Source organism: Anomalospiza imberbis, chromosome Z (genome assembly GCF_031753505.1).
Source record: "Anomalospiza imberbis isolate Cuckoo-Finch-1a 21T00152 chromosome Z, ASM3175350v1, whole genome shotgun sequence".
Lineage (NCBI taxonomy): Eukaryota > Metazoa > Chordata > Aves > Passeriformes > Viduidae > Anomalospiza > Anomalospiza imberbis.
In genome coordinates, this window is record NC_089721.1 from 70677135 (window position 1) to 70965492 (window position 288358).

Here is a 288358-nt window from a genome sequence, read left to right on the forward strand (position 1 = left end):
CTTTGGTATTTAAAAAAAAGGCTTTCTGGTTGAAGAAAATAAGATTTCAATAGCGTCATGCATTACATTCTTGGGGATGACTTGCCATTTCCATGCAGCAGCACATGAGGTGGATGTCTTTCTGCATGCTCAACTCTCTTCCTTGCCTTGCCACCCAAAAATACTGAAGAGTCTGTAAGAGTCTTCCTAGGACCAAACGGGCCACGTTGCATTCTAGTCAGAAATCTGAGGTGGATGAAGGGCGGGGGAATACCGTGGATAGTTTTTATTTTGCTAAGCAATTGAGAAGAATCCTCACTTGTGAAACACGAGTTTGAAGGTGACACTGAGTGTGGATCTGCTGGAGGGGGTCTGGATCCATGGCATGAGGCCAGTGGGGTGAGGGACAGCCAGGGGCAGTGCTGGGTCCTGCCCTCGGGTCACAACAACCCCTGCAGCTCCAGGCTGGGGGAAAAGTGGCTGGAAAAGGCCCTGGGGGTGCTGGGACAGCAGCTGGACACAAACCTAGGGTGCCCAGGTGGCCAAGAGGCCGATGGCCCCTGGGCTGTGCCAGCCGTGGGGTGGCAGCAGGAGCAGGGCAGGACTGTCCCTGTGCTGGCCCTGCTGAGGCCACCTCGAATCCTGGGGGCAGCTCTGGGCCCCTCACAACCAGAAAGACCAACAAGTCCAGAGAGGGGAATGGAGCTGGGGAAGGGAATGGAGCCCCAGGAGAGGCTGAGGGAGCTGGGAAGGGGCTCAGCCTGGAGAAAAGGAGGCTCAGGGGGGACCTTATGGCTCTGCACAGCTCCTGACAGGAGGGGACAGCCAGGGGGGTCGGGCTGTGCTCCAGGGAACAGGGACAGGACAAGGAAATGGCCTCGAGCTGCACCAGGGGAGGTTTAGACTGGAATTTAGGAAACTTCTCTTCACCCAAAGGGTTGTCAGGCCTTGGCACAGGCTTCCAAGGGAAGTGGTTGAGTCACCATGCCCGGAGGGATTTAAAAAAACACACGTGGATGTGGCACCTGGGGACATGGTTTAGTGCTGGCCTTGACAGTGCTGGGTCGGTGATTGGACTCGATGTTTTTAAGGGTTTTTTCCAGCCTAACTGATTCTGTGTTTCCAAGAACATGAACCCCGGGAGAAAGGGCTTGCTTTTCCAGGTAGTCTAATGAAGTTTAAGGAAAAGCACATTGTTCAAACAGTTTTACTGACATAGTGGCAGTAAAAGTTGTTATCGCCTTAAGAAAAGTGAGTCAGGATCTCTGTGTAGAGGAGCCTCCATGCTGCACAGAGCAGCTGCTTCCACGGCCTTTTCCCAGATTTGGAAAATCTGGGTATTTTTCAACTAAACTGTGGCCATTTGCTTTAAAATTTGCCCTTTAATATTAACCAGATCCAGTCTGGCGTTTTTATTTCTATTTTAGAAGGTCAGCTTATAGCCCCACAACCCACAAAACCATTCACTTAAATCAACTGGAAAACATATCCTTCTCCTGGTCCCAGGAGAGCCCCAACTTCCACAACTCTAAATCACTGTTCTCAAGCTCTTTGAAAAGGTGGTGATTCCCTGGAAAAATAAGCAGATGTCAATCAAATCTCACCGACTGAGGCCTTTTTTTTATAGAACCCATAACTTATTTTATTATAATCCTCAGGTACACATATTTCAGCGATAAAAAAGCCAGGCCAAGAGGCTTTAAAAAACAATACATTTCCATATACTAAGAAAAAGCATATGCAGATGATTAATAAAATTTGGTTGGTGTTTTGTTGGTGGTTGGTTTATTTGGTTGGTTGGTTTGGGTTGGGTTTGGTTTTTTTGTTTTTGTTTTTTTTTTTTTTTTTTTTTTTTGGTTGGTTGTTTTTGTTTAACACAGATATGCTTAGGTTAAATTGTTACATTTGCTGCTGTTCCCCAAAGTGCATGTTTAAATTCGGGACTGCTCCTGCATAAAAATACCTCCAATTTTGACTCTTCTTCTTCTGTGTGATGGTCCCAGGTTATGATTTGGCAAAATAGGCAGAAAATCAAAATAATTGATTCTCTGTACTCTTCTTACGTTATTTCAGGTCAGGTTGCTTCTTAGCTTAGTTCAGCTTAGATTACTTCTTTCCAAAATGAAGAAAAGTATTTTAGGTATGTAACCTGTATTTTAGGTAGTCTGTGTTCTTTTGTAAATATTATTAATTGAAAAGAAATATTTGGGGTATTTTTATAGAGAACAATTCAATCCCTTCTTTTGCTGTTCCCAGATTGGATGATTATGGCCAAATGAATATTCAGCCAGTAACGTTAAGCAATCATTTGCATTATTTGCTGTCCGTCATTGATATTACACTGTACACACAGAAAGGTTAATTTCCTCCTAGATTTTTTCTACTAGTGTCATGATTTTAGGACTTCTAATATGATTTCAATATAATTTTTAATATGATTTCATCACTCTCCAAGGTCCTCTGTCTCTTTGCTTTTGCATTAAAATGCCTATTTAATTTTTGGGTACTTACTGCCTTATTACAAAATCCTGAAAATTATTTAAGATGTATTTGTATCTATGTCTGGACACCAATGCAAGTATGTGGAGCCAAAGTCCTGGTCTCTGAAAGATCTGTTTAAGGCAAGTATTTCAGTATTAAGTTTTCCTCCTTAATGTCATGGATTATGTTGTTCTTTCAGCCATGTGGGCTGAAACAACAATAGGTCTCATTAATTACTTAATGAGAAGGATAAGAAAGAAAACAACCAGCTTATCACAAATACATTCAACAGTTTAGTCATAATAAGGTGCTCTTATCACCATGTGACCTTTCAGTATACAGAACTGAGTCAAACAGGCACAGCTTTCTTTATAAAGGTCAGGTGCTGCTGAAATTTCTCTTCCACACAGAACAGAATTTGTTTTGCCCTCCAAGTTCTCACAAGGTGAAACTTGTCAACCTAATTCAGTTCAAATATCTGTACTGGTGTTCCAACATTTTTGCCTTTTTAGCTGAGAAAATCAACAAAGATTGTGATAATTTCTCTGAAGCTCCCTGAAACTGAGTAATTGTCATCTATAATGATATTTCAGCCCTAGTTCCTACAAGTGCCAGATTTCTCTTTTCACCTTTGAATCAAGACCATGTTCTGTTTTATCAGTTTTAAAGGCCAGAAAGTTGTTTAAGAATGCTTATCTTCCCAAAACCTGGATACAGCTTAAATGTGGTGGCAAGGAGGGAGAACAGCTAGTTTTAATGATATGAATACAGTTTTTTGAATAATCTTGGCTTATACCAATGGGTTTGTTTTTTTTTTTTTTCCCCAATATTATAGCACCACTTCAGGACTTCAAGAAGGACTGCGTTCTTACTCTGTTACTGAAAACACAGTACAGTCTGACCTCTGGTCTAACCTGAGACAACAGGAAAACCATGAAGAGAACATGGCAAGTCACAAAAAAAAATATATTTAGTTGTTATATAGCCACCTGTTGATGATCTTAATGTGTTTATATACTTCATAATAGCTTTCTTGTTATTTATTTCCCTTTAGATATGGTTATATATATATAGTCCATCTATAATAACCACGTCTGAGCAGACTTTCCCAGTATAACAACCTGCACAGAGCTATCAAATAAACTAACCTGTTTTATAGGTAACTAATTTAAAGATCCATAGCCATGCTTGTCACAAAAAAAATCCAAACCAAAACAAACAAACAAACAAACAAACCAAAACCACCAAAAAAACTAACCCAAACAAACCAACAAAACACAAAAAAATCCCACAAGTCTGGGAACATTGAGGGCACATTTAAAACTTGTCTTACTAAGAGTAGTACTCTATCATTTCTGTAGCATCCATTATCAGTGAACTCTCACATTACTGCAGCAGATTCACCGGAGCGTAAGAATTTCAGTTCTCATGAAAGATAAACCAGGGAGACCTGTGCAGCTGGCAAAAATTATAAAAATTAGAAGACGTAAAAAAACCTCAGGTTCATCTTGGCCTTCTGCCTCCTGAGGAGAAAGTGAGTCGTGCAATAAATTTTCCACAAAATTAGGACTGCAAAATAACGGAATATATGAATCATGAAAGTTGTAGCTTAATCTTTTATTATGCTTGCATTTTCCCTCAGGACAACAAGGCATTGTGCTTCTGGAATTAGGATACTAGACTCAAAAAAGAAAATGAGATATTCTTCCTGACCTCCTGCTCAGGAAGTTACTAGAATGGTATTTATTTTCAGTGACTAAACCCTGGGTTAACCATGGCCCAGATTAGCAGGGCAAATCACCTCTCCCAGCTGAAAGTGTTTTGCTTTACCCTGTAAGTAACCAAGCACATTTTTCAACGCATAAGAACTTTGAATCACTGTAATTAATTAATGAGACATCACAGTTGAAGAAAACGTGTCCTGTTGATTAAATTCTTGGATGGGCATCTATGGATTAATTGCTGGGATATATCAACTTTCTAAATATCATTGCTGTGTGCTCCATTGCAGGGAGGGGATTGCAGGTGTCTGAGTGAGAGGCACCCAGCATCCAGCCACTTGGAATCAACACACAGTGCTCCCTGAATCCAGGAGCACTGCGGAGGAGAAGAGGAGGGCACGTCTGAAGTCCCTGATTCACAGCTGGCACTCAGTCTGACCTCTCTTTCACGTAGCACCGAACGGAGAGGACAGGCTGGCTGTTCCTCTGGTTTTAGAAGTTGGGCTGCTGTGGCAAGCTGACACGCAAAGGTGATCCAACCCACAGGAGGAAACAGGGGGGGTGTGGTTTCAGTAGTTTTAGAGGAATTGGATGGTTTGACAAAAATTTTTTATCACTGACAAAAGGAGAGATTTTTGAAAACTGACTGGAAATTAATTGTAAGATACATTTTCCTTCTCTCTTTTCTTTCTCCTCTCTCGTCTCAGTACTCTCTTCCTCCCACTGAAGACAACATAGTATTTGGAACTTGTTTTTCCTGTTTCCATTTGAATCCTTTTCAAAGTGAGGGCAGATTGGTAAAAGACACAGATTACTTTTATTATTTTCCTTAAATTTTCATATTTTTATAGTTTGGGAGTGACCTACTCTGCCACACTGAGCTGGATATTCATTACATTTCCTGAATATATGCATATATGCAAATTATTTCAGTGGACTGATTTGGATATGAGTAGGGGTCTTCTGAGGGTCTTTGGTGATCATTTAGGAACATCCCATTCCCCAGATTTCCCTTTTATAGTTCCAGATCTTCCAGTGAATTTTTTCTCCTTGAGAATATCTCAAGTATGTGGGCAGGTTGAGAGGTACTTCTGTTATCTTCTTTGCTCTGATACACAATCTCAAAAATAAGAAGTCTGCTACTATATTTTATCACATATTAATCACTGATGTAGGTACCAAATATTATTGTGCTAAAGTTAAAAGAATTTTCCAGCATCTTCCCCCACTGCTGCATAGACTGCTTTTTAAAGAACTTGTTGGGTAACACCCTCAACATTGTTTTTAATTGGTTCCTGGGTTTCTCTTCTTTCTCCCTACTTTTTTATCTAAAAACTATTTGTCTCATGTTATGTTCCTGCTTTCAGTGATTTTCTTCTAAATCTTTGTTCTGTTAGGAGAAGAAAACCCCAAAACTTGTGAAATAAAGCTGAAATTTGTTGATACCAATTTCAGTTACCATTCAGGAAATATGCCTAGATCACTGTACACATGTACAGTGCTGTCCCCATTTTGTATGAGGTTGGTGACAGAAATGCTGTTTAGTTTATTCTGGAAATGGCACCAAGTGACCAAGCAGGAGTCTCCTGAACTGTTCTCCAAGAATGTCCTCCCTTGGTCAAAGCACAGATTATCTTATCAGATCTTCCATCCCATGGTGAGTACAAGCACATGTCCAAGCAATTCCTTAAAAATGTGAGCATATTCTCCCCTGGGACAATCCACAGTGTACCTTTTCTTAACTGCTTTTGTGGCAAGATTAGATGAACAAAGAAAACATTATATGTTCCCTAAAGTTTTTTAATTTCCTGTCCAGAAAACTGCCATTTCTATGACATTCCACACAGATTTCCACTTCCAGGGCCAGAAGAAGTTCTTTTACTTGGCATTATTTTGTATTTTGAGTAGACACATTGTTAAAAATCATTTTTTTCCCTAACAAAGGAGGAGCTGGAATTCTGATGTTCAGAATATGCCTGAGTGTTGAAAAGATAAATACCACTGCTCCATTAACATCTTAATGAACTTACAGAAAAGCCCATCAGATGTCTTAAACTCATGTTTCACACATGCTGAACAGCCTTATGTCTCTTTCACATTCCTTTGAAGTCCATATATGCAGAAGGCCATCACAGGATTTGGGGTTTTTTTAACCTGAAATATTGAGAGCAGTTGCAGGTCTGACTCCAGGCATGGTGCTGACTGCTGATATCTGGCCCACCAGAGAGAAAACAAACTTCCAGGCCTTTGTCATGAGCACCACCTGCTCCGGACACTGTCAGCCTTTCAAACTGCTGATCCTGCTGCAGACATGGCAATGAGAAGGAGGAAAGGGAGCTGGGGAAGGACAGAAAGATTTCAAGGCAAAAGCTCTAAAAACAAACTGCAGTTTCCTTCCAGCCCAGGGAGTACACCAGAAACGTCCCTGCCTGAAACAAAGCAGAAGGAGGAAGGGTGAGGTTGAATTTTGTGTTTTACACTCTATCTCAATTCCACATGAGCATTTGTTATAGACCTGGCCTGGAACATAGTTATTTCTGCATCAGCACAGAGAGATCAACTTATTTCGGCATTTGCTTCACAAAATAGTTTTGCAGTTTCACAGGTACATTCTAAGATGGACCATTTCCAAGGTCCTTTAAATCTGTGAGACATATGACAACTAAGAAGGAAGACAACATTCAATCTAAGCCCTTCTGGCAGTGATTTTCAAAATTCCTTAAAAGACTGAGTGGAAATTCAGCATTTAACTCAAATTTTTAAAAAAATTCTTGTATTGTAATTCCAGTAATTGAATTTTGTAATGCTACCAGACTCAGTGTTTAATAAAATGAGATTAAGGCATTTAATTTTTCTCAGTTCACATGGGGCAATTATCTGTAGGGTGATGATAAAGAAATTGCTCCTTTCTGATGTCAGCATACCACAGCCTAGAAGGCTAAAAACATTTTATGGAAATTTTATGACACCAAGTAATGGATCCTGGGAATATTAACACTGTGAATTGACATTTTTTTCACCAGAACATCCTATGGGTCAGGGTTCAAAGACATAACCAATATTACTGCCCAGGGCAGACTGGGAGCTGCAGACAGGGTTTTTCAGGGAGAGCCTTCCACTGAGTCACCAGGTGTGGAAGGGACCCCCTGGATTTCTAAACTCCTTCTCAGAGTGAGGCTGGATCCAATCCCAACCCCAGACTCAGCCAACAATTTATGTCTGAGCGATTGTATAGGTGTAACTGAACCTTTGGATTAAGGGTAGCAAACACCCAGACATATGTATATGAAAGTAAGTTATTTATTATAGTTGCCAGATGAATAACTGTTTGCACCTGGTGGGTAAATACAATGCTTATTCTTCAAAAATCGCTGGCCTATGGAACCACACAATGCTCTTTCTGTAGGAAGAAGAAACGGAAAGCAACCAGCCCAGCTGTGCCAAGTTTTACCAGTTCACTGGGTGGTCAGGTGTGACTTGGGGTCACCAACCAGGGACCACCACAGAGACCCCCAGGACAGAAAAATGTATGAGCAGAGGGGAGAGAACACCTCCATGCCAATGATTTCAGGGAAATTATTATCATTTGTATGTTTTTCCTGGGAAAACCTATGAATATGTATGTATAGTGTATAAAGAGGAGCTTTTTCTGTACTCAGCAGGCTCAATATTTCAGAGGAGATTTTGTGCACCCTGCTGAATAAAGAATGCCTGCTTCTTAATTCTACATTGGTGTTAAGGAGTTTTTATTTTTTACCTATTTTTGGTAATATTATTGTAATGATTGGACTACAACATCTCAATCAGAATTCTTTACTACACAATACAGGTAGCTCTACCTACTGTATAGCGTAGTGCACTACCTTTGAAACAATATCGAAGCAATTGTATCAAAGCTAGAAAAATCAGTTTTTAAGTAGAGGTTGGTGTTGCTCATCCACACCCAGATAGGGATAAATCTCTTGTCTTTAGCCTCAGGAGATAACCTGGAGGGGAGTCCCCTCTCCAGGGAGGAATCCCCACACACACTCCAAAAAGGGGTGTGTGATAATATCCTCCCTTTAAAAAGCGGACCTGGGCTTTGAGGTATCAGGGGATGGACTGTCAGTCAGATGTCCCCAGGCCAGCTGTCAGCTTAGCAGCCTCAGGTAAGTTATCAGTAGTATCACCTCTCAGTTCCCTCGTCGGGTGCTTCACCACGCCTGCCACACCCTCACCTCACTCTCAGGATGTTTGACTTTTGCCAGTGGTGAGTCGGGCTGGTCTCAGCATTATTCAACACTAAAAACACGGAGACACCCCCTTCTCCATCCACCACTGATAGGCTACTGTGGGAGCTGTTTTACTCCCACTCCAGGCAGAGCATCCTGCTACAAGTACTTCTCACCCTTTTTTCACCTGGAGCACCTTGAGTGGTGGGTTGAACCCTTATGCGGGTTGGAATTCTTCTCAGATGGTTCTTCCCCTCTCATTCTGATTGTATGGATGGAGAAGCATTCACAGAGGAGTTGTTTCTTTTGTTGCTTGGGTTTTTTTGATTTTTTTTAAAGGTCCTTATGAGCTGAGAGCAACATTTCCACCTTCAGAAAGCTCAGCTAACTGGAATGCTTGGATACTGGGAGAAGAAATAATTCTGATTTAATTACTTACAATGCTGTTGTCAATCTGCAAACAAGCTTTGTAACTGTCATACCAGGAAAAGCTGCTTGGCAGAATAAATAAATGGTATCTTAAGGACACTTGTGCTGCTTAAGATAAAGTAAGTGTTGTAAGGCACAATAGAGACTTTGAAAAGCAGCATTGACTTGTTGTGATTATAATTCATATTTATGTCACTTCAGTTGTCATAGACTCAGAAAAGCCATACAAACTTGAGTCATCCTGGATGACATCCAAATCTCCTACGTACAACCAGTAAAAAACAATCCTTTATAAATATATATCTGAAATATCCTACCCATTTTCTGGAGTGACTGTTAGATATTCTGTTGTCTTTGTGTTGTAAGAGCCTTATGCATGGCAAATAATATGTAATTTCTCACTGTTTTCCTAGTAAGTCCTTAAAATCCTTGAAACAGGTAGGAGTCAGTTTCCTAATAGCATACACATTACTGAGAGGACTAAGAAATTATTAGGATGCCACTGCTATTCTGGTACATGGTGCATTACTCAGACGTTCCTGTAGACTGGAATTCAAATTTTTATATAAGAATTTAGTGAATATGAATGAAATATTCTCGAAGTACTTAAAACATCCTGGCTCTGCCATCGAGTGCTGGGTCTCCTGGGCAATATCCCATCAGTGACTCCACATTAGTAGTGGGAACCAGAAGCAAATCAAACTCTCAGAACCCTAAGAGCACCCGGTATTGACATTTTAACAGCTGTAGCAGACTACGAACAATATTAAAAAGGCAGATTTTAGTTTTTGGATCAAAGCTGGAAGAATCTATGTTTTGCTTTGTCTCTACCATTCTTGGGAACATTGCTTTACTAGATGTTTTTTTTAAAGCAAAAATAGAAGCTTTTCTTGTTTCCCTGGTGCATACCATGGACAATAAATTTGTCACTTGAAATCATTTGAGATCTGGCCTGTACAGGACCTAACAGGGTGAGCTTTGTATCCCTTTCTGCTCCCTCATCGGGTACCACTCACTGCCAGCCCAGCTTGCCACTGAAGGAATTTGGGTTGTTTAAACATCCTGAAGTTTGTGTTTGTTTTGTTGACATTCAGAGGGTGTTGTGTGTTCAAGTGAAATATGGGACCCTGGTAAAACTCTAACGTCCAACCTTATCAGCAGTGTACAAATTTTCTCACGTTGTCTCTGGGTCATCAAATGAAATGAATAAAATATACTTTTATGGTATCTAACACACAACTGATCCTCACAGCAGCTTATGAACTGCTGGATTCTTCTAAAAATTATGCAAATATTTAAGGGGGGGAAATGTCCTTTTTAAAAACTTGTTTGCTCACATACTACATTGTCATAATCTCCCTTTTAATTGCTGTGTATTTATTGGATTCTGACAAAGAGTTGCAAAACATGCCTCTGATGATTGCATACATTCAAACACATTTAGATAGCACTTGCCTTAAGCAATCAGTGCTGTGAAAGCAATCCTTATGTAAAAGGGGCAAAAAAGCCCTGTAAACTGAAGAGGAGACAATGTTCTGTCATCTTCAGAAACACACAGTCAGTCAAACAATAACACCAACCCTGCTAAAACAGTGGAAAAACCCCAAGCATTGTACGTCAGCATTCCAGTATCTTTCACAAATGGTTCTTGCAGCTTTGTGACAAGAAGAAACAAGGCATCAATCTTCTCCCTATCTGCAACAATAAAATCATATGCCACTTGGGACATGTAATTTATCAGTTCTGTCTCATGTGCAGGAAATGTTTTCTCATGCACTAAAATGCTCTGACATACACACGTTACAGTGCTGTGCCAGTGGAAAAACCTCATTGGTATAGTATCATACTAGTGATAAGTGAGGAGTAAGGTATGCCAGGGTAGATTTCTCTGCTGTATTTAGACATCTGGAAAAACGATTTGCACAGTCATCCAAACAGTTGATTTGGTTGCCTTACTGGGTCATCATTCTTTTCTTCCTACGAGGAGGTCACCAGCATTCACAGATCACCCTGACGTAACCATTACTATTGGCACCTGGTTCCCTCTGACAGCAGAAGGCACAAAGGAGGTGCCAGTTATGCCAAGAGGGAAAGAATGAGGGGAAGGAGTGCAACACGAATTATAACTCAGGGAAAAGGCGGTGGAAGTCACCAACATGATTCCAAGCCAAAGAATTCCTCAGCAAAAGAATGTTCAGGGGCCTGTTTCTGTCACAAGTATTTGTTAGGACACTGGTGTGTCCCAAAAACTGAGCACTTCCAGTGCATGGTGGGTTCTGCCTGAAAAACCCATTAAATAATAATATTGGAAAGCGTGTGACTGGCTGCCCAGCAATTCGAACATGTGTCCTCCTCTCCGCGTGCCTGCACTGCCTCTTGCTTGAATTTAGTAATGAAGAAGATTAAAGCTGTCAGTTACATATAAGGGTTAAGAACTCCAAAAGGATTTATGATCTCTGTGCAGTCTCCAGGGAGAATAAGCAGACTGCTCCCTGCCAAAACACTCCTAAGCTGCCCTGCAGTGAGGAGCATTACGGGAAAAGTACCAGTTAGACAGAGGGAGGGGGAGAAGCTAAGGAATAGGGAAATGCAGCTGTCAGCATCTTACCTGCTGTATGTATTCCTCGCTCTCACTTCACTGTACTTCCTCTTTTCTTTCAATAAATGTATTTAAATTGAATCAAATTTAATGCAAAGTTTAATTAAATCAAGTTACGGAGTACTAGTACATCCTCTGCTGCATATAGAAACTTCCTTAGAATAATGAACTTAAGGAACTCAGAAATAATTAACTGCTAAGGACAGTGAACTAGTAATGAAGATGGCTCCTTTCTCAATTTGCTTATTCATTGCTTGAGCCAGTATTAATAGTTTACTACTGATGGATGAGAAAATTATTATTGTTTTAGCACTCCTCTGGAGAATAGTGTTTATCAAATTGTAATAAAAGTCTACAGTATTTTAGTATCTGAATATCTCAAAATATAATTTGCTTTCAGCTCCTCTCCTCTAGGTATTAATAAAAGAAAACTATCTGGAATTATCATTGGTCAGTCTCTTGTCAAAACATAATCATATCATCTGCCCCTGCCTTTTGCACATATCTACCAGTCAGCAGAGGTCTTTCAATCACTTATTTCTCAAAGTCATCGTGAGGGGGTTTTTGAGAGGACAGAAACCCCAGATGAGGAAAAAAACTCTGTGATTTGACTGCAGATCTGCAGCTGAGGCAAACGGTTTATGAGCCACAGCTGTGTGAAGCCTCCAGCTGGAGGAACACGCATCTCTGTAAATATCAAAACCGTCCCTCAACCGCAGTTCACCTCGCTGAGCAGTCCACATTTCCACAGCTGCATCAGACTGTGGCAAAGGTGATGATAAAGGTTTACAAGAGCTTAAGCTCACCCACACGCTTAATCACGCAATTCGCGTAATTTGGGCTGGCACTTCTAAAAACTGCCCCGTTGGCACCAAATCCGCTGCACGGGAGCACGGTCAGTAGGGGTCAACCCAACCTTGAACGTGGAGCTGGGGCAGGGTGGGGGTTGTTTTTCATTGCACAGCTTTTCTCCGTTAGTGGTGAAGCAGCAGAGTTTTGTCAGCCCCAAAAAGAGAGGAAAACAAGCCAAAGGGAGGGTTTCACTCTCTGGCACAGGGAAGGGCCATGACGACTGCAGCTGAGTAGCCTTTTCAGGCATCATGTTGCATGTCCTCACTTGTGTAGCAATTTATATCTTGTTTGCATAAGGTGTGTGAATGAGATGCATCTTTCCTGTGAAATGGGAGCATTTCTGAACAGTTATGTAATAAAGGTATTAGCGTGCCTGTCTGCATGCATAATGCCAAAGGAAAGGGAGAATTGTGCCTGAAACTGAAGAATTAAAAGGCGTGAAGCTTCTCTATAACTCCAAATTTCTGTATATCTTTTGGTCATCTTTTGAACTTTTTCACATCATAAAACGCTGGCAGTAGGGAATACAGTGGGGTGCAAATTGTGCACAAACAACCTAACTGTGGCTATGTGCCCCAAGTACTGCCAAAACTGGGTAAGGAGGGCAAGAATTTGATACCTGTATATATTAGTTTGACTCCAAAACATACATTCTTAGTTCATCCTCAGTCTGAAGTAATTTTCTTATAATTTCATTGGGTGTTTTAATCAAATTAGTATCCCTGTGTAACAATTCACGTAACAGAAAGACCAAGAGATCACTTAGAGATGCAGTTCTACCTGGACTGTGCACGTCGGCACAGTTTGGGTTAAATTGGCTGCCAGAATGACTCATTGAACCTGGATCATTACATTGGAAAAGAGCTCTTCTGGAAGGAAATTAGTGAGCTGAAGGTAAAATCTAGCAAGACCCAGGATACCAGTATCAGTTCCAAGCAAAAAGGAGGTTTCTTTATGGAACACGTGTATTTTTGGATAGCACTAAGACAGTGCCATAAGGAACTGTAGGAGGAGAGCAGATCACAAGCCAGGATCTCAGAAAAAGTCAGAGGCAGGAAACAAGCGGAAGAAGCTGTGGGGAGCCTGTCTAGATCCAAAAGTCTCTTTGGAAAGACTGAAGTTAGAAACTGAGAAGATACAGAAAGAGAAAGACAAGCTAATACATCTTCAAATTATATAATGCTTCTACTGTTGTCCCCATCCCTTCCACGCCAGACCTAACAACTTCATAGATCTTACAACCCTTTTTTTTGTCAGGAAATTAACTGAAGCAGTACTTCAGCACCCCCTTTTTTCCTTTTAGCTCCAGTGCTGAGCTCCTCTGTCAGTCTTGTCACTTCAACAGCTGACTTGTTCCTTTTGCAGGCAATGCAGGACATTTTAGCCCTGTGTGAATCCCTTTCCAGCGTGGTTCCTCCTCCATGTGGCCCGGAAGTCCCAGGCAGATGGCTGACAGCAGTTCACTGCATTTTGTCTCAAGCCACTCACTGAATATGTAAAAAATTCAAAGCAAGAATAAAGACAGTAAAGTGACAACAAAATTATCAGGAATACAGTTCCTTCCAGCACTCCACTGTTAGACACTAAAATCAGTGTAAAACAAGGGAAAAAAAATCTTAATATTTCTTGTTTCTTCAAGCCTCAGGATTTGGTTTTTTGCTTAAGTTTAGCTGTAGTCTCATAGGTGACAGTAATTCCCTGTAATCTCTGACAAATTCTTCTGAAGTTTTTCTGTTCTGGAGTACGTAATTTTCTGGGATTTCTCTCAACTAATTTTACCTGCTTGAAAGTTAGATGACTTCCATTAAATCTAGGTGGCTTCTCCAATGGAAAGACAGGCACTTCCCATCTATCTTAGATTTTTATCTTCAGGTGGCTGAATCATCCACTGGAGATGCTTATCTCTCTCCATTAGTGCACTGTGAGAATAGGCAGGTAATTTAAAATTGATGTTTAAATTTAGATGGTTAAAATTCAAATAAATCAGTCTGTTAGTGAATAGATAAAAAAAAAACCATTGTGGACAAATACTCTTTATTAAAGGCATTTATTACTAGCTTCATTAATGTCCAGAATATGTTCAGAGTGCACTGACTAGACCATTTTCTTTTCTCTGGTCAACATTAGGACCATTTTGCCTATGTTGGCAAGAGTTAGAAAGAGAAATGTAATAATTTTTAAATCAAAGCCCTGTTTATTGGCAGTGCTCCATTTCTGATGCATGAGATTAATTTTCCCATGTTGAGTTCTGATACTACATCCCCATGCTCCTATGTTTCTATCCTAGGATGCTGTGTTGAATTATGCTGAATTCTGATAGTCTGCTGAAATGTACAGAGGCCCTGACTATCACAGGAATAACAGTTCCTAGATATCTTTACTTGGCTTTTCAGGATCAGGGGTTGCTTTTGAAGTCCATGGTATGAATGATAATTCGAGGTGACCCCCAAAGAAACCAACAAACCTAGGAAGAGAGCCTACTTATTCTCAACCTGCTGTTGAAAATATGAGATTTTTTTTCCTGTTTTCTAGTATTAACTTTCTGCCACAAAATTGGAGAATTATAATCACGGAATACCAACCCCTTGTACAGCATGTATTCAAGGGAGCATTGATGCATGGAGGAAATTCCCAGAGGCATTCACACATCAGTGTGGTTAACTTCCATATTTACACATTTTCTCCTTTTCATATTTTTCCTGCAAATCATTAACTGAAAGCATTATTTTCTTACCAATAACAAAAAGAAGCAACCATTATTTGATCATCACCTTGACTCACCACCTTGACCAGGCAGCAAATTGAAATCCTGGGGCTACATAGATGAAACTGTAGACTCAGGGAACAGAAAATTTCCATGGTTTGATCCCTGCACAGAGAGAAGCACGACAGCATCCAGGAAATGCCTGTCTTCCCCAATTTTGATTGTTTGTGTTACTTGGATCTATCTGCCATTTGGTACAAAGTGACTTCATCCAAGAAACTTGCAACCCCTTACAGCCAAGTGCCAAAGAATGCAAACAGTAAGGCAGGGAGTGTGGAAGTTTAATATTTACTTAGTGTTTTAAAACAGAACATTTATTCCAACATACATAGGGGTTCAGATGCTGTGGAAAAAGCAGAGCTCTCATCTGAGGAGCAGTGCACCAGCTATTCTTATGGTGTAGTTTTCCCTCTTCTGCTTTTCAGCTTTAATGAGATTTCACAAGCAATTTTTCTTCCACGTCAATTTACACATTGCCATATCCTTGTCAGAGTAATTTTTTGTAATTTTTTTTTTCTGTCTGGAACATTATGGAGAGCAGAGGTAATTGGAGGATGTGTGTAACTTCAAACACTTGCAGATTTGTATAAAGTTTGATAGTTTCTTGTTTATGTTTTCCATGACTTACACAATTGGGAAACAGGCCCAAATCAATAAGTTAGGTATATGAACTGTGTAAATATGGCCACATCCCAATGAGAAGCACTAAGTGGGAGGGGACTGGACACTAGGCAGTTTTTTGTTGATATTTTGCACATCAGTGAGTCCTGTAAAAAGGATCATTATGCATGTGGCACTCTCATAGGCTGTTTTCAGAAACTAGAATACTAACATTTAGTAGGTTTTAATTTGTAGTTAATCTGTGTAAGTACAAGATTTATTATTCAACATCCTGGCAACAGATAATTCAGCCACCACTTTCTAAGTTCATCCCTTTATGTTTCAGGTTGTAGTTCAGAATAAGCCAAGCCCAAAGCACCATCTCAGGCATTGGCATTTTGATATTTCTCTTGGAGCTGGGTACAGTACTTGGGAAAGCTGTTTCTCAAAGGAATGGCCTTTCAGAAGATAAAGTGAGCACAAGCTCGAAAGAAAAGCTTAGGAGAGGAGCTTATGACTAATCTGATTCAGCCAGCTGATAGGCATGTCTCTTTCTCAAGATAATCAGCCTTCAATCCTTTCCTGGTGGTTATAATCATTCAAGAAGCTCAGTTTGGACCTGCTAAACCCCTGTACTTGTCATTCACTCACACTGGCTTCCTCTAGTGTATTCCTTAAATTCCAAGCGTTTTCTGCTCCAGTCCTCTGCCGTCTGTCACTATTGTGGATCTGCCTTCCCTGATGACTGTTAAGTAATAGCTATCAGGCATGTTGTAAGAGAGCCAACGATAAAGAAAGGCTGCCTGGGGCTCTGTTGTGACTGTATCAGCTGTGGCACCCACAACAGTCCACCTCACCTGTGGCTAGACTGAAAACTCCTGGGCACTCCCAATCCTAACCCTGGTAACAAGGTTATGGTGAAAGCCAGCTCCACAGTCAGCAACATCCAGGCTAAATCCACTGGAAACTCGTGTCTTCTGCCTCTGACCCCACAGAGCTCTTTTCTTTTAGCCTCCCCAAATGTTTTCTGGGGTCCAGCCTTTGTGATGTCTTTGAGAGATGGTTCGTAACACCTGGAAGGTTGGTTTAATAAGTTCTGCCTTTCCAGCCTAACTAAACAATCCACTTTGGAGTTCTTGGGACATTTGAAGTTGGGTTTACCATAATGTCTTAGTCCTGGGGAGGCACACTGTGGTTTCTAAATATGAAAAGGTAGAAAGAAGAATGGTAAAGGAGAATAATTTAAGTAATTCTGAGGTTTTGTGCTGGGCCAAGATGGGAAAAAAACCCATGAAATTGCTATCATAACTTGCATGTCACCCTCTCATCTTTTTTTTTTTTTTTTTTTTTTTTTCTTCTCCTGTAATGACTATAAAGTCAGCAGGAACATATCCTTGCTTATCGTTGTATAAAATTAAATATGTAGAAATATATATTGTTGCTTTTTTTAGTGCTTTATATCTAAAGCATATATGGAGCCTCTCTGAGGCGCATGATGTCCTGCTTGCAGCCAGACAGCCAGTAAGAAGATCAAGCGCTCTGTGCTATGCAAAACTGACATTCTCAGAACATTGCACCTCCTAAACATTAGCCTGAAAGCAATTTACCAGAGTACAAACCTGCATACCATCAAATAAGAAAGATCTTACTTGTTAATGTGGAAGTAAAGTGATAGGATGGTTAGGACAAAGTATAAATGACCAGAATCATTCTGTTTAACAGACATCAGCTTAAACTTCAGTAAACTTCAAGTTTAAAAATGCTCTTCATCACCTTGTGTGATGTGATGCTTCAGATCCACCTTGTTCATATCAACACTTGAATGATCATCTTGAACTTGAACACTTAATTTTAACACTTAAACTTGAATTTTAATCCTGCAACAGGATTAAAAAACCTTCTCCCTGCTGCTTAGGGAAATTTTCAGAATATTTTCCTCTACCTCTGCTTTCACCTATCATTTTGTAGGGCTGATGGAGACATTGGGGTGGCCTTACCCATATGCACGGGGCAGGAAAGGACACGTGGTGCTTGCAAAGCAAAGACAGTGGCACAGGTACAGAAAAACTGATCCTGGCAAAAATCTGCCACGGAATCACCTGACCAAGGGGACAAGGCGCTAAGAACATTTTATTGTCATTATTGCTGTCAAAAAATATGAGTGTTGTTTCCAACTCTCTGACTACTGGGCATCTCCAGAATAGTTTAGTACCCTCAATATTGCTACACACACAACTCTGTGAGCTCTTAGCCTAAGGGACATTCTTTTGTCTCCCTCTGTAAATATTTAATTACTGGCTACAGGCATGACACCAAGTTGACATAAGCATGCACACATCCTGGTGTCTACATTTCCATTACCTTACAGTCACACAGTATTTGTGTGTATCATGCTGTGTTAGAATTCATTTATACATTATGCATCATGTAAAAATCACATTTTGGGTGATCATCATATTGGGTATTTTCAGAAAGCTATGCGAAAATCCACATAATCATACGCTAATGATGTTTGGTAGTAAAAATTCAATTTAAGGATACTGCAAATACTTTTGAGAAAACTCTCTTAAAATTCAGATCTCTATTTTATAGAAATGGGATTTAGAGAAAAAGATATTCCTGCATTTTGAAATACAACAATGCATGAAAATACTTACACTGGATTGTAACTCTGAGGTCTGCTGTAGTATGTCAGATTTTATGAAGACACGTCAAATAAATTGTTCATATCTGGATCACAGCAATACAGCAAATCTATCCCAAGCTTCAAAACACAGCAGAATGTATATAAAATCTCAACAATTCTAACAATTCTGCCCAAGAGATATTTGTAAAGAAGTGGTTTGCTTGGATGTGGGATAGCTTGTTCCATGTTTAACATTTTCAGTGGAAAACAAGTAAACTCAGCACTAGAAGGTGAAAAGAAATGTGAAAGCACTTATCATTTCATTGCAGAGTGGAAAAGATAGCACCATCTTTGGCTTTGTTGTTATTTAAATCACTGTTTCTGCAGAGAATCACTTTGCCCCTGTGCAACAAACTCCTTCAGCAAATGCCAGCATTTCAGCATCAACAAATTCTATTCCTGATCAGCAAAGCATCAAGTCAATTTTGACAAGTTTAGATTTGTATAAAAATTGTAAGTTTAAGTGTGTGGCACAAACTGGCTGTTCTTCTGACAAAGGATTTTATGTCACATGAATGTAAATACCATAAATTAAACTGAAGCTCACGTCTTTCACTTTTATCCTTACTCATGCAGCACTTAGTTTAAGGTTATTCTACTGAAATTAAGTTTTGTTATCATAATGGTTAGATTTTAATTTTGACTTTAAGAAAATCCCAACCAACAACATATTTCAATCCACAGGGAATGGCAGTTTTGTCTAATGCAGATTTCTAGCCTTTAACAATATAGAGGATACTTTTTAAATCTAAATTCCACCAAAACTTAGTAAGCAGCAAGCTGAAAACAAAGGAAGATGTTGTATTCCTCAAAGTGCAAGTTGTCAAAGTACTTCATAGTTCTAATAATAGCTTTCTGTCATTAACAACCTAGAACACAAATGACATCCGCTGAATATTTGTTAATTGTGTTTTTGAATTGCTTATGGCTACACCAGAGGATATATTCCAGGCTCTGATTTCTATTAATAGATGCCTGCTTTGGAAAGCACAAACCTGTGCATGGCTAAAGACAGCAAGTTCCCATCCTTTAGACCACCTACTCTCAATAAAATACAATCATCTGCTGCTCTCCCATAGTATACAGGGAATATCCACGTGGATGCACAAGGTGCAGTTCTGCAGGTTCTGTGAAATCCTTTGTGTGCCCCTAAATGCAGAAGTTTAATTAATCTGAGCCAGCAGCTGTATTTAATGCTTTCACAGACTCCAGCATTCTGTAATCCTTCAGGAATAGGTGAGGTTCAGTTCAAAGGGATGTTTATCGCAGTTATCTAAATGTATTGAGATTAGACTCCACTGTAAATAGAATAAAGTGAACTTTCTTACTAGGCATCTATTAATTTCTCTTTTGATCACTCGGAAACAATTCAAGTGCAATCAGAGCCCGAGCCAAAACCTGGAACTGTGGAGCTGTGAAGTTTATACAATGCTTTGATAACAACTGTTGAATTTCAGAAAATTCTGACAAAAACTCATGTCTGCATTTTAGCTCTTCAGCTTTATTGAACTTACTGAATCTAAAGAAGGGCCAAAGGTATGTAATTTTTCTCCCCAGTTTTGGGACCCTACAAATCTGACTGCTAGTCCATATTACAGGAGCACAAATAATCTGTCCCACCATCACTGTTAAGTCCCCCTCTGTTTCTACACCTATGAGGCAGAAGACACATAGTGAACTACCTGCTTCCACAAGAGTGCTTCATATAGAAAACATATTTATTTTTAAAAGTCAGAAGTTGTAAAGAGGGCAACATGATTTAATCCTGAAAATGCTATGGAATGACATCCTCAGGAGATGTAATATTGCAGCAACAAAACCAGATATTCTAAAATTTTCAGTATTTATTAATAAAATATTATAATTATGGTGGCAGTAACTATTAAATGTCTTTCTCTTTTTGTTTAACAAAGAGATCGTCTTTTAATAGATACTACCCTGTTTTTCCAAAAATGTCCCTGAAAAGTACATGCTCACTACAGACACCAACATTTACATGTTGCAGCTCGTGGTACAGATTAAAAAAAATTCCATGCAAACATATTACGTAGGTATTGACAAGTTGGATAAGAATGCAAAGACTGATCCAGGAACATGTATCTGCTACTTTTGGCATGGAATGAGCCTGACATTACACCTGCCCTGTCTAGGTGAAAGATTGCCTAGATATGAAAAGGCAGAACAAACACCAACAATGACGCCTTCATGTGAGAGGCTGGAGAACGTTGTGGTGGGAGGGTAGGGCAGATAGAAACGTCTGCTCAAAAGCTCTCCAAGGGCAGAGAATCAAAGCTACTTAAACACCACATGAGAGAGAGGCATTGGGAAATCTACCGTTGTGGGTTTTACTGGACAAACATATATTCTGAATGTCATTGGGGCAGTCAATTTGTCTTATCCCAAAGCTACAGTTACACGCCTTCTGAAAAATCTGTTTGCCTTCCTCCTCACCCTGCCCATTATTGTTCTTTCATGATCTGAGTCCATTGCACATTTTTCTTGGTCAAATCTGCCTCTCTACATCACCTAGGGCTGCAATAACCCTACTGCTTTTCAAGAGAGGGAAAAAAATCAAGGAGAAACATGCACACACTGGATGCAGAAACAAAGGTTTTGCTGTCCAGTGGCAGAATCCTGTGTGAAACAGCTCCTTCCTCACAGAACAGGTGACAAAATCCTGCCTTCTTCTCCCCTTGCCTGGCAGCGTCAGCAATCCTGAGTTTCGATGCAACCACTGACTAAACCTCTTGGGCTGCATGCCAGCTGCCTAATTTTGCAAAGTTTAAGAGCTTAGCTGGCCAATCTGCTCTGCACAGCCAGCAGGAGTTAGGACCCTCTGGAGGGAGGGCTGGGACAGCCAGGTAGGCTGACTGCCTTCTAGAAGTTCTTCCCCACAGCAGTTCCAGGCTGACTCTGGGAAGATGAGGTAGCTCAGCTGAACAGAAAAATTCATTTCATGTGAACTGAGGCTTCCGTGCAGTAAAATAAATTATTTTCCTCAGAGAATAGGATTGCAAAACTGAAGGGCTCTCAGAGTTAACCTTTAACTGGAATGGCTAACACAGTGCTTTGTCTACTGAGGGCAGACAAGTTCCTAGTGTTCCCATCAGAAGAGGAGGACAAGGTGCTTTGGCACAGCCAGTTTGAAAAATGCTGGCACCAGGAGACAATTCTTGAGGGAGCTCTGGGAGAGGATGTTCTTTTGCTGTCTTTGGGCAATTCCCATCCAGGCCAGTCCTGCAAAAGAAAAATGAAGAATAAAAGCAGCAAATTTATTCACAGAGAGTGGATTTTTGCTGGCTAAAAGGCATGTTTATGGTGGTGGCTCTGTAAGGTGGGGAGCAAAAGAAGGACCTGGTTTTAAGTGACTGTGGGGAGGGTGAGAGTGAAAGCAGAGGAAGAAAAAGAACAGCTTTATCCTGACAAGAAAAGAATGGTGAGAAGGAGAGGAAAGAATTTTCCCTGGATACTATCACAAGTAGGAACACCAGTGAGGAAGCATCTGATTTAGTTGTCTGCAGTTTGTTTGCATCCTTGAATCTTTGGCAATAATTTCACATACAAAGTAGTTACTCCTATAAGTACAAGCCAAGAAAAAAACAAATACAGGATTTCTTTTGCAAAATTAAGAAGACAACAAATGATTGAGACCAAATTAGTCGCATGGCATAGAGCATTTTTGGCAAATGTCTATGTGTACGTATCTAATTTTTTTAATATTATACTACCTAAATCAGACTTTCATCATTAATTTATATTTAATTAAAGAAGCCCTGTTTTCCTGTATAATAAACAAATAAACAAACAAATAAATAAGGGTTTGAGTTTTCATTTCCAACAAAGTCTTAATGCAAGAGTGGCAATGTTTAATCTTCCCTATGTATTTATACTTCCTGTGAATTACTGGGGTGCACTTCAGCTGGTGCATTGTGATGATGAACATGTAGAGCTTTTTCTGAAAATTCACTATTTTGACGAAATACCACTTTCCATTTAAAAAATAAATGTTAGGAAAACACAACTGGCAGAAAGATATCAACTTACAGACACACTGACACTCAGAACAAGATAAAGGGGTATCTATTACCAAACCTGAAAAGAATTTGAATAAAAGTTACAATCTTTCACAGACAGATCAGCACTAAAACAGGCTGATAGTGTATTTTGATCTGAGGGTTTTTTTTTTTTTTTTTAATAATAAGAGTAAATTTGCAAAGCATTTAATTTAATTTACTCAATTTTTATCAATTAGATTTTTAAAAAGCAGCCCAACATAAATGTAAGTTAAAGACAATCTCACTGCAGAACAATGGAAAATTATCCAGAAGAACCTAAGTTTTTTCTTAGTGCTGTGTTTGGCCCTGATATCTGCAGAATAACTTGACTGGGAAAAAACAGGTCTTGAATTTGACCCATGTCCAAGTCAGAATGAAGGTGAAGAAACCAAGAGTGACTACAACTGTGTGTGTGAAATGCTTAGTGTTCAATCTGACATTAGCCAGATTAAAAACAAGAATTTTGGTACATCTGGATAGTACAGAAAGAGGGATGGCAACAGCTGCACAAATTTAAAACATACTATGTATCATAACTTTTTGTCCTGGATTTCTAAACTTTCTGCCTTTAGCCCTGACCTTTCCTTCCTGTGCATAGTGGATAAACAGAAAACAAAATTTTTACTGTGAACTCTCAGGGAATCATATTTGTATTTATGAGTCAGTTATCTTAAAGGAATAGTCATTCATCCACTAAAATATTATGCATGCCAGCTGCCTAATTTTGCAAAGTTTAAATATTATTTAAATTTAAGTATTATTTATCAAACTAGTAATTCTTTTCCAGAACTGTAAGGACTGCATCATGTGAAGTACTCATAGCTAACATAGCAGTTTTAATGTAATTTTATTTTTTAATTTCATTGTTCAAGATGGCAAAATGATTACATTACATCACATCATGTTTTAAAGTCACCCTGGTTTCTTTGAGGAAAGGAATTCCTTCTCTTTGGGAACAAATTGATTTATTGTAGTTTTTTAATTGAAAAAAAGTTACTGAAATATTATCAGAAATCTGACTAAAGAGAAGATGCAAAGACATGCAAAATTATTAGATTGTGAGGTCAAAGTTGCAGTTTTCACAGAGCACTGGTATGTATAAGGTTTCAGGTAATCTTATTATGGAAGGCCTTTCTGGTGTCTGAAATTATATTTAATAATGTCTATGCTTTAGTATGAAGATAAAATAGTAATATTTTGCAAATTGACAAGGCAATTTATTTGTATCTAGTTGCCAAATGCTTGAGATGTCATCACTTCACCAACCTGTTGACAGAGAATTAAGGAATGAGTGTAGCGCCAAGACTTCCAAAATGCCCATTTCAGCACTTACCTATTTTACTAGTTAAAAAAGAGAACACCTGCTCTCCTGTTGGAACATGAAAAGACATATGTCACTATTCTACCTAAACAGACATAATTGTCAGCTTAGCAAGGTCAAGGTGCCATCCATATTGTAATAAATGTAGGAACTTAGGAAAAATACCCGCATTTTTTCTGTCTACTATCACATTTCTGAAGTGTATACTTTGCTTCCCATTAAATATGCTGTGTGTTACTTCCTGCAAAAGTTTCCCCCAAACAGTACGCAGAATTCTTCCTTATATTTAACAAGAGACCATGTTACAATGCTATGGATGGATGACAGTGTGTGCTCACCCAAGGAGCAGGAGTTGCAGAGTCAAATGGAAAAACACAATATGAACCATAAGAGAATCTTTTGTGGAGGCCACTGTCTGTGCCTCTCAACTAGGCTCAGTTGCTAGAAAACTAAATCCAGATAAATTCAATGTAAGTATCATTACTCAGTTTTATTTCAATTTTTTATTAAATATACTTCCTTAAAAAAAAGACAAAGAAAAAAAAAGCAACCAAATAAATAACTTCAGTGACAATATTTAAATCTATCAGATTAAAGGGGTAGTGTTCAATCTAGAACTCAAATCTTCTTGTGTTTATATTTTTTTACCTCTTTTTTTCCCCCACTATGCTCCAAACTGCAAAATGAAGGATTTCTTTCAGCAATCTTCCTTGGTTTGGCATGTCTCTCAAACAAACTGCTCGAAGCTTAGTGAGCTTCAGTAAGTTTAATGCTAAATTCATTCTTCACTGCTTTCCTGAATAGCACAGGAGACAAACACATGCTTACATAATTTGCTAAGCTGGGTGTCTAGCTATGTATATAAAACAGCTATTCAGCTGAATATTTGTTTCAATACAGCACAGGTCATTAAGAATTTTTTTTAAAATTCAATGGCCTAGAGTACTGAAAACTTTAGTTTGGGATCAGATACCTTTAAACCTGCTAAAGCTCAAGATCTATTGCTGAAAAAGGCCAAGAGGAAAGGCAGAACAGAGCAAGACAAGGAATATAAAACAGAATACTAGCAATAGCTTTAGGAGAAACAAAAAGGTAGGGATTCAAAATTTCTCACATAAATGAGACAAGACAGTGGCAGAATGGAGGCAAATCCTTGTCTAAGCTGAGTCTCTGCTGTGAAAGGTAGCTGGTCACACAAAGAGCAAGGTTTTGTCTTTACAGGGCAAATAGAAGCACAAATGGAATGAAGAATCAGTTATCATTTCCATTACAAAGCAGAACAAAAATATCCTTTGAAAAGATCATACCATAAAGGGACAGGAGGAAAAACTGCTGCTTGCTGACAGAGTAAAGAGATAAGAAAAAGCACTGCCAAAAGGCAAAATTAGTTATTTTTTGCATTTTGATGTTCTAGTTGAGGATAGAACAGATTTCAAAAGTAGAGGACTTTCAAAAGTAGAGGATGTGCAGAGACAGCTGCAGGACAGTATTTCTACTGCATTTTCTTCCAGTCCATCCTGAAGATTAAGGAGTGCCTACGATATTAATTCCCTTTGACATAAATGGGTGATGACAATAGAATGTGATGTGTGGGGGTGATGTTTGCCATATGTTTTTTGACACTGTTGAAGGAGACATTTTTGAAACTGGATAAAACAGATTTTACAATATGACATGTGGGACGGGAATGGGCTATCGTTACAGCAGAAGTTCTCCCTCTTGGTCTGAAAGAGCTGCCTACGGGATGTTTTGAAAATATGAACCAGCAAATCAATCAAAGCAGCAGCGAGTCAGTGTCTGCTTCAATGGTGCTTTAGGTACCTTTCATCAAGGGAAAAGCAAATGATAAAAGAAGATTCTCTTTTGAACATTTCTACCAGGATTTGCATCATATTTTGTGTTGCCAGTTCAGTTTCCCAGCATCTATAAAGGTACCTGATGTCCACTTTCTCCACCCTCTCTGAATAGGGGTGTTTTCCTAGGAGCAGGAGCACTATATGAGGTAAGTTAATGCAAACACCATCTACGGGAATCTAGTCTCCGAAGACCAGTGCCAGATGCAAGCATGAGGAAATTCAGATAGCAACTTACAAACTGATTTTGAGGAGGAATTCTGTCTAATCCTTGCTAAGAGTTCACATATATTTTGACAGAAGAAGATTAAGAGCTCTAATATTTTCCTCTGCCTGATGAAGTTTTATTGGTCATTTGAATGGCTAGTCCCTTCTTCCTACCTACCTTCTTCTACTTATCTTCTTCTTATTACATAGACTTCTATGGCATCTGCAAGCCAGATCTTATTATGCTGCATGTCATAATTTTTTAACTTAATTGACAGTTCTATTATAGTTGAAAGATTGACTGTAGCACCCTATTTTCCCTCTTCCTTCCCTATTCCAGTGCCTTACAGCATTTTGCACACATGTATTAAGCTCCTTCCTATTTGACCCCTCATAAGAACCGCAGCCTTTTTCAGTCTCTCATTTTTCCCCTTCTAAACACTTTTATTTCAATTTTCTGGAAAACTGGAAATTTTTGTCTATTGCACTTTTTTCTTTTTTTAATGCAGACTAATCAATCTGTATGATTTAAATGCAGATGAGTGGCTGACTGAATAATATTATAACAATTTGTTAGAATCATAAAATAATAGAATCACAGAATAGCTTCAGTTGAAAGGGCCCTTTAGGATCACCTCATTCCAACACCCTGGCATGGACAGGGACACCTTCCATTATCCCAGGTTGCTCCAAGCTCTGTCCAACCTTCCAGGGATGGGGCAGCCACAGCTTCTCTGGGCACCCTGCTCCAGGGCCTCACCACCCTCCTACGTTTCATCCCTTTTTCACTTTTTTGCACCATAATGGGGTTTTCATTTTTTTTTTTTCCCTTTGAAACAATCATGTTTACTTGGAAGTGCCATATACATATTAGCTACATGCTATCTTTTTCAGTGAATTTTCATAAGCATTAAATTTCCTTAGCACTCCCAGGGACCATTCATTCAGGTCACCCTGAACTTATCCTAGGGAAAGAGTTCAAAAACATTTTTAATGATAAGAAGAAAGAGGTTTGGATTCTAGCCCTATAAAAAGACATGGGGCTACTTTTTTTTCCCCTTCTTTCTCTTTTTTTAAAAATAAAACCTTGGTGTAATGATTTTCAGAGATCAGTGATAAACTCTTTGAAAGGTTGCAGGTGAGTCACTATCTGAGCATTTAAAGACTTCAATGGCACATACAAAAATACCCGAAGAAAAAAGAACACTTGACCAAAATACTTAGCATTGTTCAGGAATACAATATACAGCAACTTATCCTGCCAACATATCTTTAAAAGTTACACAAAGGACCTACAACTAGTATCTGTAATGCAATCTGTATTTCTTAGACTGAAAGCAAGGGAAAAACAAGTGCATTGCTACAAAACTGAGTTTTCAGCTTCCACTGCTTATAAGATTAGAATGGATTTGACTGCCTTCATTATTAGCAATTTCCCCAATGAATCTGTGGGTGGAACAAAAATGTGGAAATGAAAACTGAGAGGGTATTGTGTGTTCAAAATAATCCACCTCCACTATCACACAGTAGATTCGATTCGGGCTGTCATCTTTCTCTGCCTCAGTTTTCCCATCTGTGAAATGGTTCGAGTCAGAATACACTGTATCTTCTCGCACCTTGGTTCCTTTGTGCTCCCACACTAATTTCCTGTTCTGGACATGAAGGGAGAGAATAGTTATTAAAACTGATTATGAACAAGCTTCCTTGATTTGCTTCCAGTGGCTGCACTCCAGAGGCCGGACGCCTGCCGGGGCACAAGTGCCCTGAGCAGACATCCTCAGGGATGTGGTAAAGGTTCATCTTCCCTGCTTGGTCTCCAAGCATCCCATCCTCTGACACCAAATATGTACCAAACACATCACAATCACATACTATACTTTCCCAAAGATCTGAATATGAATTAAAGTTAAGGAGTAAGAGATTATATTGGTGACACACAATAGAAGTAGTGCAACCCTCGTTTCCCATAATCTTAACTTCCTGAATGTGTAAACTCTACAAAGTCATACATGAACATGAAAAAAATCTATAATGACTGGATTAACAACACTTGGGCGCTGACAGTATATGGAACACATTTCCCAGATTTCCATTCCATATCAAGATTTCCATTCAAACAATTGGACTTTTCCCTCCGTCCTGAATCACTATATTTTAAGCTGTTATAAGGCAGGACAAAAACTAGAGTTTTCTAAAAGTATTTAGAGCTGTCTAAACACTGAATTAACTAGGCAAAGTAAAAAAAAAAAAAAAAAAAAAAAAACCCACAATAACAAAGTGATGGCTGTAGCATAAATTATTGGTAACTTCCACTCAATTTTGATAATCTGTGTTTATAGAATTTGAAGAAATATTAATGGACTGACTGTCATAGTACAAGAAAAATTAAAAAAAAAAAGGACTGAAAATTAATTGTATAAGTAGAATGTGGTTGGCTGGCTAGAGCTTCTGGAAATATAGATATCTGTGGACACTGGTGGGCTGCTGGCCAACCTGCCTCCTTTGGCTTCTTTACAAAACGGGTACTTGCTCCAAAGGACATGCAGTCAGCAGATAATGAATGGGCTACAAAGACGTAGAAGCTATTTTATCTTCTAGAAACATAATTAAGTAACAAAACAAAACAAAAAAAAAAAAACAAAAAAAAAAACAAAAAAAAAGCCCAACCAACCAAAAAAAAAAACAACCCCCCCCCAAAAAAAAAACAAAAAACAAAAAAACCCAACAAACCAGCAACAGCTAAAAGCTTTGAAAAGGAAAAATTAGGAACAAAAACCTTTTAGCTACACCCCTGAAGGGTAACGCATTTCCTTATCCCTGTGTTTTGGCTATCTCATGACTATAGGCTACAATCTCCAGAAGTTTTATGTCTGAGACAACTTCTCACCTGTAGTTCTAGAGAGGAGAGATGAACTGATGAAAGAACTGCAATATGCAAAATGGACTTTATTCACACAGAGGTGTCAGAAAGAAACTATCAGAACAGGTTCCAAGATCACAGAGAAATGAAATAGGAGGATCTCTGGTGAGATTGACTGTATGAGCTCTGTCCTGAGCAGCTCAGCTGCTTGGTTTGGAATCAAAATTAGTCCTTTGCAGTCTGGACTGAAGTTAACTGAGTATTCAGGCTGCCCACTTTACATTTCAGCAGCACCTCAGTGATAGCATGCAGCTTAATCTTTGATAAAATTCTTTAGAGACTGAGATATAGAAAATACTAAAACTTTACAACAAAAGAAACATAACAAAAAACCCAAAATCAGAAAGAGCATAATTTTGTTTTGAAAATACATTATACTGCACAAAAGGCCTGTTTGTTGTCTGATTTCTAGAATTGTTGCAGTAAGTTTATCTATATGCTCAAATCATTCTTGATGTATCTGCCTATAGCCACAGCACTTTAAAATAACTAATTCCATCTCCCTTTGAATAATTTCTTCTTCCTAACACATGTATGTACACATTGCAATTTTCAAGTGCTGGGCAAAAAGAGGAATGAGTCAGAAAATAAGTGCTCTGAATGATATGTGGTAATTGAAGTTTATAATTATAAGGTCTGTCTTTGCATTTAATCTCCCTGTGTCACATGCACAACTTGGCAGTGGTTTCTAGAGCCTGTGGGCTTTGCTGGTCTCAACCAGACTGTTACGGGCACGGGATGAAAGGCAGTTTCTTGGGTACCAAGACAACCAGAACTTTAAAGATAAACCAGTACCCTAAAACTAGACATGGGAGCTCAAACTCAGGGCAGAGAGCAGGTGCTGAATATCCTTCCTCCAGCTACCAAAACCACACAGTGTCTTGCAAAAACTTACATTTCTGGATGGACATGAGATGTACCCTGCACCTCTCTCCTAAGAAAATGCATTGGTGAGCATTGAAGAAGCTATCTAAAACGTATCTTGCATGTCAGTCTTCAGAGAATGTTAGAAACACTAAAATTTTAGGACTAGCGTAATTATGGCGGTGGTCTCACTACCACCAGGTCCATAAAAACAAGGACAGGGAAATACTGAAGACACACAGGGACACATCTAAGGCATGAAAAGAACAAGAAAGGCCCCCTGGAAGAGATTTTCCAGCACCACATCCGGCTGCCAGCAAACGGATTTCATTTCTAAGTGTCTTAATCATAGGATTTATCTGGCAGCCTTTCAAAACTGTTGCTGCAATTACCTTTTTTTTCTTGTAAGCTAGGATTAGTGTAATACAAATACAGGTAAGTTACCACACGACAATACCATATTTGTTAAGACTTCATCCAGATTTCTTGGAAAATAAATTATTACTTAAACTTGATTTGGATGAACACCTGTAATAGTTATAAAGGACACAATAAACAGTGCTGTAGGAGAATACAAATGTTAACACTGCCTCTATTTTCTAAGGAGCAGGAAGAAAAAATAGAAGAAAAGAAATAATGTAAAAGGAAGTGAAGAAAGAAAAAAGCAGATCAAAGAATCAGGCTGTGTGTGAGCTGAGGAAATGGGGGACAAGATGCACAAACAACATTTTTAGATCCTAATGATGACAGCATTAAGAAACAACTAGCTAGATGACAACCCAAGAGGGCAAATACCCTCATTATGGTTCAAGTCACACATGCAGAGCCTGCTCTAAAATTTTAGCACTGAGGAACTGCATAGAAACAATGACTTGAGCTTACTCTAGAGGAGTGAAAAGCACACAAAATCCCCAAATCCACCTATGCTCACCAAAAAAAACCTAAAAAAACAAAACAAAACAAAAAAAAAGAAAAAAAAAAAAGAGGAGACAAAGCTCGTGAGGAGACTAAAAGGCTTTGAATATTCTTACAGGTAGAAATTGCTGAAAAAAAAATTCAAGAGTGATGGCAAATTTGTATCACCAATCAAGAATGTCTTGAGAAAAGCTGAGAGGAAGTTGGCATGAAGAGGAGGGATAAGGCAAGTTACTAGAGAAAATCTTTTCTGTGCAAAAGCTGAAATACATTAAAACCAAATCAAAACAGATCATGAGCATGCCCCAATACAAAAAAATATGCATAAAAAAAATTTAATTAGCACACAGATCTGGAACAGCAAGCCCATAAAGAGCCTAAGGCCAGTGGATGATGATGATGATGATGATGATGATGATGATGATGATGATGATCTAAAGAGCCCTCATAGAAGAAAAAGCCCTATCTGGTAGGCAAAATGAGTTGTTGTCATCAGCTTGCACTTTGGAAGAGAAAGACTTAAAATTAAAGTTCTTCTGCTTGGCAAAGAGGCACACAGGCATGAGATCTAGTCTAAATGACCAGAACAATCATAATGGCATAAAGTGTTTGCATTTTCTAGTGTTTCACATTAGTTATCAAATGAGCCCTATGAAGTATCTGGTGAAGCTGGCAAATGGCAAGTTCAAAGTAGAAAAGGTTTGTCAAAGGATACTGAAAACCTCCACAGCTCCTGCCTCTTCCCTTTCTAAAGAAAACAAACCCAATTACTAATGTTCTGTGGTAAACAATCCTGGCCAGAATAGGAGTAATTTATGGCTTGCTTTTATTTAATGTGTTATGCTATTTTCTTTACCAATAACACCCAAACTCTACTGCAGTGCTATTTTAAGCAGTGACATGTAAGAAACTATTTAATTATGAGCTTAAAGTGAATATTCTTTTATTTTTCCCCCAAAGTGTATTTCTTACTATTGATGACATTTTAATTGGCAGTTAATGGGAGCTTGTGTGCCCTTTTTTCTCCCTTACAGATACAGAATCGCTCACCCTTCTCAGGGTGAGAGAACTTCAGGGTTCCATGAAGTCCCAGAACCCTGATGAAATCTTGGTTCATTTTCCTCTTGCTGTTGTTGCCAGCTTCTCATACAGTGGTAATTCCTCATCTTTTTGACCCTTTTAATTCTGAGAGGCTTGTATTTTCCTCATCAATCTTTTTCTCGTGTTCTCCATTCCCTTGTCTTTCTTGGCGGCTGTGGTGGCATCCTCAACTTTTTGTTTTCTTCAAAGCCAGTATTTAGCGTTATCTCACATTCCTACAACCATGGAATCACAGAATGTTAAAAACTGACACCAGTCAGGCCATGGGCCTTGCAGTTGTAGCCAACACACATCCACTCATCCATGAAGACTGTCCTTTAAAATATCTAAATCTTGGAGTATCATCCCACCTTCATCAACTGTAAAATCCATGGGATTGCATATGGTGCTTCTCTCCTCTGCTTTCACTTATTTATACAGAGAACTGACAGAAATTGCCATTTCCAAGTCTAAACTGTTTCCAAACCTCTTATCATATGACATTCTATGCAGATGTTGATCAAGAACTGTTTATGTCTGCTTATTAAAAATGTAAGGTGGATTTTCTTTGCATATCATCTGTTGTTCAGGTGCTGTTTACTTTCTGTTCTGAACAGAACTCATTTATTTTGACTCGTTCCCTTCATCATCTGCTGTTTTACAGGTCTTTGCACCCTGACAAAAGTAAAAATTTCACCATGGCCTAATTTTTTATTTTCCAGTTTGCACATAGATTTTATTTTCTTTACACTCTGAAAATTTGCCAAATGTTTCAAATATTTTCTCTTTTTTCTTTTTAAATTTGTGAGTCTATCAAAGAATGTCTCAAACTATTTTGAAGTGTATGATTTGTTCTGTTTTTCCAGAACAGTGTTTAAGCAAGGAAGGATCAGCGTATCCACCTTTTTAACCTACTGGGGCATCCTCAGCTCTTTTAGGCATGTACACATCCCTAGAATTGAAATACTTCTTCCTTTAATTGTTATGGAAAAATAAGCTTTGTTTTATAGTTCCAGTCATTTTCTGTTGGATGACGTCACCAGGTTTGTTGTTAATTGAAATAAAACAGTAGAGATGTGTTGAGCTAGAAAATGGATGTTGGCACTCAGAGTTTGCTAGGCAGAGGGGGAAAATATACAGAACTTCACATCAGGGGGAAAAAAAATATTTGGAACTCAGAAGTACCAACTAAAATGTCACTGACATAAAGAGGTGGCATTGTTCAAGAGGCCTGACTGAAGTGAATGTTTGCTTGATTACTTTTAGCATCCTAAATAAGAAAAAACTGTTTTGGAGACGTAGCCCACCTCCCGTGATATTCTGTGAGCTTCTACTTTCAAGTATAGAGACGACAAAAATGCACAATGAACAATCATTGGCGAGTCCCTGTTTAAATTCTGACTATGGAAGCTGAAGTATTTTACTCCCATCTGAGGTTTCTTTTCACAAAGAGCCAACTTCATATGCTTTAATGGATTATCCAGGCACTTATGTTCCAGTGAGAGAGAGGAGGCAGAACGACTTCACTTTTCAAATTAAAGAACCATGTATGCTTCTGGAGAAAGAATAAACTTGAAGAGAACAGGAACAAAAAGCTGCAGCAGAGGAGACAGAAAAAGACATTACTGACATTAGATCTATTATGCAAGTGGTTTTTACAGTGAAATTGGCAGAGATCCAGAGGCTGGAAGGTAAAAAAGGGGGATCCGGGGGGAGTGGGGTGTAAAGGAGTCCAGGGGGGTGAGGGGTTCAGGGGTGTCTGAGGAGCCAGGGGGTGTGTGAAGGGGCCCAGGGGTGTGAGGGGTGCAAGAGCTGTGTGAAGAACCAGGGAATGTGTGAGCAGGTCCAGGGGCAATGAGCATGATGGGGCCACTGGAGCATCTCTCACGAGGACAGGTGAGGGAGTTTGGCCTGTTCAGCAGTTGAGAAAAAACGTCATCCTTGTTTATAAATATCGAGAGGGGGGTGCCAGCGAGATGGAGCAGGGCTCAGTTTGGTGATGGTCAATCACCAGGGCAAGAGAAACGGCAGGAACTGATGCACAAGAACATTCCACCTGAGCATGAAGAACTTCTTCCCTGTGCAGTGACCGAGCACGGGAACAGGTTGTCCAGGGAGGGTGTGGAGTCTGTCTCTGGAGTCATTCCAGAGCCGTCTGGTCACAACCCGGTGCCATGTGCTTTGGGATGACCCTGCCGGAGCAGGGAGACTGGACAAGATGACCCACTGTGGTCCCTTCCAGCCTGACCCAGTCTTGTGATTCTGTGGGGTGGCTGAGGAACTGGGGGGTGTGAGGGGATTCGTGGGGTGTGTGAAGAACCGGGGGCTTGTTAGGGGATCTGGGTGGGTGTGTGTGTGAGCCTCGCTGTGAGTGAGCAACAGGATGGATGTGAGGCGATCTAGGGGTGTACGAGGGGTCCGAGGGACCGTGTGAGGCACCAAAGCATGTGGGAGCTCCGGGTGTGTGTGTCAGGGGAACCGGGGGTGTCTATGAGGGGCCCAGGGGGTGTGTGAGAGGTCCGGGTGTGGGGGGCTGTGTGTGATGGATCAGGGGGTGTCTGAAGAGATCTGGGGGTGCGTACGAGTCTGGTGGTGCGTGTGAGGGACTGTGAGGGGAACCGAGAGGATCTGGGGGTGTGCATGCGAGGTCCAGGGTGCGTGAGGGCTCCGGGGGTGTCTGAGGGGATCTGGGGCGTGTGTGGGAGGTCCGGGGCTGTGTGAGGGACCGGGGGGTGCCTGAGGGCTCTCGGGGGCTTCCGAGGGGCGCGGGCTCTGTGAGGGACCGCGCGGTTCCGAGCGCCCCGGCGCTCCTCTCGCGAGACGAGGCGGCGGCCGGCGGGGCCGTGCCGGGCGGGATCGCGGCGCGGCCCCCCCGCCCCTCCTAGCGCCGCCGCGGGGCGGATGCGGCGGGGCCGCCATAGTGCGGGCGGGAGGAGCCGCCGCCGCCCGGCCGGGGACGCGCTCCCGCCGCCCCCTCCGCCGCAGCCGGGAGCGGGCGGAGCCTGCGCGGCGCCGCCGGTTTTTTCCCCCCCGCATCCTTCCCGCCGTGCCAGCCGAGGAAGCGACCGCGCTCCTGCCTGGGCAGAGCGGCATCGGGCGGGGGGAGCGGAGGGACCGGAGGCACCAGAGGCACCAGAGGCACGGTCACCTGGCGCTGCGGCGGGGGCGGGACGCGGCGCTTGTGTCTGCGGCAGCCCCGGGGCGCTGCTCGGCCGCTTAAAGCAGCGGAGCCGCCGGCCGGGAGGGGCGTTCGGAGCAGTGGCGGCCGCAGAGCGAGGGGAAGGCATGGAGGGCAAGGAGCTGGCGGCGGGGTCCGCGAGGGATGAGGGCTCCAAGGATGCGCTGGGCAAGCCGCTGGGTCCCACGCCGAGCCAGAGCCGCTTCCAGGTGGACCTGGTGGCCGAGGGGCCCCGCAAGTCGTGCGAGGACATCGTCGCGGCGGGTAAGGGAGGCGAGGAAGCCAAGGGCAGGTTTCGGGTGAACTTCGTGGACCCGTCGGCCGGCGGCGAGAGCCCCGGCGAGCCCCGGGGAGGCAGCTCGGAGGGCGGCAACGTGAGCGGCGTCCAGAACGGCGGCGACACGGTGATGAGCGAGGGCAGCCTGCACTCGGGCGGGCACCACCACTACCACTATGATACCCATACCAACACCTACTACCTGCGCACCTTCGGCCACAACACCATGGACGCCGTGCCCCGCATCGACCACTACCGGCACACGGCTGCCGACCTGGGCGAGAAGCTGCTCCGGCCCAGTCTCGCCGAGCTGCACGATGAGCTGGACAAGGTGAGAGCGGCCCCCGGGCTCCCCCGGCGCCGGGAGTGCGGCGGCTCCTCGGAGCGTGTCGGCAGGAAAGCTTAAAAAAAAAACAAAACAAAACAAAAAAAAAAACCACCCCACCAAAAAGCGAAAGCTCGCCGAGCCTCGAGCAGGCGCAAATAGCGCGGGTGCATAGCTTGCGTCTCAGTTCTGTTATATATATATATATTTTTTGTCTTTTCCTGACGCAGTGGTATCCATCCCCCCACACACACGTGCTTTTGGGAGATGGTCCCCCAGTGCGAGAGGTATTTAGAGCCGTAGGTCTGTTTTCCCCGTCACCGAGCGGGGATCTCTTACAGGTTTTCCACTTCCAAATCGCCTCGAACAGTTAGGGTATTGATTCGGGTGCTCGCCGTGGGAATTAGTGTTGGGAAGGGGAGTGAAAACATTTGGCAGAGACGCTAAAAAAAAAAGAAGTAAGTAAATAAGGATGCGCTTGCTTTGGTAGCGGCCGGAGGTTTGTCTCTGCGGCTCCGAGGCATAGCCCGCTGGATCCGATGGGATCTGGATCGGATGCTGCTGGATCTGCACACAGGCACAGATCCTGAGCGAGCCTTCCCAGGGCTGCTCGGTGGCTCCAGCGCCGCGGTCAAGGCTTGAAAAATTTCGGAGCTGTGCGTCTCAGGCTTTTTCTATTTTGGACTAGGAGTCTGTGTGTTATTTGAGACGAGTTGACAGTGAGAGCCTTCTTTGCATTACAGGCTGGCTTGGCTAGAAGACCAGCTTTAGCTGAATGTAGAATTAATTTCCTAGACTTTTTGGTTTTTTTTTTTTTTTTTTCTTTAGCTATCGTCACTAAACTAACTCCAGATAAAGATTAAGCTCTTGCAGTGCTGTTTTCTCACAGTTTGGAAATTGGTGTATGGCTGTGCTCAGGAGCCAGTGTTGTATTTCTGCTGGGTTTAGGGAAAGAAAGAAACGCATGGGCCACATTCTAAGGAAGTGGGTTTTTTTTTTCATCCCATTTTTCACTCCTTATAGGCGGAGTTCCGTGAGGAAATGTGTGTCCTTTCCAGATTTACCTGTTTCACATCATTATTAGGCTGCTCAGTGCATCAGCACTGATGTGTGGGGTTTGGGGTTTTTTTGGGGAGTAGTGGTGATTGTTTAAGTGTATTTTTTACACTGACTGTGGAACTGTTCCAATAGAAATAACTGGTTGGTTTATTACAAAGATACTTGTTTGTGACATCTGAGATTAGATGTCAGATTTTAATTAATAACCAGCAAATTACTCCTGCCTTCCAGGTCCCCTTTTGATGGACCTAAATGATGATCTGTGGTCTCATTCTTAGTTAGTATGAAATCGAAATTGGCACTTACTGCCATGTGTTTGGACTTGGGTAAACTATAAGTAAAACACATATATGTGTGCTTGCAGTACATGTGAAACCACATTGGTTTTCCGTCCTGCTGCTCCCCCAGATTTCTGACTCCTGGTCCATGATGGGATGACCAGGTGTTGGATACTCAGCTTGTAAGCAGAACATTTCTCGAATTTCTAGGGTTGGCAGATAGCTTTTTCAGTGTGTTAATGTTGCAGCACTGTGGAAAGCTCTTTGATACCATTAAGATATTTCAGTGCAGAATATAACGTATTCTGGAAATACAACTTCTAAAATTGTAATTTCGTTATTAAGAAGAAATTAATGGCCAGGAATTTTCTTTGTAGTCTGTGGCATAGAGGAGTGGTAGACAACCTAATTACAGGATCATTATCAAAACAGTTTCATAGCGAGCATTAATTAAAGTCAGATTATTAATTTCTTAAATGTCATTAATTCGTTCTGCAGTGTGGATAGATGTACATGTGGTGATACTTCTTTTTTTAAAGCCATGCCCTGTCTGCTTGGGCCCCTCCTTCCATCACTTCCATGAAATAAATATTGGGGTGGAATATGGAATTTTGGTTGCATTTGATATTAAGTATTAATTTTTAAAGAAGGTCACAGTGTCAACTTCAGAATTTTAAATTGAAGTTCAATGGAGTAAGTCAAGTGTTCTATCGCTGGATGTTTAATGTCCAAAGCAATTATAGTGTTAGCAGGTACTTAGGCTTATAAGAAAAAGGGAAGCCATTATTTTTGCTTCCAACTTAGCAAAATACTTTCCAGATAAAGCTGTGAACACAAAAGCTTTTAATAAGGGTGTGTTCTGCATGCTAATAGCATCAGATACCTACATTCCTGGCAATCTCATGTCAGTCTCATGGGAGTATGAAATGCATCCCATCTCTGATTATGTACTTGGTTTGTGAACACAGAGCCCTGATAACTTTTAAATCAAGATGGTGCTGTACTTTTATGTGGAAGATGTTCTCAAAGCTGTTGTGCTTTTTTTTACTGTTTCCAGGGGTCTTCCTGTCTTCATTCTCAAAGTGACTTCAGTTCCTGCTGACTAGCAGGTCTCTATTGTTGAATAATTCTGTGCATTTGGGAAAGTAACTTGAAGAATTAACCTTGCTCTTTAGCTGTGGGTTTTGTACCAATTTGTCAGGTACAGCATGTCTGAGCAAAGTAGCTGGTACTTCCTAGTACCCTTTACATAAAGTTTGCACAACCTATTGTTGTGCCTTTGCTCTTGACCCAGTGCATCAAGAATGGCAGATACTTTGTGTAAAGAATGATCCAAAGCTGTTTACCAGCGGTATGGTTCACTGCTTTGAATGCAGCTATTTTATCCAGCAGTTAGAGTTCGTGCTATTCCGTTTGCTTTTAATAGGTGAGGCAGCGTTGGAGCGTTGTCGATGCCAGTGCCAATTATAGAACAGATTTTTTTCTTTTCCTTTAGCTTTGTTTAGAAGCTTCATCTGTCTAACACTTCTACTGATTCTGTTCTCACAGAAAAGCAGTGTTGGAAGAAGAGTGACTGTTTTGAGGAAGACACGCACACATGTACTGGAGGGATCCCATTTCACAAGGGTTTGTCCTGCAGACCTGGTGGGATAGGTGTTTGTGTGGCCATTCCTGCAGTGGCTTTTCTCGTAGGAAAGGGATTGTTCTTGAAACTGGCTGTGGAAACACAGCTGAGTGATGGCTGCAGTACTCTGAGGTGGATGAATTGCATAACACTGGTCTGGGTTGATCATACTGAACTCAAGGAGAGGGGTCTTGTCTTAGTATGTCATTGGCTGCAGATAACTAAGGTGATCAATCTGTTCCTTACCCATTTGGTATGTATTGATTTCTGTCTGCTTTAGAGAGATGAGAAAGAGAATTCGGTGATGCTGTTGCAGTTGCTGTCTTGTAAAGAGAATATGTTGGAGGAGCTCTGGTCTCCAAAGATATTGAGGTGAGAGGGTGTTTATTAGAAAAGGAAGTGGGAGAGAAGTCAGCATACCATGACATGCAGGTTCTTGTAGCAGTGGTGTCCCCTGCCCTCGTGAGGGGGGGATCTGTCTTCAGACCATGGGAAGATTAAAAGTATTCTTTTCTTATTTTTTTCCCTGTCTTACAGCTTTTCTTGGGTCAGCTACATCTGCACATAAGGATACAGCCCGTAGAAATCCTGGACATGCCTTTGTGCTCCTCAGTTTATCAATGCCGTGTCATAATATTGCAGACCTTAATGTTCTGACAAATGTATACTGTTAGGGTATTCAGACCTGCACACTGTAACCCACTGAGATAATTCTGGATTTTTCTGTATAGCGTTGAGTGAACTGGGGAGGTGAAGTTTTTTTTTTTTCCCCTTAAGACTAGATCTCGCTGTATTTGAGTGGTTCTGATTTGATCTTTGTGCAGTCCCTCGCAGCTGTGGTGAGTGGATGTGGTGTGAACCAAGCCCTCTGCTGGCAGCTCTGCTCTGCTGATTGTTAAATACTCACCGGGAGCGCTGACAGGGTAAGGTACTGATCTCAGAGGAAGATACAACGCCTTACACCACCTCCACTCCACCCCCATCCGGATCAAATTATAAATCAAAACAAAAAGAAAACCCAAGGTATTTAAAAACACAAGTGTGCTTTGCTTCCTGCCACACAAAAATCTGTGCACCTGTCATTTGGATTTGGAGACGGGTGTGAGATAAAAGGCAATTACTGGTGGCTCTGATACAAATTAAGGGTTTTTTTTTTTTGTTTGTTTTTACTCAGGTTGGGTGACTGTAATTGTTCTCAGTTGTCTTTCGGGCTTTGTTAAGTATTTTCTCAAACACTGCAGTTTTTCCTCTGACCTGACAACTTCAAATGCTTAACATAAGCCCAGTGAAAAGGTCTGTGTATGGCACTGCTTTCTAAAGAAAATTTATTCTGTCTTGAGAATGTTGGACAGCTGCTGCATCTCTAATAATTGTTTGGTTGTATTTTCTTTCAATTTGTGGTCTATGTTTGCTTAGCCTGTAATGAAAGCAGAACTCAAGTAAAGATGCATAAAACGATAAAAGATGATTATGGGATATCAAGTGTAGCTGACCCTGTTATGTAAGGTCTGTCTTTAAGAGCTCCTTCCTTCCCTCTCACAGAAGACTGAGACCCTCTTGCAGATGGTTTTTATTGCACCACCTTGCTGAATCTTGTCTACAGACTGGAGGTCTCTTTCTTTCTTCAGTTCCTGTTATTTTTAATTTAAATTACATTTCCTTCTTGCTGTCCTTCATATATGTGAGCAGAATTTGAATCTTCTTTATGAAGTTCACTGTACTAAAATTAAACAAGAGAAGCTCTCTTAGTCTTGGTCTCAGTGCTGTTGTATGTCCCAGAAGCCTATAATTGGTAACTGTTCTTTCATCAGTTTTAAACAGCAGTGACCTTAATGCACCTGTACTCAGTGAGGCTTTATTTGCATCACACAGAGGAATGTTTTTATGCTTTTTCAGCCTGTATTGAGAATCCTCACTTTACTTACCCTGATACCCCACTTAAGCACAACTATTTTTATCAAGGAAAAAAAGAGTGTACTGCTCTCTTTGCAGCAGTAAATAATATTAGTGTTCCAGGGGATGTGTTTTATGAAGACCTTGTATAATTTGTATTTTTATGTTGCTTGATGCTTGTATCTCTTGAATATTTGATAAGTCTTTGATAAATCTTGCACTGTGTGTGGTGGTCCAGTTCCCTGATCCAATACTTAAGGGTTCTGCACAGTCTTTCCACTGCATGCAGGCATCAATAAAAACGTTTTGAATGTGCACTCCTAATATAAATATATTCATTTACTTAAAAATTTTATATACAAGTAATGTGTATAGTGCAAAGTAAAACTTCAAGAGTGATATAAAGATGAAATTCACGCTTCCTTTTTTTCTCTTTATTAACTTTACAAAAAAAGTGTCACACTCCCTGTGGACTGTTTCAGAAATGGTTAAAGAGAAAGGTCCTGCAGAATTCATCTTCAGATTAACTTTTTTCCCTTTTGGTACAGTACTTGATTAGACCTCAAATGATTTTCATTCTTGAAGCACATTCTTGGAGGGGAGGAGCTTGGCAAGATCAGTATCTTGGAGTAATTTAAACCAACGTACTGCATCTTCTGTTGGATTCTTCAGATTTTTTTCCTAAAGCCTCATATAATACTCATTCATGAGGAACCACAAACCCATTTTCCCCTCTTCTTGGTATAGGTAGTAGCAGTCACACTATGGTCATTGGTTGCTATTAAGAATTTCTTTAATTAGTTAAAGTTAAAATTACTTCAAATTATTTGCCTTTCAGAGTTTTGGAAGCTATCCAGTTTTTGCAGTTCAAATGCATGAACAGTCTTTGTTTTATTTCTGCACTTCACCCTACTGATTATACCTGACAAATTTACTGACATTTCATTTATGTATAAAAAGTAACCTTGGATGTATTATCTGTAAGCTTGACTGATTTAAGGATAAGTTGATAAAAAGAGTAAAGAAATTCTAAAAAATTAGGTTAAAGCTCAATTTTAATAAGAGGGGGTTATCTCTTGCATCTTCATTTCGTTAGTTAACTTCCCTTATTTGAATCCACTGCCTCTATTTCAGATGATTCAGTTGTTTGGGTTTTTCTAAATTCAAAGAAAACAGCTATAACTGTTTCAGCTGTGAAGGAACTGTGATGCTAGTCAGTTTGGTCTGTCAGTCTACATGGCAGAGACTTCTAAGACTATTCTTAGTAATACTGCTTTTGAACTGTAAGCAGTTTGGCAACTTTGGCTGAAATGTGGTGCTGTGCCAGTCCAAGTGAGTGCTTATCTGTGTGAACATACCAGCCCTGCTCACTGCTGGCTCAGGGGCTGTGCTGTAGCTGCATTCACCATTTCAGAAGATGACATTAAAAATTCAGGTGGTACTTCAATGGTTTTTTTACTCCAATGGGCTTTTTAGTCTGTTGTAATCCAACAGGTAAAATGTAATTTTTCAGGAACTTAGTACATTGGAGCTAGACTTCTAATAGAAATAGGATATTTTATTAGGGTTTTGCTATTGCTGCATTTGCTCCTGTCTCCTGCTTCTTGAATAGAAAGTGCACCATGTTTTGCAGAAGTAGATGAAAACCAAAAGCTGTTAAAAGCAAGAATGCCTCAAATTAACCTTCATTTTGGGGTGGAGAATAGATGACTTGTGTGCTGGTTTTGGCTGAGGTAGAGTTTACTTCCCAGCAGCTGGTGTGGGATTCTGTTTTGGATCTGTGCTGGACACAGGGTTGGTAATTGAATTTTTTTTTTTTTTTTTTTTTTTTGTTTTTGCTGAGCATGACTTGCACAGAGCCAAGGCCTTTACTGCTCCTCCTGTGGCCACGCTGGTGAGGAGGCTGGGTGTGCATGTGAGGGTGGGAGGGGACACAGTCAGGACAGATGTCCCAGATTGACCCAGGGGATGTTCCAGGCAATGTGACATCAGTAGAAAAACTGGGGGAGAGAAGGAGGAAGGGGAGTGATGCTGTTTGTCTTCACAGGTGATGTGATGAGACCCTACTCTCCTGGAGGGGGCTGAACAGCCCTGCCCAGCCATAGGAAGCAGGGCATTAATTCCTTGTTTTGCTTTGCTTGTATATCTGGCTTTTCCCTGGTGAGCTGTCTTCACCCCACCCTGTGAATTTTTACCTTTCAATTCTCTCCCCAGTCCCACTGGTGGAGCAACGAGCGAGTGGCTGCTTGGGGCTGGGCTGGCTGTTGGGATTGAACTGTGATGACTTGGAAATCTGATGTGTCCCAACTATCTTCTTGACAAGACTGAAATGGATTCTCTTTTGTATCTAATAGCAGAACATTGTATTTCTTGGACTACACTTGAGTATGCCAAACTTCTCTGCAGGAGGCTTCCTAATTGGATTTACTTCAGCTCTTATGCAATCACGTGCTGCATCTGCTTCATTCTGGAGTGTATCAGGCTTAGGTGTTTCAGATACTCATGTGAAAACTACCCATGTTCAGAGCCTGAATCCACTTTTCCTGTGAAGTGTGGTTTCTCCTTCCAGGATAATGGATATCCAAAGGAATGTTGCATTCAGTGCACAGTAAGGAATAATTCTGTAGATCATTCAGAGTGCAGTGGTGGTTCTGTGAAGGGTCATACATATCAGTGCAGAAATAAAGGTGCGTTCTTGAGGTGTGAAGTAGACTCCATGCATTTCTTTCCCTTAAACTGAAGGGATTGGTTGCCCCTACCCTTGTGCAGGAAGTCATGCCTCCTGCAACTTTCTGTTAACCATAACCGGAGAGACTGGAAAAGGAAGTTTGGGCTTTTGTGGGGGAAGTTTGATTTTTTTGTGGGTTTGTTATGTTTTGTTTTTGCAGTGGCCAACCATGTTGAGTATTCCTTGGCAGGAAGGCCTTACTTTAGGTACAGAATTCCTGGGAGTGCAGACCATAAGCATTGTGAGTCTTCCCCACTGCAAAGTTACTGACCAAAGGCCTTTTCTCGTTTGTTTCTAATTTTCATGATCAGCTTGCCCAGAATTTTCATACCATCCTGTGCTTAGGAGGGATGTATGAATCAAGATGTAAAGATGCGGGGAAGTTTTCTTTATTTTGCGAAGTGCTCTCATTCTTTAATTAATGTTTTTGCTGGGGGGGAAAGCAAATATTTATATTTCTGATGGGATACTGGTCTTGCATACCTCTAGATGTCAACAAAACTTTGCTGCTTTATCACATGTCAAAACTACTTCAGAGGGATGTAGCCTTCATGCAGTAAGCTTAGAGATTTGTCAAGAAAATTGTGTTCATGTAAGACATTAAAGTAGTCCTAATCTTCATAAACAAATCTCCTGTTTATCCTTTGTAAGTATACCACCTTGAAAGAAGGATTTTTAACAAAGCTGAAACCAATTGCCTGACTAAGTCTTGCTAACTTAGTTAATACATCATACTACATGTGAGAGTTGGGGGAGTGAGTGGATGATCATTTCTTTAAAAGAATTAAAGTAAAAATGGCTTTTTAAATCCTTATATATACAACATATATATGCACACACGTAAAGAAAACGCACTTTAATGTTTCTCTATTAAAAGCAGTGTGCAAGACAGTATTACAGACTGATGGCAGAGACACACAGCTAATCCTTCAGTTGACATGTTAATTGCAACTATAAATTTCTTCTGTTTAAAATTGCTCTGCTACAATCACAGTACAACACTCTAATTTCAGCTTAAGATAACATTAACATTCAGTATTTGATGCAATCTCTTTTAAAATCTCTGGAAGTGGATGCCAAAGGCATTTGCTACTGTATTTTAAATGTATAATTGTAGAGAAGGTAATATAGTCAAAGCACTTAAGTTTTGGTCTCTTGGCTGCAAACCTACAAAAGATTTCCTTTGATTGAGGTGAGTAACCAATGATTGTGGCTGTTCATGTTTGAGTCCCAGGAATCCCAAGTTTTAAGAACTGACTGTGTTTTATCTGGGCAATTTATCTCCTGCTGTTCTAGGTAACTTCTGGATGTCATTTCATGGCTTAGTGGGCTTTTTTTAAGTTATGACTGTAAAGACCCTGCAGTGGGAATTATGGCAAATTTCCTAATAGAATTTATAATTAATTCCTGTTTTATAACCAAGTAGTAAAGTACCTAATATGACTGCTGAAATTTCTGAACTGCTGTCAACAGTAATGACTATTCATTGTTTCCTGATAGTACTCATTTTTTTTGAGTTAGTTCTTTAAAGAAAATGCTAAGAAGGTGTTAGGCAGTCTGAGGTGTCTTGAACATGTCTTTGTGCCATGTTTTTTTTCTGTGTGCTACCTGACTGGGTTTTTTCCCCCACTGGGAGCAGTGCTGATCAGTCAAGCTTCCCATATAACTCCTGAAAAATCTGAGCATCTGAATCTGTGTCATTAGCTTGGTAAACTATTTTTAACTAATAAATAATCAGAAATCCTGTCGATTGCTCCAGGTGTTTTGTGGAAGATACTATCTTTCTGAGTGAGGGGTAACCCTGTCTTGAGTACCAAAGATTCAGACTGTTACATCTGTTTCAGAATTTACATTTTCATTCTTCTTTCGTCAGTATGAGGCCAGTTACAAAGCATTAGCTGAGAGTTGTGCATGCTTGTTCTTAGTTTCTGTACATGTCACCATCCTTATTCCAGCAGAGCAGGACTAGTTTACGAAATACTGACCAGTCAGATTGTTTTTTAAGAGAATGTTACATAGAGTAAGATAGTTTAAAAGTCATTACCTGTGATACTTCCTTCCTTTAGAGTTGTTTGTTTCCCTTACAGGAAAAAAAAAAACCACTTGAAAACTGTGGGACTTGGCAGAGGTGTTTTCCAAGTTTAGTGTTAAAAGCTCACGGTGATTTGTAGTTTATGAGCAAAGTTAGAAGTAGTATGGCAGCCTCTCTTGAGAAGTGATTTCCTGAAAAAGTGGTTACAAACAGTAGTAGGTGTCACCAGCTTGAATCAAAGACTGGTGAAAACTTCTATTTCCTCCTGTGTATTTAAGTACTGAAATATTCTGGATTCTCAGGCAACCAAACTCAAGGCTTTTCTTGATAAAGGACTTATCGTAAGACTGTCTGGTATCCCTGGACAACAATATGCTTCAAGCCATTCAGTGGAGATTTAGGTGTTTTGGAAAGGAAGCTCAGTCCTCTTGATCTCTTTCACAACTATGTGAATAAAAGCATTAAAAGATAAAAACAGCTTATCAAACTGACCCATAGACAAAAACTGGGAATTTTATGACTACAATCATCAACATGCTGCAAAAATAATGTTTAAAGAACAGATTCATTTGATACGGCTTGGTGTCCTTCAGACAACATTTAATACCTAGCTTATTATTTGTTCTTTATCAGACAGCATCACACATGTACAAGTACAAACTGTTTTCAAAAGTTCTTTTATATCAGAGGTAAACACCATAGCAGCAGAATTATTCTGTGCAGTTACTCTATGCATGAAATATATCTAGCACTTCTAAAATCTTTTATTCAGCTCCTTGGAAGTGTCACAGGTGGTGGGAAATAAGAGTCCAAAAGTTCATTTGCTCTTTCAAGAAAAAGATTTTTGGTAGTGTTCAAAAATCCTTTAAAGTGTTACCATCATTTGAGGCAAAATGTCTAGTAATTCTTATGTAACTTGATAGCTTTCTTTATTCTGTCATTTTTACTATATCTATGCGCTGGTATCCTTTAATTAGAAAAGAAAAAAACCAAAATAAATGTTCATAAGCTTTTTTAATCTATGTTCTTGTACTGTGTTAATTCTGAAAAGAGCAGGTTTTGTAGCCATAGTCTTAATAGTGTGCACGTCTGGAGTTGGGATATTTGGGAGTGTAATCTCTCCAAATGATTCTTTCTCTGTTGAGACAGATGGCATGCTGCATCTGGATCAGTACTTTTTACTGCTTCTTCCCTTCCACAAAATAAGGAACATCTTAAAATGGCAATGCCTGCAAATGTGGGAGATGGAAACAGAAATTGTGGTTGTAAGAGCTGGTGAGCAGGTTGGCAGTAGAGCTGTGAGCCACAGTGAAGGACTGCAGAAGATGTGTGAGAGAGCATTGAATTGTTCTGTCAGTACTCTTTGGGCAAAGATGGTTCTCTGGGTAGCTTCCTTTACTTTTTTTTTTTTTTTCCTGTTCTCTGTAAGCTTGAGAGAGCTGTGCTCAGTATCAGAATACAGGTATGTAATCAGAATAAAGTATGTATCAGGGTAAAGTGTCAGAATTTGGAATGCAGATACAAAGCAGTTTTAAGTGTAAGCAGCTTGATTAGGTGTAGTGGAAGGCCATTTTTATATTCTTTGCAGAAGCTGCAGCTTGAAAAGATTAGGCTCTTGATTTTTAGCATTATGATAATCTATTGAAACCAGCTTCAGTACTGTATCCTGCCAAGACGAGAAGAAGCTGCTGCTGTGAAGCCGTTCTAGGGAGTTCGTGTGAGAAGAACCTCATATTACATGGCATGTGCTAAACCTGTGACTGGCCAAACTTGAGGAATGGGAAAAGCAGTTAAATGCTGTAGTCTGAGGTGCTTCTCTGGTTTCCTGTATTTGCACAGGACTAATAGCAGTGGGAGGGATTACCTAAAGAAGTCAGTAAGACTTGGAACACACCAAGTCAGGCAGTTCACAGTGACAGCAATCTGCCTGGAGATCCAGGAGGCAGTCTTACATACAAACTTGCTGGTGGTCCTGCCCTTTACTTGCAGCTTCCAAGTTGTGATTCTTGAAAAGAAACAAGACTTCATGTGTGTTTTTTCTGGTATTACCTCATACAGTGCAACATAGCCCAAGTATGTTGCCAGCAAGAGGGGATTTAGATCAGTTCACCACAAAAAAAAAAAAAATGCTGCATGACATACACCATTATCAAGAATTCTTAAATAAAGCAATTTTTACTGAACTTTTTGATGCACCAGTATATTACAGGCTGTGTGTGAAAAATCTGAGATCTCTTCTACCAAAATATCAAGTATTTTCTTGTTACTAATCTACTTCTAATAGATGTGGAGGCTATTCACAGTTGTCACAAATAACTTATTGTTATGATCCAGCACTGGAGATGAAATAGTAGATTATCTGTGTAGGAGCAGAAATTAACTGTTTCTTGTCTGAAATCCTCTCAGTGTATGATAAAATTGTCAGCTTGTAAGCATATGTTATTTTTCCTTTAACAGCGCAAATGAACACCATGACTATTTTTGGACTGATTATTTTGTTTTAAGAATTGTGTTAATAAGACTGTTTCTGATCTGAAATGCTAAATCCCCTTTTCTTTCCACTTTTGTTACACCCCCTCCAAATCCACAGTGTGTTAGTGTTTTTTACTGTTTGTGAAGATCTTATCGTACATGTATTGGCTGTTCTAAAATAGTGCTAGGGCAGTTTTTTCCATTCAGTGTCTGACTTGAGTAGAAGCATTGTTTCCTCATGAACACAAGCATGAAAAATACTACGCCTGCTTGATTTACAGCTGAGACCACAGTGGTGCTTTCTTAATATCGCCTTAGAGGGCTGAACTTGGAGCCTTCTGGAGTGAAATTCTTTTGTGCCCACACTCTGTAATATCTGTTCTCAGTGGTGCTTTATTGGGCACCCACCAGCACTGATAACCAGGAATAACCTTTCAGTTATTACATTTTGCTTGTGCCTCAAAATATTTTCCTAAGAAATATTGCACAGTGTGGAGAGATGAGACGTACAGAACAAAACTTCCCTGTGTTCACAGTGTGCAGTATCTCAGAGCTGATCTGGTAACTGATAACTCAGAATACCAGTTGTGACCCATTATCTCCTCCCCAGAGCACAACAGGCTGAGCTATGGGCTAGTTTGAGCAGTACAGTAAAATGTGCAGCTGCCACATGGTGGTTGAGGTTTTGGGGTGACCTTTGGGGGTCACGTTGGCAACGTGTGCAGGTTTTACCAGTACTTGGCCCACCATGCTCACATGATGAAGTATGTGATCCTTTCTTAGACTAGATACAAAGGTATTTCTCCACCTTCTTACCACACCTGAACTTGCAGCAAATAAACTCCAAGCTTGTTCAAAAAAAAAAAAGGCATTAACCACTTTATTCGCATTTCACTCTTTTAAGACATGAAGATAAAGATGCCTCTTACTGTTCCTTGATCCTCCCTAACCAGTCTTCTGAGAGAACAATTTTGTTATTTCTTATTACAGACATGATGCATGTTGTTGTAATAGCAGAAGATGTTATCTAATGTTGGCAAGTTTTTTTGGCCAAAGCTTAAAAATTGTTTAGATAATTTGAATGTAACTCCTTTTATGTAATGGTTTAAAATAGAGTTTGTTCCAAGTATAATGTGATGGTTTTCTGTGAGGAATAAGAATGGATTTTATAGGAACAAGTAATAAGTGGTTTTACTGTCTCATGTTTGATTGGAGGTTTTGGCATAGTTATGAACATGTTTATAATCTGCCCCTTGTTTTAATGCATCTTTTTTCTCTTTGTTTCTTCCCCACTTCTGAAAGAAGTCATAAAGGGATACATTAATGCTTGGAAGGATTTTTACATTTTATTCTGCACTTCTAAGCTATTGGAGCAGGGTAGGTGGTCGGCTCATCCTCTCCTGGCATAAGCCTCAGGCTTGAGTAGGAGATTTTTTTTTTCTTAGTTCTGGTTCAGGCAGGTCAGCATTTCTGAAATGTAGCAGCATTGTAATTCTCTTTTTGGTCCTCACTGTTCTTCTTACCCCTTGAAATGATTATGCGCCACTACTTGATTTGGCTTGAGTGGCTGAATACAAATAATCAGCAATCAATAGATTCATCTGGTGAAAGGCTATGCAAATCTCCCAAGAATTACAGCCATTAGTTCTATCCAGGAAAGCTGCAGTTCAGCAATCTGGATAACTCCTGGTTTGGTTTCTGTTTGTCCTCTGTTTAGTATATATAATACATACACACACATGCATGAAGGAATAAATATATAACTCATAAGATGGCATCTTTTTTTTTTTTTTTTTTTTTTTTTTTTTTTTTTTAATTGTAATCCCTTCTGGAGCCAATATAATGTACTCTTTAGGATAATTAACTGTTAAAGGTAATGATCTGGAAACTGATCACAATTCTGCCTAACAGTGGAAGGCTTGTGCCTTACAGGATCACCAGATGTGTTGCAGGTGTATCTGTTTCTATGAGAATTTCATAAATCCACATCAGTGAGAGAAGCACTGGCATGAATCTGTGCTACTGACCTTCGGATAAGGTTGACCTAATATTTTTTTAAAAATCTGGTTTGTGTGTTTACTGCTGATTGTAAGAGGATGACACCCTTCATAACTGATAGGGTTAGAAATATTTCCTCTGGACCCTGTGCTGAGGCTGTATCTGGTACTAATGTATCAAGAGTAGAAAGATTTTGGTAAAATACCTCACCCTAATCTTTATTAATCTTTCCCTGCATACACTTAAAAGCCTTATTTGTGTCCACTCTATTTTGTGTCTGTCTTAGCAAATGTGGGTTTTGCCCTTTACCTCATTGGGATTGAACCTCTAATTGTTTAAATGTTTTCTAAGCCCTGGGATGCAGGCTGCTTCACTGTATGCTGCTTGAGCTGGTTTGTTGAATATTGTTCAGGGTCTTTCTAGTGTATCCATTCTTAATTCTTGCCGCCTTGGATAAACTAACATACTCAGCTTAGAGTGCTTCTTGCTTTCTTACAGCAAGTGTAGGAAATGTTTGAGTTTAGATCTTCTGGTGCTTGCCTGGCTTGGCAAAACAAAATTGCCTTTTAAGCAAGCATATATGTGTGTGTGTACACATATATTTTCAGTTTATATTTAAAGTTGAGATTTTCTTTGTTTTTGAAGTTGAGAGTTGAATTGTAAATGAAAGACACAAATTGGCCTTTGTCCATGGGGCTGATGTTTTCTCCATCTGTGATCCTTCCCATTTAAACGGAGAGCAGTGTTTTGGAAAAGACTTCTCTTCCCTCCTTTTCCCTGAAATGCCAATCTCCCATCCTTCTTTCTGGCAGCATCACCTTGCAAAGAGTAGTAGAATAGTTTACAGGGAAATGAATAATTTATTTCCTGAAAAATTGATCAAATGACAGCCAAGTCTGAACTACAGAAAATGCTACACAGAGACCAGCAACTTGTGGTAGAGCAGTCTGTGCTTTCAGGTTAAGAAGTAAAATTTCTTGTGCATTTTAAATCCTCAGCTTTTTTTCTACAGACCAGATGTTTGACTATTTAATTCTTGAATCTACTTCTCACACTGGCTGTTAAAGGTTTGCTCTTGTAAGTTGTTTTACATTCTTTTAAATCCGAGATGCGCGTCATGCAAGGGACGTAAAGGAGCAGCTCAATACTTTTGCCATGTCATTCTTTTTATTTTTCTTTTGACACAAGTAAGATGGGTGTTTTTTACAAGATAAGTTTCACATGCCTACTCTGCTCTGTCAGTCACACAAGATACAATTTTTTTTGTGTTTTCCAAGGAGCCCTTTGAGGATGGCTATGCAAATGGTGAGGAAGGCGCACCAGCTGGGGATGCAGCTGCTGCTTACACACCTGACAGCAAAGGGGTGATCAAGTTTGGCTGGATAAAAGGTGTGCTGGTAAGTTTGATATAGGGTTCTTCAGTTTCTTACAGGTGCTGCTCTATTCTTACAAATCTTTCCAACCACCTTCTTTGTTGACAGGCATTGTGAGAGTGTAGTATAAAGATTATATATAAGAGAGGTGTGATAAATGCCATAATTTTAGGAAGAGTTGCTCCTATTTCAGCTGAATTTTAAGGCAACAAATACTTCAGGGCTTTAAGTTCTTTAGGGTTTATGGTTTCTTAGCACAGATTTTAAGAGTTTTTATGTTGCTTGATTTCCAAGAAGGAAAAAGATGCCATAGTAGAAAAATATATGCTGTACTTCTGTGGTTTGGAGAGGTTATCTCCTTTTTTTTAGGATTTAGGGAAGAGAGAAACCCAAGATCTGTTTTTAGTCTCCTGTCTAAATTCTGTACGATGCAAACTATTTTTACTGAGATCTAAGAGTTGTAAATACAAAATTAAAAAAAAAATGCACACCTCTCCATCCTGTTATTGTGCAGATGTGTTGTAAGATACAAAATTTACAGAAACGGAAAGTTGCAGTAGTGTTTTTGTTCTTTTAAGAAGAGTAAGTTATTCAGTAGGTTGTTGCTTTAGTGCATGTTTTTTTGGGTTTATTTTGGGTTTTTTGGGTTTTTTTTTTTTTTTTTGAGAAAGAGGTTTGTGGGAGAGGCAAACTGGGGTTTTAGACTTCACAATCATCACAGACTTCTATCTTATAATAAGTCATGTATTCTGTAGTGTGAATTTTGGATCCTAAAGGTTAGGGTTTATTATTATTATTGTTTATGGCATACTGCAAGTGTCAGATATTGAACTGCTGTTAACTCTGTGTTTAAGATAATAACTTTTAAAACATATTTAAGTCCCTTTTTTTTAACCAAACTTAAACTTGTATGATAACATCATATTCTTGTGAAATAATTTGAAAAGTGATGAGGAAATACAGCAAGATAATTTTAAGAACACTAAAACATGAAAGGAAGAATTAGTGAAAATGACTGCAGATGCAAGAACTAATCTATGTTAAATTTCTGTTTGTCCTAGGTACGATGTATGTTAAATATTTGGGGTGTGATGCTCTTCATCAGACTATCATGGATTGTAGGACAAGCTGGGATAGGTATGGGTACTACTGCTGTAATTTTATTTCAGTGACTTTTAAATGTTATCCACAAGAGATGTTGATCCTGAGCTGTTACTTCAAACAGGAATAGGAAATTACCTTAATATTGCCAGTTTTTATGGTAATTTATCTTACTAAAAACTTCAAGCAGTTACTTAGACTTTTTCACTTAGGTACAAGGCAGGTATTTTAAAATTGACATTGGTAGGTCTTCAGTGAACTGTAGAGATAAACTTTTGATCTCTAGTTATTAAACCCTGCATATAGACTGTGTAGTATATAAGCAAATATTTTCCAAGTGTTGGATTGATCTCTAGAATATAGCTCTTACCTTGCTGATTAAAGATAATCTTTGCCCAGTTTTATTTGTATCCTGACAGGGGAAAGAGGAAGTCTTTTGCTTGAAAGTAAATTTGTGTTGTATTTGCAAGACTTTAAGTGAAATTAAGCTGACAGTTTGTACTCCTTAATACTGCAGGACTTACAGTGTTTTTCATCTCTTTTCCCAAAAGGTCTGTCTGTCTTGGTTATTGGAATGGCCACTGTTGTGACAACTATTACAGGACTGTCTACTTCAGCAATAGCCACAAATGGGTTTGTAAGAGGAGGTAATGCTATTTTCTTGACGTTTTTAAGCATTTTTCACTCTGGAGTGCACACTTTAATGCTGCTGAGGAGCAGAGGTTTCCTTGTGTTCTGTGTGTGATTAATAGTCTCTTAATTAACAAAAAGTCAATTGCTAGCCTACTAATTAGATTTGAACTAGTACCTTGCTTTTGTGCTGTAACAAACTTTATTGGTGTAAATTTGTAATATAAATGTTTTTAAGGATACATACCCAGCAGTGTTCAGGGTCTTAATATTCTCTTGAGCTGCACTGGTTGGTTAAGAGTGTGCTTGTGTGTGTTCATGTCCTGAAACAGACCTTCACACTAGTAACTCTCCAAAGTTAACTCCCGCTTTCCCAAGGCTGATGGTTTTCATTCTCTTCCATGGTTCATATGTTGTTGTCAGCTATTTTTGGAAGTGGTTGGTGCCTCTGACATGATCTGGCTGCTTCATGACATTACAAGACTGCTACTAGGAAAAAAATATGGTGAAATTAAAGTAGGAGCTTATAAAACTGTGTTCATTAAGATTAAAAATGAAGCGAAAAACCTCACTATCACAAAGTAAACAGACCCAAAGGGGAAAAATCAGCTATGAGTGTTAGCATTATGTCAAGCTTAGTTTCTAAATGCCCTTCTGTTTTTTAATTCTATGATGTATATCAGGTTTCCCCATTTGTATAGGAGCTTTTTTTTTTTAAGTCACTCTTGAAAAAAAATACTTCATTAGAAAATTTGAAGTACTGAATTGGAAGAACTGTAGAATTTCACAGGAACAATTGTTCCTATGAAAATGTTATATTACAGTACGATTTTTTGATTGGTACATAGCAAATACAGAGTATGGCCAGGCTGGGTGCATATATAGGATTTCCACAAGAAGCCTAATGCAGTGAAATTAAGCATTTTCTGTTGCAAATTTTTAACATGCACTCAGTTACTTGAGACTGGAGCTTTGAGGATTTTGTTGCTTCTAGAATGCTTAACCTTAAGTTTGAGGAATAAGCCTTTGCTACATTTTCTAAACTTTACCTTTCTGTAATACTCCAGATACTCAGATTTTCATTTGTCATGTGGGATTTGTTGTTTTTGTCCAGCTCAAAAGTGCAATGAACAGGCTCTTGAGAGTCCCATTGGAGGGCAGAAAATTCTTTTTAACAACAGAGCTTTTAGGAACAGGTCTTGGAAGTTTGGAACTTCAGTGGGTTTATTGCCGTCTGCTTTACCAGTTGCTTGATCTTGACTGTGCAAGTGCTTTGAGCAGTTTGAAGTAAAAAGCCCAGTTATACTGCAGCTTGTGTTCTGCAGTTTTTAAACCATGGAACTGGCTGCATACCTGAAGTGCAGTAATCCTATGTGGTGCATGAATTATGGTTATTTCCAACTGGTCTCTTTTCCTAAGAACCTGAAATACATTCCTGAAACTTCAGCATGTCTGTCCCTAAAATACTGAGTTAAGGGTAATTTTCGAATACATCAAGGAATAAAGAGTGAGTAGATTCTAGCTTGTGTAAATGTTAAAGTGCTGGTGACTGTCTATCATGTAGAGGACTCTTTTGTCATTTGTTTTTTTTTCCTTTCAGGAGGAGCATATTACTTAATTTCCAGAAGTCTGGGGCCAGAGTTTGGTGGTGCTATAGGTCTGATTTTTGCATTTGCCAATGCTGTGGCAGTGGCAATGTATGTTGTTGGTTTTGCAGAGACAGTTGTCGAGCTGCTCAAGGTATGTGGAATGACAGTGCTAATATTGATTATACTTTATATATAAAGTTTTATACTTCATATAGAAAGTTTGAGTATATAAAGTATGTATTTTTTATGTAAAGTACATGGGTTTTGATTCATCTGATCACAAAATAGTGTGGTTTGGAAGAGGTGTTTCAAGGTCACCTAATCCATCCCCCATCCAGATAGAACCACAGAATTGTTTGGGTTGAAAGGTACTCTAAAGTCCACCCAGTGCCACGGCCCTGCCATGGGCAGGGGCACCTTTCACTATCCCAGGATGCTCCAAGCCCCATCCAGGCTGGCTTTGGACACTTCCAGGGATCCAGAGGCAGCCACAGCTGCCCTGTGCCAGGGCCTGCCCACCCTCACTGTAAAATATTTCTTTCTTACATCTAGATTTAATCTGCCATCTTTTAGTTTTAAACCATTATTCCTTGTTCTGTCACCACATGCCCTATCCAAAAGTCTTTTCCCATCTTTCTTGTAAGCCCCTTTAAATATTAAATGATGGCAGTAAGGTCTCCCTGGAGCTCCCTTTTCTCCAGGTTGAACAGCCCTTATCGTTTCCATTTGGAAGATTCATTGATCTAAAAACAAGGCAAACCCCAAATTACTTATATCCTTAAAGGGAATTTACAATCAGTAAATTTGTGGTGTGCAGATTAACCACTAATAAATTACAGTGAATAAAATGCTGTTCTTTAGGGAAGGTATTGACCTGATGAAGTATATGACTGTATGTTTTTGTTTGTTTTGTTAGGAAAATGGAACGTTGATGATTGATGAAATGAATGATATCAGAATCATAGGGGCTATCACAGTGGTTATACTGCTGGGCATTTCCATTGCAGGAATGGAGTGGGAAGCAAAAGTAAGGAATCTTTTTTTTTTTTTTTTTTATTCCCTTCATAATTTTGATTCCATTTTTGTACCTTAGCTGCCTGATTTATTTTTAGTATATTCAGTGTATTCAGTATTGCATGATGGTGCGTTCGAAGTCAGTTGATTTTTATGCAGTAGCTCTTGGTCTGGCACTAGCATGTGCAGCTCTGAACAACATTTCAGATCTTAAAACACTTCACTGGAAGCTTCAGCATCTATGAGAACCTAAACTCCAGCATAATCCACTCTTACTGACATTGTCAAGTAGATTAATGGTATTTCCCTCTTCAGGGCAATTACAGCACAAGAGAAGGTAAGACCTTCAGCATGGGAATTTTCCCTTACTGTGAACTTTAGGCAAATTCTGAGGATGAAAAACACAGGGCTGGCTTCTTTCATTCTCTTCTGGTTTGATTTTCACCTGGAAGCAGCCAGACATTGGGATGCATTCACTAGACCCAGCATAGAAGAAGGGTTTTGAACATTGATGATGAATGCGTAGGAGAGAAAACCCTGTTCCCTCACCTTGTGGCTGTACAGTCTTAGGTCAGCTCTGACTGAAGAGGTCTTAACAGAGAAGCTTTTCTGCCTTACCAGTTTCCTGCTTGGCATTATGAGGCAGTGTAGCTTGCTTTCTGTTTCTTGTACCTTGTAGGCTTTTTCTGAATATCTGTCCTTAATGTGCTCAAAAAAAAAAATTGAGAAGAGCCTCTCACTGGGTCTTCCTTCCCAACTTCTATCACAATAACTCCTATTTTCTTCACTGAGAGGCAGCTGAAGGAACTTCTTCATGAAGTGTTGTAAGTTTCTTGTGCTCCTGCTTCAAGAAGGTGATGCTATTCATAATCAGAATGAGAGAGGTTTTTTTTATCATTGTTGCTTTCAAGAAGTAGAGATCCTAGAAGTGAGTGAAGATTGAGTGCATTGCTTGGATCTTTTGGGGACAAAAGGAACTTGGAGAAATTGACTTTGACATGAGCTTCTAAATTGAACTTCTGTAGAAACTATTTACCTTTCTGTAGAAGCCCTTCACTGTCTATAACTTGAATTTGTGATGCTCTCTGTATACACCCAACTGCAAGCAGTGCTGACCTCCTTATTCTGAACTGTTTTGAAAGAATTATTTATTATTAATCTTCTGGCTGCTGCCACTTGGAAATCATAAGTATCTTCATTTTGCTGTGTAGCATGAGCAGGTATATAACAGTAGTTTGCCTGAAAATACCTCTGCTTAATGTTTCTACATCAAACATGAATCATGGTGTTGCTGCAGTGCCATCCTTATTTTAGGAGTAGCTTTCAAAAGTCCTGTCCTCAATGTAAAAGTCAAGACTTGGTTTCTCTGTCATGGAAAGAGGCAAGTGGGAGCAGTGATAGGCAGCTTAACCTGTCAAACAAGCATTTCATGTGGGCTAACATAGAGCTCAGCATAGCAAAACACCAGTGTCTCTGTCTTGATCTGTGGTGTTCTCCTATGCCTTACCTATGTCTTAGAGAATGCCTTGGAAAATGGAGCAGGGGAATCTATAATAATGCCTTTGAACCAGATCTAAAAGTGGAGACTGGGATTGATTCCAGGGAAGTTTGCTTTTAAAAATGCCTTTTTTAGAGTTGGTAGTGTTTACTGCTCAGCTCCTTGTGTTGAAGTCTTAGAAACCCATTCTTTCAGACTTTGGAATTTAAGTGTGATAGTCAGCAAACATCCCTAGCTTCAGGGAGAAGCCTAGCTTAGTTACTGGAAAAATCCACTTGTGGCAGTTGTTCTGTGATAACTTCATGTTTATGTTTTGTCTTATTGAAGACTTCTGTAAGCACCCAGCTGTATCCTCACCCCTTTCATCGATTCTTGAGGCTTTACAAAGATTTAAATAGAGGGCACAAAGTGTTTTCTTCAGATGGACTTTTAAATCTGCTCCAGGCCATTTTGTTCTGTTTATCACTCTTCCACCCTGTTTTCCTGAGAGGCTGTGTGTACTGAAAACTTTGTTTTGTAGGCATGAACAATGCCACAGTGATATTGCATATTAACTCCTGATCCTAGGTGTGAAAAAGGTCTGTGAATAACTTCCCCCAAGCTACTGGCATTCCTTTCTAAGGAATCAAATAACCCAAAAGATACCAGCAATGTGATTGCTTATTTAAATTGAAGACCTGAACTATACTTACAATGCCTAGATTTATTTTTGTTCACACTTCTGAGGTATTGGATGATTTAAAGCACTTCTTGTTCATAGTACTTCTTGTAGGGCTCATAATAGTTCTGCTGAGAAGTGACTAAAAATCTAGGTTGTAATAAAAGAAGTCTCAAAGTAGGAATTAAGAAGCAATTGTTGCAGTTCGCAATTTAATTTCCTAAGTCAGGGTTGAGAACATGATAATGTAGCAAAATAAACTTTTTCCTTGCATAAAATAGGAAACAAAAGCTGTTTTATTCTGGATGTAATAAAATTATTAGAAACCACATACTAAAGTTTAAGACAAAGGATGACCATGGCTAATTATGCAGTAGTAACATTTGTGTTGCATTTGACTATTTTCATGTAAATTTCTTGAATCTCCTCAAACACATTCCTTCTGGAAGGCTTATATATAGAGAAATTAGTAATTTTAAGCATTTTGTCTTTAGAAGTACAATTTTGATGCACTTAGTAATAATAAACCTTTTTGATTAGGCATAAAACTTGGAAATTATTCCTATTTCTTAATTAAAAATCCTCGTACAAGTTCTCTCCAGCTTTCCTCATTTTTTTGTAGCCAACATGCTGAGAAGGTGAAGCTGAATTTGGAATCAAGTAAACATTTACATTTTATAGCACAGCACTTGATACTGTGAAAAGAACAAGTTCTCCTGTCTGACAGCAGTCATTGTGTTTCAGGCACAGATAGTCCTGCTGGTGATCCTCATAATTGCAATTGGAGACTTTGTCATAGGAACATTTATTCCTCTGGAGAGCAAGAAGCCCAAAGGTTTCTTTGGTTATAACGGTATGTTGGAACAGTTTACAGTATGGTAAACAATACCTTTTTTTGCAAAATAAGCTGCTATAATTAAATGAAACATCTAAGATATCTTATAGCCCTATTTAACTGTGGAGACTTTTTTCCTGATTTCTTCTAAATTCTGCAGTTGGGTCAAAACTTGAATACAGCTTAATACTGAATATAAAATTTTAAAAAGCTGGTTTATAGTGTTAAGTATTTTTTCTGCCTTTAAATCTGCTTAAGTTTAGTGTGTTGAGTTTGACTTGAAGAGATGAATTAGGGCTTAAATGTTCTACAGTAAGAAGGTCCTGTGACTGTCAGCTTTTTTACTGGTCTGATGGTGGCTGGAATGGGTTAATACTTCAGCTTCCATGTGAATATTGACAGACTTAAATCTTCTCCTGCAGCTGACATATTCATGGAGAATTTTGGACCGGATTTCCGACAAGAGGAAACTTTCTTTTCTGTGTTTGCTATTTTCTTCCCTGCTGCAACTGGCATACTTGCTGGTGCAAATATCTCGGGGGACCTTGCGGTAAGTAGTGAATTGTAAAACATTCTTCACGACCACTCAAGTGTGCATTGACCTCTGTCATCACTGTCCACTGACATTTTTCTTTCAGGATCCGCAGTCAGCCATACCTAAAGGAACGCTGTTGGCCATCTTAATCACTACATTGGTTTACGTAGGAATTGCAGTATCTGTAGGTAAATAGAGAATGTTTTTGACTTTATCCTTTCATGTTGGTTCCGAGGTTGTATTTTGATATGGTTTTATATAATTTGTTATGCAAAATCGTTATGTAATTGACTTTCCTGCATGGGAAAGTAATAGCCGAAGGTTTGTGGCTTTCACTGTTGGGAGATCCAGTTTTCAGCTGGTTTTATAATTTCGTGAAATAACTGATGCTTTTCTTAGAAAGTGACTGCTTCAGACTAAAGATGACAGAAGACTTCTATCGGTGTTGCCTCATTGTTGCAGTTATTTATGTTAAAGGATTTGCAGTTTAGCAGTGGGATAATCCCTGGATTAGAAAAGCATGTTTTCAGGAAATACCTGCTGAAAAAACACTTGTATTGTTTTGAGGATTATGATCATCAGCCACATACCTGCAGTGAACTGTAGGATGATCAGACAGCACTGTGGTGAGGATGCTTGAGCAGTAATTGCCCAGCTGAGGGAGGAGACCAAGAAAGGCCTTCAGTTCTCATCAACCCACTTTTGGAAGTGCCATGTTCTTGTGTAAAGAGGAAAAATAATCACAGACTGATCTGAGTCTTCTCTTCCCAGTCTTTCCCACCCCACAGTTGTTTGAAATCCTTGAGCTGAAGTTGCCCTGGGGTTGATACCAGTTTTGCTGTAGAGCACCAGTGGTTTACTGTGTTTTTCCCACGCATAAAGTAATTCTAGTAACCTTAAGATTACAGGATTGTAATTGAATCATGTGCATTTCTTGCGTGTGATTGGAAATATTTTTTACTCCTGTCACATAAACTGGTCTCTGACAGCAATAATGATTTTTCTTGTATGAAAGACCTTGTTTCATAATACTTGGGGTGCCTTTTGAATTAAATTCTCATTTATAAGAGTACCATTGATCTTACCACTAATGATACTTCCTTTCCAAAGATACCAATCTTGCTAGTCTGCCTCTGTTGGCTAACGTGGGAGTGTAGCTCTGCCAAATAGCTGCTCTGTAGTGATTGTGCTTTATGCAGCATAATGAGCTACACTCATTTCCTAATTAGATTGACTGTGTAGACCTCTTGCTACCAAATTTGAATCCTTTGGAACCTCAACCCACACAAGACTAAAATTATTGTTAATACTCGCTTATTAATGGAATACTTTGATCAGCTTCCAGACATGAAAAATACAGTATAAAAATTGACAAAAGAAGCAGTTTGCAAAACCAACTGGACGTGAAATTGATTAATCAGAAATGTTCTACTGTGTACTGACTTACGCTTTGAATTCTGCTAGTTAGAAAAAGGCAGCAGGAGTCAGAGATCATGAGTGAAATTTAGCTCCTTTTGAGCCACTGGATTAGGAATATTGGAAAAATGCTGTTATTCCTGTCCCAGAGGAGTGGTAAGCAAATCACTGAAGATTTGAAGGGGCTAGTTAATGTTGCAGACTAGTCATATCTGAAGAGGAGGAGGATGTTCTGAATTTAACTCACTATTTTTATGCTCTGTAGTAAGTAAGAAGGCTAAACTGAGTAGAAAAGAAAAAAGGAAAATTACTGATCCTGTTGCTAGAGCTAGGCAGTTATTTCAGAAAGATAACTGAGACATTGGTATGCATTTTAATAATTCAGCAAAGGACTAATGCAGACATGCAGGTGGCATGAGGAGGCAGATTTCACAGGCAAATTTGCTTAAAAAATGTTAGCAAGTACATTTCAAAGAACTACATTTATTGCTTTAAGAACAAGGGGAGCTCTAACAAAAAAAAAAAAAAAAAAAAAAAAAAAGCCAAAGTTCTGAGTAGCATTAAGACCTTCTTCCTGTAGTTAGGAAAGTAAAACTAATTAACAAGAGCCAAAATGTAGGTGTTTACAGCACTAGTAAAATTAAACACTCTGAACTGCAGTCTGAAGGGCTGTAGTACCTCTGGAATTCATATATTAAGGAAATAACTTGATAGAGATGGTTGTAAACTTTCTCATGCTTAAAGCCTGGCAAAGCTCTATTTCACTTTGGCAGGAACATGCTTATAAATTCCTGTGAAAAGCTGAAATCTTATTTTCACAGGAGGGAAGACCTAAAGACTTTTTTAGGGAAAATTATGCCAGAATAATAGAAATAAATGAAACTTCTTCTGAATGAGTCTTACAGAAAGTAACATTTATTATTGTTACTTTTATCTAAGTGTCTTCTGCTGAGGACAGAGCCTGCCTGGCTGGCTTCTCTTCTACATTCTCTCTCAGTAAGGCCCACATTAAATTTGTTCCTACTGCCTCTTTCTGCCATATTTTGATTGCATGTCTGAAAGTCCTGCCAAAGCTGAGTTTAAATTTTGCAAAATGAGGAAGAGGAGGGCTGTGATAGTGCACTGTAGGTATTTAATGAGTTGTTCCTTATAATTGGCCTGCCACTGCAATCTTGTCACCAACAAAATGTTATTTACAAATAGTTCAGCTGAGAAGTGTGTTGTCACATCCATTATATACTGCTTGAGTGGATGGGACAAATACTTGTATAGTGAAGAAAGGGAAACATTTTCCTCTTACAGAGCTTTGTATTCCCAGTTAAACAAGAAAACAGTAAAAAAACCTCAGCTCCTCCACATACTCACAAGAAAAGCATAGGACAGGTGTTTAATGTAGGAAACTTACTGTAATTTAACCAATTAGGCATAATAAGTAACTAAAAAAGAAATGAGGAGTGGAAGGATTAATTAATGTCCACCTACTGGGACCAGGTGTTGCAGTGGGCTGTTAATCAAGTTCTGATGGCTTACAAGAATTTAAATGTGGTATTGCTAATTAGGAATTCATTTTCCCAATGGAAGAGAGACAACATACATAGATGCCTAGGAATATTACTGAATAAACTTAAACTTGCAGCAGATCTCTGCCTTTTTCCTTACTTTTTGCAAGTAATTAATTTAGGTCCTTAGCTGTCACGGGGTTCTGTTGCAAGGCAGTTCTTGTCATTCAGATTCCTAAAAGATTAAAGTAAGGGAGTTCTACTGACTGTGTCAACTTTTCCCCACTCCTTGTTTAATTCTAGTCCCTGAAAGTATTTCCTAGTGTTCAAACAGTTTGATTACCTCTACTATTAGACCATAGAATGTTAAATAATGCTTAGTCTAATCTACTTTTTGTCATATATGAGACAAAACTCCCATGAAATAGAAGAATTGGTGGTCTTTTAGTACTCTTTAGTTTTTCTTAACACTTACAGGCTGAAATGCTGTTTCTCCAGCATTTTCTTGATCAGCAAAAGTAAAAGTAATCATAGATGAACTGAAGACAGTATATAAGGTGATGATTATAAAAAAATGTGGGACAAATTGTACTGTGTCTGGTTTTCATCAAAAAACCAACTGAAAAAATACCATGGTTGCATAGGAGATGGCCTACTTAAACATTGGGAAGTGCCTTGCAGCAAGCTTTCATGAAACTTATTTTTTTTAATGGCTGAGTCATAGTGACTGGAAAAACAACTGCAACAGAATGTATACCTGTCTGTAAACATCTGTACACACAAAACAAATCTGTACTCCTCTAGGAAAATTGACCAAAAGAGAAAGTATAAAGTCATAAAACTATAAAATGGCTTGGGTTGGAAGGGACCTTGAAGATCGCCCAGTTCCCACCCCTGCCATGGCAGGGACACTTTCCACTGTCCCAGGCTGCTCCAAGCCCCAATGTTCCTGGCCTTGGACACTTCCAGAGTTTGTGCTCTTAAACTTCTGCAAGTCTACTGACATGGTTTTCCTCTGTGCCAAAACTTTGTATTTCTTCCTACAGTCAGATACATTAAAAAACTAAAGATTGTTTCAGCTAAGGGAGCAGTTGTTCTGTTTGTGTTTGTTCTTCATAGTGAAGATGGGCTTAGTACTGTAGCATGTTAAAAAACCTAAATGTGGTATTTTCATGTTCCTCTGTGAGATTATGCTAACATAAAAAGGAATTAACACATATCCTTAAATTCAGGTCCAGTTTTGTTAATGCTTTTTTTTATTGTTGTGTCCATTGTAGGTTCTTGTGTAGTTAGAGATGCCACAGGGAATGTTAACGACACCATTGTCACTGAGCTGGCAAATTGCACTACTGCAGCCTGCAAACTCAACTATGACTTCTCATCCTGTCAGTCTCAGGCAGGGGCAGGGTGTCACTATGGGCTGATGAACAATTTCCAGGTATAAAACTTCCTCCTTAATCTGTATATTGGGTTTTGTGTTTGGGTTTTTTTTTTGTTTGTTTGTTGGGTTTTTTTGGGATTTGTTGATTTTTTTTTTTTTTTTTGATTTGGTGTTTAGGGTTTTTTGGTTGTTTTTGGGGTGATTTTTGGTGGGATTTTGTTGGTTTTTTTGTTTGTTTTTGTTTGTTGTTTTGTGTTTAGGGTGGCTGTGTGGGTTTTTTGGTTTGGCTTTTTTGTTGCTTTTGGGTTTCTTGGTTTTTTTGGGTTGGTTGGTTTGGGTTTTTTGTTCTGGAATGTTTTGTTTTTTCCTTGGATTTGTTGGCTTGTGTTTTCTTGATTGCTTCTTAGAAAAAGTCATAGGCTATATATGCTCACCTCCATAAATACAAGTTTTATCTGGAATAGGTGTGTGGTACACTCTAGCTGATATGCAAAAGAATGTATATACATGCTGAAAACCCTTAAGTGTTTATACACAGGTGGTATAAATATTTACTCTTTTTCTGAGAAAATTGCTTATATATAGGTGTTGGTGCTGCAGCTTTCTTTAGGTGCCTGAATGTCATCATTCACTGGTGAGGGTAGATATACTAATTTTTCAGTAGTGATGCTGAGTAATCATAGGTAGCCTCTGTCAGTAATTTATTTGCTAAATTTTTAAGTTTTTTAGAAAATATGCTGATTTTTAAAGACTGTTTAACATATTTATCACAGCATCCTCTTTAATGGTAATAAGGTCTTGAATTTTCATTAAACATGATGTTACAGTATTTAAAAATCCTCTACAAGTTAAGGGGTAATTCACAGTCTTTCACCACAGCCAAACAAATTGTTCACTAACTACTGGTAAGGGTCTGAAAAAATCCAAGGACAATGAACTTACTGCCCACTGATTCCAGCTTGGTTTATGGTAGTCCCATCTTTGCCCAAACTTTTTCTAACATGTGTACAAAATGTTGGCTAGAGTTTGAGCTGAAATCCACTGATGAAGTTGTTATAGTGGAATAATGTATATTGTGTGGCATCAACTTCGTTTTGTTAAGAGAATATCAGAATTTCTCATGTGGGATTGACCAATTTGCAAAATCTGATGACTTTCATTGTTTGTTTTAAGCTCAAAAGAACCAGCATATTGTCAGGTGTACAGCTGTGAATAGCCTGTAACTGGTTTCCTCTGATTGTGTCTTTAAGTCATGACTATTGTAAGGTTCTTAATATAAATGTTACTTGTACTTCAGAGTATTTCTGCCTCCCAAATTATTCTTGCCTCTCTCTGTGGAAAAAAAGAGTTGGTATCAGTTAGGAAAAGTCACTTGTAAAGTCAGAGGCAGCACAGAGAATGCAGCGCCCCTCACACCCCCCTGCTTTATTGTAGTTTGGAGAACCTTCTCAGTGAAATTTCATTTTTCTAATGGCAGTGGGTATTAGAAAAATACTGGGTTTTGTCTCATCCTTGCAGCTTTTGTTGTACATCTCTGAGAAGAGTCTGATTCTGTCTTCTCAGAAAGTGTCAGGAGGAAAATGTTTGTGTGAGAGGCTGTTTATCTAATGAGACACTTGTCCATTTCATAACTGAACTGCTCACAACTTTGTATCTCTGATTGTTAGGTGTAAGGAGAGATTTTTTTTTCCATATGCAGAGAGGGGTGTGTTTGAGAAGGAGGGTGTCCATGCTTGTGCACTTCTCAGGTTCTTTTCTGTATGGTAAATAACTGAGAAAAAATATTACACAAACTAAAATTAATTCCTGAGGTGAGGGAAGATTCTTGTATTTCTCTTCCAGCTTGAAAACAGGCAGGTTCTGGGGCAGAAAGTGCTAGTTTGTGTTCACAGTGTAATGACTTCATCCCTTCAGAGCTGCAGTCAGTTCTTTTGGCCGAGAATTGATCTGAAGTTCTGCTGGGTCAGGGTTCAGCTCAGGGCTTGGGTGTGTTCAGGCAGCAGATGGATGACTTGTGGTATGATTTACCTGTGGAAATCATAGATGAGGAACTCTAAATGAGGACGGGGGAGAGACAAGCTTAGTCAGACCTGCCTAGGAAGACCATCTTTAGTTTCTGTTACAGTTAGTGAATTACAGGTCCTCACAGGCTTCTGATATTTCTGTTCAGTAGTTATTCTGTGCCCAGACTGTCATCTGGTAGAAGAGTATTTTCAAAAATTTGGTCTGGGCTCTATAACCTCAGCCTAGAGCTTCCCATCAAAAAGTTACCGCTTTGGGTAATTAAAATGCAGATATTTTTTCCAGCTTTGGATGAAAGTTGAAAGTAGAATGAAACTTAGTTGTTATAATACAGTATTTTTGTTTTGCTACAGAGTGCTGGACCAAGGAACTAAATAGTCAAAATATGGTATTTCACGATCCCAAATATTTGAAATCTAGGAAACTGCCTTAACTGTAAATGCCAGGCAAACATAATGAGGCCCTTATGAGCAGGAGCTATATGTCTTCGTCAACACACCAGTGGTTACAAGGCCACTCTGCCCTTTTCTGCATGATTTTGCAGGGATGAAAATTTCAGTGCTGTGGGTAGCTGCCTTTGTGGGCTCCTTGGTTCATGGTCAGGAGGTCTGGATTGTGTTGGGGATGGAGGGAGGGGAGTTTGCCACCATGGCACACTGATTCTGCTGGATCTGGTTCCCCCCTGTATTCTCCTAGCTTAGAGAACCTTCCTAAAGTCACCTAACTAACCTAAGGCATAACTTGCTAGCCTTTAAAATGCCAAATATTAATTGCATAGGCTTTGCTGGGATATCTGTCAAATTTATAAAATAGTCAGTGTAATAGTCAAAAATAGTGTCATTAATTGGACAGAACCTAGAAAGAGAGAATGTAATACATGAGTTAATTGCCAGAAGCAAATAGCAAGTTGAGGCAAGTGTACTAAAGTGAAGGCATCAAAATAAAAGCATCTGACATATGGGAAGAAAAGTAATGGACACTTGTACACCGATTCTCTCTGTAATAAGGGAAGATTGATTAAGCCATCCTTGCAGGGAAAAATATTTACATACTGCTTCTATAAAATTATTCTGCATTTATTAATTATGTTGCTATAGCAAAAGTTTCTGTCTACAATAGCAGTAAAGCATTTATACCTTTAAGTTTTATTCTGTAACATAATGTAGGGTTATTAGAAGCTGCCATTTAAAACTGTAACTTTTTCTGTTGCTTACAAAATTAAATTAAACTGGGGTATAGGAGAGATAGCTTAATAGATGTGTTGTTAGTTTTACTCCTCTATGATTACAGGCCTAGCATGTCTTTTTTTATTTTTGGTTATAAACCTGCAAGTAGGCTTTAGGAAGTTCTCTCCTTCTTTTGTTACACTACTTTGACAGATGCTTTACTCTCATTTTTTGTAACCTCCATTTACTAAATTTCTCTTTTCAAGCAAGGCACGCCTTGAACTGACTGATTTGTGAAACCTGATGTAGTGCACAGATTCAGCTGACTGAGAGTCCCAGCTGTCACTGTCAGTCTGGTCTGGAGAAATCCACTAAATTTTACCATGAACTTAGCCCTAGTGAACAAAACTTCATCAGTCATCTATACATTATGTGTGAGAATCTCTGATTTATTTAGACAGCAAGATGTTACAATTTCAGGTGACAATAAATTTAAAACAGGAGACTTCTGCATGTTTTTCCTGCTTTCCTTCCGTCACTCTTCTGATAATTTAAATGAGATTACCAGGGTGAAAAAGGCAAGTAAGCAGTGCAAATGATGTAGAACCACATTGTGCTTGAAAAGCACCCTGCTTAGTTTGGTCTCTTGACTAAAATTCTTCAGCACTGGCTGTCTTACAGCAACTTCAGCTTTTTTCTTTCTGTAAAGAAAAGTATTCTGCTAAACCATGAACATTTTTTAATTATTAACTGTTGAATAACAGTTGTGTATCTGAATTCACGTGACAGATGCAAGGCTGGATGCAGCTATGGTACAGAAATAATCTGTAAAAGAGTGGAGTTACAGAGTGGTTTAGGTTGAAAGGGACCTTAGAGATGATCTTCTAAGATACATGCCATGGACAGGGATGGCACTCACTTTTTATAAGCTCACTCTTTTTTTGAGGCTCCTTGAGGTACTGGAAGGGAGCAGCTCATTACTCATCCAGCTTACATTTGACTTCTGTCACTGAGGTTACAGAGATGTGCTGGGATTTGATCTTGGGGAGATAGGAAGCAAGTTTGTCTTGACTTTCTGGTTTTGACTGGGGGGAAAAAAGCCCAACTTAAAATGATGGAGATTCTGAGAAAAGTGTTTTTCACATATTTAATCACCTGGGGATTCTGAGACCATGTTAGTCAGCAGTAGGTTAGTTGGAATATGTAACACCTTCCAAAGTATTTCTTCTTCCATTACTTCCTTCTAATCTTCTTATGAGCCCATGAAGACTTTTGCCCTTGATAATTTGAGCTTCAAATTATTTTGTGTGAAAAGCCACCACCTCTTGTCCTGAAATCAGGATGCATTTATATTGCCTGATCTGTCTCATTTATTTATATGAATACGTGATACTCAGACAGATTTTAAGTGAAGAGTGTGTAGTATTTTTTTTCCTGTTTGTGTAGTCAGTGGTGCCATCCGTTTGTGTAGTGTACTTTTTTACGTATTTAAAAAAAAAAAATTGCTTTTCAGGTCATGAGCATGGTATCAGGATTTGCACCACTGATTTCGGCAGGTATTTTCTCAGCTACACTGTCATCTGCATTAGCATCTCTTGTGAGTGCCCCTAAGATCTTCCAGGTAAGTAAGGGAAGAAAAGAGCAATATTTTGAAGAATAATTAATTTTGAGTCATGACTTTTGGAAGGGGACTCTGACATACTGCCATCATGATCCATATCAGATGACATCAGTAGGTTGTTCTAATTGCCTGTTGTTTAGAATGGGAGAACAGTTTCTTGAGGTTCTTGAGTGTATTTTGCTTTTTCTTCTTTTTAACTATTGAATCTCCTCTGTCTTTAATTGGGTTAAAAAAAGCTAAGTGGGGAGTCAGTTGTATTGATGCAGAGAACTAGTGTGTATATTGGGCAAACTTTCCACTTCCTGAGAAAATACAGTCTGTAAAAAAAGACTTTTGTGATTGTAAGGCAGTAGTAAAATAGACAGTTACTTGCAGAAAAGCAAATCTGCTTCTTGCAGGAGGACATTACTTATGGACAGAATAGTGGAAATGCAAAATGTCAAGATGCAAAGACAGTTGAGAATACAATTGTTAGTCCATGATGGTTATAAACTATCAGGAAGTGGTCAGAAAGATAGTATGCAATGGAAGATGGCATGAGCAAAATGCATGCTGACTCTTGATTTTTTTTTTTTTTTTCAATTTTCCCCTCAGGCTTTGTGCAAGGACAACATTTACCCAGGATTTCAGATGTTTGCTAAAGGCTATGGGAAGAACAATGAACCTCTGAGAGGATATATTCTAACATTTTTAATTGCTCTTGGATTCATACTAATTGGTCAGTTTGAAATTTTAGTAAATCTCAATCCCCTTTTGTCATTTAGAAAGCATTCCAGTGCATGTTGTATTCTTGATGACAGGGTCCTAGAGATCTAATGCACAGCTTAATTCTAAGCCAGCATTCTAAATCTGGTTATTTTGCGGCTTACTTTCTCCTATCTCCTAGATACAACTCTGTCAAGAGCTGCAGTGAATTTTAACTGCACTTCTCTTTTTAAGCATAGGTATCTGTCTTTAGGTGCTGTCAGTCAGTAGAAATACATCCTTTGTCTGAGACAGTGTTGACATCTTGTAAATATGAAAGTTTATTTCAGATTTTTAGTAATGACAGCTTCAGTAAAATACAAACTTACATGAGCAATATTATTTAAAATGTGCAAATGTGTAACTGTTAAGTTACAGATGGCAAAGCTGAGGGCTGACACTGCTGTAGCTAAAGGTTCTCTAGGTATAATTAATTGCATGTGTTCTCTGTTGGTGGCAAACTGATTGTGCTGTGTCCATCTATGAGTCCAGATGTGCCAGTGCTTTTAACTTCTTTTCCCAATTTGCTCTGTCCTCCTTCCTCCACATCTGCTTGAGGAGAGATACACCTATGGGGTCCCTACTGAGCTTCCATGCTGACTGGAAGCTTGATTGCAACTAGAAGCTTGCAGACTACCATGGCACACTCTCTGCATTTTGATCACTGAGGTTTTTTTGTGGTTTTTTTTTTGTGGTTTTTTTTGTTTTGTTTTGTTTTGTTTTGTTTTTTTTTTTTGTTTTGTTTTGTTTTGTTTTGTTTTTTTAATGATAGTGACAATACACATAGAAATGTTTTGTACCATGCTGCCTCAAGGACATGAGAGAGCATCAGGCTTTTCCCTCTCACTGAAGGGGATGAAGCATCACTATTGTGGTGGTGTTGGTTTATAATATTAAAATCTCCTGGCATTCTTCAGAACCCAGTGTACTAGTGCACTGTTTGATCCAAGCCCTTCTGGGAATACAATTTTCTCAATTAATGATCTTGAGAAAGTATGTTGTGCTTCCAAAGTGCTTCTACAACACTTGGTACTGCTTATATTGTTGAAGCCGAAAGCTACACTTCCTAACTGTTAAAAAGATAACTTAGTGAATAGGAGATCATTGACATAAAGTTCTGTCAGCAAAAAAGGTAAACTGCATTTCTTTAGAGTATGTAAAAAAATAAGATTCTTTGTAGCAGAATTATTTCTCTGTAATCTTCAAAACCATTGGGTGATACCTTTGATAATGGCTTTTTTTCTTTTCTTTTTTTTTTTTCATTTTACAGCCGAACTGAATGTCATTGCTCCAATTATTTCTAATTTCTTCTTGGCCTCATATGCCTTGATTAACTTCTCTGTGTTCCATGCTTCTCTTGCAAAATCTCCAGGTAGGAACTACTCCTGGCGTTAAAAGCTTAATATGTTGTATTCATGGGTCTTCTGAAATTTTGACAACTGGGTGATCCAGTAGGGGTTGGGGGCTACTAATTTTGTCATCTTAGCTGAGGGAACACGAGATAATTCAGAGTTTATTGAGAAAGTCGGGAAGAAAGCTTTTTTGCTAATTCAGTGGCTGGTGCTGGCAAACCACCCTTTTTGTTGTCTTCAGTTTCTGTTAATGTATTTCATCTTCCAGACAAGAACAAACAGGAATTGCTGGTGGTATTGCCCCATTTTTATAGTCTTCAGTGTGGGTTAAACTGCAGGAATAAGCCAAAACCTGGTTCCTGCAGAACAGATGTACCTTATACTCAGTCCATGTGCAGTTGTACTGGAATAACTTCCCTAAAAGCTTCTTAAGTTACTGAAAGGGTAGATTTATTATTTTTCTTTTCAGAGGGTGGGTATAACAGTTTGTGCAACAGTTCTAACTTCAGTAACTCTATATTTAATACACTTGCTAATCTGGGATGTGTTCGTGGAGGTGTGTATACCTGATTTTATATAAACTCGTAGCAAATAATGTAAAACACTGGCAGTCCAGTACTTTGAAGTACCCAAGTTCTGTTGGATATATCTGTCCTTTTCAGGTAGTGAGAACTTCTGTGTGAAAACAGTAAAAATATACAACTAAAAACAGTAGTATGTAAGAAAATGAGGTGTGAGATGATTAATGCTTTCCTACCTTTGAAAGGAAAATTCGAATGTCAGGCAAAGCTGTTGCCAAAAGTTCCCTGAGCCTGGTTCAATAGATATACTGGCACAAGCATCCTCAAACTTCCCTTCTGAGCTGTGCTTTTAGGGGGCAGAATTAGGAGCATTTACATATCTGTGTGAGAAGGGTGCAAATTCATTTGAAAGGTGTTGGAAAATGTAAAGCATAAATGTGCCAGTCTGCATTTTGTACGTCACTGTAACTCAGATGTTCACATGTAATGGATGCAGAATACCAGGGAAGGGAAAAAAAGTGCAATTTTTGCACTGTTGTTTAAATTTATGTACTGTTGTTTAAATTAATTTTCTCCCTCTTTTTTCTACCCTCCAAAATTTTATTTTGACTAGGTTGGCGCCCTGCTTTCAAATACTACAATATGTGGATTTCTCTCATTGGAGCTATTCTGTGCTGCATTGTAATGTTCGTCATTAATTGGTGGGCAGCACTTCTAACCTATGTCATAGTTCTTGGGCTTTACATCTATGTCACTTACAAGAAACCAGGTATGTACAGGGGCTTCTTTTTGTTGTGGTTGGGGAGAAGGAAGGGAAAAACGTGATGGCCTTGGCAGGGAAAAAACCCAGCTACTTTTTTCTGTTTGGACCACTAGATTAAATTTCTGTTTCAGCCTTTTTAGTTGTAATTAAATGGAATTTTTCCTGCATAGTCACTGCTGCTCCCCCTCCTCCCAGATTATGAAGATGCCACTTAGGCATAAATGTCTGAATGATAGTTGGAGGAAAAGGTGCATATGGAAAATGGTAAATTCATTGCAGCTATCAAGAGATGTGTATGGGAGGAAAAATATGATAGTGGAGTCTTCCTTTTCCTCATAAGAATAACAATATTAAAGGATCTGCTTAATCTAGCAGTTTTCCACTGAAAGTATCTGACTTTGTCTAGGCAATGTTTTGAGATTCAGTTTTTTCTTTGCTGTGGTATAAAATAAACTCAGCAAGCATTTTTTCCTCAGGTGGTATTCTCTTGACTGTGAAGTTGTTGTGGTCTTTGAAATGTGGAGATAAAAGTCAGTTACTCCCTTCCTTAACTTTTTTGCTTAAACTTCTACAGAAATGTTATCTTTAAATATAATTGCCTATTAAGCTGTAGGGTTTGTTGACTAATATTGTGTAAAATGTAGCAAGGTGTAGCTTAAATCTGTGGGTTTAGTCAGTGTCCAGCATTCATTTTGTGATCATGACGCTTTACAACAGACAACTGTAAATAACACACTGGAACCTCAAATCTTTGAACAGATGTGAACTGGGGATCCTCAACTCAAGCCTTGACTTACCTGAATGCACTGCAGCATTCCATTCGCCTCTCAGGAGTGGAAGATCATGTGAAAAACTTCAGGTAACACTCAAAGACAGCAAATTCTGTGTTCGCTAGGCTGCTGTCGCAAGGCTTGCTGTCAAGGTTTTCATTAAGGCCATGTTCATCTCCTGTGATGCATCCAAGTAAATGGAATTACAGATTGAGTGGGATTCTTAGTACAGGTGCCATCCTCTGAGGTTATGAAGAATCTGGCAGCAACAGAGTTTTCAACAAAGCACCCACGAAAATGAAATGGAGCAGCTAAAGAGATTGAGAGAGATTACTTCAGGGGATTCATATGGTACCACGTATTAATTATGATGGTGATGAAAAGTGATCACTTGTAATGACTTCTGAAGTTTGGAAAAGTTTCCTCTTCTAAAATTGATTTAAAAGATGCCTTTGAATTACTTGCACTAGGTTGGCTTTGCCTTCTGAAGGAGGATAATGTAAAAATGAGCAGATGATTTCAGTATTTCTGCTGGACACAGAAGAATATAAGCTACAAAATGCAAGGGATGTGACTTATCAGTGGAGAAGAAAAACTTAATCCTTCTGACCTAGTCTTATCTAAAATCTGTTCTTGGACTTCTTAAATGTGTAGATTTTCAGATTTAATGGGATTACTGAATTTTTATGCAATTAGTCATAGATCTGCTGACAGTTGGGTAACAACTATCTCTTCTTAATTTAGCATAGTCTTATAAAAGTGGATGAGGTTATTACATTTGCAGTGATGAATATGTTGTTATGGCTAATATTTGGAAGAAACATTTCTGTTAATACAAAAGCCCCAGAACTCCAGATTAATTCTAATTCCAATTTTCTTTTTTCCCCTCATAATTCTAGACCTCAGTGCTTAATTATGACAGGTGCTCCAAATGCACGTCCTGCTTTGCTTCACCTTGTCCATGCTTTCACCAAGAATGTGGGCTTGATGATCTGTGGCCATGTACATATGGTAAGTTTATTCTGTCTTTACTTTATAAAGTTACCTTGGTGGTTTCTTTCTTCTCTCTTCTTTGGGGTTTGGTTTGGTTTTTTTAACCTGTTTGACTTTGTTTCTGGCTAATGTTTAAGTTTTGGTTTGTTTATTTGTTTGGTTTTTTCCTTTAAATGAAAGCATCATTAGACATTAAAAAGTGTACAAAGAGATTTACTGGTAAGTTTTGCTAATGTATGGGTTATCACTATGCCAGTTAGGTGTATTACAGGGGAAAATCTGTAAAAAATTAGTACCTTTGATAATTTGATGCTTAAATGCTGAAGGACCTTTACTTGTAATTGAAGTGAACATTGGGATATTGATTCCCTTGTAGAGTTCCTAAAAGCCTGGGAGAAAAGAAACCTTCTTGATAAGGGAAGTCAATATCAGTTTAACCAATAGCTAAAATTTGCTTTTAACCTTCCAAGTAGCTTTTTATTCCTTCAGTTATCAGATTAATTTAATTGTCAAGTTTCCTCTTCACTTTCTGACCAACCCCAGATAGTTCACTTAGTATCCTTGGGTGTTTCTCTCAGAATATCAAGTGAGGATGTTTTTGCAGAGGGGCTTGTTCTGCAAGGATAAAATTCTAACAGTTCTGACTACTTAGTGTCTTATGTGGCAAACTTAAGAGTGGTTTTGGGATGGGGAGAAGGAAATAATTTTCGAGTAACTTTTCCTCAGAATCATTTTGTCATGACTTGTGTTGATTGAGATGTAGAGTTGCTGCCATACAGTGATCTGTACCAGAACTTCCATTTAGCTACAGAGAGGCTGTGGCATCTCCGATAAAACTTAGATAAAAGCATTTTACCGCACTGGAATTGTGTGGTTTTGCTTCATATCTTAAGGCCAAACTTCTGTCACATCACTCAGAACATTTAAGCAAGTGTGTGACTAACAGATGTAATCCAAGACTGACACATGTCACCTACCCAGACTTCTGCAAGGCCTTCAGCACAGTCCTGTGTGACACTGGCATCTCCAAACTGAAGAGACCTGGGTTTGAAGGGTGTAGGGTTGAGTGGAGGAGGAGCTGGCTGGATGGACACAGACAGGGAGTTGTGGTCAATGGTTCCATGTCCAGCTGGAGGCTGGTGATGAGTGGTGTCCCTCAGGGCTGTGTCCTGGGACTGGGGGTCTTCAATACCTTCAGAAGTGACACAGACAGGGAGAGCAGCTCCTCAACAGGTTAGCAGCTTAGGGTGCTGGTGACACTCCTGAAAGACTTTGAATAAAAGCATGGAATTACTCTTAAATGTGTTTTAAGTTTATTACACTTACCAAGTATGATTTGCTTCTGATCTAATGAACAGATTAGAGCAAATCAAGTTAATGCAGTTGTCACATAGATACTCTGTCTTAAAGAGCTTTTCATTTCTGTCTATATAAACTTAATATTTCAGTGAATATGAAAGGACAAACAGAGTAATGCTAGGGAGATATCAGAGATGTGATCACTACCTTCAGGGAAGGGCTATATAGAAAAGAGTGAGTTGTGTTATCCTTCTTGTAGGAAAGCAACTCTGAAGATTTTTTGGGAGCATATATCCTTTCCCTATTCAAAATTACTTCCTACAGGAAGGATGGCGCTGCCTCGTTCTTCAGTAGCTTTGACAACTTGGTTGAGTCTGTATCCTTCTGCAAAAACTGGGCTGCTGTGTTCTTGATTATTCCTTGTCCTGTATTCTGCATTTTGATGTCTAGGAGGAACACAAAAGATTCACCCCGACAGAAATGACATAAAGGAAGTGTTTAAAGAGGAGGTGACTGACTGCAGGATACAAAGACTCCCATAAAGTGTAATATTAAGTCATCCTGCATATGTGTATATTTTTTTACAAAGCCCTTTTCTTTTAAAAATATATTAATGCTTTGGAGGACAAGCTGATGCCCACCCCCTGGGGAAGAGGGTTGTGCTCTGCAGGAACAAGATTGCTAAACTTTGAGCAACCCTCTTCCTAAAGATGGTAAAAGTTTTTCAGTTTTTGCTGCTGATAATGCCTGGTATTTTGTGGTTAGGGGTGTGTTTGATAGTGTGCAAGCATGTTTTGAGGTTCTCTGAATTTGAATTTGTTTCTAGCAGTGACTAAAAAATTGGGAGGTGCTTTTTGACTCCCATTTTTCATATTCCTAATTCTTGTTCCCTCCCCTCTTACTATTTTCTTCTTTTGAAAGGGTCCTCGGAGGCAAGCCATGAAGGAACTATCAACTGATTTGGCTAAATATCAGCGATGGCTAATTAAAAACAAGATGAAAGCTTTCTATGCACCAGTGCATGCAGAGGACTTGAGGGATGGAGGACAATACTTAATGCAGGTATTTTTTTTAAAAAAAGTTAAAGTTCTGAAGATGCACATCCAAATTGGAAGGGGCTTTATGCTTTGAAATTAATTGCTTTTGCAAAATTATCTTAAAGCTTTGATGAAAACTACTTTATTATTCTCTGAAGCAGAAAAAAGAACCTTTAGTTGTGTCAGTTATATAATTATAATTATATACAATTATAAAACAATTTTATAAAATACTTCTTATTCTTCTTAGGCTGCTGGTTTGGGTAGAATGAGACCTAACACCCTTGTTGTTGGGTTTAAGAAAAACTGGAGACAAGGTGATATGAGAGATGTTGAAACCTATATCAATTTATTCCAGTAAGTAGAAAATACAATGTTTTAGCTGCTATTCATTCTATTAGTTATTAATTCATGCTATTAGTTCTGTTTCAGTATTTTTGGTAGTAAGAAAGATCTTTGTTACATGAAGTCTCTTCCAAGTGGACCTAGATTTTCCATTCAGCAGTCTTGGACACCTTGGCATTTTTCTGATATGGAAAATAATAAGCAAGTCTGTATAGTTTAAGCAGAGTAGAAATCTCCATAATAACTTTCTGTATCAAAAAAGAGTTGTGGTAGAGGTCTGAGGTTTGAGAGCTCCTGTCTGAGAAGGAGAAGTACTTTACTGACAAGATACACAGCACTGACACCCAGGCTAATACAGAAGGGAGAAGGGAAGGGAAGTCCCAGAGTAACTTGACAGTACTGACAGACAGACCAATTGTGGCTGAAAAATTAATAAGAGTAACTTGTGCTGCTACCCACACACTTAAGGGAAAAAAAACAATGCTTATTTTACTTACAGAGGGGTTTTTGTGTTCAGCTGAAGTGCTGGTTAACCCACTTCCTTTGTGCTTTATATTTCTCATTTTCTTTTAAAATGCTTCTAAAACAGAGAGGATGGGGCTTTAGGCTTTACAGGCACATATTAGTAAAGGACCAAAAAAAGTCATCTCACGTAGGTCTTTAAGAGAAAAGCAGGTGCACCAAATAGAGTGGAAAAATAAGGAAACACGTTGGTTAGTTTTTCTTTTTTTTCCCTATTTTATTTTGGGATGGCTTTTGCAGGAAGATCTGTCAAGGTCAGCAAGTCATGTGGTTCTCCACATCCCTAAAGAAACCTCAGGAGGTAATAACTGCAGGTCACATGAATGTATTTCTGGAAAACTAAAAGTTTCTGAAGCACACAATAGAAACACATCTAATCTCTACAAATCTAACACATTAAATAATTAAATTAAAATGCTCACTAATAGACAAAACAAATCTTAAATCAAACTCAATTTTTCTTGCACTTATTATAGAATACAGTGATACTTCAAACATTTCTAATCAAGTCTTACTTCTTCTAAAGGAAAGTGTTTAATTAGTGAAATCCTGAGAAATTCTTAGAAATTCTTCTGTGGAAATGATATGGGAGGGAGTTCTCTGATTTATGGTTGTTTGTACTGAACAAGTTATTTATGTGTAAAGGGTGGTGATTAATGACTAATGCAAACTGTATGTTATGGTTAAGTTCATCTTTCTCTTGCCTTATATTTTGGAGCTGGGGCTGTTACTAATTTTACTCCACTTTTATTCAGCAATTCATTCAGGGTTTTTTCTCTTCTCTACAGTAATGAAGTTCTGCCTCTGTTTTTGACTGGAGTGAGTTTCACCTTTATCAGATGTAATGGAACTAGGCACATTATAGCTAACTTACAACTAATTTGATACTAAATTGCATCATCTTAGGTGTTTTTAATACCCAAACATTTTGGAAAGATGTCAGAAATCTTTAGTTCTCAGATCAAAAAGATCTACTCGAATCCCTTTTTTGATGGAGATAAAAGTCTAAATTTCTTGGTGGATCTTACTGTCTGTGCAGAACTTGAGTGACCTGTTCATATAGATTTTATTTAATCAGTGTTTACAGAGAGAGGGAGGAGAAGGAATAGGTATACTTTCTAAATATTACTTTTCCTAAAATTATACTCATTTAATGTTTTGGAATTGAAACTGATGTTCTAAAACAAATTTATAATTTGGGACTTCCAACAGCAGTGCTTAATCACTGGAATTTGTTCAGGGAGGGTGCATTTTTCATTTGGAAAAGAAAAAGCTTTAAAATATTTTATTTTTGTTCCTTTTGTTCAGTGATGCCTTTGATGTTCAGTATGGTGTAGTTGTCATTCGCCTCAAGGAGGGCCTGGACATTTCTCACCTTCAGGGCCAAGGTATGACTTTGTTCCAGCTGGCGAATTTACTGTTCTTATTCCCTTCTAAAACTGCATTCTGAAAATATTAAAGCTCAGTAAAAAAATCATAAAAACACCACTGCTGTGATACAGTAAAATCCAGTGAAATTAGTAAGTCTGAACTGTAAGATAATAACCCATGGTCAGCAGCAGAACTTAGATTTTCTGTGTTTCACATTTTCATATTTACAAATTGTATACAACTGCTTCCAGAAAATCTTCTACTTTTCTGAAACTAATTAGTGATGCTGGCAAGTTGGCATCAAATATTGGGGGCTCAAGCCCAGAAATTGTAAAATCACAACAAACACTGCAATATGCAGGAATGCCATTGAGTTTGGTGTGGGTTGCCAACCCCTACACAGATGAGTTTAGGGACTCTGAGTAGTCTGATTCAAACTTGGGAAGGTTTTCTATGTAGAAGACTTGGTTAACACTTAGTAGATTTTTTAGGTGGAATGGTGTAATTTTAGTTAAATTCCAAGCCTGTGAGCTTTGGTGCAGATTTGATAATGTGTAATTTGTTTGTGGCTACCTCCATACATTGCTGCTACCATGAGGAGAAACGACACAAGGAGGGGCATCCCCCTGAAAGAGGAGGTTCTTTCACTGGAAAAGATGAATGTTTTAGTATTCTGAGAGAGTCAGGGAGCCTGTCACCATGTGCAAGAGGGCAGAGGAGTGGGAGACCCTGCAGTGTGGAAGCAACACTGCTGAGAAAACAGGGAATGTAACACCAAGGTGTCAGAAGCAGCTTGGTACCCACTGGGGACTCTATGAGTTTGCTTCAGCTCTGACAGCTGCTCCACAGAAGCCAAACCTGGAAAAAAAGGCTTGGCAGTGAGACAAAACACTTGGTCTGTGCTGTGCCTAAGGCTCATCTTCCTCTTTGAGATAAAAGCAGAAATGGAAAACATTTCACCAAGTGATTGTTTTTTTTTCCTCTTCTAGTTGTACTTCCACAGTGTTACCTAGCCCTGTTTTTAGACTCTGGGCATGCAATCAGCTACCACAGCCTGGGAAAGTGACAGAAAATGACAGCTCTGCTCAAGGGAGGAGCCCCTTCGTGCTCTTACAGAATATTTTTGTGTTTTTATTCCCCCCCCCCCCCCGCCCTCTTTGCTGTTGTCTAACGGTTGCAGCAGCTTGTAATTAATTTTAAACGGACTCAGTATAGTCATATCAACATACCTCTGTTGATGCTATTTGTAACAATTCAGTGGTTTCTAATAGGTTTTTTGCTTTCACAAAGATTTGCTGTCATCCCAAGAGAAGTCTCCCTGCACCAAGGATGTTATAGTAAAAGTGGATTATAGCAAGAAGTCTGAGACAGACACTTCCATAGCTTTTGCTCCATCATCCAGTGAGAGAACTCCCACTCCGCGCAAAGGTAACTGCTAGTTAGCAATGAACCTTGAATTCTCACTCTTCCTCCCTCTCATTCCTCTCTCTCTTTGCCCAGGGATTATTTAGGGGATTTTTTTTTGTCTGTGGGATAGAAGTATTATGCTTTTATAGATGTTGGTGTCTAATCTCTTTAAGTACTTTGGGTCAGATCTTAGCAGTATGTAAAATAAATATTTGTTTCTAGTCCCCTACATAAACCAGGTGGTAGGCAATGACTTAAAATGGAATTTTTTTTTTTTGTTACTGAGTTTGAGAGATAGTAAAAAGTGCTTGAGGATTGTGCCCCACATCTTACAAGTGATGGGAAGGCTTCTAAAGTTACGGAGGTTTTTTAATCTCAGACAAGAATATTATTTGCATATTAACAGATTCAGATCATTCAAGATACTTTGACATGACAGTAAACAACTTTACTCTTTTCTTATAAAGCAAAAGCCTTAATAGTTAGATGGGTAGTGGAGGTATATATAATTTTTTGAAGTACAAATGAATCTTAGGATTTCATAGACTGCATTTGTCTGCTTTTCTCTGTGCAAAAACCCTGCTTCATTTCACATCTTTGTTTTCTAATTATTTTAAAATTTACATTTGTATTGTGTTCATTAATATCACAAAGGAAATTAACCTTTTTATTTCGTATCTTTAAAAACCTTCCAGAGGAGGATGAGGATGGAAAGACTCCAACACAACCACTGTTGAATAAAGGCAGGCATTTTCCATCTTTTTGTGTTAAATCATTCTTTCACATTGTTGATTTTAGTTTTCCTTTTGTAATTCTTCCTACACCTAAGTACCATAGAGGAAAATACCAACCATGCAATGTTCATTTGTTTCTTCATATATGCTTTAGAATATGCTTCATCCTTAGGGTCTAGGCTATGGGGGGGGGGGAAAAAAATTGTGAAAATTCCCAGAAGAACTTGCTACTGAGAAGGGATTGTGCATAAGTGTAGGAATTAAAAAAAAAATTGAAAAACTCATTTCATAAAGTAACATTTGAAAGGTATTCATGACCTTTCTGCTTTCTCAGTTCTGGGTCTCAGGTGCCTCTCTGGGTCCTTGCTTGGTTCAGGAAATACCATCTGATGGTGTAGTGGAAGTGCTCTCAGTTTATCAGTGTACCTTTCAAAGTCATGGTTATTGCTCTGTTATTTGGAAATAATTCAAAATCCTCAAAATTAAGGCTTAGTACAGCTACCCAGTGAGGTGAACATGTTGAAATAATGCAAAGTAGTCTTCCAAATCTGCATTTTGAGAAATTAACTAAGCAGTTTTCACTTACTTGTTCTGAGTTTATCAGGTATTTTTGCCTTAACTACAATTCATCTGAACTGTTTTGACACTGTCTTTGTAATTTCAGCAGCTAGAAGCTTTTGTGTTGTAATAATGGAAAGTGAGATTATATCTTGAAGCACAAGATGGCAGTTTGGAAGAAGTCCCAGTATGCAATAAAGTCGTATATTAATGTAAATCAGTCACAGATGTGCTCTAAATTTAAAAAAAATCCTAATAAAATAAGTACAGAGACAAATGTCAGACTCCTGGCTCTTGCTCAGACTGAGGTTTTAATGAAGATAAAGAAGTTAGGGATTTTTATCCTGCAGTTCAAAAAAAGGGATCTGTATTATTCTAAGAGAAAATGCTATTATTGTCTTGTTCTCAGTAAATCAAATAACTTAGTTATGCAAAACAGTACTTTTTGCAGAAGGGCCCAGTATGCATAAGTAGCTTTTAATTTCAACACGTGCTTAAAGGGGATCTGGATTTAAGGAGAGAATTGCTTAGGACATCACATTTACTTGTAAAATGAGTTACCTACATATTTTTAGGGGAATTCTGTCGTTTGCAAGAGGCAGAGTGCATGGCCTAAAGCTCTGGAGCAAAGTTAATTGTCCAGGCAAGTGTCTGCGAAGGGACTTCACACATCCTTTATTTCTCAGATGCCTGCTAAATTACTTCAGCTGCTGAAAGTAGGAGTCTCTAGACACCCTAAATACAGCCAGTTCAGTTTATATTCAGTCAGTCAAACCTTGGAGTTGGGTTGGGAGGGTGTAAAGGAAAATTTCAATTTAAAAGTACGTATATTGCAAAATGTTAAACTGCATTTGATGATTTTCAAAGTGATTAAGCAAAACACTTCAAAACCAAAATTTTACCATATACTTTTTCCAGATTCAAAGAGCTCATCCTCTCCTTTAAACGTGGCTGACCAAAGACTTCTTGATGCCAGTTCTCAGTTCCAGAAGAAACAAGGCAAGAGCAATATTGATGTCTGGTGGCTCTTTGATGATGGAGGTAATGTGTTTTATAATTTAAAACCTTTAAATGTTGATTAAAAACTATATTGGGGTAATTATGGATTAATTGTAAATAGCTATCTGTCAGTTAATACAAAATCTCTACTATTTAACGAAGTTCAATTTTCCAAATTTGTCTGAAATTCTGTTCAAATAACAGGTTTGACACTGTTGATTCCTTATCTTATCACAACCAAGAAGAAGTGGAAGGACTGCAAGATCAGGGTGTTCATTGGTGGAAAAATAAACAGGATTGATCATGACAGAAGAGCGTAAGTTTGCCTTAAAAAATCCATTTCAAATGCTAATAAAGCATGTTACACATTGGATTACTTCTCTTCCTAATGCCTTTTTTCTCTTGTTCTTTACTGGAGGTGTGATCATATTCTGTTGCCTTTCTGAAGAAAAAGGGTTTTTTCCCCAGATTGTGTTTGGATGCATTACCTCAAACTAATTTTCCTGCACTATCTGACATTATTTCCAAATATTTTCTGAGATCATCTTCAAGAGAGAGCTCTTCTCTTATTTTAAAGCCATAAAACTGCTGTTTTTTTTTTCCCCATAGCATGTTGTTGATTTATAGTCATATGCCAAGTCAGTTTGATTTTTGTCCTTGTTACATTTAAGATACCTTTTTTCTGTTTCTTAAACCAGAGGTTATTATTACCAAACAACTGTCTGTTTAACCTGTGAAGTAATTGAAACTATGATCATGTATAAAGTCTTGTTTTTCTGATGCAGGATGGCTACTTTGCTCAGCAAATTTCGGATAGACTTCTCAGATATTATGGTCCTTGGGGATATTAATACTAAGCCAAAGAAAGAAAAGTAAGTCTCAAAACACATCTTGTTTGTTCATTGAATTTGTGATGTCTTCAATTTAGAACACTTCGTGCTTTCCTACATAGGTTATGGTACAGAAGATCCTGTGTTATTTAGTGTTTCACAGAAATGTGGGAAATTAATTAACAATAACTCTGCCAAGAATATAGAAATCTGCATTTTTTTAAAATCTCTGGCCCTTAGATTTTAATGATAAATTCAGGGAAAAAAAAAAAAAAAAAAAAAAAAAAACCACAACAAAACCCACCTGAATTTCTGGAGTAATCTTCTTTAAGAAGAGAGATGTTTACCAAAATTTAAATTATCTGAATCTCATAATGTCTTAGTTTAGTGTAACAAAGCTTGGTCTTGAAATAGCCTGATTTGAGTTTTTCTTTTTTTTTCCTTCTCTTTTTTTAACTTGCTGGGACTTTAACTGTACACAGGAATGATCATACATATGATATTTCTTACTTTCAACTTCAAAAAAGCATAGATGGCTTTCAGCACAAATTTAGAACAGAATGTGTATGATCTAAAAATATCCTCCTTTGCCATTATCTTCCTTTCCCTTCAGGCCTTCTTGAGTATGCTGAAGTTGTAAAAATATCTTTTATATGGGCATGCATTTATCTGACAGTCTTGATACACCATGGAAATTTGGAAGTGTTACTTTAGAACTTGGCTAAATGCTTAAGTTAGTGTGAGTGCTTTTTGTACCCTTTTTAGTATTTTTTTTCTTAAATTTATAGAATGCACTGAGCAACTAAAACAAAGGAAACAAAAGTATTTCTGGCTCTCTAGTGCTTTTGGATATCCATTTTCTAGGACCCTGCTGCTGTGAAAGGTGCAAATGCTGATGGAGTGGAACCCATTTATGCATCACATCTGAGATCCTAGAATTGTGTAGAATTACTTTTGTTTAATAGAAGTGATCCATGGATTACTTCTGAGAGCATTTTTCTTCCTGTCTCTGTGGAGACATCCCCACAACATATCCAAAATATTTCTAAATACCATTTAGGCATTAACAACAGCTGCAAACCAAGTGGAGGAAGATTAATTTTCAACAGGTGCTGTGCTGTATAATAATGTTATTATTAGATCTCCTTTTTGCTCAGCCAAAGAATAGCAGATCACATTTGTTTTTTCTTTTGATTAAGGTGAAGACCATTGTCCATTGTACAGTACAGACCACCAAGGGTAGATATAAAGATGTTTTGCTTGTGATGTGGGTATTTCCTGGAGGAAATGTAGGTAAAAAAGTAGGGTAACGTGAGTTCTTCTTTCCAGCAGAAACTAATTCCTCCTTGATCTTCAGAAAGTTTTATTCTGAAGTTCTTGCTCTAAAGTCCTGGTAAATTCAAAGTATTCATATACTTACAAGTGCAACAGGAAGACTTAAGTTAGATATCTGTGCTTTTTTCATTTGAATGTGGCTCCTGGACTGTACTGGAAAGAGATAAAAGAAACAAAGTAAAAAGATCAAAGCCAGGATCCTACCAGCAGTGGCATTCTTGAGACTTGATAGCTGATTTTTACTGTAACATGTAAATTCCTCCTCCTTCAAAGTTAGTTCTCCTAGTTATTGTCCCTTTGTTAAGGATGGTACTGTTCAGCTTTTAAAATTAGAGGTAAATTTCCGAACTGAGAAAAGCTTTGATTGTATGGTGAGTTGTTTGCTGAATCAAGACATCTGTGTGTGCAAAAAGCTGATCGGATGTTCTAACTGCAACAGGCAGGGGAAAAAACTTCATCTTTACATAGCAATAAAACTTAATTTCTGTTACCATGAAAATAATTTTTGACGTAAAAACTCCTATCAGCTCTAATGTTTGTTCATTTAATCCTTCCAGTATTGCAGCTTTTGAGGAAATGATAGAGCCCTTCCGACTTCATGAGGATGATAAAGAACAAGAAGTTGCAGATAAAATGAAGGAGGATGAGCCATGGAGGATAACAGATAATGAGCTTGAGCTTTACAAAGCAAAGGTTCTGGCTTTTTTTGGAATGTTACATCAGTTAAAACTTCCTTCTCCTACTTCAGTTGTGGTTGTGATAACAATGAGTTAATTCCTGTTATTCTCTCTCTTACATAGCAGTTTTTATGAATAGCAGATAAAAAGTAGCATCTGGAACCATTTAGATGGTTCACAAAGGCAAAAAGGTTCTGCATTTGAGTATAAGCAGGGGCCAGAATGCTTTCTTACAGTTTTTAAAGGTTTGATGTCTTTCCCAAGCTATTGTGCACCTTAGAGACACAAAAGTATTTCTTATCAGGTGTTTTCTTTTTGCATGAGAAAATAAATGGCATCCTCTAATAGGGTAGCACTTGGCATACTTGCACATTCTGAGCTTGCTGCTTGCTTTTTTTCCCAACCTTACAACCATAGGTTTTTGATAATGAGGAGTCTCCACACTGAGGTGGAAGTACCTGCTTTTTATTAATTGCTCATTCCAGTTCGTCACACTGTTTTCCTTTTATTTTTTAAAGATTTTTGCTGGTTTCTAAAGAAAAGCTGTTCCTAACAAGTTTAATTTTATTTACAGACTTACCGGCAGATTAGGTTAAATGAGTTGCTGAAAGAACATTCAAGTACAGCTAACATAATTGTCATGTAAGTAAAGTATTTTAATTTGTGGTGTTACCTGAACTGATATGGAGCTGTAAATCGAAATATAACTGTAAATATTGATCAGGAACAAGTCTTTGCCTTGGCATATTCAAGATTTTAGTGATGATTGTATTTATTTATTATAAGTATGGAGCTGCTATTCTGCTGAAGGAAAAAAAATGTCCTTTTTAGTGTTGTGCTTTTGATTTTGCTGCTTTAGCTGATCACCCCCACATTTGTGGTGCAGCTCAGGGATTCTCATATTGTTTCTACTCCTGGGTGCAGTTACTTCCCTCTTACTCAAGTCCTTCCTTTGATTTCCTTTTCTAGAGGATCTCTCTAGATAAAATTAAGTAGTCATCTTGCTCACAGATTTTTGGGGGATTGCTTTTGGTGTGAAGAAGCAAGAGGCAGATTTTTTTGTAGGTTGTAGATTTCTTACTGCTGTATTTTAAAATGCTGAAGATGAGGAAAATGTCCTCAGCTTAGGAGGATTCTGCATGAAGCTGCCTGAATGTTAAATGGTGTTAACAGGCCAAAACTGAGGGGGACATAGATACAAATGCCTGTGATGTTGCAGACACAAACTTTCAAGTCATTAATTCTGAGGAGGGAAAAAAAGTAAAATTAAAAAGATTAGGAAATTTGACTTAACATTTAGATCTTTCTAGAATCATCTGTCATACTTAACTACAACCTGACTTGTACCTGGCCAGGTTTTTCTGCTCAGTGAAAGTTGTTTCCCTTGTGGCTTGCAGGAGCTTGCCAGTGGCACGGAAAGGGGCAGTTTCCAGTGCACTGTACATGGCCTGGCTGGAAGTTCTCTCTAAAGATCTGCCACCAATCCTCCTCGTTCGTGGGAACCATCAGAGTGTCCTCACCTTCTATTCCTAAGAGTGCTGCACGTGGCACAGCCGTGATGAAATGGTACTGCAGTGCGCAGGGGAGAGTGACTGCCGTGGTCTAGAGCTCATTAACATCACAAAGGCAAAAAGTGACTCTTCTTTCACTATTTCACTGACTTGAAAGCACACAAGGAAAGTCACTGCATTTCTAAAGTTGTGACATCTTCAGTTTTATTCTGTATTTTCTGTAATTTAATCTTGCTTAATGGGGGAGGATTCCTTGTTAGACTGAAGAACAAGACGAGCTTTTTGTTTGCTATTTGAATAGCAGCAATAAAATGTTGTATTTTTGATCAATGAAAGGATTATAGATTTATAAAAGCCTTTTAGCCTTGAGGTGCCTTCTGAAATTAACCAAATCTCACCCATACATCCTATTTTGTAAATTTATATAGAATGTCAAAATCTGCCTTCAACTAAGAGTTTCGATCAGACTTCCTTTAGTTTTTAGTCTATTCCATATTACAGTAAAAATGAATGCTGCTTTTCAGTCTTCCATTGAGCTATTAGTTCTTAGTACTGTATGTTTTTTATCGTCAGAAAGTTGGTTTTGGTTTTGTTTTAGTTTTTGGGTTTTTTTTGGGGTTTTTTTTTTGTTTTTTTTTTTTGGTTGTTCTGTTTTGTTTTTTAATTATTTTATCTGTTAGATTTAAAGGTGAGAATTGGGGCAGGTCAGTTGAACTAAAGCGAATCCCTGATGTTACTGCCAATAAGTTTTGTAACAGTTAAAACGAGTTCTGCTTGTAGAGAGGGTCCTTTTTCTCAAACTTGACAGTGTGTAAAACTTTGGCAGTAGTCTGAGACAGCTGATTTTACCTACCTTGGCAGAGGGTAGTATCCTTAGTCTTAGCTCTGCTGTGGAATCAAGCTCATCTTGCTGGCTGAGGCTTCTTATCTTAATACAAATTGGAAGAAAATAAAAGACCTGTCCTAGTTCTTGGCCTCTTATGTTTTAGTGTCACTTTCAACTTATTTTTAAAATAAAACTCGACTTAAGGCTTGAATGGGGATAATAAAAGCAATGTGATGCTGTCTAACAGAAAACAGTAAACACTATGTGGAATTGTGCTATCCAGTATGAAATGTAAAAGCTGCAGTTCTCTCGCATTTTTCAACAAATGGTTAAACGGACCACTAAATTCTTAGGGGAGATGTTTTTAGGTCAATTCATTCAGTTGTCAGAAAATTAATTTAGTCTTATTAAATAATACTCAGGTTTTATTGTCTGCCAATTTTGATCTATTCCATACATCCTAGTTTATACATTTTCTATGTTCAATAAAGAAACTGCCAGTCTTGTGCGCCCTTTCATTGTATATTTTGGAAACTTCATCATTTAGTCTGCTGCAAACACCTGCAAAAAGAAATTTCACTTGAGCCTTTGTATAAAGGTTAGTAATGTGAACTGGTTTTTAAATTCCTAATATTGTTTGGATAGAAAGGATTGCCTAAAAACATTTCACAAGCTTTTCATATTAGCATTGGACATGCTCCTGGATCAGTTTACCAGTGGGTGAGTGACTTTCATTTAAGGATGCACAGAAAAGGTTTTTTGGGTTGTTTTTTTTCTTTGGTTGGTTGGTTTGTTTGAGGGTTTGGGGTTTTTTGTTTTTATTTTTTTTTTTTTTGCTAAATAACCGGATCAAATTGAAATGCAGCTGTTCCTTTTGAAGGACAAAGTATAATCATTGCGTGGCAAGGTAGAGCTTCATCTTCTTCTGATTACAGATAAAAATACACTGTGCAGTGTACACCAAGTTCTTGGTAAACTGCAAAAAATCCTTTTTTTATTTTTTATCTTTTTTTAATTTTTCTTTTTTCTGTCAATTGGATTTGAGACTATGGAATCATTTCACTTTTTCAAAACTTCTAAGGGAAAACAAACATGCATGTCTTGCTGCGAAGTGTGAGATAACTGATGCCAGCACGAACGCAGCTTGTTAGGATAAAACATTGTAAGACGAGACAGACAGTGTGGGGTCGAAGCAATGTCTCCTTCCAGGTGAGGGGACGTGGATCAAACTTACCAACATAAATGTCACAGGTTTTACAGTGCTTTGTAGGGGATAAGGTGGTCACGTTGTGCATATATGGAATCATTGCCACATTTCTCCTTGTTCTGTGGGTAACATTCTTTTGAGCAGATGGACAGTTTGGCATGGACTTAGTGCTGCTATCTTAAAAAAAATACAAAAAAAAACAAAACGTGCACAGGTACACTTATTTAAAAAGGTTTATTTGCCCATTCAGGAAACCATTGCTTGTGATCTGTACCACAACACAGAAACCAAATGAAGTGTGTGTATACATGCATATATGTGTATAAAATTATATAAAGTATATCTAAATATGCATAATGGGGATAGTTAAGGTCATGTCTGTGAAATACCATAGGATGCTTTTTCACATGCACTCTCAGGAGTCCACTAATGCTAGAAATGAGGGCAAGCTCCAAGATTATTTGCTCACTTAAATTTGAACAGTTAATGGTAATTGTCTGCAACAGATGTCAGTTAGTGGCAGTCACTCCAGCTCCTGCTTTGATTTTTGAAGCCAAATTTACTTACGTTCCAATCATCATTAATTACATGGAAAATTAAATCACTTACACATGGCAATTCATACCTTCTTAGAGTTTAGGTTCTTTCGTATGGGTTTAGAAAGACAATAATAGCTGGTGAAAATCAATTATTTATTTGTTCACTTGTATTTAGGTTTCCTTTTACATACATTTTTATATGCTTTGTTCTGACATGTTACATATGTTAAAAAAAAACTAAAAATAATTTAAAATATTTGAGCGTTAGTGGGTCGTGGCCCACATGGTTTGAGGATGTAAGATTTGACACTGTACTGTAACTGTCCCACACAAATGCTTTTCTAATGTTTTAACGTAATTATTGCAGTTAATACTTTGTACCAGGGGGATGTCACTGCAATAAAGGAAGTGAATTCAGTACAACTCTCTTGTCTAACAAAGGTGTTTGGTTTTTTTCTAATGGGATGGGAATAATGTTCATAATTCAACAGGTTAATGCTGAATTTGAGGTTCACGCTGAATTTGATTCCTGACGTGAATATGCTTATTGCATCCATCTAAAAATTACCTTTGTAGGGGAATTTGCACAGGACCAGTGGAGCATACAGCAGTTTGTGTGTCTTGTGTAAGACCAAAACCATCTTGTGTTTTTGGGGAGGGACGTTTGCTTCTCATAGGTCTACAAACAGCAGTTGTTGTATAAGAAATTATACATGAAAAATTGTAAAACCTTGTAAAATTTGCAGTGGCTTGCCAGACAGCACAGACCCAGCCTCAGCCCCTGGTGCGTCTCAGCTGCAGCGGTGGTATCTGAAAATCTGAATTCATTTTGCCCCTGAACACACAGAAGGACTCTCTTAATTCATCTTTCTCCCATTAAAATAGAAGTCCACTGGGACATGAAGTGTATTGGGAAAAAACCTTCTTAGGCTCTTTCAAAGTTGCTTTGTAAGCAAGACATGTTTGTCCCTAACTTCAGTACACTCCTCTAAAAAGTACTGAAGAAAATTTGAAGTTTAAAAGCATAATGGAAGGATGAGTTCTGTTGTTAAAGTCCTACAGAACACTGACAAACTTCATAATCTCATCAGTTTTGGTATTTGATCCCTGCTGCATTCAGAGCTCTTCTGCATATCCATTGTTAGTCATATTTAAACCTCAGGAGTGAGTTTGGAGGCCCCTGGGCAGGCAAAACTTGTTAAAAATGCCCTGCCAGCTCCCATGGCATTGGCTCTACCCTGGTGTATTCTGTGAAGAGGCAGAGAAGGTTTGTAGCAGCTTTTTCTAGATCCTCCTGTTTGCTTGGAGCAGGGTGGAGAGGTGGATCTGAATGATGACATTACCTTATGTTGAGTTCATACCTTAGTGACCTCAAGCACGCATTTGAAGGTAAAAAATGAGGATTTTATCGAGGTCAATCCCATCACTTTGCAAGAGAGTGAAGGCTCCCACTGCAGAGAATGAGTGCTGTGATGTTGTTTTAAAACAGGGAAGCAGGACACCCCTCACCTTTGTGCTTGTTCTTCACCAGACTATTTAAAATTCCCACACAGGCCCTGTGGGGTCACGTAAATCCCAAAAGCTGGTTTGTGTTCAGCTGGGGTGGGAGCCCTGCTTCAGGCCAGTGCAACCACACAGGCAGCAAGTGGAGCACCTCAAATCCTTCCTGCTGTTCTGCTTTTGCGTGCTGCAAAGGTTTCCAGAGTTTCAGAGTTAACTCTGGGTTAGGTTGATGGAGGCCACTGCCGGTGTTTAGGTCCAAAGCTTTGAGGGTTAACAAGGAAGGAGAAAATGGTGAAACAGCAGCAGGGAAGATGTTTCATTCTCCGAACAGCCCCGGGGAGGATGTTTCTCTTGAAGTACAGGAGGCTTCCTGTGCCCTGAGGTGCACGTGGAGCTGACAGACTGTGCTCCATCCTTGGGGCTCCTCTGGACTCCCGACAGCTGCACCAACAGAAGTTACCAGGGGCGCCTGTGCTGAGTCTTTCACCCCTGTCCTTACTGATCTGAGAGCAGAAGGAACCTGAGAGCCATTTCTTTGCCCTGTGGTCTGCCTGCTGTCTCTTGCAGAAAACGCTGGCTTTCTGTCTCCAGGAGTCCTGTCTGCACCCTGCCTGAACAGCCAGCTTTAATTGCACCTCACAACACAACAGGGAGCGGGGAAAGGGAATCCCTCAGGATTTAAACTGTCAGGCCGTGTTAAATTAAACTTTTCAACACATCTTCCTCTAAAGATCTCTCAGTAGTGAGCCGGTCTACAGAGGGAAAGCGGGGAAGGCCTGCAGGGAAATGTCAGCCTGCTCTGCCTTGCTGATAGTGATGTAAAAATAAAAGTAAAGCAGCCTCTCCAGCAGCCCTCACAGCCCTCTCACCCTGTTGACAGCAGTTAAAGGCAGTAGAGAGAGAGTGGCTCTGAGAGATTTGCCTCACAGTCCTGCTCCCTGGGATCTGGGGAAAACTGACCCTGCTGAGCTGCAGCCAAAACAAACTCCAGCGTGAGGTTCCATGTCCAGGTGCATCCCCTGGTAGCCCCTCAGATCCATGCACAGCCATACTAAAACTCCCAACACAACGTCATTTTTAGTGAGGGAAATCCTATTCCTGTGCAGTTTCTAGGAGTTCCAACTAAAATAGTATCACCAGGTGGCACCACTGCCATTCAGCATTTCATGTAAAGCCTAAAGCTGCACTGTCAAATGCACTCTTCCTGCACTGTTCCCTTGGTTTAATGCAATAAACAACTTAGTACTTTGAATAAACAGCAAATATCGGCATAATAACATTGTTTTCAATTATTTTTTTTTTTTTTTTTGTAATTTTGACTGGATTAGTGAAGGGTTTAATACTAATTCTGCCAGGCCCTGTGGGCAAAAATACTGGGGGTTTGCTCCAAAGAGATGCAGGAACCTTCAAGCAGAAGCTGCCTGATGAGTTCAAACCACCTTTTTTCCAACCCTGCTGTTTCTCAGTGGCTCTTTACAGCTGTGTTAACCTTGGAGAGCAGAAGGAGAAATGCTGCAGGCAGAGAGAGAAGAGATGTTAGAACACGCTGGCACGTCCCATCTTGTGTCAGAGTGATCTGTGACATTCCAGTAAAGGTATTTTACTTCATAAGTAACAAACAACTGTCTGCCACTTCCAACAAAAACAAACAAACTAACAAAAAACCCACAAAAACAACAACAACCAAAAAAACCCACCTGAACAAAAGAAAATGCTTTGTGTCATCCTCAAATATTCAGGTACTGGCTGGTTAAAATACTGAAGGAAACTGAATCGTGTAGCACTAGACACATTTGCAATTTAACTTAGCTTGAAAATAACTTTATCACTCTGTTGAGCAGTTTTACAGCTACTAAATCTTGGAACATCTCTGCAATTAAATTTGTCTATGCAAAACAGATGGTAACATGGAGTCAGTCACGAGCAAAGTATTTCCACAGGCTCTGGCTGAAAATTAAAGAGCTGGGATTAGCCTTGAAATGTCCTCCCTGTGAGGTTACTCATTTTTTTTCAGACCAAGCTGTCTGGCTGGATGGTTTAACCACAGCATTGCAAATTACAGAGGACTCTTGAACAGTTCAATTCCACTGTGCTGCTGTTACCAATTGCATACAACAACACTTGGAGTAGTATTAAATAAAATTGCACATCAAGTGAGGGGTGGGACACCTGTGCAAAAGAATGTGCCAGATAATCCGGCGTTAGCCTGTGTGTTTTATAAACCCCGGGGGCAATTTAATGCAACTCCTCCCTCCTGGGTAGCAGTGCTGAAGAAAAATTGAATGAAAACCATTTGATAAGGTGCAAAAATAGCAGCACAAAAGTCAGGCTTGTAGTTTAAGCACCTGGAAATCATGGCAGGTCAAAGCACAGTGCCTGCCAAGAGGAGCAAACAGCACTCTGCAGAGTCAACCAAGGACAGCTATTTGCAGGATTAACAGGTGAAATCAAGGCTAACCACACACTGGTGTGGGCTTTTACGTGGGATTTTGGCTAACCTCATACAGATTTTGTTTTATAGAGCGTTGTTTAAGAGTCTTTGTTCTCATTAAAATCCTTCTGTACCCTTCCAGCAGTAATAATAGTAACTCAGGCACGGCAGGATTTATGAGGAAAGTTCAGCCTTTGGCAAGTGCATGACAAACCTTACTGAGCACTCTTTATTCATTATATTTTTATTTTCATTGTATTGCAGGGCTTCGGGGTAGCTTTCATGTTCTTGCCATGTTTGTAAGGATCTAGAATAATGAGGCTTGGTTCTCAGCTGAGACTTGGAACCGCAAGGTTACGATTTCCTCTCTAGCCAGAGCACAGATCTCACTTTTTCCATCCTGTTGGCCAGCCCTCAAAACCATCAGTCATCCTAGAAAACCCATCCTGCCCCGGACACAAACATTCCAGCATTAATTTGTGGTTTTGGAGTCTGTCTTTGCAAATGCGTCCGTGTGCCATCACTCCAAATGCATCACAGACTAGAAGTTTTCACTTTCCCAGGATTAACCAAGGGTAGTAATAAAAGCCTTCTCCTGCGGTAGCTTTGGCCATGTGTAGTCAGTCTCTAAATAAAGGGCAGTAAGCTCTCACATGGTCGTTTTGTCATTGTTCTGATAGTAATTAACCATATTCTATTGCAGCTTTTACGCCAGGAAACAACTTAGTGGTAGATTTGGAATTCAGATAAAATCCCTTTTTGTTGTTGTTTTGTTTTGTTTTGTTTGCTGTGAATAATAATACTTTCCCTAACTTTTAATGGGAAATACCTAAAGGTTTTTTTTTTTTTGTAATTTCTTTAAAATAACACTTTAAAATTACTCTTTGTAATCTACTTTAAAACACTCCTGTGAGATAATTAATAGTTTCTGATAAAGAAAAATCAAATACACAAACCAGCTTGTTCCTTCGGTCTCTGAGCATAAAGGAAAATACTTCCCAAATCCAAACAAAAGCAGGCAAAGATGTGTAGTTTCACTGCCTTCACTGCAATATATGTACAGACCTTTTAAACTGGCCTGTGGTATGTGGAGCTTGAAGCCATAACTATGTTCTTCATAGGATCTCAGATTTTCATGGTGGTTTTAGTACAAGTGAGGCTGCTCAGGTCACATTGTCTGACAGGCTCTGGAAATTGGTGCTGTTCTCCGGGTGAGCCACTTTTGAGCAGCCTTTGGGGGATAGGCTGCAGTTTTTCTAGGAGGTTGATAGTTTGTTTGTTTTAAGAAACAGAAATATTCCAGTTTCTTAAGAGATGCAGGAGAAACTGGTTCACTCTCCCACTTGGTCTTCTGAGCTGCGGGAGCACGGACATCTCAGGTGTGTTCTGGGGCACTGAAATGCTCCTGTCAGAACAGAAAGGAATAGAACAGGAACAATCACATGCAAAACTGCTGGAAGCAGCTCAGGTCTCAGCTTAGGAGCTGAGAGTTGTGAAAATTTATGTGTCTGCCATGAGAGCAGCTGTGAGATGTCTTGGTGGAGCGAACTGGCAAAGATGAATCCCTGAGAACGAGATCCTGTGGCTCTGAGTTCTGCTTTGGAGAGGACATCAAAAGTTCTGTAAGGAAATAACACATCAGGACAAGGAGGGTGTATGAATGCCTTCTGTGTATACTAATTCATTTTTATTTTAAAAGCACTTTGCACTATGGAAGGGCTTAAAGTGGTTTGCCCTTTTTTTTCCTCACTTTTTTTTTGTCTCTTTTTTTTTTCTGTCTAAACCACGTAGTTATGGAGTGCTTGATATTTGATCACTGAAAATTTGGGTTTTTGACAGCTTGTGTGGGCCATATTCTAGATTCTGCTTCTTCTTATTTTTAACAAATCTTGGTTTTTCTCTGGGTCACTTTAGAATATTAGTTCTTGGTTGCCCCTATAACCAGTTTTTTTGCTGCAGACTGTATTCTACACCTGAATGCACAGTTCTTTGTTTGCTACTGCATGGCTGAAAGTGAAAAATTAAGAAAATAAGTGTTTGTTTTTTTTTTTTTCCTTTAATTAAGTAGGAACACTAAACAAAAGCAAATCTAAGGAGTTTTCTTAGGAAGGTGGTGGCTATTTCACCAAAAAAAGTATTTACATGATACATAAATGCTTTCAGTATTTAGTCTGGAGACAGAGAACTTGAGAATTAAGAGGATTTCTTCTCATGTATAGAAGAAATTTCTATTTTATTCATTTTGGAAAGTATTGTCTGGACAATGGAGAAGGCAGATCTGGCACTGTGATTGTAACATTTTTCATGTTCTGTGGATAAATAGATATGACCCCATTTTCTGTCTGTGTTCATCTTGGAACTTCAGAAACATTAAAAAACCACTGCTTTCCACAAAGGACAGGTTTGTGTTTTGTGGGTTTTATCGTTCGTTTTTATTGACCACGCCAAGTTATATCCATATTTTATGCCCTTTTCATGTTGTCACTTGCTGGGTTTTTTTCTGCTCTTGTCAGCAGCAATGTTTTCATGGGTGTTGAACGTAATTTTAAGGAAACAAAAGCTTTTCATGCTTTTTTTTTAATTTTTTTTTTTTTGCTGGTGCTCCATTCAGGCTTTGGTTGCTGCGGTTTGTTTTCCTTGGCCCTTCCTCTGAACTGTACACGTCCTGAGGAAGGGCAGCTCAGTTTTCCTGTCACTGGAGGATGCTGGAGAGCACAGAGGAGCAGCCAGGACACCAAACACAAACACGGGAGCCAGCTCAGGCCATTTAATCACGTTCTGCTCAGTGCTGCTTGAATCAAGCGTGGCTCCTTTCCACGGGAAAGGAGGTGCAGGCTAAGGAAGCGCTGGGTGTAACTCAGTTCATCCAGCAGGAAAAAAAAAAAGATTCATCTGTGATTAACTCCATATTCCACACATAAACTCTCATATTTTGAAGTGTGTGTGTGTGTGTGTGTGTGTGTGTGTGTGTGTGTCTTTATAAAATTTACATCTGTGTTCTCAGCAGCTGAGAAGTTTGCTTATACCAATAAAATTTATTTGCTAATAAATCTTCTGCTTCCATCTTGGCTTCCAAACTGGGCTCCCCCTGACAGCTGCTGTTTAGCCAAAAAAACAGCTGTTTTGGGACTGGATGGATCTCATTATTCTGTGGAACACTTAGAAATAGCATTTCTTTGCATCATGTGATAAGGAAGAAGAGGGATTTCAGTCTGTTAAATTAATGGCATGTCTGGCATACTTGGTATTTTCCATGGAGTGATATTAATAGATGAGCTACACCAGGAGCCATCCCAGTGAATCTCAGCTCTAATTCAAGAGCAGCTACTTGAGACCATCACCCTAGGCTTGGTCTCTGTAAAAATAGTACACAATGTAAGGATTTCACTGAGTTTTAGGCATGCTGGGGAAAAAAAAAAAAAGCCTAAAATGCTGTGCCTAAGGATTCAATGAATGATTCAGAAAAGGGTTTTTCTACAAATTACAGAGGCCTGTGCAGAAACACACTGCACTTTCCAGAGGTGTGGGTGCTGCTGGCAGAACTGTCTGGTGATCAGTCTCACTGACCAAGTCTGAGGGACAGGGAGCTGAGGTATCTCAGCAGTGAGTTTTGCCTTAAAAACACGACAGTTGGGGTGTGGTTTTTTATTTTGTTTTAATTTATTTTATCTAAGCTCTGTGAGACACTTGATAGATTTAACAACAGGCATTTCAAGCTGAACCTTGATCCTCATCTATGGGTTTTCAGTCCGCCAGCTGTGTTTGAAGCAATGCCATGAAAAGAAGGCGTCCAGCCAAACACTGGCTGTCATTTTACAGTATAAAAAAGAAAACGTGAAATCGTGACACAGAAATTTTTAAGCCAGTGTTTGGATAACTGATGAGTAGTTTAGATGAGGGGGGAAAAGGAACTCTGTGATTATCAGATGGTGCGGGATTGCAGACTTCATTCTAGAGTTGAAGATTGTGATGATTATCCCTAAAACCAGGGCCTGGAAATGAGGGCTACTTGGATTCAATAGCAGGAACTGGGGCTGGCATTCTAATCATAGTTTTAAGAAATTGAGCATAAAATATGAAGGCTATACAAGTTGAAAAGCCCATTTGGAAGAGGGAGGAATTGTTGGATTTTGCCAGTTTCTCTCAGAATTACCAGAGCTGACTGCTTCTTCTATGGCTGTGCATCCACCCAGGTGAAAATATGTGCACAAAATTATGATCTAAGCTTCCTACCCAATTATCGCACACCTGATGTGTTGTATTTGTACCACACAACTTTTCCTTGTTGATGTTAAATGTTCACACCTGTCTCAGACCATTAAAAGGCTAGAGGCTGTTAAAAGGTAGAATTTAGAGAACAGGATACAGAAATATATACTGTGACAGGCTGGATGGCAAAGAGGTTTTGGACTTCTTTTTTTTCTTTTCATTCTAGTTATTTTTTCATCTGATTTTGAAGCTGGGAGTGACTTCTCTCTGGGATTGTGCATAAATGTCTTGTGGAATTTATGGTGGTAGATGGTAATGCTGTCTTTCTAGAAAAGAGATAACACTTTTTTTTTGTGCCTTGTACTTACTGTGTAATTAATTAATGCATATGGAACTATCTAATGATCGTTTCTTAAAAAAAAAACAAAAAAACAAACCCACAAAAATCTACCAGCTGTGCACAGCACATGTAAATAATCCTGGCCAAGAAAATCCTCCAGAATTTGTAGCCTCAGAGAAGTCATGTCCAGCAAAGGAGAGAACGCTGTGCTGTGTGCAAGCCTGATGGCTTTTCCTGCAGGGTTTCCTGGAAAGCTCCCATTTTGGAGGGAGAGAAGCCTTCTTCTAAACCACCTATTACAGTTAAGCCTTTAAGACAGTGCTGTCCTGTATGCATTTATCAGACCCCCAGAGGTCTCTTTATTCCTGCAGATGTCAGTCATTTTATCCAGAAGCAGCTTTGAATCCTAATGACACTTGCACAACCACCTCTGAAAGCAGTGTCAAATAAATGTGGTTCCAGACCCTAGTACTGGCTATTGCTTTAAATCAATCACCAGCTCAACTCTGAAAAAACGACAAAAAAATAACCCAAAATAAGCTTTATTGCAAGAAAAGTGTTGTCTTACTGATACAAATGTTCAAGAGAAAGCTTTTTTTCTTAAAACATCTGTTTTCAAAATCCCCAAACTCAACAAAAGAGAAGAAAAATCACTGAGTTTAACTTGGTATAGTCTTTGGTCAGCACCTACATGCAACTGGAACAATCCTGGATGTGCTTTGGCTATTTTCACATGTGAGATTCTGTTGCCTGGCCAGTTACAGGCACCAGCTGCCACAGAAAGCACCATTGAGACATACACTTAACACATGACAGTACAAAATGTAAAAAGAAAAAAAAAATTAAATCACTAAACTAAAACTCAAGTCATTGTACAATCATCTTTCTTACAGAACAAGCTATGATAAAATGAGGCGTGTGTAACTACAGCATTAATGAGATTTCTAACAAATGAACTTCCAATACACAACTCTCCTCACCTGCGCTTCAGTAATTGAGCTCGCAGGAGTGGCAGTCCTGACACAGCACTCGGGGCTCAGGAAATGCACCCTGGTTTTGAGCCAGCACCAAACAGAGTGAAACATTCTCTTGTGAGAGACATTTCCTTCAGCTGCCTGCAGGAATTAATGCCAGTTTGTGGAGCACCCTTTCGGAGCGTGAGGTGCGGCTGCCTGTGCTGGCTCATGAGGTCACTGAGGGAAAGGCAGCACAGTTTGGTTCTGCAGTTCTAAGGGGATTAAAAACAGTCCAGGTATTTTGCTACAGGGCTTGTGCCTCCTCCACTATTTGCTGTGGGTGATTCAGAGCGCAAGCCCATTGAGCTGCTGTGAAATACAATCTCTGCAGGGACTGGTATTATGATACTTGTCCTCTGTGACTTTTTTTTTCCCTTTTTTTTTTTCCTTAGTTCTCATTTGCAAGAGCACTTTAGAATATCCTACAGTGTGGACAGTTTACAATCTCCCACTTTAGACTATCCTACTACACCGATCTTTCAGCTCTGGTGTATTTTAGAATTACTTACATACTGTTTGGATGCTGGTCCCAGTAGAAAAGAAAACATCTTTCAAATCTACTTTTTTTCTTGATTACAAAAGTACCTCTAAAATGTTATACCTCAAATTTATAAAACTAAACAAGCAAGTTTCCCTTTTTGTTTACATAATTTGTTATTTTCTCCATATATTACTGCATTAAAAATAAATAAACTTCTATAATTTTTTTTCATTAGGAACTATAGCAAAATACCCAAAGTGTTACAGACTGCTAAGAGGAAAAAAAAAAAAAAAAGCTCACATTTTTGTGCCATTTAATGCCATATGATGACTTCTTGAACTTTAGCTTTTAAAATATACTTTAAATCGAGGTTATATAAAAGATACAGTAACCGAGATTTGCCCTTGTAAATAGAAGTTTTGGCAGTGGCAGAGTTTTAAGTCGTCCTCCTGAAAGGGCGGTTCTGCACTCTCGGCAGGATGGAAAGGAGGGCTCTTCCCCTCTGCCTTCCTCCCCCGGAATACACTTTTCCAAAGCAGATTCGCTCTGAAAGGCAGATGTTCTCGGGTGTGCAGACACAAAAAGAAGCGTCTGAAGAACAGGACCACGGCTAGTAGAGGTGCACCCACAGCCTCACCCTGAGGGCCGCCCCCGTCTCCCCTCGGAGGTCGCTGTCCTCACGGCTGCTCTCCAGCCGCTCCATCTCCCTCTCCTCGGGCAGGGCCACGCTGGTGATGTCCAGGGCGTGCAGCCCGGGCGCTGCCCTGCCCCTCACGGCGTGCAGGCTGCTGGCGCCGTCCCTCAGGAGCATCTGGAAGGTTCCGCGCGCGTTGCCGCGGACGATGGCGTAGCGCACGCGGCGCCTGAGGGCCGGCAGCAGCTCCAGGATGGGCTCCCGGCTGCCCAGCCCGGACACGGCCGCTCGCACCTTCAGGGGACTCTCCGTGTCCAGGCTTGCCCAGCTCACCTGCTCCAGCTGGAGGAGGGAAGAGTGTTTAGAGCAGGAGAGAGGAATGACCGGGGTAGTTAACAGCTCTGCCCCGATTCCGCGCAGCACGCCCCGTAAACCCTGAAGACCTCAAACAGGCCCCACAGAGCCCCTGAAGGCTCTGATTTCAGGTCATGTTGAGAACCTGTTGAACTTCACGCTTGCAACGTGGCCATGTAGAGGAGCGATACGAACAAATGTTTGAAATCACTTAAAAAAACATCAGGGTAACAGCAAAAGCCAGATTTAATTTTCAAGGCCGCGGAAAGACGAGGATTTCTCAGATTGCGCTCCAGCCTGGAAAAGAGGAGGTGTGCACCACCACAAGGAGAAACCTGTGTTTGCTGTGTTTACACACAACGTAATCGTCTTACGACCAACAGAAACAACAGAGAAATGCATTTCACAACACTGCGTGGAAATTCCCTGACACCTTCTCTGGAAATCCTATACTGTACCGGTATGTAATGCAACTAAAAAAGCATAGTGAAAATAAGGAAAATTTTAGGACAGCAGCAAGTAATGCAGTGCTTTAAATAATTGAACCCCACAGATGACGGTAGTGATTAAAAAGTGTTTCTTTTTTCACATAATTTATGGATGTCACTTTCACTGCCTAGAAAGTTTTAGAAACTGACAAGGTTAATGGTATTTAAAAAGTGTAATAACAAGATGTAACAATTACAAACTAGATATGATTTCCAGTAACTTACCCGTATAAGCCCACAAAATGCAGGAAGAAAAAAAATTAAATGTGTAATTCTCTAAAAACTTCATCAGTTCTGTGAATATTGGACTTCCATCAGCCCGGTCTAATCCCCTACCTCTATGAGCAACTATGGAACAGACACCAAAACTAAAATGCTCTCCTGCAAGATCCGCTTAGCTGTCCCAGACCATAAATGCTGTCCAACCTCCTCCTGGCAGCAGAACATGCTGAAGACATGTCCAGTCTCCCATGTCTCTGCAATTAAAGGAGAATTATTCCCCTGAATGTACTCTGAGGAACTAGACCACATCTCACACTACAAAGGAATCTCTGCGAGCTTCAAAAACTTCATCCTTTCTTGGCTCTTGATGCATTTCTTACTGTTAAATTATTACTGCCAGCAGGACCTAGGTGAGGCAGGAGGAGAAAAGAGATTTTTCCCATTGAATGTGACCTGTTTAAAAGACTCCCTCTATTTACTCCTGGTGTCATAGCTATGAAAATACCTCGAAAAACATTACAGTAGTTTTTTACCCTGGTACATACAGTGTTAGCACTTCTCTTCTTCCTGCTGTCTTTTTTGGAGTAGCCATTGACTCTGCACTCATAACACACTTCAGGGGACAAAGCATTCTCTTTATCAGCATCTCCATCCAGTGGCAGGTACTGGCCTTTGTTAAATCCCAGCCCTGAGACACAGTGTCTGTGGAATGAAAACGTGCTTTAGTTACTCCTTGCAGTTTTATGAACTGTCCCTGCTAAATGGAGTGTGTGTAATCTGTGCCACAGCGTCTGCATCCCCTTCCTTGCCCTTTCCTCAGCAGGAGGGCTGTGCATTAATTTCCTTCACACTAGAGTGGCCTACTGAGGGAAATGCAAACGCTGGCTGAAGGCTTTTAGCCTGATCTAACTTTCATTTACAAGTTCTACAGAGAAACCAAACCGAGCCAGCCTGCCCTGTACCAGAACAATGTTAATTTGTGTTTAATGTTCTGGATTGATCAGTGATAATTAAACCCCTTTTTTATCTCAGTACACATGATACCTATCCTTATGCACTATGAATCCCCACTCAGCAGGTCTGTGAAGGAGTTCATGTGATGATACTGGGGGAGAAAGCAGACCTTGTTTGACGTTATTTATATGCTACATTTAAAATTAATGTCATGTTGCATTTACAGACTTTTTTTTTTTTTCCTAGTTTCTGGATATTTAGCCTGAAACTAAAAAGGACTTAGCAGCTTGTCCTTAATTTGCACCTTAATTTGCTTTGGTGAAAAGCTGTGTGGAGAAACTCACCCTTGTCCAACTCTGTAATAGCCAGGTGGGCAGCCACAAAGATAACCACCCTCAGTGTTGGAGCAACCATAATTGCAGGGGTTCTTGGCAGAAGAGCACTCATTCACATCGTGGCAGGCATGGGAGAACTGGTCATAGGAAAACCCCGATGGGCAGACACACCTGTAACTTCCCAGGGTGTTGTAGCAAGAAGCAGAGCCACACATGTGAGGATTGGAGCATTCGTTTTCATCTGGTAAGCAAACACAAAAATACTGGTGTTTTCTAGTCTGAGAGACAGCAGGTCAGCATCATACAGCTAACAAATCAGAACATCTGCAAGGCCCAGGGCTCTGCTACATCCCTGACCTCATCATCCCATAGACACTTGGTTTCTGAAAGAGAAAAGGAGCATCATCTTCACTTGTGGGTGTTAAAATATAGCGAAGATGACACCTCCAGTCAGTGTGATTGATATGGTTGTGGTTTAGAAAGTCATGTTTTGGTAGCTGGTGTCAGGGTTATTTTATTTCTCTCACCAAGGCATTTCTCTAAAACCTGTAGGTTTTCCTCACCAAGTTTTCCTCACCTCAGTTTATCTCACCAACATCACTGGTGAATGCTTTGCCATTCTTGCTCGCAGTCACCTGGAGGGAGATTCTTTGGAGGACTATGATTTACAGAAACCTAAGCTGGTTTGGGGTTTTGTGGGAGCTGTCTATTGTGCATTCTGTCACTTTTGCCCCAGTCCTCTGCTTTCTTTGCTGAAGAGCAGTATTAAGTCAGGAGTGATCATGGTGATTGGGACTTCAGAGACACTGGCTGGTGTGCTACTTAATGCTAAAGTGGGTAGAATAAACTAATTTTTATGGATAGAATCGGGACAGTAAAGTCAGCCTAAATGAAATGTATGGCAGTGCTCACAGTCATGCTCTGATACCACTGACAGAAAACCATGAAAACTAACCTGAAAAGGTAAATATTTTTACTGGTCTTTGTGAACAGCACTAAGTGACATTGGTTCTCTGTGTATTGGTTTTTATTAACAAAAAATCCCACATTTTATTTTGTATATGATATAGCTTAGTTCAAGTGATGAATTGAATGGGCTAAATCTAAACAGTACCCCTGAGCTTCCTAATTTGTCCCATTCCCTGCACTAAGAACTAATGCTGGCCTTAAGAGGGTCTTTTGGAAGAAGGAAACTCTTAATGGTTTTGTTGATTATTTTCTCACCATTTGCTTTAGATGCTATTCTGTAGAATTCTTACATTGCTAATGGTTTTTTATGCTTTTTTTGTGTTTTTTTTTTAATGACAGGTATGGTTTTTTAATGCTTTTTTTCCTCAGCAGAGGTATTTGCAGTGATACTTTCAGGAATTAAATGAGCATTCAGTGATGTGGATTTTTCACAGAAGAAACAGGTCAGAATGCAGACCTTTCTAGGAAAGCTAATTGTCACAGGCAGTTTCAAAAGGCTGAGTGTGTTTTCTTGCTACCTCCTGTCATTGATTTACAGTGGGAGTAGTAAGTGTACGGAAGAAGTGGGAGACAGATACAGAAGATTTCTGTTGCACACTCTTTCTTCTGCTCATTCTTGCCCTTGCCTGGTGGTGTCCCTATAAACACTCTGATACATTTGCTGTTTAGATTCTGTGCTTTTTGTTTCCTTACCAACACACTGATTCCACTGGTAGTGCTGGACAAATCCTTGTGGGCACCCACATCTGTATCCACCCAGGATGTTCTGACAGCCATGCTGGCACCTATGGTTTCCATCGCACTCATCCACATCTGTGTGTTCAGGAGGGAAGCAGAGCATGACACAGGATTACATCCACTGCCAAACACTGCTGGATCAGAAGTTTGTTATCACCCAGCTGTGTGGGTTGGCAGCCCAAGAAGCCAAATCTGTGCTGGGCCGAGCCCAGCGTGGGCAGCAGGGCAGGGGGGATTCTGCCCCTCTGCCCCTCAGCTCAGAGCCCACCTGCAGAGCTGCCCCAGCCCTGGGCCAGCACAGGGAGCAGCTGGAGCTGCTGGAGCCAGGCCAGAGGAGGCTCCAGGATGAGCAGAGGGACGCAGCAGCTCTGCCGGCAGGAAAGGCTGGCACAGCTGCCATTGCTCACCTGGGCAGGAGAAGCTTTGGGCTGAGCTCAGGGTGGCCTTGCAGGGCCTGGAGGGGCTGCAGGAAAGATGGAGAGAGACAATTGCCGAGGGCTGGAGGGACGGGACACAGGGAACGGCTCCCAGGGCCACAGGGCAGGGCTGGATGGGACACTGGCAATCAGGAATTGTTCCCTGGCAGGGTGGGCAGGCCCTGGCACAGGGTGCCCAGAGCAGCTGGGGCTGCCCCTGGATCCCTGGCAGTGCCCGAGTCCAGGCTGGACACTGGGGCTGGGAGCAGCCTGGCACAGTGGGAGGTGTCCCTGCCATGGCAGGGCTGGAAGGGGATGGGCTTTAAGGTCCCTTCCAATTCAAGGCATTTTGTGGTCCTATGACTTATGACAGAGAAGCACTGTTGTAAGACAGAAGGACCATGCAGATTTTTCTTTTGGAAAGCCTGGAAGTCAACTAATGTCCAGTTCTTTCCATCAATAATCTGGTTTTAATTGTTTGGCCTTTTCAGTACTCAATTTTGGAGAATAAACACTATTCCCAGTAATCCCACACATTATTGCTTTAGCATAATACTTAGAATTTGAGGGGTTTTGTAATTTCAGTTTTAAACCAACCACTTAGGGATAAGTTTTCAGTTTCCTGAAAAAGAGTTTAGTGTTTGAATGTCAAATTGGGATATCTTTGCAATGGAAAATAAAAAGCCATATAAAAAGTCTCTGAGACAAGTGTTAATGAAAGGAGACAGCCACAACCATCCCACCCTCCGAATTCTAAAAACTCAGACATCTGAAATTGTATCTGCTAAAGGAAATAAACAGATTGTAAGCAACGTATTTTTTAAGGTACAATATGCAAGTCAAGTAGAAATTTTAAAAATTATTTTTTATAGGCACACCAGGACATATGCACTTAATGAGAACGAAGTAAACTGACAGGAGATAAATCTTAGTAAAACTTCTAGCTGCATATATTCTAGACTGCTGTTCTAGAAATAGGCCCTAAATATCAATTCCCTCTTTAAATGCCCTATCAGCGTTGTTGGTATTTTGAGAGGTTGTAAATTTCTTCATGTATGCTCTTGCATTTTTAATTCTCAGCAGCCAGGTGGCCTTGTACTGCCTTTTATTTTCTTTTTTGTTCAAAAACTGGGGCCCACTGAGACGTCTGGAACTCTCAAATAGAGATTTCCTAACTGAGGCTTCCCTTCGGGCCAACAGAGAGAGATAAAGCTCATCAATATAACCTGCATTTTAACTGTAATAATTATATTTCTGAATGCAGTGAATTGGCCTTCTCAGTGTGTAACTCTGTGGTAGGAGAATTAAGTACTGAATTTAGAATCTAATGTAATTAGAATTAGCCAAAATAAAAATTGTAGAGAGATTCTGTTTAGACATATGAAGACATAAATGTAAAAAAGCCCCACAACTACTATACTTTTAGATGCATAAACCTATGTTAAGTTGAAATGGCAGCCTGAAAACAACTGTTGAAGAGTTCAACTAAACAATCACCTTTTTATCCTCATTTCTGTAAAAATTCTGTACTGAGGCAGTACGCTCTTACATATGCTTTTGTTATACTTGCAATTAGTCTAATACTTTACAATTTCTTTTTGCAATTACTTTTACTATGGCTGGTGCTCTGTTTTCTCTGTCTTTAACATCAAATTGTTCACTAGAAACCGAAATAAGGATTCACACCATAAAAAAAATCTGACTGTTCCTAGTTACCTTCACAGTTTAATCCAGTAGAATCCAGAGAAAATCCCCTTTGACATTCACAGGTAAAACTTCCAGGAGTGTTTTGACAAATTCCTTTTGATCCACACAGTGATGGATGAGAACCACATTCATTGTTATCTTCACAATACAGAGGAGAGAGAAGATTGGTTTACCTTGTGGCATGATGTTAGACACGTTCATGTAACATAAAAACAAAATCCACAAAGGTGCAAATTTTATTTTGTACCTTTTCATTTTAAAATGCCAGATGAAATGGAGACTCATGCAGAGCTATGAGTAATTAATAAATTGGAAGGGCTAGGGGTAGTTCAGCTGTGGAATGACTGTGGAAGAGCAGGCATGTAATTGCTGATATTGGAAAAATGCTGCCCTTTTGTGTTAGCTGAACTAAAACAGTTTCAGTTGGCAAGATTTATACATATGATTAAGATCTGAAGACATCTGTATCAACTGAAAAAAAAAAATGCAGTCTGGTTTTGGTTAACTACATTTTAAATGAGATTTTAATAATTCACTCATGTGGTTATACTTAGAATATAATAGCATGTATCAAATATGTACAACTCTTTACTAACCAAGAAAACAGAAATAGTGGACAGACTGGATAGACTCATTTTTTCTTTAGCTGTAATTGCTGCTTTTCAAAATCTGTTTTCTGCACTCCTGACACTATTGCTCAGCATAAAGAGCACAAGAGATAGTTGAGAATGTTGTTCTTACAGAAAGGCTTATGAAAGAAAACCAGTGTTTTTCTTACCAATACAAGCTGTGTGATGTTGTGTAAAACCAGGTGGACATTTGCATGTGAAGCCTCCAAGGGTGTTGACACAGAGAAACTGACAATTGTGTTGTTTGGTTTGACATTCATCAAGATCTGAAAGTAAGAGATGTTGTTTTCTTTAAAAAGTCAACAAAGAAGCACATTTCACCAAATTTGATAAAAATACCACACTTCAAAACCAATTCCTTTTAAGTTAAGTTGTAACCAAATTAAAAGGTACTGTGTTATAACCTTCTTACCTTTACATGTCTTTCCATCTTCCTGAAGCACATAACCCCGGGGACATGAGCATTGATAACTCCCTTCTGAGTTTTTGCAGATAAAATTGCATGGTCTGGGGGACTGGGAGCACTCATCAAGATCTAAGGAGAGGAAAATATTAAGTTATCTTTTGTCCTCATCTCTCTGACAGAAAGATGTTTGCTACACAGCACAATATTTTAGAGAAAAATGCTCACAGAAGAAAGTCCCCTATTTACATTTCTTCAGGGGTCCTATTCCTTTCTCTGTGAATGTGCTGCTGTGGAGTTTATATGGGGCTGCCACTACCACAACAAACTGTCTTGAAGGAGTAACACACTAGAGTGAGAGTGGCATTGGTATTTTTATCTAAGCAACAAATATTTACTTTCTGGTATTCTATGGTATACTCATACCTGCAAACCAACAAAAAAGTGGGAAAAATGTAGACTTTGAAGTAATGAGCTGGTTTGTCACTTAAAGTGGTTGCACAGCTTTAACAAACTTCAGTGATCATTCTACTTCAGGAATACTGCCAGCAGAGCTTGTTTCTCTATCTCCCCAAATGAAACACAAAACCAGAAATGCATATTAGGAAAAGAAAGAAAGGACATGAGATAAAAGAGAGGAAAAAGAAAGGTTTGCTACAAGTGTTTACAAAGGTTGGTACATCACTGTGTAACAACTAAAAAAAAAAACAAACTGATGATTACTTCCACTGATGATTAATTAATGAATCTTACCATTACAAGATGTGCCAGTTATGTCAGTGGTATAGCCAGCTTTGCAAAAGCACCGGAAGGAGCCCATCATGTTAATGCACTGCCCATTCCTGCACAGGTTTGGCAGGACCTTACACTCATCAATATCTGCAAAGAAATGATTAAATATGTCATGTCTCAGTTTTAAATTCTACTTTTTTATTCTCTTCCATTTTTGCAGTTCTTCACCATCATGCTTCTGGCAGGAACTTTCCCCCTTCTCCCTCTTAAAAATGGATCTGACTCCAAAGCCAAACATCTTTCAAATTTCATTACTGTTCTTTGCACCAACACCTTCCTGCTGTTTCACTGGGTACTCAGATTCCAGTTTTGCTAACTCCAAACACAAACCCCATAGAAGAGAATTTTCTTATGACTACTTCCATGTCAAAAATTATCACCATCATTAAAAAATAAACATTAGCTTCTTTCTGTGTGGAAATAGTACCTGCAAAGCATTGTGAGATTGTTGTTAAATGAGATGGTTGTTGCCTTTGCTATGTGTCCAAGTTTTCAGCAATACAAAAGCTTTGGGATAATTTCTAGCTTTTAGTTACTGGCTGGTACTTCCAACCAGATCCTAATCCTGAAATTTCTGCCCAGTTGGTCTGTTTGCAGCTACTGCCAAATGTGTTTTTAATTTCTGGTCTCTTGGCATTATTTGAAAAATCAAACTCTGTTGTTTAACAGGAAATTCTCCAAAGGAACTTCAAAGACAATTATGCATTTTCTTAAGCATGCGAGCATATGCTTTTCCCCTCTTCTGCCTCTTTTCATCCCTGCAAATACCTCTTCCATCTGTGGTGTAGCCTGATCCGTGTGGACAGAGTTTCTTGTACTGGGTGGTTCCGGGCAGGGGGCAGAGCCTGCACTGGTTCCCCCAGCCCCGGCCCCCGTCACAGCAGCACTCCGACCTGGTGACAAGGTTCTGGCTGCTCGAAGCCATCTGGCACATGGTCTGCAGAACTTCAGCAAAGCAAAACCCCCGGCGATTATCTGTGAGGAAGAAGGAGAGAGGCTGGAATAGGGAAGGAGATAAAGATCTGCTCCATTAAGCATCTGGTGTATTATTCTGTCTCTCTCTCAATATATGCCAGCAGCAGAAGGTTATTAGCTACCATCAAGTCCATCTTGATTTAGCCTTTCAGAATTGTTGTGTGTTCTGGTAATACGCTGCCATTCCAAATATATCCAAGACACCCCTAATGTTCAGTATCTGCATGAGCTGGGTAAGAGTTTTGCTTGTTGGAAAGTTGTGCCCTAGGTAGTGAAACAGGCTGAGGGCAAAACTGAGCTTCCCCTTCAGCTGTGTTTGCATTTGAATAATTTATTTGGAGTGAGGTTAGAAGTTTGTTTTTTTTTGTTTGTTTTACTGGCCAAAATAACACATTTGATCATCTGTAATTATCCTGCTGTGGTTTAAATTTAAAAAAATCCTTACAACTTAAAAGTGTATATGCAACTCAGTACTTTTTTAGTGGCAGTACTAGATTTTGTTGAGGAAAAGTAAAATTGTAGGGCCCTGTCAAACTCTATATTAATTTGTAAACTTTTTGGTTAATGCTGATCAATAATGAAAGGGGAGCAAAGTTTTAAAGTCATGAGGCTCCTACAGGTTACCTTCAAACAGGCAGCTGAGGAGAAAAGAAATCCCAGTTTTCAGTGCTAATAGAAACTCTAAATCTTGCAGAGATTTTATCTTCTATACAGGCTCTGTCACCAGTCTTATTTCTTGATTAAAATGGAGACATTTTCAATTACTGATCTGAGAATGCTTATGTTTTTAAATGAAAATTATTCTTTTTTTTTTCTCTCGAAGTGATCCCTCAGAATGTGTAAATGTATCAATACTCAGCTGACCTTATCTTTTACAGATAAGAAGAATCTGTGCCTTTCTTACAAGGATTAGGCAAAATACAAACTTTGGCTTTAGGGAAGACCTGGTAACTTAACTGCTTCAATCAAATAAAGCTGTCCTCACTGAAAGTGTCAGTTCTGTGAAACAAAATATTTGCTGTAGTAATTTGCAAGATTTCTCTTCTCCCAGATAGGGATATTGTGCAGGTCTTTAGGGACATTATGATGTGAAGAACACATGAATGCTTTGTCCCCAGTTTGAGATGTGGAATGAATTTTAATGAGAGTGGAATATAAAGGTTTGCACAATGTATTTAAACCAATGGAATCTGTGACTTAATGCTCGTGCTATAATTCAGAAGAAATTCTGTGCTTCTACCAGATCCATTTTTCATTGTAATTTCTAACCCAAGAAACCCAAAAGGAAAAGCAGCAAAAAGCAAACCTTCCCAAGGCAGAAAATAATAAGAAAATGACATATTAAATACAGAAAAGCAATAATGACCTCCAAACAGGGTATTTCCCTGGCATTAGTGATTGGCTGGGGTTAACAGACTGCAATTTTCCTATCTGCTTCTAATCCTTAGGAAATACCCTGCACTTCAACGTCATTGCTTAGCCATGAAGTCAGCACACTCCTCGTGACAATTTAGAGGGAGCTGGTTTTATAGTAATGGCATAAGATAATTATGCTTTTTTCATGGGAGAAAACATAAATAAATAAACACACCCTTTCAGTACTGTATGTACACCTGAACACTGGTCAAGAAAAAGTAAATTTTTGCAGTTCCGTTTGACTCCAAGAAAGGGAATGATGAATTCTGTACTGCAAATGACAAATATGAATGTATTAAAAAGAAAATACAGGTTGATGAACAAAAACCCTTTGTCAGCATTTATCTTGCAGGCCTGCCTCAAAAAAAAAAAAATTCTTGCAATTTTCTGGTAAAATGACAGCACTTTATGTCTGAATTAAGGGTGCAGAAAATTCAGAGGCCTAGTTGCCATATGGTGCTTTAAGGTCACATTCTGAATAAGCAAACAATTTTACTCTGCATCCATTTTTGAATTATGTGAAGGAGACTAAATTCTCCTTCTTTAAAAATCCCTTTATTTTGCCTACATTTATGTCCTATGGAATTAAGACCCTTCTATGTGAAGCCTGATTACTACAAGCTGTTAATTCCTATCATTATCTAATAATACTTAATAAAATTTAATTTTGTACCATTATTTAATTAAGACGTGTAATTATTTAATTTCTGTAGATATGAGATCTTGTTGGGTTTTCAAAAGCCTAATTTTCTCTCTACATTTACACTCTAATGTGAGATGAAATGTGTACAAAAGAGACATTTACCAAGACACTCAATGCCTGATGGACTTGACAGGAATCCTTCGTTGCATTCGCATCGGTAGCTGCCAACAACATTCACACAACGCCCGTTTTCACAGACACCCGGCTTGGAGCGGCACTCGTTTTCGTCTTTACAAAAAAATAACAACATTAATAAAAATTATAACAGTAACAGAAACAGTAGGAACAAAACTAAAATATAATTACATCGACAACAACCACAGCAATTCATTACAAGAAAATATATCCGACTTTATAGAGTACATTAAATATTCCATGCAAAATATTTTCAAGACGTGGAAAAATCAATTGATTAAGCCTGGAAAGGGCTTTCCAAGGAGCATTATCCTATTCCATTATCTTATTCCATTCCTTCTGTACTTCATCACAGGACAAAAGCTTTAATTGCTTCACAGCTTATAACAAGAAGCAGAAAACTCAGCAGAGCAAGTTGCAGTCACAACATTTACCTGGAAAGTAAAATTTAAATGACATTGGAATACATGCATGATTTGAGTGACAAATCTTCACCCTGTAATCATCAAAAGTCTCTGAATGCACTTGATTTCTCTCACAATAAGTCATATTTCAGTACACATATTATTTTCCTGAAAGTTTACAGTCTTCATGTGTTTTCTTCCATAGCTAATGGCACACATACTGCAATTACACAAATTTTTTAGATGCTTACAATAAACCTCAGAAAAACCTCAGGTTCTTTAAAGGCAGAATTATATGCCAAAAAGAAAGGACAAATTCTCATTAATAAAGATTATTTTCTGTTAAAAAAAAAAATCATAAAGATCTCTAAAAGAGAGTAGTCATTCTCATGCTGAAGGAACATTTTTATAAAACTCTTCTATTTAAAACATTCACTTAAATGGGTGTTTATTTCTTTTTTTTTTCCCCAGAGAATTTTGGAATAGTCCTGGGTTTTTTTTTTCTATATACCAGAAGAAAGTACAATTCGATAAAATATAGCTATTGTCTTTCCCTCAACTAATTGAGTAAATGATGGAGGAAAGGTGCTTGTTTACTTTCGGGATGGGGAATTGTTTTGAACTATGGCAGTTTCCAAATCTTTCGTCCTTTATGGCATACATAGGTGGTTTCAGAATCCTAGGAGTCTTAATTTTTTAAAGAAGTGACACATAACTTATATTAATGCTAAAGGAAATGTAACTTTTTATTTATGAAAATCTTTTTTCCTACCCATAAACTGAAGTCTCATTTGTTTGGCAAATTCATTTTTCAGATGTAACAGCTGTCTGAAAAACACCTAGATTTAGTTGTAGAGCAATGGAGGTTTTATTCTGGAATCCTTAATGGCTAGTAAGAACTCACATTGAAACAAAATGAAAAGTTTAAGATGTTTGGTATCATTAGGTATCTTAAGTGTACTTCATTAATTGTTCTCTGATTTTACATATATATATATATATATATATATATATATATATATATATATATATATACACATACACAAATATAAAATAATTTTTTTTCCTTTGCTTGTGTATATTCCATTAGATGTCTTCTTCCCCTTCTAAGCTTTACCTGTGCATCCTTCTCCATCAGGTCTCTGGGTCATCCCAGGAGGACAAATGCACACGAAGGTACCAATCAGATTTTTGCAAATCATGCCTCTTGATTCACAGTCATGGAGACCTTCAGCACACTCATCTAGATCTGGGGAAAAAAAAAATTATATTTTGTGTTTGAACTTCCTTCCAGTAGCTTCAATTCGTGAAGACAACTTCAAGGGAAAGGACATGCAGGCTTCCCTAAGCAGAAGCACTGAAGAAAATGTCCAAAATCTATGATTATATGCAGTTATCTTGATCCTTGTGAGCTGTACCATCTTGTCATGTTAAAGATGAAATCCACCACTGTGACCTTCTTGGCTTTGCCGTCCCCATCAAGGGTTACACTTGATGACAAAAACACTAAATACGGCTTCTTTGTGAGTTCTGAAAGAGCAAATCATCGCCTGCTGGGCTCTTTGCTACATTCCACCGAGAGGATGAATGCAAGATGCACAGAAATACTTGGAGTGCGTGTTGGTGATGGAAGGTGGGGAGAATTCTATAGATCTGTCATTACCTTTGCACATCTTTTGGTCTTCCCTTAGTTCATATCCCACTGGGCAGGTGCACTCATAGAAACCATAAGTGTTGATACAACGGAAAGCACAGAGCAGAGGGTTCTGAGCACACTCATTGATATCTGGGCAGAGAGAAACAAAACAGTCATTCTCTAACCATGTTTCAAAACAATCATCAAGAAGGTTTTATTACACCTATGCTTTTCTTTTCAGCTAAAATGATCAGAAAGGTAATTCAAACCATTAGCTTTTGAGTAACTAGAGAAAATTGAATGCTCTGCTTAAGAATATTGGCATAGTATATATATATATAGAACTACTTGAGCTTAGTATGGCAAGTTAGGGCAGGCCTATTTCAGGTTTTTATTATATGCTCATATTTAATGTACTTCTGTGTGGTGAGAAATGTCAGCTTCAAAAAGCAAACTAACTGTGATTCATAAAATATAACATTTGTGAGAATGTCCCACGTGGGGCATTCTCATTGAGTGTGGGAAGTTCTGTGATAAACTAAAAGTTCTGCTTAAATCAATTCAGATTTCTTTTCCAATGACCTATCTCAAAGCATAGAAACCTTTTATTCTTCCAAGTTATTACAGCATGAAAGACATGGCTAATAAACTAAGTTGAATGCTGAGGATTGGACAAAAGCCAAAGGAAAAAAAAATGAAGAGGGCAGGTTACCTTCACAATTCATCATTGGGCCTGGCTCAAATCCTTCGTGACAGCTGCACTCAAAGCTGCCAACCACGTTAGAGCACGTTCCGTTTCCACAGGGGTTGCCAATGGAACATTCATCTGTATCTGTACATAATGAATAAATGCAGAGTGAAGAGAACTGGGACAAGCTGTGTTTTAAATTCTAGAGTTTCAGTTCCTATAACTGCACACACCTATGCAATGCACTCCTGTGAAATCCAAGTTGTACCCCATGGGGCACTCACAGCGGAACGATCCATCAGTATTGATGCAGTGACCACTAGAGCAAATTCCTGGGTTTTCAAGACATTCATTGACATCTAAAAAGCAGGAAGATATTAGCAGCCACTCAGATTATGCATTTCAAGTCATAAAAAAACATTTAAAAAAACCTAAGTAGCCTATTATGTTTGTCTCGAGTCATGTAACTCAAGAAGTGTTCTTTTAACATATTTTACAGGTCAGCCTCTTGTCACCAGCAGCTGTGAGGAGTAAACTGTCACATACTGTAATATCCAAGTATAGTTTTAAGTATTAATATTTACTTCTTATATTCAGAAGAATACCTACCTTCACGTGTATCATCAATTCCAGGAATAGTTCCATGACCGTATGGACACAGGTCCTGAAAAGCAACTGTAGAGATACATTTTCTTTAAAAAATAGAGCAAGTGAGGGATAGAATCATGACAGATGGTTAAAGTCATCCAAAAAGGATACTAGTACAGAGCAAAACCAAGAAATAAGTATTCTTCTTTGTGCTTTCTTCCATTTAATTTTATTCCTTTTGCTAGAAAGAGCCACTGAGAGCAAATGCCAGAAAGATCTCACTTTCTAATGAACAAAAAGCACAACACCAATGTCTTCCTCCTTTGCCCCCAGCAACAAATTCTAAACTTTAATATGTACCTTCCTCTTCCTTTGGACAGAGCTCACAAGGATCACCCCATCCTTCTCCTGGCATTTTACTGCAGCAACATTTGGCCTTTGTGGTGTTGAAAGCCTTTGGGACTGAGCACTTCCCATTCTCAAAGTTGGTGAAACAGAAGCTCTGACGAGTATCTGGGAGAAGAAAATACAGTTATGCAGAGCTAGAACCTTCTCCCAAGTCAGATGATGACTGTCTGCCCTGAGAGAAATAACATCAGACCTGTATTTTTCATACTTTTTAAAAAGGCATTTAGCAGTCCTCGTAAAGATATAAACTGGGAGACGTTTCCACAGAGTATCTGTTATCTTTTAGACCAAGTTATTGCATTCCTTATCCATGAACTCACCAAAGCACCTCCGCCCGTTATCAGACAGCACAAAACCTGTGGGACAGATGCACTGGAAACCTCCCGGGGTGTTTGTACAGGACCCGAAGAGGCAGATGTTGGGATCTTCATCACACTCGTTAATATCTGTAAAAAGCAATGGAGAAACTTCACCATAGCCTCACTGTGGCAGGCACATTCTTCTCTCTCTCAGGATTTTTCATAGAGGAGCACAGAGAGAAGCAAGAGAAAACAATTTCTATTTCTGCTCCTTGTTTTTCCCATGTGGAATGTGTTTGGAGAATTGTTTGCCCAGGGTGATTGCTTGGTTGGATTCTGGTGAGAATTGTTTGAGCCTGGTGGCCAATCCAACCCACCTGAGTCTGGACTCTCAGAGAGGGTCAGGAGTTGTGAGGAGTTAGATATGGTAGTTAGAAAAGTAGGTATGTAGTTCAGTATCTCCTTTAAACAGTATATCAATGTATTATAGCATAGTTATAATAAAGAAATCATTCAGCCTTCTGAACTGGAGTCAGACATCAGCATTTCTTCCCACCGGGTTCACCTGCATTTACAATACCTCACTTGCTGTGAACTATCCTTGGTTAAGGAAGATTGTTTATTTATTTATTCACTGATTTCACTGGAGCAGCTTCCAACAAAGTGGCCAAAAGTTAAAGCAGACTGTAGGTTTCACTGACTCCTTCAAGTTAGAGTTTCCCACTGGCATGCACCCACTTTTCTAAATACCATTCTCTGTTCTTCATTATATTCAAAATATAAACATTAAATAAATGCTTTCAAAATATATTTCCCATAGGAACAATATTCTTCTGTAAACAAAAATGTTTCTATAAAACATCCAAAGATTATTTTTTAGAATCTGTATGTTGGGAGTTCTTTTTAATTAAAGGTATATTTTTTCCATGCTTCCTGTCAGATTCTGGGATTGAAACTACAGCTAGTTATTAGTAGAGTGACACCTTTAATTGTATTTACATGCCCAGATTTATATTTAGCAGTCTTTTACTGCCACTCTCATTGTGCTATTTAAAAATTATTCCTCTTCTACTGAATAATCAATGATCTATTACTATTAGAAGACAGTTAAAATTTATTTTTAATAGCTGTATATAATTACATATTATATTAAATAATTATCAAAAGCATAAGCCAAAGTATTAGTATTTAGTGTAAATGTCAAGTGCCTGTAGAACTGTGCAGCTCAGACAGGATCAGGTATACATCCCCCATCTGTACAGACAAAACAGGAAAATAAATATATTAAGAGACCCTTAATTTTTCATATCTGTTATTCAAAACTATATTTTAACTTATCCTGTTCTGCAAGTACTAAAAGAATATATAAGCTGCCTTGCTAAGGTAATTTTTAAAGGTAATTATAATCTGATAAATTATGAGATGTAGTTTAATAATCTTCAAAGTACAATGCTTTTTGAGTCTTTTAGTAAGGATAATGGAAGAGTCATCACAGAAGCCTGTGGCTATATAAGCATTCTACAGTAAAAGCCACACTGTGCTTGACCAAAGTATAGGCAGGAACAAGGCTCTCACCATGAAAATTAGCTTCATGGATGTTGAACACTCCAATTTGTAGTGCCATTTTTTCCCAAATTTACTGAATTCTCTGCTGTACTGAATTTTAGAAAACCACCCTGTTTTCAGCAGGTAAGAAAACAATGGAAATCTTTACAATCTTTATTATTCGGACAATGTACGTGGAGCGATGGAAGAAATCAGGTAGGAGTAGATTCTGTGAATCTACTGACTTCTGAAAAATTCCACCTTGAGTCCCACTTTCAGAAATTGCCATTCTGTACAGCACATGGACAAACCACTGCAGCACAATCTGGCATTTGGCTGAACTCTGCAGTAGCTTCCCAGGCTACTTCCTGTGTGAAGTATTCTAAGTCAGCTTACCTCAGAGAAAATGGTAAATAATTTCCCAGTTGCTGTGACAGCTGTTAATATACAAAGCTTAGCAATTCAGCTGCATAGGAAAATTGCTCTTTTGAAGTGCTCATTATTACTGCAATGAATAGTTTGGTGCTAAGGCTCTTTCTGTGGCCACGATGGAGAGGTGACTAGACAGACTGTGGAAGTAAACAAGTCCTTTCCCCTTTATTCTTATACAATGGAAGGCAATATATCACATGGGAAGGTGAAAGCTAAGGATTTTTCTGTGGCCCCAGTTTTCTGTTTTCTCCTGCATATAATCACCCTGAGCTCACAAAGAAATCAGCCACTGCCAGTCTTCACATCACAGGCAGCAGTATTGGATTCTCATAAAGCTGTTTGCATACAACATCAATAGAGAGTAATGGGAAACATCTGCTACAAGGGCTGTCAAAATATTAATCTAAGTTTTAGTGCAATCACATGTGATAATCTGGGCACTTCCTAGGAGCTCTAGCTTCAGATTTTCTGGACACATGGCAGAATGACAAAAGAATGCAAGCAAGCCCCTTTCATTCAGTTTGGGCAAAAATCTGTCTGGCAGTCACTGATGCTCTCAAAAACACAGATTCTGAGAAGGTACTAAAGAGGCCATAAACAGTAACATTCCTTGAAAATCAAAAGCTTCCATTATTTTATATTCATGACTTTAGAACTGTGGGTGATTTGAATTCACCTCAAACATAACTGCTAATAGGAGCTAGCAGCTGCCAAAAGAAATCATGAAATTGGCAGGCAAACTGAATATTGGTGGCATGATACAACTGTCTGAGAGAACTCCGGGGCTTAGAAAAATAAATCCTTTTGTTCAAGACAAAAAGTTCAAAATGGTTCCTGTTCCTGCAGCCACACAGATTAGGTGGCAGTAAGTCAAATCTTAAATGTCCAATAAATTCACAGTATCCCATGCTTTGCTCTGTTGGAAAAGCAATTTGTAATTTGGATTTATTTGTTGCTCTCTGCCACAGCAAATCTTAGTTCAGTGTGTGATATTCAGCTCCTGAATGGCATTCAAGGCTTTACGTGAGACCTCTATGAACAAACTAAAACATAAAAATTGATGGCAGGTCTGCTGTATCCTCCTTCTCCTCCTGGGAATCTCAGCACTTGAGAGGCATTATATAAAACGCTAAAATCAGAAAACTGTTGTTAGAAGAAACTGACTTAACTGATTGTTCCTTTAAGCATCGTAATTTTATCAAGATTTTTAAACTTAATTTCCCTCTGGACCCAAATGCTTAGTTCACGCATTGATTGCCAATAATTGCCTTCTGTAAAATTACATAAATACAGTGAGAATATCTGTTATATAAATTATATTTTTTCAAAAGTCACTGGAAGATAAAATACTTCCTTTTTAAAAGGTATTTTTCTTTGCATTAATGAAGACATCAATGTTCAAAGTGGAGTACTATACAGTACAAAATATTCTTCTGCCTTCTTTTTCAGTATCTCTTCCTGAAGACTTTTCATACCTATTACCTGTCACCTTAAGTCAGGAAACATTAACAACCATTAGGGTGTACAACTGCTTTCCACCCAATTAGAACCACATACAATTTCTTAAATTGTTCAGGACCAACAGTTACAACTTGCCTTACCAATGCAACTTTCACTTTTTACTTCGTATCCAGGTGGACAGATGCACCTGAATGATCCTTCCAAATTTTGGCAGGTACCAGGAGAGCACGAACCAGGCAGTGCCACACACTCGTTGGTATCTTTGGGGAATGGAGGAAATCAAGAAAGGTTTAGAATCTTGTAATTCTTCTAGTAACAGAACATGAAAAACACTGAAGGGTTCTTTAATAATTTTCTTTTTCTAAGGCAATTAATTGCTTGAAGACCAGGAACTATTCCAAAAAAATGTGTTTTCATTTAAGTCACCATCATTCTCTTTTGATATTTCAGACTGTGTTGCTTCCCTCTACATGGAAGCTATTAGTTTATTTCAGCTCATCAATACTTGAACATCATGTGGTTTCATACGTACCAACACAATTCTTGCCATCCAGAGTAAGCTCATATCCTTCATTACACAAACATTTGAAAGAACCAATTTCATTGAAACACCGTCCATTTCTGCACACCTGACCAAAGGAACTGCACTCATCAATATCTGAGAAAAAAAAATTAAAAATTTCAGAACTGAATCTAAGAAGTGAGAGTTGAGTCCCAACATACTACATACAGTATGTTATGAACACACTCAAGTTTCAATACTTAGCATTTCTGTGGAAAAGGTACATTTTGTAGTAACAAGAAATCAGGTGACAGCTGGAGGAAAGTCACTCTCGCTCAGGCATTAAGACGCACGTTCTAATTAAACCCCACTTTTTTAATAGGGTATTACAATTTCCAAGCTTCTAGCATTACCTCAGTTATAGCATCTGGAGATATTCAATTACTGCTAAGGGACTGCATGACACCAAGTCTACCAACAGAGGAGAAAATGTTACGTGAGGTACTCTGGATTTTATCTGGATCCATACACACTTGAGTTTCCTCCTAAAAACCTGTCCGTGCCAATCCAAATTTTGGACCATGTAATTTGCTTTCCACAAGATGATTTTCTCCTTCATAGCAGCTCTGCAAATGTTGTTTTAGAATGCTTGTTATTTTGTTATTTTGTAGGGTTACTCCAGTAATGCAGACTTAAAGGAGCACTGCATTAGGAAAAATACGGATGAGGAAGAATACATGAAAAGGATATTGGATAAGCATCATGCTGTAAGAAAAACTTGTACTTTCCAGCAAACTCTTGTTACATAAATTTTTTCTTTCCTGGACAAGAAGAGAATTAAAATGCTTTTTAAAAGAGGTATTAGTTCTCTCCTGAAGCTGAAGGAACAATTAGACTTTGCTGTGTCTTGCTTCTATAGCAGGAAGGAGTGTAAAGCCTCCCTCTTTTCTTTGCTTATGCTCTGCACGAGGGAGACCTCCAGGTTCATGAGCCTGTTTCTCAGCCCAGGAAGGTGTTGGTTGCTTTATCACAAGAGCCCAGGAATTAAAGTAGTCCAAACTCATCAGATACTCTGGTGCCCTGTGCTTTAGGGATTGTATTTAGCAATGCCTGTGCCAGCTCTGTTTAACTTTGCTCATTTTAGGAGAGCAGATCTGTCAGGTTACAGATCAGCTGTCCTTGCTTTCTTACTGCTGGTCTGCTTCTTCTCTCTCACCCTGTGCAAGAGTCAAGCAAAAGGGTGAAATAAAGGAATTATTTTAAATTCATGAGGCAGCTCTGGAGGTGGGATAGAACAAGTGGTGCCTGTGGACTGTGCCTGCAGCCAGAGATGTGCAGTAAATACCAAGGTAGTCTAAAGGAGTTGAGAGATGCATTAAAACATCAGTGAACTCCAAGTTGCCCCAGTAGTCCAGATATTTAGGATAATATTATATTGGCTGTAATTGTAATCTCAATTGGCTGTAATTAAAAAAACACTTTTAATTAGTTTAAAACATGACAGTAAGGATTAATCTCTAGGGCTGGTAACAGCAGAAGCGACTGCACTCAATTAATTTTCTTCACACCCTGACATCTCTTCTGTTTAACTAGACACTGTCCTCCTTGGCATGCCAAGCCAGCAGCAATGAAAATAAGAGCTTGGATTAGGTCTCTTACCCACACAATCATTATTACGAGTTAATTCAAATCCTGGATAACACAGGCAGTTGTATGATCCAACTGTGTTCTTGCAGGTTCCATTTCCACATGGATATTGTTCACACTCATCAACATCTGCAAGCAGAGACAAACTGCAGGTAGGAACTGGTTTTCCCAGGTATGGGTGATGTGTTGTCTGTGCGCAACTGCAATATCCTAGACTTTAGTCCCTCGTTTCATCTGTCACATTTTGTGTTTATACTACAGGTTTTTACAGCTTCTCAGTACACAGAGAAAAACTCTAGATGATGTAATTTTGTGTATATTTTAAAATAAAAGGTACTGTCACATGCAAAAATAAATGTGTATGTGCAGTTATCTGAAGTCATTCCATTCTTTTCCATACTAACATTTCTTAATTTCTTTACCATATACAAGTGATCAGGACTGAGTACAAACCATCAAGCATCATACCCCTGAAATGATCAATTGTTATGGACATATTTTACCTCAGAGCCCATGACAAACTGTTGAAAATGCAATTCTATTTACACAAGTAAATGGATAATATCAGCATCACATCCAGAATTACCAAGACTGCTTAAAAACTTTTGCAAATATCCATTTTTAAAAGTCACTAAAGTTCAATGTCTCCTGTGTCTTACAGTAATTTCTGGAGTTTCATGGGGATCTGGAAGCTGTTGAGATTTTGTCCTGCTAGTTCAAAATTCTGCATTGTCAAAACAGGTCACTTTCCCAAATATCCTCCTCTGATCGTCTGACAAGTGTGATTTAGTTTAAGTATGAGAAGACTTTAGGCAAATATGAATATGTACTACAATATAAACAGGTTTTAAATATCTGTTTAAAGTTGAAATGCATCACCTTTTCATTTTAAAACCCTCTAGAACGAAACAGATTAAGAACTATGATTATGAACTAAAAGAACAAGAACATTCTTATTGTTCAATCTTATTTCTTATCTCTATCATATCATCATTTTCACAAGAAATCAGTATAAAGTTAAATTAAAAGGGGGATTCTGTTTTTTTAAATGACACATGAACACAATAGATTTAAATCATTGGAAAATGTGTGGTTTTAACTCCAAGCTCTATCACTCTCTGATCCATCCTATAAAACTCTCCATCGAATAAGCCACAATGATGTATGTCTGTGGAAATGTTTCTGTGGATCTATCTCAGAACACATTGTTTTGTTCTGAGTTTTTTTCTCAAATTAATTTATCCCCTCCAAAGACAGCTTCACAGACTTTATTCACAAAAAAAAAAAAAAAAAAACCAGAAATGCCTGATTAATTTTTTTTAATATCAGTATAACCTACTGAAAAAATTAGACTCATCTTCCCTGCTGCAAAGAGCCCACAGCCAAAAAAACCACACACACAGGAAAGTATTTTCTCTCCATACCCATGCACATAGTCTGATCTTGGGATGCCTTGAAGCCATTGTGACATATGCACTGGTAACTTCCCTGCATGTCCACACACAAGCCATGACTGCAAACATTAGGAATTTCCAGACATTCATTGCGATCTATAACAAAAACACAAAACAGATGGTGCATGCTATCGACCTCCCTTATGTCCTCATTTTACACAAATGATGTTTTTACAATCCGTTGTTATGATTAAAACCAGATTCAAAGTTATCTGTAAGTAAATCTGAATCATAAGACAACTTCATTTTACAGGAAGTGCTTGCCTACACACCTTGAGGATAAAACTACTGTCAGGATTTGGCTGATACCTAGGAAATGTCCTTTAAAAACATCTCTCTGTCTTTTCTTTCCTTTTTACTGAGAAATGTGGCTATAAAGAAAAACAGCAGAATGCACAAGGCAACAGAAAAGAAAAGATGCTGAAAGAAACACATGCATACAATTGGTGAGGTAAAAACAGGTGAGAAAAGTAATCTGACTTCTTACCAATGCAGGCACCGTTGGGTGACAGTTTAAAGCCAGCAGCACATTCACAGCGGTAGCTCCCAGGGCTGTTGATACAGTCAGCATTTCTCTGGCAGAGGTTGTCCCCATTGCTGCACTCGTCAATATCTGAAAAACCAAGAGTTCAGACATCAGAAACCACTCCTGCCTCAGATTTACACTGTATTGCCTGTCTGTGCAAGAGGAAACCTCAGTCCTCCACAAAGCTGGAGCAGCCTGACCTCCAGCCCTGTGTGCTGGGAATGCACACAAAAAGGAAAATCAATACCACTTCATCCATGTCACCTTTTGGATGAAAGAGGATCCCATGAATCCAGCTTACCACACATCAAAGTAACTTTGGAAATTTGCAACATCTGCCAGAAGAAATTTTTGTATTAAAAAAACTTCCTCTTTGCCTTTGAGCTGAAAAAATAAGTGGCACAGTTTGCAACTTTTTAGGTTGCACATGTTAGCGCAAAATCCTTGAAAAAATGACAAAACTCCTACTGACTTTACAACTCACAAAACTTTATCAGCTTCTAGGAGTATCTCTGCCTCGAAAACTGTAGCAGAAGAGATGTAAGTTGGAAAAAAAAACCCAAGATACTTTTTTTTTAAAAGATCTAAGAATAAGAATTAACTTTTCTCCCTAAAATAAAACAAAACAAAAGCATTGACTTCCTATTTAGGAGCTTGACAGAACACAATTACAGATTTTATTAAGTGCATGTGCATCCATATTAAAAACAAGCACTTAAACTGATTTATAATGAGCCCTGCAAAAGCTCACAGTCTGTCTCTTAGATTTTGAAAACCACATGAATTAAGTGTTCCCCTTCCCTTTAGGATAAGCTTAAGGGGGCTAAAGAGAAAATAACCAAATTCCAAATCACCTTCACAGACCAGGAGCAGGTCATTGTAACTGAATCCAGTGGGGCACTCACAGCGGAAGCTGCCAATCTGATTGATGCAAACTCCATTGGCACAGATTCCTGGGATTTCCTTACATTCATCAATGTCTGAAAGGCAGAGGAGCTACTTTTAAGTACAATTCATCATGTCTTTACACACTGCAAGGATTCTCATTTTCACTGAGTTTAAAACTGAGTTGAGACGTTCCTTTTAATCCACAGAAATTACAACAGGTTATAAAAATCACACATATAACCATTATGACAGAAAATGACATATGAGGTTCAGGAAGTGATCAAAACAGAGCTACACTAAGTGTTGGACAAGATGCAAAACTCACAAATGTGCAGAGAAGCCCCACAGTATTTTTGAAGGCAAACCTTTTTAACGCACCAATGAAAACTCAAAATCACAAACTCGAATGATGGCAGGTGAGCAGAATACCACAATAAAATGTAGTAAAGTTAAAAAAAAAGGAAATATTTTACATAAAAATTGGTCACAATTTTTGTCACCACTGTAACTCCAAAATGAAATTTAACAACTTTAGTATACGAAATACTTAGTTTATATTTATATTTAATATTTAGTTAACATCATGCTGGCGCAAAAACATTATGCAAAACAATTTTGGGATAAAATAAGACTGGTGAAACTTACCAACAGCTTTCCCAGTATGGATGTCAAAAGTGAAGCCAGGAATATTTCCACATATGCTCTTGAATTCAACTAGAGCAAAATATAGAGCAATACATTTTCAGGGAATGCATAAATCTCCCAAGAATTACATGCAGTCTTCTCAGCTACTCCAGGGCTGTTTAAAGCCAAATCTATACAGGAAAGCAATTGTCCCTTCCATAGCTTGTATTGAAAATTCAGACTGCCAATAAATTAATGCAAATTGAAATAGTAACATACTTTCCTCACATCTTTGCAGTCTTTGGCACATGAGTAAATGTCTGATTTGAGAATGCAGTCATTCAGTCAGGTTTTGGTTTGGTTTTGTTTGTTTTTTTTAATAGAACTCCTTAAGGTTTATTCCTGTTTTCTAAGCATCTGTAGTGAGTATCTACAGCAGCATTTTCAAATATGAGAAATAAATATAATTTACTAGTACCTATGCTTTTTTTCACAATATTATCTATTTTATTTTCTGTGGAATTACTGGAGAATCGTTCCACTGACCTGTTCAGCAGAATGGAGACTGTGCTTTAAAAAGAGATGCTCTGCAAGCCCCACATTTTTTCAATATGCTCTTTCTATATTCCTTGTTTTTGCACTTGGAGAGTGGGAAATGCTTGGTGTGAAGTGTAAAATAAATTAACCCACAGTTTTCTAGGAAAGGCGTTTGAAATTAAGAGGGTTTGCAACATACAGAGAAAAATTTCCAGCATGGATTCTATTAATTATTGCAGATGAGGTTTAAGCGTCAGAACAGTGCTCTCCAGACAAAAAGTTATTCACAGTAATAATTTTTTATTTAGGTAGAAACATAAAAAATGACAGGCCTACAACTATAAGCATGTCAAAACTGCATAATACCACCAGAGGAATCTGTACCTGTTTGAGGGAAATGAAGTAATTCCAGTGTAGAGACACAACCAGTTTGAATGAACAGTTTGCAAACAATAACCATGCAGCCACAGCCACTATTCAGCACCTTTTTAGATCATATCAGCATTCAAATTATCCAAAAAAATATGTTTCAATATTCAGTTTCCAAACTACTGGCAAGGAAGCATTTCAAGGTGTGTAGCAGTTTATTTGTACATTCAGGGCATTAGGTTAAAGTGAAATATGCTTCAAAAAGGTGAGTAAAATTTGCAAAAACATCTGTTTGACATAAAATTCAAAGGGCTTCTGGAAGTTTAATATCTGGAGACTTCCATGAGTGCCTGGCCCACTCTTTGGTGCTGCTGAGGACCTACAGGAAACCTCTTTACCTAACAGGAGGAAGAGTATGGAGCCTGCCTTTGATGTGTTTCTAAACCTGAAATGCTGACAAACTATTCTAGCACGAAAAAATGAAAAACAAACAGCTCCTTACTTCTTACAAGTAATGCTCTTTAATCTGGAGCAGTTATAGTCTTTACTGCCTGTAGTTTGAGTTTCTTATCATCAACATTTTAATGGCAGGTCCTCAGCAGCTCATGAATTCTGAAAAGTTTAACTACCATTATAAATGGAATAATTCCTGCCTCCTTTACACCAAACATCCCCATTTTTAGTAAATTTAGTTAATCACTGCTCAGAATATTTGGCAAAATCTTTTTCCTGCATTCAGACATACTTGGCCATTTCTCTTAGCCGAGCAGGATCCAGTATATCTGAACATCAGCATTTTCTGCTTTCCTCTGTCTTACAGTTTCATGTCCTAAGCCATTAAACAGTAGGACAGAAGAAAGTAGAAAATAACCACGTTCACCCAGGTTATTCTTGCAGTACAGGGTACAGGGCTACAGAGCTGTTACCACAGTGCTTTACTATCCAGCAATTTACTGCTCTCTCATAGATACATATTTAATACTTGTTACTATAATAATTTAATACACTATTATATTTTACACATTACTTATGTGTAAGATTAGAGGCTTAGCAACTCAGTTATTTTCTGAAAGGAGATTTATGCCATTTACTGCTGTCAGTAAGCCTGTCAGTAAATACATCAGACAAAACCAGAGCCCTGTGCTCACCACCCTGTCCTAGTGGGACACTAGGATCACCTGTGTGATCACCTACTCCCATGATAAAATATATCAGGTCTGGGAGGATGAGGAAGAGGCTCCAAAGATTGCAGCACCTCTTTTGCTCTATTATGCTACCTCCATGTTTCATGAATTTCACCAAAATCAGTTTTTCACACTTCCTTCCCCCAGTCTTTACCGTGTAGAGAAAGGGTATATAATTAGGTAAGGACTGTATGAAAATGCCTTTATACAAATTGCCAAAATATCCACATAAAAATATGCCAGAGGTTTACCTTATGTAAGCTTGGCTTTGCATCAGTGACTTTAAAAATATTTCAAAACCCCATATACTTATAACTATACTATTTTTTAGGACAAAAAGATCTGTCACATAACAGGAAAAAAAACTGAGATCAGGCACTCCTGAAATTACCAAACCATGAAAGAGTTCTGTACATTCTTCATTACATTGTAACAGTGAAGCAGCTTTCTACACGTCTTCCAGTAAAAAAAAACAAACAAAAAAGAACTATTATTTCTGGTTAAAGTCTGTATGCTAATAGTTGTGATCTGCATAATGTGTAAAACCAAACAAAACAGTCTTTACTACTTAAAGTCATCAAACAGAGATTGATTGCTAAGAATAAACAGAGAAAGAGAAATAAAGGGCTCTGTTCACCAAGGGAAAAAAAGGCAAATGCATGGGCGTGTGAAGTTCACTTAGAATCCTCATCAGGGCATAATAATGCTCTTAATGAGCCACTGGGCTCAGTCTGGTGATGTGGTTAAGGTCAGCATACCCCAGCCTCTGTCTGTGATGTGCAGCCCTCCTCCAGATTGCAAAACAACTGATTATAGAACATAAGTGCAGCTATTCAACCATTTCCACTTGGAAGTTGTGTTTGATCCCCCACACACAATCCCTTTTCATGGTGAAAAAGGTTCAACCATGCCTGCAAAAACAGTAAAGTCATTTAAAAAAGCTAACAAGACAACACTGAAATATTTCAGGAAATATTTAAACCCCATAACTGCTTGCACAATACCAAGCAATTTTGGTTTTAACAAATCATTAAAAGCTGCAGGAGTTTTTGAGAATTTGAGTGTCACCAATCTAAAAAGAGAATTCTTTCTTCTACCCAAGAACATTAATTGCATGAATCTCTGCTAGCAGTTTGCTGTACTCTTCTCATCATGTTGTCACCATGGTGACAATTTTATGACATTTAGATAAATGACTATATGAAAGAATTGCATGAGTTTTCTGCAGTAGCAATCATGTATTTCCTCACCCAAGCTTATTTCCATTTCCCATTCCTGACTGCTAGGAGCATTCCTTCATTCTCCCTCCTCCTATTTAAGAAGGAAAAGAAAAAGGCAGTTTTCTCTTCTTTTCAGTCCCATTTTCCTCCTCTTTACTGTGAGGGAAAATCTTTCTTAAGTTATCTGTTGTTTACCTCAAATCACCAGGACAAACCACTTGGAATGGACGCAATACATTCTTTACACTAAAATCATAAATGATATTAAAATCACAGCACCAGAGGCATAGATGAAGTAATACTAAACCAGTAAACTTGGGGCAAGTACATTGAACAACGAACTGTGTTTGCACGAAACAGGCACATGAGTTTTTCAGTTTTCTCTAAGCATGTTTTCTCTTTTTTTGAAATGTAAAGAATTTTTCAGTGGATGTCAGGTTTCCCTCCAAGCTGGTGATTCTCCCACCTATGACTTTTCTGAGTTGAGCTTTCAGGGATGTCTTATTCCAGGAAATCAATTCCATAAAGACTGACTGAAAATGAACTGTCCTTTCTTATTTTCACCTCTATTTAGAGAAGAGAATTTTTTACTTCCCATTGTAATGCCAAACTTACTGGGCAATTTTTGCAAGTTCAGCCACCTTCAGTAGAGGAGATGTAAAAGCAACCAAGCAGATCATAGATCAAATGTGAGACACAGCTGAAAAATCTAGAAAGGCTTCCTACACTCAGTACGAAACCCAATCTTCATGTTCTGACAGACTAGGACTACCAGGATAAATGGGTCTCCAACTATCAAGAACTAAATTACACTCTCCTAAATTAATTACACTGGAGGACAGACTAGACAGGAGGTATTTCGGGTCAGCCAATACCACCAGTATTACTGCTCAGTGAAAGTTCTTTTGGGATGAAATGGTAGCTTTAGTTAATAGGTCAAAGCAGCAGATAAGCAAAGAAAGTAACAAAATGGGGTGACCACAGAAGGCTTTACCTGTTCCTGGAGTTGGACACGGCTCACAAGGCTTGTTCCAGGCTTTCCCAATATTGTATGTGCAGCAGCACATCCTTTTGGTCACATTGAAGGGCAGTTCATTCTCACAGGAGGTTCCATTATAGCTTCTGTAGCAAAAGCTTTTCCTCATGTCTGGATGTGAGAAATGAAGCACTGATGAAGTAACCAACATTACGACAATTATGATATTATGTAAATATCAACCCCCTACCAAACCAGACAAGATTCATTAACTCTGTTTTCTGAATGCAACATAAACACAGGCATTTAAAAATAATTTAATGACTGATGTAATCCACAGTCTTTTAGACTTGTGTGACATATTTTCTGTTTTCATTTAAAGACACAAGGGGGGAAAAGCAAACTCCTATGAAATCATAAATACAGTGTAGATACTCATGAGATCCGTTTCTATGGTAAATCCCACCATGTGGAAATGATCAGCTAAAATAAACCAGTGAACAGTGAGCCCTGTTAGGGAGTAAGAGCCCTTGAATGCTGCATGCCAATCACAGGGATCCCTTTCCTGACAACATGACACCAAATGGCAGCTAAAAATAGTCAAAATAAACAGAAAGCACAGGGTCTGGCCCTCAAACAGTCTGATAATCTTACAGTTCTAGTAAAGATGACATTTTTCATACCCATGCAGTTGTGTCCTCCGTTCACCTGCATATATTCGGGTGGACAAATGCAGGTGTAGTTCCCCAAGGTGTTGTAGCAGGTGCCAGGACCACAGACACCAGGGTGTGCAACACACTCGTCAATATCTAGAAATCAAGGAAATACATTGCAGTCAACAAGGGAGGTCCAAGTCCAAACAAATATTTCTGAGAAATACAACCACAGTAAACCTCGCTAAGATAACAAAAATGCTTCATTTAAAGAATAGCTGGGAAAATACAGCTCTGGTTTTAACCTCTAAGTTTAGCCTTAGTTCTCTTAAGTGCAAAACAACACACTGAATAAACTAAAAGTTCTTGAAATTGCCACGGAAATAGGAGCAAATCAACTTCACAAAAGATATTCACACCTTCTTCTCACAGTAGGGTTAGTCTCTTTTTAGTTTTAGGGTCAATTTACAATTTTGGTTGTAACAGTTATGAAAAATCTCAAACATAGAAGGAAAACCAGTATGAACTTTACTTCATATTGAGTAAATTAAAATGCTACTCTCACACCCAAAATGCAGAGAGCATCATAAAACTTGCAGGGTGAGAAGCCAGAAATCATTAATAACCCCTTAGTTTGCTGAATACACATGGCTGAGGTCTAGCATCTAAAATAAACATTAATATATCCATTTCAAGCTTTGTGTTAATTTATATCACTGGTGCCAAAGATAATGATTTTTGGCAATTAGGGAAGATTAGGGAAGATAATGATTTTAGGGAAGAATGATTTTAGGTAAGGGTGGGGTGTACCATATACACTTAGGATTTAAGGCTAAAAATTAGTGGTTTTCATAATAACTGCACTGTGACAGAGAAAGAAGCTTCAAAAGACTCAACCTTCACAGATTCTTGTCTCTTCACTGAGGTAGTAACCTTTTGGGCATTCACACTGGAAGCTGCCAAAAGTGTTAATGCAATTTCCACCTTGGCAAAGGCCTGGCAGCTCCTGACATTCATCAATGTCTGAAAACAGAGGAAGAAAACAAAACAAACAAACAAACAAACAAAACAATTCACCACATTTTCATTCCGCTATGAAAAGAAAGAAGAGAATTTAAGTACTACCCTGAAATTTTGCCAACTAGTAGCTTTGAACTGTCATGTGTGGTTTTTTTGGGTTTTCTTTTGCTTCTACGTTGCTCTCCAGGAATGCATGGATAAGATGCTAGTTCTCTTCCATTCAAATAGCCCTTAAGGAGCAGTTTCAGCTCGTTAAGCCCAATGTTCCATTGCTGTTTACAGGCATTTGGCATCTCATTCCTCACTTTTGCCCATTTATTGGAACCACAGCTGCTTTGCCTGATGAATACTTCCTGACATTTGCACTTTCTGCTGATGAGCTGTAATTTTCATAAATTACTTATCCTTCAGGGCCCAATTTTGAAATCCAGTTAAAGTAAGGAAGCACATAAAAGGTATGCACCAGATTGTTTTCCTACTGAAATGGTGTTGGACTTCTTCAATATTCTTTTGCTGCATGCCTTTTCATGTTGTTTCCCAATTCACATTAACAGTTGTTTTAGCTTTGCACTAAATATAATGATTTCTGAAAAATGCAGTTCCTCCTCAAAGATTACTCATTTTTTGTCATTATTATTATTATCAATATCAATTATTATTATCAATATCAATATCAATCATCACAGTCATTTATAAGAAACTCACCTTCTAAAATAATAGTGATGGGATTTGGTCTGAATCCTTCTCCCCCTGGACAGAGAGTATTGTATTCAGCTAAAGTAAAATATAACAAGAGACATGTCATTCTCATAAAGAGTAAAATTATGACAGCAGAATCATAAAATGTCACTTGTGTTTTTAATGGCTGGTCTTCCCTGCAGTCATTTGGTTTCTACTTTTTTGACCTATTCACAGTAAGTAAAACATGTGCATTAGATTAACAGAAAACCAATGTAAGATGAAGAGTTCTGATTTCTTTTATTACCATAACCTCAGATACTCTTAAGGCAGGCACAATATTGATTTTTCCATACTGTGTCCTTACAGAGGCACATATTTTCTGTTTTGATTAGTTCTTTAATATGAAATGCCAGTATGCCACAGATATCTTTATCAGATAAGTGTCAAACTTGGGATTCCTACTGCTATGAGGCTGTAAAGAACAACATACTTGACATTTGTGTTGCATGATGCATTAAAGACCTTCAAAGCTCTACAAAGCTGACAACTATCATTAGGTAATCGTTTTGAAAGTACTCAAGACTGACTTAGACATAAGTAACAACAGTTATCAACACTCTTCTTTGGAGAATAATTAATTCCTCCTATTAAAGCCATGATTTGACTTCTAAGTGTAATTAATTTCTTTCCTCACCAGCTTGGAGCGGTTGAGCAAAAATGCCCAGCAGATGTATGCACTCTATTCCATTCTTATCTGCAAAGTTCTTAATTTTTTTTTTTTTTTAAGGGAGAAAAGAGCAAAATAAAATACCCAAAACTACTTGAAGTATCACCTGGTCTGGTGGGAAGCACCTTCCACAGGTAGCATTGATTTATTAGTGTGAGAACAGGCACCAAGTCAGTCACAGAAGACTAAAGGTCCACACCTCTGCACTCCTGTCCCTCTGACACTGGCAGGGAAATTTGACTCGAATGACCAATGTACAGCAACACAGCAAAAGACTGTAAATTCCTTTTCCATCCCTTCTAAAATAAGGCAACACCTGGAGAACATGAGAACATTTCCTTACTGCTGTTGACAGGGGGACAGGTCTCACAGGGGTTCCCCCAAGCCTTTCCCAGAGAGCAGCAGCACGAGGAACGAGTGACTCCAACCCCAATCTCAGTGTTGCAGGACAGGCCCCCGTCCCCTCTTGGTCCAAACTTCAGGTAGCAGCTGCCCACACGGTTATCTATGCAAAAAGCACATGTGGTTACACCACGATCCAGGCAAAGAACTGCAGGCATTCACCTGTAATTTCATACCTAGAAGGAGGAATTCAGGTAACATTGTGCTCTTGAAGTCATTGGCACTTGAAGAACATTGATGGTTATTGATGTCAAGAGAGACAACACTAAATAACTATATAACAGGATATGCCAAACTGTGGAATTGTTATTTTTCTATCTTATTTGCATAAAAGCAGTGATTTTTAAAGTGATACTTCAGGAAGCTTTTACTTACCCACACAACCCACTCCAGTAGGATTCAGCTGGAAGTCTGGAGGACAATTACATTCATATCTTCCAGGAGTGTTTACACAAAGACCATTAACACAATTAATGGGATCAGCACATTCATCAATATCTAAAACAGGAAATCCACATTCATAAATCTGCTCATTGGACAGAAAAGATTAATTTTACTTTCTAAGACAACTTAGAAAGTTTCAAATGCAAGTGAATTTTATCTCAAACTGAAGGAGAATCTTAAAAATAGTTCACCAAAGGACTACAAATAAACCTTGTTCATCTGTATATTTAAGAAGCCACCCTTTTTGCTGATGTAATTCTGAAAAGCAGTGATTTACCTGTGCAATTTCCCCCAGTTCGATCCAGTTCATAGCCATCATCACAGATACAACGAAACATTCCTGGGAGATTATTGCAGGTGCCAAACACACAAATATTCTGGAAGGAGCATTCATCCGTGTCTGAAGGAATGTATTAAAACCAGAAAGTTACACAGTAGTACCACATTATTGTCATTATTACCGCTGTTGTTGTTATCATGTGTCACAGCAAAAGCAGACACATGCAAAATATTTTAAACACTAACATTTTTGAGATTGTGCAGAATGCTACACAAAACTTGTATTTGTGAATTTATATTTGTAAAGAAAGTGTTTTAAGAAGGAAGAGAGTGTGTGGGCGTCAACAGTCATATTTCCTTGGAGGAAGAATACAGGGAAAATAGGAATATAGGAAGTAAGAATTATCTGTGATTTTCTCAAGCCCACATTGAAATAGTTATGTAGTAACTACACACAGATGAGCTAAAATGCATCTAAAGGACTGCCTGCATGCTCATCTAAATTGAAGATGCAATCAAGTTAAGAGACACTGACAGAAAATTGGATGATTTAGTCAGCTGCAGTGTAGAAAGGAGATGAACACTGACACCATGGACTGCAAAGCCATGGCTTTAGGCACAAACTGTAAAAGACTTCTCAGCTGAAAGTAAGTAGGATAGGAGTGGAAAAAAAACCCCTCCATGTACTGTCAGACAGCAGGACCTTTTAGGTTGCCAGAATAAAGCAGCTGTGGAAAAGGCCAATGCAATTCTGGCACGTATTAGTGAATTATTTTTAGCACACACATGGAAGTGGAAAGCATTAATATAATTTTACAAAGCGCAGCCAAATCCTAATTTGAAATTCTGAGTACAGTGCTCTGTTGATGAACTAATATTGCACAAGATGTGCAAAAGGGGTATTAGAATTATTATAGTAATAAAATATCTACTTTAAACCTGGTGGGATTACCTCAGCCAGAGGCTGAGAAGTGATAAAATGCCTCTATATAGTAACATATGAGAAAGGTTGACTTCTGAGGGCCATTTGAGAGACATGTTTTTTAGGGAAAATGAATGCTTAACATCCAGAAGTCCTGAGTCAATTTCATTTTAGAAAATAAAATTTCTAAATAGCCTGGAGTACAGCCACAGAATGACCTCCAAATCAGGTAACTGAGAAGCTAATGTACTGACATCTCATGGGACTTCTGAAGAAAGTGGATTAATAACTTTTATTAGAATCATTTCACTAAATCAAGACTGGATTTTGCCCCTTGACTACAGAAATCAGCCAAGGACATTTCTTACCATAGGACAGATTAATATATTAACTTCAAAATGAGAAAAATTAAAGCTAACTTCTCTCAAGAATTCAGCACCAAGATATTTTAGTTCTCTGACAGCACAATTTAATCAATGCAATGCTTTCAGATCTCTGCTGTAATCACAGTAACATATCAAGCATTTCTCCAAAATCCTTCAATTGTTGGACCCAAATCCTTCAACACACTGACCCAAAATTTAGAATTACATTGTTTTTCAAAAGATTGGTTGGCTGGAATAGATTGGATCTATTAGGGGATTTTTATTAGACCATTGGCACCACTGTAATATGACTGAGCTGCACCAAGAAATTCAGTAAAGATGATGGACAGGAGTTGATAATTAACACATCTGATTATGCAGTGGCACAGGTAATTCCTCAGAAGCACCTGAGTTATTCTGAAGTCTGAAGTTCATACATGTACACCTGAATGTTGGAACATGTCATGCTCTGGACTGAATCTTAAATTTTGAAACCTGTTTTTCATATCTCACCAAGAATTTGAATTTCCAAAGATGTCATGTGATTTCCACCATTGTTATGTCATTTCCACCATTCCACCATATGAAGTAAGTTAAGAGCTTTGGGGCACCAGCTAAAATGTGTAAAATTTCATATACTATACAGTCTTATTAAACAACAACAACAAAAGGTAAATAACACAAGAGGGAATAGAAGCTGAACTGGACTAGAAAGATAACACCGGATTTTCCACACACTATCCACTAGTGAAAAAAAGGAATTAAAAAAAAAAAATTACAATATTGCTGAGGCAAACCTCTGCTCTGGGATTTATGGGTGAAGGGCAGGAAAACATCATAAAAAAAGATGAAAGCAACCTCCCAACATAATTCACACTGAAGAAACTTCTTGTATGTGAAACACGCAGTGCTTTCTCTGCTTCCAGGTTGAGGTGCTGTTGGTTTTTCTTTGCTCTAGAGCAGCCAACCCAACCTCAGAGAACAGAGCTGAGGCAGCAGCAGCAGCAGCTCACCTTGGCAGGACTTGCTGTCAGAGGCAGGAGTGAACCCCATCTCACACTCACAGCGGAAGGTGCCGGGGGCGTTCAGGCACTGCCCATTTTCACACAGGTTGACATTCTCTGCACACTCATCGACATCTGAGGAAGACAGGAAAGCCTCTCTGAAACTACAGGTTCCACCAGCAGAAATACACATAAATATATCCTGGTGTTCAAAATAATAGCGCTGTTGAGCAGTGAAGGTATAAAACAGAACACTTATTCCCTGAAGTAAATTGAAAGAATGCAGAAAAGCAAACACAGTTTCCAAAATTATTCCTTTCACATTTTCATGATTCCTTACTCCTTGTTTTTCATTAACAGATGGAATTTTTTTTGATAATGCAAGCCTTTCAGATTCAGTCTTGACTAATCTTGACAAATAAGTTAAATACCTTGCTTAAAAGGTTTTACTTAGAAAACGTCTTGCTCAAAATTTTGCCTCTTGGTATATATTTCTATGCTATTTTGACAGAAAAAAATGTTCAAAAGGCAAATTTTCCTAAATCATACATAGAAAATTATTATCATATTCATTTTAGAAAATATTATTCGAGGTTGGGGAACATTACAAGTACTGCTTGCACACCAGGAATTCTACTATGCCCCAAAAGAGCTATAAGGAAAGAGAATGGCAAGGGAGGGCATTCACCATTGCAGTCATCATAAGAAGTGATAATTTTTTTCAGGTATGCTTATGATTGTCCAGAAAAAAAATTTACATGCTTTCTTCATTTTATTAGCCCATAATTAGTGTTACATCTGACTTTTAGAGAAACATGGAAGCACAACATAGGGATAAAACATTGTGCTCATGAACCAAAAACTTGAAATACAAAAAACAAGTCATATTTTAAGGTCTTTATTCTCAAATAAAAAAACTTACACTACTAATCAGAAAACCTTGTTTCCAAGCTTTAAATTAATTTTTATTTGTAATTAGCCAGTTAGCCAATAATAATAAATGCATTCACAGTAGTTTTCTAGGTATTTCACTATGATTAAGATACATTATCAGACCTAAATATGCTGACCAAATATAGAATGTGTTAAAAGTTGAGAGCAGAGATAATGTTGCATCTCCACTCTGTACGTGATAAAGACCAGAATAATCCAAGACAAGATTAATATTTAATATAAAATCTTTGTACTTGATATAATATGTGTCAGTTTGAGTCACTTCCTGTATGAATAACAATGTCCATTTTCACCTATGAATTTAAACACAGAGACACAGGGAATGTTTTTTAACTGCAGTCTGTTTTTCTTTTTAAAAAAAAAGTCCTATGTTAATGATCACATCCTGTTCTACTGGGTGCTGGGAAAATAGATGATGCCAGAGAGAGGAACTGTAATAGAGCTGGCATTTGGTGTTCTTGACCAGAGGCACTGCTGCAAGCAGGACATGCATGCTCAAAATAATTGACATGAAGATGAGGAGGAGGAAGAAGCAGCAGACAGGAACTTCCCCCAAAAAATGGACCCAGTGGGTCCAACTGGGACACAAATCAAAAGAACAATCAGGTGCCTCTGACACCATTTCTTATGCAGACAGGAAGCATCTTAAATTACATTTGCACATTCATTGTCTTGCACTGTGGGATTAGGTCTAATTCACAAAGGTTCCATACAAGAGAAGAACCACCAGGAACAAGTCAGGTGTCACAAAACCCCTTACCAGAGCAGGTAAAGCCATCTCCAGTGAATCCCTCTGCACAGGCACAGTGGTAGGAGCCTGGGCTGTTCACACACTGGGCGTTGGCGCTGCACCGCTGGGTCCCGTTGGAGCATTCGTCAAGATCTGCACATTGGGGTCAAAAAGTGCAGGCAGCAGCTTGGTAATTAGTAAACTGGCTGGTAATTAACTGCCAAGATAACCAGCACCACTGCAAGCATGATTTATGTCTCCACAAAAACACACATTTACTATTAGATGATACAGGGTTAATCTATAGTGACTCCATTTTAATACATCTTCCTTTAAATTAAAAATGGGTGGGACTGGGCAAAATATTTCTGAGTAGCAGATGGAATTCAGCTGGTTCATTACTTGGATGTTGATGTCCTGTTACTGAGCTTAAATTCAAAGTAAGTTCTAAAACAAAGAAACTGAACCAAAGAAATGTAGTGAGGTAAAAATCCGCCACTTTTTTAGGAAGTCTCCTCAAGTAGTATAAGAAAGGGAAAACAATGCAACCCCATGAGAGCTGAGGCAAGCTATTCACTTGGATGTTAATATGTATGAAAAAAAAAGAAAAAAAGAAAAAAAGTAGGAAAAAAGAAGAAAAAAGAAGAAGAAATGAGAAATCTCATAATATGGTAATTTTGTTAGCACATTACGTTCATAAAGCCTAATCCTTCATAGATCCCAAAATGTTCTGAAAAAAAAAAGCAAATATTACAATCTTTTACAAACCAAACTGAAACATGAAGGCAAGGGAACATACACAGCTACAGCAGCCCAGCAAATGAAGATACAGGTTTCCTGTGCCTCCAGTCCCAGTCTGGTTTATATCAGGGTGTCTAAATCAGATAAATTATAAGACATTTACCAAAAAATGTTTGGAGGACTGGAAATACCTTACTGACAGGAAACAATAAAAGGAAATTTATTTAATTTCTGGGTTTCTTTATTTTATACATTCTAGTAGCAGTTGTATATAAGCTTTGTAAAATGTGTAGTTAATTCAGTAAGATGTTACAGCATTAAGTTTCTGAGACAGTAAATTTTTTTTCGTAAAAAAACCAAATCTGTGAAACATAAGAATCTTTCATACACGTCTATCCACAGGCTACAGCAGACAGAAGAATAATTCTTTGTTTCTAATGGACTAATCACAGTCACATTACATGCTTTCAGAAAAAAGAAAAAAAAGAGTGGGGAGAGAGAGAAAAAAATCTTTGTTTTCCATGTACTTACCAATACACTGAATGCCATTTCCAACCCAACCTTCTCTGCAACTGCATTTAAAACTTCCTGGCACATTGACACACAAGGCATGCATGTCACAGTTGTGAGCTCCAATTTCACACTCATTCACATCTAAAAGCACAAAACAAACTATCATTATTTACATCAGAAAAATTCTGTTAGTTTTGCATATTTCCACTGTGAGGGTTTGCAGCCCTTTAAAAAACAAATGTTTAAGAACTTAGAATTATTCAAGCAAGCTATTTTGTATTCTGTATTAGTAAAAAGGAGTGACAATTGCATTTTATTTTTGCTCTTTGTTTGCAAACATGACAATCAGTCCACTTTCTTACAACTGCTTTTCAGCATGAAATTAACACTCTTTTCCAGAAATATGAAATAGGCTCATCTTTTTATGTCTAAAACTGGGATGAGGTCTTCGGGTGCACAGCAACCTTTCAGTCATAACAATAATTGTACACCCATGGCCATAGCAGTTATAGAACAGATTCCTAAACACAAAACTGTAGGAGAAATTCTATCAGCTTCTTCTGGATGAGCCCGGATTCTTGAGAGCATGCAGAAGAAAAGGTACTGCTTAAATATCACAGAACTTGTAGAGTGATTATGAGAGACTACAGAACTGTAAAAATTGTTGGCAAAGGTTGAAGGATTTTTTTACTTTTTCTTTCCCCCTCTTGTTCTTTCTTGGACCACATGGCCATTTCCTGCAGCTTGAGCTGAGATGAGTTCATCCTCCAGGTACACGTGACAGAAGAGCAGTGATAAAAAACTTCCAACACAACTGCAGCCCTGCCACCTCAAGCCAAGTTCTGTAACACGGGTGTTCACACAACATGCGCTGCCAAAATCTTTTTTAATTAGTTTGTAAGGGGCCTCCAGCATTGTTTAAAACTGTGGCACATGCTAGCAGATGTGAAACACTCACACACACAAACACACATATATATACACACACACACATATATACACAGATACCAACCTCTCTCTTGTGTGTAACACTTGTGCATTTATTTTACCTGGAAGCCAACCAAAATATGTGACACACTCACTGGAAATCTGTTTTACCTGTGCACCCTGTGGTTCCTTTCTTGACTGAATACCCAACTTGACAGTGACAAATGAAGGAGCCTTTGGTGTTCTCACACTCGCCAAACATGCAGATGTTGGAATTCAAATCACATTCATTCACATCTGTAGGTGATTATAAATTAATTATTAGTTGGACATTACTGTCAATTTGGAACACTTTATTTCAGATGAAAATACCTACTATATGAAGTCATAATGCATTTCAGCTGTTCTACTCTGTAAATTCCCTAAAACAAGTAAGGCTAAATGTGTAGTCCAAATACTACTGTGGTAAAACAAATACTATTTGTTTTCACCTTTTTTTGGAATGCTAATTAAAGGAATATGAAGCAAACATTTTCTTACAAGAATCACTTAAAATCATTTTCTTAAAACATATTAGTAATCATAATCATTTTCTTCCAATGAAAAATTTTTCAAGTGCCCCCTTTTGAACCCCTCATCTGATCCCTTCTCAGTACACATATTCCATTATAGTAAAATCATACCAATGTTTTTTAACTATGGAATCTGGTTCATTGTTAAGGAGTTACCAAAAGGCATACAGATTATTTTTTTTTATAATATGCATAATTTCAATACACACTTTCAATGACGCAGTAGAAAGAACATCCTGAAACAAAACCTGAAGAATTTTCAAGATTTACACTAAATTTGGTGCACACAGCTACTTACCAACACAAGTTTTCATGTCTATAGAAATCATAAATCCATCATAACAGAGACAACGATATTCCCCTGGGATATTGCTACACTGCCCACCATCACAGATATCTGGATTGTTTTCACATTCATCAATATCTGAGCAGGAAAAAAAAAACAAAACAAAGCAGATAATAATTCTGTCACTCTCGCATGGATGGGCTGGAACACCACTTTGATTTTGGCTGAAAGATAATGATGGAGCTTTTCAGGTGTAAAAACCTACCTGCACATGTCCTGACATCTGGCATCAGAGCATAGCCATCACTGCAGCTGCACTCATAGCTGCCTTCTGAGTTAGTGCAGTGGGTGTCACAGCCTCCATTCATTATCACACACTCATCAATATCTGGGGAAGCAACATTGATAGCAGTAAGTCTACTTCTTTAAGGAAAAAAATAATATTCCCTTCACATTTTACATAAAAAAGTATATCAGTGGCTTCATTCTGAATTTTTAGTCTCATTCTACTGTCTGATTTATATTTTGTTTGTTTTCCCCTCTTTCAACTGCTTTTTTCATCTGTGGCAGCAAGCTGCTAAGTTAAATATTGGTTTTGCTCCTGTGTGTTGCTAGGGGTGTGAAAAAAAAACTCAAGAAACAAAGTTTGGAAAGGAAAGAAAGGGAAACCCTGAGAAACTTAAAGCTTGAAATGTAATGCAAATTTGCAATTTTGTAAAAAAAGAACCATAATAAGCAAATAGAAAACCCTCTTAGTACTGCTGTTCTCCTTTACAAAGAGTTGATGTGCTGGTAATTATATAATTCAGCATTATTATAGTGGAGGATTGAAGAGAGGCATATGATAAGGAGAAAAAAAGTGAAAGATAAACCATCAATGCATGGAGCTTTTCTTGCCTGATCAAGAAATCTAGGTGTATTTTCTGGTTGTTACCTCAAACCTCTGATTTTAATGGAGAAGTACACTAAGTCTAATTTCAAAGTATTCTGTGGAGCTCACTACAGCAACCACCTTTTTATACCTTCTTTATATTCCTTTATATGTCTGTATTCCCACAATAGCTCATGATAAGCCTCAAAGCACACGAGAAAACAGCCCTGCTGATTTCCAAAAGGAAGGTGTGAAGTTAAATAAAAGCAAGGACAGATGGAACAATGCAGCTGAAGCACAAGATCCCCCGTGCAGGTGCACGCAGGTGCACAACACTTGCCTGTGCATCCCAGTCTGTCAGGAGTGGGCTGGTACCCAGAGTCACAGAAGCACTGGTACGTCCCAACCATGTTCACACACCTGCCATTTCTGCAGAGACTGTCGCTCAACGAGCACTCGTTTACATCTGGGGAAGAATCGTTCAGATCAGTCGCAATTCAGGATATTTAACAGCTTTAACAGCTCAGGTTCCAGGCAGAATGAGAGGTAATATTTCAAACCGGTGGCTTTCACGTTTATCCATTTTCTTTCTTGTTCTCAGCATGTTCCAGTTCAAGGAATAGAGTTCTGCACACTGTGTTTAAGCTAGTGTCCAAAGATTTATCTTCTCTGACTGAGGTCTGAGAGCATTAATTACAGGGTCTGCTGTGGGCATTAATTACCAAGTCTGCTATTTTCCATCCAGAAAATAAGCTAAAGAGATAATATGCTTCTTTTTTGACTACTTTTTCTTTTTTTTTTTTTTTTTTTACTTCATCATTTTGGTGGATTATGTGCTAAAAGGAGAGATGCATTTGAACACCGGACACCTATTTGTGACTGATTAAAGTTGCTCCCATGAGTTTTCAGTTTGCTAAATAACCCCTAAGAGGCCTGGTAAAACACTCCTCTTTGGAGTCAACAGTATTACTGGCCCTGGGGATTTTACAGGCTTCTAGTTTTTTATTTGAAGATACGAATATAAGGGAGGAACATCAATTTGTTTAAGAGATTCCTGGGACCCCACCTTTGCCAGGGACTGACCATTCCTCAAGCTAAAGATTTTCCTGAGTTGAAACTCACCCAAGCATTCCTCCTGGGATGGTGACAGCTCATGCCCCAGGGGACAGTCACAGCGAAAGCTCCCCTCAGTGTTCACACAGGTGCCGCCTCTGCACAGCAGAGGGTTGCGTTCACACTCGTCTATATCTGCAAAGAAACCATCATGTGCAAAATATATAAGGGGCAACAAAGGGAAAAGCAATTCCCAGTGTCTAGAAAATAAAAGGATTGTTTCATGGTGTTGCTCCTCTAGTCATGCTGCACAACAGAGCAAACCAAAAACTATATATCATTATTTACTATAAAGATGGGTATTTTTTTCTCTCAAGGAAAACCAGAAATTTATCATTTAACCTTAGATATTCAAGAAAACATGGAACACAAGCAAAGGCAGAAAATTTTTGGATATTGCCCTTTAGAACAATGTATTAATGTGATGTGTATATATTTTTTATTTGCTCAAGGCAATAGGACACCTGTTCATGTATGCACTGAAATTCCTGTCTGTGGATGCAGTTATGGTGGATGTTTGTGCATCGATTTTTACCTAAATGGCTCCTCAGTTTGCTAACTCCTGTCTATGCCACAGTGTGGCTGGGAAATAATCTGGCATATATTGCTCATAAAGGCAAACTGAGTATTTGACACACAAAACTGATAAAACCAGCTGACACTACAGGTGTGGACAAAGAGAAATACAAACAAATGATGACCAAGGTGGAGGATGCACTCACACTTCTGGACTCCCAGGAAAGTCTAAAAGCATCAGAATTTGCATGAAAACACAAAAAGGTGACAGAAGCCTAAGTCAAGATTTTTTTAAGGTAGTTAAACACCTTTTGGTGTCTCCAGACCCATTCTCACAAGTTTAAACAGATTGAAGAGCTGTAATTTTTTTTTTGTCAGGAAATGCTGTGAGAATTTCTTGAGTCCTAGAAGAAGCAATGAAAAGGGACTGACACTGCTTTTGAAACTCCAGCTTCCTATTCCTAGCTTTACCAAGTATTTGCATACCCCATTAGCAATTTTTAAATTAATTGTATGAAGAGTTGCTGCCATACTAAAATATCTGTACAGAATAAGTATCTCTTAAGGGTATAAGTAATTATCACACAGAACAAGCAAGGCTATATACTTAATTCAGTTATCTATCTCTATAAACTGCATATCTGACTCATTTGCTCATGAAGTCACACTAATGACACATTTGAAGTGTTCAGTGTGGCAGCTCAGGTAACAGCCAGGCTTTGCACAGCAAATGGAGACTTCAGGGCATCCTGGCAACACTTACCCATGCAGTTCTTCATCATCATAAATCCACTTTCGTAGCCATCAAAGCACTCACACTCAAAGCTGCCAGGAGTATTGACACAAGTACCACTTCCACACAAGTCTGGGGAGATCCTGCACTCATCAATGTCTGTTTCATAGCAGTGGAGATGTAGAAAAAGCAATCTAGGTTTAAGGTTATCATGCTTTTCACAGAAAAATGTCACTGTAAATTAAGTCTACAGAAACCACATACAGTATGCAAATCAACAGAGAAAAAATAATTGCCTATAGAAACATCTCATTATGTGAAACAGTTCATGAAAGATTTGTAAGGCTGAGTCTTCAGAGCTCTCAGGCCATAGTAAACTATGTAACAAGTTTGCTTCTACTCAGTGTAATTTAAGGTTAGATTCTCAAGGAAATAACTAAGTGTAAGACATTCCAAGATATCATTCTTACAGAGGTATCAACTGACTCCATGACTACAACGCCACTGATTATAATTTGATTATTAAGAAGTTATTTATCCAGTAATAACATTATAAGTTTACATACACCCTTTCTGTTAGGACTCAGCTTCTATCAGATCTGGATTTGCAGTTCACTGGTTGTCTTGTTAGTTAAGTTTGAATGAAACCTACTGCAGAAAACTATAGCAGAAAAGACAGAAGAGGAATTTCTAAATCACACTGGTAGTGAGTCAGAAATCTAAAGAGGAATTTTAACGTGGATATGATCCAGTGAAACAAGTCAGTGTTGCAGGAGAGGCCTTTGTGTCACTGCCCATGGACAGGTTTCTGCTGGGTAATGACAGCCAGTCCTCACAGATGTTTGCAGGTGTCAGACCCTCGTGGCAGATCCGGCACATTACCGAGTATCTGGGCTCCTACAAACTTCATAAAACCATTTCTTGCTGATATAAAACAAGCAAAAAAGTCACCTATTTCAGAAAACCTGTTTCTCTACAGCTGCTCAGTGGTGTAAGTTCATCACCACAGAACAGAAGGGGAGGAAAAAGAAAGCTTTTGCAAGGAGTTTTCTGACTTATTCTGGTTAGTTTAGAAATAAACTTTGTAAAATGCATTCTTAATCAATGCAATCACTATAAATACAAGGAAATCACCAGTTAGGGCAATGTTAGCATACAGACCAACCTCAGTGAACATGCCTTACCACCCACACTTCATAGTTATTACTCAGACACACTCATGAACGCCTGTACGTGGTAACAAAACCTCTTTCAATTTCAGCACAGAGCCAGCCACCCACAACGCAGGTATCCAAATTCCCACAGCCACAGCACTGTCAGGCTTATCTTCAGATTTTCCAGACAGTAAAGAACAAGATCCTAAACTTGTAAATTAAACACACTTGTCTGTCTCTTCCTGAGTTAACGTTGCACTGGCATCAGAATTGCTGAGGTACTTTTGTGTGTTCTCAGCCATCAAATCTAAATTAAAATTAACTTGCAGTCTCTAAATTCATTTGGCAATACAATGACCAGAGAGTAAGGAACATAAGATAATCTCTGTGTTAGAACACTAAACTTGGCTTTGCTGGTGATCCTTATTGATTTTTCATGTTGTACTGATACAGCATGACATAAGCACCTTAAACAACAATTATAAAAATCAAGAAGTGTTGTATTTATTAAATAACCAGTTTCTGAATGGGAAACTTGAAACTGTGGGCCATTTTGTCCATAGATTCTTAGAAAATGAAGGAAATTAATGGCATTAGGTTTCCAGATCACCAAGCTATGCCACAAGCACAAGCCCCTTTAAAAAGCTCCAGGGATGTGGTGGAGTCCCCATCACTGGATACTTCCAAGATGGACAGGGTGCTAGATAATCTCTTCTGGGGCTCCCCTTCCCCACAACATCTTGGAGGAACAAGCTGGTCTTCTCAGGTCTTTTTCAACCAGGACTATTCCATTATTCTAGGGAAAGCTGTGGAAAATGCAGGGCTTACTCACCTGTACAGTTTCTTTCCTCCATATCTAAAGTGAACCCATTGTTGCATCTGCATTTGAAACTCCCAATTGTGTTTCTACATTTACCATTCATGCACATGCCAGGGAACACTTTACATTCATTGATATCTAGGAATAAAAACAAAGAAAGTAATTAAGAATTAAGAAATTCTTAAGCACAAAGATATATGGAATCAACAGGAAATTCCTGTTCCTTCTTACCAACTGCATTGAGCATAAAATGCAGGGTTTGGGTTAGAGGGGACACCCTTGGAAACCTGACTGGATGTGAGACGTTTCCCAAACTTTTTGGCTGTTTTTGGCTTTCCTTGCTTCACAACGCCCAAACCAATAATTAAAAGTTTATGCTCATCAGCAGTCAAAGAAATTCAGTGACACTCTCTGAGTTGAAACTCTGGTATGTGTATGGTGCTCAAGTTTGCTTTGTGCCACAATCAATATTCCTGGCATTCCTGAGCCAGCTTGTAAAATATGCAACCATTACCTGGCTGACTGGGTTTGGTTTTCAAACTGAGACTGCCAGAGTTTTACCTGGAGCTGAGTTTTGAAAATGGTATTTTTTTTCTTTTGTAGAGTATCAAGTGAAATGCTTCACCTCTCCTCAAACATAAACTGTTAAAAGATCTTGCATAGGACAAGGCTGAATGACCTCTCCTGCACTCTGAGAATTAATTTGCTGAGGCAATGTCCTTAACTGAGAATCATCTTCAACAAAACAAACACCTATCTCCCACTCATTTCTGTGAATGGAACACAATAGTGGTCCAAATAAAAAAACAGAAACGGGAAGACAAGCCTCAGAAAATCTCAGTCTAGACAAGATCTATGAAATAATTATTTTTTTAAATTAAACAAATGTTGGTATAATTATTGTTGCTGCTGTTGTTGTTCTTATTTTCCTTATTTCTTTAGTAAATCACCAATGAAAATCAAGAGCTTTGCCTGAGAGTAATGACTCTTGAAAAGCAGAGCTTATTTACGGTGAAGCAGAGGTCTCACCTGTTACAGCTTTCTAAAGCAACTCAGAATATTCTAAGACAAATGCTCCAGAATATATCCTTAAAAAAAATTTAAACCCCAACAAATTTCTGGATCACCTGAGCTTCTGGACACAGAAAACTATTTTTTCTTCTCAGATTTCAGCCATATGAAGTAACTTGGGTCTGGTTTCTTAACATTTTTCAGCCTATTCTGTTTTGTTGTTGCTCTACAGAAGGTGAAGCTAGCAAAAACCGGGCAAAATACTTTTATTTACTACTTTATTACTGCAGATCCTTGTCACTGCCCTCATGATCACAACACAACAGACACCCTCTCCTTTTGATCACTTACTGATTTTGCAAACCAGAGAAAGAACCCATCCTTCTTCAGTCTCCCAGAGAGCCCTGGTCAAATTTTAGTAATATTTTATGTTTACATCTAAAATTACTGATTTCAGAGACCATCTGATGCTCAGATCACTCCCTGGAAAGCCCTACCTTAAAAAACATGCACATTTTGTACTATTCCTGTAATTCAGAGCTCCCCTCCTATCAGGAATTTCCTTGACCTCCCTACCCAATTCAGACTTTGCAACTTTTACTCTCAAGCTCCCATGAAAGCAGAGAATCCCCCCACCTGTACCATCAGCTCTTTCAGGAAAATACCTTTATCCCATCTCTCAAGCACGCTTAACAAACAGCCTCAAACCCAGGAATTTCCTCAGGATACCCTCTCGGATGTATGCACAATTAATCCTCAGATGCCAGAACTGATGCTTTAGGATTTAGCTTTTATATTTTTCAGATGCTGTACTGCTTTAGTGTGTAACTCCAAAAACCCCATAGCCTATCATCTACTGTTCTCCCATTTTATTCAGGCAAAACAATTCCTCTCTGGACCTGAAACTCAAGGACACCTTACTGTCCCGAGCCCCCAGGAGACATAAACAAACGTTAAAATTTGCCCGGGGGGCCAAACTTAGAGTTAATTACTTCATTACCTGAAGCTGTAATTGGAGGATTAACCCCTGATACGTAAATGGACCAAACTTTAACTGGGTGAAAAACTCCTGTGTGATCGTTTTCCATCTTGAGTGTACCCGCTCCGAGGCTTTTGACTATTTTGACTAGCTGTACCCATTGAAGGCCTTCAATAAATACCCACTTTTATCCTCTTAATCTTGTCTAGCCTCGGTTTCTGGGCAGCCCCTCCAAGGCATCAGTACCATCAGCTCTTCCAGGCAAACGCCTTTACCCATCTCTCCGGCAAGCAGCCTCAAACCACGGGAATTCCCTCAGGATGCACCCACAATGGCCCCCTCCCCGGGCACGAGAAGGAAGGCTCACCTTTGTAGAAGGGCCTGCCGGTGAGAACATCGCCCCTGTTGGCGAAGCCGGGGCCCCTGGGGCACAGGGCCCGGTGCTCCTGGGAGCCGGGCGCGGGGCAGCGCTCGCAGCCGGAGCCCCAGGCGGCGCCCACGGCGCAGCAGCAGGAATCCATCCGGAGCCTGCCGGACACGGGCTGCACGCATTCCTCCTCCTCCCACCGCAGGTAGCACTGCTCCGTGCGAATATCTGCGTTCCACAACAACAACAACAACAAACAGGTATTCATCCCTCCGCTCGGCTGCTTCTCAGGCGCAGGCCTCTTCTTCTGGGCAGCAGGCCTCAGCCGGAGCTGGCTCACAAGATGAACCCTGGGTACCGTGATTAACACCACCAGAGTTATTTAGCTAAAAACAGACTACAAAGGTGCTCTGTGTAACTTTCCTAACAGCCACCTATGCCTTGGGATTTTACCTTGTATGTTTCTCGTATATTTATGTATTTTTTTTACATCATCCTGGAATTCTTTAGTGTATAGCTCTAAACTCCATGTACAGTGCTAGCTGCTGTGTTCACATTTTGGGCAGACACAGCAATTCCTCCCCAGGCCTGGCAAACAAGGACACCTCGCTGTCTCAGACCCCGAGAAATGTAAACAAAAGTGATTTATTTGGGGGGAGCAAACATGGGGTAAATGACTTCATAACCTGAAGTTGTATTTGGAAGATTAACCCCCAGTATGCAACTGGTCCAAACTTATAAAAATATAAAACCCTGTGACCTCTCATCCATTTTGATTGTAGCCCCTGGGCGATGGGGGGGTTTGTCTGTCTTCAGGAACTGTACCTGAAGGCCCTTCAATAAATAGAACCGCTTTTTATTCCCTTAATTTTGTCTGGCCTTTGTTTTTATGCAGCCCTGGAAAAGGCATCAGTTTCCTCACGAAGAGAGAGGCCTGTTTGTGGGGTATTTTAGGGGAAACCCTCCAAGCCAAGCCCAGGCCCTGGCCAAGCCCAGGCCCTTGCTGGCTGGGACGTGTGCCACCAGATCCTGGAGTTTCTGTGCTAAAAATATAACCAAGGTCGCTTTGATTTGGTGATTTGGGCCCAAAAAAGCCAGACCCGCTTTCGGGTTGAATTTGGCGAGCCCAGCTGCAGGTGGACACACCGCGCAGGATATTCCCAGTTGCTGGGAAGGGTTCTCCAGGTCCTCACTATGACTGAGGCTCCCCAGCAACTATTAGAGGATCTGGATGATGGTGGAGTATTTAGGCAATTGGGGATGTATCATCCTCAATCATTATCCTTTCTCTCATACAGTAATGATTAGGTGCATTACCTTGCTTACTTTTGCTTGTTGCTATAGCCTAGCGTGTAGTTTATTCTTTGTGTTGCCTTTATATTCTCAGTAAAATAACACCATTCTTTCCACTGGTGTCTGTGTTTTTTAAATCACCCCTGTCAACTGGCAGAACACAAGCACACATTAACACTCAGCTCCTGCTCAAGACTCTGCATTTCTGCACAGTGTTCAGCCATTTGAAGTTGCTAATGTTGCCCTATAGTTAAACTTCTGCATCTTTCCTGTGCCACATAAAAGTACATTAATTTATTTTGCTGTCTCCCGGTATCAAGTTAAAACCTTACCCTCACATGACTGTGCTTTTTAGGTTTCTCTGTATATTTTTGACAGGACAGACACATGTATTCTCACTTATAAAATGACCCTTATATTTGATGGGACAGACACATCTATTTCTTTATTGTACCAGATAGTCTGACTTATGAAATGACCCTTTTGTGGCTCTTGTGGTTAAAAAAGAAAAAAAAAAATTAAATGGTAAAAAAAGAATTCTTTTAAATCCTCCCTATATTTATGTTACCGAGTTAATTTAATAGTGCAGTGAATACAGATTAAAAACAAAAAAGCTGACTGTTGTTAGGTTTACTGTAACACCAGTTAGCAGGAAAATACAGTAAGTTTCCAGAAAAGTTAATTATGGTTATTATACTCAAGGGTCCATCCCATTAGCAGCAAAGCAGGTCAACCAGAAGACAAATCAACCAAGTGTGCAGGCAAAAATCTTGTACTTGTGTACCCGAATGTCAGGAAAAGGACCACACACTGGCCTGGGCACTGAAAAAAAAAAGGACTAATTTGCGCCAGCATATTTGTGCTCACCATCCATCACCCAGGACACTGCAGCTCCTGAATGAGAGTCAGAGCAGGGACAGCACTTTAGCACAGCCTACTGACTGCACTGAGGGCAAAACAGCCTCAAAACAAACTCATTCCTCGAAGGAATTAACAGCTCTTCGCTTTACTGGCACAGATATTTGATATCTAAGCAGGCACATTATCTGGGATAATTCAGAAATAAACCACGCTTCCTTTCCAGCCCTTTGAAGAACGATTTTGGACAGCTGTGGGACCCAGCTGTGCGAGTGGGGTGTGCTCTTACCTAAACACACTCGCCCTGTTCCATCCAGGGTCAGTCCCTCGGGGCACTCGCAGTGGAAGGAGCCTCTGCTGTTGATGCACCGCCCATTGGGACAAACCCCCGGGAAAACCTCGCACTCGTTCACGTCTGCCGGGGACACAAAGAGTTCAGTTACCTGCTGACTCCAAGGGGCGAGCTACAGCTTCATGGAGAATTTTAAGTGACAGGAAAAAAACAACGCTTTTATCACATTTTCAAAGCAGGGGGAAATGTGACGTCTTAGTAAGAGACGAAAACTTCACCTTCACAGGTAACACCCTTCACTCTGGCAAATCCTCTTGAGCAAGCTGTGTCTGGAATCAAAGGCAGAAAGATACTGTTACTGCTTTAGAGGGACAGGAAGGCAGGAGCAAAACATTTAAAAATACACGTATCTTCAGAATTCGCTAATAATTTCACAGTGTAAGCTGGGAGTGCTCTAGCCTCAGTCAAGAAAAGTATTGACTCATACACGCTGCTTAAACTAAGTGAAAAGTTGAGGAAATTAATCCTAGACTGTTACTTTCTCAAGAGCTTTCCTTAGTGAAATGATCAGCATCTCATCAGATCAGTCCCTGCTACTCACATGTAGCTAAAAGATAAAATTCCTTCAAGAGGCCTGATGATTTGAAACTGTAGTGATGTCAATTATCAGCTTTTTTTCTCCACCAAAGCTTAATAATGGATCTAAGTAATGACTTTACTTTAGGAGATGCAGGTGAAATGTAGCATCATAAAATGATTTCAGAGCCTCCTGTAATTTAACTAGCTGCAGAATAGGAAATTCGGAGCCCAAACACACCCAATCTGAGCTTATTATTTGTCTAGATTGATTAGATTTTGATCAGTTTTACCAGTCTAAACTGACCATGCTGCTTCCAAAGGAATATCTTGAAATTGGAATATCCTGATATTCCAAAGGAATATTGTGAAAAATGCATATTTTATGATTGGCTTTTCGCAAATATTAAATTGAATACTATATGTATTATGTTATATTGATTAGAAGTGCTGTATTAACATTTTAATAGTATGGTAAATGTAGTTTTGTAGTTAAAATAGAACCTATGTATGTGGGGGTTTTTTTTACTAATTCAAGCAAGAGATGAGATAATGAAGAAACTCTTGGCACAGAGATGACAATGATGGGGGCCCATAAAGAATTACTGCCTCCTTATCAGAAAAGACAAACATTCTTCCACCTTCTCTCTGTCTTTATGGAACCACCAGGATTAAGGGGAAGAAGTTGACAAATACCAGAAAAGTTCTTAATTTGCAAGGAATTTATGCATCATGTATGAGATGTATGAATATGCAACAGGATACTGCTTTTAAAGGTTATTCCTTTGTTCACAAGGCATGCTTATCAGGCTTAAGTGCCCGAGAGCATCCGGACGTCCGTAATTCTTTGCTTTTTATTGTCTTTTAATTGTCCTAACTCTAAATTTTCATTACTCTAATTGTATTACTATTTTTATAACCATTTTATTATTATTAAACTTTTAAAATTTTAAAAAACCAAGTGATTGGCGTTTATAACAAAATCTTGGCTGCACTGCACAGTTAAGAGCTCTGTTGGATGCTGCTTGCAGCAAGTCTGCTTGTTAGTGGGGGATACATGTGCCCACAGTTACTGTTCCAATTAAAAATGAGGGGCTAAAATATCTTGACACCAGTTCAGCTGCCAGTGGCACTTTTCAAACCATAAGGGGATCAGTATTTTTGCCATAAACTAGAGTACAGTTAGCACTGCTGCTTCCAGCTTCCATAACTAGCCCTGCAATCTAACAGCAGTACTATTTCTGCAGTCAATACTGGTACACAAGCTACATGTTTGAAAAGAGCTGGGAAAAAAGTGTTAACAGCCCACAACATAAAAATAAATTTTACCAGATATTTCACTTTACTGTTTCAGTCCTTTACCTCCCTTTGCCAGTCAATACATAGTCCTTGTGGAGATGAAACATATTGTAGCCATCAAGGGGTTTATTCACATGTTATTTCCTGGTATGCTTCAAAGATATTAGAATGATCCCTGATGGTGCAGATTACAAGTCTAAAATAGATAACTTCTAAAGAAGAAAATTTATTTTCATAAGTTTTTGGGAGGGGGGGTTGGTTTTGGTGGTTTTTTGGTTCGTTTTAGTTTGATTTAGTTCGTTGGTGTTTTTTTTGTTTTGTTTTTTGGAGATGTTTTGTTGTTTGGTTTTGGTTTTTTTTTTTTAATACACAGAGATAAGAATCTACTAGTGATACTTATTCCCTTCTCCTAAAAGATGCAGGATTTTGGAGCATACCCAATTCACACCGTTCACATGGGCTGCCCCAGGCTGCTCCTAAAGTAGCACAGCACTCAGATTTCAGCGTGGCACCATTGATGTTGACTTCACAGTGGCTGTCTCGGATATTAAGCCAACAAGTCCCCTTCAGGCTGTCTGCAGCAGAACAGAAAGCAAAAACAATACAGAATTGTCACAGCCAGAAGAGCTGGCATGCCACGTCCATGACACCAGCAGGCAGAATACCAAAGGAGCACAGGCTCTCTTTAAAAAGAAAAAGCTTCCATAAGAGTAATTTTGTACACATTTCAGTTTAGAACTGGTGTAAAGGGATAGCACTACCACTGAAGGTGACCAACAAGCCACACTGCCTCAGGCATTTTTCAATCCAGGTCCCACAGCTGGCAGAGGTCTTTCAGACACTGCAGTGGATTAAATAATTTATTTCAGCTAGTGGCTGATCCATCTAAAACATAAAAAAGCAGAGATCCCAAAGTGGGATTCCCTTTTCCAAGTGACTGCCTGAGCCCTTTCTGAAATGCAGGTCTTCTTGTCTCTCTTGAAGGGAAGTCTTCAAGAGAAGGAAGCAAGGAAGTTTGAAAAAAAAAATAAAACGTGGTAGGTAGGAGTGCTCTATATTATTTTAGGGGTTTGGTTCTGCTGCTTATCTACACTTTGAAAAGTCAGTCAGATCTCAAATCAGGTACATACTTTGTAAGTTTTACCTTCAACACTTTTACACTTCCCTACCTTAACAAGGTTACTCTCAAATGGTACAACATTTCTTGAGACAGGCAATCCTGTCTCAAGGATTGGTGATCAGACAGCAAAAGCAGCCTGTAAGGTCAGACCCAAAATGGGAGAACAGCCTGGGCAGGATTTAAATGTAGGTGCATACTCAAGAGTTCAAAGTGACCCAGACAAATTTAGTTTGAAGAATAATGAAAGGAGAATAGGATTTGGGTTTAAGATTTACATGCATTGTATGTGCAAAAAACCAGACATATTACCAATACCTCATGCTCAGGAACAACGTGCTTAAGACAGAATCATTCCAACTTATTTTCTTCCAAATAGCTTCAACTTTTCTACCAAGTTGTCATGCTAAAAAAATTATGTGGACCACAGGGAGCACAACCTTTCTTTAGTTAAAGCAACAGGAAAAAAACCTCACCCAATCATATAAGTGAAATCAGCCCCAGAAACTGGGCAGGGTATTTCATTAACAGTTAAGTGTAAAACGATTGTATTATTTAGGTTAACATTGGTCTCAAACATGTGGGACAGAGCTCAGCACTTGAACAGGTGCATAAATACAGAGCTCAACATTATTTCCTTTTACTTGCCTACTTTATAGGAGTAAAAAATCAAAACCAGTATCTCAAAAATTATTTAAATTCCACAAATTAGCAGGTGCTTCTGCTCACACCAGCCTCATCCACACGATCCTGCCAAAGACTGCCTGTCTTATCCTTTTCAGGCTATTCCTTTATATTGCATCATCTCTTTTGTCCAGACAAATATCTTTGGTGAAAGAGTTATTATCCAACATCAAAGCATTCCTCTTATCTCTTTGATTCCAACTTGAAGAAGAATATATGCATTCTACAGGCAGATGGCATTGTACTTACTATGCACTGTATGAACTCCAAAAATCTTGACAAAAATATGTGTAAAAAGCATGCAAAAATGTGTATTTCAAAAAGCCCAAATGGCAGTATCCCTAAGGTATGGGCAACTCCCAAAATAGCAATGAAACACTTGTATACTTCAAATATGCTTCAAAAACAATTCCCCTTTTTTTCCCTCCCTGAGCACGGTGTTAATATTGCAAAAGCTGCCTAAGGGCAAGCAAAGTATGTCAATATCATTGCTGAAAGTTTTTATTATAACTGCTGAACTTACAACTCTGATTTGCTGAAGGTTTGAGCTTAAATCTGAGTGCAAATGACTGTAATTTGAGCAAGGGATTTTTCTCTCTCTGCCCAGGAAAGCTCACAGAAAGAGACAAATGGCTCATATCTACGCTGAATAATGTGGTACCGATTCTGGTTCTGACATGAGAGAAAATTTGAAAGTTAAAAAAAAAAAAAAATTGTCAGAATCGGACATTACCTTACTTTGATCATTCCCATGCAGAACACAAAAAATCCTAAGCCTCAATACTATTTTTGCCCTTCATTTATGTTTAGGAATAAGATATCTGTTGTTACAGCAATGCTTTACAGAAGCAATCTGATTAAAAAATAGGACCAGTATATTCAGGTTTTTCTCTACAGGGGTAATGGAGGAAAATCAGCTTGAGATTTAAAACGGCATACATTTGATAAGAACACTTTTAAGTTTTTCTACACAGTAAGTCCCCTGTAATCTCCAGCCCCTCACTCATTTTTCAATAACCCAGCCTGCCCTCCTCTCATTGCTTCCAATGCCAATAAAATTTTGACCAAGGTGGAAAAACTGGGCTGTAGCAGTAAAAATCTGTATGTCTTGCATCAGCTCTACTTCTGACCCTTATTAGGCTCACAGTACGTAGCTGGATCCTGTTCTTCCGTTTTTATCTGACTACTCAGCTAATTTTTTTTGGTTTTTTATGTTATTTATCACTGCTATTCAGGCCAAATGGGACCTCATACTGTAAACAATACAACAAAAACTATTTGCAAAGTAAATCCAGAACACTTATAATTAGGCTCTTGGTGAACTTGGTGGCCCCTTTGGATGTAAGAACACAAGAGGTACAAAAAGCATAGGTTAGTGTGGTTATGTCAAGAAATTATCACAACATGAAAATTACAAAAACAATAATAAACTTCACCAGCTAGTAATGCTACAAGGAAATATAAGAGAAAGCTTTGGGCACAAAAGTAACATTCACTTAAAAAACATATTAAGACATGGAAGAAGTCCATAATTAAATAGCAGCTTTATTCTTTGCATTCATTTTTCCGCCTTAAGAAGATCCTGACAAGAAAATGCAAATGAAAAACGACAAACAAATCCATATGAAAACAAAAGATTAGCGTCACCCACTTAATAATGACACCCACTTACTAATGACACTGCAATACAGTTGGAGCACCACACATATCCCATAATAATTTCAATTATGCTACATAAAGAATATGAAACAATGGCAGCTTATGAACACCTGCAAGGTACAGAAGATGCAAGCCTTTTGAATTTTTTTAGAAAGCCAAGGAAAAAAAAAACCACATTAATGAATGGCTTTCAAAGATAATGCCAATGACATCCTGCACAAAACTGTCGCTGCTTACTCCAATAAAATCTCTGCAGCATTCTGCTTTTTTTACCAAAAGAATCCTCAAAGGATGCTAACATTTTTAGATACATGTAGAATATGTGTGTGTGTGTATATATATATATATATATATATATATATTTGTAAAAAGGGAAAATAAAAGGAGGAAACACCCACCAATACAAATCAGTCCTGTAGGGTCCAACTTGCTGCCAGATGAACACTCACAGTGGAACGACCCAAGGTTGTTCCTGCAGGCACCATTGACACATGGGCTGCTTTCACATTCGTTTAGGTCTGTAATCCAGAAACAAAAGGCATTATTAGAACTACAGAGTGCTTCTGGGAAGTATGACACAGTAATTTATACTCTCCAAATGCTCTTGTGGACTGTGAGGGGCCAGGACTGCCTGAAATATTTGCCCATCGTCCTTCCCAGCAAGGCATTCAAAAGATACAGGGAGAGACAGGTAGCCTGTATTTTGAAGTGCACATATTTTGGAGGTGTTAATTAAATGGCCCTTTTCTACTAGGACAATTAATTTCCAACACCATGGGCCATAAAGTTCTCCAGTATCAGCCGTAACTGTTCTGTGAGAAAACAAAACTCTTTTTTCACAGAATGCAAATGCATTCCCAGCCACACCATGCAGAGCACAAACAAAGCCCTCATTGTTTCTGCCATTTATGGCTCCATGAGAAGAATTAAGAAAACCCTGACAGAAGCAAAATATCACAATGCTGGCTGCAATTCTCTAGTTTTGGAAACACTGAAGAAATAGCAGTTGTAATTGCAATACTGTAAATTGTACTTCTCTTTAGCCCCAAAATCCTGTTTATTATCCCTGTGAGGTTTTAAAACTTGTTCACATGCAAGAATAGGACCCCTGCAGACAGAATTATTTGCTGATTTTTTTCTTTTAAGTGGAATCAGTTTTAAGATTGAAACAATACAAACATATTCTCTCCAAGAAGAACTGTTGATGCATATCCACCATTTATTTCTGAACCCAACCAATTTAATTTTTTATATGTATCCTGAATCAAGTCATACATTCTAATCCAACCAGTTCCCTTTGGCAGACTTGAAGTAAAAAATGTTTGCTGCTTGCTTATATTTGCTAGCAGTGCTTGAGGAGTATCTTGTAGTATCTATAAATTAAACCATCTTAATTTAAATTAATTATAACCTAATGTAGGATCTAGCTAAGCACTAGGGATATTTATAGCATCAAGAGATCATTTTCAAGACAAATTGAAATGTCCTCCATATTTTTTTTCAAGTTTTCCAAGAGATGCAATTCGCTATTTTGTTATAATGCATCAAGCCTTCATTTCACTAGAGATGTGCATCACAGGAAGCAATACATTTCCAAATATATATAATAATATGCATGTATTAATTAAAAAAAAAAGCAAGGGTGAGAGAGATAAAAATGCCCAGAATCAGTAAACTTTGGAAACTGTGATGTCTCTCTTCATGCCAAAAGCGAGCACTTAATTTAAAACCCAGCTTTAACAGCTCCTTTACTTAATGGACTTATCTACAAAGAGCAAACAGGACTTGTCTTACACTGTCAGCTATTTTCTAAACAATGACAGAGGTTTATGTTTCTGAAGCCTGATTTTAAACTGTGGATTGCCCATTTTACAGATTAATCATACACAGAGACACGGATGTAAAATCTAAGAGGCTTCATCAGGTCAGGACAATGTGCCTTATTGTTAGTTCTGACAGGTTAAACTCCCAAGTCCCTCTGCATCCAAGCTGGCAATCCAGAGTTCTCACCAGCAATTATCTGCTCTGCACCAAGGCCTTTTCCTCCCCGTGGATATATTCTATACTCTATTACCTCAGTTTTTATTACCCAGGGAATGCTACCTGCCTCTGTTGCTTCCCACTCTCTGGCTTCCCCCAGCCAGCCAGTGTTGCTTCCCACTTCTGGCTTAAACTCCCAAGTCCCTCTGCATCCAAGCTGGCAATCCAGAGTTCTCACCAGCAATTATCTGCTCTGCACCAAGGCCTTTTCCTCCCCGTGGATATATTCTATACTCTATTACCTCAGTTTTTATTACCCAGGGAATGCTACCTGCCTCTGTTGCTTCCCACTCTCTGGCTTCCCCCAGCCAGCAATACCTGGTGGTGGGGAGTGTTCTCTGCTGCTTTTGCAGAGAAACAAAAGTGGTTCTTAAAATCATAAATCACTCTGACACACACACACCAAAAAAAAAAAAAAAAAAAAAAAAAAAAAAAAAAAAAAAAAAAAGTAATCTTAAGCATCTACTCTATGTCAAATAATCCTCTGAATAGAAATACAGAAATGCTCTGGGACAAAGACACACTTTTGCTTCCTCTCCATCTGCCACCTTGCTTTCAGAAGTTTGTCTAGCTTTAATAAAAAAAGGTCAGAAAAAAATTGAAAAGACTCCTCCCCTCTTTTACTAAGTTGCAACTTGAGAGAAATTTCCATGAGCGTCCAGGCATCATCGGTGTAGGTACTTAAAGCTGAAAATGGGTGATTTTCATGTCAAGTGTCACACTGTTTAAACAGCTGGCAGCTGACCTCGCACAGAGGTTTGCACAGACACAACTAATGTGCAAGACAAAGTAAAAAGCAGACAGGTGCCACTATCCAAATCATCAGTTCAAGAAGATGCATGAAAATTAAACTGCTTCACATTTATGGGGGTAATACGAGGTTATCATGCCTATCTTTGATTTTCCCTGGCATTTAGCAAAGTAGAATTACAACTAATTTTCTTCTAAGAAAAGACATTTTTTGTTTCAAATTTTCAGAGTTTAAACAAAAACCTGACAAAAATAATTGAGGGCCACACCTGGAAGCCAATGTCCCTGAAACTGCAACCAAAGAAAGGAGTAAGTGGAGATAGAGGAGCCAAAATTCAACACTTTTGAAAAGTAGAGTCAGCTCTCTTGGCTTCGTGGGCCATGCTCTAGGCCTTTCTGCATTTGATATGCTTTACAACTATGCTAAGTAAGAAGAAAAAAAAGAAGCAAAACCCCAAGCTAAATAAATTTGGATAGCAATAGGCTGATAATAGTGTATTGACTACCTCCCAAAATCGCCATCCAGGAAAGAAAAATAAAATTAAAAGATGGTATTAAGTGCATTTCAGCGTTAGTGCACTGCTGAATCAAGTGAAAAAGTATCATATGCCCAATGTAAACCAACTCCAAAAATTGTTTCCCTACAGCTTCTCAAAATAGTACTAAATGGTAATTTTTAAAAGAGCAAGCAACAAACCAAATAGATTTTAACACTATTTTGTACGGTAAAATAAAACCTGCTATGCATGGAGATATTTATTGAGGTGTGTTTTAATTTTTTTTTTTCTCTTAAGTGAAGTGAGTGTACATTGTAAACGTCAGAGAAAGAAAAATTGAAACAGTTCATTGTACATTCCTGGAAATGAACTTCAAAGCACATCTGGTTTACATTTAACTAGTTATGTCACTGGAAACACAAACTAAACCATGGAGCTTGTCATAAAAATCTCAACTTTCACAGACTCTGGTGCCTCAAACAAGTCTCCTACTCCTCGCAACAAACTGATAAAAAATTTCAGTTGAACTACAAACAAAACCAGAGTTTTGTTGTTTCTTCAGAGTTGCTGTTGAGAATAATATTAAAAATTTCTTGGTGAGTAGTAAGCATCAGAGCGTTTTCAGTGCCCAACACAGAGTTCCTGACTACAGCAGGTTTTTACAACCGGTGAACTTAAAACTCCAAAACAAATTATGAGAAACAGGATTTGGGCAGGTTTTTTTATCTGCTGCCAACCCAGCATTAGTACTGCCTACCCAACGTGAGTAAAAACGCAACACTTCTAATAGGTTTTACAGACACTTTTACACAAAACCCCACCTGACCAGCTTTTTTTACCTCACTGGCTAGATTTAGACATCAATCTAAGGACGAGATTCAAGATGTATTAATAATAATAGTATCGTCACCATTAAGAAATAAATCCATGTTAACTGTTTGAAAATACAGATACATTTTATTTCAGCAGGACTGGCTGGGTTGTCTGCATTCTGGCTTCTCATCCACCCAGCTTTAGGTCAGTGTTTTATGCTGTGATGTTCTTGGTAGTGAGCACCTCCCCTTACCACACGACATCAATTTCTCTGCCTAGAAGATTCCTCAAAAAACATGTACATTAAGGGCACACAGTACACTGTTTTCACAGACAGAAATCTTCCAGTGCACAAGACACTAATCACACAGACAGACGCCGGAGAATAAATTCCTCAGCAGTGTGGGCAGATAGGCACTGAGAAAACTTGGCACAGAAAGCTCTGTAAATCCACAAGGGCTGGCACAAGAAAAGCCCCACTCTGAACAAGTGGTACCAATTTGTAACATGCAAAAAGAGTAAGAACTAAATTCTAAAGGTGTCCTCTGAAACCCACATGTATTAAAATATAAAGGAATGCAATTTCGTTTGCACAGAAGGGTTGAAGTTGTTTTGTGCAGAGCATGTGAATGAATTTATACTGCCAGAATTTAAAACATTATCACTTTCCTTACTATGTGTTTGCTTAGCTGTATGGCAGTAATTTCTACGTGATCAATAATAATGAGCTGAGGACAATATTATCTTCCACCACTTCAGAAAAATCTGGATGATTACAGTGGTTCACGTAACAAGTGTTTTCCAACAAAGAACTACAGCTTTCGCATCACTCTAAGAAATGCAAAACCATGTACTATAAAAACTTTATAATGATTACAAATACTGAGATTTACAGACTGTGGAACCAAACAAAAAATAAAGGAGAAGACCACTAAAATTCTACCACTCCAAATATTAATTAAGAGTTGGCATATAAGATAATGCTTCCAATTTTACTTTTTTGGTACAGTTTTCCATGTTTGTTTTTTTATAAGTAACTAAAATTTCTCGATTATTTTCTGCTGTATGACATTTTTGCTGCTTTAACATCTGTGTTAAGTAGTAATATAAGAAAGCAATTTTGATTATACTGTGAAAATAAAGGACAATTTAAGTATAACTAGGCAGTAATACCCAGGTCCTGGAATGCATCACAGATAACAGGATTTGATCTAGAATTACAGATCACCACAAACTGAAGGGAGAAAAGAAGGGAGAAAAGAAAAAGGAGACTCTGATCGAGACAATTGCATTTCCCTAAACGGCAGGCATGGTGTTCCTGCTACATGATCAAAGGCAAGCACGTATTGTAGTTTAAAAATGTTGTAGCTAAGCAAAGGAAAACATTGTCATATAAAATTAAATTATTACTTTGAAAGAAATTTAACATCAACACCTAACACACTAAAAAGCAGGGAAATTAAAAGAGAAATGTGAAAATTTATGCAACATCACAGCTCTCTCTTTTCCTCTCTGGTATCTGCCACCACTCCCATGACAGTTCCGCTTTGACGTGACGGAAAAAACAACAGATCTGACAGGACGTGCAGGTGCCTCACCTTCACAGGTGTCCGTCTCCGAGCTGAACAGGTAACCCCTGGGGCAGGAGCAGCTGTAGCTGCCCGGGGTGTTCCGGCAGATCCCGTTGTCACACAGCAGCCCGTTCACAGAGCACTCGTCAACGTCTGCAGGGACAGGAGACAGACCGTGACCAAAAATGACACCTCTGACTTTCAAAGCTCTAATTCACTTTCAGGTTTTCACTGCAAAAAAATGCCTGTTCTGACTTTAAAGTTGTGGGGTTTTTTTTTTTCCACTAGCAAACTCAAAAATTAGTTCACAGTTAGTCTTAAAAGAATAATTATGTTTTCCTGCAGTGACCTTGGTCATTTGAGTTTGATCAATGACCTTGGTCAAATGACAATGATCTTTGTCATTTGTATGACTACACCATATAAATTCATGGAGGTCTATTTGCTTAGAAAACAGTATTTTAATCATTTCTTTTATCTAAACACCAAAACAGCAGTGTGTTAATTACTGTTCTAACTCTGTTTTATAAGCTAAAATTGTTTTTGTTATCCATGAAGTGGATTAAAATCTATCCTGTATGGTTCATGCATGGCAGCCATCTCAAGAGTACACATACACATCCCCTCCAGAGAACCCTGTATTTAAAAAAACGATGATTAAGACCAGGATATCAAGCACATTGACTAGGAAAACCCCATATAGTAACATAATTCCCTGAATTCCCCTTAAACTAACTGAAAAAAATTCTAACACAAAGTAATGTGTCTTCCTTGTTGCCCTACTAATTATTCTATGAAAGAAGAAAAAATATAATTTTAAGCCTTTTCCTTTAATGCCCACCACATGTTAAAATAACCTATGTTTATAAGAGGAAAATTGATAAGAGAAGTTGGAATAGACATGACATTTCATCCTGCTTCAGGCTGTCTCCTTGTTATTGACTGTTTGATTTCCCAAACTTAATACTGCAACTGAAATCTTAAATCCAACAGATTTTTTGAGAGTTTTTAAGTTTAAAAATAAAGAAGAAAAGTGAGAATGCAATATAATTACAATCTGGAGAATTTTGGTTTCCCCAACTTCTTTAGATATTTCAAGCTGTGCTTATTCCTGTAGGATTCAACAACAAAGCCTCAATTTCCCCAGATGATGAATCCAAGATTTAAGTCATGAATGAGAAAAAGCTCTTCTTTACTAACCTGTCCTTAATCTAACTTCATCTGATTTCAACCAAGGAAAGGAGCACAAATTTGTAAACTGACATTTTCTAGAGCAATTTTGAGCTTGTTTCCATAAAATCCTTTGGCCCAAACTATGCAGTGTGATGAATGCATTATTTAATTAGAATCTCACAGAATAACTTCAATTTTGGACTGTAATCTGTTGTGATATGCTCTGTAAAAACACTGAACAATGTAGCTCAGGCTTTAAACCCACACAGACCTGACAAAAGTACTGCCTGCATTCTGACTGATGACCATTTTTATTTCCTGGCAACTCATAAACTGTGTCATTCATTAAAATCTTTCAACCTTTTATCTGAGTGCTCACACTTAAATTCTTTTACGGAAAAATTCTATCCAAGAATAAACACATCCTCACATTCAGTCAGTTTTATCTTTATTTAAGTAAATACAAAGATTATTCTAGCACTTACCTAATCCCAAGAGTAACTAGCTAAATAATACCCCTTCCCATAAAATCCACTTGGAGAATGAATATTACAGGAAGTATTTTAAAAATAAAAACACCAACACTTTTCTGCAGCAGTGCTTTTCCTGCCAAAAGGTCATATTTAGGGCTTTAGGAAGCAACTAGATGTAAAGTTCCTTTATTCAAGCAGATGAAAGGAGACACTTTCTTTACTTTGTGTTTGCTTTGCATCACCAGGAAGGAATGTTTGATATGAAAACTATACCACAGCTATATAGACCAGGTTTTCCCAAGCAAAACTGGTGGAGTTTCGCTGAGCACAAACAGCAGTGACAGGTCAGTAAATCTTTAAATGCAGAGAGCAGTAATTTACAAAAATAAACACAGTATTTAAGGACAATACTTTGGACATCCTGATGGTTTCTGAGAGATTTCCATTAGCTTTTAATTTAAACAAACTTTGCCTTTCTGCTTAAAATTACAAGGCTATAAGCAACATGATTGCACAACACGCTTGTGGCATAACACACTTTTTCTGGATGTAAGAATTCCCAAAAGAAAAGAACCAAACCCCACTGGATTTCATATATGGTCATGAATAATAAAATTAATTAGATGGAGAGTGAAACCTGCAATGTTACCTCCTGCTTACACATCTCAAAAACCAACTCAGTAAAAAATACAGTATACAAAAATATACAGTATGTAAAATATACAGTAAGAATAACAATTATGCAGTGATTGAGAAAAGCATCATTCCAAGTTTTTTGCATTTTGATTGTAGCTTGAAGAAGCAGATGTCTTGCGACCTAAATTCTGTCAGATCAAACAAGCACCAAAGAAATTATAAGTAATTCAGCCACAATAAAAAAAACAACCAACAACTTACCCACACAATTGGTTCCAGCAGGATCAGGCTGGTAGCCACTGTTGCAGTTACAGCGATAGCTGCCTCGCAGGTTTTCACAAATCCCATTGGAGCAAATATCAGGATCCAAAGCACACTCGTTAATATCTGCATTAGCACAACAACAGAAGATAATCAGACACTGCCAGGTATGACAGACCTGTTCCTGTGAGAGGTGTGGGCAACACCTGACTGGATGGTGGAGCTCTCAGTCAGAGCCAAGGCACAGCACAGGTGTAGCCCAAAGGCTGAAAAAGGTTATTATTTTCCTTTATTTGACACTAGAAGGACAAACCTGGAATACTGCGTCCAGTTTTGGGCCACTTTACATGGGCCCACTCTTTAAGCCTCTTGTGCACCAATCAAAGCCTGTCATGCTCCTGGCACTCCTTGCCAAACTCAGCCCCAGAGTGCCCTAGCTTTCCCAATCCCATGCCTACACATCTGGGTAGCCTTCCTCTATTCCTCACAGCATTCTTCCCTGGCTCCACTGACACTGCATTTCCTTCTTACACTTCAGTTTGATCCTTACTCTGCCATGCTGGTCTTTCCCCTCCTTGCCTGATTTCTTACACATGTGAAGAGAGAGCTATTGTGATCTCAGGAAAACATCCTCAAATCTCTGTTCTACTCTTTTAAACCTGAGGGTAGTTTCCAGGGAATCCCATTCACTTATGCCTTGAGCAACTGGGAGTTCATGCTCATGAAATTCAGGGTGCTACCTTTACCCTCCACCTGGCCCACACCCCTCAACTCAGCATGAGTTCCTACAGGGCATGACCAATGCAGTCCCGGCTGCCATCAGTCTGGACATCACTAATTACTTCATTAATTCATCTGCGCTGGTAATCAACGTGTCCAGTAATGCCTCTGCTCTGTTTAAACTATCACCTGGATTAAGAAATTTTCCCCTCAAGAGTGCTCCAAATGTCTCCTGGACTACACACAGCTCATGTCAGTGTGGTTAAATTCCCTCAGCAGAATCAGTGCCTGAGGTAAGAAGAGGCTGAAGGGACTGGATTTGTTCAGCTGAAAAGAGGGAATATCAGAGGGACCTCTAACAGCACTTCCCTGATTTTAACAGATGATTACAGACAAGATGGGGCCACTTCTTTGAGGTGCAAAATGACATGACAAGAGACAACACTTGCAAGATACAACAGTGGAAATTTAATTTCAAAGAGGCCATGGGAACTCCATCCTTTGAGATTTTCCAAATTCCCCCAGCTTGCAAGGCTTTGAGAAACGGTTCAACTTTTATGATACCCTTGCTCTGAGCAGAAGGTTAGGTTGGATCTCCTCCAGATATCCTTTCCAACCTAAGCTGACACGAATTACATGCTTGTAAGAAAAAGCTTGATGCAAAATACCTATCCTGTGCACCCAGTGCCTGTGGTTTAGGGATCTAGGTTAGAAGTTATAAATTATTACTTGACACACAAATTTTCCGAGCACAGAAGTAATGCATAGGTCAAAACTACGGCATATTCAGTCCTGTAAGAACTTGAGGGAAATTTAAAATTTTTCTCAGACAGACGGAATAGGATGATGGATGAGCTATATACCCTGAATTTACAGTTCCATATAAAATTTCTGCAGTAGTTGGAAAAGCCCAAAATATTCATATGAACTGTAAGAAGAGGAACAGACTAATTTTAATACTTCTTGCCTCTGAGGAAAAGAGGGTTTTTCAATATTTTCCTTCTTCTCATATGGTAAGCCCATTATTTTAAATAGTTCCTTTCCCAAACCCTGGAAAGAAAGGGTGCTGGCCTAGCTGTGGCTTCATGAAAGACTTGTTTTATACTTGTAGGGCTCAACTTTTTGTGAAGAACATTTCCTCTTTAATCACAGTGTAGTTTAGAAACTGATTTACATTGAATCATATATGCATTTGGAAAAAAAAAAACATGCTACCCCTGGATAAAACTCAGTGCTATGAGACATCTGAAAAACTTTAAGAGAATACGATTTGGCATGCCACTTCAGATTTGTGTTTTCTTTAGAGCAAAATGCATTCTGTAGCTCACTAGACATGTCTGGATCTTGGGGACAAGCCACACAAGGAGTGTAAAATAGAGACAGGAGCAGCAGCATGAAAATTGGCTGCAATGCTGAGGCACAGAGAGGCACAGAGAACCCTGTGTTTGCTCTAGAAACCTGAACAAAAGAGGACTTCAGTTGAGACATGAATGATCTTTGTCATGCACTTGCTAGACAGCACAGTTGTTTCAATGTTTTAATGACAAACTGTATTTTGCATGTGTCCAAAAGGACACATGAACCTCTCTACCAGGCTGCATGCAAATTCTTATAGGGTAGGGTGCTGCTTGTACAACAGTATTACTGAGTGCTGACACTATTTCTCTGAGATTCAGAGATTCTTGAATGGACCATGTATAATTCATTGAAAAGTAATCAGAGAGAATTCATAAATTCCATGGGTTTCAATTTACTCATACAAGCATGTTAAGCAATGAAGAAAAAAAAAAAAAACGCAGATACTTACAGTACTGAACAGAAACAGAATTTCTTTAAGTGCTATTTTTAGAAGTTATTTAGGGTATTACTAAATGTAATGATTGGAGCTCTTAATCTGTTCCTGCTGCTTAGAATATGAGCTTTAGTGCTGACAAGGATAATTATTAACACATCAGACAAATACCCAGCAATAAATTTTACGTTCCTATATTCTCCTATTTCTTCTTCAACCCATTTTACTTATCTGGCAGCTGCAGCATGCTTTGCCCCTGCTTCAGACCTGGCTCAGCCATTCTTTTTTAAAATCCCCCTCTCTGTGGTACTAGGAAAAGGATCTGGAGCTTTAGCGTTCCCAATACTAAATGCAAGTGGTCACTTTCAGGACATTTTTTCATAAGGATATGTTTTTTTCAGTTAAGCTCCCTTCCAATTTTTACCTCTACAGAGATACAATCTGTCCATGGAAACAATCCATGAGTGAGCACTGGATCTGGAGGGAAAAACTGCTCTATTACTATCCCAGCTGACTGAAAATCAACTGCAAATGCAAGTGACTCCTGCCAAATGAGAGACAACTGTTTTATTCCTAATCTGAAGAAATCTCTAATCTCAAAAAAAAAAAAAAAACCCAAACCAAACAAAAAGAAAAAAACCCCATAGGTCAGAACTCTGACACAGATTACTTTTTTTTTTTTCTTGAGAGGGTCAGGCAAAATCCACTCTTCTAGAGAATTAATTCCAGCCTTTTTTCTAGACAACATTCAAATACTGTAGTCTGAGAATTAAAGTACTAAAATTAACATATTAATCTTGAAGTTAAAAACTCCAATGTTATCAAATAATATAATTCTGAGGACTTTTTTTAAACTTTCAATCACTGTCCTGGGGTGATTTTATGGTGCTGAATTGTTACTTAGTTGTTAAAATTTCAGTGTAACAAAATTTCAATGTTAACAACAAAATGTTGTTAAATAAACGATTTTTTTCTACTTTTCTTGAAAGGAATTTACCTCCTGAACTGCCTGGGGGAGGGGCCTCTTAAATTTGCCTTCTAGAAAAAAACACTTCAGAAATTTCCTCCCAAAATTTCCCCCAAACCAGGACAACCATAAGTATTAAAGAAAATATGCAACATACCTCTTCCATCAACAGTAATACCTATTCCACTGCTACACAGGCCATGGAACTCAGCTGCTCAGTTGAGGTGGAGATGTTGGGGAAAAGAAAATGTTATTTCCAGTATTTCACCTTCTTTCGTTCTATACTAAACCCACATGATTTTTTTTCCAATGTAATTTTTCTACAGTGTAACTAACAAAATATCAATGTTCACATGAAATAACAATTTACAGATAATTTAGTTAAATCTGTAAGGTAGCACTCCATCCTGAACTTCCATATATATGTATAAAACCAAAATTAGATGACCAGAGTTAAAAACTGAGGTGATTTCCTTACAGTCTTGACATGACTGTCCTCTCAAGTTATTGCTTTTAATTACACTGTCAGTTTTACTTGTTTTTTTCTAAATAGTTTTCTGCTGCTTCAGAGAACAATACTAAATGGTAATTCTGTCCTAGATGCATCACCTCAGCTCTGTAGTCAAGAGATTTTTTCTTAAATCAATTCTCAGGTTTACTTAGAGAATTGACTCTTATAAAATGAAATACAGATTTCTAGAAATAATCCAACTCTTTTAATCTGGATTGACTGGACCAGGAAATTTACAGATTCACTGGAGAATTCTACTTATTCTCTTGCAAGAATTATTGCTTATAGCAAACACTTAAATCACGAACCCAAATTCACCCTGTTCACTTTTCTTTAGGGCATGAAATAAATCAACAATGTGATCTCAACAAGAGTTTTGTTTAAAGTCTGTATGTTCACTGTACCACTCAAAGAAACATAAAAACTGTACCCGAGTTTTTAGCAGGGCAGGGATGGCACGGCTCTCCAAAGCCATAGTCAGGGTTGGCACAGCAGCACTCAGACTTTGTCACAGCACCAGGGAAGGGACGGACACACAGCCCTTTCCTGATGGCTCCATAGCACGTGCTACGCACATGAGTATCTAAAGGAAAAGGACAAGGGAAGAAGTAATTATTTCCTTACAGACAGAGTGGAATGCATGCATACTATCCCAAAAGCTATAACCCCTTATTTTTGGTCAACAAAAAGGTCACACTGGCTACATCTGCACTGCCTTAATTATCTTGATGACACCAAGGCCAATTCTCAGCGTGGTTACCTCCTGGGGCTTCCTCCAGAGCACTGTCAACCCACCTAAAGCAGGATTTTGTGACTAAATTCAAAGGCATTCCAAAGGACCCAGCAAAGGTGACCCACACCCTGAAGCAGCTCTGTAAATCCACAAATAAATATTCCAGTAAGAAACACAGAAGGGCCTGGATCAGCATGTGGTGGCTGATTCTTCCCTTTGGGAAGTACCACAGACATCTCTGATGTCCAAAATGGTTCCTCAGGCAGGATAACTCACCAGCAGCCTAAGGCTAGTATTATATGGGAGAATACCTGCTTCTGAAAGGAGGAGCATGGTCTCCAGCTGTATTTACAAAATCATGAACAGAAGTGCAATTTTAGCAGATTGTTCAGACCAGCATTTATGTGACATGACCACCTTAATTGGTTCATACGTAAACAGGCATCTGTGCTGGTTTAGCACACCAAAGAGGCCTCAAAATCTAGCTGGGAAGAGCAATCTAGCAAATTTTACACACATCTAGGCAGTGAGGAAAGCAGTGATACTGCCCAGACTATGAGAAACTTCAGGGAGGTTGTGATTAAAAACTCTGGAAAATAAAGTGCCATCCTTGGGGAGAGGCCTGGAAATGGTGGCCTGGATAAACCACCACTTATCACACAAGCAAAACACAGAAGACCTGAAAGTTCCTCAAACCCAAAAATCATGCCAAGAAAAGACAGCAGAAAAATTATACAGGCCAACCATACACCTGTAAGACTCACCATGTAGTCACTGCCAATTTACAGCTGATTTAATCACATAAATCAATTTGAGAGCCTTGACCAGTGAGATGCAGGAAGAAGCATCTTCCAAGACACACACTCCACACCTACCTTTACAGGAATAATCATCTCCTATGCTTACCCAAGAAGTATGAGAATGTCTCTGAGACTGCTTTTTATGCATATATTTGAGGTTTTGTTGTACTTTTCTGGTTTTGGTCTTTCTAAGCTTCAATGCTTTTTCCCATCTTTGCTTACAGGATAATATTAGAGATCTTTGAACAAGCATGTGATTGGACACTCCTTCTAATAATGTGTAGCTGAGAACTGCAGGATACAGAAAAATAGCCTTTACTTTTGACTCTTAAAATTCTACGGACACTATAGGAGCTGCAGAAATACTCTTTGTTTCAGGTATCTTTATGGGCCAGAACAGAACACAGCTTTAATTTATGCTCCTTGTCAGTCCCCCAGTAAAACCACCACGCACTGTTGCCTGGACATGAGCCTGAGTGGACTCAGAAACTGAAACGGGTTTGAGGGAATCCAGACAGCTCCTTGCTTGAAGTATGACCCCAAAACAACAAAGAAAAGTTGCATGAGAAGTTTTTCAGTGAATGTTGACTATCCAGGGCCAACCCAAATAAGAACTGGCAATTCTTTATGTGTTCTGTCGGCCCTTTGAGTGTTGTAAGCTGGCTCCTGTATAACAATACTGCCTGCAAATAAATGTTTTCTCCTGCTTTTGGTATCCCATGGAACAGATAGTTCTGCAGCACAGCTACACATGTCCTAGATTTTAGAGTTTTTTCCTTGCCAAGAATCTAGGTGAAGCCAGTACAACTCACTTGCACTTGACATCAGGAAAACATTACGATGCTTGAAAACAGTCAACGACTTCCACGCAATAAATGTCTGTTAATTTACTCTGCAAAATAATTAGTGGCATCACATCCTTTCCCTCCAACTCAGACAAGTCCAGCTGCCACCCTGACAAGTTCTGCCATGAACAAAGGGACTTCAATCACTGCCCTGTCACAGAAGGGGAGGCTTACCCCTAGTAATGTGTCTGTGAGGGAATGGAGAATCAAATCAAAGGAAGGAAATGGCACCAAGGGAAACTGCAGAGGGACAGAAGACTGGAAAGTGTGAAAGAAATACTCTGGAGGAAGGTCTTAGAAGATGTGGAGCATGGGAAGTAGCTGAAGGAAGCTACAGATGTACTGAGCAACTGCTCTGCACAAGAAAACAAGTGCTTCAGCACATATCAGTGCTTTTAGAGAAGTGACACAGAGAACCTGGGGACAATCTCATGCATAGTTACAAGAAAACAGTCTGATCTAGACAGTCAGTGATTCACTAAGCCCATGAAGGATGAAGCACAAAGGTGGCTCTCCCATGAGCAAAACAGCAATTGTGTGACAGGGAGAATGTCCCTCTTGGGCTGTGCTACGAGCAAGAATGAGAAGGACAGGCACTTCTTTGTGGATGATTCAATTGCTGCAGGCACCTCACAAAGCTCAGGTTCTCTATTCCACAACAATTCTGAGTCTGCACTTACTAATGAACCTGTGCTGCTCCCCATGTTTAGTTTGATTAGCCTTTGGCTACTCATTTCAGAGCAACAAGATTTTATTATTTGCCCTGGATCAGAGATTACCATTGCTAATGCTGTTTACCTGTTTATGGGACTCTCCACTCTGTCCCAAGGCATGGCACTTCTACACTCTTAATTTTGGCAGTGTAGCTCTTCAATACCTACAAAAATTATCATCACCACATTTGTGGTCAATATCAGGTGGACCAGTGCTTGACCCACACTCGGGGAAAGTCACTGCACCCATCCAGGAGCCTTAGAAAGGCAAATCAGGCTTATGACAAACACTTATCCACTTGGCTCTACAAAATTACCAGGGTAAAATAAAGCTTAGTTGCTCTGTCCTGCATGACTCTGGCACTGGGCAGAGGTAATTAGAGGTGTCTCAGCAGAGAACAAACAACACTGTGTGAAGCTGGAGCCACAGCTCAGCATAAGTTCTGAGGTGATACGCGCTCACACACAGAGCCAGCTGAGGTGTCCAAGCATGGAGCTGCAGCTGGAAGTACAGCCAAACCTAAAAAGCCTGCAAATATTCAAATATTGGAAGTTTGGCTCCAAGTATTTATCTAGCTGTTCCATGACTCTGTAACTGTTCCTTTTTCAAGCATTTGTTCCCCTGTGCTGTACCTTTTTCAAGCTTGTGTAACACTTTGTGATTGACTCTGCCATACCTATAAATACTAAGTAAAACAGCATTTTCTTTCTATGTGTACTCCCACCAGGACCAAGGTCATTATTCAGAAGTAAAACAGAGCTCAGAGAAAGAGGGGACAACTGAACTGTGGGCTCTTAGATTTTATATTCCATGCTAGTTACCTAGCAGACTTGTAGGAATGCTCTTACAAGATGTCCAATTTAAGTTATTAATTTTCAAACTGCCAATGATCTTCTAGCAGCCAGAATGTCTGAAAAGTATTATTTAGGTCATGCAATATAGCATGAATAGCATAGCCAGACACAGAATTCCTGTAGTTAATACAGCATGTGGATTAGGTATAAACACACATACAAAATTCTGAACAGTGGACTGGCTTGGAAATTCTATTCTCAAGTCATGTGTGAGGATATTTTGCTATATAGTATTTGAAATTTGCTGTGTTACTTTATGGCTGGAATAATTACATCATCTTTTTTTAATGAATTTTCCAACTAGATCTTGATTCTGCTTTAAGATTTTTTGTCCTATGAAGGGAGTTCCTGTTGAAAATGCAAGCTTTTATGGTAAACCTTAAAGCTGTGTAACACATAACTTCTAAATAAATGACAGATAAATAAATCACAGATGATGGCCAACCTGTCAAGCCTTTTGCTGCTAGCACAGTGGCAACATTAGGTAAACGAAAGCACAGAAAATTGAGTACTGTATTGATTCTTTGCAGCTGTATCACTGACAGGGGTAAAGATGAGGCCAACTTGGAACACAAAACGGTACTGAACAGCCTGTACTCAAATCTGGTTTTGTTGGTGTGCCACTGAGCAGTGAAATTCCAATATTTAAAACAGTACACCAGGCCTTTTCTTATTGTTTAACTTCTCACTGCTTTTCTCCAAACTTTTAATAAACCAGAAGAAAGCAACTCAGCTACTATACAGGAGGGAACACAGCTTGCTTTTGTTGGTTCAGTCTTTAGTACAGTTTTGATTACTACAACATTTAATTTACTTAAAACAACAAAATTTGGGTTCTAACTGAGAGACTGAGAATGTGTTTTAGCTTTTTTTAAGCCTATGTTTTTAAGCCAATCTCAGTTTTTATCATGCTCTTTTAAAGCTGAAGTGGTAACAGAAGGGGCTACCTTGTGCTGGCACTTGGAAGAAACACTTGTCCTAGATTTTGTTTTAAAGAATTTTGAACTTTAGCACCATCTGAAATCTTATTTGGAATGAGCTGGTTACAGCAACACAAGGATTTAGTATGTCCCATCCCTTTGGTGTGAGAACCTCCAAGTTCACTGTGATACTGTCTGTTTTTCCCTTATCTGGAAATATGCTGATAAGACAAAGGCAGATACAACATCCCTGAGTCCATCAGCAAGAACAGTCATTAATGATTAATTACTGATTAACAAATATGATTCTTGTAGAGTCTCTGGTCACTAACGTGCCTGATGACAGACACATGCAGGCAGTGGGGAAGGAGAAATTTTGGGGATATAGAATTGATGTTCTGATACACATAGGGAAAAGATGGTATCTCCTGTGGATTAAATTAAGGAACTTTGCAAAGTACACACAGTATCATAACTCTCAGAAAGCCCTGTCAAATATTTATTCCTCTCCTCCCTCCTCATTAGCAATCAGCAGAGAACAAGGGATTGAATACTTGCCCCCCACACTTCTTTTAATTCATCAGCTTGAAAATTATTCATTTTTTGTCCCAAGAACTCCCTGAAGATATGCCAGAGCTCCTAGCAGAGCTTAGTGAAGAATCTCTTAAATTCCAACCAGTACCATTTGAGAGGCTAAAAGGCTGATTACATGGCAAAATATTATTTTTCATCAGACTAGAAAGGGTATGTCTCAAAACCAAAAGCAGATGCCAGGAGGAGTAGGCATTTTAAGCTTACTTTTATATGAGTTAACAGGTAAACAAGAGGTACTGCCTCTCCAATTCCACAGAGGGAATTAAGTTTCTTGTCTTTTAACAATAGGATTACGGGATTGCCACAAACAAGATGTCAACATTATTCGGAAGGAAATAATTTGATGCATTTGATAATTAATTAACCTAATAATCCCACTTGTTTTTCTATGAAGAAAAAAGGAATTAATTTGACTTACCTACACACACACGACCATCAACTCCAACAACCAAGCCAGGTGGACAATCACACCTAAATGAGCCTTCAGTATTTATGCAATGACCATTCATGCAAATTCCTGATGTCTGGCATTCATCAATATCTAAGAGGAGGCAAGACACTTAGCCAATCAGTCTGGTTTTAAGCAAGATTACAGCTAATAGTTTCACAACGTTATCCATTTACTTTATGATAGCAGATAACAATATCTTTCCTTTATTTCTAATAAAAATTTAATCTTGGAATAATCAAAATTTCAGCTGCACAAACAAAGAAACAAAAAATCCCCAAAACATGCAGAAGAACTGTAGGATTAGAGGTACTTCATGGTCCACATCAAGCAAAATCAACGATAAATTTTCCCTTTTGCCCATCCCATGATATTTTAATTTTGCATTAAAGTATGGCTAAAGAGCACTAGACACAAAATATCCTTATGATGGTTAATTTTAATTTCAAAGAACTTTTAAGTTGTCATCAATTTCTAAGCACAACTGCATGTTATTAAGAAAAGCACAACTAGTAGAAATGGATTAACTTCAATTCAGTAGACTAACAATTTAGATGATTTACTGGAAGTGGCTTAAGCTCAAAACTGCCTCTATGGGCAGCAACAGGTATCTTCAATTAGCTTGCTGAAACTGAAGCTAAATCAGCTAATCATTCTTAAAATGTTTAATAGAGGTTTCTAGTGATTGCACTTTAAAAACTTTATAATGCTGTGTGGCCCATAAAATTACTCAAGTGCTATGCACTCTGAATTATCAGAATAATCATGTGGAAAATGTGTGGGCGGGGAGGGGGGTGGGGCTCATCAATGTAAAATCTTTCAAACCTCTTAAATTTACCATACTGCTGCTCACTTTACCATTTCACAAAGGGCCTGAATATTTTGATGTATTTACATTGCTCCAGTGGGATTTTTCAGAAGCTGATTTATTGATCAGTGTGGCTTTCCTAACACTATTAAATACTTCTTTCAGTAAATAAAGGATCTGTTTCCAGGCAGCTAAAGAAATCTACTGTAGTGAGTAGAAAGCTGTTATATAGCATTGACTCAATCCACATGACCAGGCTGCCACTGTTGCAGGGATGAACAGACAGGAAAAGCCATTTTCAATCAATACCCACCCCCCGCCCCAAATTTCACATACCAGTACAGAAACGTCCATCTGGAGCCAGGACAAATCCTGGTTTACAGATGCATTTAAAACTCCCATCCTCGTTTATGCACATCCCATTCAAGCACATGTTTGTCGTGGCACACTCATCATGGTCTACAAAACATTGCAAAGAAAACTGCTTTTAGTTTCTCACCCTGCAGAAGACAGCACAGTGAAAATAATCAGTCAGGACTGGCGTGGCATACTTTTGACTTGAAGATTAGTTTCTAATCCTGACTCTGATAGAGTATCTCAAGGGTTTTCACTGCACAGAAAAAGCAGCATTTTTTTTTTTTTTACCATGATGTGATCAGTTGCTTTGCATGTTTCAGCAGACTGTGTATGAAAGAACAGGGTGTGTCTTTCTTTCACACGTGAGAGGATAAAAAGCTTCCATTGCCTGGGAGAATAAAGCTTGTTGTTTATCTAGCAAGGTGTTTTCTTGACATGGTGCAGTCAAAATTAAAAACATGTATTTTCTTCAGCAATGCTGACTTAAAGATCATTTGCTGTGAAGCTTTATAGAAAAACATTATTCTTAGGACTCTTGAGGAGAGGTCCAGCTTCAAAAACAAAACTTATCTCAAATTTTCCCTGAGATCATATGGTTCTGTACAATAACTATTTGAATGGAGGGCCCCTAAGTTCACAGTATTTCAAAAAAGGTAATTTCAATGATCCTTACCTGTAGCATGAAGTACAATTTCTAGAACTACCAAGCTAATGCCTGCCCCATTCTTTAGAAGGGTCCTTACCCACACAGTTTTTTCCATTTGTAGTCAGTTCAAACCCAGCATTGCAAATGCACTGGAAGCTTCCCTCAGTGTTCACACACCGCCCGTTTTTACAAAGAACACCATTCTGAACACACTCATCGATATCTAAGGGGAGGAAAAAACAAACCAAGCCAAGATAAAAAACAAACCAAGCCAAATAAACTAAATCCTACACAAATGGAGAACTACAGTTAAGATAAAAATGCATTTAGAGATAATTATTGCTTTGAAAAATACTGGCACATCACTTAAACATTACTTAGAAAAAAGTTCAAAAGTAAGTTAAGAATTTAGTCTCCTTGCACCAGGAAAAAATATTATTTTTACAGACATGTACAGCAAATGCTACATTTTGTGATGCTTTGCAATTTCTTCATGAATACTTTTAAAAACTTACTCACACTTTCAACTGCATGCATACACAAAAAAGCACCCGTCTTTTTTTTTTTTTTTTTTTTTTTTTTTTTTTTTTTTTAAGAACTCCTGTCTGGGAAATTCCCCAGATGGATATTCCAGAATAATGGATAAATATTAAAAGACAACAACAAATCAAATGAGGCGGCAGCCCAGATCTAGAATGCCAATTGATTTAACACTGGGATTTACTGAGATTGCACTCCTATCTTCCAAATTCAAATGGAGTCTGATGCAAGGGGTCAGAACATCTACAATGCCAGCAGAAATGGAGCAGTTTTCTTACCAATGCAGGCTTGCTTGGTAGGAGTTCTCTGGAAACCTGTGTGGCACTTGCAGTAATAGGAACCAGGTGTGTTGACACAGTCCCCATTGGAGCAGGGGTTTGATGTGCACTCATCAACATCTGCTGGCAGCACAGAGAAGCATTAGTGACTTCACAAAGTCTACAACTGGTCTGTTTTTTTCCCCAAGTCTGGAAGCTTCTGAGTGAAAAAGATGGTAACTAGCAGCCAGATGCTAAACACTAAAGCCTGTTCTTGGTGCAAAACCACTGCTTTGCCAGGAACACGGGGCTGTTCTTGGTTCAGCTAGGCAGGCATTTGTAAGAAGTGAAGTGGCACTGTATCATTTGTAAGCACTTTGAGAGACAACAGAAAAAAAATCTTCCTGAGGACTTTGAGACCTGATGGTTGCCTTAATGGTTGACTTAATACAACTCAGTTTCATTTAACTCAATGGCCATTTATGCTCCTTCGGAATAAAACCAGCACCAATCAAAACAGGCACTTTAAAATGAGAGCAAACCATGGCATCCAAAAACTACCCCTATTATATTACAGGTTTGCTGTAAAAAAGTGAGGAGGGGCTGCACACCAGCAGGAGGGACTCTTAATGAGACCACAGTCTGTGCACCACATCTCAATTATTTATCCCCCACTGCACCCTCAACCCCAGTCTTTGCACTGAGTAATGTCAGATTTAACCTAACCCTTTTCTGTAATATACCTTACTCTCCTTTCCAAAAGTTTTGGGTATTTGGGTGCAACCAAACACATTTTAACCAACTGAAATGTCATCGAACTGCTCAGAAATAACCCTTATTTGACACGGGGCTCTGAAAACTTCCAACAGTTCTTTTCAAGAACCCTTTCCCAAATTTGATATCCAGTAGTTACCAGTGAATCAGATGTGATTTTGGTCACAACAGCTATTCCCAGATCTAAAATATCATCAATTGTTCTCTCCATTACATTTCTGTAAACCCTCCAGGACCCTTGCCCACTGTAATCCAGGGAGCAGAGTGGGTGTATCCCACTGGTCTGGCAGGGCAGGACAGCTGGATCAGTCCCCAGTGCAGCTCATAAAGGATGACCTAAGCAGCTACTTTCTGTTAGAGCTCAATTTACAGGTGACAAATGGATCCTGTGATGAAATCCCCCATTTCTTTATCAGCAACTTTTGCCAATTTCACTTTTTCCTCCACCTAGGCCCTTCATTTTATTTACAATGTACTTTTAATTACTCATCTCTTCATTTAGGCAGGCTTTGAACACCACGAAGCCAGCGGTGATTTGCAGGAGTTTCTGGCATCTGGCTAAAAGCTGCCTAAAAAACTGCGAAGCCACTGCTCATCAGTTCCTAACAATGATAATTTCCCCATGCATTTTGCAGTGTGTGCTTCCAGAAATACCAGGAAAACCCCAGGGCAATTTTCATTACCATTTCCACTCACCCCTTATCAAATCTGGTTTTAGATCTTAGCTCATTACATCTTGAGAATACTGGATGCAACAAGAAGGTGAAATCATAAGAATATTTATGTGTACTTTCTAGAAAGTGCTTTTCCACAAATAACTTCTAAAATCACTATAAAAGAGACGGCAAAAGGTTACCTTCTAATTTAATCATAAAATAGCTCTAATAGTTTAATTTAATCATAAATAAGACCCCATATTTAATAGGGGTTACTGTGTTAATGAACACAAAGTTTAAACCAAGACCATCACTGTACAAAAAGAGATCTGTGTTTACACAAGTCACTGATATAATTACCTGGTTTACAGCACTCTTTGTGCCCAAGTACAAACTGTATAAACAGTTAAATGACTAAAGGAAAAGCAAATCGAAGAATCAAATATCTCCCCTCACAAGTAATTAGCTCATTCACATTTGCATACCTGCTGATCCCACCACCACTGCAGAAGAACCACAAGAACTGAGACAAGATAAAGAAAAGAGGAATTCAGGGTGTTAAATACAGAGGTAACTGGATTTTTACATGCCAGTCTCTGCCATGGCTGGGTGTTGGGATGCTCTTTGTCACCAGTGGGCTGATGTTTCAAGAGAGGTGATTTTTCCTCAGCTGATATGGGAAGGGGTCCAGGAGGACTGAACATTACCCCTTGAGAACAGATCCCCAGCTACAAACAGAACATCAAACTCAGGATCACATCTTCACAATAATTTTTTGTCAAGTGCCCTAATTCAAATGAATTTACAATATTTATATCTTGCCTTATTATAAGGGAGCACAGAGGGAATTTGTAAATACTTGATACAGCACTCATCTGTTTTGTTTAGTTTTCCTGCAGAGAATGACATTTAGGACCTTCTCTATTACAGGCTTCAACTTGCTTCAAAAAAAAAAGCCCAAGTTCATGCTGGAAAGGATCTGTCTATAAGTTTATAAACTCTACAGCAGGAATGCAGAAGTTCTCTAAGAAAAACCTGACTTAAGCTTCAAAAATCCTTCCAAAGCCATGTTCATCCTTCAAGCACATGCATTCCACATGAAATATGCATCTTAATATGCATCTTATTTTTATAAGCTCTTGATAACTGAGGGAAATGGCAAATGTATGTTAATATAAAGGAGTTGTTGGCTTTGAGTTTGCATTGAAAGCATGCATATTTCAGCAGTATAAACAGGAAACATTTAAGACAGAGATATTTAACCCATTTATTCTGTCTCCCAGCATACCCCCTTCAATGTCAAATGTTTCTCTTTCAGCACTTGCCTCACATTTACCTCCACTTTTCAGTTTTTCATCTCTAACAACTGTCAGAATTCTCTCAGGCACAGCAGGAAATTTCCAAAAGCCCCCTTAAAAGACTTACTGCAATGAGTCTGGAGACAAATTACAAAATTTTAAACAGGTCTATTTGTATTGACAAGACAACTAAAATTCAACACAGCACCCCTACAGGTTTGCTCCCATGTTTTTTAACGTGTCTACAGTTTTATCCGAAGTTTTTATGAACAGAAATGAATAAGGAAAAGTAATACAATTAAAGCTATTTTGGAGAAAATGACTGACTAGTCAGAGTCAAACCACTTAGGACACTCATGGTCCTTGGTCTATCATGTATGTTCTGTTGTGAGAATAGCATAATGCAAGTTTAGGTCAGAGAACAATAAGCAACACCATAGTTGCTTTTTTTTTTTTTCTTTTTTGTTTATTTGGCAGGATTAATCTTGAACAGGACTTTCCTTTATAGAAAAAATGTAACCATTTCTGGATCCTTTATTTATTGCTTTGGGTGCAGGCAGACAGAGAAGTACAGAAATAGTGTTCATATGTGTGCCATTAACCCTATAACCAATGCCTCAAGACTGTTCTGTGTTCTGTCAGTAATAAGATAAATATTCAAATTATAATACATAAATCTACCATAATTTGTGTATATATATATATATATATATATTAGAATATGTATCCTGCCTACATTTCCAATAAACTTTCTGTGTAATTTGCAGCAACTACTGTTTACAAATCTCAAATTCAGGGGGGATCTTAAGATACTTTGGCTACTTCTCTATAATACATTTAGAAAATAACAGTGAAACAATGCTGTGTTATTTATAGAGTTCACAGAGTTATTTATAATTTACAGAGTTCACTCTCTTTAAAACATCTGAATTCAAGCAGCTACTGAAAAGGCAAACCACTGCAGAGCTGAAATTAGTAATGACTGATTTATTTCATACAAGAAAAAAATGGGTAAAATGACACAAACTTTTTTGAAGCCACTTTGGGGGTCTTTTCCCATGCTTTCAATGTGGGGCAGCACTGTAGCTGGCACTGCACCTTCAGCTATTGTTAAACCAATTGAAGTTTTTGCTTTCATCCCAGCGCATCCAAAATTGTCTCTGCTTTCAGTCTACATGCTGAGGTAAGTATTGCAAAGTCAAGATTAAGTCCCTCAAGTGAAGATATATTTTTACTGGGCATGTACCTGTATGCTTGAGAGTTAACCAGGTCAACCTTTTTTTCCCCCCCACAATGCACCTATCAACCTAACCTCACAGTTTTCAGGCACGTGGACCCCAAACTGAAAATTAGATACAACTTCACTAATTATCACAAGCCAGGAGTAGAAGGGGAGCTGCCAAGCAAGTGTCCTGCAGGGTGACCTCACAGAAGAGACAGGGACACAATGACAGCCACATCATCAAGAATACATTTTATTTTTCTGTCCTAGCACCCAGATATGTAAAGCTGATGGGCCTTTCAAAGCATGGATTATTGCCATTCTCCAATGACACCTGAAAAACTGAAAACTTTTAAGTTCATACAGCTCTACTTGCTACAACCTATGTGCTTCAGATGTTATTTTCAACTTGACCCCTGAGTAACAAAAATATGAATACAAGATGTAACCTAGATTTCAAAAAGATCAGATAGTCCAAGACACTAGATAGTTCTTGAGTGTCAAGGTCCACCAGAGTTAAAAATATCACCGATTTCAGTGATGCAAAGTCTAGTGCTGTAACAAATGAGCCAGGGTTCTCCAGACTCTATAAAGAAGAGCCGTGCAAGACAAACATCACAAAACTCCTACTCCCCACTCACAGTGTGATTATGGCTCCTGAGACCCAAGGGTGCAGCAAGAGATTGAGCCCTTTGAGCTTCCCAGAGATCAGAGGTACAGAAAATTCTCACCCAAATAAAAAAAGCTAGAAAAGTTCAGGCTGACTACATCACAAAGGACAGCCTGGAAGAAGAACTATACCAGCCTTCAAGTGCAAAAAAGTGAAATGAAGAAGGTACTGAGCTGCTTTCCTTGTATAGTGATGATAAGACAAGAAATAACAAAAGCTGAATCTTTTTGCAAGTGTTTGAGTTAGATTAGATGTCCTGAAAACTTTCTGGATATTTGACTATGGGAGCAGTGCAACTGCTTGGGGAACTGGCGGAATCCCTGTTAACTGATTTTTCTTAAAATGAGAGTGCACAGTGGCCAGGAATGGTGCAGGTACAACCAACCTCTCTGATGCAAAAGCACATCTGAGCTGAGAGGAGACCTGCAATCCACAGACACATTAGAAATTTATTCTTCACCCACATTTACTGTGAGGCAAACCTATTGCTAACATGCTCTTGTGTGATATTTTTCATTAACAGACCTCAATCTCTTTATAAAGACTCAGTAAACAAGGGTTCAATCCAAAATATAGCCAGAACTTATTATTTAGGATCCTATACATTAATCAATGTATCCTGCATAGGGGGTTCCTCTACATAAAATCACCCCACAAGACCCCCCAAATCTCATATCTTCTCTGAAATAACTGATGAGTTTTGGACACTGCAAGAGTGAAGTCCACAGTAATTGAATAAAAGTATAGGATCCCAAATTTAGTTCTTGTCATATAAAGACAGCATTCTGTATTTTCATCTGAAATGCAAATTTAACCAGAAGTTAATTAACACAATTTTAAAAGTATTCTATATATTTCAAATTGCCATTAATCCTTATGAGGAGGCAAAACATAAATTCTACACTTTGTCATCTTGATCATAACAACACTACATCCCAAAAGTGGAGCTCTGTCAGCCCAACAAAGAGAAAATGAAGCAGAACTTACTTTACTGAATGTGACAAAAATGCCCAATAGCCTTTAACTACAGGAGTAGGAATACTCAGTATTTGCAATTCAAGACTTTTTTTTCATGGTAAGAAAACAGATAGCTCTCATAGGAAATTGAAATTATTCTTGTGTAACTATTACCATGGTCTTTGCACTCTCTCTGAAGAGTAGCATCATTAAAATTAATATCATTTATTTTTGTAAGAATGCCCAGATTTTAAGCTGAAGAATATTAAAATAATGGATTTTGAAATGTGCACTCACCAATACAATCCCCATTTGCATCCTGCTTATATCCCATGTTGCATTCACATCTGTAACTAGAGGGGGTTGGTATACAACGTCCATTCAAGCAAAGGTTGGGATGGTGCTTGCAGTTGTCTATTGTCTGATTGAGTATTGCTAATATAAAAAAAATCAAAATGAGAGGCAAATATTCAGATTTTCAAATGGAAGTAAATATGAATATGATACTCGGCTTCAGAAAGGATGCTGTGAGGTGCACAAACACATTAAAAAAAAAAACCTTTTTCAAAGCACTATCTGTTGACCTGACAGTAAACTAACAACAACAAACAGCTCTTGGAAATAAAAAACCACATTAGACAAACATTCTTAAGCATGATTTACCGCTTCTGTCTATAGCCTGATGAGCCTGTCAGTGAACTCATGGATAAATCACAATTTTGTGTGAAATTCAAAACAATTTTCAGTGTACCTGTCTTAATAATACTTCTTACACTTTATGATCTCTGTGGTTGTGATGCCAGGGATGTGTTTACACATGTCATGAGCCATGTTTACATCCATGAGCTTCCTGCCAGAAAATTATTCACCTTGGGCTTTCAGCCAAGGCAGTGTTTCTGCAGAGTAAGTAGGTTTTACAGTTGGAAGAGATAATACAGAAGACAATTTATTTTAAACCCCAGTGGTTTTTGGAAAACACCTAGAAATCTGGACTTTTAGTAGTGCTGACAAAGACACCTCAACAGGGACAACACTGTAACTGAAGTCATGCAAAAATCTCTACCTTTGAACTCTTGTTGAAAAAAGGGCTCCTGAACTTCCTGATGTATCAGCTGAGGTGTTTAAAACGTGCTTGAATGGCAAAATAATTTTTAAGTGTTAAGAACACCACACACCCTATCCAGACTGAGCAGTAAGAATAAAGGAAAAACAGAAGGAATAGTGTGAAAAAAAAAAAGGACCGAAGCAAGTCAGAACACAAGCACTTACTCAGGCCCGTAATGATCGGGCCACTTCCAGTGGAGATGTGACCACCTGCTCCTACCCCTGCTCCGCCCACAGCTGGGGAGAATCCGTTGCTTCCCGGCATTGGGATGAACCCGGCTCCTCTTGGTCCGAATCCATTTCCATTGCCCCCGGGGTGGAACCCACTCCCTCCTGCTCCGCCGCGGCGGGAGCCGCCTCGGGCAGGGGCACCGTCCACACACAGCCTGCGGTGGTCATCTGTCAGACAGGGGGGACACAGCAGCACAGACCAGGTCAGCCTCTCACAGCCAGCCCAAAAGGAAGGCACAGCTCTCCCTGTGTGCTACAAAAACCAGGATGGCAACTCCTCTCCGTGATGTCGCGCCTTCCCCCTGCCACTCTGAACCTCCCTTGGTGGTGCTAAGTGTTGCTTGAGGAAAGAATAAAAAGGAATGCTGTAATTTAAGGATATTTGTTCAACTGTTTGTTGAAACTGTCTTCTTGATGTGTTGACAGCAGAACTGTAACTCACTGGTTTCTCAGAGGTGTTGATAAAGAAAATATTGTTTCATTAAGGATGCACACTATTCCTCTCTGAGCAGAACAGAAAGAATAACTTAAAAACTGGTGCATTCTAGTTCAAAGTAAAGCAAAATGCAATGGAACAAGAGAGCAGCTGTTCCTTTACATCAAAATTAACTATGGACCTAAGAATCATTTCCTCTTCAAGCCTGACCACAAAATCTTCCCCATTTCCCAAAAACTATTTCCAAAGCCAACAAAAGGACATTAAAGAACCAAGAGCCAAACAACCACGGACCAAAAAGAAAAATGGTTAACAGATGGCAGCATCAGTATTAAAAACACGGAAATTAATAACAATGCAATCCATGACCTTATTTTTTTTTCTCTTTAGCCTACATTTTAAAGCACCTTAAACCCCCCCAGCGACCTCCACCCAAAGCAGAATGAACAGCAAGAAGGAGAAAATAAACCAGCCAATCCAACGGGGCACTCACCAGATCCTCTGACAGGACACACCTCGGGGACAGAGCCACTGGCCCAGCAGTGGCCCGACTCACAGCAGCACTGCCTTCTGGTGAGCCTCCCGGGCAGCTCCTGTGCACAGCGGCCACTCGCAGAGCTGGAGAAGCAGCTGCCTGCTCTCTGATCTGGCAGTCAAGTTAAAGACAAAAACCAAAAACAGTGACATTGATGCCGTTTTGGTTTTACCCTTCTCTCTCTTTTATACATTCTCTGTATCCTTTACACATATACTTGTAGCTTTGTTGCCTCATCTTGTAGCTTAGTTTCAACATTTTCCTCGGCAGAAAGACAAAAAAATTCTAGGATCCCTGTGCTGTCTTGGTTCTCCTTAGAAACCAAGGCTGAAAACAGCTTTGCACAACAGATTTTTGTAAACAGGGCCTGGATCTCATCCTAAAGGGGCAGAATCCAGAAAGGGCTAGATATGGGGGGAATTACTTCACCAGGCAGGTTCATGATTGGGGGGCTCTTGTCAGATGTGCTAATTTGCAGAATCTATAAAAATTGGACATGTGTGACATGGCAGGCACATCTTGGCCTTTTCTACCTGATGAATTTGTGTACTTGAGGAATCCTCACATAAAGGTGCCCTTTTTATCACCCTAATTATGTCTGACTCATATTTTTAGGGCCAGAGAAAAATGCATCAGCATGAGCTCTCAAAGCTACCTTCCCCTGATCATCTGAGGTAAGGATGAAAATGCTTTACAAGTTGTATTAAAAAAAACCAAAACCAAAACCAACCAACCAAACAAAAACCCCCACAACATCCAAACTGCACCCAATAATAACCTAACCCATGTATTTCCACACTGGATTTACTGTAGGATCACACAGGTGCAGTGGCATTAGCCTTGCATTAATCCACCATGCAATCCTAAAGTCTGCTCAATTCAATAAGGAAATATGGATGATATGAAAAACACAAAGTAACACAAACAAAAACTAGATATATTTATATATATAAAAACCCCACTATGGCAACACCTGAGATACTACATGTAGCAACAGCAACACCAATAAATTAATTTAATGTTTTTTTTTTTTCCTTAGCTTAGATGTATCTAACTGAAAAAATGCTATTCAGTTTGCTCTGCTCAGTTGACTGAAAGTACAACAGAATATTTAGCAATGCCCTGTGAAAACTACTCTTCCTTCAAGGGCAGATGAGCTTTTATTGTCAGATTAGGGCATGTGATTTTTCTGCAGCGCTCATGTTTTGCGAGCTGACTTTAAAAATCAAATTGTAAAGCATGCCAAGATCCACAGAAATTTTGATCGTATTGGAAATCATAGGTTTTCAGTATTCCTGAGGCCAGCCACAATGTATTTGAAGTTGGCACTCCTCAGATGAACCTGAATAGCAGAAGGTGGCTACACTGTTTAAAAAATTAGTAATTTTAAATCACTTGCCGGTCTTGTGCTGCTACTTGCTTACATCATTTACCTGCAAGTCAGAAACCCCTTCAGAATTCCTACCCCTTCCCCAATAGGAGAACAAAGAGCCTTGAGGTATCTGAAATAATGAGCACCACATGAGACCTAGAAAATACATTACTGTTAGTAATTGTTAAGGTTTTTTACACATGGTATGCAGTATTTATAGCTAATTGGTCAGAATGGTTTAAATCACTTACTTGACACATGCACCTATATATAAGAAATCAACACACGCGGAAATAAGCAAAAGGGGTTTTTATAATGTAGGGACAGGTATTAAATAAACTGTCCTGTAAAAGGTGAAATCTAGTGAAATCCAACAGTTTGCTTCATTATCTGTTTCTGACAAATTAGTGGCACATCAGCATATGCTACTTAATGCCTTCTGAGTTTATTTTTGTGCCTTATGCTGACCACTAAAGGTTAAATTAACCTGTGTGAGATGGGATTTGAAGCACCAAGTAGGGATAAAGTTTGCTCCTTTAAAACCAAAGTGAGCTTATCTTCTGGGCTCATCAGATGCAGATTCGAGAAACACAATAAAATTAACAATTCCTATGTTTGCCTGGACAACAGAGTGAGGTGCAGGGGCAGGGGGAAGTGCCAGATGGCTGGAGCACCTACCAGGGGTGCAGGATCCATCCACAGATGTGACAAAACCCTGTGGGCAGATGCAGAAATAACTCCCCACAGCATTGGAGCAAACACCACCCTCACAAATCCCTGGGATGATGCTGCATTCGTCAATATCTACCAAAAAAGGAAAGGAAATGGGATAATTAGCAGAGCACTCATACTGCACTAAAGAGAGGGAAAGAGCTTTTCTTTAGTGGTTATTCAACTCTGAACAAAATATCACTGGTGCTTGCTTACTGAAAATAGTTTGTTTGCCACCTGTTGGAGGTTTTCCTTATACATGCACTGGGTGTTTAACACTTCAAGTCAGAGAGTACAGGAGAGCAAGCTGAGATTTCCTCCTCCTGAATGACTCAGTGCCACCTGTGAGAAGCACAGAACAGCTACAATGGAATGCCAAAATACACATCCTGCTTTCAGGCTGAAGGGAGCAGGATGGCACAGCAGCCAGCCAGGACATCTCTGGGCTTCCTGTGACCACACAAATACTGCTCATGAGATCTGACTGCTTTCTGGCCCCCCATAACATTCCAAATGTAAGAAAGAATTTTGGCCAAGCCCTTCAAATGCAAACGAACCTTTTGATGCATTGAAATATTTCTGCTGACTGAAAGCAGAGGTCCCACTGGAACACGGAGGCAATTTTGTGTGTAAATATGTATAAAGTGAGATGTCACCACGCTGATAAATGAGCTGCTGTGTGTAACCAGGGGCTGCCAAATTCCAAAACAGTGGTCCAGCAGTGCAAAGCCCATTTGTAGCTGGCAAGTTAAAGGCAGATGAAGGAAGTTTTTCACCACCTCTGCACAGTTGCAGGATGCAGACCATCCTTCCCAACTGGCTACATGCAAGGGAGTCTAGCACTGTCCAAGGCTCTTGTCCAAGAATGACAGGAAGCTGGGAAGGTAAAAAAGCACCCTCCTGAAATCTAGGCAGTGATCAGAGTGGCAGGAAGACTCGACAGTCTTCTGCAAGTGGACAGAAAAAACAATTAACATGGAGAAACCTGAGGGAAGAATAATTTATTTAACTTACTATAGCAGTAGTGAGCAATTGGTTTTTTGTTTCACTGTTTTTTTAGCCAAATCTCTGTCCCTCCTCCCCCCTCCCTGGTTCTTGCACGTGCAATTATTTCAAAATATCGCTATTACCTCTGACTGGAAATTCTGAGACTTCATCTCAGGAAGGATTATTTTAAGTGAGGCTGACTGAAAATTTTACTCATTTTCTTCCCTTCCCCCCTCCAAAACACATAAATTAATGGCCTCAGGGAAAATGCTCCAAATATAAGTAACAGGGCATGCTATATTAAGGGAGAGGAAGACTGAAGGCATGAATGGATCCAGTGCTGCACACAGGATGGGACATCCAGTCTCACCTTGAGAAAGAATTTAAATGCATGACAAAAATATTGCAGATTTATTACCCAGTGAGTTTCTGCATAAAAGACCCAGCCTAGATACCAGCAGTTCAGAATCCGTGGCTTTTACTGCTAGGGAAAGCAGAGTTTTATAAATAACTGAGTTACAAATACCAGAAATGGGGCTCTCAACTGCCAAACTCTGGGAAAGGGTTCCTTGAAAATAGTTTTAGTCTAGAAAGTAATATTAGAAAGCAGTAATACCTGGTAGGACCAAGTCTGAATAGCATACAGTCTAATGAAATTATACATTGAGGCAGGAAAATCTGAAATAGAACTATTTCTTTTAAGCAATTATTTCCATTTTGGTGACACTTTTTTTTTCTTTTTTTTTTTTTAAAGGCCTTAATCTGATTCATATAGTCTTAACCTTTTGATATCAACAGTACATAGTAATATATCTTTTTGGAAAAGCAAAAGAGGCATCCTACCTCTTTAGAGCACCTTAAATTGTTAAGGGTGTCATAACTAACTACAATCTATTTAATGAGTATCATGTGTCTGCTATTCGAGAAGAATAAGTAGAACACATTCATTAAAGCCCTGGAACACAATAAGTAATACTCCATCCCTTCTGTAAAGCAGCAATCATAACTCAAAGTTTCTCTACATTTAATTCATTTCTGAATAACCCAAAGATCTAAGTTTCATTAACTCTGGGAGATAACAACATCCTAAAAATTAACAGCATTTCATTCATGAAAACTCAGTATATTGTAGACCAAAACTTTTAAGAAAAAAAATAAAAAAGGGGGAAGGGTTTGGGGTTTTCTTTTGTTTAGCTAAGACACCACATTTGTGGACTGGATATCTGGAATTTGGTACAATCCCTGTAATGGTCTTTCCCAAACTTTTTCAACTGTTAGGGGTACAAAAGGCCCAACATGGACATTCCTACTTATTCTAACAAGAGCTGTTGTTTCCAGGAAGAGCAGCAGGAGGAAAAAAAAACCCTAAACCACAAAATACCTCTGGATGCTCAGGGGCAGAGGGTATATAGGGGATCTCAAATCTCTCCTTCTTAAGTAGGAGAATTGCTGTTATAGTTAAGAAGGTCTGAATAATTATGGCAAGATTCCAGCCTCTGAACATGGGAGCCTTGACTATTACTGACTCCAGCTTGGACTTTGTCTTTTGTAGCCAGTAAGTAACATTTGATCTGCTTTTCCACACCTAAAAGACGGAAAGGAGTGAATTTTTAAAAAATTTTATTTAGGTATTACTTGCAACAGCACCAGAAGCAACATTTTCACTGAAAAGACATGATTTTTAAACCGACAACTTAATTTTTCTGTGAATGTTGTACTGTAGGCAAATCTCAACAAAACTCTGAGGGATGTCCAAAATTGGCTACAAACAACGTATTTGTTTGTATCTGAATACTGATTATAATGTAATTTGGTACCACAATTAAATTGCCAGCAAATAACAAGTCAAAGCCTTTAATAATAAAATCCTCTTATCAGCACAACTTGAATGTAAAAGAATGCAGTGGTTGAGTTCTGATTTCTTTCAAAGGCATGAAAAAGTCACTGAAATCAGTGAAATGTTCAGCAAACTCACAAAAACTCAGCAATTTTCTTTCTCACTATTTCAAATTATAAGGAATTGCTGCTCTTAATTGCATCAACATATTTACTGAGTAAATATGGTCTATGTTTATTAAACTACACTTATTAAAGATGGTCTGCTTAATTTTTCATCTAAAAGAGATGGGCATTTCCTCGGTATTTTTCACTTACCCAGACTCATCAAAACTGCCACATTTCCTTTCACTCTGCAGTCACTAGGCCAAAAATAACTAGCTGAACTAGAATATTTCTTTTAGAAAATAAAGAAAATCCTGGCAACTCAGCAGCAGTTATATGGTACTCACACATAGAGCTTTTATCAAGAGTTCTACATTCTCAAAGAAAATAAAACACTGTGTTTACCCACAAAAGTCAGACAGAAAAAAAATATCTGATGCAAAATAGGAACAGCCAAGTAGAAAATATGGGATGCTGCAAAGTAGAAACAAAAAGCACATTTCGGTGATGCTATGCCTGCCCAGATGAGACACCACAACTATCCAACTACTTAATAATGCTCATTACCAAAGTGCTCTGACGTTCTGCATAACTCCTTCTTAGGTATGTCCTCCTACAGCACCACTTACCATCACATTTTTGAGTTGCCTCATTCTGTTTGTGGCCCACAGGACACTTGCACTCATATGAACCTACTGAATTGATGCAGTTTCCTCCTTGGCAGACTCCAGGGATAGCCTGGCACTCATCAACATCTGCAAACACAAAAAAAGACCCAGATCTGATTACCTCACTCAAGATACGTAAGTTTAGTTACTTTCAGTAACTTCTGCTGCATTTCAGTAAGTTCTACTTCACTTCAATTTTTGTTAGGTTTTTTGTTTGTTTTTGAATTGCTGCTGTTGTTTTTGTGTTTTGTTTTGGTTTTTTTCTGCCCAGCTCTAATTTGGTTACACATAAACCACCCCACGTTTCTGTATGTTTTTATACAAAACTATCCAATAGGTTATTTTTCCTGGTTGGCTTCCTTAGTACCTGTACCATGATGTTACCATCCAGGTGTTTCAGGAAACTTCTGGAGCTCTTTGTTCCAGCTTTGTGGTGCCCCCAGGTAACATCTGGCAAGAATATGGACCTCTTTTACAGGTGGATAATCAAAGCCCTTACAAGGCACTGAAATTCCACCTGAGTTTGTGGATTACAGTCCTTCAGTTTTTATTCGTCCTGGTGCTCGTGCTATAGATAAATCTATGGTATTTGCTTTATCCAATCACCTGCTTTCCCATTTATGCAAGTATAATTTCTCACAGTTCAGGGAAAACGCAAGCACTTTTTGGAGATTTGGGGTTTTTTTTTTGGTAACCATTGGACTTGGGTTTAAGTACATTTGCTGAGAAGTTTGCATTTAGCTCCTGAGTCCATGTTGATTTAGCCAGCATACTACCATGTTCAAAATGCAACAGTTCGACTGCAAATGGATTAAGGACTTTATCAAAGGCATAGAATTTTTTTTTCCCTCTATTTGTTTTTTTCCCTAAATAACCAGTGCTTGCTGCCTGTTTACTTGGAAATCAAACATTTAATGTTTGAAGTACTTTAAGGAGAGGGGGGGCAGGACTGGGTACTCTCCAGAGATTCCTTCCAACCTTAATTATTCTGTGAACCTTGACATGGCTTAGCAACATCTAGAGAGAGGATGGTTCCAGCATTTATTGATGCACAGCCCACCCCGAAGCTCCCTACTGAGGAAAACATGTGGTGCTTGTCTTCTGACCCTGGGGCCTCAAAATGCATTTATCACACACAGTGTGCCTGTGCCTTTTGTCACTCATTAACACCTAAATTAAGTTTCCTGTGTCAGCAGATCAGTTGTTGAAAATCCATTCTGTGTCTGACACAGTTTTAGAAGTTGAAGATGTCAAGGAATAGTGAATTAATGGCAGCAGCAGCAGGCTATGAACACCTCCCAGAAACAGGAAAATATCACTGGAGGCCTGAGGTGAACTAAATTTTAATCTCTATCAATTCCATTAACTTCTTTCAGTTCCTTTAAGACAGCAAATAGATTTTGAGCTTTGCTGAAGCCTGAAGAGCCAATCCAAATCAAGCAAGGCATCATATTTACATCATATTTAAGTGTACTTACATCATATTTAATTGTTAAGAAAGCAAGCAGATTCAGCTTTAATCCTAACTTTAATCCTATATAAAAATATATACATGCTAGAAGACTGATGGGGTTTTTTTGTCAGTATCACCTTTTGCTGAAAACCTAAGCTTGATTTAATATATTATTGGTGTTTTGGGACTAGGAAAAGTCAAGAAGAACAAAAAAATTTAATTAAAAGGATGTATTTTATCAATTGCTTCCTAAATGCTGTTTTAGGATGTAAGAAATTTTCTTAAAATACAAGCAAATTGAAATGAACCTTTTTTTTTTAGTATCTTTGACAGTTAGGCTAAACCACACAGAAGTTCCAGCATTATTAATTATCCACTTACACTTTTAAACCTCAACCACATTAACACAAGAAACTTTTTACCATAAACAGCAAATCTGATTAATAACTCTGCAGATACAGTTCTACATACAAAAGTTCAATATGTTACAGATTAAGCAGAATGTTTCCATGTGTTCATAGTCTAATATTTGGTAAGGGAAAAGAGACTTTGTTCTTTTGCAGAGTTTTCTCTGCAAAATGCCTTTGGGATTTGCACAGCCAACTTTAAACATGCACCTTCGCCTTCTGATCTGTGGGCTGTTTCTCAAAAAAACTCTGATAAACTAAAAAAGCTCAGGAAAAATAAATCTACTCAGATGTTAGACACAAATTTCTGAGTTTTTTATTTATTATAGTAGTGACAACAATTATGCAAATTTAAAAATCTCTCTTTAATTGTGCCTGGAATATGTATGGGGAGTTTCTTTGTAATTGATCTGGCATGTGGGAACTAAAAGGTGAATTGGTCATGAATATGATGGAAAACTCTTGTTTCTTCTTCTGCATCCTAGAAAGCAGAAATACTGCACACAACAGAAATGATACCATACCATTTTTTCCCTGTTTTAGTAATTACGTTCACAACAGCAGTATGTGATCCTAGACTGTCAATATTTTCACCAACTCAGACACAATAATTCCAAGCACCAGATTACAAGAATAAATCAGCACTCTTCATTATGAAGCTGAACCTTCACCTGTCTTCTCTCTCTTGTCCAGTTCACCTCAGAACTGGAGGTGTAGCCATTTAGACAGCGTATTCCTACTACAGAACAGATTTTCTTGGATTTTATCTCCTGTAATGGATATAACCACGTCAGCAGAGGCAGGAAGAAGGACCTTCCCATTTTCAAAATCTACTCAGCTATGACCACTCCTTAGAGCAAAAAATTAACTGCCTGCAGGGAAAAGGTGTATGTGGGAAATGGAGCTGTTGAGGGATGCATGGAGAAACTGTGAGAACATCCAACACAGGATTTCTGCCATTATGCTTCTCCCAAGGCCATGCAGCGGTGGCAATAAAGCTCACTCAAGCAGAACATTGAAGTTCCTCCTGCCTGAATTCTTGGAATGAGGGATGTCTGAACAGTTAAATTCCTTTTTAAGACATGACTGAATAGAAACTTCCAGGGAAAAAAAAAGAGTCACAGCCAAACTATTTGAATTTTGATTGGTTTTGCTTCTCTTAGATTTTTTTAAAAACTTGTTCAGGGTAATAATGAAGGTAAGAGTACTACTACAATGTTCTATACAAGAACATTACCCAGAAAACATAATTAACCCTCAAAGGGTTAATTAAGGATGCTAAAGACCCATTTAAGATTGAATAGTGCAAATCCTTTGCAGAGTAGGAGCAACTTCCTACTTGGGAGTTATATCTTGTCAGATTCAGATCTCTAACACATACTGAAATCATTACTCATTTTCCAACAGCAAGGCTTGCAAGTTCCACTGATTTTGAGTTGTTCATACCAACTCCCAAACCCAGCTACCTACTGATGTAAGCCCTCACTTCAAAAACACCAAACATCTGAAGTGTGGACTGAGTGAGCCTGCTCTCCCTGATTCATGACAAAGGTGGTTTTACTGAACACCAAAGAGGTTTGTGTTCCTTGTATCAAAGTCTCTGCAAATCTGATGTCCTCAATAGAAAGAAAAGCACGGAAGAGCAAAACAGATACACTCGTTTGCCTCTAAAACCCTCAGAGAAAACATTTGGTTTCTTCTGACCTCTCTATTGAGGATGGCAGAGCACGAGAACAGGCTGCCCAGGGAGGTCTGGGGGCATTTCAACCCCACATGGCCACACTCCTGTGTCAACCTGCTCTGGGTGACTCTGCCCTGGCATTGGATGATGTCCAGAGGTCCCTTCCTACCCCAGCCATTCTGAGATTCTGTGATCTTATTTCAACAGTCTCTGCACTGCAATGTGGAGTTTGGAAAGGCACAAAGTGCCACATCCTGCATCCAAGTGGACTGGTAATTCATAACGGAGCAGACATGGTGACACCAACCTTCTCACACCACAGAGCTCAGGTCAGGAGGAGTTACCAGTACTCAGAGCTCAGAAGGAAATGTCTCAACTGCTGCAAGGCAAAGATTATGTGAAATAAAGAAATTCTATCTCTCTCTTTTCCCCAGAGAAAGGCCAAGGATTTCTCATCTATGCCTTGCCATCACCTTGTAAGGTTGTATGCTAAGCCCAGCTGACACAGATACAATCCAAGCTCCCTATTTAGTAATTATATGTCAAAAATGTAGCAGAAATTGCCTCTGTTCAAACTTCCTTTGTTTACCCATCACACAAAGTAGACAAACCACATTGTTTCTATGCTCCCCAGTGGAATTTAGCAACATGGTTAAACGGGCAACTATTTGCCACAGGGAATATACTGCCAGAAAAAGAAAACACAATTATTGTGGGCATGGGTGATAAAGAGCACCACTGATCTCCCACATAATTCAAATGAAGCCCCAGAAGCTATGCCAGGGTCAGCCTGGCAGAGCAGTTTCAAGGACCCCTTGTGTGTGGCCAAGACATACAAGGGAGCTTGACCTGGAGATTGCAACATGCACCCCTTCTGTGGTGCACTGTTTCTGGTCCTGACACTGTTATGAAAGGAGAGTCTAAAACACATTAATCACTTCAAGACAAATGGCAAAACTTAAACTGCTGCACGCAGGCAGAGGCCTAGCTCTGACACAGGAGGAAAAACAACATCAAGTATTTTTCCTCAGTATTGATTAATAATCACTTTTTCCAGGCACTTAAGTGTTGTTCTCTAGGTCCAGCAGCAAAAATCTGGAGGCAGCAAAGCACACCCGGATTTCATCCCAAAACACAGACCACACACGAGGAAAACAGGGCGCTGTTTCAGGGACCTTTCAAGGACACTGCAAGGTTTTCAGGGTGATCGTCAGAGGTGAGAGTTGTCACACGGAGAATTGCAGTCAGAGCTCACCTTGGCAGGCCCCGGTGCGGATATTTGGGATGAAGCCACGGCGGCAGGGCTGGGGCTGGGCAGGGCACATCTCACAGGGATGGCCCCAGGCCCGCCCCACGGTGGCACAGCACAGGGACTTGGTGCACACAATGCCCGTCAGCTGGCCCTGGCACATCTGCTTGTTCACCTGGGTGAAGCACGGGCCTGTCCTGTAATCTGGGGGGGGAAAAAAAAAGCTCGCTGTATTATACAAGGTACTGTACTAGCAGCTGTAGAAGGAATTGTTTTTTAATCCAGTAGATACCTGTATTAAGAAAATTCCACGGAAATTTAAGCTGTATCACTGCTTTCAGAAGTCACAGGACACCTTCCATTGAAGGTAATGACTTTCATGGGGTTTTCATTCAATTTATTTCTTTCAAAAAGATACAACAAAATGAAAGGCAGCAGGACACAAAATTGCTCTTGAGCACTGACAACGTATCCAGTGAAATCCACAGTAAGCAAAAGAATTTTACAAACAAACAAGCAAACAAACAGAAGACAAGATTAAGCAAGCAAGGACTGGAAACTGGTTTTCTTGCTTCTAAGCTACCTCACAGTGATTTATAGGAGGGAGCTACAGACCACAGCAGCCACACATTTTTTCACTCCACATTGACCGAGAAGCATACCAAAAGAGTCACAGAATCACCATTCCAACTGGAATGCTTCTTCCAAAATAGTGCTACCTACAGAGGACTGAGTGGCAAACCACCACTTATTTTCAGAAGAAAACCATGAGACAACACAACCAATCCAAGCTGTAGGCAGTACACTGAATAAAGCACAGAAACTACATGAAAATATTCTTCTGGTAGAATTCCTGTGAAAAGCTGGTTCATTAACACTGTACCTGTACAAAGAGAAATTTTTTTACGTTATGAGTCAACGTAAAATGGGATCAACAATTAATTGAAATTCTCTAGGAATAAATAAAAAACAGCCTGTTGCTCTAAGCCAGATTTCACATCCTTATGGGAACTCTTAAAAAGAGAGAGGGGTGAAAGAAAGAAGAAAATGCAAAGCTTTTACTCAGACTCAGTCACATGAAAGAAGGCACAACAGTGGGGTTAAGGCTGCTCAAGCTGCTCAAGTTCCATCATCTTTTTTCTTTTTTCCTATCAAAAGTAGGCTCCAACACCAATATGTGGATAACACCATGTCTTCCACACACTTTCATTCAGGTGCAGCTGGTCCCACAACAAGATGCAGATGGAAAACCCTTGCTTTCCATAACTTGATACTTTCACCCTGAAAAAATAAGAGCTTCGACATCTTTGGAAAGCAAAAATTGGTCTTCCCAGTGAGATGTTATACTAAGCTTCCTGGGATCTTGAAATGGAAGTTCAAACACAAATAAATGTTCTGCTCCTTCTCTTTGGCAAGGGTCACTGTGGTATCAGTCTAGGAAAGACTTCTGTAATTATTTATACACACTGGTGGTCAATTTCAGCTGGGCTTTTCACTTTATTTTAAGTCAGTCAAGTACACAAGCACAGAAATGCCTGATGATAAAAGAAGATTAAAAGATCTTAAAAACTCAGTAAGGCCTGCCAACTTTAGTATTTCTTGATTATCAATACAAAAGAGTCTTTGAAGTTACCCTCTGAGCTTCCCCTGTGACCATCAAGCCACAAAAATGGCACTTCTAGCAAAATAAATACACGATAAAATGAAAATCCTGTCCTTGCTCCACACACTCAGAGTTCAGTTCTCCATGGGTGAATGCCCTCTACAGTGAAATCAAGTAATGACTTACTACACACCTCCAAATTCCCAAAACTTGCATTCAGCAGGTCTGAATTCCTTAGCAATCCCAGCTCACCTAGCAATTCCTATCCAGGAAATAAGTAGTTCTGCTGGGCAGTACTGTACTTCTACAGCAGCAATTCTCCAAGACACAACTTTCTGTAGGACCAATCTTTGGGTATCAGGAAGGAATCAGAGTAGGAGTAGAAAGTCAAACAATGTATTTCTCTGTGTAATGGCTGGTGACCCACAGGATATTCTGCATTAAGAAGCTTGGAATTCTACCAGAGGAAATTAAAGTTGAAACTCAAACCAGAGCTGTGAATTGTATCCGAGTTCCTCTACCCTCCCATAAGACACAAAATGTTTGTGTGTAAACTCTGTCAAAACTAGCAATCAAAAGTTCAGTTCAGAGAGTGTGTTCAATAGAAAGATTAGAGAATATAACCAGACACCAAAGCATGGTTGTTCAGGAGAATATGAATGAGTCAGGTACAAGATGGAGTGATACCAATACACCTATTGCTTTTTATATCCTATTACACAGAAATACATGCTCCGGAAACCACCTATGCAGAGGTGCCTAACCATGCCTTAATAAACAGAAAATACATTAATCTAATGTTCAGATTCTGTAACCAAGCAATGTTTATCAGCATAAGCCTGCAGCATGGTTTCTATTCAGAAATACACTTTATAATATTAGCATTTAAAAATATCACTGTAACTTAATATATTATTCTTAAAAAGTGCACCCATTTTAATAATATATACTTGATCAGTTTATCCAGCATGAAGGGCAAAAGTAAAGCAACTGATTAGTGGCTGCTCTTCTATACTACCAGGAAAATATAAGATTTTAAAATAAAAAGTGAAGGCAAGCACGTTCGGGTTAACGGTAAAGTTCAGCTGTTTACACAAAGATCTGTAGTCACACAGTAAATTTTACATGTGGGAAACAAATGCAATAAACATAGATGCTATTTTGAAGATACTTTGTAGCTTCAAATGAAGCTGTGGATTTTTTTTTGCACAGCCAGTCATACTATATTATTATAATGGTTGATCAGACCTTAAAAACTCCCACTTATGAATCAGTCATCTTTTCCATATGGATTTGCTTGTCTTATTCTTAGGTGGCTCTTCATTTGTTCCTCTGCCAGCACTGCTGATGGAATAATTTTGCCAGAAAGAACATATGTTGAACATAAGTTATAAATAATTTGTTATTCTAGAAAGGGTAACTGCTTTGGTGAAATGAGGTGATCTTCAGCACATGTGTTACACAGTTTTGGTTTTTAACTTCAGAAAATTATATTCAATATTCACAGTGACCTGAAAAAGACAACCTTTGTAAATAACTCAAATTGTTAATTAAATTTAATGAGGAATATTTTTTTCCTGACATCAAGAAAAAAAATCACACCATGAACTTCAATATTTAACTATGCTGCAACATTTCTATTTTGTCAAAAAAGTGCATATTTTGTATTCTCAAATGGGACTATCCAACTATTATGGTTCTTGGGATTTTTTTCCATTATTCCTTTTCAAAATGCTAATTCTACCTGTAATTAAAACAGTCCAGTTCACAGCAGCCAGAGACAAGGAGCTGCAATGCTGAGATTTCTAGTCTTCATTCAGTACCCTTCTATTTTAATTTTCTTCCTGTTCCTCTGGCCAAACAAATGATTCAGATGAAGGTGTAAAAAAACCTGCTGTAAACAGATATGGAATAGTCTGTCTGCCACGTGTCCTCTGTGTCTAACATCCACTAGCTAAAAACCTGAAACACAGTGTTTAACATCTGTTTACATCAGTAGGTGTTTAGCACCTACTGTCACTCAGGACAAAACATTGAAATATTTTGGTACACATTTAAGGATCCAATTTCTAACTAAATTTTGTGTCAACTCCTGCCCTTAAAAGTTTCACCTCTTCCAAGGTAACATGAAAGAGAGAAAGTGATGCACGAAGAAAAGTAAAAAGGTAACTACACATGTTGGAATGTCCATTGCAAGCCATCCAGAAGAATGTTAAAATTTGAGTTTCTTTTCATGGGAAAGCACAGATTGAAATTTTAAATGAAAGCTCCTAGTACCAAAATACTGTTCCTGTGAAAAATCCAGTGGGGGTGCAGTACCAGTCTCCTGCACCCAGCCTGCAGAAGGGAAAAGCACAGTCACAAAAACTGTATTTCATATCTAGAAAGCACTAGAAAGATTTAGCAGGAGGGAACAGTGAGCTATCTTCCATCATTTTTATTTTTAAAAATCCCCATAGAACCATAACTAAATAAGGAAGCAATGCATCTGGAAACAAGCATTTTTAACTAGAAGCTGCTTAGAAGATTGGTATTTCTATTACTAAAAACAAATACTGGAAATATTAAGCATGTTCATCATGAATCACATGAGGAGTGTGTAAAGGAAGGTGTCTGAGATAGGCCTTCACAGCCCCTGTCAATTAAAGAATAAGACCTAATACCCTATTAATGTATTTCACTTCCTTACCAAGAAAATTTGCCTTTCATTAGACTTTTTAGAGAACTTCACTCCCCTAAGGAATATTTAGGAAATATTAAGGAATGGACAAGAAAATAAGTTCAACTTCCATCACCTCACTTGCAGACTCAAGTACAACAAATATATTATCATTATTAATTATTAATATTAGCATCTCAAAAATCCATTTCATACAGCAGCATTATTAAATTAACAATCTAATGCATTGGACCTGAATGCTGGAAAAAAGTAAATGCTGCCAGCATTACCAGGAACTTCACTCTCTTCTAAAAGAAAAATCAGCACAGTGAGTGAAAGCCCAAGAGACTGCACTCTATGTCAGGGAACCTTCAGAGTGGAGACATTAAGTCTGTCCTGGCAAAGACCTGAGGTTAAATTCACCTTGCTAAAAGTTACTGCAGCAGGGAACAAGATGGAGAAACAACTGTCTTTATTACAACTCTGATAGGTGGCAAATTTCCTCATAATTTCTGCTAACACTCAGAGGTCTCCAGACATCTCAAATTGGTTTTGGCTACTTGTTGCAGAACCTGCTTGTTGATTACTGAAGAGATTTTTCCATGGAACTCTCTGAACTTTCCCCTTTGCAACATGAAATCTTCATGTTTTGATAAATGAAAGCGTAGTCAAGCTCCATCTTCCTGCAAGGGGAAATTCCACGGTATCCCATGGATTCCTACCATGGGACCATCAGGACTGGAAGAGCAAGGCATGCCCAGTTCTCCCACTGCTCCTGGATAAATGACAGCATTGACCAGACCTTCCAAAGAAAGGGAGATCAGGGCTTTGCTTGAAAACTTTTCATGTGAGTATGAAAGGGTTGGCAATACTCATAACTGTCCTTGGGTTCAGAGCACAAATCTGAAATTTATGCATATATAAATATTATTATTCTTACTCAACTCCAACATCTGCAGATCATAAGTCACAGCAATGCAAAAAGCTATTTAAACATTTTAGAACATTTTAAAAGTGCATATGTTTATTAAATATTATCTAAAATTTATCCTCCTGCAATGTTTTGACCAACTTTATATGGATATTTGGAGGGCTTTTCCACAGCAAATGCTTAGCTGTCAACACAGAGTATACAATAAGGAACATTTCAAAGGTAACAAGAAGGTAGATGAATTGTACTTGATATAAATCAAAAGAATTTTTTTCAAAGGTGACATCCAAAAGGTTATAGTAAAAAGGACTGCTGGCTGGAAATGAACAATGAGTCTCCTGGAATATGAAAGAGAGTTGGCAATGCTATTAATTTTCTTGGAAAAAGTAATCTGTGGGCAGTACTGCTATTTAGACTGAGGAGTTCTTATAAACCTGAATAGCAAAATCAAAGCCTCCTTGCCTTGACTTTTTCTAAGAAACTTGTGTGTAAAGTCCTCAATTAAGCATCTAATAGCATCATGTTTATTGTTAACATAAATAATGATCACAAAAGTCTTTCAAACATTTACAATTGCTGCTAACTCAAAGCTGGGACACATCCCCAGCAGGTTCTTTAGTCATTACCTCAAGGGGTCTATAAAGTTTATTTTCAGATGTAACAGAGAAGAAGAGCAGCTTAGTGGAAAATGGTTTTGAACATTGATGGTTTGGACGTTTTTATACAGCTGACAGCTTTAATTTTCAGGTTGAAATGTTACTACTGTTCTAGTGGTCCCACATGACATTTTCTGACCAGCTCCCGTGATACAGAACTTCCCATCCCACAAACTCCTGTGACTCACTGGGTAACTTAGCAACACACACTTGGCAGCTGAAATGGAAGCGGAGGGCAGCTGTAAATGAATGAAGGACAAGCCACAGGTCCAATGCAGGAATCTGTGTGAGCTTAGCAGCATTTAGGAAAATTCCAGGATCCACCACTATTTCTGTCACGTCCATTCTAAGCACATTCTCATTTTCCTCTGGCTGGAAGAGCAGCAGCTCTTTTCCAAAAGCAACAACTCCATAGTTCACACAGACATTTTTATATAATTGTTATAATGACAGTTTTAAGCAGACAAAGTCTTAGTGTAGCAATAACTGCATATCTTAATACTCTTATTAATAAATTAAAAAGCAATCCATTGTGCACACCTAAGCACATGGGGGGAAATGGCAAAGTAGCACATAAACAGCAATATTTCTGAAATAAAATGCAATTTTGTCTAATTGATCTGAACATTGAAGAAATTGCTTCTAATACTTCAGGACACAAAACATTTTGAAAACTACGCACACACACACAAAAAAAAAAAAGCACAGAAATATAGAAACAGAGAAATACTTCACTTTTGTCATTTATGGAATTCAGCACCTTCCAGAATTCAAGTATTCCCTTAAAAACTTCTTGGAACAAAATGTTTCCATGTGTAACTGAAGTATCATACACTGACTGATAGAAAATTTCAAGCACGGAATAAAAGCTGGGAGGGAAGTATTCCTGGATTTTGGTACCAGCAAGGTGTCCAATTTTGGTTTGGTTGGAGCTCCTTGTAAACGTATATATTTCCTTATGCTTCCACAGGGCCTGCTAGTATATAAAGATGGCCTGAGTTGGGACCAATGAGATCCCAGCACTTAGCACGCAGTGTTACACACAATTTAATACTAATCATCAGTCACTGCAAGAAGTTACAGCCTGAATCACCCCTGGGCAAATAAGAGACAAAAAAGCAAAAGAATATTTTTTGGCTTTTTGCAAGATTCAGCAGTTTATACCAACTACCCTAATACGATGTTGGTGCACCTTTGCTTTACAGTATCCAAAGCAGTGAAGGAACTCCTTCATGCTGCCTGCTGCTCCTTCCTCTTGTGTTTCTCCTTCAAAAACACCTTACTCATCAAAGCCTGGATACTGGAAAGCCAAGTAGATATTAAGTTCTTAATTCTTTCACATCCCAGGAATTAAGAAGCCACTATCTAACTCTGTGCATGCAAAAATATGCTAGTTTTTTTGACCATAAGATGGAAACTTGAATTACACTGTCCACAGCTTTTGGTTCCCTGCTCCATGAAGTCAGTGCTACTCAGTTCAACCTCAAAGGAACAGAATCCCAGAACCAGTGAAGAGGAAGACTTATGATTTTAAGACAGGACACCCTTTTAAGAGTATTGCTGAAAAAGGGCACCCTGCACCCTCCCTCTCCCCCTCTGAATTTCAGTGTCATTCCCCACAGCAAAAGCCAAGGCTTTCAGAATGCACCCATACTCACTAAATGAGAAGGGAAAATGTTTCATAACCAACCCCTGTGTAAATTAGAAAGGCATGGAAAAAGGCAAAAAGCATTCTCGGGAGACCAGAAATCCTAATAAAACCACAGACATTGGAGCTGAAAACAATCCCCTTAATTATTAACCTAAGTAGGAAAAACAACTGTTTCACACATTACCCTTAGAAAAAAAAAATTAAATATATATGTCTATTTAAACTGCAAGAAACATTTCCTCAGATGACTGTCTAGACTGCTGTGATAACTTGAGTTCATAATAAGCTAAAAACCCAGCCTGCTACTATTTACTGGAGTCCAGTCTCTGCAGAGGCAGAAAACACAGATTCTGTTCTTCAGATCTTTTGGGTGTGTTCAGCAAAACCAAATGGCTTTAGAAATTTACCTCTTGGGCTTACACAAGATTTTCAGGGAGACATTATGAAGCTGATTATCTTTTCACAACCAAAATATAGGAATGAAGGTAATTTATATAACCTCTAAATACAGAAATAATTTAATCCTGTTTCTCATATAGCAAGTTATTAGTCTGAGGTGGAATAAACCAGTTTACTTTTGGCACTCCATGATTTTGCAACCCTGGAGGCAGTGTGCTCTTGACTGGCTTCAGTAAACTACTCCTGATAATACCTGGATTACTCTTTTCCATACATATGTTATTATAGCAACTACAGCTTTTAAGATACTGCATGATTAATGCTTGTGAAGACACATGTTGTTGAAAATTTAAAGCAGATCCAATTTACAGAATTTTAAGCCTTAACATTTAATTCACTGTAAGGGAGCTTAGAATGCCTAAATAAGCAATATATAACATTAACACTTCCTGAATTTGACAGAAAGTTTTCATATTCACATGAATATTTCAGATATTTTTGCATTTTCTTTGTTAAAGACACTCCCTGTGGGCAAGTGCCTCATCTTCTTCTTATCACTAACTTTCCTAGATATCTTGAAAATAGATCAAGATTTTTTTTCCTGGATATCTCACAAATTAATTAGCTTAATAAAGTTAATATTTTTTCTAGTTTTCAGAAGAAATAATCTTTTCTTCTGAAACTCTAACAAAGCCATCATGGCCTTGCTCGGCTCTTGTGTTTTCTCTCTCCCCAGGTAATTAAACAAAAGAAGGTGAAATTTTAGTGTATCTGACAAAGAACAAAATTTTCACTGAGGAAGGGAAATGGTAAGACCAGACAGAATTTTTTTAAGGGCATCATCTTCCCTCTCCTCTGCAGCGTTTCTCACCCACTCATGATTTTGCTTCACTGCTCTGTATTATCAGATCCTTGTCTCACTTTTCACTGAACAATCTTTAGATGCAGAACATAAGCTAGTCTAAGTCCTACCCAACACATAAAAAACGCAGTATTTTATGTTCACTCCTAGACTTGTTCCTCCTGTAGGCAAGAGGAAAAAAAAAACTATTTTTCAAGTGCAGATTTTAAAAACCAGATATATGAAAGAAATATATATATATTGGCTGTAAGTATAAGGTGTAACAGTTCTGGTAGTTCTTTCTTTCTTTTCACAGTTTAGGGCACCACAGCTACAGAGCTTCCCTTTTAAACCAATGGAACATTCCCTGTGCCTGGGCTGCACTCTGGTGAAAACTCTAAAGCCCTAGGTCATTCAAATTTTCATTTTACTTTTGTAGACCTACTTTAAAGGCATAAAACCTCTGCTTTTAATTCTAACACAAAATGCAACAACCCTACTTCTGTGACACTTTGGCACCTGTCTGTCCTATGCTTGAACAAACTGAGAAGTTTTGAAGACTTCAAGCGCTTCAAAAGCAGCAAAATTGCTGCATTTAAGGGTTTTTACCTTTTTCTTTTGCTGGTGCCAAATGAAGAGTCATTCAAATATTGGGATTTAATTAAAAACTAAAAGAAGGGAGTAAGGGAGAGACACTGGCTGGAATCACAGTACTTCCTTCATCACTACTGCAATCAGCATGATCAGCATTACCCATGTCATTTTTTAAACTGCTGAATGTTGTATCTTTTGCAGACATAGAAGGGAGAAATGCCATCAATGCTACCTTTTTCTGGATATTTGCCTTTGAAAACCTTGTTTTTGGGGTTAATGATGGACAACAAATGCAGGGAATGCAGTGCCAGAGCCCTGTAACACCACCAGGTATTGACATCTGAGAGCAGGAAAGCAGCTTTTTGAATCTGCCCTGCTGGAATCCATCAAGGGATGATGTGGGCTAGTACCTACAGGCCAGAACCTGCAGCAGAAAAAGGAGTTTGGTGAGCAGGGACTGCACTTCAGTGTGTGTGTTATTAACACCTGACAACACTTCTAGTGTCAAAAAAAAAAAAATCCAAAACAAAAAAAAACACCAAAAACCCCAAAAGCAAACAAACAAACAAACAACCAAAATCCAAGATATCTAACAGGTTCTTCCAACACAGATAATCGGATCTACTGTCCTGAATCAGGTACTTACCCGTCAGATAAAGCTTTGCCTCTTACTGCTGCAGGTATTTGTAATTGTTGTCTTTACTATTTCCAACAGGAACAGAAGCATGCTTTTTTTTGGTCTAAGCTGAAGCTTCTTTTGTGATAAAAAACATGACCATTGCAGCATTTTGCTTGCAATCATCCTGCTTTCTAAATGCTTTCTAAAATGCTTTCTAAAAAAATTAAAGAGATAAAAGTAGACAAGAATGGTGAAAGTTGCAAATCTTAGGAAGATTCACATTTTATAGTTTTAAACTACTGATGACTTAGTTTTAGATAATTTTATTAAACAGAACTTAATTTATTTCAGTTAAATTAGGCTTCAAGTAGATGATTTAACACTTGTATTCCCTTCAGTGACCATGAACATCCTCTGTGAATTAAGCCATGTAGTTTTTAGCATGCTACAGTAAACTAATTACTTTTTTCCTCACTCAACAGGCCTTGCACAACTGCTTTATGAACCTGCAGAAAATAACCCAAGACCACATGTCTCACTTCCCAAAGACTAAAATTGGACTGAAGATTAATTAAACTGATGTTTAGCAGGTCAGTCTTTCACTTACTGTACACTGAAAGAAAAGAAGCAGGAAGACCATAAAAAAACCTCTATTGTGGCTCAGGATGATAGCAGCCATTAATAAAGGGGAAAAAAAAAACCCACAGCAAAATTAAAAAGCTACTTTCCCAAGACTCCCACAAAAAGAGATGAGCTTGCTGACCAAAAAACCACTTTTGTTGTTAAGCACCTCATGGTACTGCTAACATCAACAGATAGGAAAAGCTGTGTAAAGATAAGAGGTCTTCTAAATGCCTGTCAGAAGTAGTTTCTTAAGGAATTACGTTTTCTGTTGCCTCTTTTAGACCTGATCACTGTCACTTGAGCACACACAAGCATCTTCAGCAACACTACAGACTACATATATATTGCAACTCTTCTTTATAATACAATTGTATTTGAGAAGTATTGACTCCTATACAAATCTGTGTCAGTTTGCTGCACAATCTTAATTTTAAACACATGTTTTATCCCCAAACATCTCTATAACCCCTGTCCCATCAGCTGCTTCAGTGTGTATCCACTTCAGCTCTGTATTATTCTTCACTCTTTTGTCTGAGTTACTACACACTAACAACACTTCAACTGAGGATGCTTTTTGCTTTGTCCTACTTGTTTCCCTGTGCTGCTGATAGCTTTTCTATCCACTGCCAAGCTTGAAGAAAAACTTTTTATCTCATATTGCTTTCACAAAATTTTAGTCTCCCAGAATGGTTTGGGTTGGGAGGAACCTTAATGCCCATCCAGTGCCACTCCTGCCATAGCAGGGACACCTTCCAATATCCCAGGCTGCTCCCAGCCCCAGTGTCCAGCCTGGCCTCGGGCACTGCCAGGGATCCAGGGGCAGCCCCAGCTGCTCTGGGCACCCTGTGCCAGGGCCTGCCCACCCTGACAATTCCATCTAACCCTGCCCTCTGGCAGTTTAAAGCCATCACCCTTGTCCGAACCCTACCTGTCCTTGTAAAAAATCCCTCTCCAGATGTGTTTTAGGCCCCCTTTAGCTACTGGAAAGCTGCTACTCAAATACTGCACTTACTTAATTTTCCCCTTTTCTCACCTGTCAAAGCTTGATAACTTTATCTGAAATTCTCTTCCCTCTGCCAAAGGATGCTTTTCTCCAGCTATACATTTCTACTCATTCCAAACCCTTTTACTTCCCACTATGAGCCATTTAATATACAGCAAACAAGAACTGTTCTTCCACCCTCTATATGGGATGAAGGCAAAGTCACATCAGTGACAAGATTTGCCTTTCTTACTTTCTACCTTTATCCCATGATAAAGAAGGAAGAAAATATCCTTGCTTTTCCACAGCTTCATATCTTTCAAGATTATCCATTTTAAAAAATGCACAGACCATGAGGAGTGACACAACTATCATTTACAATGCTGAGAAACCAAAGAAATTGGACATGCTAGGAAAAAAATTGACCTTATACGTACAACTGAGAATGAGGTCTCTTATTCTGTTGCTCTTTCTTTTTTCCATTCTTTCCACTGGGAAAACTCAACTGCAAAAATTTCAACATCTTTTTTTTTCCCCTTTAAAACACCACACAAAAAGCTTGGATCTTTTGGGCTTACAAACCAAAGACAAGCAGCTGACCAAAGACCAGCTTTGACAGGAAATGTAAGAGGTCAGTGTACATATCAGAAAAAGCAGGAACTCCCAAACAGGTTTTACTCTCTGTTTAACCCAGCAGAAAGCCTCAAGTTAAATACTCTGATCATGCCAGTCATCAGTTACTGCTCAGCCTCCTGTCTCCAGCCAGGAAATTAGTCTGCTCAGAGCCCAGATAGCTGAAAAACTAACCATATTTTATCAATTTTATCATACAGCTTAGGCTGGGAGGCCAAGCTAAAGGAAACCTACACATGTTCTGTATTAGGAAGAAAATACCTAATTTTAAAGAACTTAATTTACAGAACCATAAAAAGCGTGCACTTAAAACACAATGATGTAAATAAAAATTACAAAACAACATCTCTTATAACTTTGAGGTGATTTGCAAGGGAAGTTCACATATCCTTAAACTATAACATTTTACTCAAAGAGTTATGAACTGCTGCTAAATTCAGTTTAAAATTAAACCACTGAGACACTTCTTGCTGTAAAATATTACAGGCACTATGGCAACCCACAGATGAAGAAATCACTGCATTCTGCTATTTACTGGAAAGCATAAACCATTATGTTAAAAGCATAAATAAAAAACTACTGTTGAACTAAATAGGCATTTAAGGCATCTTTTACAGTACTTTCATGTGCTCCACCTCATCTAAAGCATAAACAAAACAAGCACTTAGATACTTTTTATAGTTATTTTCAAGATATGCTATAGGAGTAATCTTTCTTTAACTGAATAATAGTAAAATAAATTAGTTACTTCTTTATTTGAATATGAGAAGGTCTATGCAACACCAAGATTAGGCAAAATTCTACCTAGCCTTGTCAAACCTGTAAAAGCATGCTATATTAGATTAGATATATTAGATAGTTATTATAGATGCAATTATATATGCTATATTTTATTGACAGTGACAGAAGGATTTTTTTTCTTACTACCTCAAATTTCAAGCAATTAAAATGTAAACCTCTAAATGAAATAACTCTATTTTTAAATACTCTCAAGAGGCAGATGAACTCTTGCAGAACAAGACCACTCTACACAAAATTGAAAACCTAGGACTTTCAAGGAGAGCTGGGAAAAAAGGATGACAAAACACTGATGTTTAAATTTCTGTACAGGGCTTGAATTCAGCAGCTAAAGATTTCACAATGAATGGTAACAGAGCAAACCTAAACCCTTTCATCATCACAGAAGTCAAGTTGCAACACCCACATGTAGTAGAATCTTTTAAGCTTTGAAGGTCAAACTATTTAAAGTATAAATACAATTACTAAAAGCTCTGAGCCATCATCACAGCTGGAATCTGTCACATGCATTAATATGACAGAGCCCTGAATGTAGTCAGAGAATAGAAGCAAATCTTAACTAAGAATGATTTTTTTTCCTGGGACAAAAAAGCAAGATTGCCAAGTTGTCTGGAAATAAAGAAAAAGCATTTCTGAATGCAATCAACTAAATTAAAAAAATAATAATTTTGTATATTGTAATTCTATCACACCAGAGCTCAGCTAGAAGTATAATCCACCTTAGACACATAGCCCAGACTGCAGAATTTGCAATGGCAAGATCCATCAGAAGTAAGGCTCAAACTATAAATTACCCTAGCCTTGTCCAATCCCTTGAAAATCCATTGTAAGCAGAAAGACTTGGTAGTCTCTTATTTTAGACAGGTATACATTGTGCACAGACACATCTCTGAATGGCTATAAAACAGCTCTAAGTAGTAACAAATTTTTAACAAAATACTACTTCCCATTTCTCCACTAACCAAACTATGTGTGATTTGAGTCCTTGTGCTTGCTTCAGAAGAAGCAACTACAGGAAATGGGGTAAATAGACAACTGTAAATCAGGTTTTAAGAATGAAAACAACAAGCTAGAGACAAACAAACTGATCCTTTACATTTCTCTCATGCTTGTGATACCTAGTGGGTATATAAACCAGCCTGGAATAGCAAATAGAAACTCCCACTTTTTCAGTATTTGGGTTTTTAGTTCCTTTACATCCAGGGAAATTATTTTCATTTCACAGTTAACAAATGCTAAAAATAAAAAAATAAAAAACATAAAAAAGGTGCAAGAGATTTCTCCAAACTTATGCTCAGAGCACTGCTGAATTTGGAAAAGGGAATTCCACAAGATTCCCTTCAGAAGCCATCTCTGAGATGCATTCTGGAATAAGAATGGGTTTAGAAACAGATCCCTGTACTAGGGTAATTGGTTATTTTTCAGTCCTTCTCTGACTCCTCCCAACTAGCTAGAGCAAATTACTTCCCAAGTTGTTCTTATGAAAGAGGTGTTATACAGAAAAAAGGAATCCTTCAATTATCTAGACTTACCCAATCCCAACACCACCAGCAATTTTTGCTGGATTGTTATTTCATGTAGCAGAGAGCAAAAGACATCTAATCTTTTAACTATTATGTGGACAAAATATGCAGCCTAAATGAGCTGAATTTCCTACCAATTAGGTTTTGGACATGTCAATTTTTAATGTGCCTGCCAAACTATAAACAAAAAAAAGAAAGACATTTTCTAAAACTACAAATAATAAGTGGTTTACTGAAAGTTTACTGGCTGAAAATACACAGTGTAAAACACGTACACACAGCATTTTTTTTGTATACAGCTACTCACAGTTTCCTTCCTTAAATTTCTTTTACCTCTTTGGCACTGAGGGCCAGTGAAGCCATAGACACAAGCACAACGATTGGGTCCAACACACCGTCCTCCATTCTGACAGCCACTCTCACAGACAGCTTCAATTAAAAAAACAAACAAAAAGGTTAATAATGTCATGACAACGACATTTCAAGATGAACATGTGCGTCATTTAAAAAATACTCATTTTTCTCCCACTGCTCCAAGTCTTCCTAGGCCTGAGGATGGAGGTGATCTCCCTCCTACCACCCCCACCAGCAATGGCTGTGCAAACCAGATTCCATCAGTACCTGCTGACCTTAACTGCAAACAGCTGCTCAGCACAGATTCAGCACACATCAACAGCACACGTCCAACTTCAATGTGTTTTAATCAGCTCTACAGCTCTAGTCACTCATAAGAATTATATAAGAACTTTTCCCTCACTGAAGTTACCTATCAAACCTCAACTATTTTTTGGGTATATTAAGTTTTGTTGTTCAGTCATAACAGCAACAAACCTTTTCAGAAGAGAAAGGAGTCCAAGAGAGAGATAATAATCTTTCAGAGTTTATGCTGCTGGAAGGAGGAGTAATGTTTAGAGGCAAAGGTAAAGAAGTACCTGCTTAACTCATCATTTTTTACCTGAAAAACCTGTGTTTCTTAAAAGATCCCCCCAAAAAAACACCTTTTTTTGTGGTGAGGGAGGAAGCTGGGTGGGGTGAAAGGGTTGTAAATCCACAGTACGTTTAGATGAGAAAGATATTTCACTGTCATGGGACTTCAGAGGACCCACTCATACTCTCTACCAATAGTCTGAATCAAGAACAAAGCTTCCTGCCAGACCACTGAATTTTCTCAGTTCAAAAGGAAGATGGTTCTTCAGAGAGGCTGAAAAACAACATTAAAAGAGTGCCTTAACTAACTCACTTTAGCTATTTTCTGACTTACTGCTTCAGGTCATTACTTCAAAATTGACCAAAATTAGCACATGTTCCAAATCAAAATACTTCAGATATAGGACAGTTACAAAATTGTTAAAACTTTAAATTTTTGATCTCGAAGTCATTAGGCTGCCTTCCTAAACGTGTCTCCTGAGTTTGGATGTGGTATTTGTAACACATGTGAGCATCCAGGGCCAAAGACCCTCAGAAACCAAGAGAAAACTGAAAAAAGGTACACATGACTCCTGTATCATAGTGGAGAGGATAAAATGTACTGTTTTGTGGAAATGTGATAAAGCCTGACTTCTTACCAAGACCCACAAAACAGCATTACCTTTTCTTGAGAATGCACACATAAAATGAAGATATTTTGCTGCACCTGTTAAATTACGGAATAAATGGACAACAGCACTTAAACAAGCCAATTAAACTCATTATGTATAATTAATTTTTTTTCTAAATAGAAATAAAGACATATTTACATTTTTAAGACTGACTAAAAGACACATATTCATAATCCTGCTTGAAATTTTAACTGCATGATACAATGAAACTAATCTCCAGAGGTTGTTCAGATTTTCTGGATTGCTTCAGGGTCACAGCTGAATTGAAAATTCAATCATCTTTTTATTTATTCACTGGAAATTTGCCTTGTCTGAGAGCATTCAGGCACTGACCCTATGTTTTAACAAAAGTAGCAAAGGACCAGCCACCCTTAATACAAAATTTCACTGTGGCTAGGGTCACAGTTCAGGATTGCAACTATTTGCTAAAATTTTAGAGAGTTTTAGCCAGTTAAAGCAAGAACAAGACTGTTTTCCAGCATTTATAAAAATGACTATGACAAAAAAAAAAATCTTCAACAACATTCAGTCCATCTGGTTTTTGCAGAGCTGCCCTCTGTCTCTAGCTCATTCAGACTGCTTTATGCAATTAATTTCTCTCCTAATTAGTAGTCAGCTGGCATCAAAATGCACTTTCAGTCTTTCTTCATCCCTGCAGCCTTTAGGGACTTTTATTGTTTGCTAAATTGCTACAGCTTGTAAACACTGTGCTGTTATAGGTAAAGCTTGGCAAATAATTCACTTTCGAGTTTGTCAGCCAACCCAAAAAGGTATCCAATAGCTTGAACCATATTTAATCCTTTTTTCCTTAGACTAAGTAGAAAACAGAAAAACATTCTTCAACCCAGTAGTGAGAGTATTGTTCTGAGGTTGAGAAAACTTTGTTAATAGAGAATGAAAAACTAGTGAACGTCTGGTATGAAGAGTGGGATGCACAGTGATGTTGCTCCCCAAGGGTTTCCCAAAACCGTTTGGTGAATCCAATCTGTAACTTGAATTTTAGAAGCACTTCATGCAGGAAATTACTGCCAGACAAACAGCACACCCCAAACCAAGCATTTCCTTCAGGTGTTTCACTGCACTTCAAGCAAACTGCCTGTGACTTACGCTGCTCACAGTGGGCACCAGAGAAGCCCTTCTGGCACTGGCACTGCTCATCCACACACATCCCACCGTTCCTGCAGGTGATGCTGCACTGCTGTGCTGCAGAGAGACACCCAAAATCAGCCAAAAACACCGCATAGGAATGGCCTTTTACAGTCTTTAAAATAGGGTCTGAGTGATGGGCTTTGTATCATCTAAGGTACACATTTTAAGTGTATATTCATGGAGAGGTTTTCTCAAGTTTTCCATGATTATCTTTCAACTTGGAACTTTCAATTGCATTGGAAACTGTACAATCTTAATTTCTTACCAAAATGGACTCAATGAAAATGTAAATACCACACACATTCATTTGTAAACTTCCTTCTCTCTTAAAGCATATTTTATTTAAATTTGTCACACAGAATAAACAGGCACGTGTGGTATAACAAACTTGATCAAGAACTTGAGGTATTTTACCTAAGCATTATTTACACTTGCATATGCAGTAATGAGAAGTTATTTTTAAGGAAGCTGGCATTTTTTTAATTGAAACTTGAAGAGAATGACTTTCAAAGAAATCTCTAATGAAAACACAGTAAGTCCTTACCAGGTCTTGATCCACATGTGGGTGATATCTGCCCATTGGCACAAGTGCACATGTTAGGACGGGAACAAAATCCATCACCACAGCTATTTCTGCAAATTGCTGAGGAAGAAGACAGATAGTGACAGGGATTAACAGCAACCTGAGGCTTAAAGGAAAACAAAAAACAACAACACTCGGAAAACTCACTTCATTGGACAGCTATTACACATGCAAAAGTAATTTTAAGTTAAATAAAGCTAACTGAATTTTGGCACAATCAGTATCTCTTGACAAATTTGAAGACATTGAGAATTAGATCAGGCATATTCAAACACTGACCTGACCACTGAAACCAGGTAATCAACTCATTCCTCAATTAGAAATACCAGCCAATCATGCGGGCAATGTAAAATCATTAAAAATATGTCTTTTAGAAAGACATATGTCTTTTAGAAAGACATATTTTGAGAAAACATTGTCAAGAACCCAAGATCTGAAGGAATATAAACAATGCAATTTATGCTATGGGCTTCACTCTTATAATCACCATTTTGAAGGCGTTTTAGGGTCTTTCTTTTTTCTTTTCCTAAGATTATCTGCCCTTTGCCCAAAGCAAAGTCAGTTGCAGTTTTGTGCCGTTTTGTGCTGTTTCCCTAAATATAGTTTCCTATACTCAGATAGCTTCCACATTTTCATTAAAAAACTAACCATAAAATCCCCAGGAAAGCCTATTTACCCCAGATGTGTGTGTCAAATGCCTGACCTTGGGCCATCCCCCTGATGACCCAAAGTCCTGCCTTCCCTTCTCACCCACCATCCAGCACAGCTCCAATGAAGAAAGGAGTGACAGAACCACAAAAAAAGAGCTGTAAGGCAAAATTAGTCTAAAGCAGATCCAGATTAATACATCAAATTGTTCTCATCAACAAAAGAGAGCCTGAACCAGTAAGAGCCACTATAGCACAATGCAGGAGGACTTCAAAAATACATATATTGTGCAACAGACAACTTGTATAGCAAAAAATCCTCAAAACCAACCAAACACCACCACCAAAAAAAAACCCAAGAATCACAATTTCTTTGTAAATAGGCCTAGAATTTTGTGAGAACCAAATAATCTGGCAGCACATTTCGAGTGAAGGACTACAATGGAACAAATACCTTGAGCAGATCACGTGCCACACCATTCTTTGAGCATCAAAAAGATGCAAAATGCATCGTCTACATTCATCATTAAATTCTGCTACAATTATGTCCCAAACGTGAAGGTATGACAGGTCAAAGAGTTTGTGGGATTTTTCTGTTTAGCTGGAATTAGAGACATACCATGGACTGACTTAAAATACTATTTCCATGAGCAGAAGTAAAAGTGAGAAACAGGAGTTGGATTTAGAGCATTTGACAAGCACCAGAAATGGGGTTATTTTTTTATATTCCTGTTCAGTCCGTCTTTATACACTACAAGGTCAATCTCCTGATAAAGCAAGGTTTACATTTAGTCCATTTATTATGTAATTTATTATCCGTTAAGGAGAAATTTTTTTACCAACTGAAAGCCCTAGACCTTAAGGCATATCCTAAGTATGCCTTCATCAGAACAGTTTACTCTGTATGAATGAAATACCACTTTAAAATCACCAGTTACAAGATGCAACCATTATAATCAGCACAATTCCAATAGGAAGTTTGACAGCTTGTCCAGCATCCTGTGCAGGAGGCTTTTTCTAGGTGAAGAACTCTAGCTAAAGGGAATGTCATCTCCACAGACATTAAATGTGAGCATGGAAATCTGTACACTTAAACCTTCACCAAAAGCAGAAACAGAAAACTGTCACAAGACAGTATTTGGTCTGCCAAAATCACTCACTCTATAAACACGTTAGAAAGTGCAATTTTCTTTTCAATTGCTTCCTGCAATTAGAGTGCAGTAAATTAAAAATAAATCATAGATTATTCTGGATGTGGGCAGACCTGAGACCAAGGCCTTTAAGAAGCACTGACAGTCACAATTTAAAGGGTATCTTGTAAGGATTGTTGAAAGCCCCTAAACATGTTTGAGCTAGACACACAGCTGAATCTGAAAAGCCTATCAACAGCATAATAGGCAGCCTAAATCCTTCTGAAAATCTCTACTTTACATTAAAGTAAGCCAGCATTGAAAAAGTTGATAAATGTGAACAGAAAACTTTGAATAACTCCTTGGATACCCAAGTGACATTAATAAAAGGATCCTCCTCTGAATGGCACCATTATCCATTTGGCACCATATCCTGGGAAATTCTGGGTCAGTTTGAGGAGAAAATAAGTGTTACATGGCACAATTATCCCCAATATTAGCTAGTCACGTTTAACCATGTAAAACCAATAGGTGTGAACATGTAAGGGAGGACTGGAATCATAAAAAAAAAAGCCACCAAAGGTCAAAAGTTTGGCAGACCTTGTCTTATCACCCTTCCCTTGCCCAGTTTTGTCCTGCATGGCTGCAGTTTATCAGATGGAGAACAACAAAGACCTCCACTGCTTGCAGAAAGAGCAGTTATGTTCTTGAACCTGAATTCTGAAGTTGAGCATACTTATTAACAAAACAGACAGTCACAGGCTAGATTAAATGGCAAGAGATTAAAAATTTAAGGTCTGAAGGAAGCATTGTCTACTATCAGCTGTTACCTAACAGAGAGAAAGTTAAACTTCGTTTTCTGTTCCATGGTAAACATCCCCAAAGACATCATCCTACCAGAGTACTGAGCACGTTCCCCACACACAGAGCTTTTTTCTTTCTTTTTTTTTGCCATGCCATGTATGTCAAAAATCACATCTGCCAGCACAGTACCTACCATGACCAGCCAGTAGCCAGCCTACATGCCTGACAGCCATCAAAACACAGCTAAAAATAAGCTTTTTTTCTCTTTTTCCTTTGCTGTCACAGGTTTTCTTTAAAAACCAGATGGAGATGTGTCTCTTAAGAACATCCCAAGGTCATTGGACAACCCTTCAGTTACAAGGAATGTGGACCTGCAACTCCATCATGGTTGGTTTTTTTTTCCCCCTTTCCTTTTTTCCATTATTTCTAAAAATAGTGTGAAACACAGAACAGAACTATCTTTTCTCATGCTGAATGAACAGTGACTCATAGAAGAATACTGACTTTTATTTTTACCCCTTGAGCAGTAGAAGCGGTCAGACACTTACGAACAATGCACTGATTTCCTCCAGAAAGTGTTTTCCATCCAGGGCAACAGTAGGAGCGAAACCTAGAACCACAGACATTTGGCCTGCAACACAGACAAATCAATAAATGTGTATAGGAAAATAGGAAGCACTCTAAAGAGACTTTAATGTTTTACATACACACACGGGAAGAATCCAACTGCGTAAAACAAACAAAAAACAAAAACTGCATAGCGAAGTTGTCTACAAAAAAAAATCCTCCCCAAAGGAAAAAAATCTTCCTCCAAGGCATTTCATTTTGTGTTAGTTCAATTGATTAGTGTAAAGAAGAGAGCTAGATGAGGCAAGAGCAGGCCACATTTATCCTTCCTGCAACAACTGAGGCTATGGAAGGGATGCGTTTGATTCTGCTTTCATTCAAAGTCTGAGGAGTATTGCCATAAAAACGGGCTTCTTGCTGTCATCTGACACTAGACACAAGCGATGCCTGCTCATAAGGATACACAAACTAGCTCAAAACACCAAGAAGTCCCCGAAACATCAGAAGAAGAAAACCAAACCAAGCTCCGCATCCTTTCTTTGTAGAAAGCCCCCAAAAAAGCGAGCGGCAAAGTATCTCAGCATCGGAAGACGCTGGACCAAAGGAGCCAAATAAGGTCAATCCGTCGGCTGTAAGATAGGCCCCCCACAAGGTCTGCTTTTAGTTAAACCGCACTAATTAGGAAGCCAGATTCCACAGGTAAACTCCCAGCTTAGCGAACCGCGACTCCTGAGCCTCAGAGAGGCGGGAAAGGGGAGCGGCACCGGGGGCGCGCACGGAGACCACCGGCAACGGGCTGTGGCTGGGGAGATGCCCTGCGGAGCAAACAGGCGGCGGGGAAGGGGGGTTCAGCCTTGTCCCTACCCTCGGAGCGCGTCCTGCTGTCCTCGCCTGCGGACCCGACCGGCGGCGCTCCCGGCCCCGTCCTCCCGGTGCGCGGCGGCGGCGGCCAAGGAGCCGCCAGCTCCTGAGGGAGCGCGGGGCGCCGGCCGATGCTGCGGCGGCTGCGGCTGCCGCTGCTGTCTCCCGGCCGCTCCCTGCGCGCACAGCGCCAGGCAGCCCAGCCACAGCGACAAGAAGCAGCAGCAGCGCTGCGCCCAGAGCCGCCGCCGCCTGCCCATGCTGCGGCTATCCCGGCGGGAAGCGCGCCGGCAGCCGCGGGCGGGAGCGCCGGTGCCGCGCCGCCCTCAGCGGGCACGGGGCAGCTGCCGGGCGGCGAGAGGCTTCGGCCGCGGGAAGCCCGCCTGGGGTGCGCCCCAGCCTGCCCGGCCGGTGCCACCGAGGGCTGGGCTCCACGTTGTTCGCACCCACCCCTCTGCGGAGAGGGGCGAAAAAGAGGTGAATAAAAGCAGAGTAGGTCGGGGTTTTCCCTTCCCTCCCCCTCCGCCGCTCCGCCGCAACAGGAAATCCAAGAGAACCGCGCTGAATTTTCCCTTAAAAAATAAGAACCAGACGATAATTAACCGCGGCTAAGTAAACGTGCTGAGGCAGAGTGAGAAGGGAGCGAAAAGCCCCTGCCCAGCGCCAGGGGAGGATTTACAGCGAAGGGAGGCGGAGGAGGGGCCGTGCCGCCGGGCCGGTGAGGGGCTGGGGAGGGGGAGAGGAAGAGAGGGAGGGGGCCGGGAAGAGGGGATGGAGGAGAGGGACGGGACCGGGGGCCGGCGGCTGCTGGAGGGAACGGGGGGTCTCGGAGAGCGGGCGGTGCAGGTAGAGCTAGTCCCAAGGGCGGTTCTGCGCATTCCTTCGGCTCTCCCTAGCCTCCGGGAATTGCGCCGTGGGATGGACGCAAAAGCCCTCCCTGGGGCAGCACACGGGGCTCCCAAAGGTGCTGGTCCCGGTGCTGGCCGGATCCCACACCTGCCCCGCCAGCTGGGTCTGGCACGGGAGCGCTGGGCTCCTCCGAGAGCTCCTTCCCCGCTCACATCAGCTCCGCACCAAGGGTTGGTGCTTCCTCCGTCGAGAGCGGGGCTGTGTGGTGCTGGAATAGCTGGCGCTTCCCCTCAGGAGCAGTTTCTGTAGGTTGTCACCTGAAAATTTACATTTGTTCTCCCCTTGCTGTTTCTCCCTACATAGCCACCCCCCGTCCCCCCCCCCCCAAAAAAAAAAAAAAAAAAAAAAAAAGCCCCTGGCTTAGGAAATTTGCTGCTTGTTCTTTAAGGCCAAGAGCATGTATCGAATAGTTCTGCACCGGTGGGGAGCAAACAAAAGCAGTGAAAACAAAAACGTGGCCCTGCTGACAGTCCCCGAGTGCGGGCTGCTGGTCATTGCGATAACAACAGGACCCAGTCTGGTTTTGTCATCTGAGAAGATTTATCCCTTTGAACTGCAGCTCTGAACCTCACCGTACGGTGGCAACCTGGAAACTGTAGGGGTTTTTGTCTTTTGGAACATGTCGCAGCTTAATTTAGCTCCACGCTCATATTATCTGTGACTTCTAGGGGTGAGAAGCGGGAGCCACATTTTGTTATCTCTGAAACAAAACCCAAGTAGCCAAGAGGTCACGGAGCCACTTTCTTGCTCCACTTTCTGCACTGCTTTGATGGTCCTAACAAGCCATCAGTGGCTCTAACAGACCTGTTCGCTGACTAATCAGAAGCTGATTTTGTTTAAATTTGTAAATTTAGCAGAAGTATTTCTGTGTGAGAGGATGACAGTGTTTAAAAGATCTTGAGAAACTAAAGTATTTTAAGAAGACAACTGGGTAGAAGAGTTCAGCAACCCCCTGATTGTGGGTGAGATTTGGAATTTCTTTCAAACAGAAGCTGTTAAACCTGTCATGAATGAAATGCAGCTAAGATTCAGGGAAAGAGAAGGATTCCGTGGCGCTTTGGGTGAATAACTACCTCCAAATAAATAGATAAGACACAAGGAATCAAAAGGAAATAACTGATTTGAGGTGAGTTCAGGGTCTTGGATTTCAGGAAGCACAGTGATAAAGAAGCAATTCCCAGAAGTTAAACACAGCACATCTGGGAAAAGACAGCACTAAAAAATCTTGAACGGGGAAAAACCACAAACAATGAAACAAATAACCAACACCCCAAAAAAGTTAGGCAATTACACAGCAAGGGTGGGCTAGAAATTAGAGCATGGGAAAGTTACAACTTAAAGCCAAGAGAGACATAATTTTAAACTGGAATTACTGAGTAGAGCAACAAAAGCAAAGTCAGCAGCTACCGGCGATTTGTAAAGTGATTTGTAAGGCTCGAGAGACCTTCTTGCACTCAAATCTGAAGAGGACTATGGAGTCCCTTGCTAGATTTTTTGAAAGGAACTAGCACACAAAACTGTAACACATTAATTGGGAAAGTTTGGGCAAGATGTCTTTTGATAAGTTTGGTCTTTGTAAATATGAATAGAAATTAATGCTTACCAAGAAAGCTGTCTTTGTTAGAATGGGCATCATAAATACTTTTTGCGGGTAAAAGACACACACCAGACATGGTTTAAAATAATGATTATGTTCTGATCATTCATGTTAGAACTGCACATGTTAAATTTGGAATAGCTGCCCATAAAAGCCACTGCTATGGTAAAGGAGGGAAAATCACTGCCAAAGGGCTTGGGTTCTTTAGCTAGCAGCAGTTCTCTTAGAAATACGGAAGAAAATTAATAGGAAAAAAGTGCAACATGATAGATGCAATTAGGAGTTGCTTGGATAAGACAGGAACGCAGCTCTGCATTTGAAAAAGTAGAACCTAAGACTATAAGTACTTGTGGGATTAAATTAGATTTCTTTAGGGAAAATATTGTATGTTATATCTCCCAGCTTTGGGAAGCATTTGCATCTGCTGATCCCAGAGATTCTCTCCCATCCTGTTCCCTGACTGTTGTAAAATGGAAAATCTTCTTTCATAGAGGATGCCATGATATATTGGCATCATGTAGCTGATGCAGAAGGATGAGTGATGCCTCTTTTGCTCTGCTTGAACCTCCACTTTAAGTTCGGCCAATTCCAACATTTTGAACAATTGTGAATAATCAGAATATATAGTGAATAATCAGAAACATGCAAGTGTCCATCTGCATACAGGAAATTTTTCCAGAGAAAAGCTCATAACGCAGATTATTTTTTAATCCACAGTTTTCCCAAGTGATTGCATTTTCTTCCCAAACAAGGGTGGGAAATAACTTTAAGTAAAGCCATTAATATTATTTTGACATTTTGAAACAGAGTAAAAACATAGACCGTCATTTTGCTAATGAAGGATCCAATTAAACTAGAGTCAGTGGGTGTAAATACTTTCTTACAGTGCTGAAAATGATGTTTCTCAATGGCCACATTGATTTTACAAGTAAAAGCATTCTCAGCTCTTCATTACTTGAATCAACAAAAGCACCCAGTGGTGGATGTCTAGACCAGTACAGGTATCGAAAGTAGAAGTGACAAGACAATGTAAAAATTTATTTTCAGCTGTTCCCTCATCCCACACCTCTGCATGTTCAGTGCGTGCCCAATCTTCAGTTGTTAAATATCTCTGGTATCTTCACCAAAGATCTGTTTTAAAAGTATTTTTGGAAAAGACCTTGGAAACTCATTTGATTAAACCTCTCTGCTCCAAGGCAAAAGGAAAAGAAAACCATTTAACCTGAACCTTGAGCACAGGAATTCTGCACAGCTGCAGGTGATCTGCTGTAGATGACAGTGGCTTTACCACCAAGTATTGAGCTGCTTGTTTGGTTGATTTTTACCTGTGCTTTCTTTTCTTTTTACCATTTGTATAGGATGTCTGACCAATCATTTTGATTTCTAATTCTGTCCCCCAATGTAATTGTGCTATCTCCAGATCGTCATTAATGTGGAAATAGAATAAATAATATAAAATGAAATATTTTAGTCTAGACTGTGATTTTTTTTCTTACTTAGAAGAATGTCATTTGAGACTGTTTCAAAAGTGTTGCTCAGATTAGGTAGTCAACACCTTTTTTTTTAATTATTCTTCAGCCTCTCTGCTTTATTCTCTCCCTGTGGCTTCCTTGCTTTAGATGAGTGTCTTTTGATTAGCTTTGATGTTCTTGTTTTCACACAGAAACTTGGTTGATTTAATTTTTCAGCATTATTTCAGGCCAGGAAATGAGATTAGTTGGCCTAACTTCCTTTTCTCCCACCCTTTAAATATAGGCACTGGTTTGGTAGATGCCTAAATTTCGGCAAACAAAAAACTAGTAAGCAAGAAGAGCTAAAACTAATTTATTCCCACTCTAAGTTTATTCTCAATAAAAAAGAAATAAGTAAAGAGTTATGATCTCCTCTCTCTGTGTGCTTATTTGTAGAACTTCAATGCATATGAAGGATATTACAGCCATTTAAGAAGCAATTTTGACTCACATTTTTTTTATTAATTCAGTTACATACATATATATATATATGTGTGTATATATATATATATATATATATAAGTGAATACATTATTCAATATAAAGTCCCTTGCATATGCAACAAATGGATAAATTATTCCACAGTTTTGGTTTTATCATTTTTAAAATTCGAAAGTATTTTAGTAGTGGTTTCAGAGCAATACTTTCACTGCAGAAGGAAAAAAAAAGAATATGTTGCCTGAGGCATACTGAAAAGGAACAAAACCATTAAGTGGGGCTTAAAAAAGAGAAGAGGAAGATACTTAAGACGCAAGACAACTTGATAAAAGCAAAAAAAGTGATGAAAAATGTCATGAGGGAACTGTTCCATGCAATTAAACAAAAGATCTCTCAATGCTGCAAAGCTTCGGCTACAAAAGGATTACCCAGCTTGGAATGTCTGATTATTTACCTTTGTGACACAAATAAAAATGTAAAAAAGGCAACATATTTTAGCAAATCATTCCAGAAGTGATTTGTGTGTTCTGCCTGTAAGACCTTATTATAATTTGGGAATGTTTTTTGTATCATAGGAGAAGTAGTGTGGACCACTCTACTGATTTTTTTTTTTAAGTGATAGCAAACAGAAGTGAAATGTTCCTAATTCAGATATCTGAACTACTACTAAGTATATCCAGCTGTAAGTCGGATCAGACTTTAAGGTCTGAAATCTGCCATCACAAGGAAGGAGTTGAGAGAGTTAAAAAAAAAGGCATTCCCTCTTTTTTCCTAGATGCGGAAAAAGCTAACCAAATTTTATGTGCAAGATTAATAATAGAAATAAGAAATAAAATTAAACAGAAGGTTGAAGTTATCCTTACATAGACCTCAAACTCTTCAGTGTCTATTTTAAAATTAGTCAAGTGAAACAAGATAAAAACCACAACAGAAATTATTGGATATACTGGTTTTATTTTGGGAAAAAAAAAAAAAAAAAAAAAAGCAACATAGCTGTGAGAGTAATTCCCAGGTTAAGAAGATGTATATAATTAATAATTAATTTAATTTATCTTATTCTAGAAGCTCTACCCTGGAGAGTCTGTAGGTGGAGCAGCTAAAAGGGCTCAGTTACTCAGGAGAAAATTCAACTGGCATTAAACTCAGTCAAAATGTTTAAAGTTGTTTACACACATTAAAAATTTTATAGCTGGATGTAGAAGTCATTTTATATGTTCCTCTAAGCATTATTTTCTGACTCAGCTTCTCTTGAATAATGTATTTAGAAGGATAGGATTCAGCTGTCCTAAAACTCACTGAGGTGACATGTTCTCTGATAACCTCTGAATTGAGCAATATAATAACCCTGATACATCTATATATATATATATATTTATATATGCATTATCCTGATATAGATATATACGTATTATTTATATATTATATGAAAAATCCTGAACAAAAGAAGCAGTAACAGTTTTCTATGGTGATCATTTTGTGCTTTTCCTGTCCAATGAACCCATTGGTCACAGAGGTCTTTTCCAGCCTTCACAGCTCTATGATTCCATTACTGGTTTTGCATCCTAGAACAAAGCTTCATTTTTGCCAAATTAAAATAGGTTCATGGAATATAAGTAAATTGATTCATTTCATGCTGTAAGAGCCGTGCAAATGCTCAGTTCATGGAATTCCAGAATCCCGGAATGGTTCAGGCAAGGGTCCACAGTTGGTCCCATCTCACTGTTCAAGCAGAGAAACAAAATCTGTTTTATATCTTACATAAAATGCTAGTGTATAGTATTTTACAATATCATTATGGAATGTCTAAAATATCTGTGATGGAACTACATGCACTAAGAACAATTCGAAGTTTGCATTAATGTATTTCAGCAGCTCTAGGCCAGCAGGTTGTAATTAAAAAATGTTATGTGCAACATGCCCTTCCTATAGACTATAGGAAGGAAAAATAACAGATCATGCACCAGTGCAAATTCCATAAGAAAACTGGCAGAAATGTTTGTCATGTGGCTTTCCAGAAAGAAGGATTTATTTGAGCACATTTGAAGCTCCCAAATTCAGGTCCCAAATATTGCCTGCAAATACAGGGATAAGGCTTGGTGTATAGGCTGCTGCACACAACCCCTTGGACATATCTAAAGATTCAAAGACTTGAAACTGCCTGCTTTTATTTTTACTTCCTTAAAAACTTAATTTCAGTCTTTTTAAGTATTACACCCTAAGGTACAATCAGTCCTGATGTTTTTATTAGGTAAAGCAAATCTTGACTCGAGATTACAAAGTCTCAGTTTGCAGACACATGAATCTCAATGTTTGAGGGGCAGAAGCCATGCTAATTCCATACAGATGTCCTGCTGCATTCCTGTAAATTTTCAGACTGGAAAGGAAATGCTGGTTACGCCCCTTTCCCCTTCAGCCTACGGTAGAACATTTCACAGATTGCATATGTGTCTTGCATGCAGAGAAAAACAGTTCTCTGTTAATACATAGATTTCATACCTATATATTTATTTGTTTGTCATATATATGGGTTTTCCCCCCACAATTAAAAAAACCCAGCCTTTGGGATTAAGGTGGGTTTTTTCCCAACGTGCAAACACAAAAAATAGGAATATTTTTGTTCTCTTAGATGTCTTCCTTTGCTTAGGAAGAGAGCATATATTTGTATTTTTATAAGTGTGCAAGTGTACAAGTATGGTTTTATATATGTAACATGTGAATATTTTTCAGAAGGACTTGGTCCAGGAGAACTAAAAAAACCAAACCTGACATAAAATATGGCTATTTACACATAGCCCGGAAGGTTCTTTGCACAAAATAAGACTTCCATGCTAAAGCTTTCCAGAGCAGCAGCTAAAACCAAGCCATGTTCTCCACTGGCACAGAACCTAGTGGAAAATATATGTGAATGTGAAGAAAACAGATTTTATTTTTCTCCCTAAACAACAGATTGAAATCTGTTTATCAAGTTCCTTGAGTGTCATTCAAGACCCCTTTAACTTTAAAACAATTCTGCTGCTATTTACAGCTACTACTCTTTTTTTTTCTGTGTTATTGTAGTGACATCTAGGGGTTTTGCTCATGCACTGGGGCTGTTTCCTGCAAGCTGATGAACACTGAATTTCTTGATCACAAAATATTATGACCAATATAAAAGAGGAGGGAATTGTCTATCAGGGACTGCTGCACAGAAGAAATGCTGGTAAGCTTGGCAGGTGGATTCATTATGCACATTATGCATAGCTACTTAAAATTCTAGAGCTATATGAATGGTGGGGGACGAGGGGGGGAAAGATGCTTTGGAGATACTTTCCAAAAGAGGAAAAAGAAAAAGGCAGAAATATGTCAAATTTTAACATGTGCTTGTCTGTGAGGGTTTGTTCCACAGGCCAGCAAAAAGGAGTCTCTTCATCCCAAAGAGGGGCAACTGCAAGGTTCTTACAAAGCAAGGTCACATAAACTGTATTTGATACAATATAGCATGTGGAATGAGGAAAATAATTTGTCATAATCAAATAAACAAATTATTCATGGCCTTTGTGAGCAAGTTGACTCTGGCATTCACATTACTCAAGCAGCACAGTGATAAGCACTGGTAGAGCTCTCAATTTGCAGCTGAAAAGAGTTTACCATAAACCTACAATTTATTTCACTATTTATTTATTTATTTGTTTACTTTCCTGTATTGTCCTGAAGTTAAAATAGAATTTGAAAACTATAATGCAAGACTGTGTGTTTAAAAATTTAAAACCCTGTGATAAAAATCATCCCCCTGATAAAAATATAATTTAAAGTTAAACTGCCTAGTTGAGACATGCTGTAGCAAACATATCAAAATGCATAACACAGCACTACCCATCCCTTCTATTCTCTCACAAGCAGCAAATTCCATCACTAGCAGTCCTGTAAATCCGTATTCCTTTTGATAAAATATTCCAGGATTGAATAAATAAACCTGAAATTCATAAATTAAGTGAGCCCAGAATTGAAACGTTATATACATATATAAAAATTAATACTACTGAAAATATTCATCTGTTTCATCTGTTTAAATAGAAAAGAAACATAATTAATTGTCATTTGCTTTCTTTCTACTAAGAAAGTGCTGGAATAATTTTTCAAAGCCTGAAAGCAACAAAAAAGTGAAGCCTATGCTCTAATTCACCAACACAACCACAGGCTGAGTCTCACTTTCTTCATGGGAGCTGATCTTGCTGCAGAAATCTGAAGAAGCAATGTCTTGTTTATGACCATCATGAAGAAAATAAGTGACCACGACAAAACAGGTGGGCAGTGATAACTTTATCCCCTCTGCACATGATTTGGTGTTGAATGTGGAAGGTATGTGCACTAATGCTATAGCAGGCTGAAGCAGAGAAATGTGAATTGAAAAAAACTTCAGGAAATTCTGTGAATTCTTTAAGTGGCTCTGAATTTGTTTTCTGCAAAGGTAGGAATAGTGATTTTTTTTTTTTTTAATGTCCTTCCTCAATCTGAATTTATAGTCTTTTAACACTGGATTTGTTAAGGCAATGGAATACTAACTCATCCTATGGGGAGCTTTAGTTATGAGGATTTTCCTGTATATTGCTGGTGACTGTAAGGCTGGAAAGGCAGGTAATATGGGCATCACCTTCACCACAGCTGGCACTTCTAGAAACTTGATTATTGTAAACTTCAGGTGCCAATAATTCAGCCTGGCTGCCAAATCCAGCTGTTAGCATAAAAACCTCTGTGAAAGCTATCAGAATGTGATTTTGTACCCCACAATTGTCACCTACATTCAATTTACACTGCTTTCTTGTGCTGGCTTTGCTGACCTGCTCTGTTTATATATGTTTTGCTTTTATAGACACATATAAAATTAATTTATAGCTCTCAAATACGTGCAGAGGCTTTCCCTACTTGGGCTGACTTTTGGGAAGTCAGGAAAAAGGTGCCAGACATCTGTCAGAATTCTTGATTCACAGTTCATTTGACAGGAGATCCTGAACCAATTATTTCTTGAGGACAGACAATATTTTACACTTGTTATTGCATATAGCAGTCAAAATATTAAAAATATTTCAATTAAAACAGGCAAAATAATTTTGGAGGTGATCACTCATGCTAATGAGTGTTATCTTGTCAGAAGGCATCTCTTATCAGTCAAGAGAAATTTAAATTTTACAGGTTGTAAGTATTAGTGCTGCAAGGCTGAGGTGGGTGGCAATTTTCAGGATTCACGTTACCACTTCCCACCAAATATTTATCACTTACAAAACCACAAAATTGTCACCAATGTTGTCATCAATAGTCACAAATTTAGGACTGCTAGCATGATTCTACACATGCAGCCATTTCTGCTTCAGAGTAAACATCGTATAAAATTCAGTGCACTAAAATTGAAATTATAGTTCTCATCCTCACTTATTTCTGATCGGAGTTTATCAGCATTTGCTTGAAAAAAAACTCAGCATAACTCATACCTGTCTGCTAGCGGAAAAGGTGAACTTTCTTTAGCATAATAGGTCCTGAGAGCCTCTACTTAGCACTCTCCAGTAATGAATTCTAAAAGTTAAACTTTTCAACATTTAGCAGATTAAAGCAAAGGTCTCAAAATCTCCAGCTACTTCTACATAATTTAAAATGCATTGTTTTTTCAGGTGGGAGATACACTTTATATCCCAGGACAAATCCAATGTTAAAAGAGTATAAATTCTGCTTGAGGAAGGACATTCTTTCAAAAATCACTATTCCTGCAATTGCAGGAAACCAATTCAGAGCCACTTGAGGTGCCATTGTGAGAAAAAAGACCTCTGAAAATTGAGCAGGTTGAAAATTTTTCTTGGAAATGTGTGAAGATCTATATTCTGGTTTTGTTCTTGGGTGGTGGGGTTTTTTTGGGGTTTTTTGGGGTTTTTTTTTTGCTTTTTTTTTTTTTTTTTTTTTTTTTTTCCCCATTTCTGGAAGTTCCTTTTCAAAACTAGAACTCCATTTGTTGTGGCATAAAGAGTTCAATAGAACACATAAAATTTGGGATGATTTAGATCCTGGTTTTGTGATAGGAATTTCATGTCATGTCTTCAGTGTTTGGGGATCTGAGGCAAGGAGATATAATCAGAGTAAGATTTCATAGTCCATAAATTCAATGAAACAGCCTTGATAATGATGAAATAGCATTTAATAATACATTATTAATAACAATCCTGAAAATCTGGTGTGTAAGCCACAGTGGAATAACTGACCAAGACATGCAGCTGACCGTACATGGCAGTGGCATGCTGTAATTAGCTAAATCTATGAAAAGGAGGAAACAGGTCTAAAGGACACTAAATTATTAGTGTCCTTACTGGAAAACCTGTAATTGCTAATTTTAGACCTGTACTGGTTCCCTAGAGAGCGCTGTGAAAACAAAATGATGGTTGAATGTTATTGAAACAATACAATAGCTAGAAATAATCTTCATGAAACCACGACATTTATCCCCAGATTTCAGAGGCTGACTCTCAGAAGTGTGTGGTATCTCTGTTTCTCTGGGATTACACTGGTTGTAGCAAAATCACCTGTTTCTCATAGGTCTAGCCAGCAGCTGTAACCCAAGAAAGATGAGGACAGTTTTTACTCCAAGTCATCATTCTGCCTTTGCATTCCTGGGTGGGTCAGTAGCTGAGCTGGTTTCCAGCGGTTTATCCATGGGTGAGGGACCATCAAGACTCCAACAGCCTTCCTAAGGATATCTGAACCACTTGGCATTCCTACTGTGCCATGCAATTGTGCAGCTTCTGATCCCAGCCAATCTAGAAATCATGGATTCCATGATTTCTAATTTTTTTTTTTTTTTTTTTTTTTTGTGTGTTAGGATGTCTTTTTGTCAGTTTGTGTCCAGGATGTCTTCCCAGGTCATCTTAGCAGATGGAAGACTTTCCTTTGGTAGGGGGAAGCTCAGACCCAGTCTCAGCCCAAACACTGGAACTCTCCTGAGTCTGAGTACAACAATTCCTGTTTTTCTAAGAGCTCATCATGTAATGGAATAATCTTTAGCCCATTTACAGGCCAAAAAAGTCAAACTCCTTTTAATGGCATGGAATGGACATTTGGAATGCTGTCTGCATGCTGTGGGTTGTCAGGTATGGATTTTCATCCTAATTTCCTTGTGAATGACTTGGGATAACTGAGAAGTTACATGAGATAATGCCCTATAAACAACATCAGGTGAAAACAGTTTGAGCAGAAACAGAAAATAAAACTTCTGGATGTAAATAAGAAAGGAACACTCCTTCTATAGCTTAGACAAAATATGTGCAGCCTCACTTTTGACTTCTCAGAGATTCTTCTTTTTCCTCATAGAAAGAGATGGGCCATGGCATGTTCCCTGCTTTCCTTTTGCTTCTCTGCTGCGGAAGCCAGCCCACGTGTGGCCACTGCTGAGGTGTGCTTGGCAAGCACCAGAGCACAGATGCCAAGCTGTGGAATGCTTTTTCCAGGACTGATGTATGGGACTGTAGCTGTCTGCCTGGCTGTTTTTCCTCATGCTCCAGGCTGGCCCCACTTTTGGCTGCCAAAACTGCTGAAGGAGTTGCCAAGAGTACTGGTGTCAGGATTAGTCTGGTTTTCTGTGGTAGCCTTCAGGATGCTGTGATCTTTCAATTTTCCAATCACAGAAGGGAAAAAAAAATCATTTGTTTATGTTTTGGAACAAAATTCTAGAAGTGTGGTTTGGGTGTTGTGGATTTTTTGGTTTTGGGTTTTTTGATTTTTTAGAGCTCCTTTTCAAGTGACTTTTGTGGAGGCAGAAGAGAAAATGCCACATTTATTTCAACTGTTAGAACACATACAGAAAACTACAAATGTACAAATTCTGCCCGTGTTTTTTGAGCAGGCCACAGATTTAACAAGTTCCTTCCCAGATTTGCTCATAGCTAAATTGGGGAACCCTACTGCTTTCTGCATTTCTTCAGGATTGGGTATCTTGAATATTTTTAAGTTAGCAACAGGGCAAATGTCTTCTTTGTGTGTTTAAAAACAGCACATAAGGACAAGTTAAGGACATTGTTCAGTTTTGTGACTAAAGCAGGAATACAAAAGAATACCGAGATAAAACTTCTGTTTACATCTGGAACAGATGTACCAATCCAAACTTCTTCCTGAATATTTTATGTGCATCAGATAATGGTGTCACTCCAATGGGAACAATTTGCATAGAAGAATGAAAGCTGGGAAATGCTTCCATCAGTTAAGTTCCTGGAAAAAAGAAGGGGAAAAATTTAAGAAGCAAAAATGCTCAAAAAAGAAAGATCAGGGATGGAGGAAATAGTAAAAAGAAGTAGCAGAAGCTGCATCAGGCAGGACCGCATGTGGAGACAACAAAGTGCAAACCCTGGTGTCTTGAGTCCAAATCACATCACAGGATTATTTCAAAACTCGGGCCTGCACTTTGTGCCCCACAGACCTTAAACCAGCTCTGGAATGAAGCTACACTTGATATGTATTTGACGAAAATATATTTTCTTTTTTCCAGAGCCAATGGCAAGGAAAGACCAGTGAGAAGTACAAAACCCCCACCCTACAATTAATTTAAAGACTATGTAAATCATCATCCATTTGTTACATTTGTTCTTCCAAGGAAAAAGAAAGGATCAAGTGGGATAGACATTCCAGAAAGATCTTCTTATTCTTCTACTTTCTTTTTCTTGTTTGGAGAGGATAGGAAAAATAACTGAACCTTTTCGTGATCCAGAAGACTTAAAGTGACATTAAAAAAAATGGGGGTGGGGAGGGAGGTGGTGTCTTTGGGATAGAATAATGGATTAAAAGAATGCAAGACACTTTAAGGAGTTGTCAGGAGAATTCATTGCTGTGTCTGGGGCTGGGGGGCCATGAAAAGTGTGTGTGTTTCATTGGGTAAGCATCAATTAACTTCTCAAATAAACTCATCAATAAACTTCTGAGAGGTTTTAGTGGTTGATTCCAAAAGATCCTAGCCTATTTAGCAGGGATAGCTCTTCCTGGATTTCACATCTATTACTTGTTGCAGTCAAAAATGGAAACCAGAGAGGCAAAGAGAAGAAAAAATTGCAAACAAAAGGCCACTGTAGCCATTCTGCTAAACAGATATATTTAACATATCTCTCCCAGAATTACAGAAAATTGCAGAGGAAACTTCTGTAGGACAGATGTCAATAAAATGTCATCCATCTCCAAGCTGTGAATTCTTCACAAAACTGTCAAAAATCTTCATAGAGAGATCAAGCCTTTTGTCTCCTTGATCTATGTAGGCTCCACAAGAAAAAAAAAAAAAAGTCCAAAACAATGTGTTCTAAACTTTTTTTAAGGCTGCACTTGAATTTAGAAAGTTATGTGTTCAGAAAGAGTATCTCTACAGATTTACAGTTTCAATATTTAAAATAAGAATGTGACCACAAAAATAGTCCTGTTCTTTAGTGGTGCAAGATACAGGACACTGCACTTGGTCTGAAGCTAATAAGCAGGCATATGAACTTCAAAATTTTAAATGCAGCTATCTGCTGTTATTGAAGTGTGAGAGGTTTTATTCTACACCTCCAGAACTTTTATGTGATTTTGCTTTGCTTTATTTATCTACAAGGTGGGAATTAAAGGCACGGTCTGTATTTGCTAAACAATCACACTTGAATTTTTGAAAAATATCTGTAGGGTAGTGGAGGAAGCCTGACTTTGCTTTCTTCTAGACAACAAAGTAAGAAGAGCTCATGGTTTGAAGCAGGTCCTTGAGCTTCTAAATGTCCAGTTTGCTAAGACCTTAATGAAATCCTGCAAATAAAAAATACTTTGCAAACATTAGTAATGGAACAAGAAAATAGCAGTAGTTGTATCAAGTGCAAGTTTAAAAAAGCTCTCAAAATTTCCTGTCCTTCTGCTAGTTATGGCAAACAAAGGGAATGTGAAAAAGGGGAGGGAAATCAAAGGAAAAAAAAAAAAGAGAGAAGGAAGTTGCAGTTGAGTTTCAATTAGTTTGTGAAATCTTAATGAATCCAGTGAGCATTTTGGAGATGATGACTTGGCTTGCATGTTGCACTGTGCACATTTGTGCTGTGCTTTCTGCACTCTGGGCTTTCTCCAGGACTTGTGACTGAATTTAGTAGCTCTCAAGGCTTCTTTTCTGATAATTCACATTTCAGCCTTTTCAAATGAGCCTGTGACCTTCTCAGGTGCTGTGGTTGTAATTTTGGAGTCCTCAACTAACAAAAATTCATAAATAATTTTATGGAAATTTAATTCCACTTGAAAACACCCAACCACTGCATAATTACAATGCAGTGTGGACCGGGTAAACTGTGAATTTGTTGGATGGGACACATCATCCTTAAGCATCCAGACAGTTTGCATTTAAAGGAAAAAAATAACCATTTATTTCTTTTCACTGGAGATCCTCTGTTTGCTTTTATCACTCATCATTGACACAATGTGTTCTAGGCCTAGTCAGAAAATGTAAATCAAAATGCTGTCTTCACCATAGAGTGGTTTAATTTTAATACTATTCCCCCTTTTTTTTTTGAGTGGTTTGGTGTTTGTTTTGGGGGAGGTTGTTTTGGTTGGTTTTTTTTGTTGTGGTTTTTGGTTGTTTTGTTTTGGGTTTGTTTTTTTTTGGTTTTTTTTTTTTTGTTTGTTTGTTTTTGTTTGTTAGTGCCCAGAGAAATTCCTACACGTGAGAGAGTAGCTTATATTGCAATTTTTCTCAAAAGTACAGACACACAAAGCAAAAAAAGTGTTAATGAAATTTTCAAGGAGAAAAATTTAAATATTTCCCACAGCATTTTCTATTTCTAGAATGCTATAAATCAGTCTGACTGTCACAGTTGGATCTCCTTTTCTTCCTGCAGATTTCATGCAGTTGGACAAAGACAGAAGCCAATAATTGAGAATAACTCATATAAACAAAATTGTGGATTCTTTGGGACTTTTTCTGCTTCTGTTGGCAAATGGGAGAATGAAATATCAGGAACACAGATATTATTATTAAGTGGTTCTTCAGGCAGTCAGATTATAAGGGACAATAGAGACGAATTAATGATGAAATTTGTAATAAATTAGTATGAAAAGCTGGACAAGGACACCAAGCCTTGTGTCTACACTTCATGGCTCCTGAAGCTGGAAATTTCTTCTTTCCCCTTCTGACCAGAAGGAAGAATCAGAGACAAAATCTTTTGTTCAGAAAAAAGGTGCAGAATCAGAGCCAGGCAGGAAAACCAAATGCTCCTCAAAACAGAAAAGATTTGTGTGGAGAAAAGGGTCTTAATTTGCTACTGGATGTGTCTGGAAAAGGGGAATGGTTGAAGAGGAATTGGGCCAAAATCAAAGTGTTTCCCTGAGAGCTTTGGAGGATGCAGTTCAGCCATGAAATACACTCAGCTGACAGTACCAGGCAGGTGAAAACAAAGACAGATAAAATTATCTTTGCCTGTAATCTATAACAATTATTATAGGTTCTCTAGGATTTACAAACCCTAATAAAGAATGGGAATTATAATGAGTAAATATATATTCTAAAAGAGATGTAAGTATTATAGATTACGGATAATAAATTTGGATCTCTTTGCACAAGATGTGCACCTGAGATGGCTGCCTTCTGCTTTTTGGGTTTTTTCTTTTTTCAAAACAGCTGAGTGCAGATGACTGGCTGAGAGAAATGACAATTTTCTTGCCTTCCCATTTTCCTATCTACAGCAGTCAGTGTCAGGGAGAAAGGGGGGAAGAAGAGATGGAAATAGGCCAGATGTGTTTCTACCATGTTAATGTGAAGGAGACTGCAACAAATGTTGACATTTTGGCACTGAGAAAATTGCTTTGACTAGGGTTTAAGTGGTGGAATGTCAACATTCTCCACTTTCTCCTAGTAATATATTTCCTTTAAAATGTAAATGATGGCTAAAGAGCTTTTTCTTCTTATTAGCTTGCCAAAACATCTGGATTTGTGTTTACATTCGTTGGCATCGCAGGGTTATCCTTAAAAAAAACCTTTTTTTTTATTTTCTGATTTCTAACTGAACCTCTCACACATAAAGTGCTTTTCTGAGTAATGCAATATTTTCTAACTATGGGAGTAATCTTAAATATAAAGTAAAAATGTAGTAGCTGAATCTGTAGGAGGCTAATGAGAGAGCAGGTGAAATATGGAATGATACAGAGCAAATGCGACCTCCCTGTGAGGCTCAAAAAACCAAGTATTGCTCATACAGGACTCACTTCATCAGCTGATGATTAATTTTAATGCTAAAAGGAATAAATTTTAATTTTTTATTTTTTCTGCTGTTGCACAAAGCCAATCTAGCACTTTTTTTCTCTTTTGTTTTCTGTGTCTTCAAGAAAGCATGAAGCAGAAAAGGACTGCAGCAACTAAATTTGTGTATTGATAATTATATTTCAGTGTTACAAGAGCTACCAATTGGAGTCCCATACACCTGGTGTGTGTATGACTGAAAATTGCTACAGGAAAGCAATAGTAAGAAAGCAGACAAAAATAATTTAGAGAAGCCAAAATTTTCTCAGTGATTTTCAGCCTCACTCCAAAGCTTATCTGCCTCCAAAATTAGCTAAGCTACCAGTGTATTTGTACTTACTCTTTCCCCATCTCTACAGCTTAACTGAGCCAAATATTTCTCTTTCGTGGCTAGACATTGTTGGAAAATTAGGCTAAACATCCTTGTAATGGTCACAGTATAAAGCAGTTACTGAATTTTGTCTAGAACTTAGACCCTTTAAACTAGCCATCAGTCAAACCAAAACAGTAAACCCAATGCTGCAATCCCTCTTTGAAATAAAGTTTATTAGCAAGAAAAATACACAATGTGAAAAAAAATTATCACTTTTTTTTTTAGAAAGTAGTACTATTGGCTTGTTCATTTAGTGAGTACAAACAGTCATCTGAGCACAGGATTGGGTTTTTTTTTTATCCCTAAAATATTCCCTACAGCATTTTAATGTGCTTAATGTACATCTGTATACATTCTTGTACAAAAATTAGGAATATGTTGCTGGGGTCTGTTCCATCTGTTTATTTTACACATGTGTATTTATATGAGGAATATTTTAGTTATTACACTTCACATCAGAGAAAAATTAACGTCCCAGTGCATTTTTATACACTTGAACTTCTATTATTGTTACAGTCAGGGAAGGGGCTGTAAAAATGGCTTTGTTTATGAGCATACCAGTTTCTGTGTGTCTTCAAGACAGTGAGAAGTTACACTAATGGCTCTGTATTTAAGGATTATATTTTACAGTTTTTGCCCTTGGGACTCCAGCACCTATTTTTCGTTTTTAAAATTATAATTAATGTAATTACAAGGAATTGAAGATACAATTCCTTGTATCTTCAAGGAATGTCATAAACCCTTGTCTCCGTTTATTGGGAGCACTCTAATCATCAATAAAAGACACTTCAGACTTTGGGCATCTTGATTCTAAGACTGACATTCACTCCATCTGTTAGCTGGCCCTAAGGCTGTGAAGTCTAGGAGATTATTTTTCTTGCTGTGGAGTACTCAACAAGGCAAGTATGAGAGACACTGGCCTTGATCTCAGGCAAAGAAATTATAAAGAATTCAAATTAAATCAGACAAAGCTCATCTGGAACATTTACTGTAGGTAGGAGTCACACATTTCTGCAATTCTTTTATTGTGGGTCTTGTGTTGTCTTTGTTGCTGTTCACTTTGGACTCCCTGGAAACAAGAGAAATTGGAGGGTTTTTTCCTTTCTTAATTCCTGGGGTTTTTTTTCGTGTTGTTGTCTTTCTTTTAGAAACTACTTTTACATAACTGTTGGACACAAAAACTTTAAGCACACCCTTTGTCTGAACATCTGGCAGCCTGTGCATGCAACAGAAGCCACAGTGTTTTGAAAGTGATCACAAAGCAGATGTGACATTTTTTTTTCAACATACAGATATAGAATCTATCTATACAAAGATCTGTGTGCAGCTCTTTTGCTTCAAAATGCCTTGTCAGAAATTACAGCTGAGCATCTTTCAGGAGCTGGTAAGCATCCCACTTTATTTTTTTTGGACTCATCTACTGAGGGATATATAGGGCCAGCAATCTGGTCAGGTGGTTATCTCCTCTGGAGATCACAGGGAAGTAATTAATTATCTCTGTACCTCATTGTGCCTTTTTTAGCTCTACTTCACTGTCTTTTTGTTTCTTGTCATGATGCTTGAGGTGAAAGAGTTTCCTCTTTCTGTAGAGAACAGATACAAATAGGCTGAAATAGATGCTGAAAGAAATCAACAATGGCAAAATTAAAAGTGGGTGATGTTAGAGCACTTATAAACACAGAATCTGCAGAATCAAAGGGGGAAAAGAAGAAAAAAGAAAAAAAAAGCAGTGGGGAGAACTGTTCTTTTGATAAAGGAAAATCTAATAACAAAATTCAACCCCTCACACCCAGCCACCAGGCCAGAAGAACAGCAGCCCTCAGACCTTATCAGAGCACAGCCTCTCCTCCTCTCTTCATCATCTCCCCCCTGTCTCCTTGGGGCAGGATTATGTACTTCAGTATTTAAATGTCCCTTAAAAATGTCATCAGAAGCAAGAATACTCAACGTGAAATTTCCCTAGATCTCACTAATCAGTACTTTAATGAAAATCCTTGTAGAGATGAATGCTCCCAAATGATTTGTTAAGTGACAGAAAGATTTCCTGGGGTAATCTAAGTGTAAAATGCTGATTAATCTCTCAGCATTTGTGATACCTCTTCCCAAAGCTTGGCCACTTTGTCCCATTCATGAAGAAAATCAACTATTTCTCCCATCTGAGAGAGTTTCGCTACATTCAAAAAATTAGCATCTCTTTATAACCCAAGTGCCCGTTTCTGCATTTATTTAGTTAATTAACAACACTTTCACCTTGGCAAGTCAAAATCCCTCCTTTTGTTAACTCCCCCAACATGTTCCCCTATGAAATGTCAGTTTCACAAAGCCCTTTACAAACCAGTCTCTTGTAACAGCAGATTTGGGGTAAACCTCACTTACACCTTCCATTTAAACCTGCTGTGTGAAATAGTTACTCCAAGGCTCTTCAACCTACATAATTTTCCTTTGCCAAGGGCACATTCCTTCAGAAAAGGTGATAAATTATCAGTAATGAGAGACTTTAAAGGTAACTCTTCAGTTACATACACATATAGCTATCTATATATAAAGATATATAAGGGAGAAACAACAGTGAGGAAAAAAAAAAGAAGCACAGCACTACAGCTTTTCCAAATTAAACTCTTATCTCTCCTTTCTCATATTTTACAGCCCTAAAGATGGAAGGCTTGTAAATGAGATGTACTTGTATGCAACTGCATAAAAAGATGCAACTTCAGGCAATTTTAAGCGCACATAGAAAGAGGTAAAATTCTCCCAGAACCCAGTAAAAATCCTCCAGGGTATTACCTTTTCTTTCAATTTGAGGTGATGTGGGTGAAGTTGTTATTTTTAGTTTAAAAAAATAGGAAAAAATAAATGAATTTTAAAAAAAGGGAATTAATTAATTAAAAAAAAGGGAAAATGTGTTCATTACATATAAAACTGATTCTATTATGCTCTGGAAGCTAAAGAGAGAATGTTCTGAGGGCCCCACAAAAACTTTTGTCAAAATAAATGAAATGCTGCCCTCTTCTGATTAAATTTGATCTTAGAAGTTGCTGCACTTGCAATGGAAGAAGAGGTCTGAGGAAAAGACTAAAATGAGTTAAAAACAGGGCTTGGCAGGTCGATGAACCCCCTCTACAGGGAATGTAGTGAGGAACCTCCATAATTTCTGCGTGCTAAACAATGTCCCACATCAAAGCAGGAGATATGGGGAGCCTGAATTAAAGCAGCTTGCAGTGTACTTGTGTATTTTGAGGTAATTTTGTGACCTGGTGTGTAATGCAAGCAGCAGATGGATTAATTAATAGCACACCTGGCATGGTTTTACCCTAATTTAGGCATGGAACTTCTTGCTTGTGCACATGAAGCTTTTTAAATCTCCGAAAACAATCCAAGCCCCAGAAAACCAAGTGCACTGGAGACCTGTCAAACACAAATACCCATTTGAGCTGCAAATTGCTCAAAGTGTGAGTGTGCTGCAAATATCAGATGCCTTTGTTTGATGCCCTCTCCTAAATATTTTTTCACTGATTTTTGGCATTTTCAGTACTTTTCATTAAGTATTTCTCTAACTGCAAAATATGAGTGGTCTTAAAGCATCTTGTAGACCTACAAGCACAAAAAGATTCGAAAATCAGATAATAGGGAAATAAGTACATGTTAAGCCAGTTCTCTGACCAGTTTGACCATTTTGGTGGTAACTTCCTTATGGATTATTTCACACCAGACTGACACACAGCGTTGTTCCAGCTGTAAATTACCACATCCTCTAAAAATCCATTGAGTGTGGATGCTTCAGTCAGGGTTTCATGTGGCCTTTCTCACCTGGATTCCTTTTTGGTTTTTTTTAAGGTAAGTATTTTAATGTAATGTAATGAAATGCAATATGTAAATGGCATGTACGTACCTAATTTTCTGTTCAAAAAGAAATATACAAGCACTTAGCAGATGAGCTTTCAAGTGATTCATCCACATATAAAACTTTGCTCTTCACTAATTTACCTTGCACAATTCTTCCACTTACATGCTTTTAGGCTAAGCAAAAATCTTTCTGCCCATTGCTGAACCTTTGAGTGTTAGAGCTAAATTAAAAATATGTATAACAGGCTATTTATAACATGGGAAAATAATTACAGAACTAAAAATGCAAAATCATGGCACGGCTGTAAGAGCCACTGGGCTGCTTAGAGCTGATACTGCTGCAAGCATTTATCTTGTTGCAGCTTTCTTTCTGTCAGTGGAGAAAATATGTTAAAACATAAAAAGATTATTAAATAAATCACAAAAACAAAGGCTTGCAGGCTTTGTGCCTATAAACAGTGGCAGTACTGGAAATAGGCGCAGTCATATCTTGCAGACTATGCCAGAAAAAGAAAGCATCATGAATTTTGTAAAATCAGCTATCTCAAATTAAGTAAAGCATCTTTCTGTACTTGTACAGATCTTTACGTGTATTCATGTAACTCAGAGGGGAATGGTCAACAATTTAAATAACAAATTGCACATCTGTGCAATTTCTCAGTATTTGCTCACATTTAAGTTGTGATGGTGGAGAGGCCAATGAGTCTTTCAACCAAGTATTCTGGTTGAGCAATAGATTTTGATGAATTTACATTACATGTCAAAGACTTGCAAAGTTTCTTCTAGCATGTTTCCAACAAGGTACGACTCCACCCTGATGGAATAGATGACTGCCCATCTGTCTTAGCCACACTCTGTTGTTGTTTTCCATTAAAATTCCTCATATTTTTGTAATCTTACCTGTAGAAAAACCAGGGTGCTTAAAAAAAAAAAAAAGTATGCACAAACCAAAGAATGACTGCTGGACCTGAAATGTTCTACCATATCACGAGCTTTTACATTTCCGTGGAAGGTATGTGATTTGCACCAAGAGCTGCTGGTCCTTTGTCATCCCTGTAGGAAACACACTTGAACTAGAAAGTAGGATTTAAAATGCTGTTTATTAGCTTAGAGTATCAAAAGACAATAGCACAGATAACCCAACACCTCTCCAGGTGCTCTGAGTCCTGAGGGTCTAGCATTGACAAACACAGCACTCCATGCAGATCTCATTCAGAGCAGAGAATCTCTCTTTTTTGTTATTTTCTTACAAGGAAACAACCTTTTTCATCATTTCTACAATCAAGATGAACATCATGAATGTTCATGTTGATCCTGAAAAAGTACTGCCTGTGTGTCCTTAGTATTAAATCACCTCAAAAGGTTCTGATCCGATTTGTTTGTTTGTAGGAGCTGGTGAAACAGAAGATAAAGTGACAACTGATTGAGCAGCAAAGGTCTGAGGCAATGACTGCAAAAAAGGGAGGTTAATATTTACACCAAACAATGAGGAGAAAACATGCACAATGTTAAGTCAAGTTTGGATGCAGCCAGTTTCTGGGAACAATTTATTAAAGCTCCTGTGGAACAGGAGAAATGTGTAGAACTGTATAGAAATGTATAGAAATGAATATGCAAATTTACCTTTTAAATAAGGGAGCAATCTCGTCAATGCAAACCAGGTGCTTTTCTGGAAACCCACAAACCTCATTCTGCTTCCTGTGATTTTGGCTGGGAGATTTGTTTTGTGTTTCTAGTCAGAACCGCTGACTGTAATTTACATTGCATCGTGGTACTGGTGAAGATCAGGACAGTAATTTTTAACAGTATTTCATTGTAAATGAGTCGTACTGTGTTTGTTGTGCAGAGGATTGCTCTTAAGAGAAAAAGAAGGAAAAAATGTAAAACCCATTTCTGCAATGATGCTGAATTTAAAAACACGATCAACCATTATGATGTACTTGCAAAGTGCACTGGCACTCTCGGGTACAAAGTTTGGAGGCTTTAAAGCATGCTATTATAACCCAGATCCTGTAATACTTGTTTAACTAATGTCTCCGTAAAGATAACATTCCTGGTCAGATGGCTCTCCAGCTGCTGAAAGGAAAGAATCAGCCCCTGGACTGCAGTGGAGCACATAGGGAAAGGAATAAAGTGGTCTGGCAACAAAATAATGACAAGAAAGTGAGAGCCTTATATCTGCATAATGAAAGCAGCCCTAATTCATTTTTCTGTTCAGTTGTTTAGGGAAAAACAAAACAAACCACCAAACAAACAAACCCTCAAATAAAAACAAAAGTAACTGAATATTTACAAAGAAAAAATAATAAAGCTCTTGTGATTGTGGTGTGGCTTAGTTACCAGAAACACATTTTTCCTCCAAATGTTTTTTGTCACATTCTAATTCCGCAGCACTTCCCACCTGCTCTGACTTCTGCTGGAAGAGCCCAGCAGCAGTTTTAATCACCAGATCTATTTTGGAACAGCACCGAAGACGGGAAGCAGGAGGAAAACCAGCACTGGAGTACTACATTTGTATCTGCAGGCAGTTTCTGCAGGAGGCTGCAGCCCAAGAAGGGCTCAGAGCCAAGGGATCCATGGTACAGGAGAGATTCCTGTTACATTCCATTTGTCTGCCTCTCTACACCCCTTCAGATCTTAATGACAGCAAAAAACAGCTCCAAAAAACTGAGCATAATATCCTTACATTAAAACTCTACATACAATTGTTTCTACCTGCATAACTTGCATAAACACAATTTTTCTTCAATCACAAAAATATTTGGATTTGGTTCCATAAGGAAAAGGCTTGCTGTTTATCAGTAATTTTATCTCACAACTACAACTGACATAAAATCTACTGCCATTTTCATTTTCCCCTGCTAATAATGAAGAGTATTTATGTATTTTAGGAAAATTAACATCCTGACTTGCACTGTAATGAACATGTAAATTTTCTTCAGTGACACACTGCTCCAAACCAATCCATGACCATGCACATTCCCAGCAACACCTCAGATGATCATAATTTACCTAACAAACTAAGGATCTCTAAGAGGTTAGAGCAAGTAATTCCCTAAGAATAAACCAAGATGTAAGGTTTTAATTCAGAAAACAGTGACAACAATAATCAACTGAGAAACCTTTTATTCAGGTAACAAGGTCAAAGTAAAACCTATTTTACCAAGCAGATGTTTTGCAGCAAAAGTCAAACAGCCAGTGAGAAAAGTAGAATTAAGGGAAGTAGTAACAAATACCAGTCTTCTCCAAACGTGTTTTCAATTTGTGTAAGTAACTGCCAAACTAGCAACTAGAAATCCCTCAGTAATCTGCCAATATCCAGTGCAAAGCAGTTTTAGTTAATACAAGTCATTCCCCAACACTCAAAAGTGCACGTTAGAATCATGCATCTCTCTCACCTACCTGGCAGGCTTGCACAGAAGCACCACTGCCAGCCTACATCAAAAGAGTAAAAATCCAGTATTAAAGCCACAGTCTGTGGATCTATCATCAAGGACTTCTGACAGGGTGAAGTGCTGCTCTGTGAGTTACACGTTACCTTCCTTCCCTTTCACACCTCTTTTACCACAACAGCCACAGCAAGCACTTATGGGGGACTGCCATGTGAGTGTAGGCAAGGAAGACCCCTTGCTTTCCAGGTTATCCAGAGAAGTACTGAGCCCAGAGGTGTCTACATCTTCCCCTTTCTGGCGTGTCTGAAGCCCTGGGAGACCTTTACACAGAATATTTTAGAGTGAAGAGTGCAGCACTCTAAGTCTGCATTGGAACTCTCATGAGCACAGGTGTACAAATGGTGCAGCCTTGACACTGGGCACATTTGTGGTCCCAGTGACATAAATGCTGTGGTTTACTGATCCTTGTGCCAGAGTAAGGTTGATAAACTATTTTTGATAAACACACTGGTATCAGAAAGCACAAGCAGTAGTATCCCCTTGGAATAAAATTAGCTGACGGGCATTCCTGTGGAGAAGCAGAGGGTCACGGCCTGTGAGCCATCCCAGAAGTCTCCCCTGACCTCCTTCCCCTTTTAAGTTATATTGTTACGTTTTCTTTGGGGGTGTGGAAAAAACAAAGTGCCAGCTGATGTAATCTCATGATTAGGTGGATTTTGACTGACTTTAGTCAAACATGTGAAGCATGTGCAGGTTTTATTTCATTAGAGAATACACCTCCACAAGGTGTGTACATGGAAAGTGTCTTACCTGTAAAGTTCTCTAAGAATGCACACTACTGGACAAAAGCATAATCCAAAAAAGCTAGAGAACTAGTTCTGGTGGAAGCAAAATTGCTGTGGATAAAAGCCCACTGACCAGAAAGCACAGAACAGCCTACAAGCACTCCAGGAGGCACCAACAGTCTGCATCCAATGGAATCAGTCAGCAAAACCCTGGAGGTCTTTAAAAGCCTCTGGAGCCAATCCCAAGTAATCTGTTTAGGCAGGGAGGTGGGACTAGATGATATTCTCTGATCCACCCCCAACCTCACCCACTCTGATTCTGTGAAAATTAATAGCAAGTCCAAATCCCTTCTCACAGTTCCTAAACATAATTCCTAAAATTATGTTACATAATTTTCCTGTACTTTCAAGCTCTGTTGTTAACGCTGCTCTCATGCACACATATGGACATGAAGAGCTGAAAGAGGAACACACAGCAAAATGCGGCGAGCAACTTCTTTTAGGCATCTCCTTGGTGTTTATTTGTGTTACCCTGCACAATCTCACGTGCTTTCTGGACACCAAGACCTTTATTCACTGTGCAAATTCACTCCTTCCTTATTTTTTTCCCTTGTGGAGTTATCCCCAGCTATCCTAAAAAGGGATGATTATTTTACACTTGGTATTCAGCAGGAGACACTGGTTCTAAGTCTTTAACAAGGTCAAGGGTCTCACAGGTTGTTTTTAACATTACTACTCCTGCAGCTGCACCACCAAGTATGGGGTTCTCCAAACAACACAGGAAGTATTTGGCTTAAGCAGCAGGTTACTTTACAAGGTTTCTCATAATGTTTAAAGAAGACCCTCTGTACCCTGAACCAAAATGGTTCCAGTGGTTCATGTAGTGGAACAGCTGATAAAGCTTCAGGCGTTTCTCAAACCCTGCAGCTCTGGGGATTTTACTGTGATAAGCAGAATAAAAAGAACTGGTGAAGCCACCAAACATCTCAGCTATTGCAAGCTCATACTCTGAATGGCCGTAGAAAGAAGCTGGATCAAAGATAATTGGACCAGAATCATCCTCAGCTACATTTCCTCCCCAGAGATCCCCGTGCAGGAGAGCAGGAACGATTTCCACATCACCGAACAAACTGGGTATCTTCAGCTGCAGGGGAGAAAAGCAAGACATGTAAATTACACAATCATTCACTTTGAAATGTAGAGGTTTATCTGCATACTTGAAGCATCCTAAAACCCATCATTTAAACCACCACAGGACTTGGTCAGCAGAGATGCTGAGTACATCCAGAGGACTCTTACTGTTAATAAAAGGCAGCAGCAGAATGGTCATCTAAATCTTTTTTAGCAAGAAAAGTAAAAACCTTGAAACTCAGATATTGACCAGGGTTAGTAACAACCACCACCACCACTTCATCATGAAAATGCCCAAGGATGTCTCACCAAATTTCCAAAATGCAGGACCCAAAAAGCCAATAGTGCAGTCACTTAATCAGGTGCAAACAGTGAATGAACAGGCAGCAAGCAGAACAAAAGTGCTTATGCACGTACATTTCTCATCATGAACGTGTTACAGAGAATGAGAATATGCACTCCATCCAGCATTTCCCAAACAGTAAGGCGAAGTGCCTATCTGGCACTTTGGAATTCACTCTGGAATGTCAGCATAGGGAGATATGGCAAATGCCATTATAGCTTAAAAGAAGGGCATTTTAATCCCTAAAAACTGGACTCTCTTACCAACAAAACAACAAACAGGAACTCTGGTTTAAAAAAAGTAAAATTTAAGTATACCCAGCTCTCCCAATAATGAGAACTGAGGGAATTCCTCCTACCTGAAGCTGTGCCCAAAGTTCTCTTGCTTCTTTGTCACCTGATTTCTTTTCAATCATGTCCATCTGGGGCTGGATCCTTTGTCTAGCAAAGAAACTCACCCAGTCACTCTGCCAGTCATTCACCTGAAGGAACAGCACTGCAGATGTCAGTTCTACACCACACAAAAGGCAGATTTGCTTCTTTTTCAAATAAGCCCTTTGAGTATCATGCAGTCTTTGTGCTGGTACCATGCAGGACAGTAAATACTATCATCATTTAATCTAACATTATTTTAAAACATTAAATGAGGATAATTTTCTCTTAGAATATTTTTCTCTTTAAAACGTTAATTAGAATAATTTTCTCTTAGTGATTACAGTCCAAGAAATTGAAGAGCTATCAGTGTCCAAAGCACTACCTTCCTTAGCAGGCTGAACCATGCCTTTTTTATTTTCACGGCTCCACAAAAATTAATTTATTTCCGTTATGATAATTTTGACCCTCTGTGTCACTGAGGGGAAAAACAAGAAAAATTTAAAATTGTATCAGTCTGATGAAGTACAACCTACCTGTGGAAGATAGCCACAGCAGGTAACTGTATGAAAGCCAAACTGATCCACAAACTGGACTTCTGTTTGCCCTTGACCTTTACCTTTCAAAACAAAGACAAAAATTCAACAACAGTGACAAAATACTGAGCATCCATGACACAAATTAACCTTTAAAACTATGCAAGAGTACAATGCTGCTTCTACTGAGAACAAAAAAATGTACTTTAATGTTCTTTTATGCTTACAATGTGGTTGTTTTCTAAATTTCAAGTTTGCTATAAAGCAGGTATATTCTGCTCTTCAAAATTGTCTTTTGAGGTTCTTTATCTCCTCTGATACCATAGAAACTGTGGTTTGGGCTCCCAGGGGTCCAAAACTGAGTATGTGTTTTGCTTACACAAACCCAAACAGAGCGAACAAAAGCAAGAGGAATCCCTGCCTGGGTCTGTTTCATCCAAACCTATTCTCACGCTATCTTCAGGGGAAGATGAACTTGCCCTGAATTATTATCTGGGTTAAATTTGCAAACAGCTGTGTACTATACCAACTATGCTCCCTTCTTTCTTCAGCTTCTCTCCAAGTTTCTGGTTATGAAGGTGAAGATCAGCCAGCTGAGTTCCAAGCAGTGCTGAGTGTCTAAGAAAGAAAAAGGTAATCTGAGTACCACAGACACATGAACAGAACCAGGTCTTGATATTCCAGGAGTTACTTGGAACAGATTTCTCAAGTAAATAAAAGCAGTTCTACACCTCTAATAAAATATTTTTTCAGTGTATTCCAGTTATAAACACCTTGTCTTCCTATCAAGACTGGTTAGTAACACAAAATGTACTTACTTGGCTGTTTCTGACACCACTGCTGAAAGTTAAAGTGAGCAGCAAGCATAAATTTACTGACAATGAGAAACTATCAATTCTAATTTCTGTGTGACATCACTTCTGTAAGGACTCTGAGTAAGATATAAGTAAGAAAGCATGCACAACATGTTGTACCCTCTTTTCCTAACTCTGGTAAACTGAGTTTGGGAAACAGAACCAAAAGGCTGATCCTTTTCTTTCTACTGCTGCTCCCAGCTGCTTTTCTCTAACATGCCTAGATGATGAGAGTCACAGGGGCCTAATTTATTACCTATTTTTAATAAAACCTCATCCTCTACATGGTTCAGAGGAGTCTTGTAGTAATTACAAACAGATATTACAAACCAGCTGCTTCCCATGTTAACAAAATTACTTTCCTTTTACTGCCTTTGACCTTCCTCAATTTTCCCTGTTCTCCGGGCACTGCTGTTTAAGGCAAAGTTATTTCCTCAATTTGTTCCTGTTAACACAGGAAATCTGCATGCCAAAGGTACCGTCTTGGACCCCACAACAGCAACATCTCTGTCCTTTCTCTTGGGACTCCCTGAGGGCTCTCCATGACTTAGAAACTCTGCCAACAGGTAGGATGAGGGACAAGACTTTAAACTGGTTGCAGGAGTTCTGAGAGAGAGATGAGAAATTGGTCATGATCACCTCCCTAATGGAATCACACAGATGCATTCATTATATTAAGAGCTCGTCACAGAGAAGGGTCAAAATTTTGTAACTATCAAAATGAAGGTAAAAGCTGAAAATACTGAAATCAAGATTAATTGATTTGGGGAAGTGCCTCTGCACAATCAAGCCAAGCAATAAAGTACTGGTTCTTATACAAGGGACAAGTACACAACACAGGTGATCAGGCTGGTCATTTTCCTTTCTGTGAAAAGAAACCTTACTGTAAAAACTACTAATTACCTAAGCAAACAAACTCAAAACTAACCAAAACCCAGACTCACTTTGGGATGTATGATCTATTTGCTAGGTGAGGCATTATGAAGTATTTTATACAACTCTGCTGTGTGATTTCCCATATTGTCTTGACCCGCTTTAGAAAAAAATTAAACAAGTTCCCCCTATGATCATGACAGCCAAAATTTCTGGATAAGGGAGGCAAAGATAACACTGTGTTACCTGTTCAAACCCCTCATTTCCAAATGTTCCATCACAAACGCAGTACTATCCCCAGGCAGGTCTACAACTTTGATGGGTTTAGGCACTTTTATAGTCTCTGTTTTCAGGATGGCTTCCAGACTGGCCATTTCTCCCTCAAACATTCTTCTGGCCTGCCAGATATATAGGGAAAGCATTAATGTCTATGAGCATCAGTCACAGGCAAACAAAGCACTTCCACAAAATCAATAAAACCTACATTGAAAGGCTGGAGGAAATGTTTATTCACACACAAGATACAGACAGGACCACACAATCAGACTTGACAGTAGTTTTACAAATACAGTAATGTCACTTCATAAAACAAGTGAGTGAAAATTACTTAGGTTCTAGAATTCTCTATAATTTAGAATGTCTGTTTGCAACTGAAGGAGTGCAAACTACTTATGGATAAAGTATGAGCTCCGTCAGCTGTGCCCCATCAGACTTGTGTTCTAGAGCTTTCACCAGAATGGTTTTCCATGGTGTTTTCCTTTACCTCAAGAGGGAAGGGCATGGGTAGCAATCAACTGTAGCAGCCAAATGCCCCTTATCACACTTGCCCAACCCAAGCCACCACCAACTGCATTTGCTGGGAAGACATTCTGAATTTGGGACCTATTTCTGCACCTGCTACCCACAGCAAGGAAAACCTACTCTCCTGAGCTTCTCCTCTGAGATCAGTGACACTCATCACATGAAGAAATGTTTCTCTACAAGAGTCAGGCAGGGGTTGTAGAAAGAGCACATGGGAAATTTAACATATCTGGTAAACGCAAAAGCAGGGAAGCAGAATGAGTAAAATAGAAAGAGAATGCTAGCCCTTTAGTAATGTTCCATGCAACAGTCACAGGACAATTTGCAGTAGGCATCAACTAAGAGGCAATCACAGAATGGTTTGTGCTGGAAAGGACCTGAAGACATCCATAAATACCACCTTGTCCCACCCTCTGCCATGGGTAGGGCCACCTTCCACTATCTCCAATCCCTGTCCAACCTGGCCTTGGACACTGCCAGGGATCCAGGAGCAGCCACAGCTTCTCTGGGCACTCTGCCAGGGCCTCATCAGTCTCACAGTCAGGAATTTCTTCCTCATATCTGACCTAAAGCTACTCTCCTTAAACTGGAAGTCGTTCCCCCTTTCCCTGTCACTCCAGGTCCTTGTAAAAAGTCTCTCCCTATCTTTCCTGTGGGCTCCCTTCTGGCACTGGAAGGTGCAATTATGTCTCTACAAAGCCTTCTCTTCTGCAGGCTGAACAATCCCAGCTCTCCCAGCCTTTCCTCATGGTGCTCCTTCCCTCTGACCATCTCTGGGAGACATCTCTGGCTGTCCTTTTGCCTCAAGAGTGTCCCCAGGAAATCAGGAAATACCGTGTCTCTGTCTAAAGCACCACACTTGGCTATGAACTGCCGATGCACAGCAGCTGCTGCTCACACAGCACAGCGTTTACAGCACTTCAACAGAGTTTGCTTTAATCAGCGCTCGGGATCCACACACAGGCAAAAGCACACAAAGTGAAACTGCTGAACAGAAAATCCATCCAGATCTTTCCTCCCCTCACCCCAAGCCTGATCTTGCAGCTAGTTGGATTGTATAGCTAAATACAGAATTAGCAAAGGCCTAAAGGAAGGTCTACACCAATTCAAACTGTCTTCTGACAAGCAGGATAAATTCCTGTATTATCCCATGCTACCATCCCCATTCAGCTCCCCAGCTTGATCAGAAATTGTTGAGAGATTTGGAACAGATATAGCGGCATGCATGCTTTCAAACACATTTGCTTGCTATGAAGGGCAAATACAAGTTTGGCTCCTGTTCTGCCACTGAAGCTATGTATGTGACAAACACAAGTATGGAGTATCTTTAAAGTAAATTCCACTTGATCTCTGTTTCTGCAAAGTATGCTGAAGAAATAAGTTGCACTTTACTTATCTCTGCCAAATGCAGGTATCAACCTTTGACAGTATGTTCCAGATATTGAAAGGACAAAGCAGAAAAGCTTGAATAATTGTGAAAAAATATCACTTACTAAGAAAAGCTCTTTCTTGTGTGCAGGGAATTAGAAGTTTTAGTTAAAACCATGGAGGGCTGGAAAAGACTTCCCAGATCAAGTCATACCTTTGACCCATCTGCACCTTGTCACCCACACCACAGCACTAAGTGCCACGTCCAGGCATTCCTTGGGCACCTGCAGGGATGGGGACTCCACCACCTACCTGGGCAACCCCTTCCAATGCTTAACAACCTTTTCCAGGAAAAAATTCCTGTTGAGAGTAGGTTTGGTATTAGGAAGAAATTCCTGACTGTGAGAGTGGTGAGGCCCTGGCACACGTTTCCCGGAAAAGCTGTGGCTGCCCCTGGATCCCTGGGAGTGTCCAAGAGCTGCTGTCTGCCCTGAGCCCCCCTGGCCCAGCCTGAGGCCGTTCCCTCTCCTCCTGTCCCTGTTCCCTGGGAGCACAGCCCGACCCCCCCGGCTGTCCCCTCCTGTCAGGAGCTGTGCAGAGCCACAAGGTCCCCCCTGAGCCTCCTTTTCTCCAGGCTGAGCCCCTTCCCAGCTCCTTCAGGCTCTCCTGGGGCTCCGTTCCCTTCCCCAGCTCCGTTCCCTTCTCTGGCCACGCTCCAGCCCCTCCATTCCCTGTGTGCGGGGCCCAGAGGTGACCCAGCACTCGAGGTGTGGCCTCAGCAGGGCCAGCACAGGGACAGTCCTGCCCTGCTCCTGCTGCCACCCCAAGCCCGGAACGCTGCTTCCCGTCGCGGGGCCTGCCCACCCCCGGCAGCCCCGATCCCTACCCCACCACACCTCCGACTGAGAGTTGCACTTCACGAACACCCGGCCGTGGTCCGTGTCGTAGCTCCGGCCCTGGCTGATGCAGCCGCCCCCCGTGTGCCCGGTCGGCCGCAGCACCGCTGTGCCGAGCGCTCGCCTCAGCGCGTCCTCCATGGCGGCGACTGCCGGGGCGGGGACGGGCGGGAAGGGACGGGGCGGAACCGGGCGGGCGAGGGAGGGAAGGGAAGGGAAGGGAAGGGACGGGGCGGAACCGGGCGGGCGAGGGAGGGAAGGGAAGGGAAGGGACGGGGCGGAACCGGGCGGGCGAGGGAGGGAAGGGAAGGGAAGGGACGGGGCGGAACCGGGCGGGCGAGGGAGGGGAGGGAAGGGAAGGGAAGGGACGGGAAGGGAAGGGAAGGGAAGGGAAGGGAAGGGAAGGGAAGGGAAGGGAAGGGAAGGGAAGGGAAGGGAAGGGAAGGGAAGGGAAGGGAAGGGAAGGGAAGGGAAGGGAAGGGACGGGGCGGAACCGGGCGGGCGAGGGAGGGAAGGGAAGGGAAGGGAAGGGAAGGGAAGGGAAGGGAAGGGAAGGGAAGGGAAGGGAAGGGAAGGGAAGGGAAGGGAAGGGAAGGGAAGGGAAGGGAAGGGAAGGGAAGGGACGGGGCGGAACCGGGCGAGGGAGGGAAGGGAAGGGAAGGGAAGGGAAGGGAAGGGAAGGGAAGGGAAGGGAAGGGAAGGGAAGGGAAGGGAAGGGAAGGGAAGGGAAGGGAAGGGAAGGGAAGGGAAGGGAAGGGAAGGGACGGGCCGAGAAGGGGCGGGACGGGGCGGAAGGGAGCGGGCAAAGGGCTCCCTTTTGGAGCAGCTGAGGGACCCGGGCGCTACTGTCAAAAGATTCACTCGTTCCTCGGATGCCAGTTCTCCCCTATGTTCAGTTTTATTCTTCTCTTAATCACCGAACAATTCCAAAATTGTTCCACCAATTACAAAATCACGTAATATGTTGAGTTGGAAGGGACCCACAAGGACCATCAGTCCAACTAGGAGTGGCCTTGCACATGACATCCCCACTATCCCATGTGCCTGAAAGCATTGTCCGACAGTATTTTTCTTAAAATTTGCACAGCTGCATAGTAAAGGTACCGGATCTCCAGGATCAACTAAATTTATCCAGGATCTAATAAATTTATTATAAAGCCCTGAAGAAATTAAAAGACCAGAAAAAATTCAGCTTCAAATATGATAATATTTGAATAACAAATATTATCAACAGAAGTAAGGCAAGAACAGAAGTAGTTACAAGCTGAAACTTCTTTAATACAGAAGTTTGATGCTAACTTACATCATCTTAAACAAATAAGCTACAGTTCAGTAATGGCATACATAATCTTACAGGTATTAACCTAAAGTTTTAAATAAATAAGGAACACCTGACAGACGTGTCCTGCCTGAAGCAGACAGTGGGTGCCAGGACTCTGCTCGCTGTTGCCAAATTTCTGTATCAGTCTCTTAATGTAAGACATTGTTGTGCAGATATTGTTATCCATTCTTCACAGTAGCCACGGCTACACTAGCAATGAAAGATATAAAGAAGATTAAGGCATGTAAACATTTCTGCGGAGCTTAGAATTGCATGTTCTTCGGTTTAAAGCAGCACCAAAGACAGCTCAAATGGGTGGAGTCAGAGGGCTGAACAAATTCTTTGACTTCATTTTGCAAAAATCAGAGTGAGCACACGTCGATTCTCCGCATCACTGGGAATTTCTCATGGTTTCCCTTCGTCTCCTGGCACAGTACGAGAGAATTACAAATACATTAGCAATCTAGCCAAAAACGAAACAAACGCCAGCCGTCATACCTCAACGTTCATAAAGATCTAAAGAATTCTCACACTGAAATTGTGGAATGTGTGCATCCAAACCAGAGAAATTTGAAGAGTATTCAGGGCATGCCCAGGTGGCCACTCGGACCTCAGCGGCGACGGCGTGTCTGTCCCCACAAGGGCTGCCCTGGAGCACTGTGACCTCACGGCCGATGCCGCTCCCTCGCTGCCCGCTCCGCTATAAAAGCGGGCGCGCCGCCCGCCCCCGCCCCCGCGGCAGCATGGCCCGCTACCGCCAGCGCTCCCGCGGCAGCCGCAGCCGCAGCCGGAGCCGCAGCCGCGGCCGGCGCCGCCGCTCCCGCCGCCGCGGCGTGCTCAGGAGGCGCCGGGCCTCCCGCCGCTCCGCGTACCGCCGCCGCCGCCGCTCCAGCCGCGGACGCCGCCGCCGGTGCTGAGCCGAGAGCGGGGCTCGGCCTCGCACGGCCCCAGGAGCACGCAGGGCGCGGCCGCGGCGCGGGGCTGCTGATGCCAATAAAGGCCAGCAACGTTCACCAGGGTCTGCGTGTGCCTGCGTGTCCTTGGCACTGCCTGCGTGTCCCTGGCCCTGCCCGCGTGTCCCGGCTGTGCCCGCGTGTCCCTGGCACTGCCCGCGTGTCCCGGCTGTGCCCGCGTGTCCCGGCTGTGCCTGCGTGTCCCTGGCACTGCCCGCGTGTCCCTGGCACTGCCCGCGTGTCCCGGCTGTGCCTGCGTGTCCCTGGCACTGCCCGCGTGTCCCTGGCACTGCCTGCGTGTCCCGGCTGTGCCCGCGTGTCCCGGCTGTTCCCGCGTGTCCCGGCTGTTCCCGCGTGTCCCTGGCACTGCCCGCGTGTCCCGGCTGTGCCTGCGTGTCCCGGCTGTGCCCGCGTGTCCCGGCTGTGCCTGCGTGTCCCGGCTGTGCCCGCGTGTCCCTGGCACTGCCCGCGTGTCCCTGGCACTGCCCGCGTGTCCCGGCTGTGCCTGCGTGTCCCTGGCACTGCCCGCGTGTCCCGGCTGTGCCTGCGTGTCCCGGCTGTGCCTGCGTGTCCCTGGCACTGCCCGCGTGTCCCGGCTGTTCCCGCGTGTCCCGGCTGTGCCCGCGTGTCCCTGGCACTGCCCGCGTGTCCCTGGCACTGCCCGCGTGTCCCGGCTGTGCCTGCGTGTCCCGGCTGTGCCTGCGTGTCCCGGCTGTGCCCGCGTGTCCCTGGCACTGCCCGCGTGTCCCTGGCACTGCCCGCGTGTCCCTGGCACTGCCCGCGTGTCCCGGCTGTGCCTGCGTGTCCCGGCTGTGCCTGCGTGTCCCTGGCACTGCCCGCGTGTCCCGGCTGTGCCCGCGTGTCCCGGCTGTGCCTGCGTGTCCCGGCTGTGCCCGCGTGTCCCGGCTGTGCCCGCGTGTCCCGGCTGTGTCCGCGTGTCCCTGGCACTGCCCGCGTGTCCCGGCTGTGCCCGCGTGTCCCGGCTGTGCCCGCGTGTCCCTGGCACTGCCTGCGTGTCCCCGGCGTCCCCCGCCGGAGGGCTCCGCTCCCGAACGCGCCGCTCACTAACGGGGCTCGCGTCCCGGCAGAGCCGAGACACCCAGAGCCCTCCACAGCGGTCTCCTCCTGCAGGCCTGCGGAGGGCAGCAGACGGGCTGGGTGAGGGCAATGTCACTAAGCGGGAGCTTGCCCCGACTCCCTGTCAGTGACAAATCGCTCCTGTGGAAGTGATGGGGCCCTGAATCCCCAAGTGAAGGGAACACAGAGTGAGCTCTGCAGAGACCTCTCGGGTCACCAAATCCAAACGTTAACCCAAAACTACCAATCCTACCACGAAGTCATGTCCCAAGTACCCTTTTTACTCCTTTTTGAAATCCCTTAGGAATGGTGACACCACCAAAGTTCAGGGCAGTCTGTTCCAATGTTTGACAACAAATTTTGGAGAAGAAACCATTTGAATTAAGCCTTCCCGGGTGCAACTCTAGGCAATTGTCTCTCGTACTGTGCTTTTTCCCTGGCATAAGTGCCTGAAGCCAGGCTGATCAGCAGGAATCTCGTTCAGCACCCTCCTCTCGCCGTGTTCCCCGTGGGATGCGATGGCATTCCCTTAGTGACACCCGGCCCTTCCCGCTCCTCATTTCCTCCCTTCTCTCCCCAGATACAGCCCAGGGACCCCCTCACTGCCGAGTGCCCCGGAGGTGCCGCTGGGGCTGCTGCCTGGCCCGGCCGGGCCGAGCAGCAGCTGCAGCCCGGGGCGGAGCTGCCGCGGGCACCGAGGCTGGGCTGGACGTCGGGGCCGGAGGCAGCGGGGAGCCCGTGACGGGACGGTGAGCCTCAGGAGCACCTGCGGGGGCTGCGGCGGCCGGGAGGGAGCGGCGGCACTGAGGGGTCTGGCGGGGAGCTGAGGGGCACGGCAGCACTGAGGGGACTGAGCGATGGAGGGGGCGGCGGGGGCTGGGATGGCCGGGGGCTGAGGGCAGTGGCGGCGCTGGGGACGCTGAGGGCAGCGGTGGGACTGAGGGGCGTGCGGGTGAGAGCCATGATGGCACTGAGGGTGCTGGGGGCAGCACGGAGAGGTGAGAGCCATGGCGGCACTGAGGGTCCTGAGGGTCATGGCGACACTGAGGGCGCTGAGGGAAGCATGGAGAGGTGAGGATGATGGAGGCACTGAAGGTCCTGAGGGTCATGGCGACACTGAGGGCGCTGGGGGAAGCATGGAGAGGTGAGGATGATGGAGGCACTGAAGGTCCTGAGGGTCATGGCGACACTGAGGGTGCTGAGGGAAGCACGGAGAGGTGAGGATGATGGCGGCACTGAGGGTCCTGAGGGCCATGGAGACACTGAGGGCACTGAGGGCAGCATAGAGAGGTGAGGGCCATGGCGGTACCGAGGATCCTGAGGGCAGCACAGAGAGGTGAGGGCCATGGTGGCACTGAGGGCTGGGTGGGTGAGGATGATGGCGGCACTGAGGGTCCTGAGGGCCATGGCGACACTGAGGCCGCCGAGGGCAGCATGGAGAGGTGAGGACGATGGAGGCACTGAGGGTCCTGAGGGCCATGGCGACACTGAGGCCGCTGAGGGCAGCATGGAGAGGTGCGGGTGATGGTGGCTCCAAGGCCGATGGCAGCGGCGCCGCCGGTCTGAGGGCAGTGACGGCTCTGGGGACACGAAGGGCAAGGGTGGCTCTGCGGATCTGAGGGCAGTGGTGGCACTGAGGCCCGTGGCGGTTTGGGAGCGCACTGAGGGCACTGCAGGCTCTTTGCAGGTGCCGCGCCGAGGAAGCCAGCCCAACCCACAGCCGTCAGCCCGAGCTCAGCACCTGTTGAAGTTGTGTCAGATTCTTTGAGGAGAAGCTTTCAACGCTCCAGCCTGAAATGGCCTCGTTTTTGGAGGTAAGTCTGCTCGATGGCAGTGCTGGGGTCTGGACTTTCTTTCAGGCTAGAGAAGTAAAGGCTTCTTTTATTCATCTTTTAATGGACAGTGGTGCTTTTTAGCCTACAAATTTTTGCCACATGCTCCTGGAAATGGCCAATTTCGATGTATTTTTGACTGCAAACAGCCAGAAATGTGTGGTTTGCATCTGGTTTTACAGCACATGGTCCTGGCAGTGCCTGCAGTGAGATCTGTCTTTGCTCAGCTGTGTTGGGAACAAGGTCAGCACCTGGATTTCTGCCACCTAATTTCTTACAGCTCTGGCATAGGCCAGCATCAGAGTGTGAGGGCATGAACCCTCATTTCGTTTATTCTGTTTTTCTGAGTTCATGTTTCGCCTAGGAGCTCATTTTGTGACAGCTTGAGCTTCTCTTTGGCAACTTTAATTTGGAGTTTAAAACACTTGTCATATGAACAACCAGGGCAGTGCTCTCCTCTTGTTACACATTCCTTGGGAGTGGAGAATAACAGTTTCTGCGTGCCCAAAGTGACACCAAAAAATAGCGAGTGACTTTGGTTAACTTGTTTTTGTTTCTCTTCTAAGGAGGATGTCAGTATTGCCTCTGAGTGTTCAGGAGAGCAGCCTGTGAACAGAGCTGCAGCTGTGACAGCTGTGCCTGGCAACACAAGCAATGGGAACAGTTCCCTGGAGCCGCAGGAGCCTGGTAAGAGGAGAGCCCACATTCCTGGAGGGAGCTCTGAAAGGGCTGCTCTGAGCTGGGCAGACAGGAAGGGAGATCAGAAGAGTTCAGTCCCTGTCTGCAGCGTTGCTGCCTCCTGTGCCTTTGGTTCAAATCTTGCCCTGGCACCACCTCCCCAGCAACAGAGCTGTGAATGAACCTGGCCTGTGGGAGTTGTGTCACCAGCCTGACCCTTGGGAGCTGTGTCACCAGCCCCGATGTCCCCATTGCCAGCTGAGGTCCATGGATCAATGTCCTGCAGGGTGACAGTGCTATGGAGGCAGCACTGAGCGGGGTGACTGTTGCAGCAACAGGAAGAACCCCACCAAAATGATGAAGCCAGTGCAAAAGTCCAAACTTCTTGCCTCAAATCATTACCTAAATTTGGTACCAGTCTGCTGATCCCTATCTGAGACACAGGAGAAAAACAAGCAGCAGAACATCTGAGGGCAACAAATATCCAATCCAGTAACTAAAGCAAAAGCCTAAAGTCCCCAGTGTAGCAAGGCCTCAGAGGAGAGAGGGAGCCCTTTGGGTCTGCATTCCAGATCAAAGCTGGTCTGTCACAGTCCCTGCTAGAAGCACAGTTGCTGCCCAGGGAAATGTGCCCGAGGGCTGCTGCTGACTCCGTGTTCCCGGTGCTTCCTAGAGCTCCACCTGGTGTACCTCGCCAGGAGGGCTGCCCTGCGCAGGAGGAAGTGCCCGAGCTCCCAGTCTGGGCCGGCCCTGCTGGGTGAGGACGGCGGCAGCGCTGCGGGGCCACAGCTCCTCGTGCAGAGTCCCGACTGCTGCCCCGAGGTCCCTACAGACACCAAGAGAATGAAGAGGGACCACAAGGAGAACCTGCCAGGCGGAGGAGCCCTGCTCCAGCCACTCCCAGCAGCACCTGGGACTCAGCCCTGAGCAGGGACCTGCTGCTGCCACCCTCAAGCCAGCTGAGCAGTGAGACCGGGGGGACATGGGGGGTTTGGGAATTTGGGTGGTGTGGTGTTTGAAAATCTTGGGGTCCGTGTAGGGGCAATCGTGTGCCAGGACACCTGGAACTTCTGTCACTTGTGTGCAAAGGACCTGGCAGTGAGGCTTCTGGCAGTACTTTCCTGCCAAAGAATTGCAAGGTAGGCTGGCTTTCAGGAGGAGTGAATGGGGAGGTGAGAGCTAAACAGACAAGTTCTTTGTTCTTGGAAAGCCCCAGAACTTGTTGGGGGATTGTGAGTTTGCGGCTCCCAAGTTGGGCAACTGCCTGGGGGCTCCCCTGGCAGGGGAGCCCCTCCTGGAGCAGTTCTGTGCCAGGAATGAGAGACACATTGGACTTTTTGAGTCTTCAGCTTCTGTCTATTGTTATCCTATCAAAACTTCAGCACACTGTCTGCACCAGACTCTGCGTGCAGGCAAAGCAGCACAAAAATGGCCAACAATCTCTTGTTACAAGGCCTTTTGAGTCTAATAAAAAACGGAGCTACCCAGTTAAGAAGTGACACCTAAATTATTTTCCTTTCTAACCCAATAACTGACCCCTAAAGACCCGCAGTGCGGATTTTTCTGCCCAATTACAAGATACAACCCAAACCCAAGAAGAAGAAGGAAGAAGAAGAAAGAAGAAAGAAACTCAACACAGCACCCTGTATCCTCCATCTTGAACCCATCTATAACATACAAAAAATCCTAAAACCTAAATTTCTCACCCATGTGACATACTACACCACTCTCTACAATCTCTACAATCTGTTTCACACTTTTGTGGTTTCTAGTTTCCCTTGAGGCTTTGGAAGTTTTCTCCATGAATGAGGGTCAAAGTCAGTGCTCCCCTGGGGGTCAGAACACCCCAGAGCAGAGAAATATTCCCAGTGCCCTGGGTTTCCACAGGGTATTTTCTTTCTAAGCCTGCTTGGGAGGATCTGGGATTTTATAGTCCCTGAAAGAAGTACAATTGCTGCTGAGGAAATATGTGTACAGCTCATACTGACTCAGTCTCCCCTTTTCTGGCTTTCTCCAGACTCCTCCAGGACAAGTGAAGCTGCTTCTGCATTGCTCCCAGGTAAGGAGGCTTCCCCAGCTCTTCCAGAGAAAGTGGTCACTACTCCAAGAATTTAGAGACGTTTTACTGAGGCCACAGATCTGTCCTCATGCACAGCCCCGTCTTATATTTGTTTTTTGTCATTCCTGTTATAATTACATGAAGAAAATTTTAAACTGAAATTGATATTTGCATATATTAGCAGTCTAATTGTAGCAGTTTCCAATAAATAAAAGTTTTAATTGAAATAGGTGTTGACCTGTGTTACTAAAAGCAATTAGCAGATGTAAACATTATGCTGCTGAGGATTTTGGCAGTGAATGAAGGTGAATGGAGGAAAATATCCAGCAGATCCTCTAGTTCCACTAAAGCCAGGCAGTGAAACCACAGATTTTTGACGCCCCAACCCACTGTGTAAATCCTAAAATCCTGAACAAGTTCCCTGTGGGAGAGGTCAAAAGAGGCAGAGCTCCAGGGCACTGCTGGCTTATGGCTGTCTCTGAGTCACCCAGCTGTGGATGTGTCAGGCATGTGCTGCTTCCAGCAGATGAATTTACAGGATGTATTTCCAAAACAAAAGACTTGAGAAGTTGTGTGTGGTCATCATGACCAGGACCTGAAAAACCCAGATTTTCACTGCTCTAAAATCCAGAGGCTTTAGGTGGGGACACAGATTGTCAGAAAATGGCCTGTAGATAGAATTTCCATGGATTCTATCTTCTCCCCTTTCCCTTCCCCTCTTTGCTCATTTTGTCTCTTATTTTCACATACAGAGTTTTTTACCATCGGACCCTTCAAAGGTGTTTTACCACCCCTTCATTACCTCTGTCAGATGCTGTTTGAAGGTGTTCTCTCTGTTCTCTCTACACCATCCCACCCTCGCAGATGCTCTTGCTTGGTGACAGAGGCTGTCACAGCACTGCCAGCAGTGCCTGTGAAGTCACAGATGCAGAATTTGTGCTGGCCCGAGGTGCTTCCCTTGGAGGGGAAATACCAGCAGGAGCTCGTGCTCTGAATCCCTGCAATCCCTCTGGGCACCACTAGCAGAGGATACAGGGAACGTGGCAAAGCTCCAGGGGCTGGGGGCTGGGGCTCTAGGCAGCAGGACCTTCCCTTGACCCATGGGTATCTTTGTCAAACACTCCCTGCTTTTTGGGGGAAATCTCTTCAGCTTTATTCTGATACAGCAGATGATGGGCAGTTCCTCTGCCCATGGAAAAAAACCCTGACCAATTCTTTTGACCTAAGCAGCCTCCAAGCAAGCTCTTTGCAGGGGATAAGTGCAGGTGTTCCAGGAATGTTCCAGTGCAGCTGGAGGTGCAGATCTTACCAAAGAGGTGTCCCTCCTTTGGGAGGAGAGAGAAGCCAGGCCGTCTCTGGTCTGTACAGGTGCTCATGTTTTCAATCACTTGTGGATTCCTCATTGAAGAATACAGAACAACTCAGATATGCTGTGCATGTGGTAAAGAAAACATAGTCCAAATTTTCATCCTGATGTAGAGGTTAGAAAAGCTGTTCTAATACTTGTCTTTGTTTCCCACTGTCCAAATGAGAAAAAAATTAAATTGATTTTCCTCATGCTGGGATAGTTTTGGAAGAGAATATAATTCCAGCAGAATGACACTAAAATATATGACTGATAATCTTATCTATGTGTGGCAAACATCTACAAAACACAACATTTTATTTATGTTAAGGCAATGAACTCTACTGCTTAATTAATTCAGTAAATATGTGCTGGAAAATTACATGGTTCTTGTGGCTGGGAGGATGCTGTTATTTAGAACATGGTTATCAGGACTGAGCCATCCCTCACCCAAGGCTACAGCAGAGCACTTTCTGGTGTGTACACTGTTTTCTGACAGTTTAGGAACTTCAATCCTCACCTCGCTCTCAATTCTGTTAATTACTTCTCCATTTTCACAGGTTTCTGGAAAAAATACTACTTCTTTTGTCCCTCAAAAATACAGTACTATTTAAAAATAAACCAAAACACAACACAAATTATCCATAACAAACCAAACAAAGTAAAACCAAAACAACCAAACCAAAAAAAAAAACACGACTAACCCCCATACCACAACAAACCTCTGAATGAACTGCAGTATTACACACAAATTAGACATTACAGTTGCCCCCCACACATCTGGTCAAATAAAGGATCCCTGCTCTTTCATGCTACACTGGTGTAAATGTTTTATTTTACTGATCTTTAGTAACAATCTGACTCAGACCAGATGAACTAAACCACCTGATCATCTTGTGCCGATTTTGCCCGTACTGTATTGGTGTAAGCTTCTGCATTTATACAAATTTTCTCGCAGGGAAAATTCAGTTTTTCCTTGCATAACTCCTGCCCCCAGCCCAGCACATACACACACACAGCCATAACTCACACACGTTAGGACATTTTTTTAGGAAGAGTTTTTTCTTGACCTCATGTCACAAGGAGTCAAAAAGTACGTTCAAAGGGTTGCATTTTTCCTGTAAACCTGCTACACCTTGAGCTCCTTCAGCTGTTAGAATAGCTCACAGCTCAGAGGGTGTGCAGGGCTGCCTGGCCCAGGAGGCAGAGATGTGGAATCTGAACTCAGCAAGGTAGGGTGATGGCTGGAGACCTAAATGCAGAGAAGCTCTGCCAACAGCGACTACTCTCACAGCTATGAGGTGACAGGCACTGACAGCTTTCCTTTTCATTTCTCTGCAACCATGCCTGTCAGTGTTTCTGTGTTTGTATTAATGAGAAGGGCAGAGAGCAGTTTTGTGGTTTAATGGGTGAAGCAGAGTCTGAGTTCAGCTGATTTCCTTTTTTAGTTTGATGACATTTTTTCCTTGTTAAGCCTGACAACCAAGGCCATCATTTTGGCAGTGCTCAGAATCCAGGATCTGTACCTCAACAGCAGCCAAGTGTCCCCTGTCAACCTGTTTGATTTGAACTGAGTAAGCAAAACTGTGAGTGGTTTTGGCTTCTTTTAGAGATAGAAAAAGTACTCAACTCAAACCTTGTTTGTTGAATTCTCTGGAAGATCTGACTTACTCAAGTAAAATTTTGGGATACTTGTGATATCAGAAGGTACAAGTTTTCTGTTGATCATTCATTCAGACACTCAGGAAGCCAGACCAATAATGGTCTTCCAAATGTTTTAACACAGCTGATTGAAATAAAATCACTTGAAATTTTGGCTTCAATCTGCAATGGTGTTTCAAATATGAGAATATTTATTTGAGGGAGGAACAGAATGTTTTGATTTACATATACCTTTATTAAATTTATACTTTGAAATAAATTTTACCAAGCAGACTTTCAGTTCAATTACACCAATTGCTTTTCAGTCACCCTGGGAACCATACGGACACATTTCACGTGACAGCATCTTGCTCCCTGCTGGGCATTGCCCGGGCAACGGAGATGCTGGAGCTGTGGCTGGGGGTGTCCATGTGACCCTCTGTGACCTCACTGGCGACGTTGGCTCCGCACAGGTCGGGTTTACAAGGGCTGCCCTGGAGCACTGTGACCTCACGGCCGATGCCGCTCCCTCGCTGCCCGCTCCGCTATAAAAGCGGGCGCGCCGCCCGCCTCGCCCCCGCGGCAGCATGGCCCGCTACCGCCAGCGCTCCCGCGGCAGCCGCAGCCGCAGCCGGAGCCGCAGCCGCGGCCGGCGCCGCCGCTCCCGCCGCCGCGGCGTGCTCAGGAGGCGCCGGGCCTCCCGCCGCTCCGCGTACCGCCGCCGCCGCCGCTCCAGCCGCGGACGCCGCCGCCGGCGCTGAGCCGAGAGCGGGGCTCGGCCTCGCACGGCCCCAGGAGCACGCAGGGCGCGGCCGCGGCGCGGGGCTGCTGATGCCAATAAAGGCCAGCAACGTTCACCAGGGTCTGCGTGTGCCCGCGTGTCCCTGGCACTGCCCGCGTGTCCCTGGCACTGCCCGCGTGTCCTGGCTGTGCCTGCGTGTCCCTGCGTTTTCATAGGTCCCCTTGCGTGTCCACAAGCAGGACCTTGCCCCGAGCCCCTGTCAGTGTCAAATCTCTGTTGTGCAGGTGGCGGCGGTCCTGAATCCCCAAGAGAAGGGAACACAGACTGAGGTCTGCAGAGAGATCTCAGGTTGCCAAATCCAAACGTTAACCCAAACTACCAATCCCACCCCTTATCATGTCTCAAGTGCCAAATTTACCCCCTCTTTAAATCCCTCTAGAAAACCTTTCCACACAGCCAACTAAACCTCCTTCCCAGGTGCATCTCTCAGCACCTTCCTCTCATCCTTTCTCTTGTTCCCTGGGAGAAGAGCCTGGTGCCAGCTGCCTACAGCTCTGTCTGCTGCACTGGGGAGTTCCATCCTTGGCGGGTGCTGTCCCCAGCTCTTTGGGTCTCTGTTCTGGGCAGTGTATAGGAGTTAGATGGTAGAACCAAACAGCCTTGGACAAGTAGATAAAAGATGTAACTCAGGCAAACAGAAGCCATGCCAAACGCAAGCAGGACACCAACTCAGCTCTGCAAGTCTGACAAGGCACAGGTTAGGCAAAACAACAATATTGTGCACACTCAAAAGCAGGGGCTGAGGAACAGGTCAAGGAATAGCACCTAAAAAGGACACCAGATGTTGAAGTCAGACCCCAAAGAACCATACAAGGACTTCCAATAGGGGTGTGACCATGTCAGAGTTAAGGAAGTAGGGATAGCTGATGAATGTGTAATCAGTGTGTGAGATAAAATGTCTGTTCACCCAGCACTAACAGTACTCGAATGGAGGAAGGATGCCCAAGCGCCCATTGTTGCAGTAAAGAATACCTGCTTTCTAGTACTCAAATTGTGTTAGAATGTTTCTATCTGGCCAATTTCAGTGTCATTACTGACACTCAAAATGCTCAGTCGTGGTTTGGTCTTTCTGTAGCAGAAGCAGAAATAAAAGGTCCTTCTGGCAGTCTCTGGTGACTCGATTCCTGTTCTTCCAAAATGCACGGATGGCATGTGGTCATTTCATAAAAGATGATGGGAAATATTAAAGGGTCATCCCTGGTGTCGTAAGCACCAGTTGGAGACACAGTGCACACAATGGAAAAGAAAATTAAAACATGAAGTTTATGGATGTTGATAGTTTTCCAACACAGACATTTTTAGAAGTTTAATTACAACTTGTATTTTTTCTTCTTTTAAAGTAGTCTGCAAAGAAAATATAATAGAATTGGCCATTTCTTTCCATGCACAGCAAGGACATCACTACTAACTAACTGGCACCCAGCAGTGTCAGCTCCCTACTGAGCACCATGTCGGTGATGGTACCACACAGGTAATGAAAGGGGCAGCCAAGAGAAGGGATGTGGAGGCTGGAGCCCAGGAGCACCTGAGGAACCACAGGATGCCCGGGGCTCTATTTTTATCGTGGGAACCTCACTTTCAGGGCCAGTTCCTCTGAGCACCTGGTGTTCCTGAGCACCAGTTCCACTTGGGATGTGCCATTCCACCATCCTTCCCAACTGCAGCACTGGCTCTCCAGACAATACTCGTTTACTTTCCTGTTTCTCGAGTGATCGAGCACACATTTGCTCCTGAAAGCTGAAGGCACTTGACAGATGAACTTCAGCAGTACCAGGAGATCCCGGTATAACAAACGACATTCAATTTCCACAAGCACCATCTCAACATCTAGGCTGCTGCAGTTAGAGAACATCCAAGTAGCACAGGAGTCCTATGTAATTACTGATTCAGCTCCAAGGGAATCCATACCAGCCTCAGACAGGACCTAATAACAAGATAAATTTCAAGAGAATACGAAGTGCAAGCTGAGTTTTCCTCCTCCTGATTTGGCATATACTATAATCAAGACTGAATCAGCTGAGTTTGAGTCCATCCTGGAATGCCCTGAATGCATGCCTTTGGCAATGTTCACATCAGTCTGGCCATGGTGCTGCAGCCTGGGCTGCATGTCCAGCAGAGCCAGGAAGGACACGAGTGTCAGAGCCATGGCCTGGTGGGAGAAAGGAGGCTCAGCAGGTCTGGGTGGGAGGAAGCAGGGGGCTGGAGACACCCAGCATAGCCCCAAAGCCTCTCTGGGCACTGGCACCACAGAAAACTCTGAGCCCACCTGGCCCAGCCCTGAAGGCAGCACTCTGCCCTGCCCTGGGTCCTGCTCTTGCTGGGAGTTAGGAACCCCCTGGGCATTTCCTCTGGCAAAAAGGACTTCAGGGAGCCTCTTCACTGCTGCTCAGCCCTTCTGCTCCTGCTGCTTATATTTGAGATTTCTTTCATTTCTCTATTTGCTTCGTGGGGGGATTTCTGCTGTGAGATAATGGGTAACCGTCTTTCTCTGATCAGAGGAAATTTCTATCTCCAAGTTAAATCTGCCCTTGTTTTGGGAAACGTTTCTTTTAACAAGATGGAATTAAAGGCTTCTGTTAATTTTATTTTTGAACATTTCCCTGACGTTACTCGGGGAGATGCTTTGTCTGTATCATTTTGGGGGACAGTTGGGAAACACATTTATGACCTACAGCTTAAGGGGAACTTTCGAGTAGGATGTTTCTTTCCTATTTCTGATTCTATTTTTAAGTTACTTAAATCAGAATGGGACAGTTAGGTCCCCGGTTCTCCTACCCATCGTTCCTCCCTCCCCAGTCTGAATCCCATTTCCCCTAAGGGTGGGTTGGGAGACAGATCCTGTAAAAATGAAGCACAGGGCTGCTGCCGTCTCCCTGCTGCTTCCCATCCCACTCTGTCCTCTTTTTGTGCTGGGACTGGCCACCCCAGCACAAACTCTACCCATTCACTCACTCCTATACCCCTGAATCCCAGTTTTAACCCCAGTGTTCATGATATTACCATTAATAAAGGATCTCAAAATGGCGCCAGCCACATGGCGGAGGGCCACCATTTACTTCAACGACAAAATGGCGCTTCCCCTCTCACTCCGCCCCCTCGGGTTCCCGCCACTCCGATGGTTGCCGCCCCTGCATCGGGTCCCTCCCTTACCTCTGCGTTGACATTTATATCATCGGGACCCTCCTGCCTCCCTGACCACACCCCTGGGTGTGGTCCCCTGTGGGTGGGAAGGGCCTACGGGAAGGCCGCACCTCCGTGGGAGGTCAGGCCACTCCCCTTCTCCTGCCGCTTCCGGTTCCCACGCTACTGGAACCGGAAGTGGGCCTGGCCAGAAGCAGGCCATCTTGGCCTGCTGGGTTTCTCAACACCAGACCCACCAGTCAAGGAGAGGCTCCGCACCCTAGCCCGTCCTGCCTCATCCTCAGATGAGGATGAAGACAGTGACGAACCCCAACCTACCACCACATCAGGGGGAGGCTGGGCATGTATTTGGTCAGAGGCCATAAGGGACGGGGACCTAGATCTAGCAAGAGATCTAGGATCATTCACGGCACCGGTCATCCATAGGAGGGGGACGGAACCCGAATGGGAACAATAACCTTATGCTGAAGTAAAAGAACTGAGGAAGGCAGCCAAAGAGAAATTCACCTTTCTTTAAAAATGTTCTGGACTTGACATTCTCTGGACATACTTTAGTGCCACAAGACCTCTGGTACATAGCAAAAGCACTGTTTTCTCCCACGGAGTTGCTCCTCTGGGAGATTCACTGGAAGAAATTGATAAAACCTCTCCTGAAAAGACATAATCTAACAGATATCCTGGGTGAAGGTGCTGAAGTCCTTGAGGCTCTCGCCAGAGAAGGGAGTTCAGTAAACCAGAGGACCAGATACTATTACCTACTAGTCCACTTGATGAGATCTGTGATGCCGGCAAAGCCGCAATACTAGAAATTCCAGACGGCACAACTCCTCAGCAAAACTCTTCCTCGATCATGCAAGGCCCTGAGGAGACATTCACTAAGTTTGCAGACAGGCTGAAAGACGCTATTGATAGACAGATTGATAACCCCGAAACCCAGGAGGAATTACTACAGAAAATGGCCATGTAAAATGCAAATACAGAGACAAAAAGGGTATTGAGGGCACTGCCACAAGAACCTGAACCCACCATATCGCAGATGGTGGAGGCCTGCTCTAAGGCTGCCTCTATGAAACACACAGTGGCACTGGCAGTTAGTAAAGGAGTAGGAAAAGTGATGGCAAACCTTAACAACATCCGCTGCTTTGGGTGTGGCCAGTTGGGACATATGCAAGCCAACTGCCTGCACTGGCCACCAGAGTGCTTCCACCAGACTTACACCCCTTCCCCAAGACCTTCATACAGGAACCCCCAGTACCAACGTTCTTAGCAGCAGTTGGGAAACGGACAGTGGAGCACGATGAGCGGCCACGCGAGGACAACAAGTGGCCCATCACAGTGCCCCAACCTCCCTACTATCCGGGAGGACCAGTGGCCAAGTGGTACATTTTGCCGAATATCTGCAGTCACAAGGATGGACTCCGACTCTGCCACCAGACAAAACAACTGAACCAGGACAACTGCCAGGTCCTATGCAGCAACATCCATATCCTTTTCCCTGACAAGGACCAGCAGGGTTCTTACCTTTCCCATATTGCCAGCAATCCACCACAGTCCTCATTCTTGAAGACAGCAAGCATACTCTGGATGAAATCATCATTGTACCTGAGGTGGTATGCTTTGAGCCAGGTACAGAAATAACTGTCCCTGTTGTTTGCACTAACCCACCTTTCACCCTGTACAAAGGCTCTCCTTTTGCATTAATGTATTTCCTTGATGGACAGGACATTGAGCGTGCAGACGAAGACTGACATGTGTTTTTCACAAAGATCGTATGCTGGGAAAGACCTTTAATATCGTCTACTATTTATTTTCAGGCAAAGTCCATTATATTGGACATGATGGCAGACACCGGAGCAGATGTCACCATTCTCCCTCGGTCAAAGTGGCCCCGCGACTGGGAGCTAGTGCACCCTTGTGGCACCATCTCTGGAGTAGGTGGAGCTGTCAATTCTCTGCACAGCAAGCATCTGGTAAGCGTGGAGGGACCCAAAGAACAGGTTGCGACAATCAGGCCTTTTGTAGTTTCATCCAACATTATGTTATTAGGCAGGGACGTTTTGTCCTAATGGGGTGCCAGACTTGATATCCCTAATCCTACGTGGGATTTTTAGTGTGGGCCACTATGGAGCACACCTCCCCATCCCTGAACTGGAAAACTGACACACCGGTGTGGGTGGACCAGTGGCCCCTTCCAGAGGAGAAATTATGTGCTCTCAGTGAATTGGTAGAGGAGCAGGTGCGCCTGGGGCATTTAATACCTTCCACCAGCCCCTGGAACACACCTGTCTTTGTGATTCAAAAACCCGGCAAGGACAGGTTGCGCCTGCTCCAAGATCTCCGTAGAGTCAACGATATCATAGAAGATATGGGCCCCCTTCAGCCAGGCCTTCCTTCCCCCTCCATGCTTCCCCAAGATTGGCAGCTCGCAGTCCTCGACATCAGGGACTACTTCTTCAACATTCTGCTGTACCCTGGAGATGCTCCCAACTTTGCGTTCTCGGTTCCCTCCATTAACTGAGGTGAACCATACAAAAGATACCAGTGGACCACTTTGCCCCAGGGAATGAAGAATTCTCCGGTGCTTTGCCAAACCTTTGTGGCTCAGGTGCTTTCTGTTAGGAAGCTTTTCCCTGAAGCTATTTTCCTACATTACAGGGAAATTATTATTCTCGTCTCTGCTGCGGACAATAGCTACTTAAAGGCAGCCCTAGACAAGACTATAAAAACTATTAAGGCTGCAGGATTTCAAATTCCTGACCTGGCATTTGATCGAGCTTTTTATTTGAGAGTATCTTGTGGAAAGTGTGTGCCAAGGCTCCACGACAGCCAGACATCAAATGGTGCCCAGGAATGCCAGTGGCACCATTTTATCAGACTTGGATCAGGAATGGTGTGGCAGCAGAGCCAGGGCCACGCTGCGACACCATGCATGTGTAGCATTGCCCTTTATGTCCCCAGAGCCGTCAGACCGGCAGTGCCACCATCAGCCTCAGAGCCACCATCGCCCTCACCTCTCCATGCTGCCCTCAGTGTCGCCATGGCCCTCACCTCTCCATGCTGCCCTCAGTGTCGCCATGGCCCTCACCTCTCCATGCTGCCCTCAGTGTCTCCATGCTGCCCTCAGCACCCTCAGCATCGCCATAGCCCTCAGGACCCTCAGTGCCGCCATCGCCCTCACCCACCCAGCCTTCAGTGCCACCATCGCTCTCCATGCTGCCCTCAGGACCTTCAGTGCCACCATCGCTCTCCATGCTGCCCTCAGGACCCTCAGTGCCGCCATGGCTCTCACCTCTCCATGCTGGCCCCAGCACCCTCAGTGCCATCATGGCTCTCACCCGCATCCCCCTCAGTCCCACCGCTGCCCTCAGCGTCCCCAGCACCGCCACTGCCCTCAGCCCCCGGAGTCCAGACTGCCCTGAACTTTGGTGGTGTCACCATTCCTAAGGGATTTCAAAAAGGAGTAAAAACGGTACTTGGGACATGACTTCGTGGTAGGATTGGTAGTTGTGGGTTAACGTTTGGATTTGGTGACCCGAGAGGTCTCTGCAGAGCTCACTCTGTGTTCCCTTCACTTGGGGATTCAGGGCCCCATCACTTCCACAGGAGCGATTTGTCACTGACAGGGAGTCGGGGCAAGCTCCCGCTTAGTGACATTGCCCTCACCCAGCCCGTCTGCTGCCCTCCGCAGGCCTGCAGGAGGAGACCGCTGTGGAGGGCTCTGGGTGTCTCGGCTCTGCCGGGACGCGAGCCCCGTTAGTGAGCGGCGCGTTCGGGAGCGGAGCCCTCCGGCGGGGGACGCCGGGGACACGCGGGCAGTGCCAGGGACACGCGGGCACAGCCGGGACACGCGGGCACAGCCGGGACACGCGGGCAGTGCCAGGGACACGCGGGCACAGCCGGGACACGCGGGCACAGCCGGGACACGCGGGCACAGCCGGGACACGCAGGCACAGCCGGGACACGCGGGCACAGCCGGGACACGCGGGCAGTGCCAGGGACACGCAGGCACAGCCGGGACACGCAGGCACAGCCGGGACACGCGGGCACAGCCGGGACACGCGGGCACAGCCGGGACACGCGGGCAGTGCCAGGGACACGCGGACACAGCCGGGACACGCGGGCACAGCCGGGACACGCGGGCACAGCCGGGACACGCGGGCAGTGCCAGGGACACGCGGGCACAGCCGGGACACGCGGGCACAGCCGGGACACGCGGGCAGTGCCAGGGACACGCAGGCAGTGCCAGGGACACGCAGGCACACGCAGACCCTGGTGAACGTTGCTGGCCTTTATTGGCATCAGCAGCCCCGCGCCGCGGCCGCGCCCTGCGTGCTCCTGGGGCCGTGCGAGGCCGAGCCCCGCTCTCGGCTCAGCGCCGGCGGCGGCGTCCGCGGCTGGAGCGGCGGCGGCGGCGGTACGCGGAGCGGCGGGAGGCCCGGCGCCTCCTGAGCACGCCGCGGCGGCGGGAGCGGCGGCGCCGGCCGCGGCTGCGGCTCCGGCTGCGGCTGCGGCTGCCGCGGGAGCGCTGGCGGTAGCGGGCCATGCTGCCGCGGGGGCGGGGGCGGGCGGCGCGCCCGCTTTTATAGCGGAGCGGGCAGCGAGGGAGCGGCATCGGCCGTGAGGTCACAGTGCTCCAGGGCAGCCCTTGTAAACCCGACCTGTGCGGAGCCAACGTCGCCAGTGAGGTCACAGAGGGTCACAGAGGAACCCCTGGTGATGTCAGAGCTTTGCAGAGCACCAGCAGTGACAGCACAGGCGGCCTTTGTGACGCCAGAGCCTCAAAGAACCAACATCTCCGGTGAGGTCACAGTTGGCCAGGATAGAATCCCTTGTGATGGCAGAGGTTTGCAAGCTGGTGTCACCAGTTACGGCACAATTGGTGCTTTGTGACATCAGAGTTTGGAAGGACTAAAATCACGAGTGAGGTCACAGTTGGCCGGGGAAGGCCCTTGTTACACCAGAGCTGCCAGAACTGATGTCACCAGTGAGGTCACAGGGGCCACATGGACACCCCCAGCAATGCCCAGCAGGGAGCAAGATGCTGTCACGTGAAATGTGTCCGTTTGGTTCCCAGGGTGGATGCCTGGCTTCGTCATTGTGCCAGTGAAAAAACTGATGCCAAAAGAAATAGGAAAGGAAATCTTTCCTGGGTTAGGTGCCCCACTTCTGCTGGAGAGCAGAAAACTTCTGCTGGAGGCCCCAAAAACTGATGCAAAGTGCCCTTGTGCCTCCAATTCAGTGGGGCTGCAGAGAGAGCAAACTCCGCCTTTAAAACAAAAAAGGGAAATGTCTTGTGCAGGGACTGGCCTGAACTGCCTGGAGGTGATGGCCTCTCCCAGCAAGGCAGAGCAGAAGCCCCATGAATTGAGACCAGGGACTGTCAGCTGAGGAGATGTTCCTGGGCAGAGGTGTGTGGGGATGCACAGAGCACACTGGGGTCCCAGCAGCCAGCCCTCAGGCTGAGAGAGTGCTCTTGCCATGGAGAAAGAAGTGCCTGAATTGTTAATGGCTCCAAATGATGACAACAGCCCGAGGCAAGAAGGGATTTGGGACACTAAGGCCAACTGTGCTAATGGATCCTGAGTTCTGCAGGAGTTGTACCCCACTCTGGAGAGGCAGCAACTCCAGCTTCTTCCTGCAGCTGTGGGGCTAGATTCCATTGTTGATGCTTTTGAGGAGCACCAAGACACTGGTTTCCAGAAACACGGAGACTTGGGAAGCAGAAACACACTGTGGGCAAATGCCACAGGAGTGGATGGGGTTGGAGCAAACCTGTCCTTTCTGCTTCTCCCTGCTGCAGGGGCACAATCCACAGGGGTGGGAGACTCTCACCCAGGGCTGGCCACCCATCCATCCCCCAGGCCCTCTGAATGCCAGCATCAGCCAGGCCAGGGCAGTGAGGGGCAGAAGGGTCATGCAGCTGCCGGCAGCCCATGCTGACTGCTCCCAGACACTCCTGCTCCCAGGAGACCTTGGCAATGTATCAGGACGAGGCACATGGATATGTGACAAAGGTGACCAAGGGAGAGCAACACAGAAATGCAGGTCTTTCAAACAAGAAAGTGCTAGTTCCTTTTCTCTCCTGGACCCTGTGCAATCCTGCCTGTGCCAGAGGCTGGCAGGGATGTACTGGGATTGGTGGTGGCTGGCAGAGGACAGGGAGCTGCATCCTGTGCAGCCTCTGCCTCTAAGGTCTGGTTGTCTTCCTCCAGACACTGCAGCCTCTCCTGGACGAGGACACAGCACCGCTGACCCACAGCGTCAGCACTGCTGGGGTTGCCCAGAGTAGTGAGAAGACTGAGAGGCTGCTGCGCCCTGGTCAGGTCAGGGATGGGAACCACAGCCCTGTGGCCAGAGCCAGCCTCAGCTCCAGCAGCTCCAGCAGCTCCGAATCCAGCAGTTTCTGGGAGAGGATTGGCACCAGCAGCCCAGCAGGCTCCAGTGTGGAGGAAGAAGCTGTTACATTGGAAGCCAGTCCCCCTTGGGGGTCCCAGCTGTCCTGACCTGTGTCCAACCCTGCAGAGTGGGACCAGCCCCAGTAGGAGCTGCAGTAGCCAGTGGCAGCAGATCCCTGTGCCCAGGGCAGCGTCCATTTCCTCCCCTCCTGGACAGAGCAGGAAATACTTGCCCAGGCAGCCCTGGCACAACTCCAAGAGGAGGGTCCCCATCCTCCAAGAGTCTTCTCCTTCCAGCAAGAGACTGCCCCAGCAGCAGCAGTTGCAGGGTTCCTGCACCCCTTTAGTCAGGAAAGAAAAGGAAATGCATTGTCATTTCCCTCACACGGTTTCTCGGCTTCTCCCCATTCTGGGGCCTCTCCCCTTCCCCTTGTGTCCCACTGTGGGTGTCACCCCTATGCTGGGGGCCTTAGCTGTGTCCCCCAGAGCCCCAGGGCCATGTCAGCCATGCCCCTTCCCACAGGAAAGCCTGCTGCAGTCACACACCTGAAGCAGATGCCACACCTGAAGCAGTAGACTGGGCGGGAAGGACAATGGGGGTTCAACTCAACATCACTCCTGGCTTCTGCTGGCAGCTCCCAGTTGCCTCACCTGGTTCCAGTGCCATGAGGGCCCTCCTGAGCTCTGCCTGGCCTGAAGAAGCCTCCTTGGAGCCCTGGACACCACTGCAGGGTGTCAGCATGGGGACCATGATGAGAAGTGCCGCCACCCTGGGGGTGTCCAAAGAGCCTGGCAGGGGCTTCCTCTCACAGCTGGGTCCAGTGAGCTGAATGCCTACGGCCTGAGGTGATCTTTCCTCTCATGCACCGACCACCCAAATCCTCCAAATCCTGGCACTGCACAGGGAAAGGCGGAGACGTCATCCAGCCACAGGACCATCCCCTTGTGACATCACAGGGTGGTGGAGAGTGACATCACAAGTGGCAGATTGTGACATCACCTCCACTGCTGATGACACTAGGGCAGCAGCAGAGCCTGGGACAGTCTGGCCCAGACCTTGACTTCTGCCAACCAAGACCCAAGTCTGGAGGGTGAAGCCAGGCCTTTTCTAATGCTGCGTGGTGTGTTGGGGGCTGCTGTCAGAGAATTCAGCAGCTCCCAGTGCCCATCCCAGAGCCAGTGCTCCTGTGGTGCCTGCTTGGGGCAGCCAGGCACCGCAGCTGCAGCACTGAGGGTGACATCCCTGTTGTCCCCGTGGTGGCTGCAGGGCAGGTGACAGGGCTCAGGGAGACAGGAAGGTGTCCTTCCCCAGGGGCATTTCCTGCCTTTTATTCCTTTCCTTGGCACTGCCAGTGGCCATGGCCTCTCCCTACTGCAGCGTGTGACGCCAGTGAGGAGAAGCACCTCCTGGTCTTGAGCTGTCCCCAGTGTGCTGCAGAGCACAGGAATGGCCACAGGGACAGACAGCAACTGCCCCATCTGCCAGGACACTTGGGATGAGGTAGCTATTAACTTGACCCGAGCATTACAAAAGCAAAAGGAGAGAGTAGTGCTGATGAGAGCATTTACACCGTGGCCGATTCAGCATGTTAAACCCAAACAAGAGGAATATGCAATTACAATGGCAGAGAGACATTTCCACACAACTTTGATGAAGAAAGTATGGGCCGCATGGCACTCTGTTAGTGAAGACAGATGGAAAAACAAAGTAACAAGAGCCTGTCAGTTAAGGGCAGAAGATGTGTGTGTTCAGCTCGCCAATGATTGTGAAGCGAAAATTGCAGAGTTAACTGCTGCTCTGGAACTGACAAGAGCTGAGATTCTGTGACTGCATACTGAAAGAGATCAGTATAAAGCCACCATGAAGAAAGCCTTTCTGCGTGGTGTTTGTGCTTTGAATCTGGAAGCAGTGACCATGTTTCAAAGCCAGGACAGTAGGCCAGATGCTGATATAGGAAACAGGAGAAATGATCATGCTACCACTGGTGCAAGAAGGCCACCTCTTTCACAATATAATCAACCCTCACCAACACCTCCACCAGCAGCTGCTCTTCAGAGGGTAAACATGTTTTGTAGCCACCTGGCTCATGCAAGCACTCCTGAGACTGTAGGAATGTGTCCTCTTATTGATGGAGTAAAAACATTACCCTTTGTATACTTAAAAAGGACAAAAGCCCAGGAGTTCCTCTCCTCATTTGGTTAAAAGACACCTCATAGGACCTTGGAGACTTCACTTCAAACTTAAGGATATCTAGCTGGACAGAAACCAAAAAGTCCCGCCTCAGCAGTTCACTAGAAAAAGAAGAGAACAAAATAGGTAAATCGCTTTTGTGAAGTGTTTAGCAGGAGCAAGAACCTCTTGCCCTGGCTCGGTTTTTCTCTGTAAAGAGGTTTTTTATTTTGCCTTTTATTAAAACTTTTTTGTTTCCAGCACTGTCACAGGAGCCATCCTGCTACTTTTATGCCACGTGAGGTAGCTGAGCTATCTAGGGTATAGTACTTGTCTATGAGAGCTTATAAAACCTGGCTCGAATAGACAAAGTGTTATGAGACCAGACTAGATTCTGATTCTCCAGTTATCATCACTAGCATAATATCAGGATCTGGTGTGACATCAACTCAAAAACTGCCAATGGCAAAAGTAATAACATCTGCATAACAGAAAGCAGGAAGAACAATCACTGCTTGAATCACAGGCTGAGCTGATATGGGACAAAAATCCAGAGCTTCTAGGAGTTTAACAGCGATGAGAGTTGCTCCACCCATGAGTTCAGTTATTGTTGAGAAGCATCATCCAGTCACTCAGCAAGCCATATCACAAGCCACTGCTGCTGAGTATCCTTGAACTGTGCTTCATACTTCTGGCTCTACGGCTGTGAGACCTGCAGGACAAGCTGGGTGAGCGCTTCAGGGCCAAACTCACACCAGTGTTCAGTCAATGGAAGTTGTTAACTGTCTGACTGTCTTTCTCGCCAGTAGGGGTTTTTAATCAAGGTACCTCTTCCCAGTCTTTTCTGATTTGATGGAGTAAGGCCTAAACTACATATCATGTTTTTACCCTTTTCTAAAAAATGAAGGTTTAAGTAAACTGCTTTTATAATATAACCTGGAGGGGGAAAGAAGAACTTGGATCTGTTGTTCTACCTCCAAACTTTTATTATGAATTCAAACACTTTTTATTTATGGCATTTTAAAATAAAGGATACAGTGTGGAAAAAAAAAGGGGGGGGGAGAAAATAAAATGGACTCCCCTGCTAAACAACAGAGACTTGTCTCATCTGTTTTCCCTACTGCTGGTAGCGGCCTCCCTGGATCACTATCATCACTGTAGCCACACGCTGCTACAAATGGTGGGGAATGCGGGGAGACAGCCAGAACCTGGACCAGCACCCCTGTGAGTCACCTGCAGATTGATACACCCTGTGGCACCCCCATCTTCCCTGGAGGTAAAACTTACTGGGAGGGGAATTCCCAGTAAGGACACCAGCATACTGGGACTGAGCGATGGGACTAACATCTACCATCGCTCAGCGAGATGCTTACGAACAGTTTTCTCACGGGAGGGAGTTTTTAAGAGATAAAAGCGGCTACTCTGCCTGCAAAAGGACCATTAAATGGACTCTTGTCAACTTTCCCAACATGTCTGCTGCAGCTTATGGATGGTAAAGCCCTGGAGGGTACTTATGGATGGTTCTTGGAACTCGCCCCCGGTTGGGGTGAGCCCGGGATGGGGGTGAAATCTCTCCTCCAACCCGTGTCTCCAAAGAAAGACTCAGTAGTCTTCAGCTGTCCGGTCTCAAGGTAGTTTATTGTGTGTTATCTAAAAGATTTCTCCCCGAGCTGCTGCGGTCCGTTCAGCAGTCAGGCAAGGGCACACTCCGACGCCCAGGGGGCTGGTGCCCTCTTTTATATCATACATTACGTATTAGATGTTTACAGTTTCCCCAATGCCCATCACCTGTATTGAACAGTGACTTTCTACTCTAAACCAGTCTGTGAGTGCCAACATCACCAAGAACATGGAGCTTAGGAAGAAGAAGGAAAGAGGACAGGGCACACCCAAGTCCCTCCATCTTAGAACTTCTGACCCCCATGTACAAAACTCAGACCCCTCTGTACAAGGCCTAAAACCCCCCTGTACAGCACTCAAAAACTCTTCCTCTCACTTTTTGACTACTTCTACTATAATATCTGAACTTTTGTGATTTCTTGTTCTTCCTGCAAGGTTGGTAAATTGTTCCATGGATCAGGTTCAAAGCCATAGGGGTCTGTGGCTGCATTCCAGGGTCTCAAATGCTTCTGACCTGGGCCTGGAACATCCAAGAGTGTCCAAGGGACACTCTGGGTTCTGACAGATGGTTATGAACAATTGCATGCAGCATGTCGACGCCCTAGATCTGTGGTCCCCTCTCCTGTGAACCCCATGCTTTTTAGTTTCTTTGAAACTGCCTGTACCTTTTCTTACCCTTTGTTCCAAAAAGCACAGCAAAGAGTGAAAAGGCCAAAATGGCTCCAAGTTGCTATCGTCTTCTTTGTCATTTTCTGCCCCTCTGCCGTGTGCTGCAAGCTGTCCCACTGCTGCCTTCACCCTTCCTTGCACCCACCCTTCATCATCATCAGAATCCAACAGAGAAACACCTACAACACCAGTACTAAAGGCGAGCTCAAACACTAAGGACTGTGCCCCTCGTGAAAGAAGAGACCAAGAACAGCAGCCCTTCTGGTGAGAAGATTAAAAGTCAAAGGAGAACGAACTACTTACACACTAAGCAAAAATATAATAATTTAATTCAGTATCATAATTCCTGTTATTTTATTCTCTGCAATTAAGTCTCAAATGCCTTTCTGTTACTGTTAATTCAGCTTAATAATGTTCATTTTAGTTTTGTAAACCGTTAAGTCATATTCCTGAGAATCCCCTCGTTTTAACCAATTTATAAATGGAGGAATTGTGGAGCCTTCCCCTTCTGAAAAGGCTGTAATGTGATCTTAAGACTCCTCCCATGGGACACCTGATTAAACCCCACAGCCCTGTGTCTGCTCTCTCTCATTCTGCTCTCTCTGCTCTCAGCTCTCTGGGCTTTGCTCAGGCTCCCAGGCCTCTGCCCCCCTGCTCCCCCGGCACGGGGCCGGGAATAAAATGGACTCCCCTGCTAAACAACAGAGACTTGTCTCATCTGTTTTCCCTGCTGCTGGTAGTGGCTTCCCTGGATCACTATCATCACTGTAGCCACACGCTGCTACACCTGCAGAGTCAGCAGAGGCCAGTAGCCAGGCAGGGAGAACTCCGGATCGCCTGGACAAGAACAGCCCCTATGGCCCTGTGGTGTCCCCTGCACCTTCTCCACAGGGGATGCTGTCCCCAGGTGAGCGGAGGCCTTCAGGGCCGGAGTCTGTGGGCAGCCTCCTGCCCGAGGTGTGGGCAGGAATTTTCTGTCAACGACGGCACGTCCTGGAGCTCATGCGGCCAGGGCTGCACCGGAGGCTGCAGGGAATATTCTGAGACCGGTGGTGGCGGACAGGGTTTGCAGAGAGCTCCACCCTGCGAGAACTCTGCCTCCACAGTCCCAAGGTGGCAATCCTGGACCTGGGGCTGCAGAACTGCCTAGAGGAACACACGGCACCCTGGTTTGTGGCCGCATCAATGTCATTGTGGGCTGGTGCAGCAAGGAGGCCAAGAGACGGCTGCGCTCCCACGATACCAGAGAGGACAATAGTGCCAGCTCCAGCAGCTCCAGCAGCTCCAGCAGTTCCAACAGCTCCAGAACTTCCAGCAGCTCCAGCACCTCCAGCAGCTCCAGAACCTCCAGCAGCTCCAGCAACCCCAGCAGCTCCAGAACCTCCAGCAGATCCAGCAGATCCAGCAGCTCCAGCAACCCCAGCAGCTCCAGAACCTCCAGCAGATCCAGCACCTCCAGCAGCTCCAGCACCTCCAGCAGCTCCAGCACCTCCAGCAACCCCAGCAGCTCCAGAACCTCCAGCAGATCCAGAACCTCCAGCAGCCCCAGCACCTCCAGCACATCCAGCGACCCCAGCAGCTCCAGCAGCTCCAGAACCTCCAGCAGTTCCAACAGCTCCAGAACCTCCAGCAGCTCCAGCACCTCCAGCAGCTCTAGCAGCTCCAGAACCTCCAGCAGCTCCAGAACCTCCAGCAGCTCCAGCACCTCCAGCACCTCCAGCAGCTCCAGAACCTCCAGCAGCTCCAGCAACCCCAGCAGCTCCAGAACCTCCAGCAGATCCAGCACCTCCAGCAGCTCTAGCACCTCCAGAACCTCCAGCAGCTCCAGCACCTCCAGCAACCCCAGCAGCTCCAGAACCTCCAGCAGATCCAGCACCTCCAGCAGCTCCAGCACCTCTAGCAGCTCCAGCACCTCCAGCAACCCCAGCACCTCCAGCAGATCCAGCAGCCCCAGGAGCTCCAGCAACCCCAGCAGCTCCAGCAACCCCAGCAGATCCAGAACCTCCAGCAGATCCAGCAGCTCCAGCAGCTCTAGCAGCTCCAGCACCTCCAGCATCCCCAGCAGCTCCAGAACCTCCAGCAGATCCAGCAGATCCAGCAGCCCCAGCAGCTCCAGCAACCCCAGCAGCTCCAGAACCTCCAGCAGCCCCAGCACCTCCAGCACATCCAGCGACCCCAGCAGCTCCAGCAGCTCCAGAACCTCCAACAGCTCCAGAACCTCCAGCAGCTCCAGCAGCCCCAGCACCTCCAGTGACCCCAGCACCTCTAGCAGCTCCAGTAGCTCCAGCAGCTCCAGCCCCCGGGAGAGGACTCCTGCCAGTACCCCCGGAGGCTCCAGCATGCAGGAGAAAGCTGGGAACATCACCCAACAGCTTCCAGAGGGGCCACAGCTGTCCCCGACCCGTGCCAACTCCTGCAGAGCAGAAGTGGCCCCAGAGGAGCCGGCGGGGGACAGGTTCCTGTGCCCAGGGCAGTATCTGCAGCTGGGACCACCCCACCTTTTAAACTCCAATGTAGTGCCTGATTATTTTCTTACATTACAATGCAACTCTGAAACGTCAAGGAGTTCACTGAGGAGGAATAACAAACAAGGAGGGTACTGCAGATGTGTGTGTGAATACTTCCCTTGTCTAACTGACTGAAAAGCAATTGGTGTAATTGAACTGAAAATTTGCTTGGTATAAATTATTTCAAAATATACATTTAATAAAGTAATATGTAAATCTAAACATGAATATTGCCAAAGATTCTTTGTAATGCTCGTCTACATACTTCATGTTGATGGGAGAAATTCCTGTGGTCTTCTTCCAGTCTCACAATCATAAAGAATGTTATAAAGCAAATGACAAATAAGTATTTTCAGGTCATTCAAAAAAAATATTAAGGAAAATATAAACAGGTACATTTGAGCTGTATTTCCAAAGGACTTGCTTTACTATAATGCTTACAGCTATAGAAGAGCAAAATAGAGAATCTCTGTGCTGAAAAAAAAAAAAAAACACAACTGTGCAAATACGATCTGTTCCCCCCTCAAATTAACATTCTCATATTCAAAACACCATTGCAAATTGAAGCCAAAATTTCAAGTGATTTTATTTCAATCAGCTGTGTTAAAACATTTATAAGACCATTATTTGTCCAGCTTACCCAGTGTCTGAATAAATGATCAACAAAAAACTTGCACATTCTGACATCAGAAGAATCCCAAAATGTTACTTCGTTGAGTATTTCAGATCTTCCAGAGAATTCAACAAGCAGGTTTGAGTTTGGTATGTTTTCTGTCTCTAAAAATAGCCAAAAGCTGTGAATCTTTGCTGTAAACATACCTTTACCTTGAACTTTGCTCACTTTGAGACAAACAAGTTCACAGCAGACACTTGGCTACTGCTGAGGTGCCAGATCCTGGATTCTGAGCACTCCAAAAATGATGTCCTTAGTTGTCAGACATATGACAACAAAAACGCCATAGAAGAGAAATCAGCTGAATTCTGACACTGCTTCACCCTCCATTAAACCACAAAGCTACTCTCTACCTGCCACCACCTTCCAGAGCCCTGGCTAGCCCTGCAATGTCCCAGGGCCAGTGGCAAGCGTGGGCAACTGGCCAAGCTGGGGTTTTGCCTGGGCCAGGACCTCTGAGCCAGATGCCCAGCAGCAGAGACCCCTGGAGGAGCAATGAGGACCTAGTGAAGGAGGCAGAGGAGACTCTTGTGCGTTGTAAAGTCCAGCAAATTTATTGGGAGAGACAAAAGAAAGGTATACAGGTGAAGTATGCCAAAGGAAAGCACAAGCGAAAAAAAACCCCAAGCTTGCCTGCGCCCAGGCTTTTAAAATGTTTCAAAACAGGGGGTGGGCACCATACAGCAACCAACGAGAAACTTCCAGGGTATGGTTTCTGGGACCAAAACAAATCAGAGCAAGGGGAGGAGAGAGGATCTAGCTGAGGATTGGGTCTGAGGGTGAGGGACAGGGAACTTTCTGGAACAAAGGGTAGGATTTGGGCTGACAGGGCTAAGGGGCCAGTTTGTCTTGACAGGCAGGGAAGGGTCTGGAAAATAGGGAGGGGATTCTTTGAGGAACAGCTAAGTAGGAGGACATAACACAAGGGAGAAACCAACTGTAATAACTCGGAGGATACTGGAACATAGCGTAAGATAACAGAACGTTTGACTTAATAAACTAACACACCACAACTGGAGTCTGAGCACTCCCAAGAAGATGTCCTTAGTTGTCAGGCACAACAGCCATCAAAGAGAAGAAGAGAAATCAGCTGAATTCTGACACTGCTTCACCCTCCATTAAACCACAAAGCTACTCTCTACCCTTCTCATTAATACAAACACAGAATACTGACAGCTGTGGTTTGCGAACTCTAATTGTTAATAGGCATGAATGTGCTTCCCTGCTGTCTTTCAGCACAGGTGCAGATTCCTACCACATCCAGGCAGCAGGGCACAGCCTTTGCTTTCCCTGGGTCAATGTCCCTGAGCTCCAGCAAGGGCTGGGGGAACCGCAGAAGCAGGTGAAGCCCGTTCTGTGCTGGGTGTCCCAGATTGAAAGACAAGATGTATTCCATTTGCCATCCTTATGTCTTCTGTTATTTGGGCAGTTTTCCTTGTCTCTTTCACAACCACTTCGCCCTCAGGGGAGACATCTGCTGATAATGGGCTATTGAATCTCACTGTGTGACTGGTAAGAACTGTAACATCCCATTGTGAGATGCTCTGCCCAGAGGGAGGAGCCAAGCATTCCCAACTGGATATAATCTGGATTTTTGGGACACCAGACTCAGGCATTTCTGCTGGATTTCCAGGAGGACTGCAGCCATTCCAATATGGAAGGCTACCAACACCCTGACCAAAAAGGACGTCAGGTTGTATTCTGACTCTGTCAATGGTTTTTATTTTGTGTTATTGCATGTATTTTGTTTTCTTTTTCACTTTTCCTAATAAATACTATTTCTGACTTGGAGTCTCTCACTGGTTTTGCTTTCAAACCAGAACACTGGGACAGGGCAAAGTTCTGCCAGGCTAATTCAGCCAGAGGCCTGCAGGGTTTTCCAGCAGCTCTGCACCTCTGTGAGTGTTAAAGAAGCACAGAGGGCTCAGTGGGGACCCAAGGGCTTGGCCAGCCAACGTCCTGCAAAGGCATCTGCTGGAAGCAGCACATGCCTGACACATCCACAGCTGGGTGACTCAGAGACAGCCGTAAGCCAGCAGTGCCCTGGAGCTCTTCCTCTTTTGACCTCTCCCACAGGGAACTTGTTCAGGATTTTAGGATTTACACAGTGGGTTGGGCCATCAAAAATCTGTGGTTTCACTGCCTGGCTTTAGTGGAACTCAGGCATCTACTGGGCTTGCTTGGATATTTTCCCCCAGTCACCTTCACTCACTGCCAAAATCCTCACACATCTGTGGGCAACCCCACTAAGCTGGTAGAAAAGGGGTTGGCCACCGACAGACTCATTGTTTCCTGTTTGGTGATGTTAGCTAAAGTTACCCGCACTTTTTCTTTTGTCTGGGGGACTACCCATGTGGCACATGGAAGGAGGAAGCCAAAGAAAACCAGTACCAAGTGAGCAAAGATATCTGGGTCAACTTAATGGCTGTCTTAAGATGGTTTCTTCATGGAAATGTCTTTGTCTTCTTTTTCTTTCTTCTCCTGTTCTCGTTGGGCTTCTGTTGGTGGGGCATCCTCTGGCAGGGGCTGGAAGTTTGATGTTCCTCACTGGCACTCACTGGGGTCCAGCACCTGTGGAGGATACACATGTACCCCCTGCCCTGTGTAATTAGTGGGAAGGGCCCAGAGACCTTAATTAGCACAGGAGGTCTTTCCTTCAATTTAGACTGCATTGTGTTAGTGAAGTGCCTGTGAACCGGGGGGGAGGAGTTCCATAAAAGAGTTGTTAAGAACATAAAAAACATACATAGCTTTAGATAATCTTTCCACTGTTGACAGAGTCTCCATCCCCCTTTTTTTTTGTTTTTCTAATAGATCTTTTAGGGATCTATGCACTCTTTCTATTATGGATGGACGGGTGGAGGAGTAGGGGATGCCTGTAATGTGTTTCACACCCCACAAACTGAAGAATTGCTGTACTTTTTGAGATACATACCCACATCCATTATGTTTTTACTTCCTAGGGGATACCTAAGGATGAAGGCTTGCAGGAAGTGTTTAATATCTCTAGATTTTTCACCATTGTGTGTGATGGCAAATATTGCTTCTGAAAATGTGTCAATTGAGATGTATGTATATTTACAGGTAGCGCCTGTAAAACTTTCTTGCATTCCGAATTGGTGTTTACAGTGGCCAATTGTTTAAATTGTCTTTCCTTCACTGGATCATCAGTTTCTTGTTTTTCTATGGCAGCTTTGAGCCTGTCTAGAAAGTTCACATAGGGCTCAGCAGGCCCTTGCCAGATACTGGCATGGTCCTGACGAGGTTTATTTGCTTCTGGGATATGCATCAGCGCCTTCCTAGCCACGTCCTGAGTGTCATTGAGGATGGGCTTAGGAAGGTCTGCAGCTGGCTGGTCAGGGTCTGTATGAGCTGCCTCACCTGCCAATTGGTCCATGGTAATTTGCGCCCTGGCTGGGTCATTAGCATAATCCTGTAATAATTTAGTTTTTAGGCCTTCCACCCCAATTCCCACAGTCAATACTGAGTGGGTGTTAATAGTGAGGTCATTAAGTACCATGCATCGGGGGATGTAAAAGTGTGAGCTGAGAAGGTCGCTGTCATCAGGTTAGAAAAGTACGGTGAGCATCTCCCATATTTTCAAGCTACTTTACTTAATTCTTTGATTTCGCTGAATGCCAGGGATCAAATCAACAGGGGGAGAACAGAGAACTTTCTAGCACAAATTTGCATATAACAACTGAGGGGATTCTAGAATTGGACTTTTTGACTTGCTATGAGTCGGGTTTTCCCACGACCTCCCAGCCATGGAAATTCCCAGCTGGAATCCCAACAGATTCCCAGCTCATCTTCTTCATCTTGGGCTGAGTCGATCCCAATACCCCCTCATGTTTTTCACAGTTTTCCACTCTTATTTTCTGCATCTTTTCACCCACTGGTTCTTGTCAGTGACTGTTTTTCTCCAGTTGTTTATAGGCTTTGGTTTTTTCCCTGCAATCCTTCCATGGGTCCGGAAGCAGCAGCCCAAGAAGCCCTTGCCTGTGTGTTTGCCCGTTGCTTGAACAGAAAGTCTGTGCTGCACCTGAAGAATCTCATTAAGAAACACCTGACTGATAGAAGAAATAGGTGTTAATTTCTTCACAAATGACTAGACCTGAAAAAAACAATCAGGTTCTGGAAGAATGGGTGTGTGGGTCTTTACAAACATCAAGCCCCTTGGTTGCAGGACTAAATGCAGTCTGAACTTTACTTCAGAGGAGAGCGTGTGTGCTTAATAGATTTATGAATATTAACTTGTCTGCTCAGGGCACACTTACAGCTAACTTTAATGGTCGCACAATGTATGGTAGGGACCAGAATACATATTAAAAAGAAACTATGTAGTCAGCAATTCAGGAATGCTGTCCCTGTCTTGTCCCTCAGCCGATGGAGAAAAGAGGAGGGCAACATGCGGCCAGCAGTTTAGGATAAAGGGAGACTGCATCCTCCAGAAACTTCAGAGAACCCCACAAGGCTACGGGCTGGTGAGCTTTAGCATATTATTTTAAGTAAAGTTGGTTCTGGCAGGACTCCATCTTCTTTGAGGACATCGGTCTTACATGGCGTGATTTTTGTACAAGATTAAAATACTGCCACCTGAAGCTACAAACTGGCTTGTCTCTGTGTGCACAGAACAAAGGTGCCACACAGGGTGAATCAGCTGGATATCTGCTAGTGTCCATCTCAGAGGGTGGCTGAAAGTGGGGGTTCAGCCCGCCCCAAGGCTGGAGGGGCAGCCGAGCACGCTGGAAGGTGTGGCCTCGGCCCTGCTGCCATTTTGTGCATGGCACCCTCAGCCCTGGCTGCCATTTTGTGTGGGGTGCCCGCAGCTGCCATTTTCTGCATGGCACCCTCAGCCCCAGCTGCCACTTTCTGCATGGCACCCTCAGCCCTGGCCACCTTTTTGTGTGTGGTGCCCTCAGCCCCAGCTGCCATTTTGTGTGTGGTGCCCTCAGCCCCAGCTGCCATTTTGTGCATGGCACCCTCAGCCCTGGCCGCCATTTTGTGCATGGCACCCTCAGCCCTGGCCACCATTTTGTGTGTGGTGCCCTCAGCCCTGGTCGCCATTTTGTGTGTGGTGCCCTCAGCCCCAGCTGCCATTTTGTGCATGGCACCCTCAGCCCTGGCCACCATTTTGTGTGTGGTGCCCTCAGCCACGGCTGCCATTTTGTGCATGGCACCCTCAGCCCTGGCTGCCATTTTGTGTGTGGTGCCCTCAGCCACGGCTGCCATTTTGAGCATGGCGCCCTCAGCCCCACTCACAGAGAGCAGGAAGTGCTTCCCGAGCTTCTTCTCAGGACTTTTTCCTTCCCGGACTAGGATTTGTAAGTGTTTTTTCATTCCTAAGTTAAAACTTTTCCTTCTTTGCATTTAGACAAATTGCTGTCTTACTGAATTTATGCTAAGAAAAAAGAGTAAGAGGGGCAGCTTCAGCCAATTATTAGCTGCCTCAGCTTTGCTTTTTCAGCCTTTTCTCTCCTACAGAAACAGGCACTGCTCGGCTTTCAAAGCTTTCCATAGGATAGCCTACCCTGACATCTCACATTTAAGAAAAGTTAATTCCTGTCTACATTCCTTGATGAAAATAAAGCAAGTAGAAAGGTTCTAAGAGAATAAAAACTTCCTGTGATTACTAGAATAACTAAAGGGTATTTTCATATGCATGAACAGATTGTGGTGACAGAGCCACTGCGTGGGTTTGGAGTGGTTCTGGGCATGCTGGTAGCAAAGTCCTGTTCCTGAGGGTGCTGCAGGGGCATGGAGATCATCAGGGATCCAGGGGAACAATGAGAGACATGACAGGGATGGATGGCAGCAGTGGCATTTCCTCATGGTGGCCTTGGCACTCAAAAATGGGTCAGGGAAGCACCCGGGGAGACATCTAGCATCACTGTGGATCCCAGTATTCCCCAGACATCTGATAGTCCTTTAGGGGACACTGAGGGTGTGTGGAACAGGCAGATGAGGGGCACAAAGTGAAGGGGGCATCCCAAAGAGCGAGGGGTGGAACCCAAAATCGCAAGGTGGACACCTCAAGTAAGAAGGTGGGCACCCCAAAAAGGAGGCAAGAGAATCCTAAAAAAGAGGGCGGGGGGCACTGAAACAGAGGGTGGACATGCCCACTCCCAAAAATGGAGGTGAGGGATCCTAAAAGGAAGGGAGGATTCCTAAAATAGGAGGACACGCTGAAAGCTCTTTTGCACATACCCACTTTTCTTCTCTATTTCCTTTTAGACCTATTTTTACTCTGTGGAGTACGCAAATGGCATAATTTATACAAGTTGAGTGGTTTTATAGAGATTTTGAGGGTTTGAGGATCTTGTGGGGTTCTACTCTTCCTGAGCTTCTCCTTTAGAAAATAATTTGCTGCTTTTTTTTTGGTGTGAAAGTGCCTTATTTGCACCTGCTCATCTCTGGAAGATGGTCCTTGTCTGTTATCAAACAATTACTGAAATGTGTTTGTACTCCAAAAACAGCCATTGGAGTGGAAAACCAACCTTCCCCAGCAGGTCTAGGGGAGAAGGACATCTGTGGGGTGACAATGGATTTTGAGGGATGTCAAATTGCTCCTTTTGACATTAGGAGGGGTTCCAAACATGACCAGCCCAAACCAGCCCCATAGGCTGGTAATGGGCAACAGAACCTTGGAGTGTCCCTGCTCTAGCATGGGACACAGGATTTTGGGGACTCCCTACTGCAGTGTTGTAGCATTGCCTCTTGTGGAGTGTGGGGGTGTCTGGGAAGAGCAGAGTATTTGCTCTGGGGGCTGATTCTGCACCCCAAACACCCTCTTAGAAACCCACCTGCATTGGGGGGCTCATTTGGCACCCCTCAGACCCTAACAACCCCCCTAATTTAACTGCACTCTGAGACTTCATCAGCACTACAAAACCACCAATGCGTCCTCAAACACCCTCGAAGGAAGGGAATGAGTCAGCACCCCAAGAACCCCAGCACTGACCCAAGCCCCTCTGCCAGCACCTGACGGGCAAGGGAGTTTTCCCTCCTGGTGTTGGTTTGGGTGTGGAATGTCCATCTCTACAGTTGGTTTTGCTGTCTTTAACTAACTGTGTGGCTGTCTACCTGCATCAATATTGTTTCAAAAAGAGCAACCTGGAACTGTACTTGGATGGTGCAGTAAAAAGTTCCAGTTAAGGTCGTTATATCTGACCACGATGGTTCCTGTAATCAATTGAAATAAATAATTTATAACTAGAGATGGTCTAGAGAACAGCAGTAGACAAATGTGTCCTTTAATAAATAAAGTCTGTGAATCTGCTTGTAGATAAGGACAGAGACTTGGAAATAAAGAAATAATAGGAGAACCCATAACATTTGGAAATTTTATTAGTTGATATAGACGGCTGCTCAGTTAAGGTCATGCTAAAGTGCTAAACTCTGGGAAGAGGAACCAAGACCTAATAGGTTTATGACTATTTGCACCCAGGGTAGAATTAAAGCTAAATCAATGATCATCAGTCAATGAATCATTCATCGTGTCTTACATGGAGGGAGTCTGTACTAAGGGGAGTATGTTGTAGGCGGATTGGGAAGTCTGTACCTTCCAAATACCACAGCCAGTGGGGAAAAAAAGAGGGCGTAACACTGCAAGGAAATCGGGGTAATAGAGGCACTTCTATTGATTTGAATAACCTGAACATAACAAGGAGTTTGCCACCCTTGGTCCTATGGGGCAGGGTGGTATCCACTCTGAATGACACCTGTATGATCTTGCAGACATAAACCACCCTGCCTGCCCCAGGCTGCTGCTGGCTCAGTGGCAGCAGCACAGCGCTCGCAGGGAGCGTTCTGGTCTTTGCTGCTTCCTTGGGCTCCTCAGGATGCAGGCAGTCTAAGGTGCCAGGCAAGAGACGGTGGGATCGACGTCTGGAAGGGCTGGAGGGCTGTGACCCAAGGAAACAGAGCCCAGATCAGCCCCCGTGTCTGCAGAGCTCCCCGGCTGCCGCCAGCCCTCGCTCCCCGCTCAGGTGAAGGTCGGAGGCAGCCCCTCCTCAGCCCGGCCCCGCGTTCGGCGCGGCCGTGCCCGGGCACGGAGCTCCGTCAGCTCCCGGCGCGCTCCAGCGGCCACCCCAGCCCTGCCCTCGCCCCTCGGCGGGGCTGGCCCCGGCGACCACCGGGCGCGGCACGGGGCGAGGTGCCCGCCGAGCCCGGCTGTGAGGGCAGGAGGGGCAGGGGGAGCCCGAGGCCCTGCCCGGGGCGTCCCCTGGGGCCAGGCCGCCCCAGAGGGACCCCGGGGAACGGCCTCAGCGCTGGACCCGAGGGCCGCCTCTCGCACGGGCCCGAGGGTCCCGCAGGCACCCGAGGCTCTGGTCAGCCCCGCTCCCGTCCCTTGGCAGCCGAGAGGGCACAAGGGCACGGGCTCGTCCCAGAGCCCGCAGCCGGCTGGAGCAGCCCCGGCTGCCGGACCTGCCCCGGCACCGCTGGCCAGAGGCCTCCTCCTGCAGAGAGGCAGAGGGGCCTCCGTTGTCCTCGGGGCTTGCGTTGCTGAGGGCGGGACCAAGGGTGCGGTTCCGGGCTCCGGCTGCAGCAGGGCAGCCGGGGCCCGGCCGCAGAGCCGGAGGGGAGGGGCGGCCCTGACCCAGGCTGGCCCTGGGTGGGGCTCGTCCACACCAAGCACCGCCGATCCTCAGCGGCTGCTGCGTCTGCACCATGCGCTCCTGCGCCTTTCCCCTGAGGAGCTCTGCAGCAGCAAGGAGGGCTTCCCTGGAGACCTGCAGCACAGCAGAAGCTGGGAAACCGCAACAGGTCCCAGGGACGAGACCTCTGGGCTTTGTTCTGGGGTGATCCTGCCCTTACGGATCCCCGGCTGGGATGTGCTCCCACCGGAGTGTCCGGGGGTCTCTTGGGGACAGCCGCGGGGGACAGGGTCCGAGGTCGAAGCCCTGACCTCCCACACCGGTGGGGACAGCTGGGAAGCCTCAGGGAACACACCTGTTCAGCCCTTGTGGCCGGGGGCTGCTGCCTGGCCCTGCTGGAGCAGGCAGGGCAGGGGTTGGCAATGGCCGTGCCAGCTTCTCTGCCCCTGCTCCTGCTGGTTCTGCAGGGACTCTTCCCACGGGCTGGGCTGTGCTTCCACAAAAACACAAGCATTCCCAGGGCTTGCTGCAACTCTCATTTAGTCTCTGGGATTTAAATATGTTTTGGGATGGAAAGATGTGTTGATTTGAAAGTGAACCAGCGGGAGAAATGAACCCCGCTGAACTACCTTAAGAGAAATTTCAGGTCAGAGTTAAAATTTACTGGAGAAATTACTACAGATGCAATGATGCAGAGGAAATTGGCTTAGACCCACAGTCAGACTACAGCCTGGCATGCTGTTGGTTAGTGTGACAGTCGCAGTCCTATCAGATGGTGTTTGCAGTCCTTGAGTTCAAGTGCTGGTCACATTCTTGTTGAAAGTGGTGGTCCTGTGGAAGATCCAGATCCCTCGAGGGAGGTGTTCTCCCAAGTCCCCAAGTCCAAAGATAATACACGCTTCGGTTCAGGTGCTCACTACTTCCCGCAGGGCTGCAAGAGTTTCACAGTGGAATGATACAATACTCTTGAATCATGGGCTATTTTGGGAATCCTTGGTCTGAGTCACTGCAGCTGCCCATTCTGCTGGTCGTGTTGCCTGGAATCAGAAGACAAACTTTTCCAAACAATACTGAAGTAGTAATATAAAAAGCAGTTTTTTAATGAAAGCTTTCAAGGTGGACAAAATATAGGAATGCACATGTGTCATACAGAATTTCTACAATTTAAAAAAGGTTGAATAATTAGTGTATCTAGCTTGTACATCCAATAAGAAACCAGCTGCCCCAGTAGCAACCCACTCTTGCATCTGTCTATATTAAATAAAAATATACAATTTTTCTGACATAATATTTAATCTTGTTTGGTTTTAATCTCGATTTTTGGGAATATATTTTGAACCTTCAAAGTTCTTTCTGGTTTATACATAGAGACTTTAATTTTCTTGGCTCTTATGGGTTTAAACTGGATTGTAACACCCCTCCCAGGGTGTGATTGTCTGGGGGACTGCTGGAGATTCTCACCCTAGCAGCAGGAGAAGCCCAGAGCCTGGTGGCAGAGGCACTCCTCAACCCAGCAGTGTCTGGAGGAATTTCCCCAGAAACACAGCCCTTGGATGCCCAGCATCAGAGCCTTTCTTTGTGCATGTGCTGTTACTGTGCAGCCCTCCTGCTGCTTTTCCACTCGACAATAAATCGAGTTAAATCACATTTATAGCCCAGGTTTCAGAAATAAAACTGCACCGTGTTGACATTCTTATTTAAACATTAAACCAGTCCCTCATGTGAGGAGTACCTCTCTCTTCGATGCAACCGAGGACAAAGTTTTAAAAGCAAAAAACACTTACTTCTAACAACGAGTCAGCTGAACCTGGCGCGTGGCATTCCCTTGAGAAGAGAACAAATGCAGCCTTTGTCAAAATGGCAGCTTTTTATACCCTTTCCAGGCGGTCCATGTCCCCATTCCATTGGATGTACTCAGGAACTTCCACTCTCTCCTGGCCACCTACCCTTCTCGCCTTTTTTTGGTCTTGTCTTCCACCCTGCTTCTCTCCTGGCTTCCAGCAGCACTTAACAAGTGCAACAAGCAGATTAATCAAACCACATGTAAATAATAGGTAACAGCAATTACAAAACAGAATTAACAGTTTTCCTTCTTTTGCTCCATAATCTTTTTAGGCTGAAGCAAAATGTTGTTTCATCCCTCACACTCACAACCACCAACACCTTTCATGCCTCTGTACCTGGCATCTTTTTACTGCAGTTTTTGGACCACGAATTAAAATTGAATGTACTCCCAAAATACCTGAATGAAATTGGTGCATGTATATATAGTTATAGCTGTATACTTATACAGAAAAAAAAAAAAAAACCAAAAAAAACCTGGATGTGACTACCTGTCTTGAAAAAAAACCCAACCCTAAAAATATTGTTATCACCACAAGGGGTGTCTCTGTAACTGTAAAGCAATGGTAAAGGGCCACAATTCTGATCTAAAGAAGGACCAAAGGGAGGAACATGAGATTTCAGTGTTTTTTTCAGTCCTTTTGGTATTTCTCTTGTACATTTCCCCCTATTTCACCAAAGCTAACCACCTATTTCCTTCATTTCCTTATTACCCAATTCAAGGGAACAGTTCCATTTCCTATGCTTTCTAATATATAATTTTTTCATTTTCTCTATTGGAAGAGAGTCTGTACTTTTGCTGGTGATGAGCTAAACACCATATCGAGTACTCCTTACACTTTAGAGCATTCAGAATTAGATTATCATTTTACTGTATTTTCATTCAGATTTTCTCTGTTGCATAAGAAAATAATTTTTTCTGTTTTTTTTTTATATTTTCCATTTCCCAAGACTCCAGGTGCAGCTTCTTATTCTAAATACCAATGCTAGCTCATACCATGAAATTTCAGGGATATTTTTATGGGAACACGGAACTGTTTTAACAATTTTTTACCTGAAAAATATTGTTACTTTCAAGGAAGTTCTATTTGATTGTAAGAATTTGTATTCCTGTTTTCCTGTATTCTTATTGATAGTCATCTTTCAAATGCAGTATGGTCATAAACATATTTTGCCTGCATTACTCCATGATTCATCAGAAACTGAATTTGCAACATTAATAAAAAGAACAGACTTTGATTCACTCTATTTATGATTTATTTATGTCACATTCTGTGCATATAGACTCATAAATTATCTTTTATTGTTGCTCAGCTGAAAGTCAATTGAGTTCTGGATACTCTGAGCTGGTAAGGGAGTGGAAGCATCAAAGGTCTTAACGTCAGTACTTAAATGAGTTCTCAGATCCAAAAGATCGATCTTCTTTGGCCTTTGACCCAAGGAAAAAAGAAACCACCCCTATTTATGTCAGGCTAACCTAGTGCAGTTTAGTGCAAAGCAGGTATTAAACCAAAAATGAAAAATGACCTCCCAGATGATCTTTTAAAATTCCTTTTAGTTCAAGCTAAATGGGATTGATGGATTTATGATTTTTTTTCAGTAATGCTTTCAGTAAGATAGGTTTCCCTTTCAAGCACTGAAGAAGCAATGCTCAGAATTGGTAAATAACAGGACCAATTAGTCTAAACCAAATCCTATTTTAGCAAAGTCATAGAAGAAAAAAAAAAGTCATTCTACATCTAGACAACATTTCAAAAACTGATCCAGATTAAGAAAAGATAAGCCTCATTTGCTTGTTAGTTCAGTCTTCTGAACCACCAGCCATGCAAGTGTAACTTTAGTGGTTATAAAATAAGATTGTATAACTTCTGTGTTTTGTCCTCAGAGGCAAGACACACAATTAATATCTGAAGTACCTTTTGAAAGCATTTGCATACAATATTCAAGTTCTGTGTAACTTTCATTAAAAGTCATAAG

At 40.8% G+C, this 288358-nt stretch overlaps 3 protein-coding genes, 2 long non-coding RNA genes and 1 pseudogene across 7 annotated transcripts in view; 2 read left to right on the forward strand and 4 right to left on the reverse strand.

Annotated features, from left to right (window-relative positions):
- LOC137464887 (uncharacterized) overlaps window positions 1-5274 on the reverse strand; it is a 6489-nt gene extending 1215 nt beyond the window's left edge. The window contains exon 1 of the long non-coding RNA XR_010994470.1: window positions 3794-5274. This is a non-coding gene — a long non-coding RNA (uncharacterized lncRNA). The remainder of the gene's footprint in view (window positions 1-3793) is intronic.
- An 8164-nt stretch (window positions 5275-13438) lies between these two features.
- Window positions 13439-16578, reverse strand: LOC137464466 (uncharacterized). Its single transcript, XR_010994244.1, has 2 exons — window positions 15955-16578; window positions 13439-14191 (listed from the first exon to the last, which is right to left on the reverse strand). It is a non-coding gene; the product is annotated as an uncharacterized lncRNA (long non-coding RNA).
- A 17845-nt stretch (window positions 16579-34423) lies between these two features.
- SLC12A2 (solute carrier family 12 member 2) lies at window positions 34424-88502 on the forward strand. 2 transcript variants are annotated; one of them, XM_068177541.1, is made up of 27 exons: window positions 34424-35323; window positions 50679-50798; window positions 51836-51911; window positions 52427-52522; window positions 54106-54245; window positions 55011-55121; window positions 58009-58117; window positions 58522-58649; window positions 58738-58822; window positions 62827-62987; window positions 67632-67739; window positions 68334-68457; window positions 69754-69855; window positions 70970-71125; window positions 71879-71978; window positions 72789-72900; window positions 75103-75243; window positions 75469-75575; window positions 77394-77473; window positions 78747-78884; window positions 79559-79606; window positions 81074-81196; window positions 81359-81470; window positions 81940-82026; window positions 83877-84012; window positions 84571-84638; window positions 85394-88502. In XM_068177541.1, the coding sequence occupies exons 1-27, from the start codon at window positions 34439-34441 to the stop codon at window positions 85527-85529; spliced, it is 3789 nt and encodes a 1262-aa protein (XP_068033642.1). In that variant the 5' UTR covers window positions 34424-34438; the 3' UTR covers window positions 85530-88502. The 2 variants fall into 2 exon arrangements, with proteins under 2 accessions (XP_068033642.1, XP_068033643.1); XM_068177542.1 differs by lacking the exon at window positions 79559-79606.
- Window positions 88503-97088: 8586 nt separating this feature from the next.
- Window positions 97089-215139, reverse strand: FBN2 (fibrillin 2). The gene is made up of 65 exons (XM_068177548.1): window positions 214807-215139; window positions 213924-214006; window positions 210756-210854; window positions 210170-210265; window positions 207798-207893; window positions 192958-193155; window positions 188123-188248; window positions 184533-184658; window positions 182441-182593; window positions 181446-181679; window positions 180474-180611; window positions 174621-174740; window positions 173900-174025; window positions 173136-173258; window positions 171962-172084; window positions 166514-166666; window positions 165730-165783; window positions 162094-162219; window positions 159578-159703; window positions 154278-154397; window positions 150857-150994; window positions 148823-148873; window positions 148542-148667; window positions 146102-146329; window positions 143757-143882; window positions 141801-141929; window positions 140531-140656; window positions 139749-139874; window positions 138803-138925; window positions 138550-138675; window positions 137851-137976; window positions 136771-136893; window positions 135529-135651; window positions 133824-133949; window positions 131522-131644; window positions 131176-131298; window positions 130742-130903; window positions 129696-129764; window positions 128868-128993; window positions 128001-128126; window positions 127336-127488; window positions 123053-123121; window positions 122374-122499; window positions 121481-121606; window positions 120964-121089; window positions 119552-119668; window positions 117923-118048; window positions 117531-117650; window positions 113974-114099; window positions 113606-113758; window positions 113267-113332; window positions 112891-113016; window positions 112682-112801; window positions 111997-112119; window positions 111451-111582; window positions 109897-110022; window positions 107469-107675; window positions 106662-106787; window positions 105918-106040; window positions 105655-105771; window positions 104886-105014; window positions 102709-102828; window positions 101056-101287; window positions 100303-100459; window positions 97089-99035 (listed from the first exon to the last, which is right to left on the reverse strand). The coding sequence occupies exons 1-65, from the start codon at window positions 215061-215063 to the stop codon at window positions 98670-98672; spliced, it is 8715 nt and encodes a 2904-aa protein (XP_068033649.1). The 5' UTR covers window positions 215064-215139; the 3' UTR covers window positions 97089-98669.
- A 24614-nt stretch (window positions 215140-239753) lies between these two features.
- On the reverse strand, window positions 239754-247237 carry LOC137465260 (ketosamine-3-kinase-like). 2 transcript variants are annotated; one of them, XM_068177207.1, is made up of 7 exons: window positions 247060-247183; window positions 244900-245024; window positions 244241-244392; window positions 242794-242885; window positions 242268-242350; window positions 241719-241841; window positions 239754-241030 (listed from the first exon to the last, which is right to left on the reverse strand). In XM_068177207.1, the coding sequence occupies exons 3-7, from the start codon at window positions 244381-244383 to the stop codon at window positions 240692-240694; spliced, it is 780 nt and encodes a 259-aa protein (XP_068033308.1). In that variant the 5' UTR covers window positions 244384-244392; window positions 244900-245024; window positions 247060-247183; the 3' UTR covers window positions 239754-240691. The 2 variants fall into 2 exon arrangements, with proteins under 2 accessions (XP_068033308.1, XP_068033307.1); XM_068177206.1 differs by lacking the exon at window positions 244900-245024 and having other exon boundaries at window positions 247060-247237.
- Window positions 247238-269750: 22513 nt separating this feature from the next.
- On the forward strand, window positions 269751-273806 carry LOC137465373 (centrosomal protein POC5-like; annotated as a pseudogene).
- The last annotated feature ends 14552 nt before the right edge of the window (window positions 273807-288358 follow it).

What these genes read in the sequence shown, in the direction of transcription:
- LOC137465260 (XM_068177206.1), bottom strand. Translation starts at nt 247,200, where the DNA reads ATGGAGGACGCGCTGAGGCGAGCGCTCGGCACAGCGGTGCTGCGGCCG. An exon ending in GAAAGAAGGGAGCATAGTTG is followed by an intron (nt 242,351 to 242,793) that starts GTATAGTACACA and finishes TTGTTTTGAAAG; the next exon opens with GTAAAGGTCAAGGGCAAACA. An exon ending in AACTTTGGGCACAGCTTCAG is followed by an intron (nt 241,031 to 241,718) that starts GTAGGAGGAATT and finishes TCTCCCCTGCAG; the next exon opens with CTGAAGATACCCAGTTTGTT.
- SLC12A2 (XM_068177541.1), top strand. Translation starts at nt 34,439, where the DNA reads ATGCGGCGGGGCCGCCATAGTGCGGGCGGGAGGAGCCGCCGCCGCCCG. An exon ending in ATATCTCGGGGGACCTTGCG is followed by an intron (nt 58,650 to 58,737) that starts GTAAGTAGTGAA and finishes TTTTTCTTTCAG; the next exon opens with GATCCGCAGTCAGCCATACC. An exon ending in GATCATGTGAAAAACTTCAG is followed by an intron (nt 71,979 to 72,788) that starts GTAACACTCAAA and finishes TCATAATTCTAG; the next exon opens with ACCTCAGTGCTTAATTATGA.
- FBN2 (XM_068177548.1), bottom strand. Translation starts at nt 215,063, where the DNA reads ATGGGCAGGCGGCGGCGGCTCTGGGCGCAGCGCTGCTGCTGCTTCTTG. An exon ending in AGATGTCAGGACATGTGCAG is followed by an intron (nt 138,676 to 138,802) that starts GTAGGTTTTTAC and finishes TTTCCTGCTCAG; the next exon opens with ATATTGATGAATGTGAAAAC. An exon ending in AATTGATGATACACGTGAAG is followed by an intron (nt 113,017 to 113,266) that starts GTAGGTATTCTT and finishes CCTGCTTTTTAG; the next exon opens with ATGTCAATGAATGTCTTGAA.